At 41.0% G+C, this 261538-nt stretch overlaps 2 protein-coding genes and 1 non-coding gene across 3 annotated transcripts; all 3 read right to left on the bottom strand.

Moving 5' to 3' along the window:
• Window positions 1–21476: 21476 nt before the first annotated feature.
• SMC5 (structural maintenance of chromosomes 5) lies at window positions 21477–102933 on the bottom strand. The gene is made up of 25 exons (XM_008142107.3): window positions 102682–102933; window positions 95112–95253; window positions 92226–92278; window positions 80183–80345; window positions 77055–77189; window positions 75362–75502; window positions 73319–73480; window positions 72674–72745; window positions 61111–61366; window positions 58420–58574; window positions 54322–54435; window positions 50385–50479; window positions 49650–49782; window positions 46732–46905; window positions 46462–46631; window positions 44287–44410; window positions 43746–43868; window positions 32120–32245; window positions 29382–29426; window positions 28845–28940; window positions 28318–28422; window positions 27984–28103; window positions 25076–25255; window positions 24892–24987; window positions 21477–23808 (listed from the first exon to the last, which is right to left on the bottom strand). The coding sequence occupies exons 1-25, from the start codon at window positions 102855–102857 to the stop codon at window positions 23665–23667; spliced, it is 3300 nt and encodes a 1099-aa protein (XP_008140329.1). The 5' UTR covers window positions 102858–102933; the 3' UTR covers window positions 21477–23664.
• Window positions 102934–116763: 13830 nt separating this feature from the next.
• MAMDC2 (MAM domain containing 2) lies at window positions 116764–252784 on the bottom strand. Its single transcript, XM_008142108.3, has 14 exons — window positions 252532–252784; window positions 252036–252149; window positions 183146–183417; window positions 181587–181671; window positions 178291–178428; window positions 167796–168052; window positions 163935–164028; window positions 158114–158257; window positions 154428–154693; window positions 134648–134741; window positions 132487–132639; window positions 122696–122955; window positions 117908–117992; window positions 116764–117769 (listed from the first exon to the last, which is right to left on the bottom strand). The coding sequence occupies exons 1-14, from the start codon at window positions 252563–252565 to the stop codon at window positions 117705–117707; spliced, it is 2061 nt and encodes a 686-aa protein (XP_008140330.2). The 5' UTR covers window positions 252566–252784; the 3' UTR covers window positions 116764–117704.
• LOC114231735 (U6 spliceosomal RNA) lies at window positions 140308–140414 on the bottom strand. Its single transcript, XR_003617735.2, has one exon. It is a non-coding gene; the product is annotated as a U6 spliceosomal RNA (small nuclear RNA).
• Window positions 252785–261538: the final 8754 nt, after the last annotated feature.

The following is a 261538-nucleotide window of genomic DNA, read 5'->3' as shown; positions in this document are numbered from 1 at the left end:
GAAACATCAATCAGCTGCCTCCTGCACACCCCCTACTGGGGATGTGCCTGCAACCAAGGTACATGCCCCTGACCGGAATGGAACCTGGGACCTTTCAGTCCACAGGCTGACGCTCTATCCACCGAGCCAAACCGGTTAGGGCTCTAGTATGTTTCTTATCTAAGCATTTCTGGAAGGTAAGTTTTAAATGAGAGGTATTGCTCATTGGATCACATTTTTTAAAGTGAATTTGCCCTAGCCGGTTTGGCTCAGTGGATAGAGCATCGGCCTGTGGAATGAAGGGTCCCAGGTAGACTGAAGGTTCCCAAGTTCACTTCCGGTCAAGGGCACAAGCCCGAGTTGTGGGCTTGATCCCCAGTAGGGGGCGTGCAGGAAGCATCCAGTCAATGATTCTCATTGATGTTTCTAATTCTCTCCCTCTCCCTTCCTCTCTGAAATCATTAAACATGTATTTTTTAAAAAAGTAAATAATTGGAGGGTGAGTCTCGCACTTCATTATACTTTTCCTATAAAAGTAAAAATTTTTCTTTTTTTAAAAAACTTTTTTTCTTTATTGATTAAGGTGTTACATATGTGTCCTTGTCCCCCCATGCTCCCCTCCTCCCCCCCACCACTCATGCCCTCACCCCCCTGCTGTCTCTGTCCATTGGTAATGCTTATATGCATGCATACAAGTCCTTTGGTTGATCTCTCCCCCTTACTCCCACCCTCCCCTACCTTCCCTCTGAGGTTTGATGGTCTGATTGATGCTTCTCTGTCTCTGGATCTGTTTTTGTTCATCAGTTTATGTTGTTCATTATATCACAAATGAGTGAGATCATGTGATATTTATCGTTCTCCAACTGGCTTATTTTGCTTAGCATAATGCTCTCCTGTTCCATCCACGCTGCTGCAAATGGTAAGAATTCCTTCTTTTTTTAATCCACTCATCTGCTGATGGGCACTTAGGCTGTTTCCAAATCTTAGCTATGGTAAATTGTGCTGCTATGAACATAGGGGTGTATACAGTATATCCTTTCTGATTGGTATTTCTAGTTTCTTGGGATATATTCCTAGAAGTGGGATCACTGGATCAAATGGGAGTTCCATTTTTAGTTTTTTGAGGAAACTCCATACTGTTCTCCACAGTGGCTGCACCCGTCTGCATTTCCACCAGCAGTGCACGAGGGTTCCTTTTTCTCCGCATCCTCACCAGCACTTGTCATTTGTTGATGATAGCCATTCTGACAGGTGTGAGATGGTACCGAGTTGTTGTTTTGATTTGCATCTCTCAGATGATTAGTGACTTTGAGCATGTTTTCATATGTCTCTTGGCCTTCCTTATGTCCTCTTTCGAAAAGTATCTATTTAGGTCCGTTGCCCATTTTTTGATTGGGTAGTTTATCTTTCTTTTGTTAAGTTGTATGAGTTCCCTGTAAATGTTGGAGATTAAACCCTTATCAGTGATAACATTGGCAAATACGTTCTCCCATGCAGTGGGCTTTCTTGTTGTTTTGTTGACGGTTTCTTTTGCTGTGCAGAAGCTTTTTATTTTAATGTAGTCCCATTTGTTTATTTTCTCTTTAGTTTCCATTGCCCTGGGAGCTGTATCAGTAAAGATATTGCTTAGGCATATGTCTGAGATTTTGCTGCCTGTGGATTCTCCAATATTTTTATGGTTTCCCGTCTTATATTTAAGTCCTTTATCCATTTTGAGTTTATTTTTGTGTCTGGTGTAAGTTGGTGGTCTAATTTCATTTTTTTGCATGTATCTGTCCAATTTTCCCAACACCATAAAAATCTTTCTTGAATGCATCTAATAATGAATAAAATGGTACATATATGAGCAGGATTGAAAGGGGGATGGCCCTTGGCTTGAATGATGAGAATCACGCCAAAGTGAACTCAGTGTTGCTTCTTCTGAGAGGAACCTTGATGTTCTCAGGCAGATGCCACGCCCCTGGACTCAGAAGGTGCAGGTTTGCTTCTGACGCCAGCTCCAAACAGCCACAGTTACCCAGTCTCAGAGTCCGCTAGCTTTCTGTTAACCCACAAAAAACTTCAGGGTCTTCTTTGCACCTGAACTAGCTGAGAACCATCAAATAATTGCCGATTTTCCTAAAGCAGCAGGACCCCAGCCCTTACTAACTCCCCTTTTGTCCCCTCTGCCTCAATGCCTGTCTCCCTGGGGGCCACTCCAGGCCAGAGTCTTACACATTTGCCAAACCAAAACAGAAATAATAGGCAGGGGTCTCCATAGAGGAAGTGCTAAGTTGTTTATAGCTTCTCCAAGCTTTTATTTTCTAGGATGTGTTTAGTAATTTCATTATATAGTGTTTATGCTTTTCAAGATTCCAGCTAACGTCCCCCATTTTTAAGGGAGCCACTGATAAATGCATTTTAAACGACTTGTTTATCTTTCTGTATTCACATCAGCATTAAGTGCAATCTATTGTTTCTAACTACCTCTGACAATGGCTAAAAAAATGTTTTTCTATAGAAATCAAAGTCACTTTTTAAAAGCCTACAATCACCTGTATATTTCTGTGTTGGTCTTAAGATAGCAGCTTTGGGCATCCTAAAAAAATACTTCTGTTATCGCCACCCATGGAAATGCCAATTGCCCTCACAGGAGTTTACCTAAATGAGTCAACCTGTATGCATGTTTCAGTCATGTTTATTTTTATTATCAGGGCTTATCATTTGTACTTTTCCTCTTTAGAATCCTATGAAGGAATGTCTCAGCATTTAAATATTTACTTTTTAAGTGTACTCCAGTTTAAATATCTGAGATTTTATGTGGACTCCAATAGGCATTTCAGAATGAGGCTGCCTGAAGTTTACTTCTGAAACTGGAATTTATTTAATTTCCCTGATGCTTTTGCCCTACCCCCACACCCACCAAAAAATACTACATGAAATATTAATGATGATGATGTAGACAGGAACACAATTGAAAAATAAACAACATATTTGGGGAAGTAGACTCATTAGAGGCAGGAGAACAAGGCTTCCTCTCCTGTGGGGCCTTTGTGGACACAGGATGGACCCTCCCCCCCAAATTTGGTTCAGATGTCAAGACTAATGATTCCCTCCTCCCACCGCCCCGTCCCCCCCCCCCCCCCCCCCCCCCCCCCCCCCACCACACACACACACAACAAAAGGCATGAAGAGGTTTATTACTCATAAGTTTTTCTGGGGAGTAGGCAGGCCTCCCAAGTTTGTCCAAAATGGTTTCAAAGAGCAAGGCGAGGAGGTGGCTGTGGGTTTTATGGTGGGCAGGGGGTGAGGCCAGGTGGGCAGGGGGTGAGGCCAGGTGGGCTAGGGGGGAGGTCAGGTGGGCTAGGGGGGAGGCCAGGTGGGCAGGGGGTGAGGCCATGTAGGCAGGGGCTTGTGAGGTTGGAACCTCCTGCTGCATCAAAGGAGGGAGGGAGTGCTCAAGCTCACAGTTGCCCGGATGTGGGGCATTCGGGGAAGCCTCAGAAGTGAAACATGAACAAAATTGTGAATTTCCACAGCCCTCTGTTTAAGATTAGTAAGGAGGGAGTCCTGCTCTGGAGAGAAGAAGATACCTAACAGACGAAGGTAAGTGTCTGAAAAAGACATGAGGAAGATGGCAGGATGAATTTAAAATGCCAGGCAATCTCAAAGGTGATTTAAGGAGTCAGTGGATTTACAAGTGAGGTAGCTACCATGTCAGAAAGTAGCTATAGAATTTTAACTTTAAGACACAAATGGGAACCCATGGGAAAGGTTTTGTACAAAAAAAGGGCTTTTACTATATCAGTATTAAAGTGTTTTATTCATATCCACTTTGCTTGGCAAAATATTTGAGGTGATAAGATTAATTTAAAAAAATCAAAATTAGAAAATATAGGATTTCTTCTAAAAGACGTATACACACTGTAACAGCTGATCGGCCTATTTTGAAAATGTAATGTATTTTAATAAACACTGCTTTTATAATTATTCAAAGTGTGTGTATACATTTTTGGGAGACACCCTATGTATCTAAAAAAGAACAAGAAGGAAAATATAATCTCTCCAAAAGAAGGATGTGGAGGTCAGATGCAAGAATTCCACAAGAGGGAGTCAGAACGCCAGAGCTCAGGCTCGGAGGCAACGCAGCGGGCGTTCAGTCCACCTCCTCACTGTGTGGCTGAGTACATGAGTCACTGAACTTCTGTAAGCCTTCGTTACCTGCTCCGCAAGCTGGGAGACCAGGACTGGCAGGGCGGTTATGAGGATGAAGGGCCAGAGTGTATACAACCCATTGAACACGGGGCCTGCCAGTTCAGCCAATGTTGTCGTTAACACACTCCTATACAAAGATTTTGACGACTTGGCAAAAATAGGGAGGCGTGGGAGAGACTCGGGAGCATCTTCTATCTCATTGAATCCTCACAACAGAACTGCAAGGCAGGTACCATTACTGTCTCCACGTGACAAGATGCTGATAGAAACAGGTGTTAGGTCACTGGTCCAAGGGAGGCATTGGAGCCAGCATCCCAGGACAGGTCTGCACGGCTTCAAAGCCTCCGGGCTGTCCTGTACCAAGATGTGTTCTTTGGCCACTCATTCATGGGCATTTTCAAGCGGGAGGAGGCGGGTAGCACAGTGGATCTTAGAAACAATGGAAATGTGTGGAAGCTTACCAATGTGTATGAATCAGAAGAAGGAACCGGAATATGAAATACATTTGAGAACAAAGAAAAAAGAAAGAGGGGGAAAATAATGGCCATAGGTATATCATGTTAAAAATAGGCAATGTTTGTGGAAAATTTCTTGGCGAGGTGATGGGGAAAATTGTATGTACATGTGTAAAATGTTAAGGTAGCTTTTATAATTAAAACCTGTGGGAAGGAGATAAGAAGTTGTTTCGGCAAAATAAAAGGTACTTTACCAATAAGATAGTATTAGAAAGGAGGTATCCTTTAAATGTCTTTTGATAATGTTTCAACTAAGGCAGTTTTTATGGCCGTAATCTCTTTAACTTTTTTAAAGGAGAGGGAGGTGGTCAATAAATAGAAAGAATGCATTTCTCCAAATACCCCCACTTAACAAAATCACTTCATTTCCCCTTTTTTGTTGATTTTTTTTTTCTCTCTCTTTACTTTAAATCAGTGGTCGGCAAACTCATTAGTCAAGAGAGCCAAATATCAACAGTACGATTGAAATTTCTTTTGAGAGCCAAATTTTTTAAACTTAAACTTCTTATAACGCCACTTCTTCAAAATAGACTCACCCAGGCCGTGGTATTTTGTGGAAGAGCCACACTCAAGGGGCCAAAGAGCCGCATGTGGCTCATGAGCCGCAGTTTGCCGACCATAGCTTTAAATGATTGTTCCAAGCCAGACTCAAAGAATGGCATTATTCTTTGGGTTAGACATACAAAGTGGGGCAAAAGTAGGTTTATAGTTGTTTGTATGGAAAATAATACCATAATCCTATCTAATAAAAGAGTAATATGCAAATTAACCGTCACTCCACGACAAAATGGCGACTCCCATAGCCACAAGATGGCGGTGCCCAGTCCCCTCAGCCCTGCTGCTGGAGTGTCCAGGCCTGTCCGCCAGAGCAGCGAGGCTGGATTCACCTCTGGAGGGGGCAGATCCAGCCTCCCCGCTCCACCGCTGCTGCAGTGTCTGGGCCTGTCAGCCCCGCTGGGGTTCATGGGGACCAAGCAGCGAGGCTGGATCCACCCCCAGACACAGCAGACAGAGCCCAGACAGCAGGGCTTGGGAGCTCTCTTAGCGCAGTGGCAGCGGGGAAGACCCAGACATGGCAGACAGAGCCCAGACAGCAGGGCTTGGGGGCTTCCTTAGTGTGTTGGTGTTGGTGAAGCCCCCAGGCCTGGCAGACAGAGCACACTGCAGGGCATTGGGGCTTCCTTCGCATGGCGCATGGTGGCGGCAGGCAGAGAGTGGACAGCAGGGCATGGGGGCTTCATCTCCATGGCTGCAGCGAAACCCCCAGGCCCCTCAGAGAGCAGAGAACCACGGGGAGTGGGCCTAAGCCATCTGTAGGACATCCCCTGAGAGCTCCTGGGTTGTAGAGGGTGCAGGTTGGGCTGAGGGACCACCGTGCATGAATTTCATGCACCAGGCCTCTAGTCCTATATAAGAAAAGCATAATATGCAAATAGACCAAACAGCAGAACGACCGATTGCTATGATGCGCACTGACCATTCGGTGGCAGATGCTCAACGCAAGAACTGCCCCCAGCCTGCAGGCCCCAGGCTGGCCAAGGCGGGTACCAGCGGGGGCCCCACGATCACCCTGCTGGTCGCCCCATAGATTGGCCCTGATCCCTGGCCAGGCCTAGGGACCCTATCCATGCATGAATTTCATGCATCGGGCCTCCAGTTACTAAATAACAGTACAAGAATAAACTGTTGTGTGTGCTTCCAACTGCAAACCTCCGTTTGCCTCACTCTGTACAAAACTCTTGCCGATAGCAACCCATCCCAACCTCAGTTTTCAACAGTTTACAAAAAGTCCATGCATCTCATAGGTTGCTTCAGTAATATCACTTGAAATTTCTCAACATCTAGCTTCTGAAGAGCCACAGTTGATTGGAATTGAGGAGCACAAAGAGAATATCACACCACGAAAACAGCCATTGTGCATCACAAAAACATAAAGAACATCCCTAGCACGGTCCGTGAGAGCAAGCCTGTGGCGATCCGTCCTCGGACTGGCTCCTCTGCCTTTCATGATGCCATCAGTCCTCCCTCCGTCCCTCCTCCGTGGTCTCCTACCAGAGTCCAGATACTGGGCTGCCTTGCTCTAGGCTCCCCATCCGTTTGGAAGCTGTAGTTGAGGCTGCAGGACAGATAATGAACAGAATCTCTCCACCTGGGCTCCATGGGTTTTGAAGACTTTCTGCTTATTTTTCTAAAAAGGAATCCAGTTTTATACAGAGTAGATCTAAATTTCCATATTAAAGAGGACAGAAGAAAAAACCAGGCCTAATGTCCCTTAGGAGACACAGTAGTAACCAATTCATTAAATGGTTAGACTTGTAAAACTAGACTGGCTATAACTTCACAAATTGAGGTTGCAGTCACCTGAGAAACTTCTCTTCCCCCTATAATGATGACAAATGGTTCATTTTGAATTTTAAAGGAGAGGAGAGGTTTTTTAGATATTGGCTTTGCTTATTCTATATCAAAACAGTCATACAGGGACTCCCAGGAACTATTATCAACAAAAGAGAAGGCAAAACGGACAGCAATAAAAGCAAGCAAAACTTTGCAAGAATCAGCCTTCATGCTTTGATTTGCTCTGGAATAAGAGTCCATTATCAGTCTCCCCCCATGCCATCTGTTAATAAGGATGATCAGATTGATTGTTTTCTTTAAAGTTCTCAAGTAATATGTTATCAAATTAATTAAGTTCACAGCTTTGGTGAATTATAATTGACATATAAAGTGCACAGTTTAGTCCTGGTCAGTTTGTCTCAGTGGATAGAGTGTTGGCCTGCAGACTGAAGGGTCTTGGGTTCGATTCCCAGTCAGGGCACATGCCCGGGTTGCGGGCTGGATCCCCAGTGTGGGGCATACAGGAGGCAGACGATCAATGATTCTCTCTCATCATTGATGTTTCTTTCTCTCTCTCCCTCTCCCTTCCTCTCCGAAATCAATAAAAATATATTTTTTAAAGTGCGCAATTTAACCTTTTGCACTCGGATGTCGAGTGTGACTCGACACGGTTAGCATCGGTAGCAGCTTTTTATACTCTTTGAATGTATCAATAATTTGAAATATAAAAAAAATCCAAATAAATAAGTTTGTATGAAAAGAAACTCCAGTTTTTTATTCTACTGCCGCGCTTTGTAAAATCTGGGGTATTTAAAAAATTAAATCCCGAGTAGAATAAAGGAATCGAGAAAAAAGCGAGTGCAAAGGGTTAAGTTTTGACATATATACACACTCATAAAACCATCACAATCAAAATAATGAATATATCCACCAGCCTCAAAGTTTCTCATGCCCCTTTGTAATCCCCTCACATTCCTTCCCATTCTCTTCTGCCACATACTCAGGCAACCGCTGAACTGTTTTCTGTCTCTCTCAACTGGCTTGCATTTCCTGGAGTTCTATACCAATGGGATCATAGGGCATGTCTTATTTCGGGGGAGGCAAGGTGTCTGGCTTCTCTTGCTCAGCATAATTGCATTGAGTTTTATCAGTGTAGTATTCCATTGCACGGGCGCACCATAACTTGCTTATCCATTCATCAACTGATGAGCATTTGTGTTTGCAGTTTGAGGCTATTACAAACAAAGCTTCTATAAACATTCAAGTAAAAATCTTGGCATGGACATATGCTTTCGATTTCCCTGGGTAAATATTTAGGGGTAGAATAGCCATATCATGTGGTATATGTATGCTTAACTTTTCCAGAAACTGGTAAGGTGTTTTCTCAAGTAGTTGTATCATTCTACATTCCCACCAGCCTCGTACGAGAGTTCCAGTTCTTCCATGTCTGTCAACACTTGGTACTAAATATCTTTTTATTTTATTTTTTAAAAATACATTTTTTTGATTTCAGAGAGGACGGGAGGGAAGAGAGAGATAGAAACATCAATGATGAAAGGGAGTTATTGATTGGCTGCCTCCTGCACGCTCCCCACTGGGGACCAAGCCTGAAACCCGGGCATGTGCCCTTGACCAGAATCGAACCTGGGACCCTTGAGTCCACAGGCTGATGCTCGATATACTGAGCCAAACTGGCTAGGGCGGTACTAAATATCTTTTAAATTTTAGCCATTTTAGTGAGTGTGTGGTGGTATCACATTATGGTTTTAATTTGCATTTCCCTAATGACTAGTGATGTTGAGTGCTGCTTCAATTGCTTTTCTGTCATTCATATATCTTGTTTGGTGAATTTTCTATTAACAATTTTTGCCCACTTAAAAAATTGTGTTACCTTCTAGCTATTGAGTTTTGAGAGTACTTTATTCTGGATACAAGTTCCTTAACAAATATATACTCTGAAATTATTTTCTACCAATTTGTGTCTTTTATTTTTTATCCTCTTATCAGTATCTTTCAAGAAGTCTAAAATTTTGATTAAGTCTGAACAATATTATTTTATGAATTGTGCTTTACGTGTTAAATCTAAGAATTTCTTTGCCTAAGTCAAGATTGCAAAAGTTTTCCCGTTTCCTTCTAGAAATTTTATTGTTTGAGGTTTTTACATTTAGGTCTATGGTTCATTTTGAGTTAATTTTTTATATGTTGCAAAATATGGATTGGTATTTTTTGTTTGTTGAATTTGGATACAGATAGCCATTGTTTCAGGTGAAATGGCTATCAGTTTTCCACTGAATTGTCTTGGCAATTTTGTTGTACATATTTTTTAGTTTGTTAATATGATCAATTATACTAATACATTTTCAAATGTTAAAACAATATTGCGTTCTTGGGATAAAGTTTACTTGCTCAAAACATATTGTTCTTTCTATATATTTTGAATCCAGTTTTTTAAAATTTTGTTTGGATTTTTGTCATCTCTGTTTATAAAACAGGGATATATTGGTCTGCAATTTCTTTTAATGTCTTTGTCTGGTTTTGGCCTCACGGTAACCCTGGAGTCATAGAACGCGTTGGGAAGTATTGCCACCTTTTCGACTTTTCTAGAAGAGTTTGTGAAGAATGGGTAAATATTTAGAATTCACCAGTGCTGCCCTGTGGGCCTGGAGTTTTTTCTTGTGGGAAAGTTTTGAACTCTAAATTCAGTTTCTTCAATAGAATCAGGGCTAGTTAGGCTATATATGTATTTCTTTGTGGGTAAGCTTTGGTAATTTGTGTCTTTCAAGAAATTTGTACATTTCATCTAAGTTGTTGAATTTATAAGCACAAAGTTCACAATATTTCCTTATTATCCTTTTAATACCTGTGGAATCTGTAGTAATGTTCTTCTTCTCATTCCCGATAGTGGTTACTGGTGTATTCTTGCATTCTTTCCTAATCAGTCCGACGCGCTTTTAGTTTCATTGATTTTTATCTATTGTTTCAGGCTTTTATTTCATTGATTTCCACTCTGATCTTTATTATTTCCCTTCTTCTTAGTCAGGCTTAATTTGCTCTTATTTCTCTAGCTTCTTAAGGTAAAAGCTCAGGTAATTGATTTGCAATCTTTCTTGTATTTCATATGGCTGTTTATTGCTATAAATTTCCCCAAATTTGCTTTATAGGCATTCCCCAAATTTTGATATGTTGTGTTTCTATTTTAATTCATTGCCAAATACTTTCTAATTTCCCTTTTGTTTTTTTTTCTTTACCCATGTGTTACTTAAAAGTGTTTTATTCAACTCATATGTATTTGTGGATTGTTATTAATGTCTAATTTATTTCATTGTGGTTAGAGAAGATAGTTTGTATGACTTGGATCTTTTAAAAATTTATTGAGTTATTTTATCACCCACAATATGACCTAGCTTGGTAAATGTTCCATGTGCACTTGTAAAAAATATATATATTCTATTGTTGGGCGAAGTGTCCTAGTTGTTGGGTGAAGTGTCCTACAAATATCAAATAGATCCAGTGAGTTCACAGTGTTGCTCAAGTCTCCTATCTCTTTACTGACTGTTCTGTGTTCTATCAGTTGAGAGCTGGGTGATGACTTCTTTAATTGTGAATTTTTCTATTTCTTCTAGAAGTTTCTATCAGCTTTTGTTTCATAAATTTTAACATTCTGTTATTACATACTACATAACTATATAGGATTGTTATGTCTAATTGATACTTTTATTTTTTGGTCTCATATGCTATTTGTGTTTTGCCTTTACTGTCAATATATATATATATTTTTATTGATTTCATAAAGGAAGGGAGAGGGAGAGTTAGAAACATCAATGATGAAAATCATTGATTGGCTGCCTCCTGCATGCCCCCCACTGGGGATCGAGCCCACAACCTGGGCTTGTGCCCTTGATTGGAATCAAACCCAGGACCCTTTAGTTCACAGGCTAATGCTCTAGCCAGTGAGCAAAACTGGCTAAGGCTAGATTAATATTTTTAATGAATTTCTTTTCTTTGGCTTTTTTATGTGCTTAATTTTATTTATTTTCTAAAATATATTTTTATTGATTTCAGAGCGAAAGGGAGAGGGAGAGAAAGATAGAAACATTAATGATGAGAGAGAATCATTGATCAGCTGCCTTCTGCATGCCCCATACTGGGTATCGAGCTCGCAACCTGGTCATGTGCCCCAACCAGGAATCTAACTGCAATCTCCTGGTTCATAGGTCGAAGCTCAACCACTGAGCCAGTCAGATGTTTATTTTTTTAAACATCTTTATTGTTGAAGTATTACATATGTCCCCTTTTTTCTCCTTTTGACCCCTTATAGCCCACCCCTGCTCCTCTGCTCCAGGCCTCCACCACCCTATTGCTGTGTCCATGGGTTATGCATATATGCATACAAGTTCTTTGGTTGATCTCTTCCCACCTCCCCACCCATCCCCCCTCCCCTCTGAGATTCAACAGTCTGTTCCATGCTTCTATGTCTCTGGATCCATTTTGTTCAACAGTTTTTGCTCGTTAGATTCCACATATGAGTGAGATCATGTTATACTTGTCTTTCTCTGACTGGCTTATTTTGCTTAGCATAATATTCTATAGGTCCCTCCATGCTGCCTCAGAGGATAAGAGATCCTTCTTTTTTACTGTTGCATTGTATTCTATGGTATACATGTACCACAGCTTTTTAATCCACTCATCCGCTGATGGGGACTTGGGCTGTTTCCATATCTTAGCTATGGTAAATTGTGCTGCTATGAACATAGGGGTGCATACATTCTTTCTGATTGGTGTTTCGGGTTTCTTAGGATACATTTCTAGAAGTGGGATCACTGGGTCAAAAGAGAGTTCCATTTTTAGTTTTTTGAGGAAACTCCATACTGTTTTCCACAGTGGCTGCACCCGTCTGCATTCCCACCAGCAGTGTAGAGGGTTCCCTTTTCTCCACATCCTGGCCAGCACTTGTCATTTGATTTATTGATGATACCTCATTGTCATTTTAATTTGCATCTCTCTGATGATCAGTGGCATTTATGGCTTATTGGCTATAAATTCTTGGTGTAGTTATATTAGTGATTGCCTTAGGCCTTTCAGTTTACATCTATAACTCATCAGTCTACTTTCTAATGATATTATAGAACTTCACATACATTAGAACCTTACAATATCATTTCTCATAATCCAACATTTGTACTACTATTCTATATTTTACTTTTACATGTTATAAACTTCACACTATTGTTACTATTGTTTAAATGATCAATTGTCTTTTAAAGAAATGTAAATTAAAAAAAAATCTTACATATTTACTCAAATAGTTATCATTTCCACTTTTTTAATGTCTTTTGTAGATCTAGATTTCTATCTGATATAATTTCCTTCCTGGTGGAAGGAATTTCTTTAACTTTTATTATGGTTACAGTGTGCTGCTGATGAATTCTCCTGGCTGCTGTATGTATAAAAATGTCTTTATTTGGCCTTGTTTTAGAAAGATATTCTTGTCCAACCAGTGGTGATCAGTAGTTGAGTGTGGACTTATGAACGAGGATGTCATAGTTGATTCCTGGTCAGGGCATATGCCAGGGTTGCGGACTCTATCCCCAGGTAGGGGGCGTGCAGAAGGCAGCCAATTAATGATTCTTTTTCATCATCATTGATGTTTCTATATCTTTTCCTTCCCCGCCCTCTCTGAAATCAATAAAAATGTTTTATGTTTTATTTATTTTAAAAAATATATTTAGATATAGATATAGATATAGATATAGATATAGATATAGATATAGATATAGATATTGATTTCTTACAGAGAGGAAGGGAGAGGGATAGAGAGCTAGAAACATCGATGAGAGAGAAACATCGACCAGCTGCCTCCTGCACACCCCCCACCGGGGATGTGCCCGCAACCAATGTACATGCCCTTGACCGGAATTGAACCCGGGACCTTTCAGTCTGCAGGCTGACGCTCTATCCACTGAGCCAAACCGGTTTTGGCAATAAAAATATGTTTTAAAAGAGAAAGATATTCTTGCTTCATATAGAATTCTAGTTTTCTTCTTTCAATACTATAAATATGCTATTCCACTGTCCTCTCACTTGCATTATATCCAATGAGGAATCTGCTGTGAAACCTTACTTTTGTTCCTCTGCATGTGATGTGTCTTCTTCCTCCTGACAGCTTTTAAGTAGAATAGACTACTGGAAATGAGCTCATAAATTAGGTTTTTTATTATTATTATATGCTCCAGTGTATATTATCAAATTAGGAAAATGAGTCAGTGAGCAACTAATAATTTGAGGGGGAAAGAAAAGAGGTTTCCTATTGACTTAAAAAATAGTTAGAAAAAATATAATCTTGATATTTTGCCTTTTATAAAAGCCACCATGACACCAAAATTGATAAAATGCACTTGATAAGAAATATGCAGTACTTTTGTGAAGAAAACATAAGTCTCCATGGGATATAGGAAATATCACTAAATGGAGAGAGATACATCTCACTCATGTCTCATATGAGACATCTTAGTATTGGATGAGAAGTTCCAATATTATATAAATGTTAGTTTTTAAAATATTTAATCTATAAATCAATACAATCAGAAGCAAAATCTCAATAGGCTTTTTTAATATGCCCAAATGACTCTAAAGCTTACCTGGAAATAAAAATCATAGGGAAATAGGGGAATTCTGAGAAATAGGGGAAATCTGAGAAAGAAAAGTAGACTACTTCTAGCGTCAGACTGTACTATGAATCAATAGTGATTTTTAAAACGGGGTAATAGGCCAATGTAGTCCAACACAGATTGGATTTTAATATATGATAAAGATGGAACTTCAAAGCAATGAAGAGATGGACTCTTCAGTATATGGCATTGGTAGAATTGCTTGTTAATGCCTCATTCTTATATCAAAATCAATTATAGACAAAACAAAGATTTAAATGTAAAAACAAAACTATAAAAATACTGAGGAAAATGAGTAAATTATTCATTTCAACTAAGAGTAGGAAGACCTTTCTGAAAATGACATAAAACACCTATTGAAAAATCTAACTAAAACAACAGTTAAAATAAACATAAATCCAACAAATATTAGCTACAACAGCAGCAAACACACACTGTAAACAAAATCAAGATACATTGGGAAAAATATAATTTTTATCTAAGGCAAATGGCTAGCCATATATACATCTCCTAAAATCAACATGAAAAAGCCACTAGTAGAAAATAATGGGTGCAGACATGAACAGGTAATTCAAAGAAGAAATACAAATGGTTGAGATATATAAACATAGGCTCAACCTTACTAATATAATGGAAGTTCAAATTAAAGCAAAAATAAAATAAGCAAACATAAAATCCTTTTCTACCTATCAGTTTTATGGGAAAAAAGTATGTGCAATATTTAATATATGGGAGCATATCAATTATAAGACTTCACTATTGTAAAGTGGCTTAACGAAGATGCTCATTTCTGTTCCATACTCCCTGTGTGAATGGTCCAGGTCAATTTGGACAGCTTCGCAAATGGGGATCTTGCCCTGGGCCCTGTGACTCAGCTTCTTTTCACAAGCTCTGAGCTCCAGTCAGGTTGTGTGTGTGTGCATGTGGGGGGGCGGGCAGGGGGAGAGGGAGGGAAAGTGGGTTTGGTGGCTGTCTTCCTCCTCTGAGGACTTCTGAGACTTGTTCCAAGATGCCAGCAGGCCCTTCCAATTTGTCCTGTCTTACCTCCGATCAATGTGGCTATATTGTTCTCTCTCAGGCTGGCCTTACATCATGCCCAACAAGGGACAGACATTTCTTGTATGAATGGGGCTACTATTCTCACTTTGTACATGTGTCTTTGCTTAGCCTTCTCTCTCCTTATAGTGTGTGGTCATCAGAGAATGAGGCTGGTCTAAATTTGCAGTGATTATGGCCTAAAGAGCTCAAAAGAAGGTACTGTTGAAAAATGTGTTGTTTTGCATTTATGCTATAAATTTTGAATGGCAAATTTCACATGGCTAGAAAATGAATTATGGTTCATATTTTCCTGCCTAGTCTGGGAAGGACTTGTATTTGTCTTCATCATCAGTGAAGCACAGTATAATCTCTGACAGTCGTTGGAAGTTATTGGAGAATGTACTCTTGGGGGTCGTAATATAACCAGCATTAAAATAAATAATACTAGGGGCCTGCATAGGCAAGATAACCTATATTGTTTCAATAGAAATTTCCAAGAACTATGGTATTTGAAGTAACAACTGTTTCTTTTTTCTCTGGGTGGGATATGATGTTAATCAAGAAGGGTGTATTTGCATTTGACAATAACACAAAGATAATTCCTAGACCTGGACAGGAAAATATGGTGCACTTATAACAGTAAGACATTTTAAAATTAAATTATTTACTTTGGAATGTGAAGGAAGTAAATTATTTTTTAAAGACTAGAAAGAATTACACCGAAGTTGTACAGTGATTGTGTCTGCGCGTTGTCTTCACAACAGACTTTCTTTGTTTTTCATGTGTTCTTTGATGCGGTCATGTTAAATTAGAAAACAATAACTTGGCCATGGTCACAGAGCTAGTAAGTCATAGAAACAATGCTTTTTTTGAGTCCAAACGCCATATTCTTTTCTCTTAAAAAGTAAAAAAAGCACATAATTAAATTATCTAGTTCCTTTCCAGAGGCAACCGCGGTTAGTTTCTCTGTATCCTTCAGGAGACAGAAAACGTAAACACGTTTGTGTGTGACTTTCTAGAAACAAAAAATTAATTGGGGTAACATAGGTTAATGCCATTTTATAATTTCAGGTGCATTATAGTATGGTATCTGTATCCCAATTGTGTGCTCACCAGCCAAAGCCTACTTTCTTTGTCATCACATATTTGACCCCATTAACCCTGTTCATCCCCCCACCGGAATATTTATTTTTCGGTGTGTGTGCTGAAACCCGGGATATTTTAAATTTTTAAACACAGATGGTAAACACACACGCACACTCTTCAGTATTTTGCTGTTTTAGTTGATAATAGCCTGGAGATCTGACCATATCAGTAGATAACAAACTTTTTTTTTTTTTTAATAACCGTACAATATTCTATTAAGTAGATGTTTGCATCATAATTTATTAACCAGTTCTCAACCCATCGCTATTTCAAACAACATTGAGCTTAATATTCTCACACACATACTTAAAAATACATGTGAGAGAGCATGGTAGGATAACTTCCTGTAAGTGAACGTGATAGGTCACAGGGGGGCCTTATTTACACTGTCGCCAACAACCACGCATATGTATCTTTATCATAAGTTTGCCTGCTTCCTGAGTTTTGCCATTCTCTATGCTCTTTTCAAAATAGGTCACTACCAATTTCAGCCTTTACTTGGTTTGTGACTTTGGGTAAGTCCATTTAATCTCTCTGAACCTTCTTTAATGGAAGTAATGTTCATTTTTCTATAGTTTTTTTTTTTTTGTCAAAATTAAAGGATATATGGAAAAGGCAAACTATTATATAAATAGTAGACAGATCAATATTTTTATATTTTCTACATATAAATAGCTCTTGTACTTTCCTTCCACTTGTCTACTTTTATTCTTTGCACAGTAACTGTTCAGGCTTTATCATGCATCTACTTGCTTTCCACATCTTATTCACATGTCCTTCCCCTCTGCCCCCAAATCTGATGGTCAAATCAATCTTACTGAATTCAAGTTCTAGTTGTTACTCTCCTGCTTCTGACAGACAAAACCGTTCTATATCTTAGAGTAAGTTCTGTACCTTATTTTCCATTTTCTAGCCCCAGCCCCACCCTACCTTCCTGTGATGTTTCATTACTGCTTTTGACCATTGTTATAATTCCTTTGAAATATTCCTGCACAGAGGGTTATGTGCTAGGTTAAATTAGTGCCGTCAGTCAGTTGCCCTAAGTTTACACTTCAAGCCTAGTGTTTGGCTCAGTGGGTAGAGTGTCGGCCCTCGGACTGAAGGGTTGTGGATTCGATTCCGGTCAAGGGCACGTATCTCAGTTATAGGCTTGGTCCCTGACACCGGTTGAGGCACATGCCGGAGGCAATGGATCAATGTGTTTCTCTTACATCCACATTTCTCTTCTCCCTCTCTGCATCCCTTCCATTCTAAGAAATCAATGGGAAAATATCCTTGGGTGAAGATTAACAACATAAAAGTTTACACTCTGTGCTCTAGATGAAAAACCCCTATTAGAGAGGTGGCTATCACAAGTACCATCTACTATCCATGTATTCATACCAGCCAGATGCTTGCTTAATTAGCAGAGTGAATGTCATAGTGGCTTTTTATTATATTGATGGTGTGTAATTAGTATGATGCATATTTGAAATGGGTTCTGAGAAATTAAAGGTGTTCAAATATGTATTAAACTAGTAGCCCATTTGCAGGAAAATCCTGCAAGCGGCTGTTGTGGCCGCGTACGCTGCCGCTGCCGCTGCCATTACGGCCACCGCGCCTGCACCTGCTCACCACTGCTGCCTGCCCCGCTCCACCCCGTTCCAACCCCGCCCGGGCTTTCCCTCTGGCAGCCACCTTGCTTTCCGCTTTTCCTCCCTCTTCCTTCTAAGTTGTCTTCAGTCTTCACTCCTCCCTCTCTCGGCGTATGCAAATTAACCGCCATCTTTGTTGGGTAATTTGCATACTCACCCTGATTGGCTGGTGGGTGTGCCTTTGGCGGGTGGGCGTGGCTTGGGTGTAGCGAAGGTGCGGTCAATTTGCATATTACTATTTTATTAGGTAGGATGGGCTAAAATGTTCAGACATTCTCCATTATTTCATCAACTGGGTATAAGATCCAGCAAGTATGATATACTTTGCCCTTAAAGGTGGTTCCCAAACCTTGAACCAACAGTTCTATGGCTAGATACTGGGTTTAAGGATTTCTGGTTCTTTCATGCCCATTTAAAGCATTTGAGTCAATTTTCCATACAAAGTGTGATCAAATCACCCCAAATAATAAAGAGCTAGAACTTCACCATTTGCTTACAAATTATAGGAACAGTTTTGTGCTTGGTTATAATAAATGCTTAACAAATGTCTGAGTGGTAGAAGTTGATCTAAGACTTACTTGCATTGTATTCTGTTATAATATGACTTTGGGGGGAATAGCTAACTCTCACCCATATTAAACCTCAAAATCCCCAAGAGTTGGACATGACCAAACTGTCTTCGATCAGCTAGGAATAATTGGACCGTTTTAATGACCTGAACACTTTCCCACTTCCTATAAAACACTGCGTGCATGCTTTCGCACTTTCTGGAAGGCCCACTGTGAATACCCAAGTTCTGTATCTTCAAGTCTTCCCAGATCTCAGGTAGATCCCATCCCTGTCAATTCCAGCAGTATTCAACCTGAGTACCACTTACTGTACTTAAAATCTGTCCTTGTGGTCCACTTTATAGCACTTGGTAGCTTAAGTTTTTTTTTTTTTAGTGGAATCACATATAGGCTGTATTTTTTATTCTCAAACTATGTCATACAGTGTTTCCCTCAGTACATGTAAATTAGGATTGAATAAGTGACTAATGGAATAAATACGCTCAAATTGCCCAGTGTTGGGAGAGAGGGCATTCATTAATGCTACAATTATTGAGTGCTTACTATATACTAAGCATTTTTCTAGGCTCTGGGTAGGCAGCAAACACAACAGTCTGCCTGCAGAAAACTCACATTTGAGTGGAAAAGACAACAAACTAGGGATAAAATTAGTGACAAAAGCTATGAGGAAAAAACCAGTTAAGAGAATAGCAGTGGCTCGAGGTTGCTATTTTAGAAGAGGGTAGAGTGGGGAGATGTGTAGGAATCTTGAAGGCTGTGGTAACTGATTTTTGTGAAGGGAAACCTGGTCTCTTCTTTAAAAGCATTGCCCATAGCCCATAGGGAGATTGGCTATCTCTTGGTCTGTGGATACTCCTACTTGTCTCCAAATACTCCCCCTCCCCTTCTTGAGTAACAGGGGCTGGAGTCTAAGCAGGCACAAGACACAGGTGGGGATGATATAGTCAAGCCTCACTTGCAGGCCATGGGACTATGATGTTCAGAACAAGAGCAAAAGTAATTGGTACCTCTTGCAGATCATGCTTTTTTTAGAAAAAAATATTTATATATTTTTTATTGACTTCAGAGGGAAGGAAAGAAACGTCAATGATGAGAGTCACTGATTAACTGCTTCCTGCACACCACCTGGGGATCGAGCCCACAACCCGGGCACATGCCCTTGACCGGAATCAAACCTGGGGCCCTTCAGTCTGCAGGCCAATGCTCTATCCACTGAGCCAAACCGGTTAGGGCAAGAATCATGCTCTTAAAAGGAGTGTCCTGTCCTCTTCCCCTTCTGCCTCTCTCCCTTGGTTGTTTGGTTACAGATAGGTGGGCAGAAGCTGAAGCAGCCATCTTATACTGTAAAGGACCCACTGGTTGAGGATGGCAGAGCAACACAATAGGAGTTTGGTACATCACCCCAGACTGCTTATGCAGTTAAGGAATAAACTTTTATCTTGTATAAACTATGTTCGGGTTTTTGTTACAACAGAAGTAGCTTGTATCCTAGTTCAGAGGCATATTGAAGAAGCAATATCTTACCCACAAGGAAGTTAATTACATAACCAGAGTGTTTATGGGTATAGCTCCAACAATTCAAAAGGCCAGGATAAAAAGACATGATATTCTAGGAAAAGGAAATTAATTAATCCTGTCTTTTCACCCCCACCTCTGCCCTTTAACAATAGTAAAAGCTTGATAAAGTTCCTCTTTTCCACCTACAGAATAGGGTTGTTGTGTATAATTACATGGAAACACTCTGAAAGCATAATACAGATTACCAACAAATGATTATAGCATTTGGTTTACAAAATAACATTTAGGCTTATCAGAGCCAACCTTAATCATTCAAATGGTTCCTTTCATGATTTATGACTGAGTGTAAGCCACCTGGAAGATCCTTCCCAAGTCTTAAGTATATGAAGATAAAGAATATAACATGTCACAATCTCCAGGGCTACATTAAGATTTTAAATATGAAAATAATTTAAATTTATAACATTCATTGGACAGTTTATCCCAAATCTTTCCACTGGGATGATTTCTTTCAACCTACTCCTTGTTGAGTATTTGCCAGGAATGACTAAGTGACCCCAGACCTACCCTTGTCCCTGTCAATTTCCAACACATGGACCCAAATGCCAAGAGTATGTAAGCATGCTCTTGAAAGGTAAAATGAAGGTTTACTAACTCAAGGACAATCTGAAAGGTAAGGCGGTAGGTAATATCTGTGGAAGGAGCACACCTTGCATACGTTTCTAACTTGCCTAACAACAGCCAGCCTGTTACAGACTCTCGGAAGAAGGCAGAGAGCACAGAGCCGGAGCTGATTTTAGGCCACTCTTTGCTTCAACAAGTCCTCTTAAGCACAGTTCTTATGAAGAACCTAAATAGAGTAGCCGGGTTTTCTCTTTGGGGTTAAAAAAAAAAAAAAAAAGATGCCTTTAAAAAAAATACCCAAATCTTCCAGCTATACTGCCTGAAAATCACTCAAAGGTGTCTACATCCTTTGATCAATTGACACTATCAATGAAATAGAATAAAAATCTACACATGAACAGAATTTTCAGACCTTGATGTATAAAATGCATAGTATATCATATTTTCAAGATTTAAAATATCCAATCTCAATAAAGCTGAAAAAAAATATATATTTAAAGAGAAGGAAACATTTATAAGCTTCCGACTGTGAGGCGAGGTGCCCTATTAGGCCCCTGATCTCATATGATTCTCTCAAGACATTATCCTCATTTTACTAATGAGGAAATGGGATGAGGTAACTTGTCATAATCAAGTGATAAAGTCTGCCTTACTAAAAAAATATATTAAAAAAAATTACTTTAGTAGGTTAATGTAAGAAATAAGACAAATTGACTATTGGGAATGTTTTTAGCAAATCTAGGCTTTCAACCTAAAAATATTTCTACTTGCCTTGTAACTTGGTTTCTTTAGATGATTTCAACCTTTTTCATGTGTTCATTGCTTCTATTAGACTAATTTCCTTTCAGGCAGACAGGGACTAAATTTTCTATCCTCTGGAACATACATGGACTGCCAAACACTGTTCTGTAAAGGCAGGCATTCAATAGACTTGTTTTTCCATAAACCTGAAACCAAAATGACCCTTAAAAAGGTTCAAAATAATCCAGAGTGGCTCAGTGTGGACCTATGAACCAGGAGGTCATGGTTCGATTCCTGATCAAGGTACATGCCCGGGTTGCAGGCTCGATCTCCAGTCGGGGGCATGCAGGAGGCAGCCGATGAATGATTTTCATCATTGATGTTTCTATCTCTCCCTCTTCCTTCTTCTCTAAAATCAATAAAAATATTTAAAAATATTTTAAAAATATTTAATATTTTAAAATATATAAATATCTAAATAAAAGTTCTCATTTAAAATAACATACACCAAAAGAATATGAAAATATGCATTTATTACCAACAAAGTAGTATTTCCCACAGAGGTTTTTTTAATTACACACATACAATAGGACAAAATTATATTTTCTACATACTAAAGATTCATACTCCAAAGAAAATAAGCACATGTTAAAGACAAGTAGAAAGCAGCAGCAGATCTTTCCTCTTACTTTGAATACTAAAAACTTTTCAATGGACTTTCCTCAGGCAGATCAATGAAGATTTTGTCATTAAAAGTACTTGCTTGTCACCTTAAGGTTTTATATATTTTATTCATCAAGTCAGACTGTTACCTAAAGTTTTTACTATTTGAAGGAAACAAAAAATAAGCTTTTGCAGAAAATATATGAAATTTTAAGTGGCTGATACTCCAATGTGCTAGACATTATTCTTCTATTAATATGTTAAAATGATATGTAATTTATCCTTCACAGCTCAAAATTCAATGCAAAAACAAATACTAACCTTGCCCAGTAAAAAAATGTAAATGCTAACAAACAAGTTATGGAATAATTGTTGAGATATACTAAGTGAAATAAAATTGACCATTACATTTTATTTTCAAATGCACATAAAATTTAAGCTTCTCTGTCACACTGATATTCATTTTGCAGAAATCGGATGACTGGCACTAACTTAGACAATAAACAAACGACACCAAGCACATATTAGTGAAGATATTTTGTTGGAAAACAAAGTATTAAACAACAAACATTTTTGGTAACAATATCACTTTAGCAAGTTTTTCAATGTTTATATATCTTGTTCATACTAGGAAAAATTCTACTTGAAAATATTTTTCATAGTACATGCATTAGACTTAGTTTAAGAGGAGAGGAGAAGGCCCTTTTAAAATTTTTATAAAGACATTTTAAAGTGGAAATGTCCAAGTGAGAGGACATAAACTATGGTTCATTATTTTTTGACATAAGAATATAAATTTCAATGGCTACTTAAGAATATACAAAACCAAAACTGAATGCGATTTTTCAATTCAGCCTACCAAGTCAAAAAAATTAATTTTGTCATTACTGGCAAATCCAATCCACTGTGCAAAGACTCGCCCTTGGATTAGTCCATTAGCTTACAAGTTTTATTTTTTAAAAGAATAGAATTTGTTTGGCACTGTTAATTGGCACAACTCAGAGATAAACAAATGATTTTCTCCTCTATTCTTTCATTCTGGAAACAAAAACAAAAAAACAGTTAAGACTAGATTTCCTAAGATAATGGGGTAGGACAGCACTGTAAGGACCCATAAGGTTAAGTTCTAGAAAAATTATGGTTTTAAACAAGTCAATGTTTTCCTTCGCTCTTTACATAACACTTAAAAATTTCAAATATAAATTGTAGAAACCAGTATATGAAATCTTAAGAAAAATCTTACTAAAAATAATTATAAAAATGCTCTTAGAAATTTAAGATGTAAAATACAGTTGACTTTAAATTAAAAAAAAAATCCCACACACTTTATAGTTATTCCTTAAAAACCCTTGTCACTTGATTTTATATTCTGTCAGTCTTTTGGTTGCATTTTTGCATCATCTAGTGGCCACCTTGTGGCATTTCAAAAAAGTCCCACTACCATTTTTAACCAGTACTTTTCCCCTTTGAGATGCCAATACAATTATAATATCAAATTTCATAAAACTTTTTTTAAAGGTCCATAAAATTCCATTTCCTAGTGGTGATAAGGTAATTTTTAATAGTAATAAATGAATAGATTTGTCATAAATTATTTACTGTACATAAGACATTTCCATATCAATTTTTAAAAAATTAAATATAATACTGGGAGGAAAGTATGACTTAAGCTCTATAGTCATCTTTAGACTAAAGTAATTAAAGTTACTCTGCAATTAAAGCTCAGGGTTACCATGTCAACCCCTTCTACTGTACTTTTGATTGGAAATGGTAAATACTTTTAGCATGGGAACCCAATGACTTGTGGTTAGAGTGGTAAGGATTCAAGTCAACAAAGACTGAAAAAGACTTAATTTTTACTACTGGAAGATGCTATTCCACAGAAAGAAGTTATTATGGTCTCTATTCATCAACCCATTTGTAGTTAACAGCAGGTTTCCAAAAAAACTGATCTTTTAGTCTTAATGAATCTCCCTTTATTCAGTTGAGCCATAGTTATAGATAGAATTTAACAAAAATCCCAAAGGTCTCTTCTTTTACTTTATTGAGAAGGTTGAGTGAATGTTATACGGCGCCGCCGTCTTTGGAAAGCCTTTAAATTCCATCTGTTTGGTTCCAGCATATGAGGACCATTGTAGACAAACAATACTGTCATCTTTTCAGAATAAGGGAGATTTTGTAGGAGCTGTAAATGTTAAAACAAGCTGTCATATAATGCTATATATACTAAGAAGTATAATTTTCCAACCTTACATATGTAAGAATATATTATTTGTAATATTAATGAAACAACTCAATATATACCCTGTCAGACTGTGATCCTTACCTGAATTAATACATCTGAAGCCTGGCCTAAGGAATGATCAACATGCTTAGGGAACCTTCTACATTCACAGGCCGAAAGGGATCAGACAACTTCTTAGATAAGACCTTGGAGAAGTGTGTCCTCCAGAATTTTCATAGGGTAGACACTTCTACTCATTATTCCCACAAGCGCTTCTCAAGCAACTTTTGTGGTCAGGCATTGTGATACAAGTATATACCAGGGAAGGTTTGGTTTATAGGCCAAGGTGTTTGGTAAACAATAGGGTATTAACAGATCTGGCTATTCCACAGAGTGTCTGCTGGAACAAGGAGAGAGAGTATACTATTCACTAAAAATCTGAATTTAGGATGGTCTCACCAATGATGTTTTTTGTGTGTGAATATGTGAAAAAATCTGATTACATCAATACATCTTTGAATACATCAGTTTTATAATTTACCCACAGTATACGGCCTAACCAAAGAAAATTTCCCATTGTAATGGTTCTAGCTTATAGAAGATTCTTGATGAAGATACTTCTGTTTTTATCATAGCTAATTTGTGAATAGATGCTGGGATACTTATGGTTTTCTCTGGGCCAGGGGAGAGGCAGTGGTGACGTAAGTGTTGCCAAAGACAGGCCTTTCCAGAAAATAAGGAAGCCCACAAAGTTCTAGGATTTTGCATTCTCCTGTGAGTGCTAAAAAAGGTACTTCTCTAGAGGAGGAGTAAGTGCCAAAAGCAGAAAGAAATCTGTGTCCTAGAACATAATGCCATGTCTATGTTTCTGTCTCCTATAATGAGATTTCTGATTAAGGTGTCACTGGAACTTGTCCCCTTTAGTAATATAAATATTACTTGTAATCTTTCTAGTTCCTTTCCTGGAGTGTTCCTGCTCAAATGTACATATTGGGCCCAAATCTGCTACATGACGAAGCCACTTTCAGGTTACTTATTACCTACCTTTGGCGTAATAAAGAAGTACTGAGAAGTGTTTTCTTTACAAGCAGTATTTACAACCATTTCAAACACTCTGCGTTCATTGATTGGGTCCATTCCCTAAACCATGACAATAATAATGATTACATTAAATTTATTATAAGATATAAGATAAAATAAAACTCAAGTACAAGAATAATCACTGTACCTGATTGATTTCATCAACTACTCGGAATGGACATCTATTTAGCTCCTGAAGTGCCATCAAGTATAACATGGTAGAAACACTTCTTTCACCTCCGCTTTGATGATGAGGAGTTAATTCATGCAGCTGAGTACTACTTCGAAATTTGACTCTAATTCGAATTCCATATTTATCATAGTCTTCCTATAAGACATTAAAAAGTTAATAAAAGATGAGAGATCTTTGATAATTTCATATTACATAAAAATAGACTGAATAAATCAATTATAAGAATAAACTTAAAATTTAATGACAGTTTAAAGTAAACCAATAAAATATTAAAGAACCAGTTGCTATTTACAAGCTTTAGTGAGTCTCTAAGGATCTATTTCGGTAAGAAAAATAATCAGATTAAGAGTGACTTTTTTTTTCCTTGTCTCATACCATTCCTTTCAAGTTTAGTAGTTTTTCCCAAGGGTTTTAGAAATTACTGAGTGAAGAGCCCCATCATGGAAAGTCATGGAAAGGCACTCTCTATTCTGCTCCTTAAGTGCTAGGTTTTAAAACTATTGGTGCAAATAATTAGAACAGTGGAGTATCATGCCATTTTCTCTTAGAAGCAGCTGTGTATGTCACTACAGAGGGCTCAGAGTCCTCCCCTTCTTCAGCAAGTTAAGAAAAATGTAGGCAGAGAATATATGCATACTTTAAAAGATACTTATATTAAATCAAATACACTGAGTGGCCAGATTATTATGATCTCTATTCATAATAATCTGGCCACTCTGTGTGTGTGTGTGGGTGTGTATTAGAGGCCTGGTGCACGAATTTGTGCATGGGTGGGGGAGGGGACATGGGCGGTTGGCCGGCCTGCCTGCTGGTCGAACTCCTGGTTGAGACAATTTGCATATTAGCCTTTTATTACATAGGATATACACTGAGTGGCCTGATTATTATGCGTTCAGAGATCATAAAAATCTGGCCACTCAGTGTATATACACACAATACTTAGCAAAAACCTGGCACATAATAAGTGCTCATTAAATATCTGTAGTAATGAATGCACTTAGTGTTCTTTATATTTTGCCCAAAATGAGGCTGCTTGTTTACTGTTATTAGTCATTTCTAGACCAGTCAGATTCAGATTTACCCTAAAAATGAGAATGCAACTTGATAAAGGTTAATAACTAGTTAATGAATAGAGCTTTTAAGGTCTAAGAGAGCACTGACCAAGAGCTATAATGCAAGCCATGCATGCATTTAAAATGTTCTAGCAGACACATTAAAGTAAAAATATGTGAGATTAATTTTAATATTTTATTTAATTCAATATACCCAAAATATCTTTAACATGTAATTAATATAAAATGTTTAAGATATTTTACATTCTCTTTTCATACTAAGCCTTTAACATTTATGTATTGTACATTTATAGCACATTTTACACATGTCAGTGCTCAACAGCCATCTGTAGTTAGTGGCTACCATAATGGACAGCAGAGATCTAAGATTAACAGTAATAACTTCTATAAAAATACAAATCTTAATTATAAATAAAAATCCTTATAGCTATCAAATTTTAGAAATATGCCACCTTCAATCCCTTTGCCCTACAAAAGCAAATAAACAATAAGTTTTAATAGTTTTGATTCACTTTTTAAATTTATACATTCCTTTTATTCCACAACAAATTTATTAACTACACTATTAACTATAACAGCTCTAATTGTTAGTTTTGTTTTGGGCTCCGCCACCCACTCTTTTTGCTCATTCTAGCGTCCTTCCTTCATCTCACTGAAAGCTCTGGCTAAAGAAGGCAGTTCTAGAATTATGACTGAGGAGCCCAGAATAGTAACATTCCAAGGGGAAGGCTGAGAAGAGATAAGAATGTCCATTTTCCAGGACCCATGGCTAGGTAGGACTACTGAACTGAAAAGACTAAGAATCACTTCTATGGTAGCGAGTTATCACTTAAAACACAGAAAAACTATCCAGAAGAAACGGTACCATGCAATAGGATTTAGATTAAAGGTTGGGATTTCTATTACAGTTCTAACCATTGGTTTCCCTATGCTTACTTGATCGTAATTATGCCTTATTTCTGGTCAAGAGGTTGGATAAAGCTCTTAGTAATCAAATTTTCATCCCATAAAAACTATACCACATCCACTAAAGAAACAGAGTTAAGAGCTTCGGCTCTGGGATCAGATCTGGGGTTTGATTTTTTGTTGTTGTTTTTTTTGTTAATCCTCACCCAAGGATATTTTTCCCATTGATTTTTAGAGAATAGAAGGGAGAGGGAGAGACAGAGAGAAACATTTATATAAGACACATTAACTGGTTGCCTCCGGCACATGCGCTGACGGGATTGAGCCTGCAACTGAGGTACGTGCCCTTGACCAGAATTGAATCCAGGACCCTTTGGTCCGCAGGCCGAAGCTCTATCCACTGAGCCAAAGCAGCTAGGGCTCCTTACACATTTCTTAATGGTAATTTCATTTTACCCACAATTGCAATGTATAAACTTATAGCTCAAGGAATTAGCAGCAAATTTTCAAATATTTTCATTCTTATGAACTGTTAAATTCTGATCAAAAGGGAACCACTGACATTCTACTTTATTTCAGTTATGTTTGCCAGTTGTGACTCTTCTAACTTGGATAGTGGTAGATTTATAAGGCAATGCAATGCATTTACTCATCACAGCTGAATAACCATTACTTAGTCTGGATATAAAAAGAGTCAAGTATTAGTCACCAATCTCAAATGTCAGATACACACATAAGTGACCTTGATGAAATTCACTGGTGGTCCTTTCATTCCTTTGAACAATTTCTTAGTAAGCAGAATTTTCAAATATAACTCTAGGGTAAATAACAATGTACATACAATTACAATTACTTGCAAGGAAATATTTCAAAAGCTATTTTACCTCATTTTCTATATGGAGATCAACTTCACCGGCACACTGCATGGAACTAAAAAAATTGCTGAATTTTTCATTAATTTTTTCTACCAGCTCTTTTAAAGGATTAAGCCACCTTTCTTTTACCTGCAAATAAAGGTAATATAAAAACACAATTTAAAAGAAGTGTTATTATATTCTGATATACTTTATATAAATTTAATATCAGTATTAATTTAGTCACAAGAACAAATACTGCACTTTTTCTTAGAAACATATCATTTCATTTTGTATTATCCTACATGTCCATATGATTAATGGTAAGAACACAACAAAAAGAAAAGATAAAGAAAACAATTACCTGTGAAATGCTTTCCCTATATTTATCCAGTTCAACTTTCTTTATCTTTAGTTCCTCAGTTAATTGCTCAATTTCTTCTTCTCTTTTTGTGTATTCCTCAACAACCTAGCAGGGAAAAATAATTTAAGACAAATCTATCAATGGATAAAATTACAGACAATTTGCATTAATTAAAACATTAATTGAAAATGCCAATGTGTTGCATTGTTTGTATGTTCTTATAACATACTGAAAATGCCATTTTTTATTCTGAAAAAAATAAACACTGCAGTATTTCAGGTTAGCCCAACTATTCTTTTTATAAAGAAAAGGCACAGAACACTGTGTTCCTTAGGAAGAATCTATTTAAAATTCTAATAGATTCAGAAATCTGGCATTTAAAGCACATTGTTCCTGCTGTCTAGCTTATTATTACCAAGAGCTCTAGTACAGAGTGGGAGGCAAGTACTGGAGGAAACTGTGTGTGTGTGTGTGTAGGGAGAGGGTGGTGGTGGCGGCTGCAGTAGGTAATAGGGAAAGAATCATACTGTAGGATTCAGTCCTGTGAAGCAAGAAGCTCTTGATCTTTCTTCGGTTAATAAAGCATCAATTTCATCCAGTGTGTTTGGAAGGTCTTGGAAAGCCTAAAGAAGAAAAAAATTATCCATCATTGTAGATAGTACAGTGAAAAGAGTTAAATTCAAATAGTTAAAATATTCGGCCGAGTATCTACTACTCTACTACCATGTGTTCAACAGCATGCTAACACAGAAGGAATCAAAGAAATTATAAACAGGGTTTTTGCTTTCAAAAAGCTTACACCTTTAAAAGGAAATAAAATATATACACTTACACTGGATAATACCTTAAGGCAGTGTACTGATGCTGAGTATTAAAATAAGCAGTACATATCATATAGGCTATGGAATTTAGAGAAGGAAGTATCAGTTCATACTACAGGAGCTACAAGAGAGTAAGAGAATTCAGAGGCCCGTAATTCATCTCTGGGCCTTAAAGCAAATGGCTAAGAAAAAGCAAGGCAGAGGGGAGACAGGAGCTTGGAAAAAAGAATGAGCACTGCATACCATGGGGGGTGAGGAGTTGTGTCCATTTGGAATGTTGGGTACTTGCTGAATTGGTAGAATGGGTCCAGAATATGTGGGGCATTGAAAGAGAGCAAGAAGTTAGAACTTTATACTGTACTGAAAAAGCATCCTAAGAATCTAATTAATCTGACAGAATTTCACCACAGAACTATCCATGCCATAGAGACAAATCAGAACAAATACTTTCCTTTGAGGGGAAGCAAGCAGTACACTGTTTGTTTTTCCAGCACAACCTACGAAGTTCTTACACTACAGGGGACAAAATGAATTTTGGAACTCTGAATAAGATCCTGACATTACATTAATCTAATATCTTAAGTTTTTTTAACTTTTTAGAAAGCAGTTCAACTTCTATTGGACTTCAGATATTTGTCAAAAATATTTTGCTGAATCTGACTATCCAGTGAGATTTGAATTCACGTGCTCAATACTTATTTAATATCTTCACTTAACTCTAATAAGGCATCTTAAATGCAAGATGGTAAAACAGAAATCTTTATTTCACTCACCAATTTAAGCAAACCTATTTCTCCTCTTCAGTCATCATTCCAGTTCATAGCAAAATTTAGGGGTTCTCTCTCACCCTTCACCTCAAATCCATTAGCATGTCCTGCTGGCTCTGTCTTTAAACAATTCCTCAAATCTATAAACTTCTGTCTCCAGGGTTTTCTCCCTAATCCATGTCACTATATTCTCTTGTCTGGTCCAAAGCAATAATCTTCTGTCCCCTTACTTCCAGTCTTATATCCTTACTTTATTCTCCATATAGCAGTTAGGAGTGCTCTTTTACTTATTTTTCAATTACTAGTTTAAAGTTCATTAAGTAATACGAACAGAAAATTCTGCCAATTTTGATGGGATAAGAAAGTTCTTTGAAGTTCATTTTATTTTACTAAAACATTTTTTTACTAAAACAATTTTTTTCAATTACAGTTTACTTTTATTACTTTGTATTGGTTTTAGGTATATAGCATAGTGATTAAACAATCATGTATTTTATAAAGTGTTCCCCTGATATTTCCAGTAGTTAGTCATATCACTCCTTTAAAATCCTCTAGTATATTCCATCTCAAAATGAAACCCAAACTCCTTCTATGGAATATAAGGCCATACATGACCTGACGTTGCTTCCTTTTTGCTTGGACTAGCCCCATTGAGATTCCTGTTATTCTAAAACATGTCAAATATTCTTCTGTCCTGGGGGCTTTGTATGAACGTTTTCTCTGCCTGTGACTTTTCCCCTCAAATCTTCCCAAGACTGACTTCTCCTCTTCACTCAGGACTCATCTAAAATAGTATCTTTTCAAAGGAACCTTCCTTGACACTCTATCCTCTTACCTTGTTTTATTTTTAGCACCTCTTCCTACCCAACATCTATTTGCCTTTTTGTTTTTTTTTCTGCCACATGATTCAGACTAGAATATAAATTTCAGTAGAGAAGTCTGTCTTGTTCAATACACACACACATTTTTAATGAATATATGAATTATCTCCTAATTTTGTTCCTTTCAAAAGCAGTATGACTTATCAAGGATAGAATCATGCTACTTTCTGAAAGAAAAATTACTATAGATATTACATTAACATTTACTTATTTATGATAAACCAATGTATTTTGAAGAAGTTCTAGCATATTTTTAGAAATAATAGCTCCTTGTCTTTAAAAATCTACTAAATTCTTATTATGTACCCAGCCTAGTCTCTGTGGTTTCTATGTTTGATATCATAGAGTAAAACATTTGAGAATTTGAAAATTATAATTCAATTAATTTTTCCAGTTTTATTTATATCCTTAGTAGACATTTCATTATCTATTGAAATAAGTAACATTTGAAATTAAGGATAAAAAAAATCCATACAAATATCAGATGTCTTAATTTATTTTCTATTCATTTTCTCATTGTGACATTATTCTAAGAGGATAGGTATGTAGCCAAGGTACTGTCGCTCATTGCAGGATAAAGCTTAAGGTCACAGGGCCATATAACTGGTGGAATTTGAACTAAAGGGCAGCATCTCCTCATGTCAGTGATATATCAGCATATAATGGAAAGAAAGGCTCTTTTCTCCTTTCCTTACCAATAAATGTTTGCCCTAACCATTCAGTTCCCATTGAACTACAAATAAAAACCCAATATCCAGAAAAACATTTTCATCTTGCCTGCTTTTCTAAATATCACCTCTACTTACTGTTTCTTATATACTGTACTTTCCGGTGTATAAGACAACTGGCTGTATAAGATTTTCCTGGGTAAAAAGTCGTTTTATACGCTGGAAAATACGGTATATTGGACTATATTGATGGGATTAGATATATTGGACTACTGTATTTTCCGGCGTATAAAAACGACTTTTTAACCCAGGAAAATCTTATACGCCGGAAAATACGGTACCAATTACTGTTAATATGTTTCCATGAAAAACCACATCCCATTTCTCAATCCTACTCCTGAAAGGTGGCTTGGGGGAGGGAACTTTTATTGGAAAAATGAATGTTATGGTACTAATATTTTGCAAGGTGATACCCATGTTTTAAAAATGTTAGTATTAAGGAACACGAGTGATTGGTGCAAGTTTGTACAGTAAAGAAAATTTGTTTAGCAAAATTACATACTCGGTTGAAAACCCCCTAATTTTTATCGGCCATTACAATGCCTAACACATTTTAAGCGTACAAATAATGTTAACTTGTGGCATTATATACTTTTTATACTTACTGTTTGATATTCTTGAGGAACGGTCTGCTCTGCACCCAGGTTACATACTTGCCTAGCTCTCCTCATAAGTTCCTTACATTTCTGCAATAATCGCTGTCTATTTTCATCCAACTCAATGAAATGTTGCTATTTTAAGAAAAATAAATATTTTGGAAATTTGAACAGAAGGCTATTTTATAAAATTACATTACATTACATATCAAATTAATTATTAAATTTTGATTGTGATAAGCAAATAATCAGAAAACCATATCTCAAATGACTGCTTTTATTGTAAAGGTTAAATCTGAACTTAAAAGTATATCAGCAGGTACAACATTTCTCTAATCCGTAAGAACTTAAAATTTAATTACCTTTCCCTCCGTTTAATTTAGCTACATATGATTTTACTCTAATGAAATTTGAAATACACAGTATACTGGCTTCATATCAGAAAACTTAGCACTCAAATGTAAGTAGAACCTTTAAATAGTGTTTGATCGTTTTCCAAATGCCTTTCCATGTAATTATCATTTATCCATGGATACATTCATTCCTTCACCAAATAATTATTGAGAATCTATTAAATGTCAGTTTTTATTATGCACTGAGCAGAGAAACGTTAAGGGGGAAAGATACATAAAACCACTGTAAAATAAACGGCTATTATTTACTTAAAGCTTATGTGCTAGATGCTTCACACACATTATTCCATTATTTCTCATAACACTGAACAGTAATATTGTCCCCACTTTGCACATTAAAAAAAAAAGAGAAATTAAAGCAACTTGTTCAATCTCACACAATTAGAGGCTGTCAGGATTCACATCTATGCCTGCTTATAGAACTCATGCTCTTTTCATTACATCCTCTCTGTGGGAGAGACTGAACAGAGGAAAGCAGAAGAAAGTTCTAGGTGTACCTTTAATAATACGGATTTTGTAATCAAAGAAAACATGATAATTTCAAGAAACATCAAAAGTGCTTTATTCAAGGTAATGTCCATCGCTAGCTACACATTTCCCCCATCTTTCAGGTAATTTGTGGATACTGTCCCAATAGAACTTTTCTTGTTTTGAGGCAAACCATTCAGAGACCCAATTTTCTACTTCTTTGTACATTTTGAAATGCTGCTCAGAAAGTGCATGTGCCATTGATCGGAACAAGTGGTCATCTGAAGGAGCAAGGTCTGGTGAATACAGCAGGTGGGTTAATACTTTCCAGGCAAGATCTTTTAACGTATCTTTAACTGGTTTTCAAGTGTGTGATGGTGCGTTATCTTGAAGCAAAATTACTTTGCTGTGTCTTCTGGCACATTCTGGTCATTTCACGATCAAAGCGTGGTTCAATTTGATTATTTGTTGTCGGGAGCGATCAGTATTAACGGTTTCACCTGTTTTTAGAAGCTCATAATACACACCTTCCTGATCCCACCAAACACAGAGCACTGTCTTCTTTCTGAATCGATTTGGCCTTGCAGTCGATGTTGATGGTTGACTTGGATCAACTCATGATTTTGTGCATTTGGCATTCTCAAAATAAATCCACTTTTAATCACCAGTCATAATTCGATGCAAAAAAGACTTTCTTCCGTGCCATTGAAGAAACATTTTACTGATGACTTTTCGGTTTTCCATTTGTCTTTCATTCAGTTGATGTGGCACCCATTTTCCTTCCTTTAAAATCTTTCCCATTGCTTGTAAACAACGTTTAATCTTTTTGCAAGTTGTCTTTGAGTTTTGACATGCATCTTCATCCAATAATGCTTGTAATTTTTGGTCTTAAAACTTTTTCGGTTGACCTGGACATTCTTTGTCTTTCACATAGAAATCATCACTTTTAAAGTGTTTCAACCAAAAAAAAAAAAAAAAAAGTGTTTCAACCATTCACAAGTATCTTGAGATGGAGCATGTTCACCATAAGCTTCCTGAAGTATACGATAACTTTTTCTTCAAAATAATGAATTAAAACTTCCTGCAAATGTTCTTTTTTTTGCAAGAAATTGGACATTTTTAAGCATAAAAGTATCTATGATGTTAACACCTACAGCAAAATTGACATATGAAGTTTTGAAGTTTACTGTCAATACAACAAAATAGTATACATATCGAATCGCATATATATCAAATTATGTGTAACTCCATCTATTGAAAAAAATCCTCATTATTAACTAGTACACCTAACATATACATGGTGGTAGGGGATGCAGAAAGGTCAGAGTAGTCACAGAAGTTATGATAAGTGAATGATCTTAAAGGACAAGTATGAAATTACTAAAGAGCAAGTGGCAGCAGGCATTCTCAGGATAGGTGATTACACAAGTAAAAGGCAAGGAAGCCTCAAAGACCCACTTATTTATGTAACAAGATCTAACATGTGAGGAGGAGAGGTAAGGATATAAAAGATCAGAGTGGCGAGAGCCAGATGGCAGAAGTTTCATGTGTAACGAGAAGGGCATCATGGAATACCTTCTGTGGCCCAAGCTTTGTTATAACCACTATCATATATGTTAATTAATCTAATCCTCACAATCTAAAAAAATATATATTATCTCCTTTTCTAGATGTGGCTCAGAGATATTAAGAAACTTGTTAAGATTACAGAAATAGGTCAGCAGGTTTCTAAGAAAACAGGTCTAGCTTACTCTTTCCATTAAATCTCTAACTTCAGTGTGCACAAAAAATACCTGGGATGGTAAAGACTATTAAAACAGTAATGATATACCAACCATATGCCAGACCTATTTAAATTCTCTGGCGCTGAGGCCTGGACATCTGTGTATTAACAAGGTCCTCGGGTAATTTTTAAACCCACAAATATGATAGCAAATAAACTAAACCAAGACAAAATGTTATAAAAAATAAAGGGATATATACCAGACTAAACTTAAAACACAAGCAGGCATTTATACTAATCACTCAGTACTATAGTTTCCTTGAATAAATTCCTCAGTCCCTACACCCTGAGAAAAAGAAAAAATAGAAGTTATAAAGTTTCCCAATCATCCCTGCTCTGCTCTCTAGGGACAATCACACTCAGGCAAACGTAAAACAAGGGACAGCTAAATAGAAACTAAACACTCCTAAAGTCTTCTATTCCTGCTTCCTAATCCTCTGGACCTTGCTAAATGAAATGTTAGAACACTATGGGAAAGAAATCCTTGAGTTGAACACTCGGGGCTCTGTGCTTAGGGGACAAAAATCTCATTCAAAAATTTCCTTCTCTTTGGTGGCATATGTCTAATAAAATCTTTACCAGAGAAGATGTTCTTTTTATAGGTACACATAAATAAATAAGTAAACAAACAAACAAGCAAGCAAATAAATAAATAATCTGAGATAGCCTGGCCAGCATGGCTCAGTGGTTGAGCTTTGGCCTATGAACTAGGAGGTTACAGTTCAATTCCCAGTCAGGGCACATGCCTGGGTTGCAGACTTGATCCCTAGTGTGGGGCATGCAGGAGGCAGCCGATCAATGATTCTCTCTCATCATTGATGTTTCTCTCTCTCTCCCTTTCCCTCCCTCTCTGAAATCAACAAAAATATATTTTTTTTAAAAATCAGAGAGAGAAACATTAATAAGCTGCCTCCTGCATAAACCCCGATAGGGGATTGAACCTGCAACCTGGGAATGTGCCCTGACCAGGAATCAAAACCTCAACCGTTTGGTATATGACAGTGGTAGGCAAACTCATTAGTCAACAGAGCCAAATATCAACAGTACAACGATTGAAATTTCTTTTGAGAGCCAAATTTTTTAAACTTAAACCTCTTCTAACGCCGCTTCTTCAAAATAGACTCGCCCAGGCCGTGGTATTTTGTGGAAGAGCCACACTCAGGGGGCCTAAGAGCAGCATGTGGCTCGCGAGCTGCAGTTTGCGACCACGGGTATATGAGACAATGCTTCAACCAACTGAACCACACCAGCCATGGCTATACATACATTTTTGTGACATACCTCTTCATATAACATCTGTCCCCCACCCCCACAATTGTCGAGATTTGTTTTGGGGGGAGGGTAAGGGGTGAAAAGAAAGGGAGTATAGAATTATGTAAGATAATGTTGTACAGTTAGGCTAGTAAAAAGAGCTATATATACATTTCTACTTTAAGAGTCTAGCCCTTAACATTAGTAGACAATAGAAATGTTTCATCTATGTAAGACATAAGGGGGAAAAAGAAAAAGTTCACAAAATACCTCCCACCAACATCTCAGAAAAGATTAGTTTGTAGGATATATGCTGAGAGGAAATTAGTATTATCTTTTCTCTGAAATTCTTTTTGAGAAAGTTCAACTGGCATGAGAGGTGTACAGAAATAACTTAATCAAGGAAAAAGTTCTCTAAGAGGGCCCTCTAGTGGAAGAAATCAGAATTGGTCACATAATTTCTTATTAAATAGCAGGTACACGTGAAATTATTTAACACAGTAATTCTAACAACTTATTAAAATAAGAGTCAAACAGAATGAAAACTTTTTTCCATATGAAAGGAACCAAACTAAGTTCTAGGTAGCATGAACTCTGAACTTTTACTAAAACACTAGCTGTAAATTAAAACATTTCTTCTTCCATTTTTCTTTAATACAAGCACAAAATTTCATTCCAATTTAAATGGTCTAAAATTCAAATGATACCCATACATATAAGATAGAATACATATTATAATAAAGTAATGGCAATAATACTATTTATTTGTTAAATAATCGTCCTCCCCCCAAATGTATCTCATTTTAAAAATGTCTCGTCTGAAATTTTTTTTTGGAGGGTGGGAGAGTGCTAAACAGGTAGGCAGAGGAGAGAACATTATATAAAAGCACAGGATTTAGTATTAGGATTAACAAACTAATTTCTAATTCTTTAACTTATATTGATCCTGATGTGAATAGATAATTTAAAGGAAACATTGGTGTACACTAAGCACCTTAATATGTATTATTAAATATCACAATATCCCTGCAAGTCAGGTATTTCTCATAATACTTATGGCTGAAGATTACAGGCTTGGAGTCATTAGGAAATCTGCCCATGGTAAAAAACCAAGTTCTAGGTATATCCATCCATCTGTCCATCTCTGTATCTGGATTCACAAGCAGTCACCTTACTAATTTGTTCTGAAAATATTCCAGAAGGTAGTGACATAATTGCCAGACAGAGGTTCACAACCATTTGCCTTTCTCTGGGGAGGTTTTGTAGGTCTGTAATCCTGTTTCCCTATTTGCTTTTTACAATTTGGGAAAGTATTAAACTTGAGGGTGGTGGTTAGCTATCCCCAAGTTCCATCAAGGATGATAACCCCTTCTGAAATTTTGTGTCAATCTTCTTTTGTGAACTTGTTTCCAGAATCAGAGTAAATAAAGGACAAAAACAGAAGTAGTAATAATGGTTCCTTAGTGCAATCTGCCAGGTATTGAGAGGAACAAGAAGGAAAATAAATGATTTCTCCTTGTTTCAAATAATGTAGGAGAGTAAGAAGAAGGGTGAGAATATGTATAGGTAAATGACAGCAAACATGAGAAAAAAAAAAAAAAACAAGTAAGAGAGAAGAAAAAAAAAAAAAAAAACAAGTAGGAGAGAAAGAGAACTACCATACACCTACTCTAGTATGTATTCTTTCACTATCATTCCTGGCTATTTAAACTGTGGTTAGTCAGCAACAAATCTGTCAAGTGCACACTGTATAAAAATAGAGGAACCTTACAACAGGGTTGGCAAAACAGTTATAAATAGCATTAAATGATTTTCAGATCAACACATGAAAAAGGGAAGCAGAATGGTGCAAAATATTGCTGAGAAAAGTCAGGGATCGTACCAAGTAAGACTGGTATTATTACACCTAAGTGGGTATTATTTCTAGGTAACAAAATCTAGAGGGACAAGCAGCTAATCAGAGGTTTGTTCTCTGGACAGTATAATGTGGCCATTTTGTAAAAAATTAGTGACTCAAAGATTAAAAACAAAACCTTCTCCCAAGAAACTTTCCTATTCTCTAGAGTAGTCAGCTCTATTGGAAATATAAATATTTCTGCTACTACTAATAAAATGGATAAGAGAATACTCCATTATTCTGCATCTAATCTTAATATATCTATGTGAACAATGGCTATTGGAAAAATATTTCTCACTATGCCAAGAGGGGGTTAAGTTTCGGAGAATGCTTACTATAAAGCCATCATGATTTCATGATACTTCTGTAAACATAATACAAACCCAAAACTTTAAGTTCTTAATTAAAATTTTATTCAAAAACAAAACTCTGGGCACCAGGATCAAATATTGTCTTGTGAGATTTGACTTAAAGCTCAATATAGTATCTGCACAATGGTTCAATTTCTTCATGAAATCTCTTTATACTGAACAACCAGGTTCATAGGCTCAAGGAATAAAGCATGGGCTCTACAAATATTTACCAACAGAATGCACAACGGGCAGATGACTTCCTCCACACTCTCACGAAACGAACACTGATGAGGCCCTCCTTTGGTAGCTAGTTTCATATCCAGCCGACCCTCTCCCTATCCCCTTCCAGTTTGGGTATTATAGCTTTGTTTTCTTTTATTTGCTATATCCCTTCTATATAAGTATTCAGAATGACTACTTCTATGGCCCCTGCTTTTTATGGCGAGGAGGAGAGAGGGAAGGAACTTTTCATCTTCCAAGTATCTGGCTTTGCTCATCAAACCTGACCTTCAGCTCCTTTTGGCTAGGTGTGTTTCTATTTGCCTATGCTTATTTGCTAGCAAAATTGTTTTTCCTCCAGTTTCTTCTAGTCATAAGCTTTTTCAGGAGACTTTGAAGAAGCTGGCTTCAGAATAATGAAGCTCCTATTCTACTTTCATTTACTCTTTCCATTCATCTGTACAGTCCTGTTTTTATTTCCAAAAATCTGTCCTCTAGTGACTCTTTCCACAAAAGATACTACTAAAGTTTACTTTTACACAACAGGTATGTTTGTGAAAAGCTAAGTGTAAAGCGAATCACATACTGCACGAAAGGAGCAGAATCTGAGAAAGTAGAATTGATGGGGAAGGATACAAGGGAACTTTGAGTACATGAAAAGTTTTAAAAATCTGCAACAAATATGGCAAAGTATAACATCTGTTTAACAGGTATAGTGGACACTTGTATGTTATGTTACTCTTCCTATTCTTACTAGTATATGTTACTCTTCCTATTCTTACTAGTATATATAATTAAAATTTCATACTTAGAGTTATAAATGAAGCGATAAAAATCATCATGTAAGTTTTTCTTAAATTTTGAAGCGTAATTGATGAATAAACTGTCCATTTTTAAAGTGTACAATCGCTGAGTTTTGACAAATATATACAACATCAGTGAAGCAATCACCGCCAAGATAATGAATGTATCTTCTATCACCTGCAGCAGTTCTGTACCCCTCTGTAATCCATCCCACTGTACCCTCCACAGGCAATCATGGATTTGTCAATAGGCATTCCGCAGTTCATAGAATTTCATGTAAATGGATCATCTAGTTTTTTAGTCTGGCTTTGCTGCACATCCTCCCCAGCACTTTGGTAATCTCAGTCTTAAAATTTTAGTCACTTTAGAGCAGTGGTCGCCAACCAGTGGTCCATGAGGTCCGAAAGGTTGGCGACTGCTGCTTTAGAGGGTCTGTGGTGTTAGCTCATTATTATTGCTTTAACCCACACTTCCCACTGACTAATAAGATTGAGAATCTTTTCACGTGCTTATTGGCTATCTGTATACTTTCTTTAGTGAAGAGCATGCTTAAAACTTTTGCCCATATTTTGGATTGGGTTTTGTCTTCTTTGTATTGATAAATGTAAGAGGTTTAGTGTTGTTGTTTTTGTTAATCATCACCTGAGGATATTTTTTTCTGGTGATTTTTAGAATGGGAGGAAAGGGAAGAGAGAGAGAAAAAAACACTGATCAATGGGGGGAAATAGGGAACATATGTAATACTTTCAAACAACGACTGAAAAGGCGGGGGAGACTTAAAAAAATAAAAGAAAAACATCAATGTGAGAGAGAAACATCAACTAGTTGCCTCCTGCACACATCCAACCTGCAACCTAGGTATTTGCCCTTGACCAGGCTGACACTCTAACCCAGGCGTCCTCAAACTACGGCCCGCGGGCCACATGTGGGTGTTTTTGACGTTTTGTTTTTTTACTTCAAATTAAGATATGTGCAGTGTGCACAGGAATCTGTTCATAGTTTTTTTTTTTTTAAACTATAGTCCGGCCCTCCAACGGTCTGAGGGACAGTGAACTGGCCCCCTGTTTAAAAAGTTTGAGGACCACCCTGCTCTAACCACTGAACACCACCAGCCAGGGCAGAATTCTTTTTATAGTATTCATCAGGGGTTAGCAAACTTTTTCTATACAGAGCCAGTAAGGAAATATTTTAGGTTTTGAGGTCCACGTACAGTCTGTCACACATTCTTCTGTTTTAACCCTTTAAAAATGTCAAAACTATTCTTAGCTTGCAGGAAACTTTAAACAGATCTTAGTTTAGATTTAGCCCACAGTAGTAGCTCCTCATCTAGATACAAGTCCTTTGTCAGGTGTATGTTTTGCAAATATATTCTCCCAATTAGTAGCCTGCCTTTTCTTAACAGCATTTATTAAAGTTTTAAATTTTGATAAAGTACAACCTCTGATTCCTTTTGTGTCCTATTTTGCCAAATCTAAGGTCATTATAAGATTTTCTCTTATGTTTTTTCAAGAAGTTTTATAGGTTTAGTTTTTACATTTAAGTCTATGCCCATTTGTGTGGTATGAGGTAAGGGTTGTGGTTCATTTTTGTAGATGACTATTCCATTGTTCCATTACTATCTATAAGATTAGTCTTTCTCCATTGAATTGTCTTGGTATCTTTGCAAAACAACAACTGATATGTGACTTTATCTCTGGATTATCTATTCTATTCCACTGACCCATGTCTATTCTTACAGCGATACAATAATGTATTCATTACTGTAGCTTTATAATACATCTTAAAATTAGGTGTTGTCATTCAAATGCTTTTTCAGTTTTTCTAAGTCCATTGTATTTAGAATGAGTTTGCAATTTTCTAAAAACCCTGCTGGGAATTTTAACCAATCTATAGATTTAGGGGAGAATCAACACTTGAACAAATCCCGAATGTCTGATCTATGAATACAATCAACTGCTCTATTAACTCCTATTTTAACTTCTGTCAGCAAAGTTTTATAGTGTTCAGTGTACAGGTCTTGTAAATATGTCCCTAAGTATTTCATATTTTTTATGTTGTTATATACAGTATTTTTTTAAATTACAATTTCCAATTATTCATTGCAAATATATGGAGCCACAACTGATTTTTATATATTGAACTTCAATTTTGCAACCTTGCTAAATTCACTGTACTTTCTGGAAACAGTTTTACAGCACCTGTTCTGAAATGGGGACAGTCTTCCTCCCCAGGGTACATCTGGCAATGTCCATAGACAATTTTTAATTGTCATAGCTGGGGTTTGAGGGAAAGAGTACTACTGGCACTTAGCAAGTAGAGACCAGGGATACTGCTAAACATCCTTCAATGCAAAAAGACCTCTCACAAAAAGAATTACCTAGTCCAAAATGTTTATCGTGCTGAGGTTGAGAAACCCTGTTTTAGAAGCTTAATCAAAATGACATATAATTTTTCACAATATTATTTCATAGGTGGTGTTGTGTCCTTCCATTAGGATCCACATACATATCTGGCTATTTCTTTTGTGATGTCAGCAGTGCAGTTGCAAAGTGACAATATTCTATACGCCAATTCCCTTTGTATTATTTGAATTACTTGTTTATACTAAATAACAGTTCACACAGGAAAGGAAGGATAAATGCTAAATTCTTTCTTTGCCATTTTTCAAAATGAGCTGGTTCCCTAATATCCTCTAAAGGTGACCAATGTTATTTTTTAAAAGTATCATTATGAATTCATAGATTAAGATATTTAATGTGTTTCAATCTATTACCACTTCATCTATGGCCGGAGGAGATTCTTCATGTTAGCTCTGAGTCAAGTCATCTTTTAATAACTTCTCTGCTTTCTGGTGTGACAATATAATTGAGGTTAATCTCAGACATTTCTTTCCCTGCTCAGGAAATCAGCCATTTCTCCAATGGCGGATTTTAGTTTCAAAAAGTATTTTGAGGCCAAAATCTGGGTCTTTTCAGTACACAGATCTGGGAATTTTTTTTTCTTTTGGAGAAAATAACACTGAGTTCATTAATTCAACGTAAATATTTCAAGGTTTTGAATACTCCTTTGCTTTATATCTGAATCTTTATTCTCTTATGCTGAAAATCCTAATGACATAACATAATCTCTTATTTGCTTTATCCTATAACATAATATTTTCAGAATAATATTGCAAACATTATATAACTGAAATAATACAAGTTCTTTTTGTTCTTAATACCAAATTTCTGTGTTTTAAAGTCAATTGAAATACCTTTTCTCTGTGAGGTTATTGGGAAGTCAAAACAAAGTTAGAGCCCTGACTGGGTGGCTTGGTTGGAGCGATATACAGTATACCCAAAATAGCAGGTTTGATTCCCAGGGCACCTACCTAGGTTGTGGGTTCAATCCCCAGATGGGGCAAGTATGAGAGGCAACTGATCAATGTTTCTCTAAAAAAATAAGTCAATAAACATATCCTTCGGTGAGAAAATAAAGTTAGATTCCTTAGTTTCATTTAACTTTTGCTAAGTTTGTTTCATCCCATGTCTCTCCATTTGACTAGTAGTGATTTGTATCCTTTATAATAAAACTACAATCATAAGTATGACAATTTCTTGAGTTCTGTGTGTCATTCTAGTAAACTACTGAACCTGATGAGATCATGGGAACCCTCAAATTTGTAGCCAGGTGGTCAAAACTTCAGGTGGCCCAAGGACTCCTGGAACTTGCAGCTGGTGTCTAAAGTAAGGGCAGTCTTGTTGGGGACTGTGCCCTAAACTTGTACAGTCTGATGCCAACTTGGGATGGTTAATGTGAGAATATATTGTAGTATACCAAATAGGATGGTTAATGTGAGAATATATTGTAGTATACCAAATAGGGATACCCTGAAATTTAGCTTTGTTGTATATGATGTCCATGGGTTTGTTATTATGTGGATTTGAGACTCAAAAACTATGCCAGGTCACTACCATTTTGTTACCAGCCTTTCTTTGTATTGTATGTTAACTTAGTATATCACATTTTCTCCCCTGCACACTATTTCAATTTTTATCATCATTTCACAGATAATTACAGAAGATTAAACTGCCACGACTATACAACATTACTCTTACTGTAATTAGAACTCATCTGCAGTGTACTCTGTGAAATGTGCAAATGTCAATTAAAGCTACTATAGTCATGACTATAATTTATGAGTTAATAAGAAAGCAGACTGGGGGCTTTAGTTTTCAAGGAACCAAATCCAATATTCTGATTTCTGTTATGAATATTACCACCATCAAATTAACAAATGCATAGTATAAAGTATTTCAAATATTGCTTCCATATCAGCAGAATGCATTAAATTTGTAAATTAAACAGAACACAAACTGCATACTGGATATATTGACATATATTGTTTTCAAACAGCTCTGAGGCTAGAACCCCAAAATAAAAAAAAAAATAGAAGCAAAAATTTTACCTCTTTGACACGTAGTTGTGATGATGCAGCCATATAATCTGATTCTAATTTGTTCTTCTCGGAGATCACTGTAGTATTTTGAAGAATTAAATCTACTTTTTGTATATGCAAAGAAGTGCAAATCTAAGAACAAAAACCCATAAAAGTTTAATTTGTTTTTTAATGTATTTTCTTAATTGTAACATTATAAAGCATAAAAATATTTTTCATCTGATGTGACTTTCTCACTTTTTAGAACTATTTCTTAAAAGAGAATTTTAAAAACTTTTCCTGTGTATTTATAATTTAGCCTAATGAGTGCTTTTAACCAATTTATTATCTTACTAGAGGCCCATTGCACAAAATTCATGCAAGAGTAGGCTTTCCTTCCCCCGGGACCCAGGCTTCCCTTGAAGTCCCGGCTTCATCTGGTCTAATTAGCATATTATGCTTATATTATTATAGACAATAAAAATGTCAAATAATAAAGTATAATAAAGTTAAAAATCTGTAAGATTTAACTAACTTGTCTTATCTACCTAATATAAAGAAAATGCCTTACCTTTATTAGGTTTGTTAATTCGGTAACAAGTTTTGCTTTTTGAACATTTATTTCTTTGATTTTGGTATTTGCTTTTCGCTCTTCCTCTTCAAGATTGCAAGTATCCTGCTCCATCAGCTTTAAACTGTAATGATGAAACATATAATGATGTAGAAATCAGTTCTACACAAGGATGGAGCCCAAATCCTTGGTTCCCTGCTGTTTTATGAGCTATTTAGCAATGTTACCCAGATGTCTAAACTAGCTTCTAGATTAAACAATCATTTTATGCAACTATGCAGGATCAAAAAGTATTTGTTGAGATATGTATAGGGTGAGGCAAAAGCAGGTTTACAGTTGTTTGTATGGAAAATAATGCAATAATAAATAATATTTCAGTAATAAACATTGTTTTGTGTACTCACAACTATAAACTTACTTTTACCACACCCCGTATTATGCGCCCAGTGTAATCTATCTAGGCAATTAATGCTACTGCTAACACGGTATAGGGTCTGGAGTTACAAATATGGATCTGAATTTGCTCCTTGCTGCATAACTGGACAGGTTACTCTTCTGGACTTCAGTTTCTTCACCTAAAACTTAAAAATCATAAGAGTACCCCTCCTACAGGACTGTGGTGAAGATGTAAACTATGTAACACACTTAGTATAGTGCCAGGCTCATAACCAATTGATACATATTAGTTGTTACTCTTGTTTTTAATATTGTTTATAAACACAGTCCCCTCCCTCCCCTTAAGGAGCTTAACTGGGGGGGAGGGGTGGTGGTGATGATGGGGGACTTGCTTAATAGGTTAAAAACAAACAAACAACACACCCCATGGCTCAGTGGTTGTGCGTTGACCTATGAACCAGGAGGTCACAGTTCAATTCCAAGTCAGGGCACAAGCCTGGGTTGTGGGCTCAATCCCTGTAGGGGAAATGCAGAGGCAGCCAATCAATGATTCTCTCTTTCCCTTCCTCTCTGAAATTAAAAAATATATATATTTTTAAAAGCCCCATAATGAAAATATAATACAACAATATTGAAAGTTAATACTTTGCTCTTTAAGATGAAGAAAGTAAGGCTCAGAAGTTAATTAAGTTACCTAAGATCACAGACATGAAGTGGTACGATATGCACCCAAGTCTAAATTCTTTCCACTACACTATGTTGCCGTTAGGAAATAAAGCAAGAACAAAAGATAGGAGCAATAATAAACAAGAATAAACTAGTTCAGTGGAGTTATAAAGTGTCCTGAATGGTACAAGGGGGAGGGTGATGAGTTGGAATGGGTAGAGTGAAACAAGATTTTGAAAAACTTGAAAGCCAGTCTAAGGGAAAGTAGTATTTAAGTAAATTTCATGCAATGGCAGAAAATTACAACAGATACTCTTACATGGGGGTAAGGACATAAAAAGAGAAATTTAACTACAGTATTCTGGAGGCACTGAAGCGAGTGGGGACTAGTCAGGCCACCACTATAGTATTCCAAAGTGCATAACTGTACATATGAAAGGTCATTTCACTATGAAAATCAACATTATGAGGAGAAACTTTATGAGAAGTTTTAGACAACACAGCAGTCCAATATAGCAGCTGCAGAGTAAAGGTTAAGTGTTTGCAGGTGGCTTGAATGAAGCGAAGGGTTAAAGTTGAAAAAAGGCTTAAAGTAAAAAAAATAAAAAATTCTAAGCAGTTAGACTAAAAAGATCTTATCTTAAGCAACCAAGGTACATTATTAACTTTTAAAATAAAAGTTAGTAACATTTGTTTGCTTAAAAAACCAAAAATTTTTCTTAATGCATCTCAAATATGATTCAATTTCTGAATGTGTTTAGAAACACATACTATATTATATTAGGTCAAGTTAAACTTACATCTTACTCAAGCCAATGAGCCATCATTTATTATTAAAGGCTGATTATGTCATTAATAGCTATATCTTTATTCTATAGGCAAGAAGCATAAAAGAACAACAAAAAGATCTGAGCTACGATGTAGTAAGATATGGGAAAAACCTTGAAACTAAAAGCCAATATTCATTTCCCCTGGTAGTAGGATTAAAGTTTGAGAAAGAAATTACTACAAAATGTGCTTAAGGAAATTATGGTGTCATTCCAGGGTAAACTAATAATATCCCATACTGCTTTGGGCCCCCGACCACACCCCAGGAAACTGGATACAAAATACCTTCCTAGTTTGGAACTAATTTTTTGTTCCAGTTGTCTTTTCTTGTTTTTTCTTTCAAGAAGCTCCTTCTTTCGTTGTCTGAGTTCATTATCTTTGTGTTCTAGATGTTTGTTCTTCTCACGCAAAGCAATCAACCCTGATTCCACTGCTTGCAATTTTCTATTAATTTCCTATGGGATATTCAAAATTGTTAATATATTTTAAAGAGCCCTAGTTAAAGTATTATAAATCCAGTTAATATTTTTTTCTAATAAATTTTAAAAAACCAACCTTTAGATGTTCTTCTAGGTGTCTTCTTTGCTCTAGATCCACAGTGACTGTGAGAAACTGGGCTACTTTTAGGGATGTGTTACTAGAAATAACTTTATTTGAATAAAAAGAAGTTTTCACCACATACTTTTCTTCTGCTGTATACATTTGTTTTAATCGGGTTTCTTGTATTACCTACAATGTAAAATAAGTATCAGTGCACATCTAATAATTGATATATTTAAAAAGACCAAAGTATTGAAAATACAGATCAAATGAATTTTAGGAGATCAAAATATAGTAGGTATAGTTGTTTTTTAAAAATTTACCCAACAATATCTCTAAAAAGGTAGCTGATACATTTTATGTTATTTTAGATAACATTAAAAAAAATTAGGAGAAAACGAAACAACTAGCAAAGCTAGCTATATTCTACTTCGCTATACAATCTCTCCCAACTAAGTGTACTTTTGAAGCTTTATTGTATCTACCGAAAAGATACCAGGACCCAGGTGTCCATACATTGAACTGTTATTTCAGGTAAGTCACTTACTCTTCCTTCCCTTCAGTTATACGGTTCAAAGATATATAATCTTATATTCAATTCCTGTATATTTGAGAGAATACTTAATGGAAACACTTTTTAAGGATTTCACATTGAGACTTTATTTTTGCATTTTGGGAGGATCTTTTTTCTCAAGAACTTATACAAGGAGTAGAATAAAGAATTAACTGCTGTAATATAGTTTCTTTCTAATCTCTAAAGGTTTATTACCAATACTATTACGGCTTCTCTACAGAAGTTTATTGTCTAAGTGGAGAGAGAAGACATATTTAAGCACCCTAAATTTTATAAACTGGCATCCCTAAATGCTGAATAATTTGGAATGAAGGGAAAGCCTAGAACAGGTAGTTTCAGGAAATAAATTTTAAATGGGATTGAACTGAGAGATGGTGAGGGAAAGGCATTCCCACCAAAAAGGACATCAAGAGCATCAGCAGAAAATTTAACCAAAGGGGAAAGTCTTAGAAATTGAGAACAATTCCATAAATAGGTTATAATCATTGTTAGAAAACCTAAAATGTTAGAATTCAATAATAAAGCAAAACTTACAATAAAAAATGTATTGTTAGTCTAAGGAAGAAATATAGCTGATATTGTCATTATCTAGATATGATTGCAGATATAAAGATAAGAAGTTTCCTCAACAAAAGTTTATATCTTCTGAAAGATAGCCAAAAAAATGTCAGGGACTTTACAGTATATGCACATGTCTGAGAAGCATTTCATCATAATTTATAGGTATTTATCTACAATATAGCACCAACTTGGACACTAAAACAATACAGTGTAAGAAACATTCATTGTGTTTTAAAAATACCATCACCTATATAAAAATAGAGGTTAAGAAAAATATTTGAAAAGAGATGAAGGGAAATATGACTTACTATGAATTTTACTTTTAATGTAAATTATGTAAATTCCAATGCTGTTTCTCTAATAAAACAGCTCTCTGGGTGGCTTAAAGTACATGAAAATAATTCAACATGAAGCACTGTTCAAAAAGTAAAAGGATTTCCGAAGTAAAACTGAAAGCCCTTACCGAATTTTCTATAGTCTTTTTGCAATAGTAAAGCTACCCTCACCTTCAGACAGCCCTACCTATACCTAAAGTTATGACAGAAATTGGTTTGATCTATGAACATGGTCTTGTCCTTTTTTCTACATACCATAGAATTAAGACCAGAGAGCTACACTGGAATAACTGTAAACCAGTTGTTAAAAAACTTTAAACACACTTTCTAATAAAGTCAATATTATAAGTAACAGTAGGTCTGTAATTGGGTCCTAGATGCTTACAAGTGGTATTAATAGAGCAACTTGGTGTTATGGAAAAACCTGTTTTAGAAGAGATTTCTTCCCTGTTTCTGCCTGTGATACAAACAACACATGTAGTTTGGATTTTTGGAGTTAACTTGTAAGAAGACAATTCTAAGCCGTGTTAGCAGAATATAGGAGCTAAGAGTTCCTTGAGAAACCTGTATGATCTTATCAACCAATGTCACCCAAATAAAATTGCAATTAGTATATTAAAAAAAAAAGCCTGGAAGGTGGGGGAGGGTGGGAGATAATCAACCAAAAACCTTGTATCATATTTGCATAACCCATAGCCTCAGACAATAGGGTGTTGAAGGCTTGGGGTGGTCAATTGGGTAAAAGGGGGATATATGTAATACTTTCAACAATAAAGAATTATAGAAAAAAAAGAATTATAGAAAAAAAAATGGCTTATCAGGGGGATCACTTTGTTGTAAGTTATATAAAAATCCAACCACTATGTTGTACACAGTAACTAATATAATACTGAATGTCAACTGTAATTAAAAAAATAAAAAAATTTTTTTTAAAGAATCCAATGGATTAAAAAAAAAAAGCCTAAGTACTACAATAAGCCAGGAAAATGAGACACTAGTAAGTAAGGATGGTCACTGATATATGAGGTAATCTTTAGTGGAAGCTTTAAGACAGGGAGGTTTTACTATATCGAAGCCTACCATCCTGAAGTATAATTTGTCTGAAAGATAATCCAGAATACAAGAATCTAAATGATTAAATCATTAATGTAATGTTTAAACATAGGTACATCAAACAAGGCAGAATAGAATCAGGTAAGAATGCCAGGTATTTTTTTTCAAGCTTTAACTTAATGACCCTATAGGTATTATTTATTTACTCTAGGTAGCTCCACATAACTCCTGTCATAAAGTATTAGTCAATACGCACTGTTTTATGTTATGTTAAAAATACAAAATACAAAGATAATTTATGTGTGGTTGAAAACAACAGAAGATAAAGTTTCTTTAAATTTCTTACATTTTTTTTCCTTGAGTGTAAGCTAAGAAAATTTAATGAAACTACTGATTTAGTACTTTCTCACCCGTTCAATTCTTTCTCTGGTCCTTTCAGTCCCTACAGGAACTTCATGAATATGATACTGGCTGCAAAGGTAACTCATGACAGGCGCAGGTGCATCAAACAACTCTCGTAAGTAAGAGAAAAACCCATATTGTCTGAAAGAAAAAACACCTATTAGATTTTTCTTCTTAAAATGCCATTTAAAAAAATCTGATGGTTGACAAGTAGCCAATAAATAAGTGTCTTTTCTTTGTATATTTGAAAATCACTTAAGTGGTTAATATTGAGATTTATTTCCTTGTCAAGCTTTAATTTTTGTATATTTATGATTACAAACTATTAATGTGTTTTTTTGACATTTCTTCCACTGATTTTATATTTAGAATGTCTACTTACATCATTCAGAGCTAGGATATTTACTTATTGCTGTTTTATAATTGCAATTTTTCCATTTAGTCCTCTGGAAATTATTTTTGATTAAGTGATGTTTTATCACTTTATTTTCCCATTAATTAACCAAGCATTTTGGTATTTTTAATTAAATAGTCCAATATTATTCCAATGATTTAAAACATCATCATCATATATTAACTTAGGATTTTTCCTTATTTTAGACGTAAGTAGAGATCCTAAAGTGAAATAATACAGCCTATAACAAACATGTGACAAAAAGATAATTAAAATATTTTAAAAAGATAAATGGCTACTCAATATTTAAAAGGTACAGGTTAGTTCTATTAATATTTTCAAGACTTACTTTAGTTCATTTAGAGATCTTGAAGGTGCTCTGTCTGCATATGAACTCCTGGGAGCAATAACAGCATTCACTCTTAATTTCTTATTGTCACGAACCTGAATATAAAAAAGGAAAATATTATTTTAATAATCATCTATGCTCAATCAAAATGATTTTTAAAGTTAACGTATTCCTACTGGCATTCATGGGGTGATCAGAAATTTGAACACTGAGAGGGTATTTAATGGTACAAGAAAAATTTTTAGTGATATTGATATTGTAGTTGTGTTTTTACAAAGAGTCCATTCCTTTTATAATTTTTACTGATAAATTCTATGAAACAGTTAAAAAAGCAGTAATACCAGAACTCTTTTTCAGAAAATAGGAGGGAAATTTCCCAAGTCATTTTATGATACCAGCATAATCTTATTTTTTAATTAAATATTTTTTAATTGATTTCAAAGAGGAGAGAGGTAGAAACATCAATGAGGAGAGAGAATTATTGAATGGCTGCCTCCTGCATGCCCCCTACTGGGGATCGAGCCCGCAACCAGGGCATGTGCTCTTGATCGGAATCAGACCCTTCATTCCTCAGGCTGACACTCTATCCACTGAGCTAAACCAGCTAGGGCAGAATCATTGATTCTTAAACCTAGTTTCATGAAGAATAGGATACAACATAGTCTCAAAGTATCTTCACATACATAATTACAAGGAGAAAAATAGTTTTGTATAATACTTGTTTTGAAGACATATTTGTCCCGAGCAACTGATATATTAGGAGACAATTTAAGAAATACATGGATTTCACATTTGCTTACATGCAATTCCATCTATAAAAAATGAGGTTTTTATCTAGGTGAATGCAGAAAACTGCACCCAACTCAACCTAGCTGCTGAGAAATACATGTAATTTGTGCACAAATACAGAAACACATATACTCCTCTCAAACATCTACCAGCTACCTCCGGTCACCACATGTATTATGAGCCCTATCCAACCACATCTGGTGTTGCAGCTTTCTATCCAATTTTAGATAAGCACTTTCAATTGTTTGACCCACTACACAATTCACAAACTGAACCCTTCCAATGCCTCCTTCCACAAGCTAACTTCAGGTCTTTCTAAAAACAAAGTACCATATTTATTCTATTTGTATATTTCTTGACAATCTTAAATGTGTAACTATGCTGTCATTTTTCTCCCCATAGGCCTGATGGGTTTCTATTGTATAATTTTGGATAGCATAATGATTTTTAGGAACGTATGTATTGGGTAATAGCAAAACTGACTACTTTGCAATGGAGAAATAAAGCAAATAGGGAAAATGCAAATAATTAGTGAATCTGGGTAAAAGGTATACAGAATTTATTTCCATGTATACTCTTGCGTATTTTCTGTAAGTTTAAAGTTATATCAAAATGAAAATTTATTAAAAAGAAACAGGAGGTATAGATTAAACAATATTGATTCTCATTTATGTTTGTAAAATATATTACTTTAGTGGTTACTCTAAATAAAAGAATTCTACAATGAGAAAATAATTTCCTTTTCAATTCTCTTTCAATATTTCTAATCACAGGGAGAAAACTGCTGTATAATTCCTTATTATCTCCCCCTCCCTTTTTAAAAATAATCATGTTCTCTGCTTTCAATAAGGAACAGTACAGATCTAGCACTAACATTGTTTTTATCTTTATTGTTGTGCAAACTGTTTTCTAATTTTGCAGTAATATTAAACTCCCTTTCAGAATATTTTGTTTGAGTAATAAAAAGTGAAGTGATTTAGCCCTGGCCAGTGTGAGTTAGTTGGTTGGATGTTGTCGCAAGCACTGAAAAGGTTGTCGGTTTGATTCCGTCAAAGCACATGTCCCGGTTGCAGGTTCAATCCCAGTAGAGGGCATGAAGGAGGCAGCTGATCAATGTCTTGTTCTCACATCAATGTTTATCTCTCTAAAAATCAATAAGATATATATTTTTTAAAAAGTGATTTAAATAAAAAAATTTTAAAAAGTGATTTAAATAAAAAAAATTAAGTAATACTATAGTTTGCCCTGGCCAGTGGGCATCATCCCATGCATGGAGTGTGCAGGAGGCAACCAACTGATGTCTCGATCTCACACTGATGTTTCTCTCTCTCTCTCCCCCTCTTTCTTGAAATTAAAGAGAGAAATCTTTTTTAAAAAAAAGTAGCACTACACAGGATGGTGTGCACAGTAGTATATGAAATGGCAAAAAATGTGAAGATGGTTTGTAAGTTACTAAAAAGATGGAAAATGTACTCTAGTTCATACAATAAATTTCACAATTAAAAATACATAAAAGCCCTAACTGGTTTGGCTCAGTGGATAGAGTGTCGGCCTGTGGACTGAATCCCAGGTTCAATTCTGGTCAAGGGCACATGCCCAGGTTATGGGCTTGACCCCCAGTAGAGGGCGTGCAGCAGGCAACTAATAAATGGTTCTTTCTCATCATTGATGTTTCTCTCTCTCTCTTACCCTCTCAAATCAACAAAATATACTTTAAAAAAATACATAAAAAGTCATACATGTAAGAGGAAGTTCTGGTCTTACTTATGAGACCCTTTGAAAAGTTCATTGCTAACAGCACAATAAGAAAATAATAAAGGTCTAATTTTTAGGAACTTAAATCATATCAATACACAGTTCAAATACTTAGCACAGAGGAAGCATGTGTTTTTGAGGCAAAGCAGGGTACTCAATATAGGCTAAGCTGGTGACTTTCAAGATAGAAATCATCTTAATAACACCTGACTGAACACCCTTCACAATATGTGGTATATCACAGACTTGTAACCCAAGCAACCTACTTCTTGAATGAGCTCTGATACTAGATCACTAACTCACTGGTTTGGCTTAAATTAGACCTAAAATACACAAATGTTTAATTTTTTGAAGTCCATTTTATAATTTCATACATTCAATCTTTTTATGCAGTCACCATATAGTCATATTCCCTACCAACTCCCAAACGACATGGAGGACAATATGGTAAAAGCCAAAGCAAGAAAATTTTCTAATCTAATCACTTGTGTACCAGACAAATAGAGGCCCACTTGAGCTGATTTAGGATCTTGTCCTCACTTAGACTTACAAAGGTTTAAATAAACAAAATCTTTCTGGGCTTTAAAAGAAGTAGATGGCATATGCAAAGGAAAAAAAAATCTTACTGACAGGATATATAGCATATATAGCTAACATATACTATATATTATATGGCTATATAACAATATAGACATAATAAATACAATAGCTATATAACAATATAGACATAATAAATACAATAGCTAACAAGCACTAGCTAATACTTTTTCATTTAATCCTCACAAAAGTATTATGAAGTAGATAGTATTATCTTCATTTTAGAGTTGAGGAAACTGAGTCTCACAACATTTAGGCAACATGCCCAAGTTAGTATCAAAGTCAGAATTCAAATTCTGGCAGCCTAACTGTGCAGTCTATGTTCTTAACTCCCAATCTAAGCTACCTTTCAGAGGCTTAGCTTCTTGGTTAGTGGTGTTTTCTAGCCAGATACAGGATTCTCCTTTTTTGAAGATTAATTTATATCAAACAATAACATCAGATTTCCCATCCAAAGATAAACTAAGTTCATTCTAATATAGTTCCCAAAAGGATGTTGAAGACCAAAAGTCCATCATTATGTTTCTATCTTTTTAGACAATGTCACAGAATTACTATTCATATTAATTTCAAATGTTAATTTCAAAACTATGTTACAGAGGGGAGTATAGGCTGTTTTTCCTCTTATAAAACAAATTCATTTCCCAATAATAGCATAGATAGGACAGAAATTATTAAAAGAGTTGCTAACACCAGAGTTACAGCTGGTAAAATTAGTCATTAACACTTTTTGCTCTAGTTTGAATTTTAAAATTCACTAGAAGTGCCGAGTCAAAATATGATTGTTTATACTTGCCTCTTTGAGGAAAACCTCCATATCTTCTTGACTCTCAAATACAAAGGCTCTCAAGTCATTTGATGGAATATGGTTTTCAATATATTTGGCATTTTTATTATCTTTCATATTGATCTAAAGAAAACAAAGAGAAAAAATAAGTTGATTTTCTTGAAATTCAAACAGAGTACTAGAAAACAATCATATTTAATGTAGATTTAATCAGATTAAATTTGATGGCCGAAAAAAAGGGAGACCAAAAAACAAACAAAAATACAAAACCCCAAAAAACAAAACAACTTGTTATTGAAGGGTCAACATTATAAAACATCTACTTAATCTAAATTATTACCCAGAAACATCCAATACATCATAAAATGAAAGCTAAGACTTGAATAGTACCTGATGCATAGTGGTTTTGGTATTATGTAATAATAAAGTTCCTTTCTGGTCAACTCATTGAAAACACTGAAACAGTCTTAGATTGTGACCTGTAAGTAAAAACATTTCTCATCTGTCCCCGAACTTTTTTCTTCTTAATCTTTAAGAGGAATTAATATTATACATGGCAATAACTAACTGGTACAAAAGCACAAATACCTGAATAAAATTATGAAATGAATGGAAAAAACTAGCTATGAATTGTACTATTAGTGTCTTCAGGAGAAACCCAAGGCTAGTACCACTAGAGCATAAAAACGTAACGATTTGCTTAAAAATACCAGCTAATTAGACATATCTGCATGCTGAGACTCACTGGTATTTGATGATACAAAGAGGTCAGGAAAAATTTTCAAGAGTCCAATCTATTATTTATCGCAAATGATAAATATGATAAAAAGTACAGTACAATAAATCTCTATAACAGAGGTATATAAAAATGCTCTCTAGGAAATTTAAAGGGAGAGATTAACTCCAGCAGATGGAAATCAGCTTTCTTGAAAAACAAAAACAAAAACTTTATAAAAATATAAAATGCAGCACACTAGTTAAAAGCTAGGGCTCTGGGGTCAGACAGATGTTACTTCAAATCCTGTGTGTAACCTTGAACTAAAATCTCTGAAAAGTTTACTTATTTCATCCTATAAATGGGTAAAGTAAATCAGTCTATACCTCATAGAAATAAATGTGAATTAAGAGTTACAATGAAAAAAATTAGTACAGCACTTGTTACGTAAATGCTGTCCAACATTACTCTCTATTTTAAATTACAGAATATCAATCAGTATAGAAAAATGGAGAAAGATATACAATCAAACAAAATAAAATGAAAACCACATAAAATACTATTACCTGGACATAAACACTATAAACATTTAGTATCTATTTCTTCACATTTGGGGGGAGGGAGGAAGAGGGCACCACATTACTTTATTGGAAGGAATAGCACAACTGAAAGAAAATGTGGATATTTGACCCAACTTATAGAAAGAGTATGCAACAGTAACCCCAATATGACTATAGGAAGTAGAAATAATTTTTTTATAGCTATGAATAAGCCACCTAGAATTTAGCTCTCATTATCATTCTCTCCCAGGATGTACTTGTCAGATACTCTGTTATGTCAGATTCTGGAGCCCTCTTCTTGTGTAAGTTGGTTACATGGTCATTCAAATCTTTGATGGGTTTCACTTGCTAATTTAGGTAATACTTCTAAAGGAAGTCACAGAAGTGGGGAGGGGGGATTATTCACTGGCCAGTTTGTTCACTTCCAGTAGAAACTGATTTGCACTTTTTTTCAAGTGTAATGCATACTCCCACTGCATTCATGATCTGGTTTCCTGATATCCAGAAGGAAGATTTGGCCACCTTGTTGGCTTTGCAGCTTATCAGTTTCTTAGCATGCTCCTTCTCATAAGATTGGTGAAGAAAATATTTGGTAAAGTTCTCCAAAGCCACATCTTCTTAGTCACAGTAGTAAGACAGACAGGCAGACATAGGAAGTGTATGTAGTACTCCAAGATGATCTGGTGGTTAATGACAGCATTCTGTTTGACAATTTTTAAAAATGAAATCTTTCTAAACATCCTATTCTGTAGTCTTTTTAATAATTCATTAACATGTCACAAATATCCTTTTATATAAATAGAACCTACAACAACATTTTTAATGGCCGCACAGTATTCCAATATAAGGACCTAGGGTAATTTACATAACTAACAATATCTTTGAAAACTTTGTTCTTTTGCCCCATCATTCTGCTATTATAAACACTACTGTGGAGTGTAAGTGTAAAAACATTTTCCCACATTTCTCCAATTCGGTATTGAAATTGTTAAAAATAATTCATGAAAACGGATTGCTAATTGACAAGTTATACGACTAAAATTTTAAGTTTACATATTGTTAACTTGCTTATGAAGATGGCTGCATTTCAAACTAAATCTGAACTTAACCAAATTGAGTTAAGTGTGTATGGGAATACATTTGGAAGGAAGTAGAAAAGGGGAAGGGTTATTCCAGGAAGGGTAAAAAAGCAGAGTCTATCATTGTATCTCAAAGATTTGTAAAATGACAATATATGCCAGCTAGTCATCCAAGTTAGTGATAGGCCACTATTAAAAAAAACCAAGTGAAAAGAGGATAAAATATCTAATAAAGTTCTAAAGTATTATTTTGAAATTGGCATTTTAATAAAAATATGATGACAATCACACTTGACTGTAACTTATACTAAGGATCACAATATTTTTCCTTTTTATTTTATTTTTTTATACAATATTTTTCCTTTTTTAAAAAAAATATGTTTTTATTGATTTTAGAGAGAGAGGAAGGGAGAGGGAAAGAGACACATTGATGAGAGAAACATCAACATGGGTCGGCTGCCTCCTGCACACCCCCTACTGGAGATCGAGCCCACAACCCGGGCATGTGTCCTGACCAGGAATCCAACCAGTGACATCTTGGTGCATGAGTCAAAGCTCAACCACTGAGGCACATGGGCCAGGCACGATATTTTTTCTTGTATTTTCTCCCAGACCTTACCAAATCAATCAAAACAACCATGCCTGGGTCCAAAATAGATATTCCCTTTTTGATCTGCCAAAAATAATCTAAATGATATACATCTTAGCAAGAATAGAATACAGTGTTATGCATATTAATTTTGCTAATGTAATACTATAAGATGTAATTTTAAAAACTATGAAATGATCTTTAATGAAGTATAACGCAATCATGAGTTTTGGAAAATATAGAATTTTTCATGAATCCTGCAAGAATCTATACTACATTCTTTTCTAAAGTACAAGAAATTATCTAACTAAAACAACCCTAAGTTAATATTATGTATGTACAGCTATCATTACCAAAGAATGTGTTTTTTACTTTTTGTGACAAAACTTTTAAAGTATTTCACATATACATCTTCCTGTTAAATCCATGGCCACACTTCATTAGATGACTTACTAAATACAGTTTATCCTATTCTTGATGATCAATGATCATCAATAAGAGCTATCAAAAGGAGTGGATCCAGAGAAATGGAAGCATGGAACAGTATGGAATCTCGGGAGGGAGGGTGGATGGAAAGTAATCAACCAAAGACCTTGTAAGCATAACCCATGGACACAGGGCCGGGGAGGGCTGGAGGGTCAATGGGGGAAAAAAGGGAACATTTGTAATACTTTCAACAATAAATATTTTTTAAAAAAATGCTATAAAATATTGATGAGGTCAAACTGTTGGTTTCAGTCTCAGAATCCTTATAATGCTCTGTTTCTGTAGCAAGTGATTTTCTTGTCTACCTCTGTCAGGTACCTTATATCAACATGTATTTACAGCAGCTTTTTACCCCTTTGGCAGCATTTAATCTATTGCCTGCTATGACCTAAGAATAGCAATTGTAGAAGGAACCAGCTAACCACGCTAACTTTATACATGGTTCTTAGTCAATAAAGTGCCATTTTCATATTTCTTTCTAAAGAAGTTCACAGGTGTATTCATCAAGGGCCCTTTAAAAAGCCCATGTATGGATTTAGCAGTATACCAGTTGCTGCGAGTCTGACAATGAAAAATCAGGGGGTATAAATAAGACTAAGAATTCTTACAACAACAAAAATCTATAATGATTACAATAAAAAAAAAAATAACAGATTCTACATAAACAAAACCTCTTACCATGAGCATTATGGGTTCATAGACTCTTTGCTTAAATTTGTCTCTGTTATTTCTCAGCCATAAAACAGCATCATAAGTATCACGATATCTCTGTCTCAGCTTATCTTCCTTTTGATTCATAAGATTGTCAAATTGTACAATTTGATCATTCACACCTAAAATTGAAAATTGAGAAAATATTGTTTCTCTGAAATCTTTCATTAGCAAAATAATCTATTAACACACAAAAAAAATCTTAGATCCACAAGTTACAAACACTACTTAGCAAGTACCCATCCACAACAAAACATTCTCAAATTTCCAAACACTTGGAATAAAAGGCGATTAAGCTATCAAAATTAAAAATAAAAATAGGTCAGATAAAAAAGAATGACAATAGGCATTCAAAATTCTGAGAAAAATTATTTTTAACTTACCATTATATATACAACATTGAAAAAAAGGAATAATGAAATAAAGATATTTTCTAGGATGTCAAGACTCTAAAATTAATTCCCTAGTACCCCTTGTTAGGAGGTTACCTAAAGATATATTCTAACAAAATGAGGGAATAATGTAGGAAAAAAACACCCAGGAGACATGGAATTCAGAAATAGCTTTATCCAACACAGAAAAGGATCTGAGAAAAATTCCAGATGACTGCCATGTAGAAGGCCTTGAAAACAATCAGTTTAGAAAGGACAAGGATGGTAGGCTCCAGAACTCAAGAGAATGCCTGATAAGATAGGTTGTTGTTGTTTTTTTTTCAATTTAAGAAAATGGTAAAAATGGTGCTAAAAAAAAAAGGTAAATTATAACCTTTAAAAAAGCTATCAATGAAAGGAAATCAAATCATAATACAATACTATGAACAAGTTTCATTGAAATAATATGAATAATACTTAATATTTCTAGCTTAAGAGTTAACCCTTAAATAAAGCACATAAAACTTGATTATGATTCTCAACAAAATGTTTTCAGCCTTAACAATATAAAAACCAGAGTACAATTAGAGAATTTAGAATGTAAGAAGGGAGGAAAGTGAAAAGAAAGGATAGGAGTACTAGTATTTTTAGCTTACAGTATACATTCAAGAAATAGTGACAGCCAAGACCGGTTTGGCTCAGTGGATAGAGTGTCGGCCTGCGGACTGAAAGGTCCCAGGTTCGATTCCGGTCAAGGGCATGTACCTTGGTTGCGGGCACATCCCCAGTAGGAGGTGTGCAGGAGGCAGCTGGTCGATGTTTCTCTCTCATTGATGTTTCTAGCTTTCTATCCCTCTCCCTTCCTCCCTGTAAAAAATCAATAAAATATAAAAAAAAAAGAAAAAAGAAATAATGACAACTGTTAAATGACAAAGAAAAATTATTCATTATATTAATAAACTTTAATGATTAATAACTAATAATTTCATTTGAGGAACTATAATAATAGGAAGGGGATTTATGAGTTTAAGTAAAAATCTAAAGTAACAAAATATTAAAAGAAGATGTCTAAATATCACATGATCTCACTTATATGTGAAATCTAATGAGTATAATAAACTGACAAACAAAATAGGTCCAAAGGCATGGATGCATGGGACAGACAGATCCCAGAGGGGAGTAGGGTGAGGAAGTAGGAAGAGATTAACCAAAGAACTTATATACATACTAGAGGCCCAGTGCACAAAATTCATGCATGGCCTGGCCAGCAATCAGGGCCCATAGGACCTGCCTTCCCCTGGCTGCTGGCCAGGGCCTTCCTTCATTCTGCACTGCCCCCTGGTGGTCAGTGCACATCATAGTAAGCGGTCGAACTCCCGAGGGGACATTTTGCATATTAGCCTTTTATTATATAGAATTTGCGTAGCCTATGAACACAGACAATAAATGTGGTGAAGGCCTGGGTGGGGCAGGGCTGGGTGGAGGAGGGTAAAGGGCGGGGTTGGGGAATAGCTGTAATAATGTCAACAATAAAAATAAGTCTAAAATTGACAAATTAAGCTATGGTGAAAAAAGAATATGCTGAAAATACAGGAAGAACTATTAGAAAAAAGTGTTGAAGTAGTTAAAAGTGCTTACTCTTGAGAGGGGGTCTGGAGGTTAGCAACATGTTGGGCCTCCCTTCTGTTCTAGTTTTCTTTGTTTTTTAACTATACACATCGAGTACTTTGATAAATATATAAAAATGGGTGCTTTTTTAAAAATTGATCTTATATATACAGAGCAAAACAAATATGGCATATCCTCTATTTGAATAATGCTATAGATCTATCCACATGGTCTATACGCAAGCATGTCAAACTTCTGGCCAGAGGGCCACATGCCTCATTTATCGCGAGTTTGACATGCTTAGAAGGAAAGAAAAGATATAACTGGATAGGCTTCAAGGAACAAAGTAAATGGAAAGTTTATGAAGGCTAGAATAAAAAGCTTAAATTTGATATGAGAACTAATAGTGAGTGACTCTGTAAAGAAAGCAAAGCATTTTTAGAGAATTAAATAAATTGACATAATTTGATTGAAGACAATGGCCAGCCATTGGCAAATCATGATACATGATAGCCATAGGTAATTAAGGCACCAAGTTGGAAGAAATGAGCTGAGCTTCCTCAACTGGGAGATCTGAATATTTAAAGACACGGTATCAGGGGGGAAAAAGAAAGCCCATCGTCAGAGATGTAGCTCCATTATATAAATATCTCTTCATCCTAAGTTTAATAAAACTTACTCTTTTTCTCCTTCTCTAGGGTTTCCCTCTCTTTAAGCTTATCAATTATCTCGCTTTCACATGATTCCTTTTCATCTTGAACTCGTCTCAGATCATTTGTAATGTCATCGATTTGGGGTTGAAGATTCACACAGTTTTCTGTGGTCCTCAGTTCATTTTGCAAATCTTCTATCATTTTTCGGGTATTACTTATTCTCCTCTGTCGGTCAAGCTCTGCATTTTGTTTTACTGTTAAAGCCTGCTGAAGTTCCTCAATCTAATAAAACAAAAGACAGTTAGTACTGGAGATATTTTTTTTCTCCTAGTTTGTAAGGTTTTTATAGTAATATAGTTTTAAAAATGCAAAAATCTAAGAACATGATTGTTTTCCTCACTAAAACTTACCCTGCTAGAATTAGACTGTTACTCTTACCAGGTTACCTATATCTTTACTTGTTCACATCTTAAGTACCTAGAGCAGTGTTTAAAATATAGTTAACGCTCATTAAGTATTTGCTGAATAAACAAAATTCTTTATAAAGCCAACCAAGTATCTAGAAAGCATGTATTTACTTTCTAGATATTTAAAGGAAGTAAATACATGCTTCATTCATATCATAACACTGAAATTAAAAGTCACACAGTATGGTACTTTGAATAAAGTTAATAATAGAAATGATGATTATTTTACCCTATTAATTTTAAACTAAACTATTTTCTTCCAACAAAATTATTTCCTAACACTTCAAATTAACTGTGAGATTTTTAAACATCAACCTATATGTTTACATTTGTTAACTTATATTCGGGGTAAATTATTTTTTTAAAAACCCCTACATATAAGTCGTCAGTGAAATTTTTGTCAAAACAGACAGCACCCACTTTATTAAATAAAATAGAATTTTGTATCAAAAATAGAAGCCCAATGCACGAAGATTCATGCAAGAATAGGCCTTCCTTCCCCTGGCTGCCAGCATACGGCAGGGTCGCTCTGGCAGCCTGTGCAGTGGCGGCGGCGGCGGTAACAAGCCCTGCACGCTCTGGCGCCACTTCCTCCTCACCCTCCTTCTCCGGAGAGTCCCTCTGTGCAGCACTGGTGCTCTCGGGGAGGCGCAGGGGAGAAGAGGTGGGGGGAGGCAGGCGGGGAGGGCTGGCGAGGTTGGGTACGCTAGTGCATTTCACTTTCCCATTGTGAAAGTGGGATGCAACTGGCCCCCTTCCTCCTCCGCCCTCCGCCTCCACGCCCATCGCCCCTCCCGATTTGCCGAGATAGGGAGGAGGGAGATCTGATCATTTGGGTTACTGTGTAGGTGGCCTCTTCCATCTATTCAAAACAAAGCTGAGCCACCTGTCGCTGCCGCCATGGCCACCACCATCGCCCCGTAGCTGGCCCGGGGATCCTGAGGCACGCTAACTGTGCACCGAGTGAGCTCCCACACACGTACATACCCATGGGGCTGCTCCAATGCTAGGGTTTTATCAGAGCAGCAGGGCAGGGGTGGGGTAGAGGGAGACGCCAGACACTGGGAGCTACGACCTCAGGCACCAGAGGGTTGCCTCTGAGGCCGGGGGCTGGGCCACAGGGAGGCTACAAGGACGGTTGACAGGTGTGGAGTGCCACAGGGAGGCCCTAAGGAGGCGTGCTGCCCAGAGGCCCGGAGTGGCCAGAGGGCAGGGCTGCCATCATATTTGTCGGGTTAATTTGCAGAATCACTCCTGATTGGCTGTGGATGTCGCAAAGTGATGATCAATTTACATATTTATCCTTTAATAGTACAGACAGACAAGGCTAACACATCTCATAATTTGCCTATTCGCTCACTTTCTTTCCAAGTCACATTTATTCTCTCCTCATTATAAAAGAAACAACATACTGATTCTATAATCTTGCCTGGCTGGCATGGCTCAGTGGTTAAGTATCAACCTATTAACTAGGAGGTCAGGGTTCAGTTTCCTTCAGGGCACATGCCCATGTTGTGGGCTTGATTCCCAGTAGGGGGCGTGAAAGAGGCAACCAATCAATGATCTCTCTCATCACTGATGTTTCTCTCTCTCTCTCTTCCTCTTTGAAATCAATACATACTTTTAAAATCTATAATCTTAATGCGCTTACATATTTACATTTTATTGCCTATCTATAGAACATGTTTTACCAAATGGCATGACTAAAAATGTATTGAAAGCAGTTTCTCATTATCCTCATATGTCCTTGCAAAATAAAATTCTAATACCTGCATAATGTCCTGTTATATGGATATACTACATTTTACCAATTCTCTATTATTGGAATGGGTTGGTACCAATTTCTTCCTAAAAACTTAGCTTTGGAAATGTTAAGATAGTAAACGAAACATAATCCCTTCACCTGTACCAATACAAAGGAGAAAAAAAATATTTGAAAAATTGAGTTATATATCTGAAAATTAACAATATTCAATGGGTCTAAAAGAAGAAAGCAAACAATAAGCCACAGAGTTTAACCAGGAGAGTCCAAGCCATTCAAGAGAATAAATAGGCATATCATAGAAGACAGGCATAGAGTTAAGAATCACCAAACACATGAGGAAGTCCAAGTCCATGGAAAACAACAAGAAATTTAAAATAAAAAGGAGACACATGTACTATTATTTGTAATACCTTAAACAATAAAATTTAAAAAAAATTCAAAATAATCTTGCCCTCTCAGCAAAAAGAAGACACATCTTAGGTACCAAAAAATCATCCAAGAAACTATGACTAATGCCATCATACCCGTGTTTATTAGCTCTGGCACAGTAAGTCCAAGCCTCCTAGATCACCAATCTTCACTAGGATACCATTTCTGCTATCTTTCATTTCTCTTCTTGTACTAACTAAAATTTGGCTATTCCTGACACGCTTTTTCCCTAGAGCCCTCTGAAGTGTGACCTTTTCCTTCCATAATCCTTCAGAACACTTTAGGACTCAGAGGTGAGGAAGGTATCCTGATTAATCCCCACTATACTACTTCCTCCATTAACAGCCCCACTTCAGTTCCTTTGAAGACCATATGATCAGACTTTACCACCATCATCTTTGTCGCTAGGTCATTACCTACCTCCCTCAAAATTCTTCCTTACCCTCTTCACTCAGTGATGACTTTAATACCAGACTGACTCAATGCTGTCCTCTCCATCACTATGTCTGTCATCATGAGACTTAAATATACATACTGAAAAATAAATCTAACTCTTTGGCCTCTGTGTACCTTGACTTCTTCAACTTCACCCATCTTTTTTTTTAATTTTTAAATACACACACACACACACGTATATATATGTATATATTTTATTGATTTCAGAGAGAAAGGGAGAGGGGGAGAGAGATAGAAACATCAATGATGAGAGAGAACCGTTGATTGATTGCCTCCTGCACACCCCTACCGGGGATCGAGCCCACAACCCTGGCATATGCCCTTGACCGGAATCAAACCCGGGACCCTTCAGTCCACAGGCCAACACTCTATCCACTGAGCCAAACCGGCTAGGGCAACTTCACCCATCTTTACCTAAAGCCCTCCTTCCTCATCCAACTTCTCTTACTGTTACATTGTAGATCATGTAAATCTCCCCTAAATCATACTTCTGAAAACTCTATATCCACAATACTACTCTTTGATCACCATTTCTTTTCCTTCCATTTTATTTGCTATAGTATGCCTATTCCAACCATCCTTTGACCCCCATAGGGTTCTGCAATCCATTGACCTGAGTACCTTTTAAAAAATCCATCATTTCTTTCCTTAACCTGCCGAGGTTCCAGAACCCTCCACTATAACCACTCCCTTGCAAAGACCTATGGATACACCACTAATCCTATTATCACACAGGCCAGGAGAAAGCCTAGTTCTTTTTAAACTTAACTATATACATTCTATCTATCTGTATGTAAGCAATTAAACTAATTGGAGAAACTCTCTAAAATCGGCCACACTTTAAATCTATGGCCACAAAACTTAAATAGGCACTTCAAACAACCTATTGCATTTCTCTAACAAATGTAGTTGTAATTTGTTACATTCTGAGAGGAGTTCACATCTTACCCTCCTTCCTCAATTCTTTATTGCTATAGGTTCTCTAATCACTCAGCTAATGTTCTTGTCTTACACTTCTAATGGCATATTCAAAATCAGAGTACTTTGATCAGAGTGCTTTTTTCCATTTTCTTATCTATCACCCTAACTTCCAACAGTACTCACTCTGCTTTATCTTGTATAATGTAAGGGGAGTTCTCATAGCTACCTAACTAAATCTAATCCTGCAAGGCTACTCTAATCAGTGTTTCTCAAATTATTTATGAAGAACAATTTATAAAAAAATTTAAGCCATCACAGTCAACTTTAATTAATTACAATAAATTACTAACAATCATTTTGGGAAACTATTTGGCCTATGATATTCTACTTCTAGAATATTATCAGAGAAACAAAAATACATGTTCATAAATAAATGTATATGAAATATTTATGGCAGCTTTATTGATTATATCCCTAAAGCAAAAACCTAAATGTCCACCAATGGCAAATGAATAAACAAATTGTGATTTCAAGATAAATGAAAATACAAACAAACCAACCAAAAAATACAATGTATCAGAATTTGTGGACAAGTCTAAAAGAGCAATGAGGAAAATTTATACTAATAAGTTCATACACAAGATGAAAAGTCTCAATCTGAGCTTTTACCTTAAGAGCCTAAAAAAAAAAAAAAAGGAGCAAACTATACCTACTTACGCAGAGGAAAGGAAATAATAAAAATATGAACAATATCAATGAAATTGAAAAGAGAAAAATCAATGAAACAAAAGGATGGTTCTTTAAAAAAACAATATTAAATTTAACAAAACTCTCACAAGATTGATAAAACAAAAAACAATCCCAGAAGAAACAAATTACAATATCATGAATGGAACAGGGGTATCACTGTATCATTACAGACCTTATAGACATCGAAAGGATAACTGGAGGAAACCAAGATGGTGGCATAGGTAACACCTAAACTGCTGTCTTGCACAACAATTTCAAAACTACAACTAAAAGTCAAAACGGACATCATGCAGAACCACAGGAAGGCTGGCTGAGTGGAAATTCTACAACTAGAAAGAAAGAGAAAAGCACACCGAGACTCAGAGGAGCTTCAGGAGGCAGAGGTACAGAGATGCGCGCGTGGAGAGGACTGGCAACTGAGTGCGCAGTTGGCTTTCTCAAGTGGGAGGGAGACTAAAGCTCCCAACTGTGCTGAATTCCAGTTCCGAGTGAGACTCTGGGGACCCAGACTCATACGGGGTGAAACTGGAATGTCAGAAAAGAGAAAGGCACACTGAGACTCAGAGGAACTGTGGAAGGCAGAGGTACTGAGTCGCGCGAGCGGAGAGGGCGGCAACTGAGTACGCGGCTGGCTTTATCAAGCGGGAGGGAGACAAAAACTCCCGACTGCTCTGAACTCCAGTTCCGGGCGAGACTCTGGGGACCCAGACTCATTCGGGGAGAAACTGGACTGTCTGGCAACGGGCGAAACTCAAGGGTGGTTTTCTCTCAGAAGTGTTTACAGCGATTACTACAGGACACTGAGACACAGGAGCCTATTAGGGCAGGGCTGACAGGAAACAAATGCTGTCTGCTCCGCCCTGAGACTCCGCCCCATCCAAGCTGAGCACAGAGGCTTTTGCAAGTCTTGTCTCATAAGGGTGTCTCCAGCACAGAAGTTCTCCCAGAGTAGATACAGCTGATCCTCACAGCCAAATAAATGGCCTGGAAGTCAATTCCTCCAAGTGATACCAACAACAATCAAGGCTTAACTACAAGACTGTGCACACAGCCCACAAAGGGGTGCACCAAGAGTGTCCACCTCAGGTAACTGGGGAGGCTGAGCCACTGCGCCCTATAGGACACCTAGCACACAAAGCCACTCTATCAACTCAGGAAAGCAGCCAAAATGAAGAGACAAAGAAACAGGTCACAAATGAAATAAATGGAGGAAAGCAAACGATTGGATATAGAGTTCAAAACCACGGTTATAAAGTTTTTCCAAGAATTTTCTAGAAAAGGTCGATAAATTTAGCGAGACCCTCGAGGATATGAAAAAGGACCAATTAGAAATTAAGCATACACTGACTGAAATAAAAAATATTATACAGAGATCCAACAGCAGACTAGAGGATCACAAGAATCAAGTCAAAGATTTGAAATACAAAGAAGCAAAAAACACCCAACTGGAAAAACAAAAAGAAAAAAGAATCCAAAAATATGAAGATAGTGTAAGGAGCCTCTGGGACAACTTCAAGTGTACCAACATCAGAATTATGGGGGTGCCAGAGAAGAGAGAGAGCAAGATACTGAAAACCTATTTGAAGAAATAATGACTGAAAACTCCCCCCACCTGGTGAAAGAAATAGACTTACAATTACAGGAAGCACAGAGAACCCCAAACAAAAGAAATCCAAAGAGGACCACAAAAAGACACATCATAATTAAAATGCCAAGAGCAAAAGACAAAGAAAGAATATTAAAAGCAGCAAGAGAAAAACAGTTACCTACAAGGGAGCACCCATACAATTGTCAGCTGGTTTCTCAACAGAAACTATGCAGGCCAGACGGGAGTGGCAAGAAATATTCAAAGTGATGAAGAGCAAGAACCTACAACCAAGATTACTCTACCCAGCAAAGCTATCATTCAGAATTGAAGGGCAGATAAAGAGCTTCACAGATAAGAAAAAGCTAAAGGAGTTCATCACCACCAAACCAGTATTATATGAGAGAGAATGCTGAAAGGTATTCTCTAAGAAGTGGAAGAAGAAAAATGTAAAGATAAAAATTATGAATAACAAATACATATCTATCAGCAAGTGAATCTAAAAATCAAGTGAATAAAAAAATCTGATGACCAGAATAAACTGGTGAACATAATAGAATCAGGGGCATAGAAAGGGAGTGGACTGACAATTCTCGGGGGGAAAGGGTGTGGGGGTGCGGGAAGAGGATGGACAAAAATCATACACCCATGGATGAGGATAGTGGTGGGGGGGTAAGGGCAGAGGGTGAGGTGGGAACCGGGTGGAGGGGATCTATGGGGGAAAAAAGAGGAACAATTGTAATAATCTGAACAATAAAGATTTATTAAATTTTTTAAAAAGGATAAGTGGAGAATCTATAAACACATAAATTTAACAACTTAAGACAGAATGGACCAATTCCTCAAAAAACACTAACAACTCATCTAATTTGAAATCGATTATTTGAATAGCTTTAACTATTAAGTTGAATTCATAACTTTAACCTTTTGCACTCGGATGTCGAGTGTGACTCGACATGATTAGCATCAGTAGCAGGAATCGAGAAAAAAGCAAGCGAGTGCAAAGGGTTAAACTCCACCTCAAAATATCCAAATCCAGGCAGTATCATTTGATAATTATTCAGAATATTTAAAGGAGAATTACCAATTGCACACAATCTGCCCGAAAAAACAGAAGAGGAAACTCATTCATTCTCAGAAACACAGGAATAGAATTTTTGAACTTGATAAAGAATACCTATAAAAAATTATAGCTAGTATTATAGTTAACTAGAGGCCCAGTGTATGGAATTCATGCAGTCTAGGGGGGGGGGTGTCCCTCAGCCCGGCCTGTGTCCTCTCGCAGTCCAGGAGCCCTCAGGGGATGTCCGACTGATGGCTTAGGACAGTGGTCCGCAAACTGCGGCTCGCGAGCCACATGAAGCTCAAAAGCCATGGTTTGCTGCTCTGTTGACTAATGAGTTTGCCGACCACTGGCTTAGAATGTCAGTTGGACATCCTTAGCACTGCCACAGCAGCAGGAGAGGCTCTTGCCACCGCCGCTGCGACTGCCAGCCGTAAGCTCAGCTCTGGCTGAGCAATGCTCGCCCTGTGGGAGCGTACTGACCACCAGGGGGCAGCTCCTGCATTGAGTGTCTGCCCCCCTGGTGGTCAGTGTGCATCATAGCAACTGGTCGTTCTGCCATTTGGTCGATTTACATATTAGGCTTTTATTATATAGGATGGTGCAAAACTCAATGCTTTCCTCCTAAGATCAGGAAAATGGCAAAAATGCCTAAGCTTACCATTCTTATTTAACACAATGATGGAAGTTTTAGCCAGTGCATAAGGAAGAAAAAACAGAAATAAAAGGCATACAAATCAGAAAGGACGAAATAAAGCTGTCCTCATTTGTAGATGACATGACTGCCTATGTAGAAAATTTCATGGAATCTATTAAAATGGGGAGGGTTAGAGAAAGAGATAGAAAGATATGGAAGAAGCCCAGACAGTATGGCTCAGTGGTTGAGCATTGACCTATGAACCAGGAGGTTGTGGTTCAATAACAGATGAGGGCACATGCCCAGGTTGCAAGCTTGATTAGTAGTGGGTATGCAGGAGGCAGCCGATCAATGATTCTCATCATTGATGTTTCTCTCTCTCTGAAATCAAGAAAAATATATTAAAGAAAAAAAATGTTTAATTTAAGCTTTAAGAGTAATGAGTAAAATAGGTTTAAAATCTATAACTTCAGAAAAAATGGATTAAGAAAATTTTGATCAATAGCAACAAAGTAGAAAGGGGCACAGGGGGAATCAAACCATGCAAAGTAAGTAGTAAACAACAGTAAATGTGAATTGGCTAAACTCCTTTACTATATAAAGTGTCTCACACCAAATAGAAAAAAAAACCCTCAAAATAAAGCCTACTATATATTATTTATAGTAAATAAAATGAATCAAAACATGATATAGAAAGAACAAAATGATGCTTTAAAATCTAGGAAGCAAAAATATAATTTAAAATAAATAAATAGATAAATCTACACTCATAGGTATTGACACTTTGAAAATGAATAAATCAGCCCTAACCAGTTTGGCTTGGTGTATAGAGCATCAGCCTGCGGACTGAAGGGTCCCAGGTTCGATTCCGGTGGTCAAGGGCATGTACCTTGGTTGCGGGCACATCCCCAGTAGGGGGTGTGCAGGAGGCAGCTGATCAATGTTTCTCTCTCATTGATGTTTCTAACTCTCTATCCCTCTCCCTTCCTCTCTGTAAAAGTCAATAAAAAATATATATAAAATAATAAAAAAACAAAAATGAATAAATCAGATAGGTAAAAAAACAAGTAGGACATTTGTATAAATATAATTATAGTAAGCCTATTCTAACGTATATCTCCAGACCTAAAGACAAACTATACATTCTTTTAAAATATACATAAAACATGTAAACAACTAAATATAAAAGTCCAAAGAGGTCTTAAAAAATTCTAAAACAAAGTTATAAAGACCACAATTATTGTCAGGCCAGTGTGGCTCAGTGGTTGAGCATTTACCTACGAACCAAGAGGTCATGGTTGAATTCCTGGTCAGGGTACATGCCTGGGTTGAGGGCATGTTTGGAGGTTCTTCAAAAAATTAAAAATAGAACTACTATGATCTAGCAATTTCACTTCTGGGTATTTATCTGAAGAAAACAAAAACACCTAACTTAGAAATACATATGTATTTCCATGTTCACTGCACTATTATTATTAATAGTCAAGATATGGAAACAGAAATCTAAGTGTTCATCAATGGATAAATGGAAAATATGATATATACACAATGGAATATTATGCAGCCATAAAAAAGAAGTAAATCCTGTCACTTGCAACAACATGGATGAAACCTGAGGGCTATTCAAAGTGAAATAAGCTCACAGACACAGAGAATAGATTGATAGTTGCCAGAGATAGGAGGTGTTAATGGATGGGTGAAATGGGTGTTGGAGGGTCAGAGGGTACAAACATCCAGTTAAACTATGTACAGTAGGAATGTTAACTAGACTTATTGTGTGATCATTTCACAACATCCTATATAATAAAAGCCTAATATGCAAATTGATCATCACCCCAACACACAAGATGGCTGCCTCCATGTGGTCAAACCACCACAAGATGGCCAGCAGGGGAGGGCAGTTGGGAGGGACCAGGCCTGAAAGGGAGGGCAGTTGGGGGAGGTCAGGCCTGCAGGGGAGGGCAGTTAGGGGTGACCAGGTCTGCAGGGGAGGGAAGTTGGGAGGGATCCAGGCCTGCAGGAGAGGATAGTAGGGGGGGACCAGCCCTGTAGGGGAGGGCAGTTGGGGGGGAACCAGGCCTAAAAGGGAGGGCAGCTGGGGGAGATCAGGCCTGCAGGGGAGGGCAGTTAGGTGTGACTAGGCCTGCAGGGAAGGGCAGTTGGGAGGGACCCAGGCCTGTAGGGGAGGGCAGTTGCAGGGGACCAACCCTGCAGGGGAGGGCAGTTGGGAGGAACCAGGCCTGCAGGGGAGGGCAGTTGGGGGTGACAGGACCTGCAGGGGAAGGAAGTTGGGGGGAACCAGGCCTGCAGGGGAGGGCAGTTTGGGGCAATTGGGCCAGCAGGGGAGGGCAGTTAGGGGTGACCAGGATGGCAGGGGAGGGCAGTTAGGGGTGACCAGGCCAGCAGGGGAGGGCAGTTGGGGGCAACCAGGCCTGCAAGGGGAGCAGTAAGGCATAGATCTGGCTGGCAGGGGAGTGGTTAAGGGGTAATCAGGCTGGCAGGCAGAAGCTGTTAGGGGCAATTAGGCAGGCAGGCAGGCAGGCGAGCGGTTGGGAGCCAGCAGTCCTGGATTGTGAGAGGGATCCCAGATTGGAGAGGGTGCAGGCTGGGCTGAGGGACACCCCCCCCTCCTGTGCACAAATTTCGTGCACAGGACCTCTAGTATACAAATATCAAATCATTATGTTGTATACCTAAAACTAATATAATGCTATTTTTTTTTTAAAAGAGTGAAAGAGATAGGAACAATAAAAGAGCTGACAATTCTAAAAGAAAAGAAAAAAATTTCCAGAGACTCTTAGAACAAGGAAATGTCAAGTATAGACAGCATGTAGAACATAATTACTCCAGCACTACCTCCTACCCAAATGTACCCGTACACATACCTTGAGCACATAACACTGGCAGCCAAAGCTTCTGCCATGAAAATCTGAGGTTTATTCTCTAGGGAAATAAATAAAAGAAGCCTTGGACGTGAAGATAAAGGCACAGGAAAAGGGATGAGGCTGAATATCTACCCCCAAGACAGATAATTTAAAATTTAATTGTTGAATGGTCCTAGAAAATAGAACCCCACTTACATTTGGGGATTTGTTAGCTAAAAACCCCATTTTCTTGCCCAACATTCTAAAATAATTTTGCCCTATCCATAAAAAATACTTTGAAATCAGCTTTTTAATGCCCCACTCTTGAAATAAACAAAATAAATTCCTTATAATTTTTTGCTATTAAGGTAACTGAATCCAATTTTATCATTACCCTATTAAAAAAAAAAGTACAGCCACACAGCTATAAAGATGATAATGCATATCTATGATTAGTTTTGAGCAATTTTTCCTAATTATCCTCTGTGCAACGGTTATACTTCCAAACATTAGTTCCCTCAGAGATTATAAGAAATAGAGAATAAGGAAGATGTTAAGACAATTCCCAAACAAAAGGTGATCCCAAAATCCAGACCCAAACACAAACGTTAGAGCAAATTAGTATAATAAAAACTTCAATACAAAATCTTACATGTTTATCTTTCCTTTCTATAACATCTTGCTTTTGTTTGCATTTTTGAGATGTCTCCTTAATATCTGTTGCCTGTAAGATTGAACCAGAAGGGGAAAGATGTTAGAAACTCAAGCAAAATAAATTATGTGCTTCACCCATCCAAATATTGTTATGTAAGTTAACCTACAATGCTTTTCCATGATTTCTTTCAAACCAAATATATCATTATCACAAAAAAAAACAAAAAAAAACCAACAACATACATTATCTGCAAATCTATAGGAGGTTATTCCTATGGGTATTAAAAACAACTGTAGCAATACACAGACATGTATGTTAGTCTCTTCACATTTATTTTCTCATGTTCTTTCATCTGATCCTAAAAACAATCCTACAGGATAGCAGAGTCCATAGTTTAAACTATTCTCAGGAATATTACTTGAATCCTCTTATAATTAATCACATTTTGTTTTCCTCTTTTTATATCTTGATATTTCTATAAAGTAGCAACCTTCCAACAGTGATGATTAGAACGTTGCAAGCCCTATGGTGGTACAACTTCTAGTTAAAAAACTTAAGAAACCAATGCTACATGTCTTGCAAAATATTTTTTGTATGTGCTAAAATAAAATACTGAAGTCCAATATTGAGCCAGGAAAGTACCTTCGCTTTGATTTGAGCCTCCAAATTGTGACGCTGCATTTCTATTTCTTCAATTCGACGTGTTATAGGAATCTGCCCATCTTTAAGTTTTCTTACTTCATCCTTTACTCGGTCACGAGCTTGTTTTACTTCTTCATATTCCTGACGAACATTTTCATATTCCTTGCAATTATTTAAAAAAAAAATCATAAGTTAATGCATTACTAGCTTAAACTAACACATATACTAACATCAAGGTAGAAGCAGAAACTAAATCTATGAAAAGACTGTTTTGATATCCATTTGACAGGTCTATTAATATAACATTTGCCCTCTGAAACAACTTCAGAAATGGTGAATACGAACACGATGATTTACTAAGAGTCTTGAAACTCTTTGAGCATTTATCCCCATCAGTAGTTTGGACTCTGATAACCATCTCTTCCTGTTTCTGATATCCTAATGGCTAGTAAAATGAGGTTCTCCTCTAGTCTCTCAATAGAGAAGGGATACAGGAATGTATAAAGAAGCAAAAGAAACTCAGTTATGAAAAATAAAAATGAAAAAAAGTGTAAGACAAAAGGAAAATGAGTAAAAAACAAAACAAAAAGAAGCATGCAGGTGAAAACGATGCTTGTTATGTCACAGGTATTAATAAAAATAAGTGGAGCACTAAGATAAAGTTAAAAACAACATAAGTAAACATTAAAGCAAAAAAGAAAAAAAAGACTGATGTCAATATTAGAAAATAAAAGAGAAACTGAAGACTTCGCAAAACAAAGATAAAGTGTAAAAGTACTAATGGATATAGAAAAATGTAATAAAAATGAGTGGCAGAATGGAAAAATAATGGAATTATGAGACAGGGTAGGGTGAAGTAACGGCAGGGGGTGAGGACAAAAATAGAGGCACATATTTTTCCAATCTAGTAATAAATATTTCCATCCTAACCCTGGAACAAACATTATAAAACTTTCTTATTTCTTTTCACTCACTGTAAAGGAATGCAATGAGGGAATTGAATCTTTAGCTCAAACTGCAGTTATAAATAATAAAATATACATCACACAGTGATTAGAAACAGTAGCCTCAAAAAACTTAGGAAGCACGTGAGTCGAAGATTACAGCTTATATCCTTCAGCTACCTGTCTACAGCCGAATTTGATATTAATAGCACACTCCAAGTAAATTTTTCGTGACCGGAGGCCACTCAAGAATTTAATTTTTACTATGTGTAAACATTTTTATATCATTACCATTTTATAAAACAAAGCTATCTGTTAAGGACAAAAATTTGGAAGAAATCCCAGATTTGAGTCCTTAGACTTAGTAAACTGTCACTTGTTACTATGTTAATAACATAGCACACAGCTATATAATAACACAGAGACAGATACATTTTATTATATACTAGAGGCCCAGTGCATGAAAATTCGTGCCCTGTGATGGGGGAGTCTCTCAGCCCAGCCTGCATGCTCTCACAATCCGGGACCCCTTGGGTAGGGTCCAGTCCCATCGCAGCATGGCTCTGGTTCCCCAGGCCTGCGGGCCGGAAGCAAGAGGCCAGTCCAATTGCAGCATGCAGGCAGGAGGAGGGACCAAGATTCCCAGATTGCAGCACGGCTCTGGTTCCCCAGAGCCTTCAGGCGGGGGGAGGGACCAAGAGGCCAGTCTGATGGCAGCATGGCCCTGGTTTCCCGGAACTGCGGGCGGGGGGAGGGACCCAGAGGCCAGTCTGAAGGCAGCATGGCCCTGGTTCCCCGGAACTGCGGGCAGGGGGAGGGACCCAGAGGCCAGACCGATGGCAGCATGGTTCCGTTCCCACAGCTCCCTCCCGCCACCACACTGTGGGCGGCCGGGACCCAGGACTGACTTCTATTGCACCGGCCGGGACCCTAGCCTGGTGTTCGGTGGTCCAGACGTTTAGGGCATGACGGCCTTGGCTCTTTATATATTAGGATTATAAAAGCAAAAATGAACAAAAGCACCTAATTGGAATTTGAGTCCTCCTTTCTAACTTACTTCAAGAATCACTATTTTTGCCTCTAATAACTAAGAACTTACCACCCATGGCCTTTTAGCTTCAAGCATCTCAATCAAATCTAAATGTCGTTTACGTTCATAGAACCTCTCCACATCTTGTTTATATCTTTCATTCCTCTGAACCATTTTCTCTAGATATTCTGTTTTCTCTTTGCATGAGGTCTAAAAGAAATATTTGTTTTAACTATTAGTTTAACTGAAAAAAGACAACAGGTCAAATTTTTTAATAATAAAAAATCTATTTTATTTAACAAAATTTTACAGTAAAAAATTCCACAGAAGTTATTAAAAACTATATAAAACAGTCCTAGCCAGTTTTGCTCAGTGGATAAAGAGTCAGCCTGCAGACCAGGGTTCTATTCTGGTCAAAGGCATGTACCTTGGTTGCAGGCTCTTCCTCAGCCTGGGCCCTGGTCAGGGTATGTGCAGGAGGCAACCAATCGATGTGTCTCTCTCACATCCATGTTTCTGTCTTTCCCGCTCTCTTCCACTCTCACTAAAAATCAATGGGAAAATATCCTCAGGTGAGGATTAACAAACAAAACAAAACAACAACAACAACAACAACAAAAACCCCCAAAACATGCACATGTAAGCTCTGGTCTAGGCACTATAATTTATTAGTCATGTGACTCTGAGGAAGCCCTGCCACTTCACTGAGCCTGGACTCTTCTCGCTTAAAGAGGAGAAAGTTAACTGCCTCATTCATCTCAAGGGTAGAAGCAGATCACTTGCTTTGGGTAAAAGCTCATAAACTGTAATGTGATATACAAATGAAAATATTAATGTTATGAACACCCATGATGTAAGGATTTAGAAATGAGATGAAGAAAAGCTACTGCAAAATAACAAATACAAAGATATACTTAGAATTGAGTATGATATATGCTTTTTTTCTTTCACATGACAGTAGGTAATTTCAGTGAGTGTTTCAGATGGGAATATTAGATTGTTTGATGTGGGGACGGTAAAAAGAGATCTGAAGGTAAAATAATTACAACTCCTTTGGTCATTCACTCTGAATAAGTGTAATAATAAAAATAATACTAAACTATAACAAAAACATATTATAAAGTATAGACAGTTACAGTATAATAAAAAGCACTATAAGATATCTTATTACAAAAACTTACAGAATTATTTTAGTTTCTGGGCCCTGAGAAATGATTCATTAAATAAAACACCTTTACAAACAATATGCAAAAAGAGACATTTTAATTTATGTTTTATTAAAGATGAAAAAAATCAACACTTCTACTAAATGTATAGTTTTCTTACAAAGTCTATCCTCATACATCTGAAATAATATCAGAACTGGCTGAACAGAGACACTATATTAAAAACTGTATGGTATTTGCTGCACTTATCCAAAGCCTTACAAAATGCCTGGCACATAGTAGGTATTTAATAAATATTAAGTAAGAATAATACTGAAACTTCTGAGACAAAAATGCTTTGTAATACTATTATTAGTTCCTTAGAAATTCAATAACATATATTTGATGAAATTATAGTAAAAAATTTCTAACTTTACATTTATCAAGTCTATTCTCACTTTTTGTAACTTAATTTAATTAATGTTAGCAATACAATCCTGCATGAAAAAAATCACAAATATATGAATTTACTCAATGGATCAGAACTCACTTTTTCACATTTTGAGACATAGAAATCAACGAAGGGCAATTAAAATGAGTTGTCCATTTATAAATACCTCTAGTTGTTTTTCTTTCTCCCTGAAGTTTTTGAGTTCACAGTGATATCTATGCATTTCTGGAGGACCAATTGACTTCTCAGTAGCTTCAAGTAGTTCAATTTTACTGAGTTTTGCAAATTCTCCAACTTTATCCTAGAGCACAAAACTTAAATATCAGCAACTATTATCATTTATAAGTATCTCCAAAATATTTTTCACTCAATGATCACACTTGTCAAGATGAAAAAAAAGAAAAAAATATTTTGAGATGTGCTCTTAATATAAACTGTGTCCTTTCATATACTATTCTTTAAAATAATATAAATAGACTTAGGGTATAAACTATCATCTTTTTGAGAACCTTTAAAAATTTTCTGTGAACACCTTCTTATACCCTACACAAGAATAAACTCAAAATGGATTAAAGACTTAAATGTTGAACTCAAAACCATAAAAATCCAAGAAGAAAATATAGGCAGTAAAATCTTGGACATTTCTTGCAGCAACCTTTTTTTGATATATCTCTTCTGGCAAGGGAAACAAACAAAAAAAATAAACAAATGGGACTAAATTAAACTAAAAACTTTTTGCACAGCAAAAGAAACGATCAAGAAAATGAAAAGACAATCCACTGAATGGGAGAACATATTCTATGATACATATGATAAGGGCTTAATATCCAAAATTTATAAAGAACTTATAAAACTCAACCAAAAAAATAAATAATCGAAGTAAAAATGGGCAAACGACCTGAATAGACATTTCTCCAAAGAGGACATATAGAAGGCCAATAGACACATATGAAAAGATGCTCAACATCGCTAATAATCAGAGAAATGAAAATTAAAACTACAATGAGATTATCACCTCACACCTATAAGAATGGCTTTCATCATTAAATCAACAAACAACAAGTGTTGGCAAGGATGTGGAGAAAAGGGAACCTTCTTGTATTGTTGGTGAGAATGCAGTTGGTGGAAAGCAGTATGGAGCTACCACAAAAAAATTAAAAATCAAACTGCCTTTTGACCCAGCTACTCCACTTCTGGGAATATATCCAAAGAAATCTGAAACACTAATTTGAACGAATATATGCACACTTAGTTCATTGCAGTGTTATTTACAACAGCCAAGATTTGGAAGTAGCCCAAGTAGATGAGTGGATAAAAAAATCTGTGGTACGTTTACACAATGGAATATTACTCGGCCATGAAAAAGAAGGAATTCTTACCTTCTGCAATAAGATGACTGGACCTAGAGATTATTATGCTAAGTGAAATAAGCCAGACAGAGAAAGACAAGTACCATATGATTTCACTTATATGTAGAATCTAATGAAATAAATTAACAAAAAAGAAATACTCATAGACACAGAGAAAAGACAGACAGCTCTCAGAGGGAGAGGGAGTTGGGAGGCTGGCAAAAAAGGTGAAGGGATTAAGAAACAAACAAAAAACACAAACTCATAGACACAGGCAACAGTATGGTGATTATCAGAGGGAAAGGGGTGGGGGAGGAGGTAAAAGAGGGGCAAGGGGGGATAAATGGTGATGGAAGGAGACTTAACTTGGGTTTGTGAATGCACAATATAATATACAGATGACATATTACAGAATTGTACTCTTTGAAAAAACCTATACTATTTTATTAACCAATGTTACCCCAATAAATTAAGTAAAAATTTTAAAAAATTCTATGTCAATATCTCCAGTTTCAGAGGTTTTTATACAAATAATAAGCAGTTTTGGATAAGAAAAAATAGTCAAAATGATCATCTACCACACATCAATTGGAAGGTTAGAAGGTAAAAAAAGAGGCAATTTTAAACATCTACTTTTGGAAATCACCTGACATCAGCTGATAAATGCTTTCAAATTTTAATTTTTACTTGATATAAACATGTAATCAAATCATCATTGTTTTTAAAGAAAAAATGAACTATAATCCAGTTACTATTACCAGGCAGCAGTAAAGATAAAGTTAAAAGGCATCTCATTTTAGCATTTAACATGCATTAGCAAGATGTTTTATTTTTACTAAAAAAATAAAATATATAAAGCTATTACAAGGTATGCTTAAAGATTTCAGAATTTTAGTTTATCAAATATTTTATATAAAACCAATGATTAAATTGTTTAATAAAAATTAAACAGAAGCCTATAGCAATTCAAGCTACTCTTTGTACTTGAAAATAATACAACTTTACTTCCTGTACAATGCTCCATAACTTAGACTATTTATTAACTGAAATTTTCCAAATTACTAGAAATAAGATTATACCTTAAAACAGTGATTTTCAATCAGTGTGCCCCACTGGTGTACTGCAAGAATTTTTAAACATGTAATACCTGACTATTTAAGTCAGGGGCACTTACCTCTTTCCCCCTAGACTGTCAAAAAAATGACAACAGCCAACACAACAATAGCCGCACAGTGTGAATGAATCAAAATTTTCTCTATTTTTGTTGTCAGATTGGCAAAAAATATATTTTTTGGTGTGCCACAGAAATTTTAGTAATTAATTTATGTGTCTTGAGATGAAAAAGGTTGGAAATCGCTGCTGTAAGAAACTAGATGCTACCTTTCTTACAAAGAACTGTTAGCATTAAGACTGCTATGCTCAGTTTAAATAGTAATCTATACATTCTTATCTATATATATATAAAAGCCCAAGCGACCGAACAACCGGTCAACCGGTCGCTATGATGCACACTGACGACCAGGGGGAAGATGCTCAATGCAGGAGTTGCCCCGTGGTGGTCAGTGCACTCCCACAGTGGGAGCACTGCTCAGTTGACTGATGGGTGCCAGACACCAGGCTCATGGCTAGCAAGTGCAGCTGCGGCAGCATGAGCTTCTCCTGCCTCGGCAGCAGCACTACAGAACGGCAGCCATGGTAGGCACGGTGGGGCTGGGATGAGGAGGAGCGGAGTGGTGCGGCACCAGCCCAGGCTCAGGCTCCTTCCCGGCCACCTGCTGCTTCGTACACTACTACATCCCCCGAGGGGCCCCAGATTGCGAGAAGGCACAGGCCAGGCTGAGGGACCCCACTGGTGCACAAATCTGTGCACCAGGCCTTTAATATAGCATAAAAAGGAAACATTATATACAAAGCTTTCCTATCTTTACATTTAATTCTCTCATACCTGAGGTAGAAACTGGCAAAGATTGCCCACTTGAATATTTAAGGCTGCAACTTGCTCTTCTACTACTTTCTGGGTTGTCGATTTTTTGTTGATGAACCAAAAGGACTGATTTTTGGCCACATCAATCTCACGAGTAATTACAAGATTTCCAGAACTCCTGAACCTAGTTAAAAAATAATTTAAAAACATTTATATTCAAAATACATATATTATTTCAGAAATAAAATTTTCAAAATACTCTTGCACCAAAAGTTGTTATTATATAACAGGGTTATTATAATAATTTTTATTCCTTTTGATATTTTTGTCCATCTAGAGAAGAAAACTTTGACATTTTATTAATATTAACACATAATTTAGTACTCTTTTCAACATTCAAAATTATTTAAACTTAAAATAAAATTGAAATAAATTCCAATATTAATTCCCAAACACTGCCAGAGGATTCACATATCTGAAGTTATTTATCCTTTAATCATTATGCTATTCTCCAATCAGATTGCAATTCAAAATGGGTTGGTATATAAAAGCATGTAACAGTCAAACCTTGAAAATCCCTCTACTTGGGAAATGTATGAATGAAACCAATTCTTGCGTATGCATTTCCAGATATCAAAACTAGCCTGTCCATGGCTTCTCCTCATTATGTACTCCACTATGAATTCAGAGGGGACTATATCACATGGCTATACAAGGACATTAAATGATAAAAAACCTAAAAGAAGGGTATTTACTTATTTCTTGCTTTTAGGAGTACTACTGCACCATACTTCCCATCTATTCATTCATCTTCTTCACTGGGAATCAGCAGCATGTGGTAGAAAGATAAATTATTGGTATCCAATAGCTATATGACAATTTATAAACATTCTATGTATAGATTATACTATAATCAGACCTCTCTAAATAGTAAGATTTTAGGACTTAAAAAATGTTGTTTTAAACTTTCACTTCCAGCAGAATGAATAAATTAGACTTTTTAAAATCGTCTTGCTACAAACACAACAAAAATTGATAGGTGAAATACTAAAATACCTTCATAAATGCACTTATGAGTTAGCATGAAAGAAATGAGTTCTGGTCAAAATCCCAAGTAGGAACCCAGGAGTGAAAAAAAATGAAGTGGGTTTTCACCCTGAGGGCATTTGGCAAAAGAGTAATCTTGCACATTCATGATCTCACAGTAAAGGGGTGTTGCAAATATAGCCCAGAGCTACAAAGGTAGACAGTCTAATTAAAACCACCCCCAAAGGCTATATACCCTCAGTGTAAGCACAAACTAGAAATACACCTTCACTACCACACTGGCAGCAAGGTAAATTGCCTGTCTTAAACTATGGCTTGAACTGTGAAACAAGCAAAAAAACCTCCCCCAAAAGTTACTAACAAGTCAGTCTCAAACAGAGATGCACCTTGAAGTTAAATGACATGCCTACGGAGGTTAAAAAAACCCTCACATTGAAAATACTATATATTGATTGAAAGTGTCCAATGGTCTGTGACATAAGTTAATAAAAATTCTTTCTGTAGGAATCTACCTGAATCCTCAAAGAATTAACACAGATAAAGTCCAAAGACAGAGGGGCAACTCACTGGCTCACTGGAAACACACACATACCAAAGCATCAAGAGTAAGAACTAGCAGAAATAGTAGAAAGTAGAATTACATTGGAATTAATGAACTCCAGAATAAAATACATAGGTTTACGGTATTTTAAGAAAATATTAAAAATATAAGCAGTAAACAAGAAGATCGGAGAAAAAAACAAAAAAACCCACACAAAATCCAAAGAGAAATGGACTTAGAATGCCACACAAAGACATAAAAAGAAGAAAAATGTGAAAGCTGTTAAGAGACATGGATGACTGAAACTGAGTAAGAAAGTCTAACATCTGTTTAATGAGTTCTAGAAGTGAGGGAAGACAGAATGGGTCATAGGCAATATTTGAAGATTTTATAAACAGATAAATTTTCCAAATCACAGGCTGAAGAATCTCATTAAATCCCAAACAAAACAAATAAAAAATAAACCCACACCTAAATATATAATGTAAAACTACAAAATACCAAAAACAGATATAATTTCAAAAACCTCCTGACAAAAAGAGAATTCCTATCAAAGAAACTACAATTAGGCTCATATCAGAAGACAATAAAATTAGCATGGGCTAAGAAAGAACCTTTCAATGTAAAATTTTATATCTCGCAAATACAGCTTTCAAGATAAAGCAAAATTACATCATTTTCAGACAAAAACTAAGTGTTCCACTAGAAGATCCTCATTAAAAGGAACTTTGAAGAATGCCCTCTAGCAGAAAAAGATCACAAAGGGAAGAATAAAAATGCAAGAAAGAATGAAAAGCAAGGCAAAGAGAAAATGTGTGGGGTAATTCTAGACAAACACAGACAGTATAAACTAATAATAGGTATGTCTTTGAAGGGTTTAATAAGACAGAATTAAAACAGCATTAGTTCGTAGATGTTATTAAAATAAAAGTATTTCATGATCTTATTCAGTAGGAAGATAAAGATATTTAATTAACGTTAGTCTCTAATTAAAGTTAAGGAACTTCTAGTCAAGATGGCAGAGTAGGCAAAAGATGTGCTCACTTCCTCCCATGACGATACCAGAATTACCAAACAACCATCAGTGACACCTGAAGACTAGCTAAAAAGAAGTCCGATAACCATACGAAGGATATAAAAAAGAAGCCACAAAGAAAGACTAGTAGGAGGGATGGAGACCTGGTGTGGCAATGAACTATCTTGGCTGTAGAGATTCCCCGAGGAGCACATAGGGTCCCAGTTCCACACTCAGGTCCTCAACCTGGGGCACAAGTGCCAGGAAGAGAAGTCTCCATAACAGCTGGCTGTGAAAACCAACATGGACTGCATCTGAGTGAGACAGAGATCTACTGGAGTCCCAGGCCTTCCTCTTGTGGGACCCATGAACAGACTTGCTCACTCACAGACTGACTTGCTCTGCAGTCCAGTGAGGGGCAATAGCTTGAAGAGCACCAGGGACATATGGGGAGAAACAAAATTGACTGGCTTCAGGGAGAGGGCCAGGAGTGGGGATTGGAGTAAGGGTATATCTTTCCTAGGATGTAAATGCTGGCAGATACCATTACTCCTCTGTTAACCCCTTCTTCACCCAGCCAGCAAGTGCAGGCAGGCACCAAATCTGTGATCTCCATAAATCTGGTCAACACCATTTTCCCTGCCTGGTGATTCCCTAAGACCACAGCCAAACTCAAGCACCAGCCCAAGCCACTTCCAAGAGCTTTTCCACCCAAGCATCTGGCCTCAGCTAGTGCTGCACTTTCCTAAAATCTCTCAAAGGCCTCCAAACCCCAATTAGGCAGGAGCTGGATTCAATGTGTCCTGTGCCTCTTGCTAAATGGCCCCCAAGTCCACAATAAGCAGCACCTGGTCTCACTTTACACTGTAACTCCCATCAGGTGGTCATAAGACTGGAATAAGCTATGACCTGTATTGGCCTGGAATGTAGTTTCAACTAGAAGCAGCTGGCTTCAGCTCACATGGTGGTGCCCACCAAGCATGGCACAAGTAGCAGCCAGCTTCAGTTTGAAACAGTCTCTCCCAAGATCCTCTAAGACCAACATGAGCAACAACTAACCATAGATTATTTTGCAGCTTCCACTAGAGGACCCCAAGCCAGGCACAAAAGACGGCTGACCAAAGTCAGCACCAGAGCCCCTCCTAAGAGCCTCTAGAGCAGTGGTTCTCAATCTTTTTAATGCCTCAATCCTTTAATACAGTTCCTCATGTTGTGGTGACCCCCAACCATAAAATTATCCAATGGTCTTAGGCTCTACAGCATTGGTTCTCAACCTGTGGGTCACAACCCACAGGTTGAGAACCGCTAGCAGGGTTGCCTAAGACCATCAGAAAACACAGATATTTACATTACAATTCATTGACAGTAGCAAAATTACAGTTATGAAGTAGCAACGAAAATAATTTTATGGTTGGGGGTCACCACAACATGAGGAACTGTATTAACCTTTTGCACTCGGATGTCGAGTGTGACTCGACACGGTTAGCATCGGTAGCAGGAATCGAGAAAAAAGCAAGCGAGTGCAAAGGGTTAAAGGGTTGCGGCATTAAAAAGGTTGAGAACCACTGCTCTAGAACCAACAAACCCAGTGGCAAGTTTCACACCACACCAACGAGGTCCACAAACAACAACACCTGAAGGTGGATTCAGCTGGCACCAGAACGCCACTAAAGTAACTCCCACTCCATGGAGTGAGCCCCCACACAACAGCTTGTCTGCTGTAGTCAAGGTGAACCAGTCAGCATGGACAATCCCACCCACTGATGTGCCAACAGCAATCAAGGCTCAACTACAAAAGGAAGACACACATATACAAGGGACACTCCTGGAGCAAAGGGCTCAGATGAAGAGGGAGACTGTGCCACTGGGCCTCATAGGACACCTACAACATAAGACCTCTACACAGCCTGGGAAATGTAGATCTACCTAACACATACAAACACACACAGGGAATCAGCCAAAATGAGGAGACAAAGAAACATATCCAAATGAAAGAACAGACAAAACTGCAGAAGAAGAACTAAATGAAATAGAGCCAAACAATCTACCAGATACAGAGTTAAAAACAAAACAAAACTGTTTACAAGGATGCTCAATAAACTTAGGGGAGAAATAGATGAACTCAGTGAGAACCTCAACAAAGATATAGAAGCTATTAAGAATACATTAGAGGGAATCAACAGCAGATTACATGAAGCAGAGGACTGAATCAGGGATCTGAAAGACAAGGTAGCAGAAAACACCAAACCAAAATAGCAGAAAGATACAAGAATTTTTAAAAATAAGGACAGTTTAAAGGACCTCTAGGACAACATCAAATGTTATAGCAGTTGCATCATAGGAGAACCAGGAGGAGATGAGAGAGAGCAAGGGATTGAAAACCTATTTGAACAAATAATGAGAAAGAAATGAAATGGAGTTAAGGAAGGTGGAAAACTTCTCTATTCTGACAAAGGAAACAAGACTTACAAGTCCAGAAAGCACAGAGTCCCAAACAAGATGAACTCAAAGAAGTCCACACCAAGACACATCACAATTAAAATCCCCAAAATTGAAGACAAAGAGAGAATCATAAAACTATCAAGAGAAAAGCAATTAGCTACATAAAAGGGAGCTCACATAAGACTATCAGCTGCAAAAACCTACAACAAAGATACTCAGCAAAGATATCATTGGAATTGAAGGAGAGAAAAGAGATTCCCAGATAAGGAAAAGAAAAAAGGAGTTCATTACCACTGAACCAGTATTACAGAAAATGTTGAAGGGACTTCTTTAAGCAGAAAAGATAAAAAATATGATTAAAAAATATAAGAAAAAATCATTGAAAACGTTAAAATTCATAGTAAAGGCAGTAGATCAACCAACTATAAACCTACTACAAAGGTTAAAAGGCAAAAGTAGAAAGATCATGTATAATTACAATAAGTTAACAGATACACAAACACACAAAAGAAGTTAAAAAAAAACCAACAAACAATGACAAAACATAAATCTGGGCAGAATGAATACAAAATTTTAGTAACTTTAGAATATGTTCAAAATTAAGCTACCATCAACTTAAAAACATCCAAATGGCAATAACTATAAACCTATCAACAAATTACTTCAAATGTAAACGGACTAAATGCTCCAATCAACAGACACAGGGTTGCTGAACAGATTAAGAAAACCAAACAAAAAAACCAAGACCTGTACATATGCTTCCTTAATGAGACACACTTCAGATTGAAAGACATACATAGACTAAAAGTAAAGGGATGTAAAAAAGATGCTTTGTGCAAGTGTAAATGAAAAATAGGCTGGGGTAGCAATACTTGTATCAGACAAAACAGATTTTAAAACAAGGCCTGTGAAAGACAAAGAAGAGCATTTCATAATGATAAAGGAGTCAACCCAGGAAGAGGATATAACTCTAGTAAACATCCATGCTCCTAATGTAAGAGCACCTAAGTATATAAAGCAAATATTGACAGACATAAAGGGAGAGATCAATAGCTATACAGTCATAGTAGGGGACTTTAACACCCCATTGACACCCAAGGATAGATTATCCAGACTTCTGTCTGGATCAAAAAGGAAACAGCAGCCTTCAATGACACACTAGACCAGATGGATTTAATTGATATTTTTAGAACATTTCACTCAAAAGCAGAAGACTATACATTCTTTTCAAGTGCACATGGAAAAATTTTCAGGACCATGTTAGGCCCAAAATCAAGTTTCAATAAATTTAAAAGTAAAATCACATCAAGCATCTTTTCTGATCACATAGAATGAAACTAGAAATCAATTACAAGAAGAAAACTAGCCTTAACTTGTTTAGCTCAGTGGATAGAGCATCAGCCTGCAGACTGAAGGGTCTCAGGTTCGATTCTGGTCAAGGGCACATCCCTGGGTTTCGGGCTTGATCCCCAGTAGGGGATGTGCAGGAGGCAGTCAATTATTCGCTCTCATTACTGATGTTTCTATCTTTCTTTTCCTCTCCCTTCCTCTCTGAAATCAACAAAGATATATTAAAAAGAAAAAGAAAACAAAAAAAAAACCACGAATACATGGAGGCTAAATAATGTGCTACTAAACAATGAATGGGGATAACAAGGAGATCAAAGAAAAAATCAAAAGATGCCTTGAGGCAAATGAAAATTAAAACATGACCCAAAAATGTGTAGGACAGAGCTAAAGCAGTTCTAAAAGGGAAATTTATAGCAATACAGCCTACCTCAAGAAAGCAAATATATCTCAAATAAACAATCTAATCTTATACCTAAAGGAACTAGAAAAACAACAACAAAGCCCAACATGAGTAGGAGGAAGGAAATAATAAAGATGAGAGTGGAAATAAATAAAATAGTCTAAAAAAATACAAAAGATCGATGAGCTTGCTGGTTCTTTGAAAAGATAAACAAAGTGAATAACCTAAAAGACATTAATTAAATTTCTAGAAACATACGATCTTCCAAAGCTGAATCAGGTAGAAACAGAAAACCTGAACAGACTGATAACTACTTATGAAATTAAAACAGTAATAAAAAAAAAACTCCCAACAAACAAAAGCTATGAACCAGATGGCTTCACAGGTGAATTTTACCAAATATTCAAAGAATGAATATCTATCTATCCTTCTCAAACTATTCCAAAAAAATCGAAGTGGAGAGAAGGCTGCAAACTCATTTTACAAGGCCAACATTACCATGATACCAAAATCAGACAAAGACACTATAAAAAAGAGGAAAATTATAGGCCAATTATCCCTAATGAACAAAGATGTAAAACTCCTCAACAAAGTACTAGCTAACCAAATTCAGCAATACATTAAAAAGATCCACACCATGATCAAGTAAAATTTATTCCCTGGATACAAGATTGGCTCAATATCCGCAAATCAATTATAATGTGATACACCACATAAACAAAATGATTAAAAATAATTTGATATCAATAGATGAAGAAAAGGCATTTGACAAAATCCAACATACATTTATGACAAAAACTCCCAGCAAACTGGGAATAGAGGAAACATACCTTAACACAATAAAGGCCATATTTGACAAATACACAACTAACATCAGAAGTCAACCCAGTTGACACCCTGATCTTGGACTCTAACCTCCAGAATTTTGAGAAAATAAATTTCTGTTGTTTGAGCCATTCTGTGGTCCTATGGCAGCCCTAGCCAATTAATTCACTGGAAGAATTTTGAATGTGTTGCAGTCCAACCACAAGACCTGGCACAAAGCTTGTGTATAGGTACAACTGTGAGTAAATCCATGCCCCAGGTACCATGCTCCACATGTCTTGGTCATTTGGAGGTGTCCCCTGTGAGCTGACCTCCACCCTCCCTCCTGAGTCTCTTCTCCAGCTCTTCCTGCTACAATATCACTTATCCTTATGAATCCCAGGGATGGGAGTTCCTCTAAGTGGCATAAAGGTGGTGGCTAGGACATGAACAACACACCAGGAGGATCTAGTCATGGAACAATTGCTAGACCTGTGTAACAGGCAGGAGGGAGTTTCATGAAGGCAGATTTCTCAGATGTTGTCTTGATGATATCACCAAGCCACACAGAAGCCATGTAGGATCCAGCTCAGTGTGTGGAAAAACCCTGACCTAGAGGATTCTTGGGTGAAGAAAAACATTTTAGCCTTTTTGAAGTACCTCTGGTTACCTCAGATTGGCCCAGGTTTTCAGGCTTGACATCATGGGACCACTCCTTTTTTTTTTTTGTAGGGCTGCCTGAGTTTGTGTTCACACAGTTTCTGAGCTTGACTGTCAGGAGGCAGGAGCTATGAGGGAGGCTGAGGAGTGAGGGGACAAGGACTTTGACTAGGGATGGGTTTTTTCCTGGCCACTAAGGTGGCGATCACTCATCATGGGTAAGGTGAGTTAGAAGTGGCCAGGCCCAGAGGGGCTCAAAGTATGTCCAAAGCTCACATGGCACAAATATCCACAGTGGGATACCTCTGAAGGCTGAAGTACCCAATTTCTCTGGCTTGCCAGGGAGTAGTGGGCTTAAGTCAGACAGGCCTGGTTGTGACTCTTGCTTTGTTACTCTCTGGTTGAGAGGGCTGGAGCAAGTTACTTCAAATCTCTGAGTGACAACTTCCTCATTTATAAAATGGAGATAATGATACTAATTTCACACTGTGGCTGCATGGATTAAGTGAAAAAAAATATCCAAAGCATTTGACACATTTCAAAGGTCTTAAAAATAACAGCTGCTAAAACAAGCAAACAAACACAAACAAAGAAAAATAACAGCTGCTATTATTTCATACATCTTGGTTCTACTCAAAGCAAGAGTTTCTTTCCAAAAAGCACGAAATGTATGTTTTCATTGTTAATACTTGATCAAACTTTGATAATGTGTCCCTGCATAAAAGAGCATGGGGGGGGGGGGGGGGAGATGTTCTAATGGTCATTTACTGCTTATATTATTCTTATAGAATTGCAAACAGAATTGTGATATCTGTGAATCTCTGAATCGCTCAAGGAAATTGAGTCACACGAGAGTTAAGGGAGGGGGCAATGTCTCATGTTTAAAATGGATAAAACGGTGCTTTCTTATTTCTCTGCCTTGCTAATGTTTAGATAGATGACACCAGATGAGGCAACCACTGAAGGTCTCAGGGCACTGCACTGACCTCTCAATGAGCCTTGTTGATACCCAAGATGTTAGTGTGGAAAGGAATCCAATGCTCCCTACTTGCGGGAAATCAAGAGACAGAGGAAGTAAAGGCAGTCAGCCAAAGCCATGCAGCCAGCGCCAAGGTACAGAGATACCTCCAAGACATTACCAGTTTCTTGGTGTGTGAAAAAATGAAAACAGCCCTAACCGGTTTGGCTCAGTGGATAGAGTCGGCCTGCGGACTCAAGGGTCCCAGGTTCGATTCTGGTCAAGGGCATGTACCTTGGTTGCAGGCATATCCCCAGTGGGGAGTGTGTAGGATGCAGCTGACCGATGTTTCTCTCTCATCGATGTTTATAACTCTCTATCCCTCTCCCTTCCTCTCTGTAAAAAAATCAATAAAATATATTTAAAAAACAACCACAAAAAAAATGAAAACAAAAGATAACAACAAAAACCAGCCTTGCTGGCAGCCAGACTATGATGTATTCAACTGAACACAGACAATGCCCATTGAATAGAAACAATGTGCTACAAGGATCCTCCATATCCATCTACGTTTCACAAGACAGAGAGGAAGCCACTCTGAAACCAAAAATGAGACTAAACATTTCCCTTTCCAACACTCAGGAGTCCTGCTTCCATATTAATGCTATCTACAGACCCACTTTCATCTTCCTGCCTGCTAGATCATTATGGATAAAACTAACCAATAATGAATGAATAATTAACTATCAAATTATAGAGACCTGATCATCTAATTGCCCACCCCCTTCTTTCAACAGACTGCAATCCAGAACAGCCCCTTCTTCCCAAACCCTTTCTTAGTCTCACCAGCACAAGCCCAGATCTTCTAAGAAGTCCCTCTCAACTCCTAGTACTGGGATGCCCTGGGTTTCTCTGGAGTCTCTCCGCCCTTGCTGCAGTGAGCCAAATAAACCTAACTTAAATTAAAAAAAAAAAAAAGTATTTGGGAGATGGAACTAAATACTGAGAGGAAAATTTTAACCTTAACAAAAGACTAAAAATTAGTACAATAAATATCCATTGGAAGAAATCAGTAAAAGAGCAAAGGAACCAAAGTTTTAAAGAAAAATTAGTAAAGATGATAGTAGAAATTAATGAAATAGAAAACAATTATATAAGACAGAAACAATTGGCCCAGTTGGCATGACTCAGTGATTGAGGATCAACCTTCTTCTGATTCCCAGTCAGGGCAGATGCCTGGGTTGAGGGCTCAATCCCCAGTGGGGGGCATGCAGGAGACAGCCGATCAATGATTCTCTCTCATCATTGATGTTTCTATCGCTCTCTCCCTCTCCCTTCCTCTCTCTAAAATAAAAAAAGAAAAGAAAAAAGAAATGGCTGCCAAGTGTGGTAAACTGATAACATCTAAGCTCGAGGAAAAAGAATACTATAATGAATTATTGATCTGTCATGAAGAAGGATATGGAAAATGGAGACTGAGGTGCCAAATACTTGCTATGCATGAGATTCACCTAATTATTAACAGCGGTTATTTCTAGAAGTAAAATTATATCAAGGCGGCCTTCATTTTCAACTTTATACACTTTTATATTGCATTTAACAAGCATTACTTTCAAAATCAGCATGCACACACAGACATCTTAAATTTGTAAAAAATACTGCAACTTTGTATTAAATGTTTAACAATGATATATTTCTATTTCATTATCTCCCATAAACTTGTAATTTCCTTAACTATTTTTCCAAAAGGAAATTCTTATAATTTAGGTTTTAAACATGCATTAAAAAACCTTATCTGGATTAAGTATTCTTGAAATTTTCCAATATTTATATCATAATATTATATTACTAGAGGCCCGGTGCACGAAATTCATGCACGGGAGGAGGGGTTGCCTCAGCCCAGCCTGCACCCTCTCCAATCTGGGACACTTTGGGGGATGTGTGAAACCAGCAGTCAGACATCCCTCTCACAATCCAGGATCGCTGGCTCCTAACTGCTCACTTGCCTGCCTGCCTGATCGCCCCGAACTGCCCCCCCCCCCCCCCCCCCTGCCGGCCTGGTTGCCCCCAACTGCCCCCTTCTGCCAGCCTGGTCGTCCCTAACTCCCCCCACTCTGCTGGCCTAGTCGCCCCTCACTGCCCCCCCACTCCTGGTCACCCCTTACTGTCCCCCCGCCAGCCTGGTTGCCCTCAACTTCTCCCCTCTGCCAGCCTGGTCATCCCTCACTGCACCCCTGCAAGCCTGGTCACCTCCAAATGCCCCCATCTGCTGGCCTGGTTGCCCCCAACTATCCCCCCCGCCCCCGCCAGCCTGATCGCTCCCAACTGCCCCCCCCCTCTGCCAGCCTGGTTGCCCCTCACTGCACCCCTGCTGGTCTGGTCACTCCCAAATGCCCCTCCCTGCTGGCCTGTTTGCCCCCAACTGCCCCCTCCCCCTGCCAGCCTGGTCGCCCCCAACTGCCCCCCCTGCTGGCCTGGTTGCCCCACACAGTCTGCTGTTCAGTTGTTTGGTTGTCCCTCACTAACTCCCCCCCGCCCCCCGCCAGCCTGGTCACCCCACGCAGCCTGCTGTTCAGTCGTTTGGTTGTCCCTTACTAACCGCCCTGCTGGCCTTGTCACCCCACGCAGCCTGCTGTTCAGTCGTTTGGTTGTCCCTTACTAACCGCCCTGCTGGCCTTGTCACCCCACGCAGCTTGCTGTTCAGTCGTCCGTCCAGTTATTTCGGTCATGACAGCCCCTGACTTTTTATATATTAGGACTATTCTTTTCTAAAGTCTTCAGGAGAGAATGAACATAAAATAAAAAAATTATAGGAAAAAAAGTGATTTTAACACTTTTAACACTTACAATTCAATTTCAACCATGCCTTTGGAACATCCTCTCTTCACAAAAAAGCCAACCTAAGAAATAAAAAACAAACAAACAAAGTGAACTGTATGATGACATTCCCAGGTCAGGAGATCTAGAAATGTCATTATTATTTGTCAGATCAACATTCATTCAATAGCTTTTCTGTACGAAAAGCCCCTTCATTGTTTCCACTCACAAAAAGCAATAATAATATTAGTTACCATTTATTGCCAGACAGCCTCTTACAAAGCTCCTAAATGGTACAGAGCAAGGATCTAAACCCAGATAATCTGGCTCCAGAATCAGTGTCCTTAGCCACTATAACAAACACACTCTCAGAGAGAAGAAAGCAAGCCAGTGGGAAAACAGTTTCTATAGAATAATCACAAAGAAATATATACCCAATCTCATTACCATTGGAAACTTCAAAGGAGCTGCACAGATTAAATATTATTAACAACCACTCCAATATTACTTATCCTGTTATTAGTCAGGGCATAAGTGTCACTAAGTATTTTTTTGAAAAAAGAGCAATATACAGAATAAAAAAAACTTAAGTACAATGTACATAGACTATTTGAGCTAGTTTCTATATGTATATGAGCATAATCATGAAAACAGACCTTGGGCCTAAAAAAAAAAATCAAATTGGTTCTTACATCAGACAATAAGACACATTGCAAACAATTATCTTTACAACTGAGTCCCAGGAAGATGAAAAAAAAAAAACTTGTTTGCAGTGGCCAGTGCAGCTCAGTTAGTTGGAGCATTGTCCTGTGCACCACAGGGTCTCGGGTTTCGATTCCTGGTAGGAGCACATACCCAGGGTTTCTTTTATGAAATTAAGATCCCATCTATTGCTAAGAGTTTTTAACTCATAAATTACTGTGGAATTTAACTGAATACTTTTTCTCCATCAATTGAGATGATCATGCAGTTCTTTAAAACATGATATATTATGTTAATTTTTCTAATGTTCAATCAATCTCCCATGTGTTAAATAAATTCAATTTGGTCATAATATATTATGCATTTTATGTATTCAATTCAGCAGGCTAAAGTTTCTCTCTCTCTCCTTTTTTGAGATTTTTGCCTCTATATTCATGAGTGAGACAGGCTTACAATTTTTTTATTCTTTCCTTGACTGATTTTGGTACCTAGAGTCATATACTATACATAAGAAATTATTGCTGTTGAACTAACCCATAAATATCTGGTGTTCTGAGAAAAATGCAACAGCTCATTTATTTTTTCTAGTTAGAGTCAGCTTCGGTAATTTATTTAGTTGTAGAAACCTACATATTCACTTTTTAAAAATGTAACATCTATTGGCATAAAATTGTCAATATTCTCTTATAATCTTTTAACTCTCTGCTGCATTCTGATAATGCCCCAGTGGTAATTATCAGGGCAGTTCATGAATATTCTGGTTCTCCAAGCCCATGGTAGAATTGCTTTTGCTCATTTTTTTCTGATACAAGTTGTGGCTTTTTGACTTCTTAGCCTAGGTACCTAAGTGACCACAAAGAGCCTACAAATAGTAAGGGCAAGAATTAACCTTTTGTATTTTCAAGCCACTTAAATTTGGGGGTTGTTTGGATCACAGTGTTATATACCAACTATTACTTTTATTCATTCCTTTATATTTTGTTCTTTACCTACCCCCTCCACTTTACTTTCTCAGAAGTTACTAATTTCATTAGTCTTTTGAAACCAGGTTTTGGTTTTGTGGTACTTATATCATTGTTCATCTTTTATTAATTTGCTCTTATTTTTCAATTACCATTAATAATTTTCTTTGACCTGTGTATTATTTTTTAATTCCAAACAAATTGAAAAAATTTAATTATCTTATTATTGTTTCTCTCTTAATAGCATTGTGGTCAGAGAATATGGTCTGTGTGGTAAAAATTATTTGATATTTTTGATATTTGCTTTATGGCTCAGTAGATGGTTTTTAGAAATATACTATTTGTACTTAAAAAAAAAAAAAAAGAACGTACCCTTTCCAATTGTTGAGTATAGCATTTATAACATGACCACTGATTAAAGCTTAATTATTGATCTCTACAGGGGTACGGCATTTTATTACACTGCAGATAATGCATTTTATTATTTTTTTAACAAACTGAAGTTCTGTGGCAACCCTGTGTTGAGCAAGTCTATCTATGCCAAAAATACTATGATTTGCTAAACGCTCATATGCCTGGAGATATTATTAACTGTGACCACTCTAAACTAAAATTACAATTTATGATATTTAGGCCATATAGGTTATATGAATTCTGGCCCCAAACATGTATTAAGGCCTATGGTTAAGAATTCATTGGAAGAATTTTTCTCTCTACTATATTCAGAGTTAACAATGAGAAGAGTAAGCAACCCCACTGTCCCATTCTGACAGTGTGTTTTCTGTGCTACACATAGTACTTGGCTTCTAGTTTTATCTTCTAGCCCTTTCCCACCACCTTCAGGGCTCCCTATCCCATGGATCTAATTCAAAGCCAGGCTTTAAGGTAGAAGGTAAGCAAATACCCCTAGGGAAACACTTCTAGAGCTTGCTTAAGTTTTCAGATCCATACTATTTTGTTTCGCCCTGGTAAATTACCTCACCTTTCTATAAGCCCAGGAATACATTTAAAAAAATTTTTTTTAACACTATCTAAGAATTGCAAGTATTGTATACTTGGAGAATTTTCTCCATCGATAGCCTAAAATATTTCTAGAAGTGGCAATATCCTTCCAGCTTCTCTACCTGCCAACTTCATTCTTTAAATTTAAGCACTACACTTTTGCTACACCCAAGAAACTGAAATGTAGAAATGAATTTCTAAAGCAAGTCACCACTTTGAAATTTTTTAAAAAGTACTTATGTTTACTCACCTTATCAGCCCGTCCCATGAAAGCAGGTTTGCCTGCTAATCCAAGGCAAATGGCACACACAATGCTGGACTTCCCCGTTCCATTAGCTCCAATAATCATATTCAAGTGGGGTCCAGGGCACACTTCACAGATATCATATGTTCTAAATTATAAAGAGGTGAAATTACTAAGCAGAGAAGAAGTGAAGAATTTTTTCTTTGCAAAAGCATTTTTTCTTGCTTTACATTATCATCATCTATAGGTTTAAATTCCTTTAAAGCCGGCTAATCTTACAAATTTAATATTATTTATAGGCTGTTAATAAACTAGAGGGAAAAATCTATTAATGGGAAAAAAAATGAAAAAGCCAATCTAAACAACATAAACAAACAAAACAGAAAGACACAGATACAGAGAACAAACTGATGGTTGCCAGACTGAGTGTTGGGTTGGAGGCTTGGTGAAAAAGGTGAAGGGAATAAGAATACAATTGGTAGTTACAGAACAGTCATAGGGATGTCAAGTACAGAATACGGAATATAATCAATATTGTAATAACTATGTAATGGTGCCAGATGGGTACATGAAATATTGAGGACCCCTTTGTAAAGTATATGACTGTCTAACCCAGGGGTCCTCAAACTTTTTAAACAGGGGGCCAGTTCACTGTCCTTCAGACCATTGGAGGGCCGGACTATAGTTTAAAAGAAACTATGAACAAATTCCTATGCACACTGCACATATCTTATTTTGAAGTAAAAAAAACAAAACGGCAAAAACACCCGCATGTGGTCCGCGGACCGTAGTTTGAGGACGCCTGGTCTAACCACTATACTATACATCTGAAACTAATCTATAATAATAAAAGCATTATATGCTAATTAGACCAGATGTCTGAAGCCGGGTCTGTGAGGGAAGCCCAGGTCCTGAGTGCCTGCCGGTGGCCGGAGGGAAGCCCGAATCCCGGGTGTCAGAGGGAAGCCAGTGCCAGCAGCTGGGAGAAGAAAGGCCTACTCTTGCACGAATTTCGTGGCCTCTAGTATAAAATAATACTGAATGTAATTGAATAATAAAATTTAAAAACTAAATAAAATGAAAATATCATTAGGAAAATAGATTTCGTATGCCTGTTTCAACTATAATTGTTTGAGTAAAGCAAAGCTTGATATTATTTATTTTTTAACAATTATAATACATGAAAGAATACATCAAAGCTACTATACAAATAATTTTTAAAAATGTTATGTAAGAGAAGCTATGGCTCATATGTAAGCTGTAGATTTTACATTTCATTTGTTTTAAACTAAAATGCTTAACAGTAACTTTATATATCCTAATATTTGAAATAATCCAATCAAATTGTTTTTATTCTTATTAGAAAACTGAAGATATATATCAACCGTATGGTTTCATTTTATTATTAATTTTAAAAAATTACATCCATTTTCCTTGAATATGCTGCCAGAGATTCACCCAAGGATGCATAGTCCATGTTCAAATAGAACTTATTCCCATGGGAGGAAACAAGAATGCATCAACACCAAGTACTTCTGTAATATTCCCTTGTACCAGAAAGCTGCATGCTGTCCAGCACTCTACCTACATCGATAGCATCTAATCCTTATTAGTGGCCAGGGACAGCTATGGCAAAATGTGAAGCTAACTCTGACTCAGATATTTTCCTAGCTTATCTCTGAATACCCTGAATTAAACCCCATAAATAACATCCTGTTCCCACAACTAATTCTCCAAGAATAAATGTTTTAACTGCTACTAATCTACTAAATATAGTGTGGGGCAAAAGTAGGTTTACAGTTGTTCTTATGGAAAACAATAATAATACAAGAATAAACTGTGTTTTGCATACTCACAGCTGTATACCTATTTTTGCCACAACCTACACATAAATAACAACCAAACACATTCAACTTTCATACTAAAAAAATGAATAATTTTGAAATGCCAGGTGGTAGTAAAAACAAAAACAGATAGTAAAAGAGAAGTATTTTCTGGCAAGTTTCCAACCCCACATTTCTACACAGCATCTATCTACCTTTTTCAGATGCTTTATTCTGTTAGCAGCTGGGTCTTAAAGGAACTCTTTATAATGGTTAATTAAAGTAAAACTCTTTGGGGAACTTCACACATCTGGAAAATTACCTGAGGTGGAATTTCTTAATCCCAACACACAAGCCCTATTCTTTTAACACTTGAATATTCTCCTGTGAAATCTCTGCACAACTCTTATTAAAATAGCGTTGCAACTGGTATTTAAGAAAACAATAGAGACAAAAAGAAAAAAGCATGAGAATTTATGGTCTATACAATACACACATATATTATAAACAGGAAGAGTTGCCAAAAGCAAAACAAAGCCTTTGCATTTAAAATAATGAATTGTTCGGACTCTACATTATGTTTATTGGGAATTCCCTTTCTGTGAGTTCCCTTTCATCTAAGCTCCCCAGAAACAGCTATTGTCAAAGGCCCACCTCTTCTCATTTATATACTTGGCCTGGTATCCCATGTATTCTCTATGGCCTCAGAGAGCATCTACATGCTGAAAGTCAGCTCAGATGACCTATAAATGAAATTACCACCTCAATAACTTTATTTGGGAGTCCCACAACTGTCACTCAAACTTAACACATTCAAAACGAAAGCCACCATCTTTGTCATCCAAAACCACTCTTGTGATCTCTTAGTAAATGGTATCATTCAGAAACCTAGGCATTAGTTTTTAATTATCTTTGATTCTACCATTTCCTTAACCTCTACCCACAACACTCCTTCGTCAATCACCAAATCATGTTGGTAGACGTGCAAATCTGATGTCACTTGTTAAAAAAATAAAGAAAAATAAGAAAAATAAATAGGATCCTTAATAATTTAGCTCTCTCTAGCTTCCACTTTTTCTCCTTCCTATCTCCTTCCCCTCTTCTCTAATCAGACCTCTAAATCATATCTATGATGAATTTCTTTCAGTTTCTTGACTTATTTTAGGTTCCCTTCCTTTCTCCAATGGAGCCTTTGCACATGCTGTTCCTGCTACCTAGAAATCTTGCCCTCCACTCCCAACCCCATTGACTTGGTTCACGCATAGGAAACCTTCCCTTGACCATTCTTTTCCCGAACATTTTTCTCTAAGCTTCTCTCTCTCACTTCTTTCCTAAAACTCAGAAGTCCTTTCACTGTGAAAATAAAACCTCCCCTAGTTCTAGTTCTGCCTTTTCCAGCCAGATTTTTCCTTCTCTTCATATCTAAGTTTTACTTCCTCAACACTCATTCATTCTTCTCTGATCTGCAAGAGTATTCTTCTTCCACTGCTCCATCAGAGTCAAAGATTTCCAAATTCTTAATGCAGTGGGCTCTTTTTCACTCCTGTTATCTGACTTCAGTGTAGCAGAAAGTTTTGAAACACTCTTTTTCCTTGGCTTCTTTGATAATACTCTCCCACAGTTCTTCTCTCACCTCCCTGAATAGTTCCTTCTCAGCCTGTGAATTCCTCTTCAGCTCACCCTTAAATGTTGGCATTCCTCCAGGACTTTATACTTGGCCTTCTATTTCTCCTATTTATATTTCCTTTTGGGCAATCTCAACCATTTCTGCAACTTCAACAATTACTTATATGCATGATTCCCAAATCTCTCATGTGTTCACACTTTTCTGTAAGCCTCAGACACTTAAAATACTGTCTATGGAAGACCCTGCCCCCCGCCCGCAAGAAACTTGAAGTCACAGGATCCAAAAGGCGCTTATTATTATTATTCTCTCCGAAGTGTTTCCAGTTCTGAATAACGCCATATTTGACCAATTAGCCAATGATTCAATTCTCCTTTACCCTAATGTTTCCCAATTAATCTGTTGCCAGATAGTAGAGGAGAAACCAAGATGGCAGCATAGGTAAACAACTAAACGGCTGCCTCGCACAACAATTTCAAAACTACAACTAAAAGACAGAATGGACATCATCCAGAACCACAGGAAGGCTGGCTGAGTGGAAATTCTACAACTAAGAAGGAAAGAGAAAAGCACACTGAGACTCAGAGGAGCTGCAGAAGGCAGATGTACAGAGGTGCGCGCACACACGAAGAGGGTTGGCAACTGAGTACGTGGCTGGCTTTCTCAATCGGGAGGGAGACAAAAGCTCCCAACTGCTCTGAACTCCAGTTCCGGGCGAGACTCTGGGGACCCAGACTCATTTGGGGAGAAACTGGATTGTTTGGCAGCGGGTGAAACTCAAGGGTGGCTTTCTCTCAGAGGTGCTTGCAGCGATTACCACGGGACACTGAGACCCAGGGGCCTCTTAGGGCAGGGCTGACGGGAAGCCATTGCTGTCTGCTCCACCCTGAGACTCCGCCCCATCCAAGCTGAGCACAAAGGATTTTGCAAGTCTTGTCTCATAAGGGTGTCTCCAGCACAGAAGTTCTCCCAGCATAGACATAGCTGATCCTCACAGCCAAATAAATGGCCTGGAAGTCAATTCCTCCAAGTGATACCAACCACAATCAAGGCTTAACTACAACAAGACTGTGCACACAGCCCACAAAGGGGTGCACCAAGAGTGTCCACCTCAGGTAACTAGGGAGGCTGAGCCACTGCGCCCTATAGGACACCTACCACACAAAGCCACTTTATCAACTCAGGGAAGCAGCCAAAATGATGAGACAAAGAAACAGATCACAAATGAAAGAAATGGAGGAAAGCAAACGAATGGCTATAGAGCCTAAAACCACGGTTATAAGGTTTTTCAAGAATTTTCTAGAAAAGGCCGATAAATTTAGCGAGACCCTCGAGGATATGAAAAAGGACCAACTAGAAATTAAACATACACTGACTGAAATAAAAAATATTATATAGAGATCCAACAGCAGACTAGAGGATCACAAGAATCAAGTCAAAGATTTGAAATACAAAGAAGCAAAAAACACCCAACCGGAAAAACAAAAAGAAAAAAGAATCCAAAAATATGAAGATAGTGTAAGGAGCCTCTGGGACAACTTCAAGCGTACCAACATCAAAATTATGGGGGTGCCAGAGAAGAGAGAGAGCAAGATACTGAAAACCTATTTGAAGAAATAATGACAGAAAACTTCTCCCACCTGGTGAAAGAAATAGACTTACAAGTTCAGGAAGCGCACAGAACCCCAAACAAAAGAAATCCAAAGAGGACCACAAAAAGACACATCATAATTAAAATGCCAAGAGCAAAAGACAGAGAGAGAATATTAAAAGCAGCAAGAGAAAAACAGTTACCTACAAGGGAGCACCCATACGATTGTCAGCTGATTTCTCAACAGAAACTATGCAGGCCAGAAGGGAGTGGCGAGAAATATTCAAAGTGATGAAGAGCAAGAACCTACAATCCAGCAAAGCTATCATTAAGCATTGAAGGTCAGATAAAGAGCTTCACAGATAAGAAAAAGCTAAAGGAGTTCATCACCGCCAAACCAGTATATGAAATGCTGAAAGGTATTCTTTAAGAAGAGGAAGAAGAAAATGGTAAAGATAAAAATTATGAACAACAGCCCTAATCGGTTTGGCTCAGTGGAAAGAGCGTCGGCCTGCGGACTGAAAGGTCCCAGGTTCGATTCCGGTCAAGGGCATGTACCTTGGTTGTGGGCACATCCCCAGTAGGAGGTGTGCAGGAGGCAGCTGATGGGTGTTTCTCTCTCATCAATGTTTCTAACTCTCTATCCTCCCTTTCTCTGTAAAAAATCAATAAAATGTATTTAAAAAAAAATTATGAACAACAAATACATATCTATCAACAAGTGAATCTAAAAATCAAGTGAATAAAAAATCTGATGAACAGAATAAACTGGTGAATATAATAGAATCAGGAGCATAGAAAGGGAGTGGACTGACAATTCTGGGGGGGGGGGGGAAAGGGATGTGGGGGGTGCGGGAAGAGACTGGACAAAAATCATACACCTATGGATGAGGACAGTGGGTGGGAGTACGGGCAGAGGGTGGGGTGGGACCCGGGTGGAGGGTAATTATGGGGGGAAAAAAGAGGAACAACTGTAATAATTTGAATAATAAAGATTTATTAACCTTTTGCACTCAGATGTCGAGATTAAAATTACTTTTAGAATGTATCAATAATTTGAAATATAAAAAAATCCAAATAAATAAGTTTGTATGAAAAGAAGAAACTCCAGTTTTTTATTCTACTCCCACGCTTTGTAAAATCTGGGGTATTTAAAAAATTAAATCCCGAGTAGAATAAAGGAACCGAGAAAAAAGCAAGTGAGTGCAAAGGGTTAAAAATAAAATCTGTTGCCAGATTCTGTCAAATTTCTTGTATTTCCACTCCTACCTCCCCAGTGCTACTCAACAAGTTCAAATCCTGATCATCTCTTGCTTTCATATTGCGAGTCTTCTTGCCTCCAATCTTGCACCTTCTAATTCATCCTTTGCACTGCTTCCAGAGTAATATAAATCACATGCCATTTCCTGGAATGAAGCTGGAATTCCTTACACAGTATTGTAACAGACCCTCAGTATCACCTATGTAACTACCTCTGCAGTATCACCTATGTTCACATACTCACTCACATCCTATGGTTTACTAAAATACCTAAATATAACAAACTGTTGCAGGCAGTTCCTTCTGTCTACAGTCCTGTTCCCTTCTTTTAAGACTTTTCTAACGTCCGTACAAAGCCCTTTCTCACAGTTGTGGAAGACAGTAACCACTTCATCCTTTGTGCCCCCATGCCATCCCGATGTATACATTATTATGGTAGGTAATTCATTTGATCATCTTTCCAGATCTGGATTCAAATAGTAATTCCAAGAATCGTTGTGAAGAAAGAATGAGAGAGCACTGTATAAATAAAGCACCTTCTTCCATAACTAGCATGATAGATGCTTGAAAAAAAAAAGTTGCTGTCACTGCAATTGTTTTCCCTACTCTGTACAAGCTTAAAAAAAAAAAATCTTGATCAAATGAACTGTAAGGTGCTTTACTAACACGGTATGTGTACTTAAACATATTATTAAATTCTAAAATGACTATGATTAGTTGTCTGGAGGGAGAGAAAGGAACCAGGGCAGAAAAGTGGATTTGTAAGAGTGTTGGGAGGGCTCAACAACTGAGAGTATGGGATTAATTTTCTTGTACTTGGCAACCTCCATCCCGTACCACCTTCACCATTTTCATCTACCTGGGCACTGCCACATCATCACTACCGCTCTGATTTAACTGTTGCTGCCAGGGAGTCCCCCACGGGCCCATAGTTTTGTGAATTGCAGATTATGTCCTCCCTCTGTAGGCCGTGACTTGCAGCGGGCAGAGATCTAATCCCTACTACGTCCCCTGTCCGGCCAATGACGCCTTCAAAAAAAAACCATGGAAAGAACGAATAAAACCAAAACAAAAACGCATCACACAAGTCACACACCTCGCACACCATCCCATACATCCATCCCCACAGCCTACGAATATTTGTGCCGGTGACCACGGCCGGACCGACAAGCCAGGCACACGTCCACCCACGCACCCACCCACGCACCCACGCGCGCACCCGCACGCAGCGTGCGCCCCCAGGCCCGCTCGCCTTCCCCGCGGCCGCGGGCCACTCACAGGAAGTTCTCCATCGCGATGCGGACGATGGAGCCTTCCACAAAATGTCCGGACAACGACAGGGGCGGCGCCGAACTCTTCTTCTTGCTCGGGACCTCCGACGAGGGATCTTTCGGAAGAGGTCTCTTGGAGGCCAGGGGCGTTGGGGTCGAGGTCTTCCCGCTCGAAGTCGCCATCCTGGCTTCCCCCTCGGCCCCACGGCGGCTTCCGTTCCCACCGACCAGCGCACTCGGCGCCCTGACGTCCCGCTCCCGCGCGAACTGCGCGGCGCGCGACACTGCCCGTGAGCCCGCCCCGCGCCTGCGCAGTCCAGCCTGGCGGCGTCCGTGGGCACGCCCCGCCCCGCCCCGCCCCGTCCCGGCCCCTGGGAATCCTAATGTGCGGTGCGTGGGGGTGGCTGGAAGATTAGTGGAATTCGGCTACCGGACTTCCTTTTCTGTACATTCCTGCCATTTCCAGATGGTCGTTATTATTTTTTTAATTTAGAAAAAGATGTCCATTTAGTATTTTGAAAGCCCTTGCAGCGCTCTGGGGAAGCCGACCCGCGAGGGGACGGAGGGAGGCGTTGGCAGGAGGACCGAGGCGGGCGACGCGAGACCGGTCTTGGCGTGGATTCCGCCCAAGTTTGCCGGGACTCGCAGGTCTTCGGCTCTTCCTCTTCTCAGTGTGCTTCCGTTTGCTGCCACTCAGGTCCCGGTGTCTTAAAAGGAAACTTCCAAATGGCTCCGTGCCCAATGGCTGCCTTAAAGCATCGTGCGAAGTCTCCCGCGCTCTCCGGCTTGTGAAAAGACTGCATCGCCCAGACTCTTCCTATTTATTCCCTGCTCTCGCTCCCCAAGTCCTTATTAAGACCTCCTCCTCCCGAAGTTTCTAGTAATGCAGGAAGGAGAATGCCCCGGCTTCCTGAGAGGGTGCTTCCACTTAAACCTGCTCGCGTTCGTCCGGTTAACCCCTTCATTCAAGATGAGGGGCACTGCGATCTTCACTCAACTGACAGTGCTTAATCAAGAGGCTTGGGCGGCCTATCTCCCACCTTACTTTGTGGTGTGGGAGAGCGAAAAAGAACAAGCGAACCAACAAACGAAGGGTAATTTCAGGCTGTGGTAGGTGCTACAAGAAACGAAAACAATGACTGTGATGGGGGAGGCAGGGAAGGCCTGTCTGAGGAGGTGATGTCTGAGCTAAAAGCCAAGGAGAAGGAGCCAAGTGCCTAAATGAGCAAAGACTATTATTACAGGCAAGGACGAAGACTAATGTGCAAGCCAGTGGGGTGTTTGAGGAACAAAGGCCGGTGTGGCTGCAGTGGAGTAAACAAGATTGCATGGCACAGCTGAATTTTATTTGAAAAGCAATGGGAAGCCGCTGGATGGTTTTAAGCAGGAGAGGGACAGGATTTGGTTCAAGTTTTAAAGTGACTTCTCTGGTTGCTGTTTGGAGGCGGTCAAAGTAGAAGTGGGTAGGCTATTTAAAAAGCTATTGCAGCCCTAGCCGATTTGGCTCAGTAGTCACAGCTTTGGCCAGCAGACTGAAGGGTCCCTGGTTCGATTCCGGTCAAGGGCCTGCAGACTTTGGTTACAGGCTGGAGCCCCGCCGGCCCAAGGGGCGCATGCAGAAGGCAACCAATTGATATGCGTCTCTCTCACATCCATGTCTCTCTCTCTTTGTCTCTCTCCCTCTCTTCCACTCTTTCTAAAAATAAATAAAAATCAATGGATAAATATTCTTGGGTGAAGATTAACAGTACTTAAATAAATAAAATAGAAAGCAATTGCAGTAGAACCCCAATGCTCCTTTCCCTGGTCTCTGCTTTCTCCTCTCATGCAAGTAGAACCTGCATTCTCTTCAAAGTTATAACCGAAGAAAAAAGAATGAGTAAAAAGCACGTGAACTTGTCATGGTTACTAAAAACTTTTTAAAAAGCAAATTAAAATAAAGAATAATTTGAAAACTCAAATGGCAGAAAAATAATAAAAATACTCAGTGCTTATGAAAGGGCACCATTATACTATTGTTAGATAAGACAAAGTTCTCAGGGTCTGGGCAGTTTTTACTAAATGCTATCTTGCTAGATGCTAAAAGGTAGCACAGTATTTTGAAGACTCAGCTGCAACTTGGTGAGCTTGACCTGAAATTTAGCCAGCTGCAAAGAAGAAAACAATTAACTAAATAGTGCATAACAGCAATGGCTAAACCTCCATTCTGGGAGACAGAACTTTGGATATGAATCCCCTGTCTCCTTTACTTGTTGCAAATAAAACTACCTGAGGACAACCACATCTTGTCCTTGAATAGAATATCCCAGCCAGGGAACCCCTTGAGTTCAATAGCACTATCATTCCTTACATTGCTAATACAAAAAAAAATTAATTACCCTGCTTCAAGAGCCTTAGGAGAGTCAAGTTCTTTGAAGAAATGATTACATCTGGGGGACTCTATCCTGATGGGAAAATAATATAGACAGTGGTAATGAGAATTGAGGGAAGAGAACCAGTCTGATCATTTGTGTACCGTCATCATTTCTATAGTGAATCAAATGGTGCTTATAAACTTGAAACTTAAGAATGAGCCCCTGAACTTGTGATGACCCCACAAGTGCACATACACCATGAGTTCTTGTTTAATCAGCCAGCCAGTTATACTCTACCATCATCCTTTAAAAAGGAAAATTCTGCTTCTAATTACAAAAGCAACATATGCTAAATGCAGTAATTTTTAAAAGAAATTTAAAGTAACTATATAGATGTACCATAATTGATTTAAATCTCTTTTTAAAAAATACTGAGGATATTTTTCCCATTGCTTTCTAGAGAGAGTGCAAGTGAGGGAGGAGTGGGGTGAGAGAGAGAAACATTGAAGTGACATGAGAGAGACACATCGATTGGTTACCTCCTGCACAACCCAGGTTGGGGAACCTGCAACCGAAGTACCTGCCCTTGAGAGGGTCAAATCCAGGACCCTTCAGGTCTGCAGGCTGATGCTCTAACCACTGAGCAACCTGCCAGGGCTAAATGCAGATAAATTGGGAACACACAAAAAAACCAAACACACAAAGGGAATAATTACTCATAATTCCTTTACCCAGACAAGTCACTGTTAAGATTTTGCTGTATTTTTTGACATCTTTTTTACTTGTACATGTATGGTTTGCTCCTTTCATTAGGAAAAAAAAAAATGATACTACACAAATTACATATAGTATTACTTGACCTCCTTTTCTCACTGAATATATTATGAATATCTTTCCATGACATTAATTTCTATGACATAATTTTAAGTAACTATATAGATGTACCATAATTGATTTAAATGTCTTTTGTTGGGCTTTGTATAACTGGAATTCAGCATGAACCAAGGATACTCTGCAGACTATAATGGCTCAGTGCTACCCAACATTCTTTAAAAATTTCATGCACCCTTAAAATTATGCACACTTACCTTGCCACATCTGGATTCTTTAATTCCACTGATGAAAACTGTCTGCATTGCAAAGAGTGGTGGTTACAGAGGCAGAGGGATAAAGTCTTTAGAAAGATTATAAATTAACAAGAATGTGTTGATGAGTGAGTGAGACACAATAGCTAATCCTACACTTCCAGTCATCAGCTGAATTCATCACCCGATCCTTGCTAGCTAATAGATATGGCAAAATAATTGCATTTAACATTCTACAGACCAAGGAGTAAGTGACCAGGGAGCTTTTATATATATTTTTTAATCATCGAGGATATTTTTCCATTGATTTTTAGAGAGAGTGGAAGAAAGAGGGAAAGACAGAAATATCAATGTGAGGAAACACATCTATTGGTTGCCTTCAACATGCACCCTGACCAGGGCCCAGCCCAAGGAAGAGCCTGGAACCGAAGTATGAGCCCTTGACTGGAATCGAACCTGGGACCCTCTGGTCCACAGGCTGACACTTTATTTATTGAGCCAAACCAGCTAGGGCACCAGTGGTCATTTTGAGTGATGGCCTTTCATTCTGCAGAAACTTTAAAACTGACACAAACAGAAAGCTGGCAGAAAGGGGCAGGGTCAAGGATTACACACTTCATTTCACCATTAAAATACCACCTTCAGTGTTTGTTCTCTTTCTTGGCTTCACTTCAAGCCCTTGATAATGGGGCCACAGTAGCAAGAAGGTGGACAAGATGCATGAAGTGGGACTCCACTGAGACGTCTCGAGACATTTTACTATTCTAACAAGAACCCTCACAGGTTAACAGGAATAATCTCCTCTGGTTTATATACCAAGTAAGAGGACATATTATGTTTGCTTTTGGCAAATTCTTAAAGTGAAAAAGTGAACCCTCGGGGCTTGAAAGAGAGGGAAGCAGTCAGATGCTAAAACCTGAGTCCTTGGCACCCAGGGACAAACCTCGCACTCCCTCCACCTTTCTGCCATGTACACTTTCTAACTGACCTAGTTAAAGAACTCCTGGGGAAGATCTAGGCAGGGATGAGGAGTTCCGAGCACCCTTCCCCAAGGGACCTAAAACCCCATAGAGCAAGCTTCTGCTAGAGATAAGTTATTTCTAACATAATACAAAACAATTAAAATACCTACTTATACTGCCGTCATATTAGTATTAGAGTTGTTTGTAGTAATAGCTATAGTATTAGTAGTAATAGCTAAAACCAACAGCACTTACCATACACCAAACTACGGTTCTAAGCACTTTTTCATAATTCATTTTATATTCTGTATCAGTGTCTCAACAGATTTGCCCCTTTCCAAAATTTCCATCTCTTGGATACAAAAACCAACTGAAAGACTAAAAAAATCATTAGGAATTAATATTAGATTTCAGAGGTTCTTTGTTATGTGTCATGATAGAAAGCCTAGAGCTAAACCGGCCTTCATTTCTTTTGAGAATATAAAATTGGAGAACAGTATTAACTTGCTCCAGAAGGAATTTACCTTTAATTCCTTCATGAACAAGGTGCTAAATCACCATGTGCAATCCCCTCTGCAAGTCCTTGCAAAGTGAATTGATAGTCCTTCTTGCCCAGGCTAGGTCAGGAGCATCTGGGGTGAGAGCAAGGGTTTCTTCTCACTCCCTGTTACTTCCCAAAGGAAAGAAAGTGGGTAATTGTTAGAACTGTGGAGAATCTGTTGAAATTAGTTATGTGAATTATTAAAATTCAGTTCTGTGGTATTAGTCACCAAGAGTGACATTTCATCCCGGCATCTCAACAAGCTGGGGTATTGCTGAACTCTCCGATAAACTTGGTGGTTTTAATTTCTCACTTCCACAGCTTTGATTGGTAATAATAAAACTCTTTTTTAATAATTAAAGTTGTGTTTTTGGAAGTTTGAAAATCCAAAAGAGCACTAAACAGAAACTAACAACCATTCATCCATGTATCTATAATAATAAAAGTATAATATGCTAATTAGACCGGACAGCCAAACCACCTTCTGGACGTCATTCCGGATGTCCTTCCAGACAAAGCCATGGCAGCAGGGGCTAAGGCAGAGGCGATTAGGGGTGGTCAGGCAGGCAGGCGAGCAGTTAGGGGCAATCAGACAGTCAGAGTGGTTAGGGGTGATCAGGCATGTAGCCAAAGTGGTTATGAGCGATCAGGCAGGCAGGCAGGCGAGCAGTTAGGGGTGATGAGGCAGACAGGCAGAGATGGTTAGAGGTGATGAGGCAGGCAAGCGAGCCATTAGGGGCGATCAGGCAGGAAGGTGAGCAGTTAGAGACAATGAGGCAGGCAGGTGAGCAGTTAGGGGTGATGAGGCAGGCAGGCGAGTAGTTAGGGGTGATGAGGCAGGCAGGCAAGTGGTTAGGAGTGGACAGGCAGGCAGGCAGGTGAGCAGTTAGGAGCCAGTGGTCCCAGATTGCGAGAGGGATGTCTGACTGCCAGTTTAGGCCCGATCCCGTAGGGCCTAAACTGGCAGTCAGACATCCCCCAAGCGGAAGGTGGCCAGGAGCTAAGAATTGTGGGAAGCCTCTAAAAGCTGGAAATGGCTGCCCTGGCCGGGTGGCTCAGTTGGCTGGAGCATCATCCCATGCACCAAAGGGTTTCTAGTTTGATTCCCAGTCAGGATACATACCTAGGTTGTGGGTTCGACCTCTGGTCAGGGCACCTGTGGGAGGCAACCTATTGATGTTTCTCTTTCACATCAATGTCTCTCTCTCCCCTCCCCCTCCCTGTTCTCTCTCTAAAAAAATGACAAATAAAAAAAGCTGGAAATGTATTTTCCCAGAGCTTTCCTTAAAGAGACACACAACCCTGCCAACACATTGACTTTAGCCTCATGCATTCCATTTTCAGAATTCTAACTTCCAGATGTGCAAGATAATACATGTGCTGTTTTGTGACACAAATAGTGTAGCAGAGTGTAGTAACTTGTTACAGCCACAACAGGAAATGAATGCAAATATAGAGTCTATTTCAATAAGTGATGAGAGAACTTGGCAATTTTACTGGATATCATCCCAGATGAATCAAAGACTTAAAGGTGATAGGCAAACATTTAATTTTTTAGAAGAAACCACATGGGAACATCTTTCAAAACACAAGGTAAGGAAGAGTTTCTTAAATGAGACAAAATATACATAAATCATTAATAAAATTAAAAGATTATTAGTTAATATATAATAAAAACGAAGGTCTTTCATGAGTGGGGCTAAGGAATGTGGGAAGCCTCTAAAAGCTGGAAATGGCTGCCCTGGCCGGGTGGCTCAGTGGGCTGGAGTATCATCCCATGCACCAAAGGGGAGGGGGGAGTCACAGCTAAAAAAGAAAAAAAGACACTTGCAACCTTTAATACAAACAGAAGCTTAATATCTGGAATATTAGAGAATCCCTACAAAAATATACGAATATGATACATACCCTCCTCCCCAACAACCCTTTAAGAATCAGGAGGAACAAAATCTCTGAGTGGGGAGTGAGATAGGGTATGTGGCCAAAGGGCTTTAATCGATAAGGGCTATAAGGGCTATCAAGGAGATAGTGAGGCAACCCCACCTCCCTCATGGATTTATGGCTTAGCACCTGCAGAAGACCAGTTCGATTCAACATGGTGACTAATTTCACCTTGTGGGAACCTCTAGTCTCACTATACACTCAATGTAATATTAGCATACTACATGACATCACCATAATCAAAACAGAAAGCTAAGGACACAAGGTGTTATCTAGGGGGCTCGTCCAAGAAGTCTCCACCCCTTCCCCCCAGAAAAATCCTGAATATTCTTCCCCCTTCTTGAATGCCTTACCCTTCGATGAAATGAGCCTCAATGAAAGAAGTAAATCCCACTAGGGAGGGGCTGCTCTGTCGGTGGAGTAGCCACTCTCTGCCTCACTGCTTCACTAATAAACTCTCTTTAATATTAAATTCTAAAAATAAATAAATAAACAATTTAAAAAGAGAGCAAGAAAATGATACATAGTTCAATTAAACAAATGGGCAAAATAGGCATTTTACATGAATAGACATAGGACATATAAGATGCTCAATTTAACTCATAATTAGAAAAATGCAAATTAAAACCTCAATGAAATACAATTTCATAATTATTAGACTGGCAAAAATTAAAGTCTGACACTAGCAAGTTTTGGCATCATCTATACTGGTAAGGATAGTGTAGGTTAGTGTAACCACTTGGGAAGCAGTTTTTCATCATTGAGTTAAGTGTACATATCATACAAACCTGCAATTTATGTATTAGCTATATAACCATAAGGAATTATTTCCCATGGGTACCTGGCTATTTGTATGAGAATATTTTAGCAGCACTATTCACAATAGCAAAGCACTAAGAACAACCCAGGTATCCATCAATGATAGAATGGGTTAATTACAAGTATAATCATGTAATGGAAAACCATACCATAGAGAAATGAACTACAGCTAGAAATGCAACATGGCTGAATCCCCAAAACATAATTTTGAGCAAAAAGGCAAATTATACATGACTATATATATATATAGTGAATTTTTATATGTGGTACTTTTACTATCATTGATATATATACTCATTTATTATCATTGATTCATGAATATGTATAAATTCATTTTACTATCATTGATAGATATAAATGTGTGTGTATATATACATATAACCATATAAAACATGATTTCTTCCTTGTTTATCTGAAAATATTATTTTGCCCTTTTGAATGATAAAATTCTCAGTTGACATTTATTTTCTCTCAACATGTTAAAAATATTATTACACTGTCTTCACACTTTCCTCATGATTGAGAAGTTTGATTTTAAATTTTCATTCCTCTGTAGTTCATCTGTCTTTTCATTCTAGTTACATTTCAATCTCTTTGCCTTTGGCATTCCATAATTTCATAATGATGTATCTAGGAATGGATTTATTTTGACTTATATTCCTCAGAATTTGTTGAATTTCCTGATTTTGAGCATTTTTAGGCATGTCCAATTCTTAAATAGTCTCAAATATTCTCCCTTTGAATATACCCTCCCTCCATTCTGTCTTTCTGGAGCTCTTATTTTAATATACTAGTATGTATATATTAATACACTAGTACGTATGTATATATGAATACACTAGTATGAAAGACAGAATGAATGATAGTCTCATTCATTGTATCCTTTATATTTTTTCACTTTTTTATCTTTCTATATATTGCATTCTGGTTTATTATCTTATATTCTAGCTCACCATGTCTCTTCTATTTTATGCAGCTAACTAAATATTTGTCTTTTCCACGGACTCTTTCATTTTAATGACTGTATTTTTCATGTTAGAAGTTCTGTTTGGTTCCCTTTAACATCTACCTGCTTGTTTTTCATAGAGTACTGTTTTGTTCTGTTATGTTTTCAATGCTTTTATTAGGGGGGGGTCTAATTATTTAAAAAATAGTTAAAGTATCTATCAAAAAGTTTCATTCTATTGCCTGGCCAGCGTGGCCCAGTGGTTGAGCGTCGACCCACGAAGCAGGAGGTCCCGGTTTGGTTCCGGGTCATGGCACATGCCTGGGTTGTGGGCTCGACCCCCCATTGTGGGGCGTACAGGAGGCAGCCAATCAATGATTCTCTCTCTCTTTCTGAAATCAATAAAAAAATATTTTAAAAAATTTCATCCTATGACGTCTTGGGTATCTAATTCTGCTGTTCATTGATGGTTGATTTTTGCTTCTAGTGGACTGTTTCACTAAATGTTTTGTAATTTTGGATTGTGTGCCCTTTTCCCATGCAGTTTTACACGTGGGGAACATGTACAGTCAGGGTTCGGCGCATGGCTCTCTAAAGGAGGTTTTTATGTGGTTTTTCCAGGTACTCTACACGTATCACAGGCCAGGGACATATTTTCATGTTAAAGTGTGAGTGTGTGGATTTACAGACCATGAAATTTTGATGGACCAAAGAGATTATATCCTTTGTGATTTTTTTTAAAAAATCCACATACATATTTGTACTAAACTAAATGCTTTCACTGAGCTTTTGTTTACTTAATCCACATTTGTCGAGCATGCTAGGCTGTGAGAGCACCACCACTGACTGAGCGTTGTTGAGGAGATGGACATGAAAACAAGAAGTTAGGTTTAGCACGATAAATTGTGCTAGGGGCATATGTACAGGGTAAGTAGCCCAGAAGAAGCATTAATAGTGGCTGGATTAGGAAGAACAAAGGGGAAGGCGTTGCCCAGGTGCTGGGTAAAATGGGCCGTGTATTGTCAGTAATAAGAAAAAATTGAAAAAAGGACAAGATTATATGGTTGCTTTCTCCTTAAGATGGCACTATAAACTCACAATTCCTTTGTAGAGAAAGAATACAAATAACTGTGATTTATCCAAAAATTTCACTCAAACCTTATAAACTTGAATGGCTCTTGTGTGTAAGATACTAAATGCTTCCGTGTGATATTTGCATTTAATCTTCACAGCAACCTAAAGAGGCAGAGTCAAGTATATGCCCCATTTTGCAGACCAGAAATAGAAGTCGGAGAGGGTGTAAGTGACTTGTCCTCAGTCAGAAAGCCTGTAAAAGCAAAACCTGGATTTAAACGGAAACAGCCTGAATCTGGAACCGTGCACTTAATCACTATGCTGTATCACCTCTTTATAGTAATCCACATGATAAAAATGCCACCACATTAGCATGATCAGTTACTAAAACTCGTTAGTTCTCCCAGTTCTAGTTAAATCACACAGGAAAACATGTCCCCGTCTGGCAATAAGTCAGAGTCCATGTTAGTAGGTTTCCATTGGTTGCTCTGCCCAGACTTCAACCAAGAAGCTGGCCTGTCGTCCCTGGTCAGATGCTCTCCCCTAGGCCCTCTCATAGCACCCTAAGCATATGATGTTTTGGTGCTTAGCACTCTGAACTGTGCTGACAGGTTTAGATCTCTGCTTTGCTCACTGATATGTGAGCATCTTTGTAACCCACAGGCTTGGTATAATGCTTGTGGCATAGATTTCTCAAGTCTTTGCTGAACCTTTTCTTCTTCCACATCAAACCAGCCCTTGCATCACAGCCACTATTTTCTCAGCCTCCCCCTTTTCACTACCTTCACACCTAGACAGCAAATTATAGGAGAGAAGACAATTGTGTGAAAAAGTAGTTTCTATCGGAAACACTTGTGTGTTTAGGTGAAAATTGGAATAAATGCAAACACTGGGGATAAATGTTAAGTGCTACCTGTTAAGTTAGTATGCCTTCCTCCCAGGATATTTCTAAATCCGAGAAAACTATACCGTGTTTACTATCCTTCCGTATTTCCCATCCAGGTGAAGTTTAGTTCAAATGAATGCCAAAGGCAACCTGGAAAAGGAAGAGAAGCATCCAAGAAGCAAATCCTGCAAAATCCTCCCATGAGGGAGGGTAAATGAATCTGCTCACCTTCCACCTCCTCTCTCCTCTTATAGGAACTTCAGATTGTTTCTGCACAACAAATGGCAATAATGACCTCCTTCCTTTCTGCCCTAAGTCAGTAACTAGTTCCCAACTCCCCCTCACCCAACAAGTCCCAAAGCTGGTGTCCCAAGTAGTATTCCTGACTCTGCAATCTTTGGGGCAATTTTGGTAGCCAATAAATCCTCTTGAGTGAGGGAAACTTGGAACCTTTTGCTAGAGTTTAAATTAGTACTGTGGATGGAGCTGTAAAGAGAGTTAGGTTCAGAAGGCAGTCTGATGAGGATTAAAACACAAGTTTGGCAGTGAAACAGACCCAGGTGCAAAATTAGGCCCTGCCCAGCCGGTGTGGCTCAGTGGTTGAGCATTGACCTATGAACCAGGAGGTCATGGTTCGATTCCCGGTCAGGGCACATGTCTGTGTTGCAGGCTCAATCGCCAGTAGGGGGCGAGCAGGATGCAGTTGATCAATGATTCTCTCTCATCATTGATGTTTCTATCTCTCTCTCCCTCTCCCTTCCTATCTGAAATCAATAAAAACTATTTTACAAACAAACAAAAAATCTAGGCCCTGCACTAGCAGCTGTACTTGAACAGTATCACTATCCCTATTTATAATGGAAATATCCCTAGATCTATTTCATGGGCTATCAGAATGATAATATGAGTGAATTCCTGTAAAGCTCTTTGCACAATGCCTAAAAATAGTTAAGTATTCAATAAATGTTAGCTAGATTACTATGGATTTATGTAATTCATAAGCAAGGAGGCTAGTGAATGAATTCATTCATTCACCACTATTAAAAACCCCTTACTATGCACTAGATACTAGGTCCTAGAGACACAATCTTCATTTCTTTATTCAGCAGATATAACTAAGCTCTGGACAGAAATTACATTTTGAGGAAATTATACAGTCTAGTTTGCTGTTGAATTGGTCAACATCTTGAAATCTTCCTTTCCCAGTGATTCAACTCTAGGGATTTCCCTGCTATGATAATTAATCATCATGACTGGAATGGATTTGGTTTACAAAATTTTGCTTTACTATGAAAGTTTATTTTATTTTCTCCATAAATCTCAGAGTGTTTATTTTGCATAGTTGAGTATTTTCTTTTTCTAAGTAATGTGGTGTTCAGGGAGATATGATGTTCTTTATAGATTAATTTATGGATTTTGATGGGAAATCCTCTATCAGAACAATGTATTTGGGGGTACACAAAGCAGTAAGAGGTATGGGCTTTGGGGGCAGAGAGACCTGATGCCGAGTTCCTTTACTTAGCAGCTATATTATTTTTCATTCTTCTGAGCCTTGGTTTTCTTATCTTTGAAAAGGGATAATAATATCTCCAGCTACAAGGATGTTGAAGGGATTAAATTCATCCATCCATCCATCCATCCATGCACCCACCTATCCATCCTTCCATCCATTCATGCAAGTATTGATTGAGCACCTATTATATACTAGACATTCTTCTGGGTACTGAGACTACAAAGGTAAACAAAACAAGCCAGAGTCCTTATCCTCATACAGTTTATATTCTAAAAAGATAAAGTTTGGGGGGACATTGAGATTGTTTATGTGAAATAAAATACTTAAAAATCAATTATTCCATCAATGTATGCAGTGCTATGTCACTAGTAAAAGGCTTAAGAAGCAGTTAGTATATAGACCAATGGAATAGAATAGAGAACCCAGAAATCGACCCAAACCACTATGATCAATTAATATTTGACATAGGAGGCAAGAACATACAATGGAGTCAAGATAGTCTCTTCAATAAATGGTGTTGGGAAAATTGGACAGATACATGCAAAAAAATGAAACTAGACCACCAACTTACACCATACACAAAAATAAACTCAAAATGGATAAAGTTCTTAAATGTAAGACGGGAAACCATAAAACTATTAGAGATACCCACAGGCAGCAAAATCTCAGACATATGCCGAAGCAATATCTTCACCGATACAGCTCCTAGAGCCATGGACATTAAAGAGAAAATAAACAAATGGGACCACATCAAAATAAAAAGCTTTTTCACAGCAAAAGAAACCATCAACAAAACAACAAGAAAGCCCACTGCATGGGAGAACATATTTGCCAATGTTATCACTGATAAGGGTTTAATCTCCAACATTTACAGGGAACTCATACAACTTAACAAAGGGAAGATAAACAACCCAATCAAAAAATGGGCAACGGATCTAAATAGATACTTTTCGAAAGAGGACATAAGGAAGGCCAGGAGACATATGAAAACATGCTCAAAGTCACTAATTATCTGAGAGATGCAAATCAAAACAACAATGAGGTACCATCTCACACCTGTCAGAATGGCTATCATCAACAAATCAACAAACGACAAGTGCTGGCGAGGATGCGGAGAAAAAGGAACCCTCGTGCACTGCTGGTGGGAATGCAGACTGGTGCAGCCACTGTGAAGAACAGTATGGAGTTTCCTCAAAAAACTAAAAATGGAACTCTCATTTGATCCAGTAATCCCACTTCTAGGAATATATCCCAAGAAACTAGAAACACCAATCAGAAAGGATATATGCACCCCTATGTTCATAGCATCACAATTTACCACAGCTAAGATTTGGAAACAGCTTAAGTGCCCATCAGCAGATGAGTGGATTAAAAAACTGTGGTACATCTACACAATGGAATACTACGCTGCGGTAAAAAAGAAGGAATTCTTACCATTTGCAACAGCATGGATGGAACCGGAGAGCATTATGCTAAGCGAAATAAGCCAGTCAGAGAAAGATAAATATCCCATGATCTCACTCATTTGTGGAATATAATGAACAACATAAACTGATGAACAAAAACAGATCCAGAGACAGAGACAGAGAAGCATCGATCAGACCATCAAACCTCAGAGGGAAGGTAGGAGAGGGTGGAGGTAAGGGGGAGAGATCAACCAAAGGACTTGTACGCATGCATATAAGCCTAACAAATGGACACAGACACCAGGGGGTGAGGGCTTGAGTGGGGGGGAGAGTGGGCGAGGAGAGGTCAATGAGGGGGATAAGGACACATATGCAATATCTTAATCAATAAAGAAAAAAAATTAAAAAATAAAATAAAATGTCTGATATAAAAAAAAAGAGAAGCAGTTAGTTATGGCAGAGTAGAAATTCAAATTGGAATCTGCAATTAAGTAGTAAAGATATTCTGACAACAAAAAATAATGTAGAAATGAGTTAATTGCCAGTGAAAAAGATTTTCAAATTACCTTTTATTAGGTAATCTTATAATTTCATAACAGCTGTTTAGGTATATAAACATGTATATACAATTTTCTAAACATGAAAAGCAGTAGTTTATTATTTCTGCTGGCATTTATATTACTCAAAACCTTACCAAAAACATTTGTTATAAAAATCAATAAAATTGTTTGACACACCTAAAAAAAATTTGGGGCATGTGTACATAATTATTTTCAAGCTTGCTTTATAAAAAAAGAGTGCAATTTCTATCCATGTGTTCATAGTGACTTTCAAAAGTAGTTTAAGGGGTGGGGGGAAGAAGGTAGCATTGCCTTGTAATACAGCATTAATTAATACTGACTTAACCTGGGACACTCATAAAAGATCCTTTGTTATCTAACATGTAGTAAAAATATTTAAAAATCAAAACTCCATTTCCATGAATAAAACATAGAAAATAAGACTTTACATTCTTAGGCTAACTTGTTACCATAAAAACTGCATTCATTTTGCAGATATTACTGACACCCACATTATTTCTTTAAACATATTACGATATTTGAAATTCAAATGGAAACCCACAGACTTCTCCTCCTCCCAATACATTCACTGAATGCAGATTTAAGTGAGCACATCTCATTTTGATTGTGCCTTTTACTTGTGTGCTTTAAAAATGACTATAGTATAGTACATTTGTGTTTTTAACTGGTACCAGAATTAAGATGAGTGATCTATGCAAAACCAGCAGCCTGTACTTCTAGTAACAGTTGTCATATGAAGAAAAAAAAAAAAAAAAAAGAAAGCCCTGAGTCAGTATTTTTTGCAAAAGTAATGAAGAAGAGTACTCTGACGTCATTTTATAACTTATAAAATAGTTAAGACTGTCCAGTATTCATTTGTGTTGTTTTCATTTTGATTGAAGAGGTAATGCTTTTGTTTAGTTAATCCAATTCAGGTTATTTCTTAATATTCAATTTCATTTAAATCCTCAGAATATCCTGATGACTGCTGAGTTATATCTTCCATTTCTGTCAGGAGATAAATAGACAATAATAGTTCCCTCCATTTTTATTGTAGAAAAATACCGAATTTGCATTCTTATCATTTGAGACTGTTGCAAAATCCCTTTTCAATCAAGGTTATATAATTGGGAAAAATACTGTTACCTGCACAGGGTCCTGCTTGGAATTTAACATCATCAATGGCAATATCACTTCTTATTGACATTCCCCGAATGGCCTCAAAAATTATCTGAAAAGTAAGAAAGTTTGAATTTAGAAATAGAGTCATCCTGATAAAAAAAAGACCGATCAGGGACAGATCCAGGTTATATGGGCCTAGAAGCTTAGCCTGTTCTTAGGGCTCCCTTTAAGAAAGAGAATACAAAATCACAACTTCAAATTTAGGTACTAAAGAGAATACTTATTTCTAATGTAAAGAAATTCACAACAAATTACTGGAGCCGGGGAAATTCAGAGCCCTTTCTCCTGAGAAAATACCTTTAGGTAATTTCCTAGAAACGCTCACCTTGCAATGCTTCCTGGTGAGGACCTGGCTTCCCTTTCCCTCCTAGAACATTCCACTCCTAGCACTCAGGGCCTATGAGGGTGATGGGCCCAGAAGTGCAGGCTCTCCATAAATCTGCCTTTGATCCTGACGCTAGGTTGAAGAACTTAATATAACTGATGAGACCCATGTATGAACAGCAAAGCACAATCATTAAATTTATAAAAAAGGCAATGTTTCACTTATCGTGTTACAGACCATGACATCCAAGAAAGCCCAGGATGAAGAGGAAGCCAGTTTTATGACTTTAGATCCTGAGAAGGAAATAACTAATCCAATATTCAGGTTCTAGGGTAAATCAATTACATTATAATCTCTAAGGCAGCCCAACTATGGTTAATAAACCACTAATTACTCAAGGGAGGCTATGGGTAATAAAAAGTATCCAGAAGACACAGTTTCTCTATTCATTTAATGAGCAAATGACTCCCCAGTGGACTAGTTTATGATTCAAAGTAAATCAAAGCATATAAAGTGGATAATTAATAAACATATGAAATGATCTTGAAATTAATGACTCAAAGAAGCTTTAATAACAAAAAATGTGGCAAAATAACATTAATAGAAATTCTAAGGATACAACCCTAAATAAAGATCCAAATCATTGTCAAGAAGAGTTTTAAAAAATGTCCTAACAAATCTATATAGGAGGGTATATGAGTGTAGTTAATAAGCATTTTGGTTTCCTGAAAAACAATAAAACCTGGTTTTTGACCACCAAGTCTACAATATAAAACACAATAGACAAATTGCTTGATGGAATTATATTCTTAACAGTCTGTGGTTGGGCTAAAACACTTAATTTTATAAAACTTCTTTGAATTTCCTTAATACTTGAGTAATAACTATTTTTAAAAAATATATTTTATTGATTTTTTTTTTTACAGAAAGGAAGGGAGAGGGATAGAGAGTTAGAAACATCAATGAGAGAGAAACATCGATCAGCTGCCTCCTGCACACCCCCAACTGGGGATGTGCCCACAACCAAGGTACATGCCCTTTACCAGAATCGAACCTGGGACTGTTCAGTCCACAGGCCAACGCTCTATCCACTGAGCCAAACTGGTTAGGGCAGAGTAATAACTATTTTATAGCATTATGATTTCCCCCTTGTATTATGGATATACATCCTATCAGTAAATAATTGTGGTTATTTAAGAATAAGATAAAAATATTACTTTTTTCTTTTAATTTAAGTATTATTTTTTGAGATGGCTACTAAGTCATAAGGACGTAAATACTTATTAAGTTGTTTGAATCCAATTACTTAATAAATGGAACTGTTAGGTCTTTCTTTTGGTCGAGAGACACCAGAAAACAATTAACTGAGACAAAGGGTACCATGAACAAGAAAATTTGGGCGCCTGGGCTTAGCTGAGGACCCTGGCACATAATGATTCCTAGTAAATGTTAGGCTAATAAACATGAATGGTGTACATATTTCAGTGAGTTGAGAATCTGTCAAATACTTTCTTTCACTTGCAGCAAAATATAAGAAACCAGAGAGGAAAACACCCGAGAGCAGCTGAGGAAGGAAGGGTAAGCCAAAAACCCAAAGGAAGTAAAATCATTTTGTGTTTTTGATCAATAGCCAAGTCAGATTCTGCTTAGCACTTTAATAAATCCCTTAGGAAGGAGTATGTTTAAAATTTTGCTACTTGATAACATTTCCTCTATAGGATAACCTGATGATTGGAATGTCATCAGAGGACACCCATATATTTTCCCTATAGGATGAGTCTCAAATGACAGCAGTACTACAGCATTCTAAAAATCTTCCCCACCTGCCTACCCTTACTGATGATGTACGCATTTACCAGGTCAGCAAGTGGTCAATAAGTACCGTATTTTCCGGCGTATAAGACGACTGGGCATATAGAAGATTTTCCTGGGTTAAAAAGTCATCTTATATGCCGGAAAATACGGTATTTGTTAAAATGACCGAGTTTGGCCTTGTCCTACAGGAGCTAGGTCTGGCTGCCTGATGTAGCTATTGAGAATACCAGGTCTGTCGTGGTGATATCAATTAGAAATCTGAGAGGTTTAGAGAGCATGTTATTTCTAGCAACAATAATTAATCTTTTACTATTTTGGTACTTTAAAGTTTGTAAACCCTTCTACACGCATAATCTTATCGGACCCTCTGACTTGGGTGGTATCATCCTGGCAGGAATCATTGCCCCATTTTGAAAATATATAAGCCACCCCAGAGGGGATGAGATTTCTCCAAGGTCGCCCAGTGCTGGTGACATCCAGGGGAATGAGAGTAATCTGGAACTTCTATGGTGGGAATGAGTGTAGAACAGTGGTTTAGAGATACAAACTTTGGAACCAGTCAGATTTGGGATCAAATTCTCCCCCTGCCACTTACCAGCCGGACACCCGGTTTCCTCATCTGTAAGAAAGAGCTCTAAGATCAATGGGAAGAACGTACGTGTGACTCTGAGCGCTGTAAGTGCCTGGCACATAGAAGATGGCCATTCTACTTGCACATGGGCGTGTGTCTGTGTTATTAGACACTAGGATATTTTGAGGAAATTGGTTCAGTCTCCACACAGTCGTTTGCGAAACCTGAGGGAATCACTAAATCCAGAAGAAAGCCCCCCAGGCAGACTCATATCTGTTTCATCCTAAGCCAAAGAGAATGGACTCTTGCAGATTGTGAGCTATAAATCTCTCAGGCCATTCTGTTCCCTTTGAACTTGAGCACTCCAAGGTGCCAGCCCAGATGCCTCACTACTCTGTGCTCAAAAAGCATTTCAGAGAACCAGCCACCCAGCAAGTCTCATAGATGCAAAGCCCTGTACCCGACCCCCTGGGCGTAGATGCTGAGAAGTCACCCATTCCCCAGAACTCAACTCAGATTCCCTTACTCTTGTGCATCAGCCTCATTTGGGGGTTTTAAAAAACATCAACACGCAGGCTCCACCCGAGAGACAGAGATTCTCCATCGTTAGCATAAATCAGAGTCACCGGGAGGGCTTGTTAAAACACACATTTCTGGGCCCCACCCGCAGAGTTTCTGTCTGAGTGGAGCCTGAGCATGTGCATTTCAGGTGAGTTTCATTTTTTAGGTGAATTTGCACTTCAGGTGTTGCTGCTGGTCTCGGGACCACACTTTGAAAACACCAGAACAGGGTTTGGTGCCGTAAAAGCCTAACAAAATCAATCCATCACCTCTGAATGGTGATCAATTATATTAGCAAGTTCCTGAGTGATCCACTTTCCTTCTGTAAACACACATTAAGTCACTATCAAAATAATCCTTGGGGCCATCTGCTATTCTTTACTAAACTTCTAGGCAGTTTTATCCATGCTGAGGGAATGGGCCACCCCTGGATAATGGCACATCTTCCCTCTGTCATTTGCCTTTAGCAATGCTGCACCCGAGATGGCACTGCCACCTGGCCACCTGAGCTTCTGCAATTCCTCCCCATTTAGACCTGTAGAAAAGTTATTGTGGTTGTAGGTGATATGAAATGAAGTCCTTGCATTTGATACCTTTTCCCAGGAAGACTTAGGCTTAGACCAAGCAGCCTGTGGTTACAGTTGAGAGGCACTGGTCCAGGAGTGCTATCAGCCAGAAGCAAGGATGAGGAGGAAGAAAGGGCTTTCCGTTGAAGGTCACACCTGAGAACCGCTCAGAGCAAGTTCAGGAGCAGCCAGGGGTCTGAAGGTCATCTCCCCAGAGCTTTCTGAAGCTTTGGCACATGGGGGCAGGTGAAGTCAGTGGTGTCAGGAGGCCCCTGCTGATCTAGACTAGACTGGCTGCTCATCCTCATCTATTGAAACGTAAAAAGCTCATTCCTGTCACCGCTCAGATTCCCGTACCATCGGGATCCTCAGGACGAAGGTCTTCTGCAGTACACGAGGAGATTCAGGGAGAGACCCAGGACTTAGCACCAAAGCTCGCGGTTTCTTCTGCACCCAGGTGGACAGACACTTAAAAATCTACTCTGGACCATGTACTCTGGTAAATGTAGGCTTACAACACAGCCCTTGTATGTGGGTAAAGAGGCGTGAATGATGCAGCTGCAACAGCTAATGAGATAATGGCATGTTTAGAAGAAAGGGAAACTCTGTTTTATAGATTCGCAGGACTCATAGAATGTACTCGACGCTCATAATATACCAAGACAAAAATAGATAAACTGTCATCGTTGAGCTGCAAAAATCACTTTAGGCACAAATATCCAAAGCCTAATTTTCCATTCACTGCTTAGATTGAATCAATATAGACTAACTATGTTTACTCTTAAACAAGCACTGCCTTTATCTATGACCCTGAAAGAGAACAAAACATTCTCTCTGGTAGCAAGAAATAGAAAGAACATCAGAAGCTTATAGGAATGTTTTCCATTACTGGAGTCTTATCTCTCTTGGCATACCTGGTGCTGCCTCTCACAGCTGTATTCAATCAGCGCTCGGAGCCAGGAAATGCTCTGTTCGCCTCTTCTTCTCCATAAGAGGGACTCTTCACTGTCACCTTCTTTTTTCAAATAAACACTGAGCAGGCCAGTCCCTGCTCCATACATGTGGTAGAAAAAGGCCAAGCAGTGTTTTCCAGTGACTCCTCGCAGAGGCCCGGATGAGAGGTGTGCCTTTTGTCCATACACCATATGGGAGGCCTCGATGTACATGTAGTAGCCTTGAGAGCAATGCAAAAGCAGGTATTGTTAAAAAGGACACAGATTATATTCTCTTTCTCTTTTGAGTAGTGTTCCTGGAAACAAATTAGAGTAAATGAATGGCTTGACTATAGTACTGATAAAGGATATCATCATTTTGGAGAATATGTATAATCCAAGGAGAATAAATATGCTACAAAATTTAGACCATCGAAATAATTTTTTTCCATTTAATAATTTATACTTCAGTATCATATATGGGAGTTAGTTAATATACTAGTATTATACCACTGATATGGTGATTAACATATCAGAATTTGGTCTACTAAATTCACGGACAACATTGTGGAGCTCCCGGGCATTGGTTTAGGGGAGAGAGCACAGATTTTGCAGTCAGGTAGACCTGGGTTCAAGTCTTCACTCTCATATTATCTCTGCGATCCTGGTCTAATGAATTATGCTCTCTGAACCTATATTCATCATTTCCACAAACACAGATCTGAGCAATCCTATAGGCTATTAAAAGGGTGGGAGGCCTGCCCAATTCGGTCTTATAGATTGTATGCACCGTGCAACACTTTCCCCCAGTACAGTTATCACATGGCACACTGGACCAGTAGAGCCCTGGGATGTGGCCTTCATTGCCACCAGTCATTCCCATGATCTGATTTACAATATGAGGAAAGCTGAAACCGGTTTGGCTCAGTGGATAGAGCGTCGGCCTTCGGACTCAAGGGTCCCAGGTTCGATTCCGGTCAAGGGCATGTACCTTGGTTGCGGGCACATCCCCAGTAGGGGGTGTGCAAGAGGCAGCTGATGGATGTTTCTCTCTCATCGATGTTTCTAACTCTCTATCCCTCTCTCTTCCTCTCTGTAAAAAAATCAATAAAATATATTTAAATAAATAAATAAATAAATAAAATATTAGGAAAAATACTGTCCACGTTTCTGGAGTGCTCACCAGTCACATCCTCATTACTAAAACCAATCGTCAATTTGCGGTCCTTGCCATTCTTATGCCACCAGTAACACTGGACAAAGTAGGTCACGTCCGCCTCCTAGAAGTACTTTCTGACCTTGGCTTGCAGGACACTGTACTCTCCGGGTTTTTCTCCCATTTCACTGGTCACTCCTTTGCTAGTTAACCTTTCCTCTCTGATCTGTGACCTGGGGGTGCTCCAAGGCCCCGTTCTTGAACTTCTCTATTCTCACTCGTTTGATTGCATCTGGTTTCATGGCTTTAAATGTTATATATGTTGTCATTTCTCAAATTTAAATTTCCAAATTCTTTGCTGAAATCCAGACTTGTTTACTCAAACTGCCTGCTGGATATCTTCATGTATTATTGTCAAATAGACATCTCAGCTGAAACATGTTCAAAACTAAACTCCTAACAGCTTTACCTTAAAACCCACTCCAGCCTTTCTAGTTGGCCAGGCCCAAACCTAGGCCTCCTCTCACTCCAGGCTGTCAGAGTTCCTGTCGGCTCTACCTTCAAAATATGCCTAGAATCCAGTCATGGCACTTCAGCAAGGAAAGACACTGTTATTGTTCTTTTCTTTTTTAAAAAATATATTTTATTGATTTTTTTACAGACAGGAAGGGAGAGGGAGAGAGAGTTAGAAACATCGATGAGAGAGAAACATCGATCAGCTGCCTCCTGCACACCCCCTAATGGGGAATGTGCCTGCAACCAAGGTACATGCCCTTGACCGGAATCGAACCTGGGACCCTTGAGTCCACAGGCCGACGCTCTATCCACTGAGCCAAACCAGTTAGGGCTATTGTTCTTTTCTTTATGACTTCCTCACAAAAGCTAGGCTAGATGTAAACAAGTACATATATACATTATCCTAATAGAAGGGTACATTTAATTTAATTCCATGGATAATAAGACCAAAGCATGAAATGACCATGGTTTATCATTTAGCTATGTTGAAGATATCCCATTCTATTCTTTTTCCCCCTTTCTATTCTATACATAAGTTAGTGACACATGGATTGAGATCCTATCTTAATGAATGTTTAACCTAAAAAACATTTTCTCCAAAAAGTAATTTTTAAGGAAATAATGTCTGGCTTTAGGAATCCTAAGTAAAGAATTTTGGCTAAAGATGAAACACTCAATGGGGGTGGGGAGGGGAAGGACCCTTTGAAAAGATGCTATCACTGGGAAAATGGAAAGTAGGGACTACTGGGGCCTGAAACAAAGTTTTTTTTTGTTTGTTTTGTTTTTCCCCCACAATGCAAAGAAAGGAATGCATCTATCAGGAGGAGAGATGACCCAAGAAGTATCTTTTGTCTCGTGATAACAATATGAGTCCCAGCCACAACTGGTCTGAGGTCTTGGAGGAGGGAGGAGAAGCCCTAATCACCTCTAGGATTATCCAATGGAATTCTTTCTTTCATGAGTACAGTGCACTGACCACTTAGCCCCAAATGCATGAAGCATTACTTCACCTCTGGGTCTCAGGTATGTGGCTGAAGCCACAACCTAAGGTTTCCAGTTCCAGAGATCTTTGTGTTTAGTACCATGAAATATGAAAGGGATTTCCTAAGCTGTTTGATCTGTGTAATTGTGCTGCTTTTGGGGGAGGGGGACCATGCAGGGGAAAGTAAGTACAATTGCCTTTCCCGGGCATTGACACCAGCCTGCTTTTCTTGAGTAATAGTGGTCTTTCCAAAAACCCTTCAGGGATATAGTTTCTATTTTAAGCCCATATGCATATTCTGTAAGGCAATACTGATTTAGACCATTCTGGACCAACATCTATTCCTACAAATAACTGTAACCTATTTGTCAGCTGACCAGAATTTGCCCCTCTGATACACAAACCAATTATTTTTCTGAGTCCGAATCTGTTTTTCTTTTTGACTTGCATGTGACACTTCCTTTCCCCAGAAAAGATCAGAGCTGCCTGGAGAGCCAGTCTGCCTCACATGTGCTCGGAAGGCAGAGAAAAGCGCCGTGTGTTGACAAGCTTTGCCACATTACTACTCCAAATGCTGTCCGTCTCAGCAAACAAAAGCTCTGGGTGGAAGCCAGAGAGCCCCAGCGTGGAAACCTCAGACCAGCTCACATGTTCCTGCACGTGAGGGACTCCAGTCTGTGGAAGGGATTACTAACTGGAGAAAACAAATCACTTTCTTTCTGTGGGTCCTTGTTTAACATCCAGGAGGGGTTCCAATGGGTCGATTGGGAGATCAGGGTCCCGTATGTTCTTTGCCCAGCAATTGTGATGTGGAGACACACACCACATTCATAATCCGGAACAGCCACGCAGCTGTTCCTCCAGCCTTGCAGCCCCTGCTCCAGGGCTGGGAGGGAGCGAGGCCATGTGGAATGAACAGCTAGCTGCACTCATCGAGCTGGAAGCGGATTCTAAACGACCCGAGAAAAGAGACATCTTTGGGAAGAACAACAGCTAGATGTGTCTCTAAAATTGCTTTTTATAATCCCATTTATTTATTTTAAATATTTTTTTTTATTTTGAGAGGAAGGAAGAGGGAGAGAGAGAAGCATCAATGATGACATAGAATCACTAACTGGCTGCCTCCTGCATGCCCCACACTGAAGATGGGGCCTGAAACCCAGGCATATGCCCTGACCCCTGAACGGGAATCGAACTGTGACCTTCTGGTTCATAGGTCGACGCTCAACCTCTGAGCCACACCGGCTGGGCTTATCAGACCTTTTAAATGACTTTTAAAGCTTATCATAAATGAGAAGTTATTGTTTAAGGGAAGAAGTTTCAGTTTGGAAAAATGAAAAAGTCTGCAGGTGTAGTATAGTGGTGATGCTTGTACAACTATGTGCATGGATTTAATGCTACTGAACTATTATACACTGAAAGATAATTAAAATGGTAAGTTTTATATTATGCATATTTTATTATGATTTTTTAAAAAGCTTGTCATAGAAGCCTTTTCTGTGTAAGTAGGATATGACATGATCAGAAACTAGTGAGATAAGTCACTGAAAGATTGAAGGACTTGGAGATTTTGATCATCTGGAACTGATCAGATGTTTACAGAATAATTGGGTAGCATCATTACAAGTTTACCAAAATTCTTAAAGAACAAGGACTTGAATTACACTGCTAAAAATTTCTGCTATATAACATGGTAAATATAATATAGTTCTGGTTTTCTTTTGTTCGACAGCACAATTTTATAAGTAAATGTCATTTGCACTTAATGCAACCTTGTTATTTCTATCACACAAGAAGGGAGTGTCCATAGAAATGACTTCTACCTTAGCAGCTTGTTGGAAGAGAATTTAATCGCCAGAAATACAGGAGATGTAGTAAAGCACTAAACAGTGCCAGAAAAGAAATGGATGGTGTCTTTTTCTCAGGAAATTGTGAAGCAAATGATGAATAGCTGTTTTTCTAGGATGTAGTTGAGGGGAGGAGAAAGGGAGGACTCCACTTTTAATCTATTTACTGGTGAACTCAGTGAGCTAGGAAATGTTACATAGAAGTTATTTTCTTACTAACCTGCATAGTTATCTGTTGATTTATGTATTATATTATCTCTTGGTCAGAAAATTTCTGTAAATTCCAGGACAACTAAAGCAATTGTTTAAAAAAAATTCTGACAGCATGCCATCAAATAAATGTTAATAAAATTGCAATAGCCAATAAAAACCTGGGAAATTTGTTAAGACTGGTCTTTATGTCTTATAAAGAAATAGCAACTGTTTCAGAAAACTTGCTGATTCTGCCAGGAGAGAGCCACTCAAGTAGATGGTGGCAGGAAATGGAGAGACAAATCTCGCAGAGTCCATCCCATCTTGATGCAAGTCAAGATCCATCTTTCACAAATGCCTTTATTATTTTATTAAAGAAGGAGCCAAATGATGGGGCTAGAATTTTTCTTTTATTTGGTCTTTGTCATTCTACTAGAATGACTTGTCCTACGCGATGACTTACTTAAGCATTGGAAATGTTTCCCAAAGTTTAGTCATACAAATACCATCTTCAAGATATTATTTTTGGCTGTCCTCATACTACCTACACTATTATCCTACCTAATAATAGAGAAACATGTAAATTGACCGCACCTTCGCTATGCCCACAGCCAATCAGAGTGAGTATGCAAATTAAACTGAAAACATGGCGGCAGCCCCGCCCCCCAGCTGCTCCGGGCCTGTGCGAGTCGGAGAAAGTCAGGTGCCAGTGCCTGAGGCTGGCTGCAGCCACGCCACCTGCCCGGTGATCCCAGGCTGCAGCCAGCCTCAGAAGCCTCACATCTGCCTGCCCAACATCCTGGGGAGACGGAGAAACCGGGCCCCAGCGCCTGAGGCTGGCTGCAGCCCAGGAGATGAAGAAGCCGCCTGCCCCATGATCCCAGGCCACAGCCAGCCGGAGAAGTCACCCCCACTGCATCTGAGGGAAGATGGAGAAGCTGCCCGCCTGCGGTCCAGGCGCCAGCACCTGCAGCTGGCTACAGCCTGGTAGATGGAGAAGCCACCCACCCCGCAGTCCCGGGCACCAGCACCTGCGGCTGGCTGTGGCCTGGGAGACAGAGAAGCCGCCCACCCTGCGGTCCTGGGCGCCAGCACTTGCAGCTGCAGCACAGGCGAAGCCACCTGCCCACCATCCCCTGTGGCTGCAGCCGGCTTGGGTGCCTATAGCTGACCAGAGGGAGGGAAGCCCGGATCCTGGGTGCCTGTGGTCGGCTGGAGGAGGGAATCCTGGATACCAGGTGCGGGCCGAGGCAGAGGTAGTTAGGGGCAATCAAGCCAGCAGGGGAGCAGTTAGGGACAATCAGGCTGGCAGACAGAAGAAGTTAGGGGCAATCAGGCAGGCAGGCGAGCGGTTAGGAGCCAGCAGTTCTGAATTGTGAGAGGGATGTCCAACTGCCGGTTATCCCACGAGGGGTCCCAGATTGGAGAGGGTGCAGGCCAGGCTGAGGGACACCCTCCCCACTGCCCCCTGTGCACGAATTTCGTGCACCGGGCCTCTAGTTCATCTCATAATTTTCTTTAAATAGACTTCATTTTTATTACTTAAATACATTTATTCAAATAGGAAACTTAATAGCATGAAAACAGAAATAAGTTATAAATCCTATATAATAAAAGGATAATATGCAAATCGACTGAACTGTAGAACAACCCGTCACTATGACACGCACTGACCACCAGAGATGATGCGCACTGAACACCAGAGGGCAGATGCTCAATGCAGGAGCTGCCCCCTGGTGGTTGGTGCGCTCCTGCAGGAGGAGTACCGCTCAGCCAGAAGTTCTGAGCTGAGCTCATGACTGGCAAGTGCAGCCACAGTGGCAGGAGCCTCCCCTGCCTCCATAGCAGCACTAAGGAAGTCCGACTGCCGGCTTAGCCCGCTCCTCGCATCAGACATCCCCCAAGGGATCCCGGACTGCGAGAGGGCGCAGGCCGGGCTGAGGGACCCCCCCCTCCCCACCCCCAGTGCATGAATTTCATGCACTGGGCCTCTAGTCATGAAATAATGGTTTTGATGTATTGATTATATATTTTTCTTTTTTTAAAAAATTATTGATTGATTGACTTTGAGAGGGAGAGAGAGAGAGATAGGGAGAGATAGAAATTTGTTGTTCTACTTATTTTTGCATACATTAGTTGATTCTTTTTTGTGCCCTGACTAGGGATCGAACCCATAACCTTGGCATGTCGATACAACCCTCTAACTAACTAAGCTACCTAGCCAGGCCTTCTGTATATTTTTCTTTTACATGGATATTACTATCAATTAAAAATAATGTTTATTCACCTGCCACTTGAGTTACCCAGTGGTAGTTTGGAACACATTAGTTTAAGGTCTACCAAACTATGAAGCCATCTTACTTGTAGTCATAGGCTGTGGTTTTCTATTTATAAAAGCACAAATGACACAGAACAATGAGTCCAAGAAAGTATCCCAGAGATGAACATGCTAGTTTATAAAAGACTTCCAATTATAAAAATAGTAATACCATTCATTTCAATGGAGCTTTTATAGTATCAAGCCTTTTCACAAATATAATCTCAGTTAATCATCAGAGCAACCCTAAGAGATTAGCAGGACATCCATTGTACTCTTTATTTTACATATGAGGAAACCAAAGCTCAGAAAAGGTATGTGAACAAACCCAGGTTGTGCAGGCAGCGAGGGGCAGAGCCAGCTCCCTCTTCATCCGTGGTCTTAACACGAGACGACACCAGGCTACGCCTTAGATTTGGAAAGCTGTATTGCATCTCCAGTTAGTAAGTAGGAAACTATAGCTCCCCTGGAGTTGCTACACATGAGCTTCTGTTGATTTTGGTAGACACACAGTAAACTGTCATATCTAAATGGTGGCTTTTCTGAGTTTCTCCTTTTATTTAAAGGGCCCATATTTGCTGACCATCTAATGCACTTGTCTGTAAAACAGCTTTGAATGCCTCTCCTCTTTTTATTTTCTTCTTGTGTATGTTTTCCAAGTATAAATTGATAGGCTTTAGGGATGGGGAGTGAAAAGGTAAAGTGCATTCTACAATTATAGGTAATGGTCAAGTTAGAATTCTGTTCTCAGCAAAAATACCCTTCAAATGTAGAGAAAAAAATAAAGACATTCCCAGACCAAAAACAAAAAAAAACTGAGAGAATTCATCATTAGCAGATTTGCACCAACCCCCCCTCCCTGCCCCCGCCCAGAATCAACACTAAAACAAAAACTAGATGCAGAAGAAAATTCTTTTGGCAGAAGAAAAACATTTTCTACAAAAGAAAATAATTCAAGAGAGAAACATGGAAATGCAGAAAGGAATAAAGACTAATGCAATGGGGGAAATATGTGAATAAATATAAAAGAATACCAACCCAATAATATTTTCTGGGATTTAAAATATATAGAAATAAAATACAAGACAAATAGTATAGAAACCATTAAAAGAATAAGACTAGTAAAATACTGTATAAAATAAACAGGCAAATAGAGGAGAGATTAGAATACTAAGAAAGTAAATATAAATCCAAATGTTTCAGTAATTACATTAAATGTTTATGATCCAAATACTGCAATTAAAATACAAGATTGTGGGACTGGATACAGTATAAAACTTAACTATTGCCACATACAAGAGCCATACTAAAATAAGTTTACAGAACATTTGAAAGTTAAAGGATAGAGAAAGAAACATAAACACTTAGTAACATAGAGCTGGTGAAGCAATGCTAATATCAGGCAATGTAGACTTTAAAATAAGAAGCATGACAGAGATAAGGGGACATCCTATCTAATAAAAGAGTACTATGCAGATTGTTCATCACTGCAACACACAATATAGCTGCCCCCATGTGGTCAAAGATCCTGCCCCCATGTGGACACAGGATGGCCATCACAAGATGGCCAGCAGGAGAGGGCAGTTGGGGGCACCTGGCCTGCAAGGGAGGGCAGTTGAGAGGGACCAAGCCTGCAAGGGAGGGCAGTTGGATGTGATCAACCCTGCAGGAGAGGGCTGTTAGGGGTGACCAGGCCAGTAGAGGAGGGAAGTTGGGGGCAAACAGGCTGGCAGCAGAGTGGTTAGGGGGTGATCAGGCTGGCAGGCAGAAGCGGTTAGGGGCAATCAGGAAGGCAGGCAGGCAAGCAGTTGGGAGCCAGCAGTCCTGTATTGTGAGAGGGATGTCCGACTACCCGTTTAGGCCTGATCCCAGGGATCGGGCCTAAACGGGTAGTCAGACATCCCTTGAGGGGTCCCAGATTGGAGAGGGTACAGGCTGGGCTGAGGGACAACCCCCCCTCCGTGCACGAATTTCGTGCACCGGGCCTCTAGTTTCATAATAATAAAATGGCTTATTCACCAGAATGTATAAGGATTATAAACTTGCATGTGCCTAAAACATAGGTCCAAAAGTATAGGCATGCATGAATTCATGGAACTAAAAGGAGAAACAAATGTATCCACAGTCATCATGGGAAACTAAAATACCTCTGAACTGAACAAGATTAAAAAAAAATCAGTAAAAATTAGGAGCTAGATTCAATCAACATGTATATAGACCACTCCATCCAACAACAAAGTATACATGATTTTCTAATATACATGAAACATTTACCTAAATGGACTATACGGTGGGTAACAAAGTATCTCACCAAACTGCAAAGGATTGAAATCGTGAAGGGGAGATGGGCTTTCCATCTTTGTTTCAGCTGCTAGAAAGGGTGGAGTCGAACACCCAAGTCTCTTCCCCCGTCTGCCAGTACATTTTCTAACCAACTTCAGTCCTGGCTCCAGCTGAGATCGCCATTTTTTAAGAAAACGTTTGTCATTCCCCCTTTAAACCTACCTCTGATCAAATTACCTCCATGTGCGTACCTTTGTAAGCCCATTTTATCTCCTCTTTGCAGCAAGATACATAAGCCACGTAATAAATGGAAAGAGCCATTTTAAATGCACATGCTGAATGATCTATCCCATGTGCGTTGAATTACGTTTGTAGTACATTCTAGACACAAGACGTAAATTTGCACATCAAAACGCAGTGGCTGCCCGAGAACGCTATCCTAGGTTTCCTCAGGAAACAGCACCCTGTGGCGTAACTCACCTACCCCAGTCGTGTGATCTCCCTTTGGGCCTGTGTAGGAGGTGGGCGTTTCTCCCCGCCTCCTGTGCCAGCTGCTCCGGTTTCTCCTCTCCTGAGTAAATGCACATTCGTCCTGTTCGAAGGTACATTCTCCAGGCGGAGGGGGAAGCTTCTCTGCAAGAAAACAGCAGGAGGCCCTTTCAGTGAATACGTAGGCCCTGGCTCTCCCACGGGCTAGCCCACTCTGCGTGTCTGAGCGTCGCCTGGCCATATGCCATGCTGATGTAGAGGGAGTCCCTTCACCCCAAACTGGCAGCCCACCACCTGTTGCCTCCAGCTAGAGCCTGAACTCCACCATGGGCCCTGCCATCAGAGGCAGAGAACAATAGAGATCCCTATTCAAAACGATGGGGCTACTTTGAGAAGGAGACTTTTTTCTGGATTGTGAATTTATTCATGTGAGTAAGTTTACAAAGCTCTGAACACTGGAGGTATATTGCCTTTATGGAAATGTGGAAAATAATAAAATGCATAATGCAGGAGCTATCTTCAAAATCCAGGATGAGTGAAGGGAGCCCTCGGAACAATTCTGAGTTGCTTTGGATGAGGGGAAGAACGCGGGAGAACTAAATGTGCTTCTACACTCTGGAATCTAGAGGCATCGCTTAATTTGTGTGGAACAGATTATTCCAATTTTTGTGTGCATCACCATTGATACCCGTAATGTGGGGATGTTAATTATCCACCTCATGGGTTAGGAGGATTAAATGAAGTGATGTATGTAAAGTTTTTAGAATATGGGGTTCTCAATACATATTAGCTAAATGAATATTAAAATTTGGTGATTTGCTACTTGAAGCCTTATTTTCTATTTCTAAAAACAAATTTTATGTCTTTAGATGCCATCTTCAATAATTTTATTAATTATCATTATCAGAATGGTGCCACCTCCCAACTTACTGGGGACTTCTCCTTCTACGCACAGATTCTTAGCACATTTCTCTAGTAAATAGGCTGTATTTCATATCTCTCGCATGATAACTGTTTTACTTTATTTTATTTTGCATATGGTAGAAGCTAATGAAGCCTCATTTCCTTCTCTGCAGCATGCGTGTGGAGATTTTTATCTTGTTCTTCTTTGTCTTGTCTTTGCAATGCCCTGCCAAGTCAAGGGACTAAAAACAAATAGTCTTTTAATTAAATAAACATGGAGATTATTCTACAGTGCCAGATTGCTACCATGTTTTGCCTGTTTGTTAAAGAAATGGATACCCCATGATTTAGGATGCAGTGGTAATTAGTAGATACAGACCAGTGATCTGGGTTGAAGCATCCATCCCTTTTCTCATTACACATAATGCTCAACGCATAGCCGCCATCTTTATTTTGTCACTATCGTCAAGGCTTGGCCCATTGTTCTGCTGTCATTGAATTCACTTTGAAAATATTTATGACATTATCACTTTAAAATTACAGAGTGGAACAAAGGTAGGTTTACAGCTGTGAGTATATGAAACACAGAGTTTATTCTTATATTCTTGTTTATTATTTATTGTATTATTCTCCATACAAACAACTGTACCCACTTTCCCCCAACCTTGTATATGTTTAGTATCCTATCTGGAAATAGGATAGGATACACTATGGTGGCGTGAGTAATGGTGAACCATTTATATATGACATTGGAATTACTTCTATTATTTTTTAAAAGTAGAGTGAAGCTCATAATGTTATATTGTGTATAATGCTAAATTATTTGTGTTCTTAAAAAATTTAGTTCTTAAAAAATTTCATCCATATTGCTTGAAAATCTGCATTCCTGTAAGGCAATGATAATACAAATATCAATAGTAACTATAACAGGAGGCATTTGTTTTTAAAGCACCGCTTTGTGCCAGGTCCTATGTTAGAGAATTTTGAGGCATTATCCCCGGTATTCAGGTAGGTATTACTACCTCTCTTACAGATGAGGATACAGGGGACAAAGTCATTTGGACAAAGTCTCACATTGCATTTGAGTCTTCATTTCTAAATCCCACCGCTCTGTAGAAAGGCACTTCTGGAAAGCAAAGCAAAGGATGGACTAGCACAGATTAAATGTATGTTGTATGTTCTTAGAGAAATAAGGAATGTCTTGTATAGGCCAGGGAGACAAAGAGAGCTGAAGAGATGGCCGTCTTACCTGGAGACCGGCAGCTTCCCAATTCTATTGTAATGTCATCCAGGGCTACAAGTCCACAGTCCCAAAAACTTTTGCATAGGCTCATGAAAACCACCTGCAATTCATAAAAATAAGTCTATGAATTCTGTTAACTAAAAATGAGAAACTCTTAGCACAACAGGTGCACAAAAACAAACAGCAGACACCTCTTCACTGGACATATGAACAACAGACCACAGTGGTATGAGTAATGGCGAACCATTTATGTATGACATTGGAATTACTTCTATTATTTTTTTTAAGCAGACTGAAGCTCATAATGTTATATTGTATATAATGCTAAATTAGTTTGTGTTCTTAAAGAATTGATGGGGGAAGGTAAGAGATTAACTGTGAGGCAAAGGAAAAACCATCAAGTTTTAAATACTTTCCTCAGATAACCCGCAAAGTGCATGCAGAGTTGATGGTATTCCAAGAATTTTTACAAACATTTCCAGTACAAACACTATTGATTTTTGGGTAATGACTTTCTGGCACTGTGCTTCATTCATATTGTGAACAAAGTCCCAGTGATTTATAATCTGGGGTCTTATGTTCCATTCCCCCACTGCCCCCCAAAAAAGATGTATGTCCCTGGGATGTTTCACTAATAAAAGCCCTAAATGCAGTTATTTTATCAGACCAAACATTTTTTTACTGTTGCATGTGAAGGAAAAAAAATCTATACCATAAATTATTAAATTCATTCTGAGAGAGAGAGAGAGAGAGAGAGAGAGAGAGAGAGAGAGAGAGAGAGAGAAATCTTAGATTTGTTTCCATTAGGCCAATTTTAAAGTCTACTTTTCATATATATAGGATGAGCAAAGAGCACTTTTCAAGTCATTTAGATTCCCACTGTACTGTATTTCATGGTTTACAAAGCTGCTTCGCATGTATAATCTAATGTTTAATTAGCACAAGTTCATTCAATCCACATTCAGTCTCTCAAATACAAATCTTAACTCAAAGACAAAGGGAGATATAACAGAAGCTGAAACCAAAATTATAAATAATGAGAACATTTGGTTTTTTGGCTTATAATATTCAGTGTGTTATATATTAAATTCATCTGTGTTATCAGTAGGATCCCTTTGTTGTTTGATGATCATTGCCATCAGAATATATAATTTATTTAAAAAGAAATTTTTTAAAAGCCATATGACAATTTTCCAGTATGCAAAATATAATGTCTTCAGCCAAGATCTTCAGCATAATTACTAATTGTAAGATGTGTGCAAGTTTACTTGGATTATATTTATATTGCTTTAAATGATAAAAAAAATTAGTTTGGAGATGGTACACTATAACTACGTAAATTTACAGGGAACAACATAAAAACAAATTTTTAACCTTGTTAATTTTCTCATCTTTAGAGATTCTATAGAGTCTGCAAATTATCTGAACATGTGAAATATTTTATTTGCAGGATTTATGCCTGGGAACTTATTAGCAAAGCAAAGATCTGTGCCATCAACCCTGAGTATAGTTATATTGTATTAGGAGTTTTTTTGTTATATGGGAAGGAATACTAATCGTCTCACAATTTATTCAATTACTATGCTGCAGAGAGAAAAGTCTTGGCTTTCTACCCTTGTAGAAGCTTTACAAGAATAGTGAAATTTCACAAGAATAGTGAAAAGTACTTTTGTAAATTGAATCTGTGGGAGGGAAATGATTTATCATTACCTGACTAAGAGTCAAACATTTAGCATGTAAATGCATTCTAAAATGAAGAAATATTAGCATGCTTTCATATGTTTACTACAGCTTTATTTTATAGTGACCATAAAATCAAAAAAATGAAACAATCCAAACATTTTAAAAATAGAGGAAATAAAATGTGCTCCACAATCTAAGAAACAAGTAGTTGTTAGCTTTGATAGTTTGTAAATATTATTTAGTAATACAAAAATATATCCCTTTCATAATGTTAAGTAGAAAAAGCTGGTTACAGGAAATAAAGACAAAATATCTAGCTCATATAAAAATACATAGAAAAAAACCTTGAAAACTGACCAAATTCATAACAATTATCTTAGGCTCATGAATTTAGGAGGAGTAAACAGAATTCCCCCTTATTTTCTAAACATTCTATAATTTTTTTATATATAGAAAAAGGGATCAGGATATCTATAATTAAGATGTGGAAAAATGAGTCTGTGTGTCCTAGATTGGCATTGTTTATTCTGATAATGGCTAGGACTAAGTAAAATTAAAAATGCATTTCTTCAGTCACACTAGTCACATGTCAAGTGCTTAATAGCCACATAGCACTAGTGGCCAACTGAACAGGACACAGCAGATACCTAACATGTCCTCACTGCAGAACGTTCCATTGGAGAGAACTTCCTGGCTCCTTTGGGGCATTCCAAGCAATCTGTGATCTGCCACAGTGGGTTAAGTGAAATGCTAAAGATGTTCTGGACCTGTACTGGGTTGTTCTTAGAACGCTTTCCGCACAGAGATGACTAGCCATACCACATGCTGTTCTGTCTGATAAAAGGCCCACAGTCAGCTAGCTAAGGATTAGACTCAAACTGTGGTCTCAAACCCCAAATCTGTTTGGCAGTTGTCTATCAGCATCCCAACACACACAAAAGACACACGACAAGATCAGCTTATTTGGCTTAACACACTGGATTTTCCACCTGCTATTAGTAATGCTGATAATGTCAGCTCCCATTCTTGAGCCACCATCTTACACTGTGAGGGCTTCTTGAGGTGGAGAGGTTATTTTAGGTAATTCGTGACACAGCAAGCAGATGGTGGGGCCTGGCTGCCACAGGACAAAGCGAAAGCCAAACATCCTGGTCTGTTCTTAAGAACTCTGTCTCTGGGTCCAGTTAAGAATGTGACAAGAATGGAATTGGCCCACATTCTTGAGGAACCAACCCCTTTTTATTTTTAGATCTTTGAAAAAAAAGAGTGTTTATTTCATTTGAGGCAGTATTTCAAAGCAAGTGGGATATTTCTAAAGACTAGGGGGAAAACCCTAGGCAACTTGCGTGTATATTAATATCTATTCGAGAGGAGAGAAGAAGAGGGATGAAGGAAAATGATATCTCGTAGATAGGTGTTTCTGATTTTATGCAAATCTCTTAAGAGTTAGAGGCACATTAGATTTGTGTAAATCACTTTGTTTTAGTGTACTAAAGGTTCCAGTTTGGGGCACTGGTGATACTTTAACATTTTTGTTTGATAGAGTATATTCATTGTTGAGGAATCTTACCTAGACTAACTTTGGAAACAGGCAATGAATGGAGAGCTACAGAAACATATCTGGAATTACTTTTAAATATAATCAAGTAAGGATCAACACTACTACTTACTTCTTAAGCAGACATTGTACATGCTCACTTATGTATAGTAAGGTGTTCTAATCTCAGCACTTTTGCAGGTTCAGATAACTCTTTGTTGTAGGGCATTCCCTTATGCATTGTAGAATGTTAAGCAGCACCCCTGGTCTCTGTTTGGTTATCACATTGGGTTTGCCCCCTGCTATTAATAATGTTGATAATGTCAGCTCCTTTTCTTGTGCTGCCATGTTACATTGTGAGGGCTACTTGAGGTGGAGAGGTTAATTTAGGGTAGTTTGTGACACAGTAAGCTGATACCAATATTGCTAGATGCCAGTATCACCCCCAAGTCATGGCAATCAAAAATGTCTCCAGACACTGGCAAATACCCTTGGGGCGGGGACAAAATCCCCTCTGGTCCAGGGTGGTAGACACTGCTGTAGGGATTATAAAAGCCCATTTACTAAATTCCTATTCTGTGTCCTCCCTGTGCTGGCACTTTGGGGTCTGTTACCTCATTATCTGATTCACTGTTATTTTCAACCTATTTCTTCCCCCAGGTCAGAACAGAAGAGTTGTTTCTACTTTAAAAGTGGACTAGATTGAGTTGGTTTTCTCTCCTGCACATCACTGGGGAGTGGTTCGAATAAGGAATGAAATATCTCCAAGCCCTGGAAACAAAAGTCAAAGGAGTGTAAAAGCAACGGAGATGTACTAACACTCGAACTGAATCATCATCCCTGAGATTAGCAGGGCTTTACTGCTCCAATTTCCTGTTCACAAAACTGCACATTGTCCAAGGGCAATGGAATCTCTCCTTTGTTTTCAACCTTCTCTCTTTTGAAAAAGAATGATCTACTCCCTCAAAACAACATAATCCTAAAAAGTAACTGAGCAACGTCTTTAACTATTTCCTAAAGTTTTTTGAAGTGTGGGAGAAGCAGTGGGGTGGAGAGAGGGCCTGTATAGAAACCCAACCACAAGATTGTGTTAGTCAGAGGGGCTAGATTGCCCCTAGATCAGTAAAAGTCCATAAAAGTTCCTGGTTAAAGCACCTAGGAAAGAAAAAGTAGAGAAACAGGTATGTCAGGAGCTTATTTTCCAAACCAAGTCAGATTGGATTTTTAAAAGTATTAGGGTTACTGATCTTAACTTTATGAAGTCTCATAGTTTAAGGACGACCCAACACAATGAATAAGATTTTGTTAAGGGAGGGAGAAAATCAAGCTTTGCTGGGAGATGTGGAATATACAACCGCAAACCTTTGTTGTGCAGTTAAAAAGGACTGTCTGTATTAAAGAATTAAACACAGGCTATAGTAACTGGTTTTTCACTATATTCACCCCCACTGTCTTTATAGTAGTTTCCATGGTCTGCTGGATAGACATAGTTGGCCATGGCCAGGTTGTTGGGTTGGTCCACCATCTACTTTACCAACTGAATAGCCCCAGTTAGGCTTATAATTAGCATGTGAATGATAGCTTCCAGAAATGGCCTTCTATCTTCACATAGGAGCATTTCAATCCTATGCCAATACCATAAATTACCCATGTTCACAAAACAAACCTAGTTAGGCGTTTATTATACATGGTGGTCCTCAACAATTTACCAGAGAGTTGATTCTGGGTTAAATTTAACTTTTTGTCTGATGAGGTTAAAATCCTTTGGAATCCCTTGCACAGATAAATTTGGATATGGCCAACTACAGAGTAGATGGAATAATTATTCACAAAATGACTGTAATCTAGTCAGTGAAATCCCAGAGCTTTTCATAAAGATGCTATTGACACAATTGTAAAAGCAACAGAGATGTAGGATATGCTATATAATGAAATTGCATTCATTCAACTATTTGACAATAAGTTGTAATATAATTTTAAAAATACAAAAACACAAAGCAAAACAAAACAAAAATTCAAATGTTAAGACACTTGACTAATTTTCACAAATCCCCAAAGACAGGGTGAGTGTAGCTCTATCTAGAAAAATGAGTATGAAACGTTAGCATTTTTAGAATCACAGCCATGTTTTGGGAAATAGTTGCTAAATTGTAATAGCATGCCTCCTGCAGATACTATATTTAGTCTTCAGAACCCACAAAAGGCAGAATGACATGTGTTTTTAAATGTCTTTAGCTGACCAACACTTTTTTTTTCCTTACATGAGCCATCTGTTTTGTTTTTTCTTTTTTAAAGTGTCATCTGATTTAATTCAACTTTTGGCTTTGACAAGCAATAAAGATTGAGCAGCTTCCCACTTCTCCCAGCATAAGTCTCTCTGCTCACAGGAGCCTTCTATTCTGGGGTGGAGGACATGCTGTGGTACACTTGCAGATTTTTTTTTTTTTTTAATATGGAACGCTTCACGAATTTGCGTGTCATCCTTGCGCAGGGGCCATGCTAATCTTCTCTGTATCGTTCCAATTTTAGTATATGTGCTGCCGAAGCGAGCACTGTGCTGCCGAAGCGAGCACCACTTGCAGATTTAAAATCAAAGTTTTACTTGCTATTTTGCTGGTTAATATCCAGATTAAATTCTGGTCAATATCCAGATCTCTCAGCTCACCGATTTAAGAAATCTACATTATTTTTAAATATTTTGGTCACTGTAAAGGGAGGAGAGATTCCAGAAGAGACATCAGAATCAGTCATTATTTTAGGATGAGGAAAAGGCCCCTGTGACATAAGCTCAAGGTCACACAACAGCCAGCTACATCCCCAGGCATGAAATATACAGCATATTTCAACCTCTCCTCTCAGTCAGCAACCTCTCCTCTCTGTAGCAGGTGTTCCCTCACCTCAGTGATGTCCTTCTCTCCCTTAGCTGATGCTCCATACTGAAAATTTAAGTCCATACAAAAGCATCTCCTCAAATCCCCATATCCACACCTACAACCTTATCTATATTTGTACCCATTTTTACTTCCTTTTCTTTGTTTCAGGGGCAAGGTCTGTTTGATTGCCAAGTTCATGCTCTTCTCATTGTGGGACACAGATACCTAATCCTACTCAATTAATATTGAGGATCCTAATGGAAAATATACATGAAAAGCCTCCGAAAAATGAACATGAGACAAAAGTAAGATGGTATCATTTTTAGTGTTTTAGAGCCTAATTCCACATTCTAATAATGAGGACATTATTAAATCTAATTATTACATAAACCTTACATCATCATTGAAGGAAATTAGATACAAATGCCTTCATCCTTTTTTACATACTCTCTTCAGGGGGCATGGGGCCTGAACAAAACAATGTTGGGTGGACATACAATGTTTATCTCTGGCCCACCTCCCTTAGGGAAGACCCCTGGTTCCAAGTAATGTAATGTAATGTAATGTAATGTAATGTAATGTAATGTATTGACCAATTTAATTGTCAAGTCCAAGGATGGACATCATAATACAGAACTATTGTTGTGGCTCACTTGGATGGAGATATAAAAATATCAGTCCTCCCAGAAGACAGGCAGAGAGCAATCAATAAATAGCACAAAAGGAAGATTCTAGGTCTTTGTCTTGACCTTCAAGAGCTCATTCCTGCCCTGAATGAACTTTTCCAGGATCAGGAGAGACAGCAGGCACTCTAGCAGGAATACTGGCTTTGCCCTACTCATGTCTGAGACATGGAGACAGTTGTTGGCCTTATTTTCATTGATTTCCAAGGCAAAGTATAGATCCTTGACTTGATGAAGAGCTGTGGCTAAAGCTCACATAACACTAAACCCTTTTAAACTATGCCACAACTTATTAAATCAACCCCTACTGATATATAATTGAGCATTTTCCAATTTCTCAACTTTTTACAACTATTTCTGAGATGCATTTTGGTAGCTAAATCTTCGTGCATAACCGTTATTTCCTGATGATAAACCCCTACAAGTACAATTGTTATGGCCAAAGTTTTGTATGTTTGGAGGCTTTCTTTTTGATGAATATAATTGAAATGCCATCTAAAAATATATCTTCCCAGCCGGTGTGGCTTCATGGTTGAGCATCGACCTATGAACTAGGAGGTCACGGTTTGATTCCCAAGGAGGGTACATGCTTAAGGCACATGGCTATGGAGGTGAGTATAGGTCACAGAGCAAGAATGACCCACCCTTGCCCATACACTAGATTGTCATGTGGCCTTAAGCAGCCGCATGACCCATCACCACGTGGACCTGACATGCAATAGACTGCAGCTGGGAGCACAGGCTAAGCTAGCCAGATGCTAGACTGGACTGTGCTTTACTATGGAGTAGAGACTACTGCTGAAAACAAGACTGGACTTTGTCCATGGTGAGATGGAGGGAGATGGGACCTTGTAAGGAAACCCTCTTAATTTTATATCATCCATAAAACTTTCCACAATACCTCATTCTGCTGTGGGGGCCTCACAAAATTATTTTCCCTGCAAGAACTCTACTTCTGCTGGTAACAGATGGGGACACCAATAACAGAAGGAGGATCAAATGTCTTGGTTTGAAGACTGAGATGAAACAGGCAGGCCACAAATAGTAATGCCTCCTTGAGCAATGTATAGATACACGTGTAATCTGACATTGAACAGAAAATAGAAGCTCGCGGCCCATCCGTGGTGTGGTGGGAGATGCCATAGAGAAGTGGCTTGTGGACCATTTGGAGAGAGACCTCTACTACAGGTAGACACTGAAAAGAGAGCAGAAAATAGCCAGAGAAAATCTTACAGGAGGAAGAGAAAAGGACAGGGATATCTATGCAAAAGGAAGTAAGGCATTCTTCCCCAAGTGAAAGTAGAGAGTTTTTATTTATGTCTAAATTGCAAATTTCCAGTAAGTGATTTCAGCTTGTAGTTAGTTCCCTGGTCCATGAGCTCAGAAATACTCACCTAATATATGAGCTCAGAAAACCAGAAGATCCCTAAAGATGTTCAATGTGAGTATCAAAAACTAACATTGCCTCATCCAGAATACTTGGGAAAAGAATCCCTAAAATGCAGCCATTTTAAGGCTGTGAAATAACAAGATTAGAAATTTAGAAGTGTGGTGGAAGGTAGTGTTTTCAGGTTTTAAGCAATCCTTGGAATAAATGTTAGCTTACTTAAGCTTATTAATAAAAAATATTGGGAAAGAATGCCTAGTCTGTCTTTTCAGATACCTCCATGGTACTGTGAGGACAAATGTGGTAATTAGCAATATTCCATGAAATTAATTCCTTGGGAAAGTCATGAAAGAATGCTGTGACATAAACACTACATCCCTGTCGGCTGTGTTAGCGGCTACCAGTTGTGCTAATCAGTCTTTCCAGTCCTTTCCCCAGAAGCTGACATGAAACGCACAAGCCCTCAACAAATACCTGGAAGGAAATGAAAGGGAACAAAATCCAGAATACCTCAATCCTGCCTTATTCATATTTAAAGTAGAATTCTTGGACTGACAACAGACACTGTGTGTAGCTTGAAAACAGTTGGCTCCTTTTCCATACTTAGCCCCTCCATTCATTTCCATGTTAAAACGTATTCCACTTAACAGTATAATTTGCCCTGTGTATGGAACTGTTATAATCTGTTCTATATGTACTGATTATCTTGTGAGTAATGATCTTGCTATTTCTACGTTGTACGCGGTTGCCCTACTTTCCTTATGCTGGGGTGTTAGTGTTCGGAAGCAACGCTTTTCCAGTGTTCCCAGACATCATGAAATGTGATAGGAAATTTATCTCCTCTCATGCATCTTGACTACACATTGTTTTGCTGGTTCCTTAATCCTTTTATAACCAGGTATCTTGTTATTAAATAGTCACCTACTTATACATCTTTCCAGAAACTTACTACACCTGCTCTTCTATTTGATGAACTTCCAAGTATTACCTTTAAAAATTTCAAAACCCTTAGATTTCTGCTTTTAAAAGAAAGATTTTAAAAGCAGAAATCCAAATCAAAGACTTAAATTTCATTTATATATATATATTTTTTTTTTTTCTAAAAGGAGATTATTGTACGAGGAAATAAAGAAATAAAGAAAGCTATCCATGAGGATTGTGCTGCACAACGTTAAAGGTCAGTTCCTGACGTGAAGGTGCCTAAAAATAAAATAGGAGGTAGAAGAGACTTAGCAGTTCTCTTAAAACAGGTCCTTATTTCAAGAGAGGTGACGTGGCATTCCAATCTACATAGTTAATGCCAGAGTTGAGACTTGAAGCCAAGTCTTCCTATTCCAGACATAGGATCCTTTATTATACAAATCTCATTCTAACAAGTAAAACACAAGTTCATGAGTGATAAAAGATTCCGAGGAAGGGGCACTTGAGGTGGACTTTGAGAGAAGGAGGGGATTGATTTTCTCAGGCATGATGATTCCTGCAGCAAGATCAATGGGATAAGCCCTGTGAGGGTAGAAGGCCCAGGTCAGAAGGCAAGGAATAAGGGAGTGAGTAAATGCACTGGAGCACAGACAGTAATTGAAGATGCATTTTTCAAGAAGTTTGAAGATAACAGGAATGGAATAGGGTGGCCGCTTTAATAGGTATGAAGGTGAAAGGAAGGTTTGTTCATTTGTGTGAACAACATATGTTGCAAAGGACTAATGAAGTTTTACAAGAGAGGGAATAATTTATGAAATAAGGCCCCAGAGGAGGAAGGAAAGTGAGATAAAATGTGTAGATGGATCCGTTGGTTTTGTCAAATTCATCAGGTGACAAAGAAAGGCAGGTGAGGATTCAGAGAGGAACAGAACTGAAGGGGCTTGTGCTGAATGCCTTCATCCTTTTGGGAGATGAGCCCAAGGGGTCACATCCTAAGAAGGAGGCAGGGAGAATCAAGTTGAAAACTTGTGAATGAAAGTGGATCTGAACATCTGGGTGGGGAATGAGAAGGAAGGTCAACTACAGGTGAGATGAAAAAAAAGGTTTTCCCAGTAGCTTGAGGGAATGGAGGAGGTTCATTAGTCTGGTTTTCTTCAGCTGTGCTGAGAAGGGCCTGGAGGGTGGGATGGGGTGGGGGGTAGATGAAAGGAGCTGCCAAGAGTTCAGAGGACCAAGGTGGTAGAAGCCAGAAGGGCCTGGGGGTGGGAGAGTGTGATGTGGAAGTGAGCGTATCAGTGACCACAAGCACAGAATGGAGGCTGCGGGGACAGAGAAAGGATCTGGAAAATTGATAAAGGATCTTGTAAAATCTCACATCCATCTTTGGGTATAGAAAGATGGTGCGATGTAAGGATGGAAAGTTTTTCCAAAGAGAAGAGTTTGGGGTTTTAATAAATATAATCATAAAAAGCCCCAAACCAGACTTAGCATGTATATGTTAATGTGCGTCTTTATACCCATGCCAGCAGAATAGTCTTGCATTTAAGTGTTCACACTGGAATTTCTTACAGAACAAACTGCTCAGCTGTTGGGCTACAGGGCTTAAGTTTTATATGGTCCAAGGGCAGAAATATTTAATATTCCTTCTTCCTTTGATGGATTTATGTTACTCTTCCTTGCCATGAGAACACACCATTTTTGAGAGTTTAGTTTTCTTTCTTATTTAATGAGTACCCACTCTGCCCCAGAAATTGTGTTTGAATTAGAAATAAAAATTAGCCCTGGCTGGTCTGGCTCAGTGGTATGTGCGGGAGGCCACCAGTGGATGTGTGTCTCTCACATTGATGTTCTCTCTCTCTCTCTCCCTCCCTTCTAATCTCTCTCTAAAAATCAATGCAAAAAATGTCCTCGAGTAAGGATTAAAATAAATGATTAAATAAAAAAGAACTAAGACATGGATATCTTCTTCAGAAGCTTACAGTCAGATTAATGTAGCTAGGCAGGGAAATAGCCAGCCTCAATGTAATGGATTACACGCTATGATAGTAGGGTGGTGCTAAAAGGGGCTACATAAGACAAGGGTTCTCTGTCAAGTACTTTGCGGGAACTGGTACCTTAAACAGGGTTTTTCCATGTAGCACTTACCAGAGTTTCTAATATGTTACTCTGCACATTGTGAATCTTTATGTGTGTAAGAATAGAGATCTAGTAAGTAAAATTTCCCCAACTCAATTGATCACAGCACCCTCTTTCAATAGAACAACTCAAGAAATTTCTATCCCATAGCACACACCCCGAGAAGTGCTGACATAGGTTCTTGCCTGGTGAAAACAAAAAGGTATTAAAATTTTTTTTCAGATTGGCCAGATGGGGGTTTTCTCGAAATCCGTAAATGACTTTGACTTTGTTTTCTAATCCTATAACAGAGTAAAGATGTAGACTTAGAGGAGTTTACCATGAAGATTTTACTGACTGCTGAGCTGACCATTAAGCCAGACCCGATGAAACAGAAGGCCTGCCCGTTCTCTCATTTATGGGCCACTGAGCACCGTTCTCCGAAAGAAATATTTAATGAACAAAATATTGAGCTCCTCTCAGTGCTTCTAATGAACAGACTACTCAACGGTCTTTGCTAAAGGGATAGCTAGCTCCAGGCCAGGAGATACTGCAGGGCCTGATATGTGCGCTGCAGTGGCGGGGAATAATGTTAAACTGAGGGTTTAAGCACGTGAAGGCTGGTGCTTGTGCTCCATCGTTAGGGAATTTCTGACAAGGACTCTCTAGTCTCTCCCGACATCTGGCTTTTAAGGAAAGCATTTTGGCGTGAAATGTTGCCTCTCCTCATTGCCCTCTCTGGTGTGCTGAAGTCTCAGGGTAATTATTGATTACCTGCTCTCCACTTAGTAACATGCTGGAGAAAAAATAATCAAGAAAACCATTTCACGATTCCTGCCCTTTCAAAATGTTTCTAAAACATTACAAAATTTATTTTGGGTTGTTCAGGATTGTGTAAAAGCAGCCATTTCATTAAGAAAGTATAGTCATATTAAATCAATGTGCAGAAATATCCATGTGCTATAGAGGCATTGCCTATGAAACCTTATGAGGATCAGGACCTAGAAAAAAATTCCCCTAATATTTGTCATTCTCTCTCTCTCTCTCTCTCTCTCTCTCTCTCTCTCTCTCTCTCCTTCCCTGCCTCCTTTCAGCTGCATTTAATAAATGCTAACTACAATGCCAGGTGCATGCTAAAGGTTTTCCATGATGCATCTCATCTGATCTTCACCATAATCCCGTGAGGCAGGCAATACTAGTCACCCATTTTACCTATGAGGAAAAGCGAGGCTCAGGAAGATTACATAACTAACCCAAACTATTAGGCATAAGTGGCACAGAAACCACAGCCCAGTCCCTGATGCATTGTGCTGTATTTCCCTCTATGCCACTGCTCTCCCTGTCTGTATTGAACCACCTTGAATTCTGACCTCTCCTAGGAGCCAAAGTTACTTCTAAAACAGAACAACTCATCATTAGTAATAAAACCCCAGACATTTTTAGGAATCTTGAGTTAGGGCTCCCATTTTCACCTGATTCTATACTTTCCATGTTAGGAGAGATGTGGGAGGCATAAAGGCATAATATAAAAAGCTGGGTGAAAAGGTGAAGGGATTAAGACGTACAAATTGGCAGCTACAATACCAGTACAGTCACGAGGATGTAAAGTAGTACACAGGGAACATAGTCAATATTATTGTAATACCTATATATGGCTGCCAAGTGGGCACTAGACTTAATGGGGGAATCACCTCGTAAGTTATATAAATGTCTATCCATGATGCTGTACACCTGAAACTAATATTGAATATCAACTGTAATTTTTTTTTAAAGCATGGATTCTGGAGTCAAAAAGACCTGGATTTACCTCTCAGCTTTGCCACTTAATAGCTGTGTGCTGTTAAACAATGTCTTTAATTTTCTGCCCAAGCTTTTTTCATCTGTTAAATGAGGCTATAATGCTTTCCTTCCGAGGGTGCTATAGCATCAAATGAATGCTTAGTATGGTGCCTGGCACAGGGAAAGTGTTCAATAAAAGTTACTGTTGTTTGTAGGTGTGACAACATTACACTGAATCCATCATACAGATACTTTGCTAGAAGGGTCTCAGGGAAATTCTTACCACTGCTATCATTCCTTAAATAGAGCTCTATATTACAGTTTCCATTGAATAGCAGACACTCCAGCAAGGGAGTTGTTCACTGAACCAGCCCATTGTTTTTAAAACAGGTTGGGTAAGAACTAAGAGGGGGAAAGGTGAAGAAACAGCCGGAGTGAAGGCATCTGGGGAGGCACAGATGGGGTAGTGTGTGAGTTAGGAGTGAGGAAGGAGGAACAGGCTGAGGAAGGGAGACAGGCGGAAAGTTCTGACTTCCTTCCAGTTCTGCCCAGGCTACCCCTCACTCAGCTCAGCTCTGGTTTGAGATGGCACCTCACTGAAAGGTGAAAATAATGTTCACCTTTATTCAGGGAGGTTATAGTCACAAACTCCAATGGAAGGGATTGTTGTTATTACTTTGACTGTGTAGCATACTCAGACATATCCACCAAACACTTCCACTAGTGAAAATTAGCACCATGATTAGGCTAGATACAGTCAAAACTCAAACACATGGCTTTGAGCTAGGGGACGGGTGTGAAATACAGGCCTTCGCTCTCTTCGGGTTGGGCCCTGACTAATCGCACTTGACTGGCTTTGGGGATGGGGTGGTGAGGATGTAAAACAGAGGCAAGGGAGGTTCTCCCCACAACCATGCAATAAGCTCTGAGCTTAGACATTCATTTCTAGTGGAACATGATCTTGGGTTAGTCTTACTCCACATTCTAGGATGCCAAGGGCACTAAAAGAAGATACATTGCTCTCCCTGCAGGAATGCTGTAAGAATTAAATAAAATAACAGAAGGTATCTGTACCCCAAGGCAAGTGGGGAGCCTTACTTTCTACAGCTGCACAAGAACAAGCCTTCCCCAAGGCTAAAAACTTTGAGCACCAAAGAACACCCGTTCCACAGGGCAAGCTTCAGAGTTGGACAGACCATGGTTCAAATCCTAGCTCTGCCACTTACCAGCCATTTACTCATTTGTTATTTTATTTATTCATTTTTCATTATTCTTCTATTTATTCATTCAGTACATAAGTACCAAACCAAATTTATTAAACAAAATGTTACTGATGATCTACTTTGCACCAGGCACAGTGCTGTAGATACAGAAATGAATAAGACTAACAAGGTTTCTGTCCTTATGAAGGTTATATTTTTATGGGAGAAGAGAAATGGACAATGAACATCTTGAGCATCAACGTTTTAAAGGCCTCCAACATGATTAGAATGAGGGTCAACAACCACTGCTCAGAAGTCAGAACCCGACAGTCATTCCACAGATAATTATTGAGCACTGACTGTGTGCCAAGTATCTTTTAGGTTTTGGGTTCCAACAAGAAAAGTAAGGAAGAAAGAGATTTAAAAAACTAAGAGAATATTATTCAGCTATTAAAAAAAAAAAGAGGAATTAAATCTTACAACTGTGCTAAGGGCATTATGCCAAGTAAAATAGGTCAGACAAAGAAAGAGAAATACTGGATGATCTCATTTATATGAAATATAAAAAAGCAAAAACAAAACAGAACAAAAATCCAAGAGAATGATTTGATGGTTGCCAGAGGTAAGAATGTGGGGCGAGGGTGGACGAAGAGGATCAAAAGGTACAAACTTCCAATTATAAAATAAATAAGTCCTGGGGATGTAATGTACAGCATAGTGACTATAGTCAGTAATACTGTATTACATATTTAAAAGTTGCTAAGAGAGTAGATCTTAAGAGTTCTTATCATAAGAAAATAATTTTTGTTACTATGTAAGGTGATGGATGTCAACTAGACTTTATGTGGTGATTTCACAATATATACAAATATTGAATCCTTATGTTATATACCTGAAACTAATAAAATATTAGTCATATTACATTATTATAATTGTACTAGAGGCCTGGTGCACAAAATTCATACACCGGGGGGGAAGGGGGGGTCCCTCAGCCCGACCTGCACCCTCTCCAATCCAGGATTCCTCGGGGATGTCCGACAGCCAGTTTAGGCCTGATCCCACAGGGAATGAGCCTAAATCAGCAGTCGGACATCCCTCTCGCAATCTGGGACCGCTGGCTCCTAACCATTCACTTGCCTGCCTGCCTTATCGCCCCTAACCACTCTGCCTGCCTGCCTGACCACACCTAACCCCTCTGCCTGCATGCCTGATCACTCCTAACCCCTCTGCCTGCTGGCCTGATCACCCCTAACTGCTCCCCTGCTGGCCTGATCACCCCTAATCACCTCTCTCTCAGCCCCCACCATCGTGGCTTTGTCTGGAAGGAGGACTAGATGACTGAAAGGTGTCCAGTCGACCCGGTCTAATTAGCATATTAGCCTTTTAGTAGTATAGATTTTAGCTATATAAATAATCCTATCTAATAATAGACAAATATGCAAATTGACCATACCTCCGACACGCCCACAAGCCACGCCCACCATCCAATCAGGGCGAGTATGCAAATTAACCCAAACGAAGATGGCTACAGCCACAGAGAGCAAGGTTTCCTAGGTAACAAAGGAAGCCAAGCTTTCCGCCTGCCCTTGCCAGGCCTAAGCCTCCACTCAAGCTACAAAGTTTCAATTATAGAAGGTAAACAAATTCAAACAAATGGCGGCAGAATGGAGCTTGAGAGAGCAGGCCAGGGTTGCCGCCGGCAACAGGGGAAGCAAAGCTTTCCGCACACCCTGGCCATGCCCACCCGCTTAAGGCAACAAAGTTTCAATTATAACCCCAACACAAATGGCTGCCTGCCTCGGAGGGAACCCTAGGCTTGGCTCCGCTCCAGGCTACAACGTTTCAGTTGTAGAAGGAAAATAAATCCCAGATACCAGGGCCTCCGCTTGGTTGCTAGGGGGCGTGGCCGGCCTGCAAACCACCACAGGCCCCTCGCTCAGGCCGCCCCACGCCCCAAGGGAACCCCCACCTGATCCGGGACGCCCTTCAGGGCAAACCAGCTGGCCCCCACCCCTGTACCAGGCCTCTATCCTATCTAATAAAAGAGTAATATGCAGATTGATCATCACTGCAACACACAATATAGCTGCCCCCATGTGGTCAAAGATCCTGCCCCCATGTGGACACAAGATGGCCAGCAGGAGAGGGCAGTTGGGAGGCACCCGGCCTGCAAGGGAGGGCAGTTGAGAGGGACCAAGCCTGCAAGGGAGGGCAGTTGAGAGGGACCAAGCCTGCAAGGGAGGGCAGTTGGAGGTGATCAACCCTGCAGGAGAGGGCAGTTAGGGGTGACCAGGCCGGCAGAGGAGGGAAGTTGGGGGCAAACAGGCTGGCAGCAGAGTGGTTAGGGGGTGATAGGCTGGCAGGCAGAAGTGGTTAGGAGCAATCAGGAAGGCAGGCAGGCAAGCAGTTGGGAGCCAGCAGTCCTGGATTGTGAGAGGGATGTCCGACTGCCCCTTTAGGGGATGTCTAAACGGGCAGTCAGACATCCCTCAAGGGGTCCCATATTGGAGAGGATACAGGCTGGACTGAGGGACAACCCCCCTCTGTGCACGAATTTCGTGCACCGGGCCTCTAGTATGTTATAATTACACTATTATATTATATAGAATATATGATATTATATTAATATTATTTTGTTATATTAATACTAGTGGCCTGGTGCATAAAATTCACGCATATTAAAAGGGAATTAATTAGAGGAAATATTTTAATATTGCTATTTGCCCTTTCTCTATAATAGAAGTGTCAGAGATGAAAGAAAATTAGTAAAATGTATATGAAAATCTCCCTCCTGTCAGAGTCTGGGGCATGCCTCGGGACCCAGAGTCAAGTCCCCGCCCACCTGTGCACGCCTCGAAATCATGCGAGACCCAGACCTGGCTGGCCCCACCCCTGTCAAGCCCCACAGGGTGGGGGGTGCAGCCTCAGTTCTCCCGGCCCAACGCCAGGCGCAGCCTTAGGTCTCCTGTCAAGCCCCACTGGGCTGGGGGGCGCAGCCTCAGGTCCCCCAGCCCGGTGCTAAGCGGGGTTGTGGCCTCAGGTCACTCGGCCCTAGAGTGAGGGAGTAAGGGCACGAGGGCACAAGGGCGTGATGACCATTTGCATATTAGCTCTTTATTATATAGGATGTTAAGGTCAATTACATCTTAATTTTTAAAAAACTGACTAAGATTGAAAAACTAGTAAATGGTGGAATGGGGATTTGAAGCTAGAGGCTCCTGTGTCTATGCTCCTAATCACTGTGTTATACTGTCTCCTAGACGATAAATGGGAGGCCTGGGGTGCCACCGAACTCTAACCCATCTCTGGGGCCAGAGAAGGATTCTCTGTGGAGGTGAGATTTAAGCTGTGATTGCATTAAGAGGCATCTAGGCAGAGGAAATGGTGTGCGAAGCCTCAAGGTGAGAGAGAGCAGAGAATGCAGCAGGGATTCATGGTGCAATGCAGTTTGAATGGAGAGAACAAGAGGTGAGCTGGAAAGGGGACTGATGTCAGAGCCTGTTCCCTAAGAGCAATAGGAAGTCTCAGGGTTCTGACAGGGGAGGGCTTCCTCATGAGAACTCCGCTGCCTGGGGAACCCAGATTGGACTGCAGGAGGGCTGGGCTTTTTAATTTCATCTTTCAGAATCAATTTACAGAATAATGGTTCCCATCCGGGATGGGATGGCACCTCTGGGCCATTTGAGAATGTGTGGAAATAATTTGGGTTGCTGCACTAATTGCAGATGTTAAAAATCCAGTAATGTGAGGGATGCCCCTCCCCACCAAACACAAAGGCCATCTTCCAAATGCCAAGGGGGCCCCCACTGGGAAATCCAGCTATGGGGAAAGCCAGAGGGATCCCTGCTGGAATATAAGTGTTACAAGCCATGATAATGCAAAAGCAATCATATAGCTGAGAGACTCTGAGGAATGGAGGGGGCCAAAGAGGCGAAGGGAAATGTCAGAGCGAAAATTTATTCATCTTACATAGTGTTCGTTAAGAGGCGCTATCTAAATGTATGGGTCCAAAAATAGATGGTTAAGTGGATTAAAGCTATAAAGGAAATTGAGAGGAAAGTAAAAGAGGAGGAGAGAGAAAGGGAGAAGAAATGGTATAAATAAGCTAAATTCTTTATCTTTCATAGCAGGGAGCCAGCAAATACTTAAGGTTAATGAATCAAGAAATGGAGGCAGAAATACAGTACTTAGAATTATAGAGGAAACCACCAGAAAACCAGGGAGAAAACCATCAGAAAAAGAAGTGGAATCAAAGTTTGAGTTCGAGGATAGGAAATGGTCAGGGAGAGTCTGACTTTTCATTTTATCCCTTCTCTGAAATACTGTTTGTATGTTATTCCCATCTGTATACGTTAACCTCAGTGAACTTTAGTTTCCTGCCTTTCTTAAGGCCCGCCTCGATGATGGATGTCAAATGGCCTCTCCTAGGAGCTGGTTCTCTTTCGCAGGGACCTGTGGAAACTGGGGGCCACCTTCAGACACGTGTCCAGAGTTTTGTAGTGTACCATCTCCTCATAGGCATGGGGAGTTTCTCCCAAGGCTGTGAGAACTTCCCTGCCCCCACTGGGTCTCCATCCATTTTTTCCTTAAGTGACTGGGGAGGATTTGTTGCTGGGAGGGATGGAGGTCAGCCTCAGAAGACACGGGAAGATCCTCTGAGGCATCCTTATTTGCTGGAGGGCTTGCTCCTATTCCGTGGGAGTCAGGTAAGAGCGGGGCTCGCTCTAAAGAGGTGGGCAGGTCCCTAAACAAGCCATGTGAGTACAGGATATGGGGGGAAAGGGTGGAGTTGGGTGTGTGGGGGCAAGAATTAGAATCCAGCATGGTCTGAACCTTAGCCCTCCAAATACCAGCGCAGCAGGGCCTCGATTTGTCACGCTTTTTCATATGTCCAACTGGTAGAATCACTCCTGTTTTTCTCCACTGCCTTTCTGTGAGATAGTGAGATAGTATGCTGTTAGTTCCTTACATATCTGTATCTCACTTTTCTGTCATCTGTGACCTCCTTAAGGGTGAATCTGAACCTCATTCATCTTTATATCCCCTGTCCTGAGCATATACTTAATAAATGCTGGTTGAATCAAGAAATAATGGATGAATGAATGAATGAATGAATAAATGAAAGTCAAATGAATGAATGAATGAATGAAATGCTTACTATAACCCCTTTTGAAAACAACAGCAAAACAGAGTGTGGAGTACAACAAAAATTCCATTAATTTCTGGTACATCCCTGATTGTGTCAATCTGGTGCAAGTGTGTGTGTGTGTGTGTGTGTGTGTGTGTGTGTGTGTGTGTGTTGTGGCTTCAAACTAAAGTTTAGCTGTTAAACTTGGACTGTTAACATATTTCCTTTCTTTTGACTATTCTCAGGGAACCTGAAAAATAAACAAGCAAACTCCCTAGGCGGCCATGATTCTGAGAGACAGACAACTGGAAAGAACCGGAGGATATAATTGGCCCTGGCTGGGGACAGCGTGTGAGTGTGGGCTGTCAGCTGGAACAGAAGGAAAATAACACATCACCAGTTGAAAATAATTAAACAGAAATTCACTTGTGCAGTCCAGGAACTGCAAGTGAACAAAGGGTTGTGCAGATTCCTGTACCTTGGTAGGCATGGGCTTCTTAAAGGCGATCTCCGCTTGCATCCAAACGCCTCTTGGAGTCTCCAGTACAGACCAGATCTTCTCTTGAACCACGTGGTTCTCTTCAAAGATGTAAACAGCTAGAGTGTCACTCATTTTTAAGAACCCATAGATGGCGTAATAAAAACGCAGACAATACTGCAAGTTTCCCGGCAGGGAGGGACCGTAGAGCCTTCCAATGTAGCCAGGCTGAGACGTAAACTTTGTGTTGGCCAGCAAGTAATACCCTGTGAACGGGACAGAGCGGTCAGTGTATCAGCCAGGACAAGTTTAAACGATGTAACTCAGATTATCAAGTGGGAAAATTTGGTTAAAGTCATGGAATTAGTCAAGAGACTATTTCCACAGGCCTTACATGGTAAAGCATTTTCTAATATCTAGCCTGATGATAGAACAGTCTTATACTATATTGCCAATAAACCTCCTCCAATTCTAAGTAAACTTCATAAGCAAGTATAGATTTCCAACCGCATATGCCCAGATTCTGGTCATCAATTAGGATTTATAATTGTTGACCACGGGTCAACCAGCTGCCTTAGACTGAGCACCAGTGCTGAGTCACAGTGAGCATAAAGCCCAGGGCCGATTTTCCATTCTCTCTGCAGTGAGCATTGGAGATGGAGAGGTTGCAGGCTGGCCTGGCAGTCCTGGGCGAGGGAGGGTTGGTGTGTCTGGGCAGAGCCTAGTACTCTCTCGCTCATATGTTAAACCTGCCCCTGACGAGCAGGTTTTGAATCAGATGGACCTTCCCTCCCACCTGCTTCTCCACGCCCATAGTAAAAAATAATACAGAAAGTCCTCACCTAAAGTCGTTGATAGGTTCTGCGACTTAAGTGAAAAGACATATAATGAAACCAATTTTACCAAAGGCTAATTGATGCAACAAGAATTAGGTTCCTACAGCATCTCACCAACATTAAACAATAGGCATTGAATAAAATGAGTCAATTGAGGACCTGCTGTACTCTACATTTTTTCTTTTCCTTCTCTGCTCCTCTCCCGTTACGTTGTTGTTGTTTTTTTTTTTTTTTTTTTGGGGGGGGGGTGGGCGGAGAGGGGTGTCTCAGTCTTCGCTATATAGTTAGTTTTACCAAATTATTTAACTCACTTGGGAAAAAGTTCTATTTCACAGGAGTGAGATTATGAACTGAACTAGAGGCCCGGTGCACGAAAATTCGTGCACTTGTGGGGGTGGGGGTTCCCTCAGCCCAGCCTGCGCCCTCTTGCAGTCCGGAACCCCTCAGGGGATGTCCAACTGATGGCTTAGGTCCACTCCCTGGGGGATCAGGCCTAAGCTGGCAGTCAGACATCCCTCTGGCAGCCCAGGAGCCCTTGGCGAATGTCCAAATAACGGCTTAGGGGGCCTAAGCCATTAGTCGGATATCCTTAACACTGCTGCAGAGGTGGGAGAGGTTCCCGCCACTGCAGCTGTGCTGGCCAGTTTTGAGCCGGCTTCTGGCTGAGCAGAGCTCCCCCTGTGGAAGCATACTGACCACCAGGGGCAGCTCTTGCATTGAGCGTCTGCCCCCTGTTAGTCAGTGCGTGTCATAGCAACCAGTCGTTCCGCCATAAGGGTCAATTTGCATATTACCCTTTTATTATATAGGATTGTATATGCATATGTCGAAGCTCTAACCCCCAGTGTGACTGTATTTGGAGACAGGGCCTTTAAGGAGGTAATTAAGGTTAAATGAGGCTACAAGGGTGGGGCCTCAATTCTAGAGGACTGACGTCATCAGAAGAGGAAGAGACACCAGAGATCTCTCTCCACGTGTACACGCAGAGGAAAGGCCACGAGAGGGCACACTGAGAAGATGCAATCTACATGCCAGGAAGGGAGGGCCCACAAGAAACCAATCCTGACAACACCTTGACCTTGGACTTCCAGCCTCCAGAACTGTGAGAGATAAATTTATGTTGTTTAAGTCACTCAGTCTGTGGTATTTTGTAATGGCCACCTAAGCAGACTAATCCAGGGGACCACAGCAATCTTTTTGAAAACTGAATTTAATCACTCTCTTCTCTGTTTAACACCTTTCAATGGCTTCCCATTTCCTTTATAATAAAATCCCAAATGCTTACTCTGGCCTGCTACACCCATGATCCATCTCCCTCTCTAACTTCATTCTCCTCCCTATGGTGCTGCCTTACTAACCTCCAATACCTTGGAGAGTCCAGCTTTTTTCAAACTCGAGGTCCCCACAGATGCTGTCCCCTCTGCCTGGGTGACCTCCACTATCCTGGCTAATTCCCACTTCCCTCAGAAAGGGACTCCCTGAATCCCCAACCAATATTAGGTTTTTTTTCCCCTCTATTCTCTCTGAGAGCTCACTCTTCATTTCTTTTATTGCACTTACCACAGGTCATAATTATGAGTTTATCTGTGTCTATATTTGTCTAATGTTTCTCCTTTCTATTGAAATGTCAGCCACATAGGACAAGCTTCATACCTGACTTGCTCACTATTGTATCCCCCAGGAGTTAGTCTGGCCAAGATCAGAATAGGTTTTTGCAGAGCCTGTGCTTGTACAAGTTAAGCAACCTCTGAGAAAAAAATACAAAATTACAAGTATAATATTGCAAAGGCCCCCTTCAAGGCAATTCTCCCCAGTGCCCAGTGTGCAAGTAATTGTCGAATAAATAACTGAGACACTAACCCCTTGAGAACCAGCCCTTTCCACCAGTGTCTACTGGAGTGAGCTTCACAAGGGAGCCATTAAAGCGATATGTAATCCCGATACAGGGAGCTCCAACTGCTTTCTAAGAGTCCCTTGTAGATAATCCATCAAGTGCCCACCAACACTTCCAACAGCTTTTATTCCCCCACAATATATATATATTTTCTCACAGTGAAATATCCATAGCACAAAATTTACCATTTCGATTATTTTCAAGTGTACAATTTGGTGGCATCTAGTTCATTCCCTATGCTGTACAACTACCATCGTTATTTAATCCCAGAACATTTTCATCACCCCCAAGGAAATTCTATACCCATGAAACAGCAACTCTCCATTTCCTCCTCTCAGCCCGTGGCAACCACTAATCATTTCATCTATAAATTTGCCTATTCTGAATATTTCATAGAATTAGACTCTGGTCGCTTTTTAAAGGTACTTCTCCATTTAAAGTGAAGAGCAAGATAATTTCCAAAGGTTTGGCATTAATTAATTGGCAAAAAGTATCACTAGCCCAGCAACTTGAATTCCAGTTTAAAAAAATGGTCAAAACGCCGAAACCGGTTTGGCTCAGTGGATAGAGCGTCGGCCTGCGGACTGAAGGGTCCCAGGTTCGATTCTGGTCAGGGGCATGTGCCTTGGTTGCGTGCACATCCCCAGTGGGGGGTGTGCAGGAGGTAGCTGATCGATGTTTCTCTCTCGTCGATGTATCTAACTCTCTATCCCTCTCTCCTCCTCTCTGTAAAAAATCAATAAAATATATTAAAAAAAAAATGGTCAAATGCATGATTAGCAATTGTCTTTGCCTCTTTACAGCTGCCTTCTTCTTCTTCTTTTCTTTTTTTTTTTTTTTTTGAAGTCTTGGTAGATGTGGGATAAGAATGGAGAATGGAGAATGAACATACCCCCACCTTGCCCATCCTCCATCCCCCTCCCCCAAAGTCCCCACAGGGATGATTCCTGGTTTACCTAAGCCTGAAGTGTGGTCACCAGCCCGATACATGTTTGGTTTCACTTTCACTCGGGCCCAGCCCGGACCTTCTTTATCTTGGTAAAAGTTGCAGAGATCCTCCTCAAAATTGCAGCTGGCTTCCATGGCACTGAAAGGAAGCTCTAAGCAAAGCAGAACCAAAGTTAATGTGCACTTAACCCAAGGCTTTCAAAGGACTTCACCAACTGATTGACAAATACGTACACATTTGTACCAGGAGAAGTAAAACACATCAAAATGTTTTTAACCGAATGGCACGCTGACAGGTTAGCATCGGATCAACATGTCAGCATGGCAGGAAAATGGTTCTTTTCCTCCCTAAAGGAAGGAAGACGCTCCTTTCACATTCTATACAAAAATAGAGAAGTGCCAGACTTCAAGAGACATTTCTTTTCATGCTGTAAAGAGTGTGAACATTTATTCATACACTTCTTTGCAATTCAAAATTCATTCATACGAATTTAAAAGGAAAGAGAAAAGACAGGGATTTTAGGAAATCCTTAATTTCACTTTAAGACAAGATACTTTAGAAATAATATTTTCCAGAAAGAATTTTCTTTTGTTGATCAATCCCTGTGGCAGAAGTGCAGCCACCGTCTATTTATAATTGACATTCTTAGTAGAAGCTGATCTTCTGGGAGAAAATCATTATTTAGTATAAATCGCACTGAGCAAAAAGATATACCAATTCTGTCACTGATACTGCTATTATTCTTTTTTTTTTTTTTTTTTTTTGCTGAGTTCCAGTATCATTTACCTTGGTTTATAAATGCCCTCTCATTCCAGGTTGCCGGAGGGAATGGCATATAAATTATTTCTGTTCTTTTAAGAATAACTTAGTCCTAGCAACAAATTATTGCAGACCTCACTGTGAAGCAGACTTTGGGACACATTCAATGCAGCTGAGTGGGATCCTGTGCTGCATGCTGACATCCCAGTACTGGTGCAATCTTTTAGGGCAAGAGAGAGGGGGCACTGTTCTGAATACCTGGGAAACCACCCTTAGAGGAACACTGGGGTCCTTGGAGCAGTGATCTAATGAAACAGGGAGCTGTTTAGGGACAAAGGCTAGTATACTCTCAATTTATCAATTTTCAAAGCAAAAAAAACCACATTCCAGTGGACTGAGGAACTGGCCCAGATTAAGGGGACAAAAGAGGCAGGACAGCTTGGTCCAGGAAACCAACAGTTATAAATGACACTATTGGGGCCATTGGCAAATTAGTATATGGGCTATCGTTTCATTGATAATATTCTATCAGCATTAAGTTTCCTGAAGTTAACCATGTTGGAGAACATGTTTGGTTTTAGGAAACATACATCGAAGTATTTAAGGGTAAAGGGGCATAATGTCCACAACGTACTCTTAAATGGTTGATAAAGCAGGTGTGGCTCAATGTTAACAATCTGTAGATCTGGGTGAAGAGTATACAGGAGTTCTTGATAGTATTCTTGCAAATTTTGTCTGAGTTTGAAATGATACAAAAACACCCAGTTCTAAAAACACTAAATTAGAAAAAAAAAACACAGTGACTAACATTACAGAGAAAAGGATTGGAATGTTCCCCTGCATCGGGAACCTGACAGTGTCTCTGGAAGCGTTCAAGTGCAGAGAAAGAGCGCCCGATGAGCCAGGCAGGAGAAAAGGGAGTGACGGGAGGCCTCCGCTCCCCTACACTGCCCGGCCTGCCTGTCAGCATCAGGGGGTATCTTTAGGCCATGAAGACAGTCTTCCAAAAATGAAAATGATGTCATACAAACAAGGACCCTTTGACATCCCCCCATGGAGATTTGGTGCCATGGGAAACCCCATGATGGTCTCCAGTCTTAGTCATCCCTCTGCTACCTAGTAATGAAAAAAATAAAATAAAATAAAATCTACAGAAAATGGCATGGCATTCCGCAAAGCCATGCTCAATGAGAACGGCAGGTCAGTGAAATTACTCATTAGGAATATATAGCGCGGAACATGCCCTGGGAGGCCACAAGAGAACCATAGCCCATTTATTCGGTATTTAGGAGAGGGTGGGAGGTGGTATTAAAACTTCAAAGGAAGCAAGGATCACCTCTCTCCATGGTCACCAACTGAGTCATACAGAAAATATTTTTCTGAGGATGAGATTATATTCTTTTGCTAAATATTTAGTCCTAGAAATGGATTTGTCCAGGACCCTGAGAAGGTCTGATAAAACAAAAATCTCTAAAGCATAATTCAGAGCCTAAATCCTTTCCACCCAGAATGCTTTTTCAACCATGAGATAGTCTCTAATTCCTGAAGATGGGGCCAGAGGACCTGTTTGTGGCCTAACATGAGCTCCTCAGAGCTCTGAGGTGGGGAAACGCCTTTGCTTCAGGCTTGTTTCAGAAGCACCTGGTCAGGTGGTCGTCACAATTGAGCTGCTGGGGAGCGTTCATGACATATTTGAAGCATAGGAAGGATCAGGCAGTTGGAAGCCCCCCGAGCAGTAGCTGATCAGAAAACCAAGTCCCTAGCAAGGCACCAATAAGCATTAAAATGTAAGATTTTGTTAATCCTTTGCCTTCTGGCATTTGAACTTTTTAGAAATGAGAGGCTTTGAAGATAATCTAATCAGACGGAGGGTTACTGTAGTTTGTGAAGAACTGGTGTGAGCGTTTCTCATCTTTTGCTCTGCTCCTTGGAGTTCATGGTGATGAACACAGTATCTGCCCTAGAGATTTAAAAGCTCGCCAGCCCCTGTGCAGCTAGAGGGATTTGGGTGTCCTGTGCTCTCTAGGCTGCTGAATTAGCACAGTAATTTTATCTAGCTGGCTTGGGGAAGAGAGTGAGTGGGACCTGGCACCAGAACAAGGAATCATGACAGAGCAGAGGCTGGGCCAGTGACCAGGCTGGGGAGACGCTTGAGGGCCTCTGAGCTAAGGATGGCCATGGCAACTTCAGCTGTAACCAAGGCAACAACTGGAGCCAAGTTTCCAATTGAACAAGAGATCTGGGTAGTGTGTTGTTATTGGTGAATAACAAGATTGCTCAAGATTGGGAGTTAGGCCCAGTTAGGCCCCTCCCAAACCCTGGCCTTGGTATGGGGTGGACCCAACCTCAGAAAGGAGGCTGGGCCTGCATGGGGCAGAATAGTGAAACTTTCAGTTTGAGGTTGAGCATGAAGGCAGGATTTCTAGAAGTGAATGGAATCACCTGTCAGGCATTCACGATTTACAACCTAAAAGGAGAGCTTCTTCCTATGATCCTGACTCTAGATCTAATGGTGGAAGGGAGGGAGTCTGTGGGTGGGAAAGGCAAGTGCTGGAACTCACGGTGGGCGGAGTGGGGTGGTCTCACTGTCCTCTGGAGCACCCTGGAAATACTCGGGGAGCAACGCGACATTGGTGTGTCACCCCTGTGACTCTGCGATGGGTTTCAGGTCAGGGAAACTGGATTAAATCTAAGCCCCACCAGATGGTGGAGAGCAGACGTTTCATGTGTGGAACTGATTCCTGTCTCGGCCTACTAGGGAGGTGAGGGGAGATGCTAGATCCAGCTGGGAGAAGCACAGACAATAAGTCTGGAGCTAACCAAGATAAAGAAAAAAATGTTGGCACCTGTTACGAAACAGAAGGGCATAAACTATTTGAAAAATGTAAGATGAAGTATGAAAACTAAAGGGCTCAGCTTCTAAGACTCGGAATCTGGCTCACAGCTGCTTAATGAAAGGCACAAGCAGGCTCCGGCTCCCACATCCATCAAGGCAGTGTGGCCTTTGCTGGTTCTCTTCAGTTTCTATCTGAGCCCCTGTTCTCTAGGGAATGGATGGGAGTATTTTGAAAATTAAGTCAATTACATTAAGGTTCATGACCAAGCAGTTTCTGTGTGCCACAGTCTGCTGAGGCCTTCATAGATATTACCTCAGCAGTCTTTCTGACAACACTATGGAACAGATTCTTCCATCCTCGTCGTATAAATGTGGAAAGAGTCGCAGAGAGGTTAATTAACAAGCCCAAGGTCACACAGCTTGTAAGTGGCAGCGTAGGGATGTGAATCCAAAGTCCTGGCTCTCGAGCATACCACTATGATCACGTGTTTAAACCATTTTAAAGCAAAGTTGGTATGTTGGGAGGCTCTGAAGGCCAATTTGGAGTCTTGGTTAACCTAACTATAGGGTGTCCCTCCAAAACGTGAACACATCAATGGATAGCTCAATTGATGTTTCTTTCTTTTCAAATTTAACCCATTGGAGTTAATACTTATTCAAAGTGTGTATACATTTATTCGGGATACCCTGTATATAAAAATGTGGAGGAAGGGTCTTTATGTGGGCTGGATTTTACAGACTGAGGGGCCACTAGCCCCATTAATACATGGTCCTTATTTGAAATAATGTTGGGATCTTTCTCTTCCAGTCACCAGTCAGTAGGAAGGAACACACATACGTATATTCTGTATCTTTTTAAAAGGGAAAGTATTTCCAAACATTACTTCAAAAGTGGCTCAGTAGATTCTGTGACCTCCCAGCTGCCTCTTCACTCCACCCTCTAGCCAGTACAGATAATGAATAAACACCTCCTTTTGCACACATGTCACTTGGAAATATAAACGTTCAATGTAAATGCCTAGAGACAAAGAAAAATTTTCTAAACATAATGATAATGAGGTTGTAAAACTACTATCAATATCATTGAGATACTAGCTGGAGGTGGGATTAGGGAGCAATCAGATTTAGAGAAGTAAACAATTTTGCCTTCTGTGTTCTGCTAAATTAAGAGACTCTTTTAGCCTTTTATTACAGTTTAGATTCAATAATTTTAATGAACATACATAAATTCAGTCTAGTTCTTTCCATTTCACTAGCTTTTATTTAAAAATTAGAATCAGTAAAAATAATATTTGGTTTCATCAAATTCATATGTTTCTCTCTAACTCGGAGATAACAGTTTAGCCTGAGTAGAAAATATTATCTTTCTTGAAAGTCCCCTTGCTTGTCGAATATATCTGAAACCATATTAAGTTAGATATGAACTCTATCTTTAGGAAATTCTTAAATTTAAAGATTTACTTTCCATAGTCCATAACCCAAAAGAAGGACTCAAATATAAAATGGGAAGACTACAGTATCTTCTTGGGGCCCCTCAAGGAAACAAAATCACTAAAATGTAAGATCAATTGCATTTATCTGGGTTATCATTAATACAGTGTCAGACTTCATATTCTAAAACATGTTTTCTAATTCACATTGAAATGGTTTGCTTACCTATTTTTCCAAAAAGTAAACATTTCTTCTTTTCCAATCAACAAGATTATAGATATTACAAAATTAGCCATGAGAAAGTAACCTGAGGGTTCACTTAGAAAGAGAATTTAAATTGAGTACATAATATTTAACAAAAAACCATCATATACTAATATCTTTAAACATGAGGACATTTATAGGTCTTGGATACATAACATTGGAAAGAGTTTCCATAATTCTACTCAGTAGATTTTGAGGTATTTCCTACCTACCCATCCACCTGTCTATGAACTCAAGATATCCATTAAAGAGAAAGATGTGGAAAGAATGAATATTATATACTTTTCATTTCCTAATAGGTAGGAAGATGAAAGCTCCTTAGTACCTGGCAAGGGCCTGTGGTGTCAGAAAAATTAGATTCACTCTGTGAGAAGAAATAAAGAGTAATATAACCAGTAAAGTGACTATTCAGTTAAATAATTTTTTAAAGGATGAGATCATAGAAAAGGTAAGGAAATGAGAAAGAATTAAGACAAGTCCTGACCATAGGCATCTATTGAGAAGGAAAATTCCAAATGTAAAGGAAAAGAATGCTTACCTGTCTGATTTTGGCAGTGGACGGGAGAGAAAGAAATATCATCCAGGGCAACATATCCTCCTTTGGGACCATTGAAAGCAACTTCAAAAATAAGCTGCAGAGGAAAATGACAGGGTGTGCTCCAGCTCCACATATATTCTCTTAGGTTTAAGTGCTCTTAACCATGATGTAAAATGATGTGTCTATAAGCCAGGAGATGCCAAGTTATAGGTACTTAAGGAATCATGTCCTTAAATAGAGGAGTTTGGGCAGCTCCCTCCTCAACCCACAGTCTCTCTCTCTCTTTTTTTTAATAAATATATTTTATTGATTTTTTACAGAGAGGAAGAGAGAGGGATAGAGAGTTAGAAACATCGATCAGCTGCCTCTTGCACACCCCCTACTGGGGATATGCCCGCAACCAAGGTACATGCCCTTGACCGGAATCGAACCTGGGACCCTTAAGTCCGCAGGCCGACGCTCTACCCACTGAGCCAAACCGGTTTCAGCCACAGTCTCTTTTAAGAAGAGTAAATACGAAGCCCAAAGTTGAATTTTATTGGTGAACTTTGCCCCCTCCCTTGAGCGTCAGCTCGAGTACCGATGTCACTTTCCGATAGAATTACAGAAGTGACAGTTTGCGTTATGAACTTCAGCTAAAGACCAACAGGCTACTTGCAGAAAGTAGGTTAGGTCCTCTCCCTGCACTTCACAGAGAACTAAGCCGCTCTAAGGCCTCTGCCTTTTTCATACATGAAATTCTATGTGAGGGTCCTGGACAAAGATGATGCAATCAATTCTCCTGATAGATAAGACATGATAAGGCCCAGAAATTCTATACATAGATGTTAGAATTCCAGGAATGTCTGAATGGCTAGGAAGAACATGGGGTTAATGCATTATCCCCTTTAATTTTGCTCTTCTCTTTGACACCAACTCTGAGTTCAATCAACCACATTCTGCCCGTGACCAGGGGGATCAGGTGTGCTGAGTACAGCATTCACCTGTATTGGGAAAACCACCCAAGTGTGAAGTCCACTCTTGTGAATTGATAACAGTGTTGAGTACGAGCTGAAACTCAAATGCCTACAAAAACCAGGCAGGTCATGACTGGGGGTGATGGAGTAAGAAAGGGTGCAGATGGTGGTGAAAGACTTTGGCTACTACTTTGTCAGTTGCTGTCGTGTGGGAATTCAGGCCTAATGTGTCTGAATCTACCAAACTGTCAGAGGACCCGGATCGCTAGATTTTTACTTGAAATCTTTGGATATTTTTTAATGTTGGTAATTAATTTAAAAATTAAAAGAAGCAAAAAACAAACAAGCAGAAACAAACACCTCTACAGCAGCTAGGAAAATCATTGTGGATTAGATTTGACCCATAGGCTTCCAGTTTCAGCCTCTTCTGAACAGAATAGTGTCTTGGAGGCAGAGAGACCAGAGTTCAAATCCCATTTCCACTGGTTAAAAGCGCGGTGACCTTGGGTACATTGCTAAACCTCCTGGGGCCTCGCTTTTCTTATTTATAAAATAAGCATAATTAACACCGACCTTGTATGACTGTTGAGATTTAATGAGAAGATGTACATAAAGATCAGAGCATGCAGTCAGGTGCACAATGAGCTCTGAATTAAACTCAGGCCTTTTTCTTGGGTTGACCCTGAGCCCAGTTAGCCACTAATTCGCTTGAGCAGGCCCCTTCTCTCCTCTAGGTCTCAGTTTCTCCATTTTTGAAAAAAAAGAAAAAAAAAAGAGTTTGGACAAGATGGTTCCTAAGGTCCCTTTCAGCTTAACAACAGCGGTCCTGCAGAGGCCTCGGACCTGGACTCAGCAGAACCCAAGAGGGGCCTGGAAGTTTATCTCTGGCAAGGCAAGAAGCGCTGAGGACAAAGGGACAGATGTGGGCAAATGAGAAGGGGCAGATGACGTTTACACACTTAGCACTGGTCCATGAAAGCCGATAAAGGACGCGAATGGCAGAACTTATCTTACAGAGCAGGCCAAATGAGAATGATTATTTCAGATAAGAATATGCTCATATGTTCATCACAGCTCATGTGCCACTCTTTTGCTCAGAAAGAGGTCTTAAATGCTTGTTTTGCTCTTTAAAATTAATTGGGTAATACGGTGACATTAAATTCACTGTTTTCTGAAGGATATGTTTCTCTTCCTGGCAATTACTGAGAGCAAATAATGCAAGCATAATGAGTTCAGACTACTAGAGCAAATTACACATGTGTGAATCAAAAGGATATATAGTGAAGTTTAGTAATGCCCAGCTTTGATTTTTTTAAAAAAATTGGCAACATCGCATCCAACAAATGTTGCCTAAGGAGTTTATGGTTGGAGGGAAAGAGTTCACAAAGAAAATGCTGTGTGTGTGTGTGTGTGTGTGTGTGTGTGTGTGTGTGTGTTTGTGTGTGAGAGAGAGAGAGAGAGAGAGAGAGAGAGAGAGAGTGTAAGAGAGAGCATGTGAGTGACTCACTTGACTTTAACAGAAGGAAAAATTATTTCTGAAGCAGCATGTGCATTTCTCTTTCTCCATGTAACCCAAGCTCACACAACACTTTCCACTGAGCTGCAAGAGCAAACCGCGGCCTGGTCAGCCTTTGGGATGGGCACTGTGCTCTCTCTGGGCTGTATTGGTGGGGAGGAAAGGGGGTCCTGAAGAGGGTCTGGGGAGTGGCAGGCCATCAGTAGACAGGACATGACAGAAACCAAGACCCAACCCCACCTTCTCTGAAGCTCCCCATCAGGCGAGCAGATGGCACCACCAAAAAGCACCCAGAGGATAATCCCCTCCTTTTACACTTTCAAGGGAACAGGGAAAGAGATTGTAAAAAGCACAAAGTGAAAAGCAGGGGACAATGATAACTCGTGGTAACTAAGACTCTACTTATATCTCCAAATCTGCATCCCCACCGTTGCCCCCCTGATTCGAGAGGTCCTATGGGTCCTCAGACAGAGCTGGGCCTCTCCTGCAGCTTTCGGTCAGATTTTAGTTCAGGGACTTTTCTAAGTGCTCTGGCACTCACCAGCTGTGTGACCTAGATGAGAAACATCAAACTCCTCAGACTCTCTTTCTCGTTGGCGATATGGGGATATTTTGTCTACTTCGTTGGACTGTTGTAAGTACTAGAATATAGATATGTATTCATCTATATGCTTAGAAAAAAAGGTATTTCAAGGAAAAACACCAAAACGTTCGTTGTTCTAATCTTTGCTGGGTTGGCCCTGGCTATTTTAGTTTGTTTTTGCTTTCCTGAATTTACTAATTCTTCTGCATTGGACATTCATCACTCATGTAACTATAAAAGTTTTAAAACCAAAGCACCATTGTTTCAAATTCGGACCACAATCATAACTTTAGTTCTGATTTTTATGATATTATTTAGACCGTAGAGGAGAAAAGAAAAATAATTTTTTTTCTAGGAAGACTATTCCTTCAGATAAGGGAATAGAAGTAACCTTCCTTATAATACCCCTTCATAACTGCTCGCAGGAATGAAAGTTCAAGAGTGACTTTCACTTAGAAGGCATTGATCTTTTTCGACCTTCCATGATGCAAGGTTCAAAGGGAGGGCCATGATGCAAGGTTCAAAGGGAGGGTGGGCCCCCCCCCCAAATCTAGTTGGTGACAGACTTTTCCATATCCATCCTTAGAAAAAATAGTCGTGTTAGAAAATGAAGGTGATAAAGGAGGAAGGCAGACGGGAATACACAGAAGGGAGAGAAGTGGAGGGGGCCGAGAAAGGGAAGAGAGAAAAAAGATTGAGATACAGCAGAGAAGAATGAGTGTGAGACTGTAGCACCTCCTGACCTCCATCTCTGTGTGGGCAGTACCCTGCACTGTGGCCAGGACAGGACCCAGGGGAACACCTACCTCCATGGGGTACGGGGCACTGAACTCCACTTCAGCGAGGTTCCAGACAGGATTTCCTGGGCTATTGGTTTTCCAGATCTCCTCATAAAGGCCGGTCACATCCCGAGAATACAGGGAGAAGACATTGTCATTCCCCTGCTGGAGTTGGTAATAAAACGACAGGCAGCCAGACATGGGGGCTGTGGTCATGGGGGAGATGAGCTGTGCCACCTCCTGGAAGTGCTTGATGTAAACCGAGTCCACGTACATGTAATGGCCTGGAGACCACAGAGAAAAGAAAACACGGCATCAGACAGGCTGGGATTTTCAGATGAAATGGTGGGATTCTGGGATTCACTCAGAATCATCCAGTGGGAGTGATGGAGAGGAAGTGAATGAGTTACCGACGAAAGAAGTTTGGCTATGGGTTGATGAAGGGTGCACCTGGGAGATAAATACATGGAGTTCACTGTGCTCTGCTAAATACAAGATAAGAACCATTCTTTTTCTTTTCCTTACATTTGACTGAAGTAAACATCCATATAGAAAGGTAGATATATCATCTGTAAAGTGCTTGAGTTTTCCCAAGCTGAACACAGCTGTGGAAAGAAAACAGAACATTACCCCAGGGGAAACCCGCCCCCCCCCCCCCCAAAGCCTTCTTTGAGTTATAAGGATTCTAAGAACATGCCAAGCGTACCATCTGTTTCTAAAAAGGCATAGGAGGGCCCTCCTATACGTCTTTACAATATATACAAATGTCACTGTATATTCTTGGAGAAACTAAGATTTACAATTCATACTGGATGACAAGTTGTACCTCTTTAATAGAACATGTAGGTCAATCAACACTGCAGACAGGATTAGGATTTGGAAGGTTGAACTTGTGATGTACCCTTAGGAAGGCCTTGGTGGGCTCTGGACTCAGAGGCTGACCTCCATGGGAGGCATTTTGGTGAAAATGAGAAACGATGAGGCAGAATAGGGAGAGCCTGGATTTGGCAATGAAAGAACTAAGTTTGAATCCTGCTCTATCTCTTACTAGCCCTGTGACCTCAAGCAAGGTACTGAATCTCTCTGGGCTTCAATTCCTTAATCTCTAGAATGAGAATCAAATAGTTCTCTCATTGGATCGGTATGAGTATGAAATGAGATTATGTATGTGAAGTCCTTGGCATGTGCCTGGCACATGGTAATTGCCTAACATAATTATAATGAAAGAAAATAATGTCACTAATGATTCTAGCACCATGCTTTCCCCACGGTCTGTTTTATGTAAAGAGGAGCTATTATTATTAGCAATTCTGTCTGAATTTGTTTAAGCTGCAATGACAAAGGAATGCTATACAATGCAGCTTCCATTGAATGGCCCTTGTATTTACAAGCTCAGAACAACTACAGCCTAATAATATCTTTGTCTTTATTACATTATGCCTGCTTAATAATGATTCCTTTTATCCTTGGCAAAATAGTGGTAAGGATATTTGGAAGAATATATGCGTTCACACACTGGATACTTACTTTGATCTAGCACACTGCCCAGTATGTGGTAGGCCCTAGACCGATAGTTATTCAAAGCATAAATATGGTCTCAGAAAGGTCCTCATGTCAACAAGGAAGAGGAGAAAGATGGACAAATCAAAGCTTTCTTTCTCCTGGTAGCAAATTGTCCAATCCCTGAATAACCTTTCTTGTTTAAAGATCATTTCTTAAGTCATCTCGCCAAGCCATGCATCTATGAATACATAGAGATCACAAATTCTGCTGCTCAGAGGAGCCAGCTAGGTCAGGTATATGACTGAAGTAGATTGGGTCAGGGAAGAAGATACCATACATAGTTATTACAATATTTTTTACTATATTCCCTGTGCTGTACTTTATATCCCTGTGACTATTCTGTAATTACAATTTGTGCTTATTAATTTCTTCACCTTTTTCATCCATCCCTCCAACCCCCCCTCTCATCTTTACTTAGGCCCCCAAACCCCTTCCCTTGGACAACTACCAGTTCTCCAGAGATCAAGTTTTTTGTTTGTTTGTTTGTTTGTTTTCAGAGAGGAAGTTTTTAATGCACTTCCTAATAATATGTCTTACCAATGAAACAATCTCTTTCAAGACATGCCCCTGGGGAAACTGGGTAGAAGAGCTACCATGGAGGTGGGCTGCTGACATTTCCTTCAAGTGAATTTGCTTCATGGACCACAACTGACTGACAGCCTCCAGCTATCTCACATGTGGGTCTACGATGGCCACACCACACTGGGCTGTTCTCAGCCAGTGACCAAGCACAGCAGGGGGACCAGAGCAGGGCCAGTCTGTGTGACACGGCCTCTTCAACAACTCCCCATTGGCCTGGCCCCTCTTTCACAGGCGGCGGCCTTCCAGCCTGTGCCAAAGGCTCTCCCATGGTTGCATTATGACTTGTGTGGAACCAAGACATTCTCACCGCCATGGGCCCCTTTCTCCATAAAACATACTAACATTGTATTTTATGACTAACATTATATTTTATTTCTTTTAAAACTAGAGGCCTGGTGCACGAAAATTCATGCATTGGGGTGGGGGGGTCCCTCAGCCTGGTCTGCCCCCTCTCATAGTCCAGAAGCCCTCAGGGGATGTCCTACTGACAGCTTAGGCCCGCTCCTCACAGGAGCGGGCCTAAGCTGCAGTCTGGCCTCCCTCTGCGGGCGCTGCCCCCATCATCCCACTGCTACTGCCACTGCCGGCCACCACACCCGCTGGGGCTCACGGCTGCCTGAGCCCTGGGCCTCGCAGCTGCTGTGGCTTTGTCCAGATGGATTTCTGGATGGACATCAGGAAGACTTTTGCCCTAATTAGCATATTACCCTTTTATTAGTATAAATAAAAAAAAAAATAAACATTCTCATAGATCCTGAAAAATGTCCTGGCTACTAGGCACATGACCACTATGCCTAATGGATATATTGACCTGGCCCAGCTACTACAGTTCTCTCCTCCTTTTTTTTTTTTTTTTTTTTTTTTTTTATATATATTTTATTGATTTTTTACAGAGAGGGATAGAGAGTTAGAAACATCAATGAGAGAGAAACATCAATCAGCTGCCTCTTGCACACCCACCACTGGGGATGTGCCCACAACCAAGGTACATGCCCTTGACCGGAATCGAACCCGGGACTCTTGAGTCCGCAGGCCGACGCTCTATCCACTGAGCCACACCGGTTTCGGCTCCTCCTTTATCCTTCATAGTCATTTCCCCCAATTAGTTTCTTTCACACCCGATCCCATCTTAGTGTCTGCTTCTTGGAGGACCATTCTACCCAAGCTGAGGAATACCTCCAAAGACTCTCGGAGACTCTCAATGAATCTGGGGGAGACCTCACATATCCACTTGAAATTATTCATTCTACTCTCAGAGTGCATGATAACTGTGCTTAGAGAAATGTCTCAGACCCTGTACCATTCTGAATTATCTTCCTGACCACCTTCTTTAGAGGCTAGTTACTCATCTGCTGTGTGAATAATATTTTAATCCCTGAATTTGCAGTTAAAGTCCCTCATTATCAACACATGCACAAGACATAGGCCAACTGAGCCACAATCACATTTCTGATCCAAAAAAACACCCAGCAAACACAACGTGACCGGCCCAAAGTGAGTCAGAGAGGCTTCTGGGAATAAGAACAGGACTGCTGACAAGTCTCATATGGAACCACTAGACTAGACCACATCATTCATTCGCTACCAATGTTGGGTACTATTTACTGAGCGTCTGAATAAGACTAAGTTTTTCACTGGAAAACAAAAGGTAGCTCGTCATAAGTTTATCATCTCAGTTGAAGGGGTGGGGATGATTCAGAAATCCCCAGGTATCTGCCCAGGCTGCGTGTGTGTCATTGTTGGGCACAATCTGCTATGAGCAATTGGCTGGGTGGGTGCAGGCACCATTTTGTGTACCTTTCCAAGGGGAATGGAGAAGGTACTGGAGTTCTTGGGGAATTATGTCTAGTGTCTGGTATTATGAGAATTTTCCTGCCCAGTTCAATGAGGCCAACCCTCTTATCTGGTTCTAGAGCCTCCAAAATTTCTGTGAGAGGCAAGTTTTATCAGATCCTTTAAGTTTGAATAGGATGAAACTAGGTATAGATGGACCCTATGTGGACAGGATCCTATAATCAACCAAATCATCGGGAATCCTGTAGACCACAAAGACTTGTAAGTATTACATTTTAAACTGGAAATAAAAGAACCTATGAAGGGGACAAGGGTTGCCCGATAAGATTAAAAAGTGAGAAGTTTGTTGCCACTCCTCTAAGGTCTGAGCTGCTTTGCCATGCTCAGACTGGGAGCCGGTCTATTTCCTCCTCATTCTGGATTATACGCTAAAAGCCTGCAGTTTCAAGGGGGAGAAAAACCCCAACAATTCCCCGTTCTGTTGAAAGATAAAAACTCTTAACGGTGCCAGCCAAAGCCAAGGCCCCCCGCTCCCCTCCCCCCTACCCCCTCTCCCCCCCGCCCCACCATGTCTGCAGTGACTGCGCATGTGCGCTTGCCTCTGAAGAGGAACTTCTCCCTTTCTAGAGCAGCCCGTGGATTAGCTCAACTTTTCATATGGAATCCATGGCCCCTGCTAGTTCACCATTTTCCCTTGAATTAGGAAAAGAACTTTGAGGGAAGTCCCTGAACTTTGATTTTCAAACAGTCTGGCTAACCAGCATTCCACAAAGATTGCCCTTGGCTTGGCTGCCAGGCCAAAGGCGTCCTCTGACTCAGCTGTGATTCCGCCCCGCTGGCCACAGTTGTGCTCTGGTTGTGACGCCTGCGTCCGTGTCATGGTTGTCTGGACAAGCTGTCTCCCAGGTGAGGAGCAAGTTTGGTCTGCAGAATCGTGTGCCAGCTGGAAACACCCCCTGGTCTGCTGGCATTGTGAGGAGACAGCACCCAAAGATAGCCAGTCATCATGCCTCCTCTCCTAGTCTATGAATCTGACAGTTTCCTTCATGAATCTTTAGTTCTGTGGGTTTGGGTGAATTTTACTATAATAGAGTCAGATTCCTATAATCAACCAATCCCTGGGGATCATAGAGACCACAGTAGTTTGCAGGGATGTCATAAGTGTAAATGAATGTGAAGTGGAACATTTTGTCTCTGCTAAGACCTCAATGTCAAAAACAATGGGTGATAAGTAGGTTTATTTTCTAAAGAGTAGTACAGACCATCAATGTATAACGCACTGCTTTGTGGCAGACTTGGCAGCTAAGCCAGCTCCACCAGATTTAGCTTACCTCTCCACCCAGCCTGTATATATATGGCAAGGCCAGAGAGGAATCAGAGAGATTGGAGACAAGAGTTTATTTGAAGAGAGTTGTCATGGAGCTGACCTGCCATGTGTTTCCTTTTGCCCCCACCGCCCCTGCCCCGCCAAGGGAAAGGGAGGGAATGCTTCCCCATTCTTGCCCTGATCCAAGGGAGGAGACTTAAGAGAGCCATTTGCAGAGAGGGTGGGAGAGGGAAGCTCCATCTAACCTCATCCCCACCCACGCTTGCAGCAATTCCGAGTTCTGCGATTGCCTTGGGCCATGAGAGGAGGGTGGCCAGAGTTACCAGGGGAACTTGATGAGTGATAACTGGAGTTTGCGGGGTACAGAGACTGGTGTCTGACTCTTAACTACATAGAGCTAAAGGCTGTAGGAGGGACCTGTGGCGGCAGAGAGGACAGAAAGCATTTTGTTGCCAGTGAGCTGTACCTCTGGAGTTTGATGGGGCAAAGATTTCAGTTTTCCCTTAGCTTAAGTGGGCAACTCAGATGGTAGCTGGGCTAGAGGGCCTTAAAGGACTCTTCTCAAAAGGATGGCATGTGTGGTGGTAACTCCAGCAGAAAGGGCTGGCTGGGTATACCATTACTTATAGATGCTAAAGGGGATTCCTAGAGAGTGCATCACCCCTGTCTGGGAATAGTGGAGCGGGATTCTCCGTTGGCTAAGAGAGAAATGGCCAGCATTTGGCTTCCTGCAGGATAAAGGGCATCAAGTCCATATTAAACAGCTCTGATCACATAAAACTTTTAGTCTGCTTCCCTTCCCTTTCTGTCCCACCCTCAGCATGCCTCCCCCAACCCTGGAGAAGCCAGGAGCAGCAGATCCAATGGGGGAAGGGCAAAGGGGAGAAGTATGAAGAAATAAAGCACAAATGCTCTCTCTACTGCTTGATTGTGCTCTGACTGGGGGAAGATTTCACTTGAGTGAGATTTTCGAATTTTGACTTCACGGAACTTAATTATTTAAGAGGAAGCTGCGAATACCGGAAATGGTAAGTCCTCTAAGGACAGGGAAAGGAGATCCAGCAGAGCTTGCACAAAGGCAGAGGGAAGAAAATTAATAAGGCTGCCTCCCTACTGAGTGCTCAGCAATGAACCAGACAGATCAATGCAGAGGGCAAATGAATAGGTGCTGTTAAGATGATGCTTGAGCTCAATCTGAACTGAAATGAGAAAAGAATGTCATGAGTTATGGAAGGGTGATCCATACATCTCAGGGTGTTCGATGGAACACAATAATTCTGACCTTATTTTAGGTTTTGAAACCTTGGTCAGTTCCTTCTAGAGTGGCACCCTAAGCAGATTGGATTTAAATGAATCTCAGCAAAGAAATGGATTTCCCTCATTATTTTTTTCCAGCAATTATCTTCTTTTTGCTAAGGCAGGTGGAAAACAGTAATGATCTGAGATGTCAGTAGGTTCCCTCCTGAAAGATTTTATTTCACTTCATAAAATATTCAAAAAGAAAAAATCCATATGTGATGAATCAGAATAGAATAAGGAAAAGCTGACAATATTCCATCGCCTCCAGCATTCCGAAGATGTCCCGCCACAATCCGTACTGCGCCCGTCAGCCATTTTCATCACTAGACAAGAATTCGGAGACACAGTGCTCATTTGAAAAATCTGACTCACTGTTATAAACACACAGCCGAATATAGGAAAATTCATATCCACATCATATTTTTCAGATATTACATTCACTGTTCCCTTTTCTACAACATAAAGGTCAGAATCCTCCTGGGAAGATGTCCTTCAACCCCCCTGAAGCGCTAGTGTCTGAGCCAGCCGGCACACAGCTTCCCTGGCCCCTTGCTGTTAGCCTCTCCAGTTTTTACCTGAAAGCAAAGGTAAAAACTGCTTCCAGTATACAAATGAACAGGAGATGAATTTATCTACTGCAAAATCTGCTGCCGCAGGCAGATCTGAACCATTTAAATCTTTACTTTGCCACCCAAATAGATAGAGATCAGGGGAAATCAATAAACCCAGCAGAAGGTAAATGTAATAAGGAAGGCAACCTCTCTCTTATGCAAAGCATTGGAGGGTTTTTTGTTTTCAAGAGTGATTGTGGTCAAACCTTTGAGTCACAGGGGCAGAGTGTTTTTCAAATAAAATATTTAAAAATCTATAGAACTCATCTTTTTTAGCTCCATCACATATAGGGGCAAGTCTTACCTAGGAGTCCAGGTGCAAGGAGTGTGAATGAGTATGAGAGAGTGTGTGTGTGTGTGTGCGCGCACAGATGTGTGTACATTGGGTGGGAATGAGAGGGCTGTTTGGCTAATGTTTGGGCAAAACATTAGTCCAAAAGCTGAAGAGAAACTGAAGTGAAATAGCATAAAAGAGCTGGAAGAAGTATGTGGAATGTAGGCATCCAGGCGTCTTACTTATCATTAGCAGGAACATAATCTTGGAGCTAGGGACTACTGTGCCATCATCATACATCCCAGCATTCTCAAATACTCTCCGACCATCTAATACACCCTCCACTCTCACACCTACACACCTTTGCATATGTCGCACTTATTTTCTATTCATCTGGCAAATTCTAGTTCTGAAACCACTTCCTTTAGAAAACCTTCCCTGAACCCCAAATTCAAGGCGGCCTTTCACACTTTTCTGGCCACATATCACTTGTTTTTTTTTACCTCTGTTAGTCATGAATCACCGCATGTTTACATGGAATTTTGGTATTTGAATAATATGAGAAATGCTATAATATATATTAATACAGAACCATATTAAAGCTCTAAGAAGTCCTAACATAAAGAAAACTGATTATTTTTCTTTAGCTCCCAGTTTATTTGACCATATATAGCCCTTCTTCCCTCATATAAAGATTCTTCTTCTCAATCACTGGTATAGGAAACAGCATTTTGGAAAGTTGTTTCCTGTGATCTTTTTGAGGAAATTTGAATTCCATGATCTCGAATTCATTACCAGGGTATGCAAGAATGCCTGACACATAAAAAGTGCTTATTATGTGTTTGTTTGTTGAATAACTGAATGACTGAATAAGTGAATGAATGAGTGATGAATGAAGAAGCCTCATTCTGATGTTCAGACTCTAATTGGACTGACTATATAATCTGGTGGATTGCTGAAGGGAGGTAAAAGTTCTCCATAGATTTCTTTCCTTCAGGCCCAGGGTCAGCTATTTTTTCAGGCCTTTGTATTGACATTGGGGTACTAAGCAACGATAGTAGGCACAGTTGCCTGTCTTGGGAAGGTGTTTTAGGATAGCTAAGAAAAAAGATGAAAGATAAGAAAATGGAGAGGGAAAGATGGGATGGGGAGAGGGAATGGGAGAGAAGAGAGAGAGGCGTGTGCCTATGGCAGGGATGACAGTGTCCTTCCACCAAGTCTTAGTCTCCTCAGGGATGACCACATCATTATGTTTATCTCTAGATATAACTATTTAAAAATCTCTGGTTTAGATAGTAGAAAAGACAGGTCCTATTTTCTTAGTCCTTAGGCCCCTTCGACCTCCTTTTTTCTTTTTTCTAAGGTCAAATACAGTGTGCTTATAAGTATTCAGGAGGGACCCAAAACATTTTAAGATGGATCTCAGCGGATGATGAATTTGGAGATTTTGATGGATAGCATTAGGTAAAGAGAGAACAGTAAACGGTTAGACCTCAAAGACATCTTCGAGATCATGGAATTCAAATTTCTCATTTGCAAACAGTTCAATGAAGCCTCTGAGAAGTGAAGGGTAACAGAAAAACAGTAATGCCCGGAGTAAGGCAGCACTCTGGTAACTGGTCTGGAGTACAGGCGTCATGGCTCCTAGCCGCATCTTCCTCCTCTATCCCTGTTGACACAAATATGGTCAAAATGTCTGTGGTCACAAGTGAGAGTGAGCGAGGACCAGGGGTGATGTAGCCTTCAAAGGATGGATTACATCAAATAAGTGATTTGACACTAGTCTACTGGTCTGTTGCCTCTCCCAAAAATATGTGTGCTCCCCAGACAGCTGTCCTCAAAAATGATGCATTGAATAAATAATCATTAGATCATGACATTGATACCCAGATGATCTGACCTTGGAACTAATTTTTAAGTGATTGGAAAAAGCTCTTGAACACTTCCCCATACTTAAGTTCATACCTCTGAGATAAGGACACCAAGAATTATTGCAATTTTGAAACATCAGTCCTTCAAGATTCTTTGTATTCCTTGTACTAGATTCTAAATATGGCAGAAAACAACCTCAAAATTAGCATACTCCCATAAATTAAGAAAAAGTTTCTTTCTGAAACTCCAAGAGATTGCTAGTTGCTTTATTCATTTAAACAAAGATGTCAAGAGGCAGTGGCATTTTATTGTTTTGAATTCAATTGTCTTTTAAAATACTCATGCAGATTCATGGATTAATGTTTCACAACTAGTTATTCACTCTACACATAACACTCATTTATACTAGTGGTGTGGTTCCTACAATGGCCATAGTGGAGCTGGGCTGTGGATCTTCAGGGCCAATTTACAGATACACATGGAAACCCCAATCTTTTGTCATTTCCAAAAGTGCTAAACTTGCCTTACTATTAAAGAAGGAAGTGAAAATATATTGTCTCTTTCTAATCTTAACTCCTTATGTAAGTGATCCTAGATATAGCTAAATAAATAGTTTCCGGGGCATTTTTCTGTTCTATCGTTCTACCTTGACCTTGACTCCCTTCAGTGGAAGCTTTCTCTTCAAGGTCAAATTTTCCCTACAGAGAACCAGTCCACGTGGCCACTAGGGGGCCCTGCTGCACACCACATTCAGGATTAATCATGGGTCTTAGCTCATCTCACTGCCACTGGAAATGTTCTTAAGGACTTGCTCCCATTACTCGATCTATTTTTAGTGAAAAGTCACCTATGATTATTCCAACCTGGTCTTTAGAAATAAGAAGTACTGAACAACAAATAGATAAGAACGTAAAGCATAATACGTACAGAAATGTGAATATAGCAAGACCAGGTCAAGAAGAAAGGTGAAGAAAAGCCTTTAACTGGGTGGCCTTCCTCTTAGCTACAGTTCTCATGTCTGCAGTTTGTCTTTATCGTACAGCTTGTGCTTCCCTACTATTCTACCAGGTTTCCTGGACCCTACTCACCTTCCTCTCTCCTCTCTTCTCTGTTGACAGAGCCACAGTTAGGTCAATACAGGGGGTGGGAAGAGATGGCAGAAAGTTATCATGGGGAAAGGAGTCCATGTCCCCAGCTCACCCAGCTCATTCTTGAACGTGTGATCCTGGGGAAGAACGGAGTGGGAATTCCGACTAGTGCCTCCTCCAACAAACCAGTTCACGTTGGGGTTCCAGCGGTTCACAAAGCCACAGAGATGATTTTCTTCAAAATCACATTCTGGCAGAAGAGAAATAAAAACATGCCTCATGGAGATGTACTGCAAAGTTTTCTCTTAGATATCAAAGTATGTTTCCCACTCCCTTTGTCTACTGGAATTTTGTATCAGGATCCCTGGACAACACCAGTCAAGAAGAGAGAGAGAGATCCTGTAATGAATTGAGACTGCCATTCATCATTGCCCCTTTGGACTGTGGTTCTTCCACTTACTAACCTTCTTGCATGCAAAGTGACTCACTGCCCGCTTAGCCAACGTTTCATCATATGTGAAAGGGGAGCAGCGTTCCCACCTTATTGGGCTGTGGTAGGTGGGACAGCTCCCAGCACAGTGCCACGCTCCTGGCTAGGGCTTGGTACCAGCCAGACATTTATATCAGCCATCCTGTTTCAAAGCACTGTTTAGGGCTATGCTCTTAGCTCCAGAAATTTTATTGTCTACTTTTTCTTGCACCTGGTAGCCCACTCTTCTATTTACTTCTCTCATGATGGTGGACAAAATACCCAGAGCTCAGGGGCATCTTTCCTAATGCTAAAATCCTCTTCTTTTTTTGTAAACAAGAACCTAGTCAGATAAAACAGGCAGCACAGGCATATCCGAGGCTTTGTGTCCTTCTGAAGTTACTGAGAAGAGACACAAGATAAAGAGACCCTCTCCCCGCTCTTAGTGGCATTGACATGTTTGCATTGTTGCCAGTCAACAGACTCCTTTAGTAAGAACAAGAAACTCACAAGCCAGTGCTTCCACTGACCCCACCAATCATCAATTAAAAATATGAAGTGTGATTGTGCTGGTCACCTCCTATTGGCCCCTTCAGATCCACACCCTTTTTTTGCACTCCATTCTGGCCTCCAGAGGTTGATTTGTATGGATTGTATCCATGGGATCCCCTGCCTTCTGGCTTCCTGTTGGATTCAACCAATGGAAGGTAGGAGGAGAATGAGGTTGGAACTGTTTATTCCTCCAGTGCCCTCCCTGCCTGCCAGGCCTCCATGGGTTGGTTGTGGCTTCTACTGGAGGCTCTGCTCTTCTCAAACAGGTCTCACCACAGAGCTACTGTTTCCGGTGCTGCTAGCCCTTCAGATCTAAAGCTGGTAACAGCTCCTGAGTCATCATTGTTACTGGTCTTGGATTACCGCACCCTCCCTTGCTGGTTTCCTTTACCCACTCATACTTCTGTAGTTCCTTGCTGAACTTGCCTCAAATTACTCAGGTTGAATATACTGTCTGTTTCCACTTTCCTGCCATGACCTTGACTGATATAGTTATCAATGTGTTTTTACATAAGCAGGCACGAAAAAATTTAAGATTTTCATTAGCAACGTTTCCACTGCAGCATCTGCTAACCAACACTCAACATTCAGTGCCAAAGACTGACGCAGAGTAAAATAAAAAGCAAAATATTCCTCAATGTGCCAGGCATTTTTCTGAGAACTTTATATGAGTTGACTTATTGAATCCTCAAAACAACCCCATGAGGTAGACACTATTATTAACTTCATTTTCCAGATGAGGAACTGTGAGAAGCAAAGAGAGGGCATAAAAAGAAACAAGAGGTGAGAGTGTGTGCATAAGTTTAACAAGATCAAAGTATTGGCTCTCCTTTTGTGTTTTAAACAAAGTACAAGCCATCAAGTGACTTGAAGAACGTAAATGAACATTTTTTGAGTGTCCAGCACCAACACAAGTCACTTTCATATCCATGATTTCATTAGTCCCCACAATAATCCTGAGAGAAGCATTTTATCCCCATTTTACAGGTGATAAAACAGACTGTGGGGCTCAGCAGGCGGTGCTCCGCCAGGAGTGTCTGAGGAGCCAGCTGGCTGTCTAGGACCCATGCAGCCACCAGATGAGAGCTACAGGGAGGTCCAAGGAAGGGAGCTTGGGTCTAAATGCACTGTCTTCAGATAATGGTCACATTCTCAGTTTGTTTTCTTTACTTGCATTAGCATCATCATTGGAAAGTCAAAAGAGAAGTAAGATTCAGAGAATTAGCAAAGTCTCTTTTGTGTTCAAAATGGGTTTTGAGTTTCCTTTCTCTTCCTCTCCACAGCCAATCAACCTCCAAGTACTGTCAGTGCTGAAAAATCGCTCAAATCTACCACTGTTTTCCTGTTCCATTGTCAACCCCAATTTGAGACCCTCGTTATGCACCTCCCCTCCCACCCCCGTAATGTCACAATCACTTTTAGGGGTTTTCCTACTTCTGTATTTTCCTTGCTTCTAACTCAATTTTCCATGTGGCAGCCAGAGTCATCATCTGCAAACCACAGTTGGAGACTCCTCCCCTGCAGACTGAGATTTAGCACCTCCCAACCACGTAATTCATTAATCCAAACTCCACAGCCTGGATCCAGACTCTTCCGTAACAAACTCCCTTAGCAGTCCTGATTCTCGCTTCAAACGCCCTACTTCGTTTCCTGCCTCTGCCCGAGCAGGCCCTGTGCTTTCTCCTACTGGAGTCTTCCTATCCAGCACCTTTACTTGACTGAGTTCCACTTCTTCTTGAAACCCCAGCTCAAATGCATCTCTACTGAATTCAGTCCTCTCAGATTTCCTCTCCTCCGCCCTGCACCTCTGCAGCACAGCTTGCCTTTCTCCGGCAGTACTTATCGAATGTAGCAATAGCTTCAGGGGCAGGCAAGTAGAAGGTGGGTGACCACAGGACATGGACTATGTCTTCTCTTTACACCCTCTCAGAACTGGCACATAAGAGGCACCCAGCCAACCCAGCTCAAGCGGAATCAAAGGGACAATTGGGATTATAAAGACAGGCAATGGGGGGCAGGAAGAGCAACCGAGTAAAGTGAGGAAAGGAGGTAATACGATGCCTGCTTTTCTGGCAAATGCAACAAAAGCTGAGTTCGCAGCAAACTGGAAATTATTTTTCTTAGAACATGTTGAGGTTAAGGCAGCAACTCAGGTTACATTTGCTGCATCTACTTGTCTTTCATTAATCCAGCCAGTCCAGGCAAACTCTAATGAGCCGTCCCATGCTCAAGACAGAGAAACAAAATAGACCATTCTAGTGAACTAGCAAAGAATTTTAACTACTATGCATAATTCAGTGCCTTTAGGATGGATCCAATTTCCTCTGGCAAGAGGGGATTTTAGAAAAGATCCACATTCTGATACAATGAAAATGAAACCCACTTACCAATACAGTAGCCAGTTGTCATCTTGATTTCAAAGAGTGCAATGCTGGCTGTGCTTCCCAGTCCCAGCACACCTTCTATTAAAATCTGCACAACATACGGGGGAAAGGGAGTTAGACTTCAAAATGCCATGTTCCCTTGGTTCAGTATTTCAGCTATTAGTCGAAAGCTTTTAGCAATTCAAGGCAAAATGAGATTGCTTGTCTCAGCTAATTGATATTGGATACCAATTTCATGATGGACTTTATTAAAACTCTGTGTGTGTGTGTGTGTGTGTGTGTGTGTGTGTGTGTACATATATACTCAGAACTTTGAGGGGAGCAAGATGTCCAATAAAACCTCAGAGTTGGCTGTCTCCCACTGTTATCCCATGCCAGTGCTTGTGGTTACACCAACTGGCTGTGGATGGAAAGGAGAGCTTACGTCTCCGGGGAACTCCATTCTGAGAATGACCAGGGGAGTCATTCAGAGGAGAAAAGACCCTGGAGAAGGAGGTCGGAAGCATAACCTGCTTCGTGATGGGAGATCTCTGCATGAGATAGAGGAGGCTCAAATCAATGAACTTGTCATTTCTCTATTGTTGAAAAACTTGAAAATTTCACAGAAAGAACAGATAAAGCATGACAATTTATGAGGCTGATTTTAAGCACTGTTATGGGTTCACATTTGCTTTTCCTTAGGTGATTTTAGCCAATATTTTGCAACTATGTTGGTAGATTTAGGGTCTGATATATTGTTAGGAGGATGTTGTGAAATAGGGAACTCAGAACTTCAATACTCCTTCCCTCGACCCCCCTACTGCCCGATGGAGAGGCACCAGCAGACAGAGAGTAGAGGAGAGCATAGTATTTCAAACCTCTTTGAAGAAGTGGAAGGGACAGGACATTGAAAAGGGGATTAGAAATGGAGGGCATTTTCATGAAGCTTCCTTTGCATCCTCCATGACATATTCTCACCAAACAGAACACTTTATGGCCAAGTGAATCAAGATCCCATCCTCCTTCCCTACTTCAATGCACATCCAACTTTGTCTTACATTTTCTACTTACTTCTCTTCTCCAAGTTGTTCTGATGGAACAACTTACATTTTTAAGAAGGAATCAGAACATGTCCTTTAAGTAGTTTTCCTCTTTCAAAGTATTTTCAGTTTTCCTTTTATGATGGTTAATGCTTTGCTTAAAATTTATAGCAAACAAAGCATTAGGGGAAAAAAACATAAACATATACCACACTCAACTTAGAAGAATGAAACAAAATGATAAGAAATGAGAATGTGCTCTTAAAGGCCATGAGAAGACAAATTTCCATTAAAGAACTTGGTTTAAGCTTCATTTAGATTTGTGCTGAAGTCCCATTTAAATAGAAATCTAGAAAGAAGCTCCTTTAAGGAATAAACAAAACATTAATTTCCATTTCTACCATTCTTCTCTGATGCATCTCCTATAAAACATCACATACTGACACAGAAGAAAACTAAGTTCAATGGCGGCAGTTTCAGAAGACCTCAGAATAGCACGAAGCCACGGAGAAGCCCTGCACCTTCCTCCTCAATTCCACCTGCCTTGAATTTCTTGGAAGTGTTTTGCAAATCCAGGCTGGCTATAAGCCAGCTGTCCGAAGGTTCATTAGCTGACCAAAGCAAGCGATCAAAGCTTTCATCTTCAAATCTCACGTAGAGGTTCAGCTGGCTGGGATCTGATGGAGACCCTGAAGACGTGGCTATCTGGTAGACCAATCGCAGGCAGCTCCATTCCTCAGCCTGTAAGTCAGAACTTAGCAGCAGGGCTTTATCCCCCTGCTTGGCGAAGGAGGTGTCCACATAAATGTAATGGCCTGGAAGAGAAAGGAACATAGGGAAGGGATCAAGCTTCTGTTGCCAACTCAGGAAAACACACAACCGTAGACCAGTCTATCTGAGGACAGATATAGCCTTCAGGTGCATTTCCTTAGCCCCCTGAATGTTGCCTGGTCAACAGATCTCTGCCTTGTTGTGAAAATTAGAAGGTCCAGCAACACTGTGCCCACTTACACATGGCACGTGACAGCAACAGGCTGGAGCTGAGTGGTGCTGCCTCTACAGAGAGTGGCACATAAGCTCCATTTTGTCGTAATTCCTATACTCCCTATTACCTCCTGATATTTAAGCCAAGTGTCTTTTTCCTGTAATCATCCTATACCAGGCTCACTTCACACACTTCATTCATCTTCCTGGTCCCCATATGCATATGAGTTTGAGAACCCAGGCAAAGGGGCTTCAGAATCAGGAGGAACAGCACGAGTAAAGAAAATACCCAAGACCATTTTAAACTCAGCCTTCTTCTTCCATAGCTTCCCCTCATTCCTAACGATTCAACTCCATTTAACGTGCATCGTTTTCGTAGATTGAATGGACTTGGTTCCCTCAGGTGTTGGGGCCTGAGCAGAAAAAGTTCATTGTAACCTATTTTTCTTTAGAAATACGACTCTCCTTAAGAGTCTCTAGGCTCTTCCATTACCCAGTGTCATAGTTCAGATAACCAAATGAGAAGCACATGCAAAACATGTAGGACAGGGCAAGGAAAGCAGTGGGCACTCTGGGACTAGCAATCATTATTTCCTTCTCCTCCATCCCTTCTACCCCTTCCTCACTCCCTCCTTTTTCCTTTTCCCTGTCTCCTCTTCTCTCTGTCTTCTCCTTTCCTTTTCCTCTTCCTGTTCCTCCCCCTTCACCTTTCCCTTTCCACTCTCCATCTCACTTCCCTCCTCCCCCTATATTCCTAATAGTGACAAGTGGTGCTCTCCTGGCTACATCAGGATATTGAACAGCATTTCCATGGGGGGGTAAAAAAAAAAAAAAAAAAGGATTGGAACCAAGAACCCTAACTTGAACCTTCCAAATCCAACTCTGGTCATCAGCTCCCTATAGCCGTGATCTGATCTGCCTGTGGGTCTCAGGGACCCACCGCCTTTCTGGCCTGCAGACTCGCAAGCTTGCTCAGAGGTTCCACATTTGGTGGTCAGCATCTAAACTGCTGCCTGCTGTCATGTGACCATCTACTCCACCCCTTGGGATTCATAACACTAAACTCTTATTACTAAGGCCCTGAAATGTCTCATTGCTTCGCTTGATGTTCTTCAGTCCCTCCTACAATGCTTGTTGCCCCACATGCCAATCCCAGCCAGGATCCTTGTCTCTGTGGCAAGGACCAATAGGCCAGCAGCCCTTCAGCTAATGACCATCCTCACAGTTGGAGCACTGTGAGGGCATTGTCTTCAGGGAGCCTCACTTGCCTCTGAAGGGTTTCCAGATCAAGATCTACCTCCAGCTGGCAGTCTTCTTAACATAACAACCACCCACTGGGTGCAAATAGCAACTACTTCTAGATGCCAACCCAAGTACCCTCTGTGGAGAAATTTGGCCCTTGCCCTAATCGTCACCAACACCATTACCTCCTATATACAGTGAACAGTCACTAGGAACCAGGTACTGTTCTGTGTCTTCACACGTGTTTACTAGCTACAGGGTGTTGATGCCAATCCTTTTTTGGATAATACTGCTTCATTTTAACATGAGGGCATGTAGAAGTGCCATCCTCCTTTCCCACTCCCCTACTAATCCAAAGAAGGGATTCTGAGCAGTCTGGTGGTGGGGTGGGGTGGGGATGAGGATTAGGGGAGATCCTTGGAGCACCTCAAACCTTTACTGAGTAAATATGGAGTTGGTACATGGGGTATAGGAGAGGTCCTTGGAGGTTCACATCACATGCCAACTTTGCTGCCAACCGAGGCCCACATCCCCAACTTCTCTTGTTCTCTTCCCTTCTTCCTTTTCCCATTCTAGAAGGGAACAACTCACAGCAGCGGCTTTCAAGCTAGAGCCCAGAGTCACTGGACAAACACAGATTGCTGGGCACACTGCTAGAGTGCAGGTCTGCGGTGATGCTGCATTTCTAACAGACTGCATTTCTGAGAAGGTGACGCAGATGCTGCTGGTCTGGGACCACAATTTGAGAACCATTGTTTTACCATATGTGACAGAGGAACAGGACTCATAGGTATATGTCTAAGAGTGGAATTGTTAGCTCAGATGGTAACTCTGTATTTACGTTTTTGAGGAGCTGCCAAACTGTTTTCTAGACACCTCTTATCTGTCAAAGAAAGAGCAGGCTTCTATTGCAAGTAAAGGAAGGAGGAGACAGTTCTACCGGGAGGCAATGATCAAGTTAATGTGTGCTATAGCAGGCTTACAGAGTCCATCTTCTGGTGACTATCTTGAATTTTCAATGAATGACATAAAAAAACTCTCTTGACATTCTCTCTCACTATATCAGATTTTATTATAAGGATATGCTAATGCTCTCATATTAAGGACCTTGAGAGCAAACACTGTATAAAACATGTTATTTAAAATACCTTGATATTATACAGTAAGAAAGTTAGTGCTATTTGTTGAGTGCTTTTGACATCTCAGCCATAAATGTTGACTATTTCCAAATTTTGGGACTTTGCATGTAAATTACAGGTCTCAAATTCATTTTTAGGTCATGCTGTGTGAATGTGCCTACTAGCTGCATTATGATCCATCCAAAGATTTATCTACCCAACTGATTTTGCATCTACCGGCAGAATAACACTTTTTCCTAGATAAAATGACTAGCCCAAGTGGTGTGCACCTCTACTGCTACTGCCAAGCTCAAGACAGATTTTATTAATCACATTTCCTTCTCTGCCCAGTCTGGACACAGCCTCAGGGTCTCTCTAAACTCAACTAATCAATCTGAGTTGGCAGTTGAGTTAAAACTCTTTGTTACCCTTGCTTGTAGCTTCCGTGTCAGAGTATATTTTGTGGTCATGTTAGAGCTGAATTGAACCAGAAGGAACATGGTATGTTTTAAAGAAGTTTTAGAAAATGAAGAAAGAACGAGAGATATTGATATCAGGGATGGTGCCTTACCTTAGACTGTCACTAATAAAATTGCTATTCTAGAACAAATCAGTAACATTTTTGGGGAGTTGTTTCAATTAGAGAAATAAAGTATCACATGCTCTCACTCATATGTGGAATCTAAGGAACAAAATAAACTGATGACCAAAATAGATCCAGAGACATAGAAGCATAGAACAGACTGACGAATTTCAGGGGGAAAGGGGAGCAGGGGAATGAGAGTGGGGAGGGGAGAGTGATTAACCAAAGAACTTATATGCATATATGCATAACCCATGGACACAGACAACAGTGCAGTGAAGGTGAAAGGGGGATGGAGCAGAGGTGAGGTGGAGGAGACTAATGGGGGTAAAAAAGGGACATCTGTAATACTTTCAACAATAAAGATAATTTTTTTTAAAAAGAATCATTTTACCACTGAGTGAGTTAATGAGGTTTTCTTGGTATGTGAAATATTTCATTTATTCCATTCTAATGAGAATGATATCTGAAAGTTAATCTTGGACATAATTTACATATAATAAAATTCACCCTTTTAGTACAACTCAGGTTTCTAGCATAGTCACAAAGTTGTGCAACTATTACCATTATCTATTTCTAGAATCTTTCATCACCCCAAAAGGAAATCCCACATCCATTATTAGTCATTCCTTATTTTTCCTTCCCTCTAGCCTCTGGAAACCACGAATGTACTTTCTGTCTATATGGATTTGTCTATTCTGAAAATTTCATATGAATGGAATCATGTAGTACTAGAGGCCCAGTGCATGGGTCCCTCAGCGTGGCCTGTGGGGATCGGCCAAAATTGGCAGTCCAACTGCCGCTCCTGCCTGCTGCTCCCGCTCATTCCGGCCCCACTGAGCCTTCTGTGGGCTCGCGCCCAGTCAGTCCCAATCGGGAGAGGCTCACACTGCTGAGAGAATCACACTGCCGCAGCAGCAACAGCAGCGGCGCTCATCAGCCGTGAGCACAGCGTCTGGCGCCTGTCAGTCAACTGAGCGGCGCTCCAGCTGTGGGAGTGCACTGACCACCAGGGGGCAGCTCCTGCATTGAGCATCTGCCCCCTGGTGGTCAGTGCGCATCATAGCGACTGGTCGACCAGTTGTTCGATTGTTCGGTTGCTTAGGCTTTTATATATATAGATGTGCCCTTTTGTGACTGGCTTCTTTCACTTAGCACAATGCTCCCAAGGTTCATCATGTTGTAGCATGTATCAGCATTTCATTCTTTTTTTAGGCTAAATAATATTCCATTTTATGGATATGCCAGATTTTATTTTTATTTATCCACTCATCAGTTGATGGACATTTGGGTTGTTTTCACTTTTTAGCTATTATGAATAATTCTACTGTAACCATTTGTGTAAAAGTTTTTATGCAGACGTAAGTTTCCATTCTCTTAAGTATATGTCTAAGAGTGGAATTGTTAGATCTTACGGTAACTCTGTATTTACATTTTTGAGATGCTACCAAACTGTTTTCTAAAGTGGCAACACATTTACATGTCCACTAGTCCATATGTATGAGAGTTCCTATAACTCTACACATTTAGTGACACTTGTTATTGTCCATCTTTTTTTTTTAATTAGAGCCATCCTAGTAGATGTGAAGTGGTATCTAATTGTGCTTTTGATTGCATTTCTTTAATGATTAATGCTGTATGACATTGTCTCGTGCTTATTGGCCATTTGTCATCTTTGAAGAAATGTATAAGTCTATTGCACATTTTAAAATTGGGTTATTTCTCTTTTTGAGTTATAAGAAATTCTATGTATTCTTAACAGATACACGATTTGCAATTATTTTTGTTCCCGTTCTGTTGGTTGTCTTGTCACTTTCTTGATGGTGTGTCCTCTAAATTACAGAAGTTTTTAATTTTGATGAAGTCCAAATGTCTATTGGTGTAATAGCTAAGAAACCATTATCTAATTTAAGGTCATGACGGTTTATGCCTATGTTTTCTTCTAAGTGTTTTATAGTTTTAGGTTTTACATTTAGGTTTTGATCTTACATTTAGGGTTTTGATCTATTTTGCGTTAATTTTTGTCCATTAAATTCTCTTGGTATCCTTGATTAAAATCAATTGAGCATAGATATAAGAGTTTATTTTTGAACTCTCAATTCTATTTTATAGTTCCAGGTCTGTCTTTACATCAGTATTACACATCTTGCTTACCAAAGCTTTCTAGTAAGTTTTTAAACTGGAAAATGTGAGCTCTCCCACATCATAGTCTTTTTCAAGACTGTTTACATTATCTGGGTCCTTTTAATTTCCATACGAATTTAAAGATCAGGATGAGAACAGGATAAGTTAAAATAACACAAAGCTTACTGTTCTTAATGTATTCAGTCTTTTTCTTGAGTAAATGCTCCCAAATGTTGTGAATCTTTGGTTAATTTCAAGTTCTTAAAAAGCTGATTTTGACAACTGTTGGCAGTATTTTCATTGCTTTTATGGGGACAGAATTTTCTGAAGTATTTAATCCACCATTCCTGCTGACAACACTCACTTTCCATATATTTTTAAAATGGTAAGAACAGCAAACAATGGTTCAGAGATGTTAAAGCAGACACAAACAAATAAAGGCAAAGAATAGCAGAAATCACACGTGGAATGGGTTGTTCTCTATGACACATCAGCCCAAGGGTCTGGGGAGATTTACTAGGCACAGTGTTGGAGACATGATGACAGGGGGAGGACAGAATCTTCTCCAGATACTGCTGCTTAGGCAATTCGAACTGATTTAAGAGACATTTATTGGAAAAGATAAAATCGTTCTAAAGGGTTCAGAAAAGAGCCATAAACTTCCAAACAGATATTTTTTAAGTAAGTCGACAATCAAAACCAATAATTAAACCACCCTGCCAAAAGGTCAGGCTCCAGGTGCCTCAGGGTCTGAACATGTCTGCTAGTCACATGCAGGCATCAGAAGACAGTAACAGACAAGGCTTTTCTGTTTAATGAAGGCAGCCATAAAGAAGTGAGTTTTGAGGTCACACTTAATTGCTGGACACATGTGCATAGCTAGAGCTCAATGTATCAGTGGCTTTCAGTAGCCAAGGCACAGCGTGACAGCTCTAAATCCCAGGCCGTCACTGTGGCAGTGTGATCAGGGCATGAGTCGTGGGGGACTTCTTGGCATCCCTGCAATTCTGTTTGCTAATGAATGTACTGTCCTTCAGGTGTGATGATTGTGTGGGTTCACTGTGTGGGGCAGTGGACCCCATTCAGGATTTGCAAAATATAATCATGCAAGCCCTGCTGGAACGGCTCGATTGTTTGAGTGACGTCCTATGCACCAAGAGTCAGTGGTTAGATTGCGTCAGGGCACAGGCCCAGGTTGCAGGCTTCAACCCCAGTAGGGGGCCTGCAAGAGGCAAATGATTGATGTTTCTCTCTCTCTCTCTCTCACCCTCTCCATCTCTCTCTCTCTCAACTCAATAAAAACATATTTAAAAAACTTCATCATGCATAGGCTAACTGTATGATCAATTTCCTTACCTGCAAAATATGAATAATAAAACAGTGGTGTCCTGTTATATATACATTCAGTATTTAGGAAGTCACTCATTGTAAAAAACAAACCAACTGAAAACAATCTGACCTCTGCAATATACATATACATATATATATCTTACCTAATAATAGACAAACATTTAAACTGAAAAACAATCTGACCTCTGCAATATATACATACATATACTTACTTAATAATAGACAAACATTTAAACTGAAAAACAATCTGACCTCTGCAATATATACATACATATACTTACCTAATAATAGACAAATATTTAAACTGAAAAACAATCTGACCTCTGCAATATACATATACATATATATATCTTACCTAATAATAGACAAACATTTAAATTGACCATACCTCCACTACGCCCACAGCCAATCAGAGTGAGTATGCAAATTAGAAGGGCAAAGATGGTGTGGAAGAGTTTATTTTTGAACTCTCAATTCCAGGCGCGGAGTGGCCAGGTGGGGTACGACGCCTGCTATGAGAGGGAGTGCGGGGGGCGAAGGGATCTACAGGAGCGGAGTGCCGCAGTGAAGGCAAGACTCCAGACTCCAGAGTCTGCAGCGAAGATGAAGATGGCAGACTCTGGCTTGAGTCTGTAGCAAAGACGAAGAAGGCAGACTCTGGCCAGAGTGAAGGCCTGGGTCCCGGGTGCTGGAGGAAAACCAGTGCTGGAAGCCAAGGGAAGGAAGGCCTATTGCACGAATCTCTTCATGCAACAGGCCTCTAGTATGTATGTATGTGTATATATATATGTATATATGTATATATATATACATATATATATACACACACACGAAAAAATTTTCATATAAGTAGCCACTAAATGAAATCTACTTTATATATTTCAACACATAGAAGAAAATTGGCTGTGTTGTACATAGAAATAGTATAATATGTAGAAAATTCTGTGTACTGTACACACAAGCATGTCAGACTCGCAGCCGTTTAACATGCTTGCTGTACAGTGTGTAATTAGGAGCTTTCAATGGCAATTTTGATGGTATCCTTTTGTGCTGGATTTAGAAGGTAAAGCTCAAGTGAGATATGACTTCATATACCTGGGATTATTGTGAGAACCCAATAAAATGAAGATATATCTATAATAATAAAAGGGTAGTATGCTAATTAGACCAGACAGCCAAACGACCTTCCAGACAAAACTGGGGCTGCGAGGACAGAGGCAGCTGCCGCGGCTGTGAGGTCTGAGCCCCTTGCACGAATTTCGTGCACCGAGCCTCCAGTATATACATAAATTCTTTGTTATGGTAATGTTAATTGTTTCTTATCATCAGGCGGAGGAGTCTTTTAGTTGTCCCAGAGACAGTAAGGAATTTATATTGCCTTCCTCTTTCTCCAATAGGGTTCAGAGCTGTTATTTGCTCAGGTAGCTGATCAGCAGCACATTTTTAATGCTGATGTGAAAACAGTCTTCATTCATTTCTTAACTGACCCTGTGGTGTTGAAATCTACACCTTTATCCTTGTTAGGGCTCGGATCCTCCTGGCTGCCCCTCCTCAATGGTTCACTTCCTCACAGCTAAGCCCCTGGCTCTCACCCAGGATTAATCATCATCTAAAGTGGAATTCAGCATTTTCATCTTTGGTGTGATTCCAGCTGAAACCTCATAACCCAGGTCTAATAACGATGCCTATGTCTCTATTTTGTTTAGCTTTTAGTGCCTCACATGTCTAAGACAATGACACTGCTTTTGGGGGAGGGGGGTGAAAAGTTCATCCCCTGGACTCAGGTGAGGGTCTTCTCACTAGATTTCCTGAATGCCTCCTGCCTGCCTCTCGGGATTGGGTCCTGCCCGTGGAAGCAGTGCAGTAGAATAGTTAAAAGTGCGTGTATTATGTCAGCCAGATGTTGGTTCCAATCCCAGTCACACCATTTACATTTACAAATCATGTCACTTAGGGCAAGTTACTTATACTATCTGAGACTCAGGTTCTTCATTGGTAAGATGGGGATGCTAAATACTCATGCTGCAGAGTTTTTAAAAAGATCAAATAAGAACATGTAAGGAGAGCCCTTTGCACAGTGCCCAAGGGCACAGGGTAAGCTCTTAATAAATGTTGGCTCTTAACCAAGTGTTAGAATATAATTCAGTAAAAAGAATCTTTAGGAGGAAAACCAAGATGGCGGCATAGGTTAAACACCTAACCTGCAGCCGGGCACAACAATTTCAAAAATACAACTAGAGGTCAGAACGGACATCGTCCAGAACCACAGGAGAGCTGGCGGACTGAAATGCCCACAGCTGGGGGGAAGGAGAAGGCCACGGGGACAGTCGGGGAAGCCGTAAAAGCCTGAGGTATGGAGAAACGGGCGGAGACACGAGCACACGCGCCTGCGGGGAGGATGGAACCGGAGAGGAGGGGGCGGCTGATGACCTGGCCGGAGTTCAATGGCAGGAAGGAGATAAAGGCTCCGGAGTGCGCTGAGCACCGGCTCCGATTGCACTGAACCCCATTCCGGGCAAAACCCTGGGAAACTCACTCACTTTCGCAACTCCGCCGCCCCCGCAGGCTGCCCGGCCCGGGACGCTGGGGACGCCGCCGCAGCGGCGGCGCCCGGAGCCCGGCGGCCTCCCAGCACCCGTCCCCGCCGCGCAGCCCCCGCGCACCTGGTGCCGCGGGCCGCGCGCCCCGCACACCGGACGGAGGCCCGGGCGCCCTCTCCGTGCACCTCCCGGCGGCGCTAGACTTCAGTAGAGTTGACTGCATTCAAGGGATTAAGAAGTATAAATTGGGGGGACGCCGCGGCGGCGACGTCCGGAACACGGCGATGGCGGTGCCTGGAGCTCGGCGGCCGCCCAGCGCCCGTCCCAGCCGCGCGGCCCTCGCGCGCCTGGTTCCGCGGGACGCGCGCACCACGCACCGGACGGAGGCCCGGGCGCCCTTTCCGTGCACCTCCCGGCGGCGCTAAACTTCAGTAGAGTTGACTGAAATGAAGGGATTAAGAAGTACAAATTGAGAAGTTTGAAAAAGATGGCGGCGGAGGTTAAAAGCTGTTCTGTTGCCTCGCACCCAGCGAAATCGGAGGGGATGAGGTGTGGAGGTGCGTGGGTCTGGCTGGTGGCGGGGGAAAGGGGCTTTTGTTCCAAACCTAAGGGAGATTAGCTCTCCATCACCCTGAAACCCATCTTCTGGCGAACCCCGGGAGACCCAGATGCCTGCGGGGAGAGGCGGGACTCTTGCAGAGGTGCGCCCAGCAATCAGTGTTTGCTGCGCTGGAGTGCGGAACGAGGGGACTTAGATACATGGAAGGCAGAAGGACCAGACTCACAGCCATCGAGGCTCGCCGCACCATGGCCTGTTGGCGCCCTGAGACCCCGCCCCGCCCTGGGACCCGCCCCGCACGTCTTGAAGACCTGCCCCGCAAGTCTTGCAGGCACACCTGCGCCCCAAGCAACGGCTTATGCATGTGGGTGGACTGCCCTCTGGCAGCGGACCAGATGATCTGCTGTTCTAGTCGGACTGCTCCAGGGCCACTCAGACAGGAGGAAGAAACTACAGTTTTTGCTGTAATCCATGCTGAGTGCCTAAGGCAGTAGCTGATCTACACCCCATTGGAGACCCAGAAACGAGGGCATCTAGTGGTCTGTGGGAGATGACACCAGATTTCAACCACGTGCATAAGGGACACATTCAACGGGAATATTCAGTGAGCGCCAAAGCTTTGCTGCACCAAGACCCGGCCCATAAACGTATCTTCTGCACAGCAACTCTTCCTTTATAGACAAAGAGAGCCCCCCCAGTGACACCAACACCAATCAAGACTTAACTATACAAAGGAGGACCAAGATGGAGGCATAGGGCGGAAGCCTGATTGTTGCCTACCACAACAACTTTGAGACTACGACAAGAGAGCAGAGCAGACACCATCCAAGACCACCATAGGGCTGGCTGAGTAGATGCTCTACAACTAGAATAAAAGAGGGGGATGTGGGATGATGCTGATGCCGGTGACCCAAAGACCACACTTTAAGAACTACAGCTCAGGCGACACAAAAGAGCTATGGCTCAGGCGATACAACAGCGGCCTGGAACGTGCTTGGCGCAGTTCCCCCGGCGGTCTCTGGCTGAGGGGACGGCTCCACTGGCAGCCAAGCACGGACAGACGAGCCCCTATGAGACATGGGGTGGGAGACTCCGCGCTTGCTGACCTCTGAGTCCGTCAAGAATCTCAACGCCCCGGAAGCGGCCAGGTGCGCATGCTCGGCGACCGGCCACCGATGCAGACCCAAGGGCCGACACAGCGACGCCAGACCGGCCCACCACCATGCACCGGGTGCACCGGAGCTTCGCCGAGCCGCCGCCCGACGAGTTCTGCAGCAGCCATACTGGAGCTCCGGAAGGATGGCCAGGGGAATTGCTGAGGGGGGATTGACCGGCAGGAATTGGGATCGGGAAGACGGGGCCCTGCTGAGACCCGGGTGCGGGCGGGGTTGCGCGCCTCTGGGCTTGGGTGTGGTCACACGCCTCTGGGTATAAGTGAGGCCTCACGTCCCTGGGTCTAGGTGAGGCCACATGCCCCTGGGTCCAGGTGAGGCCGGACTCCGGGTCCGGGTGAGGCCAAGTGCCCCTGGACCCGGATGACGCTGGATCCCGTTCCCGGGCGAGGCCAAGCGCCCCTGGGTCAGGGAGAGCCCACACACCCCTGGGTCCAGGCGAGACCATGTGTCCCTGGATCCGGGTGAGGCCGCGTGCACCTAGGCCCGGGTGAGCCCAAGTGGCCCTGGGTCTGGGAGAGGCCAAGCGTCCCTGGGTCCGGGTGAGACCATGTGTCCCTGGATCCGGGTGAGGCCTCGGGCACCTAGGCCCGGGTGAGGCCACGTGCCCCTGGGTCTGGGAGAGGCCAAGCGTCCCTGGGTCCGGGTGAGACCATGCATCCCAGGATCCGGATGAGGCCTCGTGCACCTAGGCCCGGGTGAGCCCAAGTGGCCCTGGGTCTGGGAGAGGCCAAGCGTCCCTGGGTCCGGGTGAGACCATATGTCCCTGGATCCGGATGAGGCCTCGTGCATCTAGGTCCGGGTGAGCCCAAGTGGCCCTGGGTCAGGGAGAGGCCAAGCGTCCCTGGGTCCGGGTGAGACCATGCGTCCCTGGATCCGGATGAGGCCTCGTGCACCTAGACCCGGGTGAGCCCAAGTGGCCCTGGGTCTGGGAGAGGCCAAGCGTCCCTGGGTCCGGGCGAGACCATGTGTCCCAGGATCTGGTTGAGGCCTCGTGCACCTAGGCCCGGGTGAGCCCAAGTGGCCCTGGGTCGGGGAGAGGCCAAGCGTCCCTGGGTCTGGGTGAGACCATGTGTCCCTGGATCCGGGTGAGGCCTCGTGCACCTAGGCCCGGGTGAGCCCAAGTGGCCCTGGGTCTGGGAGAGGCCAAGCATCCCTGGGTCCAGGTGAGACCATATGTCCCAGGATCCGGGTGAGGCCTCGTGCACTTAGGCCCGGGTGAGCCCAAGTGGCCCTGGGTCTGGGAGAGGCCAAGCATCCCTGGGTCAGGGTGAGACCATGTGTCCCTGGATCCGGGTGAGGCCTCGTGCACCTAGGCCCGGGTGAGCCCAAGTGGCCCTGGGTCGGGGAGAGGCCAAGCGTCCCTGGGTCCGGGTGAGACCATGTGTCCCTGGATCCGGGTGAGGCCTCGTGCACCTAGGCCCGGGTGAGCCCAAGTGGCCCTGGGTCTGGGAGAGGCCAAGCGTCCCTGGGTCCGGGTGAGACCACGTGTCCCTGGATCCGGGTGAGGCCTCGTGCACCTAGGCCCGGGTGAGCCCAAGTGGCCCTGGGTCTGGGAGAGGCCAAGCATCCCTGGGTCCGGGTGAGACCATGTGTCCCTGGATCCGGGTGAGGCCTCGTGCACCTAGGCCCGGGTGAGCCCAAGTGGCCCTGGGTCTGGGAGAGGCCAAGCATCCCTGGGTCCGGGTGAGACCATGTGTCCCAGGATCCGGGTGAGGCCTCGTGCACCTAGGCCCGGGTGAGCCCCAGTGGCCCTGGGTCTGGGAGAGGCCAAACGTTCCTGGGTCTGGGTGAGACCATGTGTCCCTGGATCCGGGTGAGGCCTCGTGCACCTAGGCCCGGGTGAGGCCACGTGCCCCTGGGTCTGGGAGAGGCCAAGCGTCCCTGGGTCCGGGTGAGACCATGTGTCCCTGGATCCGGATGAGGCCTCGTGCACCTAGCCCCGGGTGAGCCCAAGTGGCCCTGGGTCTGGGAGAGGCCAAGCGTCCCTGGGTCCGGGTGAGACCATGTGTCCCAGGATCTGGGTGAAGCCTCGTGCACCTAGGCCCAGGTGAGCCCAAGTGGCCCTGGGTCTGGGAGAGGCCAAGCGTCCCTGGGTCCGGGTGAGACCATGTGTCCCTGGATCCGGGTGAGGCCTCGTGCACCTAGGCCCGGGTGAGCCCAAGTGGCCCTGGGTCTGGGAGAGGCCAAGCATCCCTGGGTCCGGGTGAGACCATGTGTCCCAGGATCCGGGTGAGGCCTCATGCACCTAGGCCCGGGTGAGCCCAAGTGGCCCTGGGTCTGGGAGAGGCCAAGCATCCCTGGGTCCGGGTGAGACCATGTGTCCCTGGATTCGGGTGAGGCCTCGTGCACCTAGGCCCGGGTGAGCCCAAGTGGCCCTGGGTCGGGGAGAGGCCAAGCGTCCCTGGGTCCGGGTGAGACCATGTGTCCCTGGATCCGGGTGAGGCCTCGTGCACCTAGGCCCGGGTGAGCCCAAGTGGCCCTGGGTCTGGGAGAGGCCAAGCGTCCCTGGGTCCGGGTGAGACCATATGTCCCTGGATCCGGGTGAGGCCTCGTGCACCTAGGCCCGGGTGAGCCCAAGTGGCCCTGGGTCTGGGAGAGGCCAAGCATCCCTGGATCCGGGTGAGACCATGTGTCCCAGGATCCGGGTGAGGCCTCGTGCACCTAGGCCCGGGTGAGCCCAAGTGGCCCTGGGTCTGGGAGAGGCCAAGCGTCCCTGGGTCCGGGTGAGACCATGCGTCCCTGGATCCGGATGAGGCCTCGTGCACCTAGGCCCAGGTGAGCCCAAGTGGCCCTGGGTCTGGGAGTGGCCAAACGTTCCTGGGTCTGGGTGAGACCATGTGTCCCTGGATCCAGGTGAGGCCTTGTGCAACTAAGCCCGGGTGAGGCCACGTGCCCCTGGGTCTGGGAGAGGCCAAGCGTCCCTGGGTACGGGTGAAGCCAGATCCTGGGTCCGGGTGAGGCCGTGCGCCCCTGGATCCATCCGGGTGAGGCTGGGTCCCAGGCCCGGGTGAGACCACGCGCCCCTTGGGTATGGGTGAGGCCACGTGCCCCTTAGTCCAGGTGACGCCGTGCCCCTGGGTTCGGCCGAGACCAAACCAGAGGGAGTCGGATCTCCATTACCACCATTTGTCCACCATCCAGAGCTGAGGGGTCAGTGCTGACATGTACACATAAGGAACTACTGGACATCGAAATTGGGTCTCAAAAGAACTGTTGGTCCAGGGGGAAGCTCGCTACAGATTGATTCATTTGCCTGTCAGCATAAATATTATTGCTCGTCTCACATTCAGTTCTTATTAGTATATATCTAGTGACATTTGATCTCATTCATCTAGAGGAAATGATGAACAACATAGACTGAGGAACAAGAACAGAACCAGAATCAAGGAGGCATCGATCGGACTATCGGGCCTCAGAGGGAGGATAGGGGAGGGTAGGGGGAGGGTGGGGGGAGGGGGAGAGTTCAACCAAAGGACCGGTATGCATGCATATAAGCCTATCCAAAGGTTAAGTTCAACAGGGGATTGGGGCATGCGGGGGGAGAGGGGAGGGATGGGAATGGGGGGATGAGGACAAATATGTGACACCTTAATCAATAAAGAAATTAAAAAAAAAAAAATAAAAAGAATCTTTATGGCCGTAGCTGGTTTGGCTTAGTGGATAGAGTGTCAGCCTGCAGACTGAAGGGTCCCGGGTTCAATTCGGGTCAAGGGCACATGCCCGGGTTACAGGCTCGGTCCCCAGTGGGGGTGTGTGTGCAGGAGGCAGCCGATCAATGCTTCTCTCTCATCATTGATGTTTCCATCCCTCTTTCCCTCTCCCCTCCTCTCTGAAATCAATAAAAATATATTAAAAACAAAACAACACAAAAATGTTGGCTCTTATTTTTCCTTCTATCCCATCAACATGCTCTTCCTGATGGTTAGCCCATCTCATCATCTCACTCATACTGGACCTCCTCGATACTAGCTGCTACTTGTACTTGTTGCGCTTTGCCCTGCCCTTCTGACACCAACTTCTGCCCCCTGCATAAGAGATCCGTTCTCCTGAGTGCCCCCTTTACTGCTATGGGCACATCTTTCTCTAAGTCCCAGTGCCTTCTACGCTGTTCCATCCCATTGTCCAACTGTGTTCTCAGCTATGACAGTCATATTAGGGATCAATCATATGATTAAATCAGCCTGCACAATAATGCATGTGAAGCAACTAGCAAATGTTCATAAAGGGTTTTTTGCAAAGAACCAGAGGATGTCTCCATGGAGCTGCATCCTCAATTATGTATAAGCCATCAGCTTATGTTTTGAAGAAATCGTGCTTTCTTTGCACATCAAAGACTTTCCAAAAATTAAAATGTCAAATTTCTAAATATGTGTAGAAATGCAATGGGCATAAAGATTCTCAAAAACAGTTGATTGAGTTATTAGAGAATAAATGATGTAGCATTCCTGATGTGCCAAAAACAGTATTAAATATTTGGGACTGAAAAGACCTGATTTTATTTTCTCAATCAGTAAGACTCACGATTGTTTATAAATGTACTGATTACCTCTGGCAGAAGAATATTCTGTTCTGAAATTTCTATGACATGCATAAAGTATTCTTAACTTCTGTTTGAAGTTTCCAACTTCACTATTATCCTCTGAGTTTATTAATAAATCTCTATATGAATATAATTTTAATCATATGAAAATAAACAAAGACTTTAAGAATTCATCTAAAATCATCTGTTAAGAAACAAAGATTCAAAGGGAATGAACATTCGTTGTGCTGTAGGCACTGGATTTTTGACATGTGTTCTCCCCTCTTAAAACTGATGAATGATCCTATCAGGTGGGGATTACCATGTTACAAGGGAAGAAACAGAGACTCGTGAAGGTTAACTCAGCAATCCAAGGTCACAGCTAGTTAACCAAGGTGTGGTTCCAAGTCCATGCATTTCCCCTGTACCATGCTACTTCCAAATATTTCCTTGTATGTCTCTTAATTTATCGTTTCATAATTGTATTTACCTTCCTATAGCAGGAAAGCAAAGTTGTCTTCTTTCTCCTTATACTGGGAAGCTGATGAACTACAAGTTCCTATATGAAAGCTCATTCACGTAGGCTGTTCTATAGGTATCTTTCCTGTTGATAATACAGGAACAAGATTAACTTTTCTACCGCATTGCCTCCAATCTGAAAGGTTTTTAAACATATCAAGTTTTCTAACGTTAGGATATGTCTTATAACTGATCTAGAGCAGTACAAGTATCTCTAACCTCCAAAAGGATGTTAACAAATTGTTAGAACCAGTCAATATAGAATAACATATTTGCACCTGTGCTTTGGTTAGTGACAGTGGACAGAGAGACGCCCCCCCCTCCCCCCCCCGGCTTCTACCCTCCCAATCCCCAGTCTTGGGCTCAGAGTATCCCAGGCATTGTCCCCTGTAGATACTTCTGGAGAGTAGGGCATTGTGGAGTAGGGCATTGAAGGGTTATGGAGCCACTCAGCATGAGGGCAACAGTGGCAGCACAGACATCCATGAGTATCAGCCTAATGTGCAAGGCACAGCCCAGAGTTTCAGCCCAGGGTCTTCATAAATATTTACTCATGTGCATTGAGCAGAGGCACTATGAGTGATCCATTTCTAGGCTGGATTTGGACCTCTAGCTGACAAACAACAGGAGGCTTCCTGCTATTCAACATAAACACGCCCACCAGCCTCCCAGTCTCCCTGCTGGATTAGAAAGGGGTCTTCAAGGCACATCTCTTTTCAATAAATGTTTTTGATAGAAATGGCTTTTCTTCCTTTTCCTTGCATATGAAGTCCTCAGTAACAAGTTCAAGAAATTTCTCATTCCCATGCAATCAAATTGCATGAAAGTCTTGACTCATGGGTAACTTCCTTGGCGAAGGAGGTGATGAGATTTAAGAGATGAGCTTAAATCTAAATCTCCCAGAAATCAATGTACCGAGGATGGTTAATTTGCAGTGCTTTATAGCCAAGGCCCACTTCTGAAATATGTGATGGCAAAACGATCTCTAATTGAGAAGTGCCAGCATTTGTAGTCCTGCCTTTGTCCCAAGTGATAAGAAACCCCTCCCAGAATGAAACGTTCCCTAGTTTAGCAAAGAGGCTCTAGTTTGGAGGAGAATTTCAAATGCAGCTTTGCTTAAGGAAAAAGGCAAGCCTGCCTCCAAAGAGCAGCATAAAAGGGCCACGTGGGAGCTTCAGTGCCAACCCAGCACACAGGTGGGAACCGATTGTTTGGTTATCTTTGTGTCCATTTATAGGTAAGACATTGCTCCTCTCACCAATGGAGCCAGAGCTTTGCCTGTGACTGGAGAACTTCCACAGAGACATGTCAGGGCGGGAAGGGACCATGATGTTCAATGGCGCCAGAGGAGGTTTTTTCCTGTAGTGTCACTTCAGATTGAAGTTGGAGAAAATTGTGGGGCCCAGAGCAGATTCACTGAACAGTGTCACCATTGATTAGCACTGTCCTGGTCCTGGGAGTGCTAATGCAGGCAGACAGGGTCCAACTCCTTCCTCTAACTCAGCAGTTGCCAACCGGTGGTCTGCGGATCACTGGTGGTTTGTGAGGTCCAAAAGGTTGGCGACCGCTGCTCTAATTGACTTGGCACCTTCTCCCACATCTGAGGTATTGGCCTTTGGGGAATGAGGGAAATTTTCACAGGAAGTCTGTGGCACTTTCCACCTTAGAGGTGGCCCTTATTTATAAAATCACACGGGAACAACACTAACCTCTCTGACTCCCCCTTGATCTTAAAAAAAAAAAAATCTTTATTGTTGAAAGTATTACATATGTCCCCCTTTTTCTCCCGTTGATCTCTTCTACCTCACCTCCCACCCCCACCCTCACCCCGCCCCAGGCCTTCACCACCCTATTGTCTGAGTCCAAGGGTTATACATATGCATACAAGTTCTTCGGTTGATCTCTTCCCACCCACCCACCCCCTGATCTTAAAATGAGCTCTTCCTCTGGGCACCTTGATCACCCACTCTCATGGGTTTATTTTTAATTTTTACTGATTTCAGAGAGGAAGAGAGAGGGAGAGAGAGGTAGAAACATCTATCATTGAGAATCATTGATCAGCTGCCTCCTGCGCTCCCCGCATGGGGATCAAGCCTGCATCCTGGGCATGTGCCCTGATCGGGAATCGAACTGTGACCTCCTGGTTCATAGGTCGACACTCAGCCATCGAGCCACACCGGCTGGGCCCACTCTCATGATTTTGCTCCAAGCTTCCACCTGCTGCTTGTCAGTCTTCTCTGTGAAATTTTCTACTTTGTCTCTTCGGTGTTTGTATTTCACTGGGTCTGGGTCTGGTTTCTCTAATCTGACCAGTCTTCCTCACTGGGGCAGAACTGCTAAATGCCTACCCAATATCCATTCTCTCTTGCTCTTCCCGCCCCATCATTTGATTGGTGACGTACTCAGCAAAGATACTGCCATTGTCATGCCGCCCTTTCATGGAGAGGTGGTCTATGGCTAAAGTCCAGACAGAGATGTAAGAGAAAGTTGTTGGATGGGGCTTCTAAGAAAGCTCTTTAAAGATGCCTGACTCAGTGGGCATGCCTCTTTGGTTCTTCTCCCTTCCTCTTTCTTCCCATCGGAGGTGTGGATGTAATGGGCTGGAGTTGCATCTTAAAACCAGTAGGTGACAAGGTAACCAACTCATCCCAGTTAGCCTGGGATGTTTTGGCTTTAAATGGAAAACCCCATGTTCTGGGAAACAACTCAGCCCCAGTAAACTGACACAACTGGTCACCCTAGCAGGTGACGGTAAGGATTGGAAGCATCACTGTGGGCACAGAAGAAACACTGACGGACCGGGGTTCCTGCCTGTGTGGTGAAGTCTTCTGGCCAATCTGGATTTCCACATCTGCATTTTTCATTACTAAAGATAAAAACAAATCCCAGTTTCAACCACCACTATTCAGTATTTTCTAGTACAGATTCACTTAGGGGTCTATGACTTCCAGCCTCATTTTTATACAGGTGAGACCCACGTCTGAATCACAGGCCTGATGCCCTATTAACCTGCAGACCCATGCATCTAACTTCCTGTTGGGCATCTTCACTTGGATGCCGTAGACACTTAAACTCATTCTCTGTCCCCAGATCCTGCTTGTCCTCTGCGCTCCAATCTGAGTGAATGTGACCCTGACTGTCTAATGACCATTCAGGGAATCTCAACAACTTCATCGATCCCCACTTCTCCAAAATTCTATCAACCTTGATACCTTAATGTCCTAAATTTCTTTCAAAGCCATCCATTCCACCAAGTGCCCCCCACTGCTCCAGTTTAGAACGCCATCTTTTGTCAGGATTACTGTAATAGTCTCACAATAGGTCTTTCCGCCTTAGTCTTGCCCCATTCTAATCTGATCTCCACACTGTACCCAGAGTGTTAGTTCTACCATGCCAAACTGATCCTATTACTTCCCATCCTAAAACACTTGAGGTCCCCACTAAGGGGATCTCCACTGTCCTCAAAATAGAAGGCTCTGGTGTTCTGGCTCTCATTTGTAACCACCACACCCTTTTCAAAGTCTAATCAGCAGCCATAGAATTTTAGTTCCTCTAAACTATGGCACCTCACCCTCTCGTGTCCAAGCCTTCTCACATGCTATTTCTCTGATCTAGGATACTCTGTCATCTCCTTTTCTTCCTATGTTCCACCGTGACCTCCTGCCTCTGTTCCTAGCTCCTCCACTCCTGCACTTCATTAAGGTCTTAGCTTAATAGAGTTACTAAGTACAGTTGTGCAGTGCAAAACCTAGACAGCTGTACACAGGTGGTCCTGCTAAGATGCTGCTTTTTCCCGGCAGGATTCGTGAAGTGTTTCTCACTAGGTTTTAAGCATATAAGGGCACAGATTCATCCTGGGCACACTGGATTGGTGGGTCACCCTTTACATCTACCTGCCACCTGGTGGGGTATTCTACATCTATATATAGTATAAAAGCCTAAGTGACTGGAACAACTGGAACAACCAGTTACTATGATGCGCACTGGCCACCAGGGGGCAGATGCTCAATGCAGGAGCTGCCCCCTAGTGGTTAGTGTGCTCCGACAGCCAACCTCCCCCCCGTCGGTGAACCTCCCTCAGTCCCTCCCCCCATCCACCCAACCTCCCCTGGTCCCTCCCCACAGCCCCAAAGCTGGGACAGGGAACCCGGGGTGGGTGGTGGCAGACACGGCCCCTTTCCCAGGGAGGCTGAGGGCCAGCTCCCTCCTTGGGGCCGGCATCCAACCTCCTGTGCCTCATCCTTCCCCCTGGCCGGCGGGCCCTGATTGGCCCGCCGCCTGCCCACTGCAGTGGTGGTGCAGCAAGGGAAAGAGGAATGGGAGAGGCGGCGAACCGCGCAGTGGCAGAGCACCAACGATGGCGGTGGCAGCCAGCATCTGTTCCTTCCATGCCCAGCCTGTCGACTGTTACCTCCTCTCTGGCCCAGTCCTGATCGGCCTGGCCCCAATTGACCCTGATCGCCGACCTGGCCTAGGGACCCCACCCATGCATGATTTTCATGCACCAGGCCTCTAGTTTTAAAATAAATGAGTAGACTTCTTCCTGATGATAGATTTACTTTCTGTTTGCTATAAAGGATACATGAAAATTCTTTTACTATAAAGAGTTCTCATTAGTTTTAAATTTCATACAATTACTCAATATACTCTTAATTTAGGAAATATATTTAATGAGAGCTGTAACTCCACTGGTAACTCACACCACGCTTAGTATTTTCACATATTCTCCCACTGTTAACATGGAAACACAAATTCCCATTATGTCAGGATATACAAGGGACTGTTAAAGTGCACAATTCTTCGCCTTTCTGGAATGCAGAGTTTGTGGGAAGCATTCAGAAAATGTTTCAGCATGTGGCATTTCTAGATTAAAGAGAGCTATAGTTTCATCAGCCTCAAATTTTGAGGAGCTCCAAAGTGCAGAGATCAGCAATGCATCGAGAAGTGATGAGGTCAGCATTGCTGAGAGGTCTCGAATGCCCCCTTGGTTCCCCCTGACAACAGGAAAATTATTCACATTTCATGCCTAACTCTGCAGAAGTAGTCTTTGGAGATTAAAAAGCCTTAAGCCTGGCAAAAGGCAAACAAAGCCAGGAAGCAACCTCCAGTGTAAATAATCTGCCAACATTTGGAACCACTGCCACAGATGTTTGTTCCACCCTTTTCATAGGAACTAGGAAGGGTGTAGCTCTAAACCCTGCCGGCCCCAGTGGTGGTTTTGGAAGAGAAGTTTACCTCAGCAACTCCCAACAGAACACCAGGGATGAACCCACCATGAGAGGTCATGGGTTATTTGGAAAGGGAGCTTCACCTCATGTGTGTTTCGTGCTGTTGAGTCTCTGACTCCTGGTGGCTCTATGAATGAGTGATGTCCACAATATCCTGTCCTCAGCAGCCCTGCTCAGCTCCTGCAGACTCCTGACTATGGCCTCTTGTATGGAGTCCATCCATCTCATATTTGGCCTTCCTCTTTTCCTGCCCCTTTCACCTCCCATAGTATTTAACAAAGGAGTATAAAAATACAAGAAAAGGCTGTATTACCTGGCAGTGTTTGTTTTTTATCCAAGTTCAGTTCTCAGAACACATTTTCACTACATGGCTTGTCAGGTGGGGAAGATCTTCCTTAGAAACTAGAAAGTTTCTCTACCTATATTTATAAAAGGCTAATAAGCTAAGTGTCCGACCATCTGGGTAAAGACGTCATGTAGCAATGCCCGGCTTCCTCTCCCTAGTGACTAGCCTCCTTGCAGTTTCTTCAGCCCAGGAACACAACTTGCTTTATAGCCAGGTGCAAACATTTCACATTGTAACCAAATGTCTGTGAAGTGTTTTCCCATGCCTCATCTCATTTGATCCTCACAGAAGTCCTGAAGTAGGTCGATAGGAGACTCTGTGGAATCCTATTTTCTTTTCATTAGCCAGAAAACGGAGATTTAGAAAGCTTAGAAACGACCTGACTGAAAAGAAGAAATGGTGTACTTTGAAAATGACTTTAGGTTTTCTCACTGCGCAGAATACAGTCAAACACTGCTGCAGTTAAATATTTTACCCTTTGTTCTCCCTGTGTGATCTACAATAATAATGTGCTTCGTGTTGGTATTTACTGCTGTGTTGCTGACAATTACCTGAAAGAGAAGTTGGGTTGCTTCACTGGGCTGGAAAAAGTTTAGCAACATCAGAAAACAGATCTAATTAAGCAAGTTTATTCTTTATCTATAAAAGGCTAAGTTGACTCACACATGTGCGATACATATAAAGCTCTCACTGGCACCAATCACATGCGTGTGTTTCCATCTGTCATTGTCGATCGTGAATTTGGTTGACACTTCTATTATAGAGAAATGGCAAATATCAATATTAAAATATTTCTTTAATTAATTTCCTTTCAATGTGCATGAATTCGTGCACCAGGCCACTAGTTTAAGATAAAAGAAATGTGGAGGGCGTGGCATCAGAGTATCATGGGTGACTGAATTCACAGTTTAGGCTCCCTGGGTGTACCTAGAACAGTGGTCGCCAACCAGAGGTCCATGGACCACTGGTGCTCCGTGATGTCCAAAAGGTTGGTGACTGCTGACCTAGAAGGAACAAAGTAGTCTTCCATGGAATAGGTGCTCACTTACAAGGACATTTTCTTATTTTGACTTACAAGAGACTAACTCTTTATAGTACCAGTTTCGCTAGTACCACTGCTGATAGCACAGCTGAAGATTCTTGCTCATGCATTATGCAAGGCAATTTCGTCAGACAAAAAAGAGTGATCCACACTTCAGCTTCATTCAAACCAAAATAAAATAAGAGTGCCTGTGAAAATTTCACCATGGTACAGGTACATTAATCTAAATTTAAATATATGCTTTTATATGTAAATGGATATATATTTACTTTTATTTGTACTTTCTCATTTTAAATTCTGCATTTTATGCTCATTATAAAGTATAAAAGCAAGTAGGGGCAAGAATACTCAATTTCAAAAGAAAATACTGCCATTGAGGTACACACATTTCATTTTGTTGCCTTAGAGAAGATATAACTTACAATGGTGTAAGCATAATAATTAGAAGATGAGTTTACTTTTGTTTATTTATTCTTAAAATATGTTTTTATTGCTTTTTTTAGAGAAAGAGGAAGGGAGAGGAATAGAGAGATAGAAACATCAATGAGAGAGAAACATCGATTGGCTGCCTCCTGTATGTCCCCTACTAGGGATCAAGCCTAAAACCCGGGCATGTACCCTGACCTGGAATCAAATGGGTAACCTCTTGGTTCATGGGTTGATGCTCAAATGCTGAGCCACACCAGCCAGGCTGGAAGATGAGTTTAAATGAAAACAAACTTCATAATATCTGTAAAATGAGTGATCTGATCTAGATTCATGGTTTTAAAACATTTTGTTTTTCAAACATAATTGAACACAGAAGTTCATCTATTAACAGAACAAAAAGAGTATCTGTGACTGTCACGTTCTCTAAATAGTTTTATTCAGTCACTTGTCATCCAGGGCAATTTTGCCTACAAATCTGTTCTCTCCCAATCAACTTCCTTTACAGGGTCCCCTGAGGCTTGTCCTGTGGATCCGGGGATGGTTTGGAAGCCCCTGACTTAGATCGCCTTGGGGCTCTCCAGTGTGGCAGTCTGTTATACAAGCCAGAGCCATTCCCTGTCCTGCACACTCCAAGCTGGACTCCTGCTGCTTCCATGCCTGTTGTACCTAATGAGCTGAGTGCTTGGTCTAGTACAGTGGTCAGCAAACCATGGCTCGCGAGCCACATGCGGCTCTTTGGCCCCTTGAGTGTGGCTCTTCCACAAAATACCACGTGCGGGTGCGCACGTACAGTGCAATTGAAACTTCGTGGCCCATGCGCAGAAGTCGGTTTTCGGCTCTCAAAAGAAATTTCAATCGTTGTACTGTTGATATTTGGCTCTGTTGACTAATGAGTTTGCCGACCACTGGTCTAGTATATGGACTCTCTCTCTACATGTCTGTGTAAGTAACCACAATCACACTGGCTGAGAAGTCCTCATTTGCTAAGTAGTCTTCACTGAGTTTGAGAGACAACATGCTCTACACTCCTGATCCAGAAGTTCTCAACCTTAGGTGTCCCCGAGAATCACCGAAGAAGGGCTCACTGGTCTTCAACAGCCTAGACTTCGGTCCACCTCCTGGGAAACCCCTTCATCCTGGGCACATTGGGTTGGTGGGTCACCCTTCTAACAACGGAACTTTTAGAATCTCCCTACATGATTTCAAAGTCCAGTCAGGCTTGAGAAGCACTCATATCTGTTTACTCTGCTTCAGTTCTATAACTGCCGAATCTCAGCCAGACCGTGCACTCAGGGATGGCAGGATCTGAGTTCATTTTACTCACTCCTTTATCTCCAATGCCTGGGTACATACTAGGTGTTCAATAACTATAGACTAAATGAGCAGTATTCCCTGCCATTCCTTGACCTAAGGTAAAGATGGCTTAAAATAAAGGCAACAAATTTAGGTCCAAGTACAATAAACACTGACAATGAAGTCCCTGTTAATATATTTTAGAAATCCTCCTTAAATATGAAAACAGATGGATGACTATGTGTCTAGGGATTATAAGAAATCACAGCAAAGTTGGTAGAAAACAAGACAGTGGATTTCAGTCAATTGTTTGCTACAGAGACTAGGGTTTTGATCACAAAAACATGGAGTGTAACTGTGTTCATTCCTCGCAATTTTAGAGCTGTGTGATTCACAAAGCAGCAGGGTGTACTGAAGCCTCATGGCAACCCACCATGAAGCTGGGGAGTTACTATCCTTCACTTCACAGATCGGGAAGGCCAGGCTCCCAGCGTACATGCTGCCTGCTGAGCAGCTGGGGTCTGGATCCCACTGGATTGCCAGATTAAGCAATGAAAAATACTCAAGTATGTCCTAAATATTGCATGGGATATATTTATACTAAATATGCTGTTAACCTGAAATGCAAATTGGTTGGGCTTCCTGTATTTTATCTGATAACCAGAGGCCAGTGGTCGGCAAACTGCGACTTGCGAGCCACATGTGGCTCTTTGGCCCCTTGAGTGTGGCTCTTCTACAAAATACCACGTGCGGGCACGCACGTACAGTGCGATTGAAACTTCGTGGCCCATGCGCAAAAGTCGGTTTTTGGCTCTCAAAAGAAATTTCAATCGTTGTACTGTTTATATTTGGTTCTGTTGACTAATGAGTTTGCTGACCACTGTCCTAAACCAATCTTGTTCTTCAGCCACTGCTGTTATTATTTCTTCACCTAGGAAACCTAAAAGGCAGCCTTCCCCTCCATAACACGCCTGAGAGCCCACACCTGAACTGACCTAGTTATCATCCTTGCTTCGTATATAAAAGTACACCACTCCAGGGGGAAATGGAATGAAGGAGGACAGAGCAATTTGGGATTCTCTATTTTTTCTTTTTTTTAATCCTTACCCGAGGATATTTTTCAATTGATTTTTAGAGAGAGTGGAAGAGAGAGGGAAAGACAGAGAGAAACATCGATATAAGAGAAGCACATCAATTGGTTGCCTCCTGCATGAGTCCCAACCAGGGCCTCGGCCAGGGAGGAGCCTGCAACCGAAGTACATGCCCTTGACTGGAATCTAAACCTGGGACCCTTCAGTCTGCAGGCTGATGCTCTATCCACTGAGCCAAACTGGCTAGGGCCAATTTGGGGTTTTCAACACTATGTACTATTTAAAGACTTCTCTGTAGTTATCTGACCTTAGTTCATCTACTCCCAACCAAATACTCTCAAATGTACCAAGTTCTCTAATGTATCTGATCTGGAAATTTCTACAAATTACCCCTGAAATAAAGAATATGTTTAAATTCAATGCTTAAAAAAAAAAAAAGATAACGAAATCCTATGTACTCCCTAATTGAGCAATAATAAAATGAAAGAGTCCCTAATAGAGAGGACACTGGGGGCCTCCAGAAGAGTGCAGGCAGCTCTGTGGTGAGCCCTCTCTCCTTGGTTTGTAAGTAATAGCCTCAAAGGCCAACTAGGAGTTAAGGATGCTGTGTAGATGCACCTTTTTCCCTTCCCAGCATCCATTCCCTCACAATTTTGGTTAACAATACCCTGGTTTTTCCTTGTGTAAACCACCCTTCCTTATTTTCAAATCAAATGGTTTGAGTAGGACTGAGCTCAACCCCGTCTTCCAGGGGCAGCCACATGACCCAGGCTTGACCAATCCAATCATTCAAACCCTTTGGCCACAGTGATTGGTTCAGGGATGAGCACATGGTCTAACACAGGCATATAGGCTCAATTATGAGAATTTTATGAGCGTTATTGGGAAAAAGAAGCCTTCTTTCCTTAGGAATGATCAGCTATGTGAATGCTGGATGCCTCCAACTGCTGGAGTCCATGAGAAGACTCCCTGAAAATGAAGCCAACACAACAGAAGCCAGAACGAAGAGCTATGAAGAGAGGGAGACTGAACTGATGGCATGTTTTAGGCACTTCGTTGCACCTGACGCCAGGTATCCTGAACTTTTTATTTACATTAGGTGATAACGTCCTTTAGTTTAAGCCAGTTTGAATTACAGTATATTTTACCTGGGGACAAAAAAAGCCTTATCAATATAGAAGTCATAGTGAGTGCATAGTATGTTGGTTGCAGTCATGAGGAAACAGGGAAAAAGAAAGAGAGAAGGCTGATGCTGTGAACTGGACAGTAGAAGGTGGTCAGAAGACCAGTGTCTTGCCTCAACTTCTCTAAGCCTCAGTTTCCCCATCTGTAAAGAAATTAAACAGAGCTCTGTGGAGCCTGGAAGGCCTCAGGCGATGGGAGGGTAATGGGGATCCAGGTTCCTAGACTTCCATTCTGTGGGACTTGCTCTTCTTTTATCTATATAATTTTCCATTACTCTTTACAAGGTTTTGTTGGAAGAATGGGTTCTGCTGCTAAAATGGATTAGCTGACCACTCCATTTCTATTTATACTGAAGTCTAAATTGAATCAAGGCTCAGCTGGGGCCAGTAAGAACATGGTGCCTCTATGCTAGCAGTTGGTCAGAAGCCAAGGTCAAGAACTTAATCCCTGAAGAGTTTATTAGCCTTCCACAAACAGAAAAAATTTGTTAATGGCAATGATCCGTATCCCTAATCTTGAGAACTAACTGTCTTAGAGATGTGGGTCATTGGTCATACAAAGGGCTGGGAAAAGGAATAGGATGATCCCATACAGTCACTAGCTCTGCCTTAAATGACAATATGAACACCATTGGTAAGACTCAAGGCAGGCAATTTCTACATAGTTAGAAGACAGAGGGTGATGTGCTTGGAGGTTTGTTTTGTGTGTGTGTGTTTTTTCCTTTCTCAAGACAGTGTGGTTATTGTAGAAGCTGAAAAACTGAGAGCACTTGTTACACAATCAATTGCACAACACCCGATGTGTATCCACAGTGCTCTAATACAGACTTGCTTTTCCTTATAGAGACAACATACACATTGGAATGGAAATTAGATGAGGTGATAAATTTTATGAAGACACATAAAAGCACTTTGTGGGAACATAAATTATTAGGGTTGTATTAAAAAGATATTAACTTCAAGGCAAATTTGACACTGTATGTAAATTTGGAGTGTTCCAATTCCTTTAAAACATTTATCTTGAAAAACACATTTTAGCACTAATTGCCAAAATGAGTCATCTACTACTATAGTCAAAACAATTTTCTTTATGTTATTTCAGGTAAAGATTGTGAATGTGACTAAAGTCTGTATAACAAATGTATGTTCCAATAGTAATATTGATCTTGCCAACATTAGTTGAATATTTACTTTAACAAAGATAATAAATTATACATTAGAATTATTTTTCTATTTGTCCTTCTAGTCTCTGTATAATTAGAAGTTTTCTCATTAGAGAACTATTTTTAACAGTATATAAGATGCAATTTATATTAATACAAAATAAAATTATATATAACTTGAGCTTTAATTGCTCTTGTTGATTAACTTCTAATGTCTATCCCTTTGCTGACATGTACTATAGATACACAAAGCCCAGATGAGGGACAGGCTAAGAGAGGACAAGAGTTAAATAAGACTAGGCAGAGTCGAGACAAGATGCAGGCAAAGGGTTAGTTGAGGGCAATCTACAAATGCGTCACCAAACAGCTCAGAATTTGGAAGCAAGTGGCGGTCAGGAAGAACCCAGATTGGGAAAAACAAATGGCTTCAGGATTAGACAAATGCAGAAGGGTGAGACTCAAAATAGGCAGAAATGGATGTCAACACTGGGACCAAAGATTCAGCTCTACTGGATGACAGGGAGTTTCAGACAGCACCTTGGATAGCTCCCTGGGCAAGAGGTGTTCCGACAAAAATCAAGACCCTAAGAAACAATCTATCAGTGAAGACCCAGACTTCCCACTTAATACTACCCCTGATGGGATAAACTTGGTCCTTGGGGCCTATGGGAACCAAGTGAAATATTCCACTGGAGGGTTTGACCTAAAGCCCTAGGAATGATGTCCATGCCCCTTGGTAATAGATTATTTGGTGATGGTGGTGGGAGGCGAGAGGGGGGAGAGTATTGTTCTCCAAACTTCAGATAATTTGTTTTCCAAAAGGCTTACTCTTCCTAATTTGAGAACAGAGGTTCATCCAAGGATGAACATTGCTGTGAATGATAAGGGACTCTGAAGTGCAGTTTAATGTGTTAATGGTCACCTTTGATTTCATAGTGTCCCTTTGGGTATCTATATTTGTAAATTAGAGGAAATGGGATAGAGTGAATTATGCATTCACTAGATGTAATAAAGTCCTACATTAAGATAAGTTTATTTTCCCATTATTACAACTTCAGAAATAATAAAAATCCCTGGGAGTGACTCCCATGCAGGCATGTTGCCAGCCTTTATTTCCCTCCAACTAAGTACTGTTAATAGTGGAGCAAAGTTTGCTTCAGTTGACTACTCACTGGTAGAGCCAAGAGTTTCTTGGGGTCAGAGATAAGCAACATCATTTATCTCGAAGTTCTTTGGCTGCATTTGCCTTACGGTATCAGTGAATCATGAGAATAATTGAAAAACCAAACTCATTCCAAATGGCTTATTCACTAAGTAAAAACATGACATTTAGATTATTAATTAAGTGAATAGGAACTGTTTATATATTAACCTATGAAAGGAATCAGGCAGAAGAAAGAAAAGCAACTTGTGAGCAATGGTTGGGCATGGGGTGGGGTGGTAACAGAGAAGAGAGTAACTGGGGACACCTATCCAGTGTGAGATTGTGACTGTGGGGAGTCCAAGATGTGAAGATGGTGCCAGCTCAGAGTTCAACAACATTTACTAAGCATCTTCTCCATATCCAGGCACTGTCCTCAGGCTCTGGAGATAGAGCTATAAATAAACCAGACATTATTTACTCCTTGTCTGGTGACCTTAAGTCAGGTCACCATGAGTGAGAACTGTTACCATGGATGGTAACTCTTCAAAGACTATGGCTAAGAGGTAACACAAGGAGGTGACAGCCGAAACCGGTTTGGCTCAGTGGATAGAGCGTCGGCCTGCGGACTGAAGGGTCCCAGGTTCGATTCCGGTCAAGGGCATGTACCTTGGTTGCGGGCACATCCCCGGTAGGGGGTGTGCAGGAGGCGGCTGATCGATGTTTCTCTCTCATCGATGTTTCTAACTCTATCCCTCTCTCTTCCTCTCTGTAAAAAATCAATAAAATATATTTAAAAAAAGAAAAGGAGGTGACAAATAGGTGGTGGGATGTCAGATACAGCAGTGAGGGCACATGAAGGACCTCAGTGAGAGATAACTTGAGAGCATGCCAGAAGAAGGGAAGAGAGTTCTGGTTGTATTTTGAAGCCAAGGAGGAATTGACATATTGGAGGAAACTTAGGTGATACCTAGTTGGGTTTCTTTGTACGGTTTCATTGAGATCACAAAATATTAACATCAGAGAAGTCATTGAGTTCAACCCCCTTTCAACTCTTCTTAAGTCTTTCAGCTAATTACTATAAACAGCAAAACATGGTCATCATTACAGGAGTGGGAGCAAGATGTTTCTCTGTGCAACTTCATGCTTTAAATGTGCCTGGTTAAAGAATCTCCTTAATAACTGAATCCCTATTAATACATATAAACTCCAGGGACTACTGGGCAGCTGTCCCAGATGTTTTTCAGGTCCCTGAGAGGCCAGGCTTTGGCTTGTGCTGAGGGTATAAGAAAGAGGAAATCATGGGTGAGGAGGGAAAAGAGGAATGAAGCCAAGGAAATGGAATGCAAGGCCTGACCTGGTGCTCACTGGCTTCTGTCAGTGAGAAATATCATCCTCATCTTCCGTTACAGCTCCCTCCTGGCCTGGTGATTGTTGTTGCTCTTTAATAGAATAGCCTGTCATCAGTGATGGATCAGGCAGGACTTTGCTTTGGCTTTGGAGACACATTATATCCATGCACAAAAAAGTTCACTGAACTGTGAAGCCCTTTATTGCCTTGATTATAGAACAACCCAAACCCAAAATACTGAAATGTGAACTCTTTTCCAAAATTTAGTCCAAAACAAATATAACTGTAAACTAAAATTAGAGAATCTCTTAGATATACATTTTAAGATGGAAATATTAAATCATATTCTTTACTGCTAAATCATCAATGGTGCAACATGAATATAAAGGGGGGAGGGTAATAGTGGACAAATGACCCATTCATTTCTGAAAATTGCTCTCATTCTGGGAAAAAGACAAGCCACTGCTCCTGTCCACAGTTTTCAAAGCTTGGTCATGTTGACCGTTTCTGTTCTGATTTTACTCATAATATAAAGAAAATGTCCTATGTTTCTTATTTATTTATTCTCACCCAAGGATATGTTTATTGATTTTTAGACACAGAGGAAGAGAAGAAGGGAGGGAGGGAGGGAGGGAGGGTGGGGGGGGGAGGAGAGAGGGAGAGAGAGAGAGGGGGATGGGGAGGGGAGAGAGAGAGAGAGAGAAACACTGATCAATTGCTTCCTGCACATGCCCCAAGTGGGGCTCAAATCCACAACCTAGGTATGTGCCCTGATGACCAGGAATTGAACCCAGGTCATCAGGGCACAGGATGTACCTTTTGGTACACAGGATGATGCTCCAACCAACTAACCTATCCAGCCAGGGTTGTTTCCTTGTTTTTACTAATTTCATCTTTGGCGAGAGATACTACAAGCTAACATAAACATGCTTTGAAATTTCACTGATGACAGCTGGTGTTCCCTATAGTACGAGGAGTTGGAATTTATTAGAAAGTTCCAATTTGCAGGTGGCTATATTAAGTGCCAAGAATGAATCAGGTAAAGGAAATTGTTTCTTAAGCTTGTGGGTCTGAAAGAACAGGGAATTGCCTCTCTTCAAAGAAAAGTAACTTTCCTGATTGGCACTGTTTCCTATCCAGCTCTCCTACAATAATCATGCCAGAGGCAGGCCCACACCTGGCCTTAAGCCACCTGTTGCAGGCTCTTTGGATGGAAGGCTGCAGGAGCTGTTGGCTTGCCTTTCAGAGAAAGAGAAGCCCGGCCATCAACTTGAATTCTTAGATTAAAAGACAGAGGGTATATATATATATAAAGAAAAAAATATGCCCTGATATTTTTTGAGGTTAAAATATAGTAACACTTCAAATCAGAAACAACTGAGGCAAAAGCATAAAAAAACCAGTGACATTAGATGAAAAAACATACTTTTCACCAATGTGTCTAATATCTGAATTACAGACTAACTTCCATGGGAAAATGACAATAGATTGAGGCTCAGCTGTTGAAGACAGGTTTAAAATAATTTTTTACCTAATAAATTTTGCATTCTGGAACAAATAACTTTTACTTCATAGCACTTGCTGCGGTTTATATAGAGCTGCTACCCACACTATCTTATTTGAGCTTTGCAACAATTGTTTGAAGTTGCCATTATTACTCCGACGTCTTACGTGTCATTGTGATTGATGACCTGGGAGGGACTGTCCTCTCCTGCCCCTCGCATGGGATGAGTTTGTTATACCTTATTTTTACAGTTTCTTCTGCCAGGTTTCTATGCATCAAAGAGTATTCAGAAAAACAGTAACAAAACTCCACTTTTTCATATTGGGGGTTTGTCTGTGGTATGATTTGTGTGTGTGTGTACACATACCACACATTTCCACATTTCCATGGTATAGCTTAACACTTTAATGGTCCCTATAACCATTTATTCTTCTCTTTGCATTTTCCCCCACCACTTAGACCTAAACCACACCAATCCCATGGGTCTCACCAGAGCTGGGGCAGTCTGGTATTTCCTGGCAGGATATCTTTTATTTTGCTTAGAAATGTGATCATCACAAATAAAAACATCCAACATAGGCATAATCAGCAATAGGCAAGTTAGGAGAATCAGTTTTAGTTGGTCAACCGATTTAGGTATTCTTGGGAGGAAGTTTTGCCATCTAAAGACCTCCCCAAAACGATGATCTTTGGAAACTTGTTTTTTTGTTTTGTTTTGTTTTGTTTTTGAGTGGATTGGGCTTGGGGCCAGCTCAGGAGAATATGGGACCTCCAATTCACATCCACAAGCTTCCACAGGCTGAAGTCTTGGAGGCCACCAAGGAACTCGGGAGGACTAAGGACTAGAAAGGAAGTTTCAGTGTTTTTGAAGGGTTTTTGCATTGTTCCCCCGATTATATTTTTGTTGACTGATCTGTGGAAATGTGTGGTATGTGTACACACACACACAAATCATACCGCAGACAAACCCCCAATATGAAAAAGTGGAGTTTTGTTACTATTTTTCTGAATACTCTTTGATGCATAGAAACCTGGCAGAAGAAACTGTAAAAATAAGGTATAACAAACTCATCCCATGCGAGGGGCAGGAGAGGACAGTCCCTCCCAGGTCATCAATCACAATGACACATAAGACGTCTGAGTCAGCTCCTCCACTCACTGATTTGGCCATTCCTTCCCCTCTACAGAAAGGTTCTTGCAGCTTTCCATTGCTCTCAAGCCCAAGATAAACATCCTCAAGATCTGATTTAGCATCTATCACTAGGGCAAACCACATTACCTCATTCTCCTGGTCTCCTCCTACTCCCAAACTCAGTCCTTCCCCCACTCTGTCTCCCCAAGCCCTCTTCTTTGCAAGTATCCAATAATCTCTCTTCAGTAAGACTCATAAAAAATACAGTACTCTTCAGCTCTATGTAAATGCATTTGGCTCAGTAAACATTTACCGAATACCTATTTTCTGCCAGCCGTAATACAAACATATGTAGAGGCGCAGCTCAGGAGCTCACAGTCCAGGGCAGAAGCACCGTGTCACAGGCAGGCCCAGCATCGGGGTACCTAATCAAACCAGTAACCCCAAATCTCCTCATTAAATACCAAGTAAAAAAAATTCTCATTCCTTGTGTGCAATGTAAATACTTAAGAGAATTTTTAAAAATTAGGTGTTTCCATACTTTTTCACAAACTAGGAACTAGACCCATCTTGGAATTAAAACTTTCCTGTTTAGAAACTTTGCAATATTTTCCATTCCTCGACGTTCAGCTTGCATTTGGCTACAAGACACAGTTTAGGAAGAGCTGTTGGCTGCCAAGTCACAAAGATTGGCAGTGACACTCGGAAACCTAGGAAACTAACCATGTAAACAAATAATACTCCCAAATGCTCACGCAACCAAACCAACCACCGCTGCAAGCCCTACCACCATAAAGCAAGGCACTTTTCTCTTCCTGTTTTCTTAATAAAGGGCTTCAGATGAATATATATATATATATTTAAAAATCACCTGACATGTGAAGGACAACAAATCTAATTGAGAAGCACTGAAAAGACAGTGAAGGTCAAGATTAATCATATGTAAACAAAATCATAAAGCCAAGCAACAACCATTGCTTTTGTTCTCATCTCTTAAAAACAGAGGGAAAACTACAGTAGCCAGCATTTGGGAAATGACTGAATAGACTCTGGTTCAGAATATCGGTTGGTAGGCAACTCTTAAAAAGAATAACTTGAAAAAATGTCATATGTTTGAATACATATGTATAAATGTGCGTGTGTGAAAGGCTTTTATAAACTATAAAAATAATTTGTTTCTGCACACCCACAGGAATGGTGGAAAGGTACATGCAGTGTACCACATTGATAACACTGGTTACTTCGAAGGGATGGGATAAGCAGATGAAGAAGACTTATATAGTAATTTACACATGCCTATATTACTTGAATTGTCATAAAAGCATGAATGTTTTGGTTAGTTAACATAATCAATAGTGTAGTAAATAAAAAACAGAAGACTGGGGAAATACTCTGGCCTACAAAATGAATGATAAATTTTAAATGCTTCAACATATACAAAGTAAGTAAGAATACAATTGAGCAATACACTTGTAGTTACATAACATCTAACCACCAAGAAGCTCTGTGTGCAGGCAAACTTCCATTGGTTTTAATCTATTGCAGCTGCACACGTTTCCCACTCAGCCAGATAAGGCAGGTGTGTTTTGCTTGTGTTGGTGGTAGGCTGAAGGCACACCTGCCAAAGGACTTTCTCAGGTCGCTCAGGGCTGTGGACCCATGGGAGGTTCTCTGAATCTCAGCCCAGAGCCCATTCACGTGTCCATCCTGGGGCTCCGGCTTGTAAAGGGCGGATGTACTATGACATGTGAGAATAAACAAGTAGCCATTTTCCTGACAAAAACCCAGAAGTGGCCATTAAGTGTTCAGTTTAGGAGCAATTAGTCAAGTGGTCATAAATAACATGCGGAGGCTGACCAGAGAACAAAACCCCTTGGCTTTGATTCATAACCCCCAGTAGACCACCCACACTGTCCGCTCAAGGACCATGTGTGCTCATCAACAAAACAATAAGATCTGAAATTGCAGGGCTGTTTATATTCATGGCCTTCTGCTGGGCGGCTCACTCAATAGGGGAGAAGAGTAATTCATGTCATTCTTATAGCAACTTGTAATGTGTTATAAATTTGTGAATAAGTCCTTTGGAGAGCTTCTATGTCCCAGTATCACGAAATCATCTTAGATCCATGAGTCTTTGCCAAGAGAAGTCACTCTTTCAGGAGTTTTGCAAACAATGGAGGGTGAGTGGACCAACAGTCACCTGTCTATGGCATTTGCTTCTCCTTAGGGGGTCAAGCAAAGCATGGGTTATTACTAATGGGTATGCATCAGAAGTGGAGAGATGGTGACCCAGCTCTACGACTTGACCACAAAGCACAGCAGCTAAGTGGAGGCTGGAGAGAAGACTATTCTGGAAGATGGCTCCTTCAGTGCTAACCCTGGAAGTCTTGGGAATCCCAGCTGGACAGTCTTAGAGGTAAAGATCAACTGGATCTGGGGGCCTGATGCAGGCTAGACTTGCCCTGGGCCATCCAACTAAGGAGATAGACTTCCTAAAGAAAGGGGGACTAGACACATCTCCTAAAGATCTGGAGCTCTCTCTCCTAGACCTAGAGATGTGAGTGTGTGAGGGCTGGGGATGAGAAATTTTCTGGGCAGGGTTGCATGATGGGAGGCTCAACTATACATTGTTTCTCTATCAACAACATAAAATATTAGGAGGGGGTGATTTGAAAAACAGCAATGAAGGGGACTAATGTAAAAGCTGCCTTAGGTATCTGTACCGAATTCAAGATTTTGTAAGAATAAATTAGCCCATAATTGCCACAATCCCACAAATTGCACTATAGCTATTAGGTCTTTTCTACTTTCTAGTAAATATTATAAACAGTTGGGTTTTATGTGAGTAAAGTCCCTGGAATTAATCAATCAACTCCAACACACACACACACACACACACACAACACACACACACACACGAAGTTTTCTTACTTGTGAATATCAGGTCCTGTCAAAAGAAGATATTTCTAAACCTTAGAGAATTTTTATGAGTTCATTTGAGCCAAACTAATGACAATTACCAGGAAGCAGAATCCCAATGGATTGAAAAATTGCTCCTGAGAATGGCTATTTCACAGTGTGTTTTATACATTAGAATCAAAGGAGGAGATGTAAAGGGGATTTCATAAAGTTCATTGGTGGTAGGTTAGAGAGGCAGGAGAAAGCAAAGCGGAGAAATCTGAGAATGGATAAAGAGTAAAATGGACAGACACACATTTCTTCTACCAATTAACATTTACAGAACATGGAGATGGTATTCGGGGAACAAGATAACAAGCAGGGGTTCTGTGGTCTCCATACTCTGGTGGGAGATTGTGTACCGAGGGGTCTGTAAAAGGAGATTCCTCACATTCCAAAGGTATGTTATCTTAGCTGCAAAAAGAAAATAGACAGGCTCACTCAAGGTAAAGACTGATCTTTGTCAAGGAAGCTAAGGCCTAGGGCAGTGATGGCGAACCTCTGGCACGCGTGTCAGTGCCATTTCTGATGACACGCGGCCGCTGAGGCAGCCGCATGCCGAGGATGAAACATTTATGTTATTTAAACTATAAATATCATGAAATAATTTTTTTTCCTCAAAGTGACACACTACCTGAGTTATGCTCAGTTTTTTGGCGAAGTTTGACATACCAAGCTCAAAAGGTTGCCCATCACTGGCCTAGGATATGACTACCCACGTTGACCTGCTCTTAGTTATGAATTTTTATGTTCAGACCATCCTGTGTGGTTACTCTAGGCCTCAGAGTTTGTAGGGATCACCATGCAGGCCTCCCTTGAGCTGGTCAGGTTGAGTTTGTGGCCCCTTTCTCATCCATAGTGCAGAGTTGTGATTTCACACCTTCTGTTGTTTGGGCAGGGCTTTCACACCGGCCTGCCTCTCTAGGGACTGAATCCCTGGTTCATGGAACCCAATAAGGAAGTCTGGATGGCCCACACCTCTCAGAACATCCAAAGGGGAGGCAAGGATAAATTATGTTCTGTAAGATGGATATTTATTTAATTTATTTATTTTACCCTTACCCGAGGGTATTTTCCCATTGATTTTTAGAGAGTGAGTGGAAGAGAGAGGGAAAGACAGAGAGAAACATTGATGTGAGAAAAACATATCGCTTGGTTGCCTCCCGCACAAGTCCTGACCAGAACCCGGGCTGGGGAGGAGCCTGCAACCGAGGAATATGCCCTTGACTGGAATTGAACCTGGGACCATTTGGTCTGCAGGCTGATGCTCTATCCACTGAGCCAAAGCGGCTAGGGCTATAAGATGGGCATTTAAGCATACAGCACTAATATGACATTACTGTCATCTTATTTGACATGACAGAGTTTGCAAATCATAATTTCTGACTCACATCCCAAGCGTGGGGAGCCATGCTGTTCAAATGGTAGGTGGTAGCCATTTAAATGTGGCTATTTAAGTTTAACTTAGTTGACATCAATACAATTACAAGTTTAGTTCCCCGGTCCCGCTAGCTACATTCCAACTGCTCAACAGCTACATTTGACCAGTGGCTATTGGCGAGCACAGGTACACAACATTCCCGTCATTGCAGAAAGTGCTATTGGACATCACTGGTCCAGATTACCCTGGCCATCACCTCGGGCCTTTGTTATGAGGACCATCTATGAAGTTAGAGCAATTAAAGTGCCAACATGAGGCTGAGGGGGTAGAGAGGAGAGCTTTCCCTCTACTGTGCATCAGCTACCCCTTCATTCTTTGACATGGTCAATTTACAATCCTTCGATCTTACACAAAGGGCCATGAAAATGCAGCTTCAAGCCCCACCACCCTACATTCTGCAACTACTAACTACCGACCACGACAGAACCCAGAATAAATTATTCCAGGACCAAAACACAGGAAGTGGCAACATTTTTATTGTGCTAACAGATCATCTACTATTTAATCGACTTCCTGATGCCACAGTACTTTTCAATCCTTATTTAAGCCCAGACATTTGGGCTTCTCTCCTCTAGCTCAGAAGATTCCCAAGGTGTGCCAGCCTGGGGTTTACAGCCGTATACGACAACCTCCCAGGGAACGCTCGGATTGCTTTTTCTCCAACGAACCACACTGCTCACTCTGAGCCTCGACACCTAGTTTAGTTAACGGGACAAGCTGAAGGGCTTATTTTTAGAGAACAATCTGTTATTGCAACTCCTTCCACTCAAGAGTGTAAACATTCTCTTAGATGCAGAAGAAAACACCCGACCAGGAGCGAGAGATGCAATCCAAGAGGCATCCCACAGAGCTGGAGGAGCACAGTCATCCAAATGCTCCTACATAGTCTGTCCTTCCAAATCCAGGCCAGGCCTGAGGCAGCAGCCTTCCAAGCGGAAAGGTAATGCAACCTCAAACCCATGCTTCTCGCAAGGGCCAGGTTTACTCTTTCCAAAGAGACGCAATGGGATGTTTTTCTTTGCTGTGGAACTGGTGAACAGAGCCCACAGCCTAGGGCCGTGGCCGGCAAACTGCGGCTCGCGAACCACATGCAGCTCTTTGGCCCCTTGAGTGTGGCTCTTCCACAAGATACCATGGCCTGGGCGAGTCTATTTTGAAGAAGTGGCGTTAGAAGAAGTATAAGTTTAAAAAATTTGGCTCTCAAAAGAAATCTCAATCGTTGTACTGTTGATATTTGGCTCTTTTGACTAATGAGTTTGCCGACCACTGGCCTAGGGCAAAAGGCCCAAGTACCTCCATTCATTCTAAAAACAGGGTGCTTTCAACAGCCAAGGGTTTCCTAGCAGGGGCCGGAGCTGACTCCACTGCCCCACCCTCCATCCCAGCCCTGCGACTCAGAGTCCATAAGGAGAGGCATTTTGGGAGCACGTGATTCCTGGTAAGAAGTGATCCTCTTGCCTGTACTGTGCACACTGTTAGGTACGCACACTGTGCGTGCCTCCTTCCTTCACTTCCCAGCATGTCCTGGAGATTTCCCCACACCAGGACTTTGTGATTTCCTTGTTCTCTGAACACAGCACAACAGGCCACTGCTGGGTGCCTGGGCAGCCTCCAATATTTTGCTATTATCAACAGTGCCACCACGAAACATCTTGTACACGTGCCATTTCATACATGTACAGGTCTATTTGTAGGATAAGTTTCTGGAAGTGGGACTGCTGCCTCATGGGGCCAACACATCTGTAACCTGCCTTGGTAGGCACTGCCAGATCCCCCTCACTGGGTGGAGCCGTTTGCTTTCCTGCCACCAATGCATTAATATGAGCATCAGCTTCCTCACAGCTTCTCACACAAGACTCATCCCAGGAAGTCTACTGAACCTTAAACCTTTGGAGCAACATTTCTCGAAGTTCTTAAGAAACCTGCAGGAATCTGTTTACAATGGAGGTTCTTGTGACCCACCCTCGGATATGCAGATTCAGCAGTTTGGCTTGGAGCCCAGGAAGCTGCACTGCAAACAAATACCGCAGCCATTCCGATCCAGGTGATCCCATGGCCTAGCTTTTTAAGGCACTGTCTTAGAGAGCTAGAACCACAGACGGCAGCTTTTGCAGGCTGAGCTGCAAAGGTGGTGCCATGCAGGTATCCTGGACTCCAACTCCAGATGGCTCAGGTGTGAATCCTGCCTTCATTGCCTGCGAGATGCGTGTTCTGTATGCTGCTGTTTTATCTCAACTGGGGCTAATGATACCATTGCTTTTAGGATTAAATGAGCTAAAAGTTCTAAACACTTCCAATAATGCTTACTCCCTTGTAATTATTTTTAAAGTGTTACCTTATCCTATCTAATAATCCTATCTAATAAAGAGGGAATATGCTAATTGACCCTCACACTATCGCAAAGATGGCAGCGCCCACAGCCAATAAAGAGGGAATATGCTAATTGACTGCCCTGCCCTCAAAGATGTCAGCGCCCACAGCCGATAAACAGTGGCAGCAGCAGAGGTGTAATGGGGCATTGCCTTCCCCTGATTGCCAGGTCACCTCCCACCCCTGAGGGTTCCCAGACTGTGAGAGGGGGCAGGCTGGGCTGAGGAACCTCCCCTTCAAGTGCATGAATTTTAATGCACCGGCCGCTAGTATGGTAGAAAAGGCTAGTTATTGACCCCAGCATCCATGGTCTTCATCTTGCGTGGTAACAGAACTCCTGATTTGGGGCTGAGCACAGCCCCTCCCCGACTCCAGAATAAAGTATTTTGCAGTCTCTCCTTGTGGCTGGCCAGTGAGACAGAGTGGGACTGACTACATAATTTGTGGGGCTTGGTGAAAACTGAAAATGCAGAGCCTCTTGTTGAAAAACAAGCAAAAAGGAGCTATTAAAAGAGTCAAATATAAAGCTTTTTCATTTCTTTTGGGATTTCTCTCTTGACCTGTCATGATGATTTTTATTTGCTGTTTGACATTTTTTCCTGGGCACATAGGTACTCATGGGGAAGTGGAGACACTCACAGATGCCAGGAGGACAGCCCATAGGGCTACTGGGTTGCCCCTCCTTCCAAATGCCAGACCTGTGGGCAGTGTGCCCTGGGCAAGGGCTGGAAAATCAAGCCAGGCATCTCCACTTTCCATAGTCCAGGTGCCCCAACCTACTGCAGATGGGTGACCCCCAAATATATTACACCCTGCACGTTCTGGGATGATCCAGGCGTGTGTACAGAAGGTGAGCAAGCCACTTGCCCTCTGCCTTGTGCACTTTGATGCTGGAAGCTCAGGATGGGGACCACCATTGCCATGCCCAGCTCCCAAATAGCTTGGGACACCTCATCTGACATGGTCACTCCCTGAGCCCACCTGCCCAGGCCCACATGCCCAGGGTAGAAGGTCAAAGCAACAGCTATGTGGGGATAGAGATGGGGAGGCTGGGAAGGCCCCAGGAGTCAGGGGAGAAGGACCAGCAGTGAATTAGTCCTGGGTGTGGGGGGTAACACACCCTGCATGAGCCCAGCACATTCTCCATTGTTCTACTGAACTTCACTTACAGAACACAAATTCAAACCTGAATTTATGAAGAATTTCAAGATGGTGACTTCAGAGCACTAAACCCAAAGTGAGAAGGCCGGTGTAACTGCATGGGTGGCACGCCCACAGAGCCAGGCCCGCACATCAGCATTAGTTTTACATGCAACTTTTGGGAGACTCCCTTAACAATGATCTTTTCCTGCCATTCTCCTGTCTGAAACACATCTGTAACGGCTGGAGTATTGGTCACTATCTGAGACCAGGAGGTAAGGGCCACACCTGGGGATGGAACAGGAGCTAGAAGGAGCCTGGATCCCAAACAACATCCTTTCACTTAAAGCTCTTAGGGCCGGGGTTCTTACCCTGGGACCAAGGCTGGTGTCAGACGTTCGTGACACTGTAGACAAACCCTTATGTGTCTGAATATTTTGCTAGGAGAGCATCCATGGCTTTCATCACATTCTCAAAGGGGTCCCTGACCCTGAGAGTTTAAGGACTGAGCTTCAAGCAGCTGCAGACAGAGTTCTCCTTGGCTGTTTACATGTTGCAGTAACAACAGGCACTGACCAGAGCAATGTGAGACGTAAAAGCAAACAACATGGATAAGACATGAGCGGCTGGAATGATGCAAGAAGGGGACCGAGGCCAGGCCAGGAGAGGGATTCGAACCACTTCATTCCCAGCACTGTCTTGATGAGATTCAAGGTTTATATCAGAAATATAAAGAACCAACAGCATGGATGGACCAGGAGCATATTATGCTGAGCAAAATAAGCCAATCAAGGAAAGATAAGAATCACATGATGTCACTATATGTGGAACCTAATGAACAAAATAAAATGATGAACAAAAATAGACCCAGAGACATAGAAGCATGAATAGACTGTCAAAGGCAGGGGTGGGTGGGTGGGAAGAGATCAACCAATAAACTTATATGCATATATGCATAACCTGTGGACACAGACAATGGGGTGGTGAGAACCTGAGAGGGGGGAGGGGACGGGAGCAGGCCGGGAGAGGTCAATGGGGGGAAAAGAGGACTTACATAATACTTTCAACAATAAAGAATTTTTTAAAAAGAAATATAAAGGACCTATACTTAATCATGATTCGAAAGCTGCTAGGACCCTGTATATAATTCAAATTATTCAAAAGCTGCACACACCATCCATAAATCACCACAGAGCAGTGGTTCTCTCCAACCAGTCTCTTCAGTGGCCTTGGCCAAAGACCCAGTTCATACTCCTTTAGGCTCCAGGGGAGGTATCTGAGCTGCCGAGACCACACTGACATTTGGAGACGTTTCTGTTGCCTGGATGGGAGCCTTCCCTTTGGGAGGAATCAGCCCTTATACCAGCTCTTGGTTTTATTTTGGTTTTTACACCATCTCCGACACTTTATTACAAATATTCAGTACTCTTCAGGTACAAGATGTACAAGTACTGCACATTAAAACAAACTTGGAGGCTCAGAAGGGAAAGCCTTCTCCCTCTTAAACCACATATTTGTAGATACTTAAGCATGGAAATGAGAGCTTTATTCATTTGCAGCCTATTTTTCATTTCCTTACACAAATCTCTGTTGCATCTTAAGTGAAAGTAATACCAATATATTTCCTCTTCAAATGTGCCTCTCTCGACTTTAATTTTTGATGTATTTCTTTATCTCAGACTTTTCTTTAATATGGCAGAAATAGAGATAATATATATTAATCTTCTGATTTTTTAAAAGTTTTGAAAGGCAAGTATTTAGAGAGACAATACCAGTCTAGTGGTTAAGAACCTAGTTTGCCCAGATTCAAATCCAGCTGAGTATGACTTGGGCAAGTTACAAAAGTTTTCACTGTGCCTCAGTTTCCTCATCTGTAAAGTGGGAATAATAATAGCACCAATATCTAGCTCATAGATATGTTGTGAGAATTAAATGAGTTTGGTATATTGAAAATGTCTGATGAGTATGAAACTACTATTGTGATTCTACCACATACAGTATCATACTTCTAAAATTAAGAGGATTTATAATTTACTTTGGAAGGGACTAGAATTCAGGACGGCTTATTAAATACTCATGCTGAGGAAAGGGGGCCACAGCTGGAACCAGATGTTTACTCCTTGGGAACCTGGGCTCTATGCAGACAAGTCACACAAGTCAGTATAATTATGAACCACATTTCTTTGAGACTGGGTTTTAAATGGAAATGGTGCTGCTGTGCAGGAAAACTTGATACCTTGTTCTTTATAAGAGAATTAAAAGCAAGATAAACTCAGTGAGGCTCAGCAACTTTCACCCTCCTGAACTTACCAAACCACTAAATAATAATGTCTAATAATAAGTGGTTCTTAAGTTACGATCAGTCATAATATTGATGGCACCTCCTTAATGGGCAACCAATCTTTAATAAACTTTGAGGAGTTCCTAAAATAGACAAAATGAGGGCTCTGTTAAATATTCCACACTCATACTTTTAAATTCAGCCTCCCAATGTGCCTCCTTTACACTGCATAAGTTCACTTTGTAACGTATTCCCGAGAACTTTTTGGTAAAGTAAAATGTCAGTCTCATTTTGGCCCTTTCCTTCAGCCTTTGTCCATCTCTTTGTAACTGATCTCATCAAGTCCAGGTGCTACCTCTCTGCTCCCCAAGTCATTAGTTTTTTTTTAATATCATCACTTTGCTTTCTTTCTAGAATTGCTGACTCTTGGTTCTCTCCCCATGAGTCACTTTCCAAGTGGAAATTCTTTCAACCAGAGCTAAAGCTAAAAATTACCCAAAGTCTGTATGCTGCAAATTCTTTATTATTTTATTATCATAGAAATAATAATCCTTTAAGTGTATATAGACCTTTAAGGTTTACAAAACATTTTATATTTCCACTGTCTCCATCTCACAATAATCCTGGGAGGGAGGGAGGAAATATGACAGTTCAGCTCAGAAGAATTAAACAGGCAGGTACTTTGATCTTATGAAATTTGAGATCATTAAAAGAACATTTTCACCAAAACCCCTAGACTTATGACTCACATTAGGTTCCTTTGTTAACTATTTCTACTTGAATGGAAAGAAAAATAGAGTAACCTCTTAATTCTTGAACCCTGGGAGGTAGCCTGGTTCATAAAAACAAACGGACATATTAGGCAAATCAAGTATTCCTTTCAAGTCTTCCTTCATCTCACAGTTGGTCTCCTTTACAAGGAAAATGGCTCAAAGTGTATGGTAGAACACACATTATCAACCCAACATAACCCAAGTTAAGTCTATTAAAACCAGCACCGATAAGGCCCTTCCACTCTGGTAGACCAGTGATCTCCTTCTGACCGTCTGAAAAATTACCTGGGATTCCACCTGCAGTTTTATAGAGTTCTAGACTTGGAATATTTGGCATTAAGAAGTGAACAGAAATGACCACTAATATTTAAATATTTAATTGATCATGATTTTTTTAACACCTTGTATATAGTATCACTATTTATTAAAATACTAGAGGCCCGGTGCATGAAATTCATGCGTGGTGTGTGTGTGTGTGTCCCTCAGCCCAGCCCGCACCCTCTCCAATCTGGGACCCCTCAAAGGATGTCTGACTGCCCATTTAGGACCGATCCTTGCCAGCCTGATCACCCCCTAACCACTCCCCTGCCAGCCTGATCAATGCCTAACTGCTCCCCTGCCAGCCCAATTGCTCCTAACTGCCCTCCCCTGCCAACCTGTTGTTGTATATAGTATCACTATTTATTAAAATACTAGAGGCCCGGTGCATGAAATTGCTCCTAACTGCCCTCCCCTGCCAACCTATCCTCCCCTGCTGGCCCAGTCATCCCTAATTGCCCTCCCTTGCCAGACTGGTTGCCCCTAACTGCCCACCCCTTCTGGCCTGGTCCCCCCCAACTGCCCTCCCCTGCAGGCCTGGTCCCCCCCAACTGCCCTCCCCTGCAGGCCTGGTCCCCCCCAACTGCCCTCCCCTGCAGGTCTGGTCACCCCCAACTGCCCTCCCCTGCAGGCCTGGTCCCCCCCCAACTGCCTTCCCCTGCCAGCCATCTTGTGGTGGCCATCTTTGACCACATAGGGGCGGCCATCTTATGTGTTGGAGTGATGGTCAATTTGCATATTACCCCTTTATTATATAGGATTTCTTATTGGCATTACATATCAAATCTCAGAATATTTACCTTAAAATGGGGCAAGGGCAATTGAGTGTAGAAATAGCAGAAGAGTATATTCTGCTAAGATAGGAAAATAAAAAATGGGATATGACAGGGAGTATATTAGTCAAGAATCTATGGCAAATAAATGCCTATAAAGAAGGTCAAGGAGCCCTGCTGGCGTGGCTCAGTGGTTGAGCATTGACCTACAAACCAGGAGGTCATGGTTCAAGTAACAGGTCACATGCCTAGATTGTGGGCTCAATCCCCAGTGTGGGGCATGCAAGAGGAAGTCAATCAATGAGTCTCTCTCATCATTGATGTTTCTATCTCTCTCTCCCTCTCCCTTCCTGTCTGAAATCAATAAAAAAATGTTTTTTTTTAAAAAGGTCAAGGAATGGTCTACAGTTTCAATATAATTTACTCAAGTTTTGACCACAAGAGCATGTTATTTATGAAATATATTGCTATAAGATCTTCTTGTCTCTCAAATGAATCAAATATTCAATCAGGCAAAAGTCACTGAACATCTATATACTCAGCCCTGTACTTTGAGTGACACAAATCCTCAATATCACTCAACACTTAAGCTACATACACTGAGTGGCCAGATTATTATGCATTCAGAGATCATAATAATTTGGCCACTCAGTGTATACTACACTAACAGTAAGTGGGTTTTCTATCTGGTGCTCAATCTCCCACCTCTTACCTTACTTATTCCAGAGGCTTAATTAAAATTAAGATAAATAAACCACTCTCAAAAAAAAAAAAAAAAAAAAAAAAAAAGAGGGCAACTCCTCAAATTGATGATAATGACTAGACTTTTTTTTTTTAAACAGTGGAGCTTTTCAAAGTCCGTTCACCCATACAGGTTTATTCTTTCTTCTTTTTCTTCCACATGCCTGTCGTGGTGAAGCCCAGTCCCACTCTTCCAGAGGATGAGGCTAGGCTTTGCTTTCTCTCCTCCCAAGGAGCAGCAAGGCCATGTCCACTTGGTGATGCATGTTTCTCAGGAACCTCAAGAAATTAAGGGGTCACTGAACAAGGGAGGGTTTGGGTATTGGTCGATCCTCCCAAATCGTATGCCCTTTTCTAACAACACACAATGAAAATATAGCTTATCAGCAGCTTTCACTCATTCAAAGTTCAGCTCATCCCTTCTGAAACCAACTCTGCCTGTGAGGGATGGCACAACAGGCTCAGACAGGGCTTCGAAAAGGCCCATGACGGCTATTATTCTTAGTTGAATAAAATGTTAAAAGGAATAAATACTTCTTTAGCCAAGATCATGCTGATATGAAAATGATGTACTAGGAAATGAGGGGAAAGCAACCAAAAGAATAAATGTTTCTGGCTGAAATGCTCCAACTTTTCCTGTAACTCTACAGGAACAAGGAGTTCCAGAAAGCAAAACAGTTCCCTTGCAGGTGCTGTGGTGTGGACCAGGGCGAAGGCTAACTACGCTCCATCATCTTCAAAACGTTCCCCATCTCAGTTTTCTTCCTTGAAACAAAAGTTTGGATTTACTTCAGCCTCTGCCTGCCAATAGGGTACAAAGTAGCTTTCGATTTAAAACTGGTCAGGTATCCTAAACAAACTGTCAGAGGCTGTGTAAATTTACAACTTGTTTCTGACCCCGTCATGTCTGAAATGTTTACAAAGGCAAGCCCTGGCGGCTTGGCCTACAAGAGTACTGAGGATTCTGAGGCTATGTTAGCATACATTACCCACCAACGCAGGCTGGAATAATAGCTGCCCAAGAAAGTTGTGCTAGAATTGGAAAAATCACATTAAAAATGCCTGTGGGTAGCCCTAGCCGGTTTGGCTCAGTGGATAGTGACAGCCCAAGGACTGAAGGGTCCTGGGTTCCATTCCGGTCAAGGGCATGTACCTCAGTTGGAGGTGCGACCCTGGCTCTGGTCAGGCACATGCGGGAGGCAACCCAACAATGTCTCTCTCACATCGATGTTTCTCTCTGTGTGTCTCTTTCCCTTCCTTCCAGTCTCTCTAAAAATCAATGGAAAAATATCCTCGGGTGAGGATTGACAAAAAACAAACAAACAAACAAACAAAAAATGCCCATGGAGGGAAAGGGAAACATATGTAATACTTTCAACAATAAAGATTTTTTAAAAAATGCCTGTGGCTGTAATTCAGTAATTATATGGGTTTTTCACTTGACCAGTAAAATAACAACTACAGTAACAGAAAGAAGAGAGAAAAAAAAAAGACTCCACAGGAACAAGCATAAAGATTTTTCTAGTGTGCATAGAAATGAAATGTCACCAATGAGATGGATGAAACACATGTGAAAAAGAGAGAAGATAATATGCAGGAGACTCATAACCACAGGCTGAATCCTGGATCTACTGACGCTTACCCCTCTTTCTCTCTCACACACTATCCTTCTATCATGCCCTGCCCCTTATCCCATCCATTCAGTCCATAGCTGTCTCTAGGAGGCATCCTGGTGCCACTGGCCCCTCCATACTTACTTTTAAGCAGATAGGGCTAGAGCCCCAGGACTGGCCGGGGGCCTCTGGCTCAGATCTATATGCTGCCCTCCCCCTTCTCTGCTCTGCATTACAGGGGGCTGCATTTCCTAGGTGGGGTTCAGACAATGGGAGGTGCTGGAGGAAGAGTTTTGGGGAGCTGGATGGAGGGAGAAGCTTGACTATTTCTCCCCATCCCTCTCTGCCGTATTAGCAACTGCATGTCTCCAGCATGACTCCACAGCTCCAGTGTGATCCCTGCTTTTGCCAGTGACCTTCGCACCTGGGCTCCAACATGACCTTTCCCCGTTGTCCCTCCAGCCTAGGGGCAGAAGCATCGTCCTGGCTGCCTCAATATACCCACTCTGGCTCCTCAGTTCTTCCATCACCTACACAACCTGTGCATTTTCTCCACTAAATCACCTTGTTACAAAGACTTAAAGGGACTTCTGTTTTCTGGGTTGAACATTGACTAATACAGTCCATACCTATCTCCCTGCAGGACCCCCTAATCCATTCTAAATGTTGAGACAAGATTAATTTTCCCTGTCTGAACATGCCCCTCCCTTTTCTAACCAACAATATTGCTTTCCATTATCCATCTGGTACATTCTAAAACTTAGGCATTCAAGGGCTACTCTCATGGTATTTGACAAATTTTTATTCCAAATGTACTATGATTTCATTTTTCTTTAACCAATTTCTTTACTAAAGTTTTAATTAATCTGACACACATTTCAATATGTAGCAGCATCTTATGTTAAAATTTCCAAGTTCAAGGTTTTGATATGTGAAATATAGATTTTCTAATACATATTAAAATTGATAACTTTAAAAAAATTGGTGGTCAATATATTATCAGAAATACCTACTCTCTCACTGGTAGCCAGTTTGGGGGAACACTGGTCTACTGAATTAAGAGAACACTGGTATTTGCTCCTTAACATCTCCACAGTAGTGTAGTCCCAAAGGAGAAATTCACCTCATCTCAGCTCTTTGCCTCTTAGACCCTGGGAATGCAACATAGCACAAGACTTTAAAGTACTGACTCTTGAATAACACTCAGTTCAACTCTTGCCTCAATCACTTACTAGCTGGGTGACCTGGTGGAATTAAGCCAACATCTCTGTGTCCCACTTTGCCCATCCATACAATGGCATCAATAATCCTTTAGGACAGTGCTTAGTAGGCAGTAAACACTCAACAAGTTGTTAGCTATGATAATTTTCTCACTTTGACCTTTGCTCCAATCACATTGACCACTCTGTCTTGTTTTGTTTTGTTTGTTTGTTGTTAATCCTTACCCAAGAGTATTTTCCCATTGATTTTTAGAGAGAGTGGAAGAGAGAGGGAAAGACAGAGAGAAATACTGTATCGATGTGAGAGAAACACATTGATTGGTTGCCTGGGCTGAGAGGAGCCTGCAATTGAGATACATGCCCGTGACCGGAATCAAACCCAGAACCCTTCGGTCCACAGGCCGACGCTCTATCCACTGAGCCAAACTGGCTAGGGCACATTGGACCACTCTTTATCTGGAATAAAATTTGTAAACTACCTCAGAATCCTACCCATTGATTGTAGCAAATTGTAAATTCTACCTCTTTAAGAAACCTCTTCCCCCGCCCCTCCTCCCCTAATAAATCTCCTCCACTCTTTGGACATTGTGAGACCTCGATATCTCTCCTGCTACACACATTACATTCTGTCCTGGGATTTGGACGTTTGCCTCCTTTTCTCTATTGGCTTGAAACCTCTCGAGGGAAAGATCGCTGTCTCCATCCAAATCCTACCCAGTCCACAGCTCCCCACTCTGCAGAAGAGATGCACAGTTAATGCTGTTTTGCTTGATCCAAAGCTCCAGGCGGGGCCTTGGAATACAGGCTGCCCTAGATGCTGGGTCATTGTTGTGCCTTTTAGAAGTAGCATGTGTGCCCTGAATATTCATAAAACAACCCTTTGCCTAATTCACAAGTCAACTAAAATAAATATTTTCCTTAGGTTTATAGTCTTTCATACTTTTAAGATGTCAACCTGTCAAGCTTAACTCAGCTCCGAATTCACTTTGTAAGTCTTGTAACGGCTCGCAATTGCATAGTGCTTTCCAGATTATAATGTGCATCCACTCAAGCAGTTCATGAGAGCGCACAGCACTCTTTATGGGAACTCTCCTCATTTTACAGATGCTGAAAATGAAACCTAGGATAAACCCGGAACTATGTAAGACCTCATAGTTCAGCACATTCAGACCCCAGATGCGACAGTGTGATCATGCGTGGTGATGGGTTGAAATCTGGTTCTCTGATCCAGCTTCTTGCTGAGGAGCTATTGCCATGGTGACACCATACTGATGAGCCACACAGCCAGGCACGTGTATTAGAGCCACAAAAAGAGTCTAAGAGGTGATTTTCTCATAAACAATGTCATTTTCTTAAGTTATCTAGAAGAGCTGTCTCCCACTGGACTTTTCCACTTGTATCACTTTCCAAACTGAAAGATTCTATCTTTAGATAAAGACCACACCAGGCAATGACTAGCCCCTAGGACCACCTGAACGTCTAGTCGGATCAAAGCCCTCTGAATCTCTGACTCCTTAGCTCTATGTACAGGTTTTGCTCTGTATGTTCTAAGCTCGCTGAGGCTAGGGGCATGAGCATTTTCTTTCTAAAGCATGTAAGGCAAATAGGTTTCATTGCACAACCACAGGAAATGATTGCTGGTAGGTGCGTGGGAATCTGCTGGAGGCTGTGTCTGAACAAGCCATCAATGAGGGATGTGGGTTTTCAGACTTTTATCAACAAATAGTGTCTTCTGTAATAACCTAAAAAATTACCTAATCAATGAAGCTGATCCCACCTTACAGGTATAGTCTCAGACCAGAAGCAGTCTGGAAGGTAGAACCCCTTTACTTCAAGCCACCTGGGACCACATTTCTTATTCAAGGGAATATATTTTGGGATGAGGGAAAGAGTAATCAACCCTAAATATGATATAGTTACAAGATTCCTGCATTTTAGCCTGCCTCTATAACTCTACATTCCCAGGCTTTTGTCTCCTCATCCATAGAAATGAAGGGATTGTAAAGATGACCACCAACATCTCTCCATCTGGACCAGTCTATGATCTCAAACATTTCAAAAGTAATAAACAAACAAACAAAAAACCAAGGCAGTAAATACAAGAAAAGAAACTGGACTCTGGTATGTTTTTACTGAAACAGAGAATACAAAAAACATTGGTTAATTCTATGCCCAAAAATGCAACCGTTTTCAGTCTTCTCAGCAGCGGATGGACATTGGCATATTACTTTGTGCTCCTAGAGATAAACATTCACAGATGACTTCATGGAGAGTCATGAAACTTGGCTCCCTCAGCCAAAGGGAAACTGCTCAAAATGCTCGTTTCTTGCCAAAATCACCAAAAACCTTTGGTTTCTCTTTGTCTTTATCTTATTTCTCAGCTGCATTCAACACAGATGGACACTCCCACCTAAATACACTCTGTTCTTTTGGCTTCTACGGCATCCCTCTGTCTTGACTTGCCTTCTATCTACCTGGCCATCACATTTCAGTCCTCTTCCTCCACTCTAACTCCTGGAATATCCCCAGGGCTTGTACTGCTATCCTCTCTCTCTTCTTTATCTATACTATCTTCCGAGCTGATCATCCAGACCTGGACATTAAATACTAGTTGCCTGCTGATAATCCCCAAATTTATCTCTCACCCCCAGACATCTACTCTGAACTCCATATTAAGTCCTCTACTGAACATTTGCATTTAAAGTTCTATCGATGGCCTCACACCTAACATGTCAAATCGGAACACTGGATTTCCCTGCCCCCACAATGGCCCTCCCTCCTCTGTTCCTCTCCCAGTCTTCTCCATCCCTCTAAATGGCACCACTATCCATCCAGTTGCCTGAATCAATTACCTAGAAATCATTCTTGATTCTCCTTACTTCCCATACCCATTACATTAGTAAATCCTTTTGGCTTACGTCCAGAATGTATCTCAAGTCCATTCTTCAAGTCCACAACCTCTACCAGAATCAAAACCACAAAAATCTCTTGCCTACCTACTGCAAAGGCTGGTTTCCTAACTTCCAGCCTCATTCACTCTTCTATTCTTTTTTAAAATGAAGTATTTATTAGTATGTTTTTTAAAAAAACATTTTTTTTTTATTTCAGAGAGGCAGGGAGAGGGGGAGAGAGATAGAAACATCAATGATGAGAGAATATCATTGATTAGCCACCTCCTGCACGCCCCACACTGGGGATGGAGCCCGCAACCGGGGCATGTGCCCTGACCGGGAATCAAATCACGACCTCCTGGTTCATAGGTCGATGCTCAACCACTGAGCCACGCCAGCCGGGCTAGTATGTCTTTTTGGAGTAAACTTTCATATGCCAGGTCTGAAAAGAAATTCCACACAGAAATCGTGTTCAAATTTATTCTCCACAAAGCAGCAGGGTGATCCTTTGAAATAGAATTCATACTTAAATCCCTTCAATGGCTGCCCATTTTAACTAGATTAAAAAACGAAGTCCTCACCATGGCCTGAACATCTCCCCAAGCCTGGTCCTGTCTGCCTCTCAACCTCTCTCCTTATGCTCTGGCCACACTGGCCTTCCTGTTGTTTCTCCATCACATGCAGCTCATCCCTACCTCAGGGCCTTTGCACTGCCTACTGCCCACCTGCAATACTCTCCACTCTGGCTCACTGGTGGATGGCTGCTCTTCCTCTTCACTGCATTCTCAGTTCAATGTCAACTCTCCAGAGAAGCTCTCCAACCATTAAGAGTCAGTCCCATCTCTCTTCCTCTCCCATCACCCTCTTTTCATTTTATTCATAATGTACTTGAATTTGACTTTATTTCTTTGTTTGTGTTCATTGCCAAAATTTCCCACCAAATTTTAAGCTCCTCAAGGGCAGGCTATACCTGTCTTCTGGGTTCCCAAGGCTGAAAGCACTAGTCCTTCTACACACAGAAGTCAGAGTGACCTTTTCAAAACAGAAGTCATGTCAGGTCAGTGTTCGCTCAAGACTGCCAGAGGCTTCCAATCTCTCCCAGAACAATGTCTAAAGTGCTTCCCATGGCCTGCACTGGGCTGACTCGATCTGGCCCCCGGGACCTCTTCTCCTCTCTCTGTCACCCTCTCTCACTCAGCTACAACCACACTGACTTCCCTGCCATTCCCCAAACACATCATGTGCAGCACTCATCCTCCCTCTCATTCCAGCCTCTGGTCAAACGTTTCCTCTCCAAAGATTCTTTTCCTGCCCACCTGAGCCAAACAGCCTGCCCCCTCTGTCCATTTCTCTGCAACACACGTATACCACCTATTACTCCATACTGTTGTTTGTTACATCATTTATCTTAACCCACTCTCCACACACATATCCATAGAGATGGACTATTAGTTTGGTCACTGTTGAATGCCCATCACCTGGCATATGGAGGTCCTCAGAAGATATGTGTTGAATGAATGAACAACATGGTCTCGCTAAAAACTGCTAAGTCTTTCTAGATTGGGCCTGTCTAGGTAGATTATACCTAAGCAGTAGAAAGATTTATGCTGATGGAAACTGCTCATTCTTTTCAACATGTGGGCCCACAGCAACAACACCTGTGCTCCAGTGAAGAAGGCCACGCCTGTAGGAAAGAAGACTCCGTGGCCCAGTCCCTGTTGCCACAGTAGCAGGGGTGCTCTTTCCCCCGAAATGTCAGCTTGTAGTCAGTCTGACCATTTGTAGACTTGAAACCTGCTTTCCACATTCTAATTCTATTGCCTTTGGGGAGACAGGCCATTGGAGAGAAACTAAAGTTGCCATGAGAGGGCTATGCCCAGAGCCTGGTTGCTGAAAGGAGGGGCTGCCCAATGCACACGTAGGCCCCAGTTTTCTGTCTTATTGTTACTGCGAACAGCGGTGCAATGGCGTTCCACTTACAGATTCCTCATTTGGCTCTCTTCCAAATACAAACAGTGAAAGCAGCATGGAAAAAGTAGGCTTAACTTAATAAAGCTGAACTTAAAGCACTAGTCCTTTTACACACAGAAGGGCTAGTGTTTTAAGTTTGGTATAAAGCTTTTTATGGCTAAAAAGCATATGTTGACTTTAGATATAATTTTAATATGATCAAAATCCAACTATTCTTGTTCCTACAGCCCATCTCCTACCATCCAATTAATACCTTCACAAATATTTACTGCGCTTCTTACTATCTACCTAGCCCTGGTGGAGGGGTGGGGACAGTGGGAGAGAGAGTGACATATGTAGGTATATGTACATATTTATATATCTCACGCATCCAAACAATTATTCTGATTTCTTAAAATAGCAAGAATAAAGATGGGAAAAACAACAAAATAAAAGAGCAATCCCAGAAACGTCAGGATCTTAGACAATCAAAGGTCATTTTTCAATTTAGAGTTGAACTTCTGCTAAGAAAACGCCCCTGTTGGGCAGACTGCTGCTAAGGCTGGTAGGGAAGTTGGACTCTGGTGGCTTGTCCAGCCTTGGGTGGATGTGACCAGCTGAATCAACATCGTCATGGACAGACTGACAGCAAAAAAGGCCAAGAGCATTAGTCCACCTGATTCATCAATGACGACTGAATGGTAACATTTCACTGGATCATTAATGGCACATTTAGCTCACCTTGAGCCAAACACCAATTCTACAGCCCATTCATTCAACACATTCTAAGTGCTCTTACAGACCGGGAATAGGCAAGGGAGGCCAAGTGCAGGGTTAGAGCCTATCTTTATTTAAAATTTTGATATTTTGACATCACAGAATTTTGGCACTAGTTTTGTGTTTTTAAATAGTGCATTCAAATATTCTGTATCGTGATCACTGAGAATTTTTTTGGTGTTCCCTCAAATTTTCCACCCAAGGTGAGTGCCTCACTTGCCCTACCCTAGTCTCAGCCCTGGTTTATTTTGAAAAAGGCATTTCACTATGGCATATAAGGGATTAAGAGAAGGAAGAGATGTGGATGCTAACTTCTAGAATCATAACAGCACAATCGGAAGGAAAAGATATGTCCTTAAATAAGGCCAATAAAATAAAAGAGTGGTGTTTTTGGAGAGGTTCAAAAATAATGGCAGTGCTCTGGGAGTGATGAGGCAGGATAGATACCATGACAAGCCTTCACGCCCCAGCTCAGCCACTTCTAGTGGTGACATCAGACAGACCACTTAACCACCAGTGACTTCCGTTTCCTCACTGGTGAACTCGAGGGACTGTCACCCACTTCAGAGGGTGGCTGTGAGATGCAGGGCCCACGGTCAGTGGCAGTGATTAGTAGTTGTGGTTCTAAGTGGGTCCAGAGAACACAGATCCACAATCTCAGGTATGATACTGGCTATCAATACCTCCATAGAGAGAAGGGTGTAGAAATGCAACACGCTATGTACATTTTTATAAGAATGCATGAGAAATGTGGCCAGACACCTAGTACTTGACCATTTCTTTCCAAACTGCTTCTAGGGCTCCACACTATGTCACTGGGATCTTAAACACTTGTCATGACCAGGGAGAATGTTTTCCACGTGATCTGGGGTTTGATTACTATGATGAATTTCAGGAATCAGCTTGGCTCATCTTGGGCAGAGAAAAGAAAATTAAGACAACTGTTTGAACAATTCACATACCATCAGGACTGGGAGGAACTAGCCAGTTTTCTGAAAAACAAACAAACAAAAACGCTCTCAGACCCCAATTTATCCTTCATACACACAGACACACAGGCACACACGCACACGCACACACACTTCCTTATTCAGCACTGGGCAGTGTCTTACAACTTAGTTCTAAATGTTATACATCTTTTTTTTGCTGTAGAATTGCTGTCTACATTTGTCAAAAGAAGGAACCACTATCCTGCGCTGGGTAATAAGTCTCTGCTACCCCAGCGGACCGCTCGCTCACACCAGCAGACGGAGAGCTGGCGCACCGAACAGCAGGACCACAGCGTGACTGGAAGATCCACCGTTCCTGTCTGATGCTCCTGCCAGACGCGCCCCCGGGGAAACGCAACACTGACCCAGAACGTCTCTGCGATGCTCGAGCTCCTCTGGTATTTGTTTTCATGTAACAATGTGTCGGCCTTCATACGTTTTGAGGTCAGCATCACCACAGGGACTAAGATTTAGTCATCTGTCCTTCCAACACTGACCGTGTCTGTCAGGTGCGGACACTGTGCTGGACCTGGGAGAACCCACAGTGACACATGGGAGAGGGGTCCCTTGTTCTCATGAAGCTTACAGTTTAACAGAGGTGACAGACAATAAACACCCACTTAAACAAACAGACAGAAGTACCAGGGAGCTAATGTGCTCTGGAGAGAACGAAACTTGGGCCAAGTGGTAGTGACCATGAGAAAGGTCAAACTGTTCAGGGAAGGAGGTACCATTTCAGCGGAGCCTGAAATGAGGAGGAGGAGGCGGCTACGGGAAGGTGTGGGGGAGGAGGGTTCCAGGCCTAGCAAATGGACTGCCCCCGTCCTCACGGAACACGGATGGGAGCCAGAAGCCTCTTACAAAAGACAGTCCTGCCTCCTAGGACCCCTGTGACCTAGCTCTGCAGGCCTCACCTTCCTTAACTCCCAGATGAGGATGAAGATAGGATCACCTCACTAAGCTGCTGGGAGGATTAAATTAGTTAATAACATCACACACACAGAACAGTATGCAGATGAGAGAAATCGCTCCATAAGAGTTAGCTATTATTATAACGGCTATTATTATTTCTATCACAAAGATCCTTTGAGACCCCATGTTAAGGGAGAGTAGGAAAAAAGAGGTAAAATAACAGAGTGGTTATTTTCTTAGTCTTTGGAGACAAATGTAGGTTAAAATCCAGGCTCCATTAATTACTTGCTCCATCATTTTGGGACTGTTAAAAAAATCTCTAAACCTCAGCTTTTTCATCTGTAATGAGCGTCTTCCTCATTAGGTCACTGTAAGGATTATACATGCAAGGTATCTAGCACAGTGCTTGGCATATAGTAATTGCTCAATAAATGTTACATAAAAAGAATTGTTACTATTCATTTTTCTACAAGTTTTTCTGGCTCAGGGCCAACATAATCACACAGTGTTCAATAAAAGCTTGCAAATGCCACTCTGGTCTTTGAGTTTGTTTTAGCAACTCTGAAATGAAATCTTTAAAATCAAGATCTCAAATGAGATCTTGATTCATTAAAAAACAATAAAAGGATGAACATAAAACATGATCACTGATGTGTTTATTCTTGAAATATTTAAATAAAACATGCCAGGCGTCAGCCTCGGCTCCCAGCGGAGGGCACTTTGATGGCGTGTCATTCTGAGACGCACCTGGCGGCTGGTGATGGAGACTAAAAGGAGACGGAAACAGAATCCCTGCAGTTCCCCCTGCAGCCTTCGCCTTTTATCAAATGTTTCCAAGGAAAAGTTCTTAAGTCATGAGTCTCAAACGCAGCATCTTTGGTGCATGACCGTGATTCACTGCCCATTTGGAGAGAATGATGGTGAATATTATCTATTTTTCCAAGACCCGTTACATTTTCTAAGAATTCTTAGACTACTAGGCCAATATTATGCTCAGCAGGAGATCGCTCATAAATGTCTCCAAACTTATTTTATGACAGGAATATAGTCAAGAAAGTACGAATGACTTCCTGATAATCAAAATGAGGAATAAATGGAGTTAATTAAAAATATAAACCATTTTGCACCCTTTTCATCTTCAAGCAGTTTTTGTTGTGAGGAGCTGAGTTGTGGAGAGGCAAGAGGCTGGAGGGATATGCGGAGGGACAGAGAAACGTCTCAGCATTTCAGCTGTCTCAATTGTTACACAAAACGGCCACCCTCCTCCTCTCTCCAAAATGGCTCAATAGCCTGGCTTGACAAACTACAAGGCCACTTGGATTAAACTTGAGCAGGACACTGTTGGTAATTATTGATATGTTCTTAAGTGGGGGGTGATCTAAACACTTGAGATTTGTGTTCTACATTTAACAGAATTTCCTTTTGAATGTAATCCTCTTTAAAGCATCTGTGCATGGAAAGCAGATAAGTCCCAGTCCACAAGCCCAAGATTAAGAATGAGTCATCTCTGACATCAGTTCTCTTTTATTGGACCACATTTAGTAGAGAACTATGTGCAGGTAGTTTGTTGAGTTTTTATGTTGACAACAAAGATGGAAATCGGTAGGGCTAATACTACACAACCCAGAATATACTGGGGGTTTTCCCCCCAGTTATTTCTAAGTGTTATATGTGAGTTCAAAAGGAGTCTGCTCTTCCATGTTGATTCTTTAAAAAATAACAAAAACATACCCATGTTCAACTCACATTTTCTTCATCAGAATCTGTGGAAAAGGAAAAAAGTTTGCAGAAACAATGATATCATTCAGAGGCTAATTCCAGATTTTCAAAATTTGTAATGGAAAACCAGAGTTTCCATAAAGCTTATATTGTTAAAATGGCTAATGCAGGGTCAATGCAGACTTAAAAAAGAAAATTCCCCAACAGTCTATTATCATTTTTAATAAAGTAACAAAATAGAAGAAATCTGTAGAAGCTTTTTAAAAAGTTCTTAAGTTATAGTTTCAGAGTAAATGGTCTTAGTCAGAAAATATTGGTAAGCAAAGAAGGCAGTTTTACAGTGGAGTTAAAGCATATTAAAGTCATCTTCGTTATAAGCATGGCCCCAAATAACACTTCAGCTCTCCTTGGCAGTCAGGCAAAAGTTTTTCAAATAAGGACTGGAAATTCCTCCCAGCATCGAGCTAAGTTACATATCTCTTTGCTGTATAGCAATATTGCCATTCTGTTAAGAGTAACAATACAGAAGTACCGCAATGCTTGTCTAGTAGAGCAACCAGCTTGCAAAAACACATTTATCTCACTTCTCTTTTAATTGGTTCACAGTAAGAATGGATGAATTCGAAGTTTAGGAGTATTCCTTAAGACTGCCAAAATATGTTAGGTCAAACTGTAAATTTTCCCTGAAGTTCTCTGCCAAAATTACGCTGAGAACTGAGGAGAGAATCCTTCCAATGTTTCCAAGAGTAAACTTTAATCTGTGATGGAAAAAAATAAGTAAAATTACATTGCCCCGTCTGTGCGTGATGCCTGTTTGATTCCCAAGGCTCAGCACCGCATGGAGGCACACTAGTTGTAGCCGAGGCCTAGAACTCAGGGAAGGAGCCAGAGTGTTGGGACATCAAATATTTGGCAGTGGGTTCCCACTAACCCTACAGTGGCATAAATCTTGCAGGTCTGTCTTCCTTGGTGTTGACCTCTGGAAGTAACAAAAGGGTCGTCCTACGCACTGATAGGAGGGAGTCTACGGCCAAGTGCAGCTCAAGTCTGTGAAGCCAGGTGGGCGTGGGTAGAAACCCTGACTCCGTGTTGCCTGGAGCATGTTATCTTCATCTCTGTGTGTCTCATCCTTCCTCACCTGTAAAATGCTGAGAATAACCACCTCCAGGACCACTGTGAAGGTTAGACATGATGATAATACACATAGGTGGCAGGTACCATAAAATACCTGTGGCCCTGGCTGGTTTGGCTCAGCGGATAGAGCGTGGGCCTGCGGACTGAAGGGTCCCAGGTTCGATTTCAGTCAAGGGCACATGCCCGGATTGTGGGCTCAATCCCCAGTAGGGGGCATGCAGGAGGCAGCCGATCAATGATTCTCTCTCATCATTGATGTTCCTATCTCTCTTCCCTCTCTTTTCTTCTCTGAAATCAATAAAAACATTTTAAAAAATGCTACCTGTGGTTTACAGACCCTGGCTGTGTAGGAAGTTATTATGCTACTATTTCATTAGGTTTCACTTCACATTTCTCATTGGGAACTATTCCTATAACAGAAATGCTATTAAAATTTCCTTATACCCCAAACATTCTCCTAGAACTTATAGAGGTTTTTTAATAACTATGTCCCAGGATGTATCATAATTGCCACAGATTCAGCCCAATCTCCCACATCTTCTGCATTTATAGTAGAAATAAAATTTTGCACATTTTGATGTTGACACTCAAGTGTTTTTTTCCCTTCATTGACCCCCCCGCCCCCGCCCAGCCTGCCTCTGCCTCCCACTCCAGGATTCACCACACTATTGTCTGTGTCCATGGGTTATGCATACATGCATACAAGATCTTTGGATGACCACTTCCCACCCACCCACCCTCTCACGCCTTCCCTCTGAGATTCTACAGTCTGTTCCATGCTTCTATGTCTCTAGATCTATCTTTGTTCATCAGTTTATTTTGTTCATTAGATTCCACATGAGTGAGATCATGTGATACTTGATGAACTGTTCTGCATCCTGTGGATCACGTCCTGCTTCTGAAACTCCTCATGCTTTCGGGCTGTGGCCCTGCACTTTCCTAATTCTCCCCATACAAGTCTGGTTCCTTCTGCTTCTCTCATTCCACCAGTCCCATCCTCTATCTAATCCTTAAACGTGAGTTTAAGGCTCTGCCCTGAACCTCCTACTGTTATCACTTTATACATTCCTCTTGGGTGATCTTATCTCGGCTCAAAATTTCAACCACTGTCTTTACGCTGAAGATTCCTGCAGCCATAGTCCCACCCCGACTGTATTTGACCTTCAGATTCTTATATCAAAGGCCTGCTGGATACCTCCACCTGGATGTTTCTCCGGCAACTCAGAACCGGACACATCTTCTACCCTAACAAATGATAATAAATGTACGTGGCAGGTACCATGAAAGGCTACCTGTGGATCACAGACCCTGGCTGCGTAGGAAGCTATTGTGGAACTATCTCATTAGGTTTCACTTCACACTTCTCATTGTGAACTATTCCTATAACAGAAAGTTGACATTTTCTCAACGTTTGGCACCACGCAACAAACGGGTACTCAAATTAAAAATTTGGGAGTCTCTCTCCACTCACTGACTCATTGCTCCCACCTAATCAGTCACCAAATCCTGCCAATTTAGTTCCCTTTTGGTGTTTTATTTACTCCCTCCCTTTCACCCCTCCTATTTCATCCGTCCTGTTTTATTTATTTATTTTTATTATTATTTTTTAAAATATATTTTATTGACTTTTTTTTTTTTTTTTTTTTTTTTTTTACAGAGAGGAAGGGAGAGGGATAGAGAGCTATAAACATCAATGAGAGAGAAACATCAACCAGCTGCCTCCTGCACACCCCCCAATGGGGACGTGCCCGCAACCAACGTACATGCCCTTGACCAGAATCGAACCTGGGACCTTTCAGTCCACAGGCCGATGCTCTATCCACTGAGCCAAACCGGTTTCAGCTCATCCGTCCTGTTTTAAGTCCTCATCATCTCTCACTGGATAGTCCCCTAACTAGCTTCCCAGTGCCAATCTCATCCCCCTCACATCGACCCTCCTCACAGCTGCTGGTCTGGATAGCAGGCCACATACTACTCATGGTCTGCAAGATAACGAACAGGAGGTCCAGCAGTTCAGTGACAAATGTCCAGCGCCAAAGTCACACAAATGGTTCCTCCAGTAGGATCTTGCCTGCACTTTGCATCTCTTTATTATTGCCCAATGTATAGCTCTCCGGACTTCCTATTGATTCTGAAAGCTAACTGGCACCCTTCTCATAAACTCCTTTTTCTGCTGGAACAGCCAGCTTATGCTGTTTGCTGTGAAGATCTTTGAGTAGCATACAGTTCCATGTGCTCCCACCATGATTACTGATTTGTGTTTCCTCTTATTGGTCTTCTGCTGCCACCAAGGACAGGGACCATGACCACCTATGTACTTCCTGTTCCCTATTCACTTCAACTACTAATATAGTGCCTGACGGATATCAAGCGCTCAAATGCTTGTTGATAGACTGAATAGTAGGAGCTTTTTCTGTAAAGGATGTGATTCATTCTGGAGTCTATGAAGTTATGACATGGTACTGCTTGCTTTGCTTTATCATCTTATTCTTAGCCTCAGAATACCCAAAAACACAAATAACTTTTTCACAAAGTAGAGAAAGCAAATATTCTGGCAGATCTCACTCAATCACAAACCCAATCTATTGGTCTGTGCATCAATCACATAAGTGTGCAAGAGATTCTTTTAGGAGCAGACAAATATCTCTACTGGCTTTTACCCATCAAGGTGGGTACTGCTGAGGCCTCACACTCGAGTTCTTGGAAACTAACAGCTCTCAAAAGCTAGTTCAAAGTGTAATAGTCGTTTGCCAAAAATGCTTTTCAGATCAAGCAGTGTCACTCTCGAGGTTGCTTTGTGACTGTTTGTGATGGCAGAGGATCAAGGGACTCAGGCAAGCCTCACAGCTAAATAACCCAAGGGCTATTTGTCCCTGGTATGTCAGCAATGACACAGACCACATATTGGCGAGACAAGCTGAAGTACTGCTTCACCATTATATCTAGAAATTACAACATTAGCCTCCAAAGTTTTTGAAGTCCTATGGTAGGAAGGATTATGAAACACAACCTCTCTCACTACAGGGAAAAAATGTCAAGGCTTTTTAAGAGCTTTAGACATTGATTAAATCCAAAGTGTTTGTTGATACCACATATTGTTTGTCAGGTGTGGTGGGGAGGAGGTGGTTCCTATTCTGAAAGATGCAACACTCTGATGAAGTAAAGGGGTGGGGACTCCGATAAGGAGACACCAATACGATTTACCAGTAAGAGAGACAAGGGAAGGCAGAGGAGTAAGGGAAGGCAGAGAAGTAAGAGAAGGGAGAGGTTCATTGACTTGGGCAACTCAGGGAATGCTTCAACAAAGAGCTGGGTCTTAAGGCATGAATAGGATTTGAATAGGCTAAGATGGGGCAGAATAATACAGGTGTTGAAAACAATGCAACTAGAGCAAGGAGGCCTTAAAGTCAAGGGTGTGTTGAGTGAGTCGCACATTAGGAATTAATGAGAGGGCAGAGTAGAAATATAATTTGGGGCAAATCATGAAGCATCTTGAGTGCCAAGCTAGGCATTTTGCACTTTACCCTGAGGGTAACTGATAATTATCAAGGCATTTTTAACAACCCCTTGACAAGAGGGCATTTCTTCTTTCTTACTTCTGGAGGGGTGGGGAGTTGGCGTCATTCTAAGGCACTGTCCTCAACCCTGGCTGTATATTGGAAAAACTAGGGAGTTTATTTGTCGTGTTGGCTTTTTTTGTGAACAATGCCAAGTCTGGCTCCATTTTGGGCCAAATAAATCAGAATCTCTTGGTGGAGGGCCTGGACGTGACTCTTTTAAAATAACTACTTAGGTGTTTTTAATGTCCAGTCAAAGTTAAGTACCACTAGCCTAATGCATAGGTCTAAGAATTTATTTATAAATTTTTAGTTTTGGTCGGGAATGCTTTGCTGCCATTAAGTATGACATTATGCTTTGCTTACTTAGGTATGGCCTAATGGATATAATAGACATTTCTGATATACTGTGAAAGTTTCTTGCCCTTAAATAACCTTTTCATTTATCACTTCTAATATATTTTTCTGTGTTAAGCACTCCTTCTATCTGCAGTGGGAAAACTGGCAGATATGAAAATCAGGGTTGACCGGCCAAGATGCCTAAAACATGTTCCACCACCTGCTGGCCCTACTTTTTGAGATATCCATCCCTTTTGAACAAAACTGGATTTACTCAAATTCTTAAAAATCAATTATTGTTTGTAAGAAAAGTGGGACTACTGCTGGGTGACCTACCAAAGAGATTCTGCTATTTTAAGAACCAGGATCTTTCATGAGTACTGCAGCCCAAGAGGCAACTCACAAAACATGCTAACTGCAGGCTAAGAGATTGAAAATGGCAATGAAGACAGGAAGTCCTATGACAAGAAATTACATTTTCCTCCCCATACATTGTGACCACAGCTGACTTCTGCAATTATGAGAAAGGGAACCTCCTAAAAATCCCCAGGCACCTTGTTGGGGATTAGACCAGGAGCTTGGTGGTGGCTTCCCATTGAGCAACTCTAACTCGAGCAGGGAGGAAACTCAGACTGAGTGCTGGCCTTGATAAGAGGGAGTTTGACCAGACAGAACCTATGGCCAGAGAAGTCAGTCAGGCAAAGCAGAGCAGGCAGATATGACTAGTCCAGGCAGTTTAAATCCCAAGGGGAGGGTGCATACAAGAGAACTCAAGACCCTAGACTGACTGACAGGGAGGCCAAGGGTTAGGGACCTGCCAAAGAGCTGAGGAGATGAGAGATGGGTTTGGCTAGGCATGTCATGGAAGGCACCAGCACCATCAACCATGGAGCATGACTGATGCTGAGGCACCAGCTCTGTGGATGCATATGTAGGGAAGAGCAGCCTAGGGTGGGAGAATGATGGTGCAGGATGCAAAGGACTCCTGACCCAAACCACAAATTTACGGAGAAAAGGTGTTAAGTCATTTGGAGAGACTATCAGCCAAATGTGAACTTGGTTTTAATACTTTATCTCCATACCTCATTCAGATACACAAAAGTCAGATGGCCTGAGAGGCTCATGGGTGCTAAAAATAGAGCAAATGGGAAAACTATAATCAAAAGAAAATGAGACTGCATAGCTTCTCAGAAGCTGTGTTGGAAAGCTGTTTGAATTAGAAGAAATCATGATTGATAAAATACAAATCTAGTGCGAGTAAGAATAATAACAGGTTAATATCTAAAGTGCTCACTATGCGTTACATGTATTAATGTGTTCAATCTTCACAACAATCTTAAGAGATAGGCACTTTTATTATCTCCATTTTACAGCTGAGGAAACTGACACAGAAAGGACATATAACTTGTTCAAGGCCGCACAGTATGAAAGGGCAGAGCCTGGATTCAAGCTGTCTAGCTTAGAGGTTATACTAACCACTAGGCTTACGTGGTTTTTCATGATAAGGAATTACCTTTGAAGGTACAGCATGAACCAAGAGCACAAATGAACATGCATAAGGACTTTTTAATCATCCAATACTTCATTTATTCATTCAGCAAATTAATTCACTCAATTAATCTTTATTGAGCATCTACTACATGCCAGACCCTTTTCTATATGCTGAAGATTGCCGACAGGTGGGATACCCAGACATCTGGAAGAGTGAATACATTCACTGTATGACCAAGAGTGTAGTGTTGTGTGACTCCGGTAGGCCCACACCTTTGGAACCCGTGTTCTATCACATGTATGAACTGTAACTATATCTCTTATGAAGAGTTCCCAAACTGTTGTAATTAACACAAAGCTCCAGGGCCCAGGACCCAGTGGAGACTGGGATGAGGCAGTGATACTGGAGGGAAGAAGTGGTGAAGAACAGAGGAAATGAGAGGTTGCCATTGCCTGGGCCGTGACCATGACTGGCAGCCTGTCTGGGCCCAGTGTGCTCCTCCGTAAAATAAGGACATTGCACTGGATGACCCCCAAGGCCCACCGCTAGGACCTAGGAGCCCTTGCAGAGCCAGAGCAGATCCAATGCCATGCTCAGGCACAGGGCACAACAGCCACACTCAACAGCAGCATAGCCAGGGCGGCCGGGAGAATGCCAGGTGATACCATGGCATTGACCGTCTCTCCGGGGGACATCCAAGGGACACCCTGAATGTGGGCTGCACTCCGGTCTCAACACAACGTGGGGTTGTGTTTCTGCTTAGAGGGCACCAGGAGACCCATAAGCAGAGGAAATGCAGGTTCAAGCAGGCCCGGGGGCAGGAACTGCCTTGTGAACCCCTCATCTTAGGGTGAGATGCAGAGTGGGCCCCCCAGGGTTAGGAAAAGAGAGCTGTAATCCAGGAAGGGAAGACTGCTCCTCCTGTTCCAGGAAGGCCTCTGGGTCCCTTGCCAGACTTTTGGCTCTAGCTGGGCTTCAAGAAATATCAGGCGGATTATCACTATTTATAATAACCGGCACATGACTGAGTGCAGAACTGAAACTCAGATGGTCAAGTGACCAGAAGTGTCCTCAAGATAGAAGGAAGGGCTTTGGGTGAAGAAAGGAGGTGTCAGAAAGAGACACACGCATGTGCTCACAATGGGATTTGGGCACCTGTGCCATGGTCACACCCCCACCCCCACGCCCACCCCTTGTTATACCAAACCTCTAGCCGGGTCCTGCCTCGGATATCAGCACTTGCTCCAGGATATCATCCAAACTCTTCCTGGATTAGGCAATTTCTCGACTCCTGACCCCCCACTGCTATAGAAAAATAAAAAATGCTTTTTCTACAAAAAAATGCTTTGAATTTCATTTTTCTACCTTCTCTTAACCTGACACATTTCAGTATCTGTCTTCCCCTACTTGGGTGGCTTTGTTTTTGAAACTTCCAATTAAAGAGCAGTGCCCGGATTTGGATTTTACCCCTCCCCCTTCCTCAGTTCCTCTGAGGGCGTTAGGTTAGACTCTAACCGTTAGAGGTACTAAGTGCCAAACTATCCAAAACTCAGAGTGAAGCCAACATCCACCTGATGACTAATTTGAATTGTGACTCTGGAAGAAAGGTCAACTTTCTGTTCTCTAAGAATCCTCCGAGGAACGACTGACATGCGGAAATGGAACCAATGGTTTGGATTTCAGCTGAGGACCACTGTGTAAAGGAGTAAATGAATAAAGATTTTTATAGGATAAAATAGATCTCTTCTTTCCTGGATTTAATTCAAAACTAAAACATAGAAATGAGTTCAAATTTGAGTCTGACATAATCTCACTTGCCTTGACAAGTTAGGGAAGATAAAAAAATTCTACAAAAATAAAAAATAAAAAAAAAATAGAGGGGCCCTAGCTGGATTGGCTCAATGGATAGTCAGCCTTCGGACTGAAGGGTCCCAGGTTCGATTCCGGCCCAGGGCACATGCCTAAGTTACGGGCTTGGTCCCCAGTAGGGGGCGTGCAGGAGGCAGCCGATCAACGATTCTCATCATTAATGTTTCTATCTCTCCCTCTCCCTTCCTCTCTAAAATCAATAAAATATATTTAAAAATAAAAATAGAGGGGGGGGGCGGAAACCCCAAATACCCACCAAGGCCACCATTGGCAAAAGTAGAAAGTAGAGGAGGCTAGACTGCAGGGGCTGGTCCCCTGCACTGGTGTCACACCCTGTCCCTGGGGTGCCCCCATGGTGGTACACAACCCAAGCCAGCACACTGCCCTGCCCAAACTCGCCCATCCTGTGTCCAGTGGAGATCAAGCATATTTCAAAATGGCCATGAACTAGAGACATTGGAATTGTAACCGGAGATGTGTAGAGAACTAATACTTGAAATAAACTAAAGCGTTGGACCTCAAATATAATTTCAGGCAGCTGGGGAGATATTTTAAGACAATCATCCCAGATTTGAATCTCCTGTGATGAAATTCCAATTTCTCCCTTCACTGGCCTTTAGCATTGTTCTTTCCATTGGAAATTAATCTACTGACTAAGGACATATAGAAATGCCACTTGTGTTCCAAACACTGTGGGCAAAAGTCTCTATAACCTACAACTTTTCTTTGGTGGATACAAATGCACAGATGGAATCAGTTTCAAAGGGTTTTTGCAACCAGATGAAGGAAATTTGCAGAGAAACTTGTGAACAGCTTGCCAAATTTCAGCCCAGGGCGATTTTATTATCTGTAAGTTACCAACCTAGAAATGGGTTTATAACAGAAATTCTTAGCGATGGCTTCTCAGCAGGCAGCCACAGCAGCTGGCACACAACGAACGAACTCTTTACCCCTCCGGAGTGGACTGTTAAGTCCAAGTTCTGGTCTTTGAAAAACGCCATCTGTAACGACGGAAGCCTGACCTGCCCCACCTGGAGTGCTCGAAGGAGCATGAATTCACTTCCCCCAGCCAAACCAGAAGTCCTAGTACTGAGCCAGAAAGCAGTGGCCGTTAGAAGTTAGAAAGAAAGGAAACGGGAAAGCAACAGTACCTTCATTATACTATTAAACCTTAATCACCTTTTCCTATAAGCATCTTCCTGTTTGCACGGTTTAACTGCCACTGTGCAGAGGTGCCAGCTCAGCGGAGAGCACTTCCTGTGGGCCTGGGAGGCGGTGGAGTTGGGCAGGCTGTGGCATGCCACTGACCCAGGCAGCAGCCTGCTGTGGAGGGACCACCATCCTGCCAGAGGACTGGGGTTGGGGGGTTCAGGGACTGAGGCTCCTGGATTAAGGGGTGATGCTCATTTCCTTTTCTGAGGGCCAGGACTAGAGAGGTGCCTAGGGCGCAATAGTTAAGGTTTTTACTCTCAGGGTCATGCAAGTGGCTCTTTGACCTAGGCCCAGATTACTACTGAGTGAGTTCCCTCCCCTAACTAGACAGGTCAGAGCTGGCCAATGCCACGCGACTTGGACCATCCATTTGAGATTCCCTTCTGTGAAAATGGGGCTAACATCACCCACCTGTGAGTGTCAGAGAAGCTAATGTATGCAAAGCCCCAAATAGAAGCCTGGGGCAGAATAAACTGTGACTGACAGTTCCTAGGTTCCAACCAGAGCTTCTGGGCTCCACCCTTCTCCAGGTTGGGTGATTGGAGGCCTGAGGACAATTGGAAAGGGGAAGGAGGGACACTGGCCTCCTTTAGGCTGCAGTGTTTTTTAAAGGAGGCTCTTTCCCAGTCCCAGTGGCTGGGGGCATCAATCTTCTAAGGGGTGACACAGTGAGGGAGAGAGGAAGGAGAAGGGACTCCCAGTGCCTGCTTTGGGAACAGGAGAACTACTTATTTTCACTAAATGAAGGGTAAGAAGATACCTCTGAAGACCCCACATTTAAACTTTGTCACTAGAACCCAAGTGGTATGTAGTGGTGAGACCACGACCAACACCCACCAGCTTAGTGACCTCGGGCACAAGGTCAGGGACTTGGTTTCCTCTTTTGCCAAGTGCTGGATTATAAATACAACAGGAATATGATGATGATGTCATGCAGCAAAACACATAAGTCTCATCACAGGATTACGGAACCCCTCCAGCAGGGTGGGAAGAGAATGCCCCATCTGACTTCCCCAGCTCGCAAAGGTGTCCACAGCGGACAGAGAGGATGACCTGCCGTGGGTGACAGTCATCAGCTATGCCCCCTTTCTCCCTTCCATTACTAAGTGCTGGGAGAGGGGCAAAATCTCAGCGCTTCTACCCCAGGCCAGGTAAACAAAGGACACCCCGCTCCACCCCCGTCTCTGCCTTGGCCGTCTAGGCAGCACCGCTGAGGTTTGGAAGGAGGATCCATGACGCACACTTTTCCTTCCAAGGGGATTTAACCCCAAGAGAGCATTTCCCACGTGAAAGAGCCAACCAGCAGGGCAGTTCCCCTCGGGGCCCCGGTGCACCGAGTCTCCTTACCTTCCTCATTTAAAATCCACGGCCGGAACGCAAACACGGAGTCAAAGCCACAGGTGTTCTCTTCGAAGGCGCAGGACCCAGCGGGCAGGTCCGCGGCACGCACAAGCTGCAGGGCTGCGGGCACAAAGCGAGTTTCAGTTCGGGCTCGAGCCGGGGAGCCTTCGCACCGACTCTGGGCGCCCCCTGGGAAACTACCTGGTGGAAGTGAGGGGAAGGCGTGCCGGAGGGGGCGGTGAGGGGATGCACTACGGTACTCCCACACCGGCGCTTCCATTGCGCGCACCCTCATCACCACCCCAGGCTTGTCTAGGGGAGCGAGATAGCCGCTGCGGAGAAGTATCAGGAGGCGCCCTTGGATGGCTCTCTGCCCAGGACAGCGAGCCCGGCCACGGGAGCAGCAGGAGTGGGAGAGGGTCACGAGAGCGTCCCCTGCCCCCTGCTCCCCCAAACTCACACACACACACACACACACACACACACCGGGTCCAGGCCTTACCTTGCACTGCCAGCAGGATGCCCCTTAATAGCATGGTCGCGCTTCGGGGCGGAGGACCGGAGAGTGGTGTGAGCTGCCAGCCGCTGGGACGAGCTGCTCCCAGGGGAAGGGAGCGTGGGAGGCGGGGGCGCCTGGGACGGGGCGGGAGAAGTCGAGAGGCCAAGCGTGCACTTCAGAGCTGCTCAAACTTTGCCCAGTGCTCCCGGAGCCGGGCGGAAAGCTGAAGGTGCCTAAATGGAGAGCGCAGCTTGGTCTGCTGCAGCCGCGGGTCTGACCGCGTCCCCGCCGCACAGCTGGTCCCGGGCGAGGGTAGGGCTGGGCGGGGAGGAGACAACTGCACACTTTTTTTTTTTTTTTTTTTGAAAGGCTCGCCAGGAGTGGCTGGGAAAGGAGAGGTCGGGATGCAGTGCCTCCGCGCAAGATTTCAAAGTTTGGGACCAGATCCCTTGCACTTGGGCTGGCCTTCCAGGAGGCGCTCCGCCCCGCCCAGCCGCGGTGGGAGCCAGCTTATTTCTGGGGGACAGCCTCTCCGCCTCTGGCATGGCAGTCCTGCAGGGCTGGCCTTAAATTTTTAACTACTTCTCCCCGGAATGGAAGACGGTGGAATCCTCCTGGGAAAATCCAGAGGAAATTTTGGAAACTGGAGGGTGGAACAGCTTCACATCTCACGGGTTTCAGCACTCGTGGCCCAGTAACGCTAACCTTGAAATACCAACCCCCCCGGCCCCCCGTTTTTAGCAGTGGAATGTCTGGCATGCCTGGTGCTCTGCATTCCCTCTGTCCAGTGAATGGGGCATTCCTCCTCTCCAGAGAGCCATGATAAATTAACAGACGGTTTCTAAATTGGGACGTGGGCACCAGGGTTTCCTGGGAGAGGGTTTACTGGGAGGTACTTGTGCTACACATTTGCTTGGAGCACTAAGTGGGTCTTTAAAATTGTTCTCTTCCAGTAAAGAAAAGCTTGTCTGTTGTTTTTCCCCTTCTCAATCCTCTTTATGATGCTGTGCAGGCACTTTGGTGCCTAGGGGAGTGGTTCTCGCCCTAGAGGGTGCATCAGAATCCCCTGGAGGGCCCCACCATCGGAGTTTGTGACCCAGTAGATGGGGGTGGGCCGGAGGTCCTGCACATTCCTAACAAACTTCCGGATGCCGATACTGATGCTGCTAGTCTGCAACCACGCTTAGAGGACCACGGGCCTTACAGACTCCTGGTCACCCATCAAAGCCCTGCCCACATGCATCACCTGTTTGCAGACTCTCCTGGTTTTCCTTGTCCTTCATCGGCAGCTCCTTCCCAGGCTCCGTGGCTGTTTCTTGTTACCTCTCTGGCCCCTGAACACCTCCTGTTTCCATTTCTACTCACTTCCTCGGTGATTTCATCCAGCCTTAGAGTTTGAAACACCAACGATAGCCCAATGACTCCTAACTCTATACTTGTAGCCCAGACTGCCAGCCAACTCCAGACTCTTCTCGCTGCCACTTCAACATGTTCATTTGGATGCTAAGGAGCTACTGCATGCTTAAGGGGGCCCAACACCAACACCTCCCATTCCTTCCCAACCCTGCCTTTCTCTGCATCGTACTCTTCCTAGTTAAAGGAGCCGTTTTCCTTCAGTTGCTCAAGACAAACAACAACAACAACAACAAAAATACACACAAAAACAAAACACCACTGACAGTTATCCTTAACTCTCCTTCTCAAGACATTACCACCCTGTCAGTTCAGGGGTCAGAATACAGCCGGTGCTGAATGCTCCGTGCCCACTGCGACTGCCCTGATCTAAACGCGATTGTTGCAGCCAGGGTTACTGCAGCAGCACTAGCATCCGTCCAATGGCGGTCTCCCCCGCTTCTTCTGCCTTACCCACCTCCACTCCACCCTCATGCGGAGTCAGGGGATCCTTTTCATGCATACATTGGGCCATATCACTCCATGGCTCAAGACTCCTAATAGCTTCCCAAATCATTTAGCAAAATCCAGACTCTTCACAATGACCTGCCAGGTCCTAAAAGACCTGTCCCCACCCCCTTATATCTCTGACCTCATCTGCTCTGCTTAGTCCACTCCAGCCACATGGGCCTCTTGGTCAGAGCTCAAGCACGTCTAGCTGAGCTCTCAGAATTTTGCACTGTCTGTTCCCTCTGTTTGAAATGCTCTTCCCAGGAGAGCCTACACTGCCTTCAGGTCTTTACTCAGATGTCACCTTCAATATTAGAAAACTCAATAGTTTTCTCTCTAATAAGAAAAAAGAAAAGCCCATTGTATCTTTTTAAAATAAATTTGGACAAATTTTCATGAATTTTCTGTAAGCAAAGGATCAAATGATCTAAACTTTGTGTGTATGTATTTATTTGCTTTGCCTCAGGGAGTAGTTAATAATGATAAATAGCACTTATTGTGTTTATTATTATACATGTTTTATATAGAGAATCTCATTTAAGTTTCATAGGTCTCTGGGATAGATATCATTAGTACTCTCATTTGATAGGTGGGGAAACTGAGGCACAGAGTTCAGTGACAGCGAGTGGGAGAGACAAGATCAAGCCCAGACCCAATTTATTCCAAAAGCCCATTTTCTCAACCAGAACAGTAGACTGTCTCCCTTGTCTTATATTCTTTTCTGATTTCTTGCTCACAAATGGTGCTAAATATATGATGAATTTCATCAAAGTAATTAAAAATTCAAAGGCCAGTTGAATTCAAAGGCCAGTAAGTCCAGTTGAAACCTCAAAATATTATTTTCAAGTAAACAAATTTTCAGCAACTATCAAACTGGTGCTCCTTTTTTCCAGGTACCTGCAGAGTATTTCCAAGTTTTAGGATTGCCTTAGATTCATTTGCATGTTCTAAGTCTTAGGAAAAAGAAAAACTTCAGAGATTTAAAGAGCTCTCCAAAAAATTTAAAAATGTGATTTAAACTTCAAGATGACATTATTTATGGTCACCTATGGGAAACACATAAATACATAGTTAGTTGGAGTAAAATTTCTATCTCACATGTAATTGCTCAATCCCAAGAGTAGATGGTCCTTCAACATTGGCACAGGTGGATGTGTCTGGGAAGCAGACTGATTGGCGTTTATCATGTAGGATGTTTAGCGGGGGGTGCCTTTGGGATCAACTCCTGTGGAAGCAGGACTGGGCCAAGGGGGAAGTGACACGACACAGTCTCCTCACAGCCTCTTCTGACCCCACAGGGAACTCTGGAGTTAAAGTTGCCCCATAGTAGGCTGAAATGGCCGAATTCTATGTATTGCTGCTTTCATCAGTCGCTGGATGTGGCCCACCTTAGGACAGGTGATCTCCAATGAGGGGCTCTCTGCACTTGAGGCCGACCCAAAGGGGCTGACGGCTAAAGACTGATGACAGCACTCCCAGCAGCTGGGACAAGTCCTTAAGGAGGATCTGGACAGCACAACAGTGCCCACCACAGGCATTTTGCAGAGAAAGGAAAGGATAATGCACATGGAGAGGGCCGAGAGCGAATCCAGAAAAATCTACAAATTATGCGTGTCAACCCACTCCCTTTGGTCACTAATCATGGAGCCACAGAGCTGTGCTCAGCCTCATCACTTGGGCAGACAGCATCAGGCCCCAGGGTAGGAACCACCTGGGACTCTCTTCTTCGGGATCTAACTTAATCGGATGATCAAATAATGCACGTGTAGTTCGGTTTACAGAAAGCACTCAAAAAACGTTAGGTATTATAGTGGGTTGAATGTAGCCTCTCCAAAAGATATATCTGCAGCCTGGAATTTGTGAATGTGACCTTATTTGGAAAAAGTAGCTATGTAGAGGTAATTAAGTTAGGGGTTTTGAGATGAGATCATCCTGGATTATGGGATGGATGGGCCCTAAACCAATGGCAAGTGTCCTTCCAGGAGGCAGGAGAGAAGCAACAGACACATGAAAGGAGGAAGACAGAGGTTGGAGGACACAGCCCCAAGCCAAGGGATGCCTGGAAGGAACCACATCCAGAGCAAAGAACAGATTCTCTCTGGAGCTCCCGAGGAGGGTAGCCCGCCACCTGGATTTGGGACCTCTGGCTCCAGAACTGTGAGAGAGTAACTCCCTGTTGTTTTACGTCATCCAGTTCATGGTGATTTGTTCTGGCAGCCGGAGGAAGGTAATCTAGGGAGTGTTATGCACCAAGCAAACATGTGCCAGGCACTTTACATGTGTTATCTCATTCAATGTATGCATCCTCCCTATGAGACGAATACCATTGCTAACTCTATTTTACAGATGGGGAGACAGGCCCAGAAGGGTCTATTACTTGTTCAAGGTCACACGTCTAGCCAGTGTGTCGCCAGAATTTGATCACATATGCTACATTGCCCCTAAGAGCTTCCTCTTCACAAAGGCTTGTCTCTCCTCACAAGGACTGCCTGGACCACATGCAAGCAAATTTAGCCGCTGTCTCTGTCGGCATCCAAGGAAAGCAAGATGGAACACTTGTAGGAGCCTACCGCCCTCTTTTCACTTTCTCTCTCATAGCCAGGTGGTGCCTTGGAGGGAGCAGCTCACCTGCGGGAGGAAATAAAGAAGTGCAGCGTTGAGGACGCACCCTGGCACGCATCGAGGACGGTAGGCCAGACTCAGAGGCTGAGGCTGTCTTCTCCGCCCACTTTCCCTTGGGTTTGCTCTCTCTCCTTGCTCGTCACTCTCACGTGGTGCCACGCATTGGTAAGTTCAGCAAACCTGCCTGAGTGCTCTGATGTGCCAGGCACTGGGCCCAGGGCTGGGAGTCCAGGGGAGAACAGGAGACTGACCCGTGAAAAGTTCATTTCAAGAAAATATGTTGGTGAGATAGAACAAGGGCTGCAAACAACAAAATCCAGGGGCCAGGGCGGCTATGGGGACTGTGGTGAGCTTAAGGGCATTGCTGGCACCAGCTTGAGGCGGAGCTGCCAGGTTGAGACAGAGGCCCAGCATTGCCCATTCTGCCCATTTTTCAAAGAAAACCCAATGTCCTGATTTACACAGTAGCTCTTGATTTACAAATGCTGGCAATTAGTGAAAACAATATATTTAAATCTATCTTCTTAAGCTGGAGTTTGCAGCATCAAGATAGACGAAAGGAGATGGATGGGAAGGCTTCCCGCCAGCCCTCCAGAGGCGGTAGCCTGGCATACGAAACCAGTCCCAGTCTAGAGAAGAGAAACAGGCAGACAGAATCTAGCTGACTTTTAACCAAGGTCACATGTCTCCAAGTGCCAGGGACAGAATGAGAAGTCATTAGCTGGCCTCCTCATTGGCCAGTTTTTGGGCACGTGGGGAGGACTTGGTAATACTCTAGGACCTGTACAAATGTAAGGCTGTTCATAATTCCCTTTATAGTAATTATACTTGTGTTTCTTTCTATTGTACATTATAAGTTTTAAAATGATAACCTATGACATAACCTCTAATCGGTGCCAAGATGGTCTCTGCTGTGGATTCTTGCCTCCCTGTCTCTCTGTCCCTGTCTCTCTGTCTCTGGGTCTCTGAGCTGCACACGGGCTGGGCTCCTCTGCCTCTCACTCTTCACTCTGCCTGTGCTCTGTGCTGCTTTCGTGTCATCTCTCTCTCCACACGTGCACACCGACGTGCCCCTGCTCACTGCCTACTATCAGGTTGAAATGAGATGGTAAATAATCCCAGGCTCTGTGGCCTGTCTGGCCGGACCTTTGTGGCACTCTAGCAGGGGGTGAAGGGGGCGCTGCCCTGGGGCTGGCGGGTGGTGTACCTTGGTTCCTGCCCAGCACCTGCTGCCTCTCACCCCGAGGGACAGTCACATGCTTGCCGTGGATCTGAATCGTCCTCTGTGAAGGCCCATGGTCCATGGTTAACCAGTTCTTACAAATCTCCCTTTATTACAAAATGTATGGCCCACTGTTCAAATTGCCACCCTCAAATGACCTAAACCAGTAAAGTAGATACTTCTTTTAGAGTGAGCATTGAAAAGGAAATAGACACTTCAATAGATACTTTCTACCATTGTTCTTTCCTCTCTCAGCTCACTGTGAATCCTAACTTGGAGTCAGACATCCTCCAATAGGGTTTGAATGCAACCTTTTGATTTTTTTTTTTTAATCAAAATCCCCTGGGATGGCTCATCACAGAAATACTACTGGCACCTTTGCTGAGTGTTTGTGCTGTGCCAGATGGTTTCATGGTCAATTACTGGGGGAAGAAACTAGGCCCGAAGAATTTAAGCAATCTGCCCAAGGGTACAGGGCAGGGATGTGAACCCAACTACAGCTACTACCAAAGTCCTCTTCACTCTGTACTTCCAACACGGGGTGGTGAGGCGGGTTGAGCAGACACTTTGGAATGTCCTGTTCTGCCCTGGCTGGTGTGGCTCAGTTAGTTGGAGCATAGTCCCATACACCAGAAGTTTGTGGGTTCGATTCCTGGTCAGAGCACATACTCAGGTTTTATGTACGATCCCTGGTCAGGGCACATGCAGGAGGCAGCCTCTCTCTCTCTCTCTCTCTCTCTCTCTCTCTCTCTCTCTCTCTCTCTCTTTTTCTCCTCTCCCTTTCCCACTCTCTCCCTCCCTCCCTTCTTCTCTCTAAGATCAATTTTTTAAAAAAGGAAAAAAGTCCTGTTCTCAGATCCTCCTGCCTCCTTCCTCTACCCCTAGAGTGGACTGAGATCAGGAAGGCGAGTTTCTCCCTGTCCCAGTGAAGTTTTTGTACCCAGCGTCCTATGGGGAAAGTCTTTTGTAATCAGAGTGGGACCTCTCCATCCCACATCCATCCCACCCTAACACCCACTTCCCCGCTGGCCATTTGCCTTTCCCCAATGATGTCCTCCTGTGTTCTCACGTGCTCTTCTTTCTGTTCACAATCAGAATGCCTCTTTTCTTTTCTCTGGTTGGTAAACTCTTTTTAAGGTGTTGAACTGTGTCCCTCCTAACCCCCAAATTCATATGTTGAAGTTCTAGCCCCCAGTATCTCAGAACGTAACCTTATTTGGAGACAGGGTCACTGCAGATGTAATTAGTTAAGATGAGGTCACCCTGGAGGAGAGTGGGCTCCTAATCCAATATGACTGGTGTCCTTATCAAAAGGGGAAATTGGTACGCAGACCACACAGGGAAAATGTGAACAGGAGGGCAGAGACCAAGGTGATGTGTCTACAAGCCACGGAATGCAAAAGATAGCCAGCAAACCACTGGAGCTGGGGGCACGGGGAGAGGGAGGCAGGGGCGGGTGGTGGTGGGGGGGACCTGGAACTGATTTACTCTCATCGCCCTCAGAAGGAACCAGCCCTGCGGACACCTTGATTTTGTACTTCTGGCCTTCAGAACGGACATTTCTGCTGTTTAAGCCACCCAGCTTGTGGTGCTTTGTATGCAGCCTTAGGAAACGAACGCACTCCTGTTCATTTCTCAAGACCCAGTTCAAATGTCCCCCCCCAAATGTACGTGCCTCATTGTCTTCCTAAGCTGCAGCATGTATTACGCTGTGTTACAAAGACTTAGTTATCTACAGTGGAAGCTGAGATATCAAGCAGAGAACAAGTCTGCCTTGTCTGTGTATATGCTCAGGTGCCCTCTGTGTGTGGCTAATGGTAGGCACTCGGTCAATGGTCCTTGAAGGGAAGGCTAAACAAACAGCATATCCTCATTGACATACACCTCCCAGAGGCCTGCCTATGCTGCAACTCTATGATTAGAAGAAAGAAAAAAAGCTAAATCTAAACTGTTAAGTCACCCAGGGGCACATACGGAAACCAGTGAACTGCACAGATGCACTCTGGGAACACAGAGCCAGTCTGAAGAGGAGCAACAGTCTGAACAGGGAGTCAGAGCAGCACATTCAGTGAACTGTGGGGAGGGAGGGAGGGCCGGGAGGCTCTCGGAAGACCACTTTCACGAGAGCCAGAGCAGAGACTACAGGGAGAGAACCGGGCCCTGGAAGGAGGCACCAGGCCTTGGGTGTGGGAGAGAAACAGAGATGATGAAACAGCCTGGATCTTGCCACCTGAGCCTGTCCCAGCTCAGGCTCATGGACTCCCGTCTGGGTTCAGGAGACAGTCTGGGCTGTTGGGAAAATCAGAAAGACCTGTTCACCTAAGTCTCCACAAACACTGGGCCACAAATAGCCCTATTGTAAGCACTACATAAATATTAATGTTATTTTTATGCCAACTCAAGTTTTTCATAGGTCCAGGATTGTAGCTGAAATTGATGATGGAAGATACCTAGGAATAAACTTAACTAAGGAGGTAAAAGACCTGTACTCGGAAAACTACAGGACGTTGAAAAAAGAGATAGAGGAAGATATAAACAGGTGGAAGAATATACCGTGTTCAAGGATTGGTAGAATCAACATCATTAAAATGTCCATACTACCCAAAGCAATCTATAGATTCAATGCAATTCCCATTTAAATACCAAGGGCATATTTCAAAGAACTAGAGCAAATGCTCCAAAAATTTATATGGAATACAAAAAGACTCCGAATAGCCATAGCAATCCTGAGAAAGAAGAACAAAGATAGAGGTATCATAATAACAGATTTCAATGTATATTACAAAGCCACTGTTCTCAAAACTGCCTGGTACTGGCACAAGAACATATAGATCAATGGAACGGCACAGAGAACCCAGAAATTGACCCAAGCCATTATGCTCATTTAATGTTTGACAAAGGAGGCAAGAGCATACAATGGAGTAAAGACAGTCTTTTCAATAAATGGTGTTGGGGAAATTGGACAGATACATGCAAAAACAAAACAAAAACTAGACCACCAACTTACACCATACACAAAAATAAACTCAAAATGGATAAAGAACTTAAATGTAATACAGGAAACCATAAAAATCTTAGAAGAATCCATAGGCAGCAAAATATAAAACATATCTCATAGCAATATGTTTACAGATACATCTCCTAAGACAATGGAAACTAAGGAGAAAATAAACAAATGGACTACATCAAAATAAAAAGCTTCTACACAGCAAAAGAAACCATCAACAAAACAACAAGAGAGCCCACTGCATGCGAGAACATACC

The sequence above is a fragment of the Eptesicus fuscus genome, chromosome 15 (genome assembly GCF_027574615.1).
Source record: "Eptesicus fuscus isolate TK198812 chromosome 15, DD_ASM_mEF_20220401, whole genome shotgun sequence".
NCBI classification, from domain to species: domain Eukaryota; kingdom Metazoa; phylum Chordata; class Mammalia; order Chiroptera; family Vespertilionidae; genus Eptesicus; species Eptesicus fuscus.
Note: the sequence above shows the minus strand (reverse complement) of the source record. Positions and strands in the feature narration are given on the sequence as shown.

Coding starts and splice junctions, on each gene's coding strand:
- SMC5 (XM_008142107.3), bottom strand. CDS start 102,857: ATGGCGACTTCGAGCGGGAAGACCTCGACCCCAACGCCCCTGGCCTCC. Junction 50,480..54,321: donor TGGAGGTTTTCCTCAAAGAG/GCAAGTATAAAC, acceptor TTTTATATTCAG/GTTCGTGACAATAAGAAATT. Junction 43,869..44,286: donor AATTAACAAACCTAATAAAG/GTAAGGCATTTT, acceptor TTTTGTTCTTAG/ATTTGCACTTCTTTGCATAT.
- MAMDC2 (XM_008142108.3), bottom strand. CDS start 252,565: ATGCTATTAAGGGGCATCCTGCTGGCAGTGCAAG. Junction 164,029..167,795: donor GTGCCCCGTACCCCATGGAG/GTAGGTGTTCCC, acceptor TTTCCTCTGCAG/CTTATTTTTGAAGTTGCTTT. Junction 132,640..134,647: donor GGGAAGCTGCCGGTCTCCAG/GTAAGACGGCCA, acceptor GTTTTCTTGCAG/AGAAGCTTCCCCCTCCGCCT.